This window comes from Schistocerca piceifrons, chromosome 6, assembly GCF_021461385.2.
Source record: "Schistocerca piceifrons isolate TAMUIC-IGC-003096 chromosome 6, iqSchPice1.1, whole genome shotgun sequence".
Taxonomy (NCBI): domain Eukaryota; kingdom Metazoa; phylum Arthropoda; class Insecta; order Orthoptera; family Acrididae; genus Schistocerca; species Schistocerca piceifrons.
In genome coordinates this window covers 122,739,713-123,003,731 of record NC_060143.1, presented here as the reverse complement: position 1 = coordinate 123,003,731, position 264,019 = coordinate 122,739,713, and the positions used below count along the sequence as shown (strand labels likewise).

General features: G+C 39.8%; 1 protein-coding gene across 3 annotated transcripts; it reads left to right on the top strand.

Annotated features, from left to right (window-relative positions):
• The first annotated feature begins 45,704 nt into the window (after positions 1 to 45,704).
• LOC124802713 (ATP-dependent DNA helicase DDM1-like) lies at positions 45,705 to 183,955 on the top strand. Of its 3 annotated transcripts, none has more exons than XM_047263678.1 (20): positions 45,705 to 45,965; positions 47,796 to 47,840; positions 50,887 to 50,931; positions 51,736 to 51,771; positions 58,996 to 59,037; positions 59,123 to 59,173; positions 78,778 to 78,863; positions 79,698 to 79,746; positions 80,776 to 80,862; positions 80,949 to 81,131; positions 82,053 to 82,270; positions 91,002 to 91,215; positions 120,376 to 120,531; positions 124,480 to 124,787; positions 138,985 to 139,216; positions 146,513 to 146,749; positions 160,197 to 160,356; positions 161,281 to 161,391; positions 178,316 to 178,398; positions 183,544 to 183,955. In XM_047263678.1, the coding sequence occupies exons 1-20, from the start codon at positions 45,954 to 45,956 to the stop codon at positions 183,568 to 183,570; spliced, it is 2,382 nt and encodes a 793-aa protein (XP_047119634.1). In that variant the 5' UTR covers positions 45,705 to 45,953; the 3' UTR covers positions 183,571 to 183,955. The 3 variants fall into 3 exon arrangements, with proteins under 3 accessions (XP_047119634.1, XP_047119632.1, XP_047119633.1); XM_047263676.1 differs by having other exon boundaries at positions 124,480 to 125,141; XM_047263677.1 differs by lacking the exon at positions 47,796 to 47,840 and having other exon boundaries at positions 124,480 to 125,141.
• The last annotated feature ends 80,064 nt before the right edge of the window (positions 183,956 to 264,019 follow it).

Below are 264,019 nucleotides of genomic sequence, written 5' to 3'. Positions count from 1 at the left end.
TTTGATTATCTCTTCCAATTCACTTTCTACACTTTTGTCAATGCCGAAATTCCTCATGTTATGGCAGTTCAAACCCATTCCTACGTCAATGTCATCCGGCCAGTTAACAATGTGTATAGGCTGGTATTGCCTATGCACACCGTCTCCTGCCTCGTCAAAACTAACTACTATTGTTTTATCTTGTGACGTACATGTCAAAGTTTTGCTTTCGCAATTAATCACTGCACGGTACTTTAATAGCCAATCTAACCCGATAATTACTTCCGTAGTCAAGTCTGGCACGACGACAAACTCTTGTTCAAATCTTGCCCCACATATCTCGAAGTGGACAAAAATCTGTTTTGTGACCGGTTTACTGGCCTTCCCAGTAGCACCGATAATTTTCACTCCTGTTACTGGCATAACTACGATGCCAGGTCTGTCTTTCAGTAACTCAAATATTTTCCCAGATACAGCACTCAATTCTGCACCGGTGTCAATCAACACGTTAAGTTGTAGGTCGTGCATATTAACAGACACTACTATCTGTCTACACTTGTCCTCGACGGTTTCTTTATTTTCCCACAGTAAATCCTCGTCTATATCCAGGTCATTCCAGAAAAAACCATCCGGCTTTGATCCTAAATCCGGTTTATCTGGCGGCTTTTTCAGCCTCTGCTCACATACAGTTTTAATTTCAACACGTCTGTCCTGAGGCTTAGTCTGTAGCTTCGCCTCCAATACCGAAACCTTTTCCTGTAACTCGTCAACTAGTGAGTGTTGCTTTGCTATCGATTCACTAATTGTCACCTTCGTTGATTCCTCTTTGGTCAGATCGATCTCATCTGCCAATCTACCTGGAGGAATGTGCCCAGTCGCATCTGAAATTACTTCCTCTGGATCTGCGCAACCCACACTGCTACCGTCTGACCGCATAACGTCAGCTCTAACCTCATACACACTGTAATCTATGTGGTTTTCTACCAATCGTGTCCGGCTATCACTAAAATTTTCGTAATCTTTCTCCTTAATACTCTCACAATGTTTAAACTGGATGTTCGCGTCGGATGGGTCGGCTACTTCTACCATTACAACTTTCGGTAAAGTCTGCCGGTTAGGGCCAGAACTTTCCGTTACTACTTCAACATTCAACTCCTGCGGGACGAAACACGACGAATCTTGCTCGTGCTGCCCATTAACATCAACTATTTCTGGTAAAGTCTGCCGGTTAGGGCCAGAACTTTCAATCACTTCACAAATACTATCTTCCTGTGGGACGAGACGCGGCAAATACTGCACGCGCTCCCCATAAACACTTCTCCCATTCAGACCCCTATAATCTCTTAGTTCGTCGTATAAGCGACCGAACTGCCTTAACCAGACCTCATCCCTCTCTGCATCCCCTCGCTCAATGACGGACGTTTTATCCGACATCTGATCTTCTCTAAACAATTGCGAATCATTCTTAAACTCAATCTCCAGTTCCGCTGTGGGTATTACAGCTGCCACTTTATAATCGATTTCCGGAACACTACTTAAATTGTTCTCACTGACAGTGAATGTATTTTCTACTGCCGTGTCTACAGCTGATCTACTACTTGTGGGTGCACTCCTTTCTCCTAACACTGGCACACTCTCCCGCCGTTGATTATTCCATACGGAATTTTCATAACGACGACACCTGGGTTTTCTCCTGTTATTGGGCCGCCAAAATTTCTCCACGCCCGGTCGGCCCCTCACCGGCGCGGCTAATGGTTTCCCTGTCTCGTCCCAGCAGATACGCTCCCCGGATACTGCTGAGGCGGCTGGTCACACCCTCTGGCGTTATTACTATTCTGTGAAGCCCGTATCACGTTAGTGTGATACTGGTTTCCGTCATTCCTGTTATTATTTGCATTGTACCGATTGTTATTACGGTCCGAACCATTTTTGTCATTGCTGCCATGGTTGCGGTATGCATTATTCCCATTGTTATCGTTGTTGTGGTTGCTGTGGTACCCGTTGTTGTTACCACGGCCTCTACCACTGTCGCGATTATTGCGCCAATTGTCCTCGTCCTCAACTCTTCCCAGGAAATCATTGATTGTCCTGTGATTGCTCCCTACGTAGCGTTTTGTATCATCTGGAAGCTTCTTGTAGAGTTCCCAGACTATTTCGGATTCCGAGCGGCGGTCACGCAAATATTCCAACTTGCGGATCCAGCCCTCACAAAACTCCTTCATTGAACCGCGCGAATTCGCATCGAAAGGCCTCGATACGACAAATTCGCGCCAGACACTTTGCTGTTTTTGCTCTGACCAGTATTCAGCCAGAAACAAATTTTTAAATTCGTCAAAAGTCAGGTTCGTAATGTTGAGGTTTAAGCCCCAACGCTTGGCATCACCAGCCAACACATCAATAATCGCATTAATTTTTCTCTCATCAGTCCATGATCTGGGTAAAACTCTTTCACAATTTTTAATGAAATCCGTCGGGTGTATACCGCCTTTTTTCAAGGGGTCGAACCGCTCCTCTTTCGTCAACAACTCCGAACTATGTGCACAGATTGGCACATAGCTCTGTTTTTCATCAAGTTTCCTTTCTAATTCCGACACCCTCGTAATCACTTGGCAAGTGGTTGTCGCAAGCGTTTCCACTTCCCTCTTTTTCTCTTCGCAGGTATTAGCCTGCTTCATCACTTTGGTATCTACTTCGGATACTAAAGCCTTTAAAGTTTCCACCTTCTTTTGATCCTCTTTTTTCACTAATTGAATTTGTTCCGTCACCTTATTCTCGATGATCGGAGCAACTGATTCTCCTACACTTTTCTCGATTCTGCCAATTTCGGAATAAAAACGAGTATTTATGCTCGCAATTTCCGCCTGAACGCCTATCATTTCCTGTTTAAGATTACCGATTTCGGTATTAATTACAACAATATCTTCTTTGATTTTATCAACTTTTGTGTTAACAACTCCAACATTGTTGTTAACAACGTTAATAGCTTTGTTCTGATTGTCTAGCATCCGTTCAAATTTTTCAGACTGAGCTTCTTGCTTGACCGATTGACTCTTGATTTCGTTAATCAAAACATTCAATAAATCAGTTAAATTCCCGGAAACTACCGGTTTTACTTCCGTAGCGGCTTCCTCTTTAATTGTCCCCCCGTATTCGTCATCAAGGGATTCGCATTTGATTTTCACTTCCGACTCCGAAACATTTTCTAAAGTGTGGAATTCCATTTCTGCTCTTTGTTGCGTTTCGGCGGTCGCATCTTTCATGCTAGCCGCCTGTCCCTGAACAATGGGTACCGCGGTGCGCGTTCCCCACTGTTCGACCGATTGTTCCTTATCCAAGCCTACCAAATTTTGGTAATTGTTGCCTTCACTCATTTTAATAATTTTCAATATAAATGCCAAATCTCAAATCTAATTAGGATTCCTCACACTAATATTCTCGCTGACGTATCGACCATTTCGTAACCAGTACTTTGTTACGAGATTTGTACAATGCAAAATTCGTGTCCAGAACAACCTCAAATTTGAAGATTGTCCTGTCACGAGGTCGCCACGTGTAACCTCCCCCCTCACTTATCGACCTTAATGAGAGTGAAAAATTAAACCGCGTGTACCTAATGGAAATTTTGGAAAAGCAATCGTCACCGAAGTTAATCTATCGGTAAAGAGGGAGGAAAGGGTTACATCTAAATGAAAGGAAAAATGCAAATGAAACTGGTGGAAATTAATTTTGAAAAGGGGTAAAGTTAATAAAGAAAGTAAATGTGCGGCCGTTACGTTAACAATTAACTAGCGGTAATTAGATATTTGAGATTTGGGAGAAATCACGGTCGCCAGTCCTAAGGACAATTACTATAGTAACTGAAAAAGAAAGGTTATTACACATATAATTAAGACTAGAAGCGTGGCAACTGAAGGTTGACACGTGTAGTGTGAAAACTGAAAGTTTGTCAGAAGTAATAAATTTCGCTACACTCTGACTTAATTTAGCAAAAGAATTAATAAAACCGGAAAATCGAAAGTTAACTTAGTGACTTAAGTTAATAGTGAGCTTTCTTTCTGAAGCACATCGAAATTCAGTAAAATACAGTTAGTCTTGGACTACCTCAACAATCGTTTCAAAAGCTACTTGAATCTACGCAATTTAGAAATAAGAGATTTAACTTTGATCTTGAATTAAATGATTCTGAACAATTAACAATAGTAAAATGTAGTACGTACCAAGCTGAGCTGCAGTCACAGGTAAGCTAAAATACGGTAACAAAGCTCGCACTCTTAATTCGTGCTTGTGTAATCTGAATATTGTAGCCAGCTCTGAGACTTTAACTGAACTTTGAAATTAAAGCAGTGAAATGGAATTATGCTGGCGTTTGAATTTCAACGACACTCGGGTTCATTTCGGAAAAGGAAGGGACCCTGCTTGGCAATGAAATTGGGACAATGAGCAACAAAGGTTCATGCTAAGTTGCTGTAATTTTGCGAGACAAATGGAACAATTTGAAAAGCTGAGGTCTGCCATACAGTTCTGAAACTTTACGTGCTTTTAGTCTTCCTTGTTGGTTGATTGAAGGTTTGAAGCCGTCGATCGAGGAGGTGGCGACAGTCACTCATTGTCGGCCGTCGCTGTTGCAGAAGCTGGATGTTGGCGCGCCTTCTTCTCGACACGGTCACCAGGCGAAACGGGCTCTTGATGTGCGCCAGCTAATGCTTCCCGTCCGCGACACCATGTCAGAAACTATCATCGCGAGTCGAGCGCAATTACATGCTGCCAAACCCCGAAATCGCGGCAACTCGCGGGAGCGTCACACAACACCTGCTCCACTCGCTACTCCCGCCAGACTCTCACTGTTCTGCCCGCGCTCCACGCGGCAGAGTTAACACTACCAAAGATCCTACACACTTTGATTCTTCACACGACCTATCGACGTAATCGTTCGATAGCAGTTTTCCCTAGGCAAGACCCAGCGTAAAAATACAAATAATATTTACGAAACAAACCAATTATACATCGACATGAGTGCATAAATATATATATATACAAACAGTAAAACAATTACAATATATAAAGAGACAGTAATGTCATATCTTGAGGTAACAAAACAAGGAAAAAAATAATAGTACAATAGATGGAAATAGGAGTATATGCATTTCCGGCGTTACAAGTTGACGCTAAATAACGATAAGTGTGAGGTGATTCACATGAGTTCCAAAAGAAATCCGTTGGAATTCGATTACTCGATAAATAGTACAATTCTCAAGGCTGTCAATTCAACTAAGTACCTGGGTGTAAAAATTACGAACAACTTCAGTTGGAAAGACCATATAGATAATATTGTGGGGAAGGCGAGCCAAAGCTTGCGTTTTATTGGCAGGACACTTAGAAGATGCAACAAGTCCACTAAAGAGACAGCTTACACTACACTCGTTCGTCCTCTGTTAGAATATTGCTGCGCGGTGTGGGATCCTTACCAGGTGGGATTGACGGAGGACATCGAAAGGGTGCAAAAAAGGGCAACTCGTTTTGTATTATCGCGTAATAGGGGAGAGAGTGTGGCAGATATGATACGCGAGTTGGGATGGAAGTCATTAAAGCAAAGACGTTTTTCGTTGCGGCGAGATCTATTTACGAAATTCCAGTCACCAACTTTGTCTTCCGAATGCGAAAATATTTTGTTGAGCCCAACCTACATAGGTAGGAATGATCATCAAAATAAAATAAGAGAAATCAGAGCTCGAACAGAAAGGTTTAGGTGTTCGTTTTTCCCGCGCGCTGTTCGGGAGTGGAATGGTAGGGAGCTGGTATGATTGTGGTTCGATGAACCCTCTGCCAAGCACTTAAATGTGAATTGCCGAGTAATCACGTAGATGTAGATGTAGATGTAGAATAAACCATTTCAGCTGCTGATGCTCCAGTGTGTGGTTGTGTTGAGGCCCGGTAAAACCACTGGCATCGCGATAGACCATCTGTTCTCTTGGCACACATGCGCTAATTTTAACGCCATATGTTAGTGCTCTACCATCCCGTTGCTTGTGGGACGGTAGCTGGTCATATGGTGGTATTGGAATCCACATAATTTGGAAAGTTCGAGCAACAGCGCCGATTGAAATTACCGCCCTTGTTTCGTAGCGACCTTAACTGATCAGCGAAAATGGGAAAGCGTCGCCTCCACTGTGGAGTGTATCTATTAATAGTTGTAAATATATATCAGTACCCCTCTGACTATAGGAATGGGCTCACAAGATCTGTGTGTATGTGGGAGATAATGGCATGTTGCTTCTGGAAAGTCTCCCACATGCTTTTGTATATGTCTGCCAACTTTGCACTCTTCACACATTACACATGTTCTTGACTACTGGTGACAGGATTTTTTTTAATGCTGGGCCACGCAAAATTCTCTGATGTTAGCTTAAATGTGGCTTCACACTGTGATGGATGAAGCTATGATTATTATGAAATACCGCTTTGTGTAGCATTTCAGGCATAAATGGTATGGACAAGATTCTACACACATCATATCAAATATGGTCTTTGGTACCTATTAACGGTATTGGTTTGTGCTAGAGGGCAGTTGAAGTCTGTGCCTTGCTTCATTGTAATCTGCAACCATATTTTCTGCTGCTCTTACGTGTCTTACGTCAGTCGTAAATGCGACCAGTGAACTTCAGTTGACTAAATTGTCAGGGAGAGCAACCCTCTTTGAATATCTTAAATGCTAATGTAATTGGTTGTGGCCTGTATAAATTACAAATGATCTGGCTTCCATATAAGGGCAGAAGTGTTCCACTTCTTCATATATGGGCAGGAGCTCTCGTTGTATGCATTCTAGTTGATTTGTGCCTCTGTCAGTTTGTAGGAGAAAAAATTTAAAAGTTTCCAACACTTCTCAATATATGGGTGGCGAGGTGTGCCAACAGCGTGCTATCATCTGCCACTCCTGCTAATGGCGCAATATGGACTGGGCGAGACAAGAGAACTGCATTTTGTAACCAGGCATTTATCTTTTCATCTTTTCAAAGGTGTGCTGCATCGCTGGCGTCCATCACAGGGAGCGTCAGCCCATGGTGTTGTTACCTGTTTGTGCCACTGTCTGCAATGCCTCTACCTCTACTGTTCCCGGCAGGTGTCGGCGATAGAAGTTAACGATTCACAGGAATCTTCTTAACTTCTGAAAATCCGATAGACGTGGGATGTTGTTAACGACCTCTGTCTTCACTCTTAGTGGGCAAATACCAATCACAGAAACTATATGACCAAGAAATGTGACTTGTTTTTGGTGCAGTATAAATTTTCTTTCATTTACTATCAAACCATATTTTCGTATCCTGTCAGACACTGCACTGAGGCGTTTTTCACATAATCTTGCTGTTTGAGAAAATGTCAAAAAATTGTCTAGATAGACGAAGAAGAAATTCAGTCCCAGTAGCAGTTCATCTACAAAACGCTGCCATGGCTGAGCTGCCTTTTCTAGACCAAATGGCATGCATAGATAGTCAAAACGACCAAACGGTATTGTCACTGCGGTCTTGGGGATGTCCTATTCTGCCACAGGAATCTGTTATAAGGTTTTTTTATAAAAAATTAAGCTAATAATTGTAACACTGACTATTAAATTCGTGAAATTCCTTAGATTAGAGACTTGAGAATAGTTGGGGATAGCATGTGCATTCGAAGTGTGGTGATCGTCACAGGGCCCTCATGTGTCATCTGTCCTCGTCAGTAGATGTAATGGTGATGCCCACAGGCTGTCAAATCTTCATATAGTACCCATCTTTAACATTGTCTCGAATTCTGAGTTTACCGCAGAAAAATAGTTGGGTGACAATCTCCGTGGCCATGGAGAGACTGGTTGGCAAGGCTTTTGTCCTAAAATGGTGCAATGTGGTATGCAGTACTTTGCGTTAGTGGCCGATTGCTTACTACCTGGTCTCTGGTATAACAAAATTACTGGGTGAGGTGATGGTATTAGCAGCGCCTTTGTCTATGTGTAATACCTGTGACCACCTCTGTGCCCATCTTGACCTGTGGCATACAGAGGTTTATTTCCAGTCTTTGGTGGTGAATGAAATCCACTCCCAATATTGGTCCAATAATGTATACTTCTACAATCCTCAATTTGAAATTTCGATTAAAAGTCTGGTGATCTGTTTCCTCACGTTCACCTTTTGTTATAATGGGTAAGTTCTTGGCTGCAGTAAGATTGAGAAGTTCGCCTACTGATGCAGTTTTCTTCTGTCTGTATGGCAACATACTTACATTTGAACCCAAGTCAATAATGTATCACCGGTTTACTTACCTGTCAACCATATACAAAAGGCTTCATAATATAAACAAACATGTTTGATTCGCTGTGTGCGTGGCTGTGATCGATTTGCCACTGATAACTGGGCCAGTTTCGAGCATCGTGTCTTGGTTAACTCTGGCTATGTCATCGACAGTACTTCCAGGACTAATGATAGCTTCTCCGTGCATGATTTGACTCTTTTGTGGAACAGTGCGGCCTGCTGCACTTACTGCAGGCTGCTGAGGCTGTTTGGGAATGTGCATGGAGACGTGCACCTTGTGGACTGACTGCCAGAACACCTGTGGTACCAGCACACCAGGCGATGTTGTTTCCATTGAGTCCAGTCAACGGAGACCAAAAAAAGTCGACTGAAGGAAAAAGCCGACCGGAGTGGCCGTGCGGTTCTAGGCGCTGCAGTCTGGAACCGAGCGACCGCTACAGTCGCAGGTTCGAATCCTGCCTCGGACATGGATGTGTGTGATGTCCTTAGGTTAGTTAGGTTTAATTAGTTCTAAGTTCTAGGCGGCTTATGACCTCAGAAGTTAAGTCGCATAGTGCTCAGAGCCATTTTTGAAGGAAAAATTGTACACTCGCAAATTTCTGCACAGTACTACGAGGAAGTATCTGAAAATGTTGTGTGGGGTGTGAGAGTTAGGATGGTACTGGGTTTAAAGATCACTTTTTTATGTTATACTCTACCAACTGAAAAACCACTGCTCCTAGCGATAATGTTTCCCAGTACAAAACTAATCTACATTAAATTTGCTACAAGAAAGTTAGTATTCGTTTTTTCTCTGGGATTAACAGCTTTCTCATTCAAGGGATGGAAACCCACAGATTATTAAAAATATTGTTCCAACGATAAAAAAATTATGTTTTTCTTTATAGTTATTATTCTTTACATTATATATATATAAATCTCTATATTAAGTTAAAAACAGTTATTAAATGTATGTACCACATCTAAATGCAGTAGAACCGTATTAAGGAATAAATCGTGTCCTGGAGGTTTAATGGGGTGGAAGGCGGATCTATCTGGGTTGGAAACATAAGGGAAGGTAGCGCGATGGACTGTGTTCATACACTTCCCTCCTTCATAGATCTGCAAACTGATGATCGAGCAGGCCATACCCCACTCTGTCTATCTCAATACGTCACAAGAAGCAACTACAGGATGCTTCGCAAGGTTTTACAGACCCTCTGCAGTGCGACATGCCCTGCGAATGTTTATTTTACTCAAAATGCGTTAACAACTATGTGGAATGCGGATATTACTTACTAATAACTATAATGCAGGAATGCATATCGACATAATATGCGTGAGCCTCTCCACACCGTTCTGCACTGCTAGAGAAATTGATTCTTGGTCATTCTTCCTGCAAAGGCAACTTCCCCTGCCATGAGCGATGCTCGCTTTTCAGTTGTACAGGCAGAGTACACGTGCCCAGCATCCCCTCTCCTGTTCTCTTATGTGAGTAGACAAAATAACTTCACTGTGATCCTATTTATATAGTGGAGTTATTTTCAGTTCATTATGTGAAGAAACTACAAAAAGGTGCTAATTGAAGGAGATGGGACCTGGATAAACTGACTAAACCAGAGGTTGTAGAGAGTTTCAGGGAGAGCATAAGGGAGCAATTGACAGGAATGGGGGAAAGAAATACAGTAGAAGAAGAATGGGTAGCTCTTAGGGATGAAGTAGTGAAGGCAGCAGACGATCAAGTAGGTAAAAAGACGAGAGGTAATAGAAATCCTTGGGCAAAAGAAGAAATATTGAATTTAATTGATGAAAGGAGAAAATATAAAAATGCAGTAAATGAAGCAGTCAAATAGGAATACAAACGTCTGAAACATGAGATCGGCAGGAAGTGCAAAATGGCTAAGCAGGGATGGCTAGAGGACAAATGTAAGGATGTAGAGGCTTATCTCACTAGGGGTAAGATAGATACAACCTACAGGAAAATTAGAGAGACCTTTGGAGAGAAGAGAACCACTTGTATGAATATCAAAAGCTCAGATGGAAACTCAGTTCTAAGCAAAGAAGGGAAGGCAGAAAGGTGGAAGGAGTGTATAGAGGGTTTATATAAGGGCGTTGTACTTGAGGACAATATTACGGAAATGGAAGAGGATGTAGATGAAGAGTTTGACAGAGCACTGAAAGACCTGAGTCGAAACAAGGCCCCGGGTGTAGACAACATTCCATTAGAACTACTGACAGCCTTGGGAGAGGCAGTCATGACAAAACTCTACCATCTGGTGAGCAAGATGTATGAGACAGACGAAATACCCTCAGACTTCAAGAAGAAAATAATAATTCCAATCTCAAAGAAAGTAGGTGTTGACAGATGTGGAAATTACCTAACTATCAGTTTAATAAGTCACAGATGCAAAATACTAACGCGAATTATTTACAGATGAATGGAAAAACTGGTAGAAGCGGATCTCGGGGAAGATCAGTTTGGATTCTGTAGAAATGTTGGAACACGTGAGGCAATACTAACCTTACGACTTCTCTTAGAAGAAAGATTAAGAAAAGGCAAACCTACGTTTCTAGCGTTTGTAGACTTAGAGAAAGCTTTTGACAATGTTGACTGGAATACTCTCTTTCAAATTCTGAAGGTGGCAGGGGTAAAATACAGGGAGCGAAAGGCTATTTACAACTTGTACAGAAACCAGATGGCAGTTATAAGAGTCGAGGGGCATGAAAGGGAAGCAGTGGTTGGGAAAGGAGTGAGACAGGGTTGTAGCCTCTCCCCGATGTTATTCAATCTGTATATTGAGCAAGCAGTAAAGGAAACAAAAAAAAATTCGGAGTAGGTATTAAAATTCATGGAGAAGAAAAAAAACTTTGAGGTTCGCCGATGACATTGTAATTCTGTCAGAGACAGCAAAGGACTTGGAAGAGCAGTTGAACGGAATGGACAGTGTCTTGAAAGGAGGATATAAGATGAACATCAACAAAAGCAAAACGAGGATAATGGAATGTACTCAAATTAAATCGGGTGATGCTGAGGGAAATAGATTAGGAAATGAGACACTTAAAGTAGTAAAGGAGTTTTGCTATTTGGGGAGCAAAATAACTGATGTTGGTCGAAGTAGAGAGGATATAAAATGTAAACTGGCAATGGCAAGGAAATCATTTCTGAAGAAGAAAAATTTGTTAACATCGAGTATAGATTTAAGTGTCAGGAAGTCGTTTCTGAAAGCATTTGTATGGAGTGTAGCCATGTATGGAAGTGAAACATGGACGATAAATAGTTTGGACTAGAAGAGAATAGAAACTTTCGAAATGTGGTGCTACAGAAGAATGCTGAAGATTAGATGGGTAGATCACATAACTAATGAGGAGGTATTAAATAGAATTGGGGAGAAGAGGAGTTTGTGGCACAACTTGACAAAAAGAAGGGACCGGTTGGTAGGACATTTTTTGAGGCATCAAGGGATCACAAATTTAGCATTGGAGGGTAGCGTGGAGGATAAAAATCGTAGAGGGAGACCAAGAGATGAATACACTAAGCAGATTCAGAAGGATGTAGGTTGCAGTAAGTACTGTGGAGATAAAGAAGCTTGCACAGGATAGAGTAGCATGGAGAGCTGCATCAAACCAGTCTCAGGACTGAAGACCACAACAACAACAATGTGAGTACTTATTTTCAGTTGTTTAGTGAGCTGTAACATAAGATACGTTCCTATTAGTTTAGTTTGTAAGTGTGACGTTGACAGCGGCCTATGTAAGTGCTGGTGGGTAAGAGATTGGACCGATAGATGTGCCGCTGTGTATCGTTGATAGCGTATTGCACTGCCATGACACTGCGTTGTCACTGGGTGGTGAATTAAATAATGACAAAAAGGTTACTTCAGTTGTCTCAGCATTAATTGTGTTACTAGTAGTTTACATAAATCTTTTCCATTCAAGAATTGCCGGTTCTTGTAGAATGGGTTGTACTGAGTGGAGCCACTAACGACACATTCACAGTCTGTCTTCCAAGCGAGGTGTGAACGTGTCTGATGGAAGGGGACTGATCACATTCAACTGTGGAACAGTAATCTGCCGTAATGCATTGTCTGATTTAATGGAAAAATCTGAATTTCGATAGACGTAGGTGACCTACATTTGCGGCAGAGTTATACAATTTAAGTCTCTGGGCCTCTTCAGATATTGGGAGACTTAGGCTGGGCTATGCATTTGATACCAATAGTGCTGTGAAAAGTAGTCTAGACAGCGGCAGTGGAGACAATGAAATCGACAAAGTTGAATACTTATTTGCAGCACGTTAGACTTGAAAAATTGTCTCCAGCGTGGCAGACAGTTGACAGCTCCAACAGTTGAGATTTTGTTACATAATAGATCACTTAACAAATGCAAATAAAAACTCACATAACAAATTTAAAACAATTCCGCAAAATGAACATGAGCACAGGTCAGTTATTCTGTCTATTTGTGTAAGAAAACTGGACAGAAAATGCTGTGGACATATAGTTTGCCTGTAAATTGAAAAACAGGCAGCACGCATGATGGAGGAAATTTCCTTTCCTGGAGGAACACTGCGACTGTTGCATAGAATGACTATGAATCAATTGTTCCTCTAGTAGTGTAGAACAAAGTGCAGAGATTTACGTAGAGTCTGTCAAAATGCATTACCTGAATTAGTGTTATTAGTAAGTAATATCTACAACCCAGGTAGTGTTAACACGTTTTGAACAAAATTAACACTCTCAGTACATGTCTGCACACAGCATGATAAGTGATTCATAAGTTGCGCTTTGGATGACCCATAAAACTTTTTGAAATATCCTGTAGTTGATTCTTGTGATCAATTTGGGTAGATAGAGTGTGGTATCAGCTACTCAACATTTAGTCTCCAGCTCTATAGAGGAGGGAAGTGTATGAACACAGTCCATCGATCCAGTGTGCTGCACACTTCTACCCCAGATAGCTCCTCACTCCACCCATTTACACCCCCGGTACACCATTTACTCCTTAATATGCCTCTGCTGCACTCTCATATGATACATACATTTAGTATTACTTTTAACCCACTTAATTTAAAGATAAAACAATAAAACTGGTTGAATATCAGCAATATTAAGAAAAGGACAGATTGTTACTCACTGTAAAGATGACCTGTTGAGTTTGCAGTCAGGCACAACTGAAAGAGCGTTTCACATTACAACATTCGACCAAAACCTTCTTCAGCAAAGAAAACATACAGCCATTCATGCAAGTAAGTATACAGCATGCACACATTACCACTAGCACCAGCAGCTCTGACCATAATGAGACTGTCATGTCAATAACAACTTTGAGTTTGGTGGGTTCAAATGGTTAAAATGGCTCTAAAAGCTACGGGACTTAATATCTGAGGTCATCAGTCCCCTTGACTTAGAACTACTTAAATCGAACTAACCTAAGGAGATCACACACATCCATGTCCGAGGCAGGATTCGAACCTGCGACCATAGCAACAGCGCGGTTCCAGACTGAAGCGCCTAGAACCGCTCGGCCACATCGACCGACTGAGTGTGGTAGGGAAGGGGAGAGATAGCAGGATGCCAGTGGGGGGAGAGGAGATTGCTGGCTGGCGGGGCATGCAGCTGGTGTTGGAGGGAGGAATACTGGTGTCCCAGGTTGTGAAGCAGCTGATGAAATCAATCATGTTATGTTCAGCTGCATGTGGTTTACTTTGCTCTTGGCCACAATTTGGTTGTGGCTGTTCATCCCAGTGAACAGCTGGTTGGTAGTCATACCAACATAAAAGGCTGTCCAATGGTTGCAGCAGAGCTGGTACACAACACGGCTGTTTTCACAGCTGCCCTGCCTTTGATAGGGTAAGATAATTCTGTAGTACAACTGGAACAGAAAGCGCTGAGTGGATGGATTGGGCAGAGATTGCACCAGAGTCTTACACACGGATATATTCCCTGTGGCAAGAGGTTGGGGTTGGGAGTGGCATAGGGATGGATTGGTATTTTGCAGTTGTTGGGTGGGCCACAAAACGCCATTTCAGATGGGGGCTTCAGAGCAAAAAATGGATAGAACCCATTTTGCAGGAAATTCAATGTAGTTTAGTTTTATACCAGGAAACATTTTCGATAGAAGTCGTGTTTTTCGAATTATTCGAGAAAAAGATAAAAAGTGACCTTCAAACCCACTCCCATGCCAATGCTCACACTAACTGGTCAGGATTTTTAGTATGTTGTTCATTACACTTCCTCCTAGCATTGTGAACAAATTTGCGACTACATAATATTTTCCACTAATTTTCCTTCGTCGACCAAACTATTTGTACCATTTGGCCATCTGCTTGATTATGCTGGTGGAATGAGTCACTGTCTGCTTTACTTTGCCTGGTTAGGGCTGCTTGTTTGCCCTCAGTGCCAATAATTGTTTCTGAAGTGTATCCATTTAACATTCTGGGCCCCAGAACTGTTCGTTAACGTTCGATTATCGCTCATGTAAAATGGACGTTGAGATCATGTTTCTAACATAACGTCCAAAACCATTGTGACTGCTCTGCTATCTAAACTGTTAACTGCTATAGGAAATTTTTTGTGATAGCTAGTAACGTAGTTTTGTGTGAAGGCATATCACAAAAGGACCACAGTTCATATCAAGACAGGACCTCAGTACAGAAGGTGAAGACAAACGCTTTGAAATGTCAGCTATTGAATTAACAGGGCTTGATATCACCAAGAAATTAATCATTTTATTTGTGTATAGATCTCCCAGTGGTAGTATGGACACTTTTTTCAATAAATTAAAAGAAGATCTAGATGAAGTCTCAAGTATGAAGGTCAACATAATTCTGTGTGAGGACATTAACATCAATACTAATATCATAAATGAATCCAGCAGTATCCGAATAAACACCCTTCAAAGTTTTGGCATGTCCTATTGGTCAATAGTGCAACAAGGGTTACTACAATGACTGTATCGGTAATTGACCATATGGCCACAAATATGGACAGGGAAAAATATGATGTAGCTGTAAAATCTCGGACTATCAGACCATCTCTGTCAAATAACAACAGTAAAATCAGGCATCGAATCATTCCCTAAACTACAATCATACAAACAACATCTATCAGAAATCAAAATAATAGAGTTTTCAAAGGAACTAGTAAAACAAAGCTGGGATGAAGTGTATAAGGAAACTAATGTGAATATGAAATTCTTTAAATTCTCCACATTATTTAAATTTAAATTGAACTTTGAAAAAGCATTTCCAAAAGTATGCATGTCAACGTCTCACAAAAACAGATGGATAACAGCAGGTATTAACAAGTCCTCCCAAACACTTAAATACCTCATTTCCATGAAAAAGATTCGCAGTGATCCAGAATTCTTAAATTTCTATGATAGATACAAAAAGATCTATAGGAAGGTGCTGATTGCTGCAAAAAAATCATTTAATGACAAAATAATATATAATGCAGAGAATAAAAGCATAGCAGTCTGTAATGTTATAAAAAAGGAAACAGGGAGAGGCAAAGAAACATGGAATAACATACTGCTAAGGGAGTGGGATAAGGCAATAAATGATCCACAACACTTAGCAGACAATGTAAATGAGCATCTGTCAAGTACTGCAGAGACGTTACAGCAAAAATACCCCAAAACAAATATTACACCTGTAAATAATGTTGCACTAAATACAGTGATGTTACTTCCAAAATCAGAGAATGAAGTAAATAAAACTGTTCAAAAACTAAAAAAGTAAAAAGTCAATAGGCTTAGATGAAGTACCAATGGGTGTACTGAGAAAATGCATAGAGATTATACAAGGCCCCTTAACAACTATAATAAAAGAATCCTTCACATCAGGGACATTTCCAGAGCAGTTAAAACAGGCAAGAGTTGTTTGTACCTTTGCTTAAGAAAGGTAATGCAAAAGACATAGAAAATTACTGGCCCATTTCCCTGCTCTCACCATTCTCAAAAATAATACAAGTAATTATGAAAGACAGATGAATGAATTACCTGAATAAATACAATATTTTATGTGAATCACAGTTTGGTTTCCAAATTAGTAAAAATATGGAGTCAGCCATAGTAGCATTCACAAAGGTTGTACTTGATACTCTTGACAAAGATGAGTGAGTCACAGGCATGTTTTTGAATCTTTCTAAGGCCTTTGATACAGCTGACCACAAGATTCTATTAAATAAATTGGAATCACTAGGAATAAGAGGGATAGCTAATGACTGGTTTCAATCATACCTAGCAGACAGGGTACAAAGAGTAGAGATAACACATACTTCAAATACATCCAAACATTTAGTAAAACACTTACCAGAACCAAAACACATCATTATAGGAGTTCCACAAGGTAGCATATTAGGACCAATAATATTCCTGATATACATCAATGACTTTCCCAGTAATGTTACTCATGGTGAAAAAATTTTTTTTCGCTGATGACAGCAAAATTATAATCACTGAGAAAACAAGAGAACTCCTTGCAGAGAAAGCAAATGAAGCTCTCAAGGAAGTATATGAGTGAAGAGACATTGAACATAAAGAAAACTAATGCCATGAACTTCAGTTTGAAGAGGGAAAATGAAAATATTAAATTAAATGTAGATGGCACCTCTATAGACTGTAACAAATGCAAAATTTCTATGAATGAATATTGATTCTCAGTTGGAGTAGTGTGAACACACAAAGGTACTTGCAAACATAATGTCATCAGCTTGTTATACCCTTAGAATCTTATCATCAGTGTGTAACATGCAGTGTCTTTTTTGGGAAACAAATGTGCGAAATATGAACACAATTTTCAAACTCCATAACAATCATAACCAAAAATGGTAGTCGAGCTCATTGTGAAGATCTGTTCAAAAAACTGGGGATTTTAACTGCTTCGTGTGAACACGTTTACCAGCCAGTAATACACATCAAAAATAACATTGGTAATTACTGCACGAACAGTTCTGTCCATGACCATGAAACAAGAGCTAGACTCAACTTACACTTGCCAAGAAAAAAATAAACATAAAACTCAAAACAGCATTTTCTACCAAGGAATAGAACTCTACAATAAATTACTAAAAGAGATTAAAGAAATTGCAAAAATACACTTATTTTAAAAGGCAGCTAAAATGTATCTATTACGCAATACATTTTATACATTGAAGGATTACTTAGATAAAACACAGAAGGAGTATGGTAAAAAAATGTTATACAAATAAATAACAATAATGTTTACAAAACATCCAACATTCCACACCTTCACACTATGTTTTTTCCCATCCTTTTTCCTTTTCTAGAAAAGTTTATCTCCAAGCTATGCACAGCGCAATACTAACACCTCTTCCTCTTTCTGAGCTCAACATCTCACTCATTATAGAGGGATCGTGACTCAGTTTTCCAGGATTGCAAATGGGAAGTTGCGGTACAGAAAATGTCTCAGAGATCACCAGTGTATGTGTGTGTGTGTGTGTGTGTGTGTGTGTGTGTGTGTGTGTGTGACTTCAAGATGGCCGCCAAGTAAGTGACGCCAGAAACCATTTCCAGAAAGTTAAGTGATTTAGACAGGAATATAATTTAGTTTAACGCCGACAACAAATTAAATACGTGCATTAGTGTATCGTTTAGTCTTGCCATTAAAGGTTGGACGTTTCTTTGCGTATTTTTTCAGAAAACACGAAAAGATCGTAACTTCGCGAAGTCGCGCTTAGGCTTAAATTTTGTAAACGTGTTTGTTTCTTGTTTCACGGTAATTTAACTAGTTTCTCGGTAACAAATAAGTAAACTACCGTAAATAGCGTATAACTTCATTGTTGTAATACAGATTTCAGAAAAACAGCTTAACTTTATATCAGAAACTTGCCTATATACATTTGTTTATAGGCCTAATTCTCGTAACGTTTTTGGAGAATCAAAGTTAAAGTAGCTCGTTCAATTATCCTTTTTTTTTCATTCCATCGAGTGAAATATATAATAAATAGCGTATACCTTCATTGTTTTAATACAGATCTCAGAGAAACAGCGGAATTTTAAATCAGAAACTTGCTTATATACATTTGTGAATAGGCTTAATTCCTGTAACGTCTTTTTTGATTTTCAATAATTTAATTGATTTATTCTAGCTAAAGTATTATTTTTGCCATGAGTGAGAAGTGCCTGACTCGCCGTAGAATTGTTAGTTCCGGGGTTTGGTGTGATGGATGTAGTAGTTTTTTTCACTGGGGGGACTGCAGTGGCGTGGATCAGGCTCATCAGTGGTTAGGTAGGATTTGCAGCAGAGATAGGAAGATAGTGGAACAGGAAGGGAAAATTGCTGCCCTTCAGGCTAAGCTAGATCAGGCTAGGGAAGATCTGGACAGGTTAAGGAGGGAGAAGGGCAAAGAGAGGTGGGAAGTGGCAACAGGTAGCAGAAGGAACAGGCCTAGAACTAAGTCTGACAGTTTTGTGGTGAATGTCAAAAATAAGTTTGACCTGTTGCCTCAAGCAGAGGTAGGTGTAGACAGGACACAACAAACTTTCAATAGGAAATTGAAAAAGAATGTAGGAAATCCATCGAAAAGGAAGAAAGTTTTGTTGTTAGGCAATTCTCATGCCAGAGGTGTAGGCCAACTTCTGCAGGAGGAATTAGGACCAGAATACCAGGTCACAAATTTTTTCAAACCAAGTGCTAGTCTGGATCAGGTGACAGAGGATTTAGGTTCACTCTGTAAAGGATTTACCAGGGAAGACACCGTGGTTATTGTGGGAGGCCCAGGGAACAGCATCGACAGAGATTCTGGGTACAGTATAGAGTGTGACCTGGTAAAGATTGCGTCGGCATCGAGACACACCAATGTTGAATTTGTATCTGTCCTGAGACGCCATGACCGGCCTCATTTGAACTCTTCTGTTGGGAGAGTTAATTTGGAGTTGGAACGGCTGCTTGGGTCGGGTGCGGGGGCTCATATTGGTGTGGTTCCTGTTGATTATCTCAGTAGGTGGGACTATACCAGGCACGGCCTACATCTCAACAGGAAAGGGAAGGGGAAACTGGCTGGGGTAATAGCAGGAAATTTAAGGGGGGGAGGCACTGCCATGAATGGTAAAATACCAGTGGTTACAGGTGTTGGAGCAGCACCTTTTTTAGGATAGGTAAGACAGAAAGATGTCAAGTTCTACGAGAGGTCAGGATTGAAACAAATCTTCAGTTTAGGAAAGAAATTAAACAGCACAATTCTAGCACATTTGATCACCAATCACAGCTATCAATTATAAGTTTTCACCAATCACCAGAAATTTTATCTCCACCAAGTTGTATCTCAGTTTTAGATAATTGCATTGATGAATTAAAGTCACCCAACCCAGTTGACATAATCTGCCTCTCTGAACACCATGTGACCACTGGTATAGAAACTAGGCCTAAGCACAATGAGAAACTCAGACAGGAGAGTACTGCAAATGTTACAATAAGGAAAGGTTCTCATAAAAGTATAATTAAAAATAATGTAAGTATATTTCATCAAAATATTGGGAGTTTAAAGAATAAAGTACATGAGCTTCTGGTTTGTTTAGAAGATTTAGAAGCTGAGAATGAAATAGATACACTATGCCTGTCTGAGCATCACATTGTTACTGATATGGATAAGGTAAATGTAAGTGGATATAAGCTCTCTGCACATGTAATGAGAGAAAATATGGAGAAAGGAGGAGTTGCCATATATGTCAAAAGTTATCATTGTGCAAAAAGTATAGAAACAAAAAAGTTTTGTGTAGAGAAACATATAGAAGCATGTGCCTGTGAGCTTAAATTAAATAAAGGAACATTTATAATTGTAACTGTATATAGGTCCCCATCAGGAAATTTTCATCTATTTCTGAAAAATTTGAACTCCTTGTTGTGCTATCTGTCAGACAGGGGGAAGCAAATTATTATTTGTGGGGACTTCAATGTAGATTCTCTGAAAGAGGGTAATAGGAAAAATGACCTTGAAGTATTACTCGGTTCTTTCAATTTGACACCCGATATTGATTTTCCTACTCGGGTGGTAAAGGATAGCAGCTCACTGATACATAACTTCTTTATAGACCAAGATAAGTTTAACCAGATAAATGCTCAGCCTGTTGAGAATGGCCTTTCTGATCATGGTGCACAGCTAGTTACAATATATGACATAGCTCCATTCAGCAATACTAAACAGTCCTCCAAAGTAGTACGTTCAGTCAACGATTTAACAATTGCAAATTTCAGGGAAAGCCTACAGCAGTTAGACTGGGATGAGGTGTACCGTGAACCTGATGCCAATTTAAAATATAATTTATTTCATGACATTTTTGTAAATGCATTTGAAAACTGCTTCCCCAAGAAAATAGTTAAATATACTCGTAAGAAACCTTGTAACAAACCATGGCTTACTAAGGGTATAAAAATATCTTGTAACCGGAAAACGGAAATGTATCTGACAGCAAGAAAGAGTAGTGACCCAGAAACTATCAAAAATTATAAAAACTACTGTGTTATATTAAGAAAAGTTATTAAAAAATCCAGGAGTATGTGTATCATGTCTGAAATCAGCAACTCTGATAATAAAATTAAAACAATTTGGAATATTATTAAAAGAGGAACAGGTCAACCAAGAGCAGAGGAAGACAGTATTACCATCAAATTGAATGAAAACTTTACGAACACAAAGTCAGAAGTTGAAAATATTTTTAATAATAATTTTCTAAATGTTGTGGATATAGTAGGATCCAGGTGTTCATTAGAAGATGCTAGGCTGTTAATGGAAGAGGCCATACCTATGCAATTTGATACAATTGAAATCTCACCCACTTCTCCCTCTGAAATTAGGAAAATAATAAACTTGCTTAAAAGCAAAAACTCACATGGAATTGATGGCATTTCCAGCAAAATACTTTAAGCTTATTCTCAACAGATAAGTAAGATTCTCAGCCACCTGTGTAATAGCTCTCTGGAACAGGGCATTTTCCCTGATAGACTGAAATATGCTATTGTTATACCTTTGCATAAAAAGGGGGATAGATCTGATGTCAACAATTACTGTCCAATCTCCCTTCTAACAGCTTTATCCAAAATTTTTGAGAAAGTAATGTATTCAAGAGTAACTTCACATATCTGTAAAAATGAAGTACTAACAAAATGTCAGTTTGGTTTCCAGAAAGGTTTTTCAACAGAAAATGCCATATATGCTTTCACCAGTCAAATTTTGAATGATCTGAATAACCGAACACCACCCATTGGGATTTTTTGTGATCTCTCAAAGGCTTTTGATTGTGTAAATCATGAAATTCTGCTAGACAAGCTCAAGTATTGTGGCATGAGTGGGACAGTGCACAAATGGTTTAATTCGTACCTAACTGGAAGAGTGCAGAAAGTTGAAATAAGTAGTTCTCGTAACATACAAACATCAGCACATTCCTCAAACTGGGGAACTATCAAGAATGGGGTTCCACAAGGGTCAGTCTTGGGTCCTTTGTTGTTCTTATTATATATTAATGACTTGCCATTCTATATTCATGAAGAGGCAACGTTAGTTCTCTTTGCTGATGATACAAGTATAGTAATCACACCTGACAAACAAGAATTAACTGATGAAATTGTCAATACTGTCTTTCAGAAAATTATCAAGTGGTTCCTTGTAAACGGACTCTCACTGAATTTTGATAAGACACAGTACATACAGTTCCGTACAGGGAATGGTATGACGCCATTAATAAATATAGACCTTAATCAGAAGCATATAGCTAAGGTAGAATATTCCAAATTTTTAGGTGTGTCCATTGATGAGAGATTAAATTGGAAGAAACACATTGATGATCTGCTGAAACGTTTGAGTTCAGCTACTTATGCAATAAGGGTCATTGCAAATTTTGGTGATAAACATCTTAGTAAATTAGCTTACTACGCCTATTTTCACTCATTGCTTTCATATGGCATCATATTTTGGGGGAATTCATCACTGAGGAATAAAGTATTTATTGCACAAAAGCGTGTAATCAGAATAAGAGCTGGAGTCCACCCAAGATCATCCTGCAGACATTTATTTAAGGATCGAGGGATATTCACAGTAGCTTCTCAGTATATATACTCTCTTATGAAATTTGTTATTAACATCCAAAGCCAATTCAAAAGTAATAGCAGTGTGCATAACTAAAATACTAGGAGAAAAGATGATCTTCACTATTCAAGATTAAATCTAACTTTGGCACAGAAAGGGGTGAATTATACTGGCACTAAAGTCTTTGGTCACTTACCAAATAGTATCAAAAGTCTGACAGATAAACAACAAGTATTTAAGAAGAAATTAAAAGAATTTCTGAATGACAACTCCTTCTACTCCATAGAGGAATTTTTAGAAATAAATTAAGAAAAAAAATAAAAATAAAAAATAAAGAAAAACAAAAAACACAAAAAATAAAGTTGTTATATTAACTTAAGTATGTTGTTAAATTAACCTAATTATGTCATGTATTAGAAAATTCGACTCATTCCACATCATTACAAAATATCGTATTCATGATCCATGGAACTAGTATTAGTCTAATCTAATCTAATCTGTGTAGTGAGTGAAATGTTATGAAACAATGTGTGTATAGTGTGTGCCGTTACTGATAGTGAGATATGAGTGAACAGTGAGGCATTACATTATTTAATAGTTATTTGTAAAAAAGTATAGTATATCAGGAGTAAATTTAATGACTGTCTCTAACTAAAAGTCTATAAATGTATGTGTATATGAATTCGCTTATTTTAAATTGGTCTAAACTTGTAAAATCTTTGACATGTCCTATATCCTTGTAAAAAGAGGTGTACAGATGAATAAAGCAACTGCTACTACTATTGATATTACTACTACTAACAGTAGAAAATCGATTCCTGTTTGTCCAGTAGGATTTTCGGAATTTGTATTTTCATTCACTTGTGGGAATATTGTGTGTTGCAGTTTGAGTTTGGAGGTCACTTTTTCAGACCTTCTTGCAGTCGTGAAAACTGTCTTTCCATTTGAATCCGACTGAAATCATGATGCAAAGCCTCTACTTTACTTTATATGATGACTGTCCTCCATTGTATTCCAGGAGTCATTAGTTTGCAGGATACTTCAATAATACAAGCAGTAATAGCTCAGTAATATGCACATAATCACATAAACTAATTGTGGTGTCACCGCCAGACACCACACTTGCTAGGTGGTAGCCTTTAAATCGGCCGCAGACCGTTAGTATACGTCGGACCCGCGTGTCGCCGCTATCAGTGATTGCAGACCGAGCGCCGCCACACGGCAGGTCTAATCTAGACTCCCTAGCATTCGCCCCAGTTGTACAGCCGACTTTGCTAGCGATGGTTCACCTTCTACATACGCTCTCATTTGCCGAGACGACAGTTTAGCATAGCCTTCAGCTACGTCTTTTGCTACGACCTAGCAAGGCGCCATATTCTTCAAAAATGAATTCTCAACAGACAATATTGTGAATCTTGTACCGTCAAGAGCGACGTTCATCATTAATGGATTGAAGTTAAGTATCAGACTAGCTACGTCCGCTTACTGAATTCTAATTCCTTGTCATGTTCCAGACCTCACGTCAGTAGTCCTTCCCTTCTCACGCCAGCCTGTGTGACCTAAAACGCGTGCATTTCGGCCTCCACTAGTAACACGGTGTTGGCTTTTCTGCCAACACAACACTAATTGTATTCAAACGATTACGATAATACATCTTTACAATGAAAAGTAAACATGAAACAGTAAAAAAATAGAACAAAGAGAAAACGTAACAACGAAAAGTTATGTTGGTAGACCAAAGAATTATATATACATTTTAATCACTATCCACAGACAATTCTTCTTGCAACACCATTGGGGGAGCTTAAGATTACTTTTCATAATGTAAGTAACTAGTATGAAGTTGTGGCTGATTCTCACTTTCAAAGAAAGAAAGCAGCAAATGTTTCAAAAATTGCAATGAATGTACCAGTTAAAGATATGAGCTGCTGCTTTAATTCATCTGCTAAAATGGCTCCTGCAGTTTAGGATCAAAATACTTTGAGAGCTTATATGTAGCCACTCTAATGGTACTGTGATAACATAGACATCTATGGTGCCTTTGATACTCCAGGATGCCAATTTCTGCCTGAACGAAACACCTATAGAAGCACTATGTAAAGATAATAACCAATAAATTCTTGAGAGGTCAATAGTTAGTGAATCCCATACACAAGTAACGGATCTTTGTTGTTGTACCCATGGTTGATTAATAAAACTGACATTACCTTTGATACTTCAGAAAGAGGAATGTTAAATAAAGATCTAAGCCTAATATTGAGCCACCATTTAACAAAAATATTACAAATGAAATTATTGCTCTCACTAAAACAACAATTGAATAATGAAATTGGTTATAAGTCGCAAAAATTAAAAAACTGAATTGAACAAGAGAAATGTAAATAATTATAAGGCTAAGCTGACCAATGAATTATCAGTTCCATAATTAAGAGGTTTAATGAAGAGAAAGTCACCGGCACTAGAGCAGATAAAGGGAATAGACTTGTGATATTGGAGGGAGAGTATTACACTTCAAAGATGTTAGGTTTTTTGCCAAAAACGACATCAATGAAATCTCAAAGTGCTTAACACCAGAATTGCTACCTCAACTAAAACATATTTGAAACATACAGATTTCTTGTTGATGGATGCCGAAAAAAGAAGACACCTTATTATGAACTCAAGTGTCCTAAATAAGATCACAGTTGAAGATACATAAGGATCACCATACAGTTCGTCCAATAGTGAACTCTAGAAACTGCCGAGCTTATAACGTGACTAGACTGCTCGACCTAATTCACAAAAAAATCTTATGTCTATGAGAACAAGTATTCTGTGTATGATAGTATGGTCTGATAGACGAAATTAGGGAGAAATCAGTCACTGATACTTTCTGTCTGGTTACACTGGCTGTTAAATAATCTGTACTCCAGTGTTCTGGTTAATGAAACGATACAGACTTCAGATGAAATTTCCTTAAATACAGTAAGATGTCAAGAGGAGAGACCATCAAATTCGTTGAACTTTTGCAGCTGATTACAAATTTTAACTATTTTCCTTTTTCATCGCACGTTTTATATTCAAGACAGTGGTTTAGCGTGGGATCCAGCATTTCAGTGGATATGGCTGGATATTTATCGATGCCCTGTAAGACAAAGTTTTAAGGTCTTATCAAGGCTTTAATAGTAAAACTGATTATTATAAACGTTTCGTTTGCGGTTCTGATGAAGATATTGATGAAATAGTAAAAAAGTTCAAAGATACCATGGCTAATAGGGTTTATTGTGGATTATGAAATTAACAGTAGTTTACAATTCCTCACTTTGAACATTAAAACCCACTGCAATTTCAAGCATTTAGCATGTACAGAATCCCACCAGAAGCTGATGATGTGATTCTTCATGATTCACTTCATCCACAGGCTTTTAACGAACCAGCAAAGAACAGTTAATATGCTACCAAGCAGGAAGGATAGAGAGACAGAACTAAATATCATTAAGAAGATAGTGGTCAGCAACAGCTAGAAAGCAGATATTAAAAATAAATTGTTGTGTGGAAGTAATAAGCAACAACAGAATAAATTTAACAGAGATAAAATAAAAATGGGCATGATGCCAAATTTTGGAATAGTCTTGCAAAAAGTCACAAACGTTGTTAAACTGTAGAGTATTAAAATAATGTTTAAGAACAAATAGAAGGATAAATAAGTTCGAAAAATCTGATGTTTATAAAAGTCAATGTGCATCCTGTGGCGTAAAATAAATCAGACAGAGAGAAAGGATATTTCGATAAAGCACAAAAAACATAAAGATGCATTGGGATTAAGTAATTACGAAAAATCGGCTATTATGAATCATACACACGAAACAGGCCATCTCGTTAAGGGAACAGAAGAAGATTTAGAAATCCTGTACATAGAAAAGAAAGGGATGAAAGTAGAAATTGCTATAAACATTGGATATCGCTATTCATGAAAATAATGATCACAGTATTCTAAATGCATAAGTGAAAGACAACGAAATGAGATTTTTTAGCAACTTTGTAGGATTATTTAGGCCAGATACATTTAGACATACAGTAGAACTATTGGTGTTGCTGCTTGCAGTGACAGCGTCTTTGTTCCACTGTTGTAATACTGAAAGGTCTCTGTTGGATTTCTTTCATGTTAATTTCTTAAATCTGTTGTCATTTACGGCATAAATTCCTCTTCTAAATTTACTGTGGTGTTTCTGACTATCTGGGAGGAGACTGAGCAGTGAAACGTGTTACTTTTACACATAAACAAGAACGATCAGTCACACTACTACACTTTAAAATATAGTTTATATGTAATTCATGTCACACAGTCTCATACGGAACCTACATCCGCTTTCTTTTATATACTGTATATGATAAGATACTGCCATCCCCCTTCCCTTCTGTGTGAGAGGATGAATGAGCAAATGTATTTCTAGTTGCATGCTTGAGGGTAGCAGACAAGCCTGTCTGCTAGAGAACAATAGGACCAACGTCGGAACAGGTAGCTACACTTTCTAAAAACAGAGAGGTTTCTATTCTTAGTATGGTCCTGTCCGTCCCTTGTCATGTTGGTATAGGAAGCGGCCTCTCTGGCCACTTCCGTTTGTATTTGTGAGCCACCCTCAGGAAGGGACCAGGGCAGTCTGTCCACGGCGAGCGTCTGAAGTGGTAAGATCTCCGGCTAAGCGCGTGTCTGCTGAGTCCATAGGACAATGGACATCTTAAGTTCAGCCTAACTGAAAATTTAATCACCTTCGTTTCAGGTTTAGCTCTAAAATATCTAATGTTATCTTAAATTGCAACACAGTGTAATTCGAGTGTGAAGCTCAGAATATATTCCGGTAGTTGCTTTGTCACTACTTTGTGAATAAAGTGGAACCACGTGTTGATCAGTAACTCTAACTAAGATCATCAATCTTAAATGCGAATGTGCGTGAGATTGTAACGTCTCGTCTCGACAATATTTTTCAATATAGCAACTTTTCTTTATGTTCAACCCACGTGGGGTGTACTTTATGAGACCAGTACCACGTGCTTATACAACTGTTTGAACCATCAGGTTAATAGTAAGACGATAGTAACCAGTTCGAGGTTTTTCTTTAGGAAATTGCGTTTCGATGTAATTTATTTTAATTATCAAAATTATTGTGGAGTTACAATCTTTGCGTAAACCAAGTTGACCACGTGAAGCATGTAGTGTAATCATCAAAGTAGCCCTCAGCTATTCTTTTCAGGAAGATTTCACAGAGAGTTAGTATGAATTTAGTATACCAGTGTGTGGTAATTACATGACGGACAGGATTGTGCTACGAACGTAACTTCTTTGGGTGAAAATTGAATCGGTTGGTAGTGGTTAATTTCCTCTTGCATATGTTTCAACGTTCTTCATGTGTTATTTTATGAATACAGTGTTGTATGCATTCTCCCAATCTTGGCTCCATATTTGATGTGTTCCGTAAGATTACAATCTCACATTTTCACAATCGTAAATAAGGCACCAGTTTAGTTATGAATCAAGTTTAATATGCTCAAATTTCAATGATCAATGTTAAAATAAGTTTCCAAATATAAACTGATTTATTTCTTTTTATTTAAATTCTCTTATATATATATATCACCGGTTATTGTATGACTATTAAAAGATTATAATTAATGTTAGTCTGGTTGGGAATTTGGTAAGCTAGACTGGATACCTGGTGAAACAGTTGCGCAGTAATGCAAGGTTAACTTCCCCAGACAGCTCACAGCTTTTAACCCGCTTTTATTGTCTATCTGCACCGCTTTCATAGCAAATTAAAGCAACAACGTTACAATACACCTTCATTATTCCACACTTCCTGTATCACTCATTTCAGATGTTTCACTACTTTTTGTCCATCTTCTGGGGTCACTTATTCAGTTACCTCCTTCAAAAGGCATTCCAATTAAACCAACGTATTTGTTTATGTCGTTTGATCTGAGCCAAAACAAGTTCTATTGCATCGAAATGGCAATGACAGAGGGGAATCTGAGCATTTTATGGCGGTATTTTTTGGCATTTCATCAAAAAGGTAAACTAGACACTTGCTAATTTTGCGACAAAAGTTATAATAATTCTGCCCTATTGAAGGTACTATCAAACCATATCTTGCATTTCTCTAGCCATCAAACAACGTATTTTTTACTCATTGCCTTTGTGGGCTCTTTATTGTGTGCTATTGAGTGATATAGAGCATTATCCAAAACAATTATAGAGTTTTTCTTTAAGTTTCGAAGCAGAGCACCTTCAAACCATTTCACTAAAGTACTGTTGTTCGACTCTATGTGGTAGTTGGAAGTCTTGTTTCAACTGAATAACAACAGACAATTAGGAATGAAACTGTCTGAATTTTTGGTGCACACTACAATTATTCTCCTTACTCTGCCAATCAGAAGTGCCATACTACCTTCGATAATATCATGTGTCAATGCTTTTTAAACTGTGTCCCACATTTTCCCATGTTTCACCACGCCAAACGACATCGCCAAAATTTATCCATAATAGTTTCCTAAGAAAGTGGCAGCATAGGACTGTAATATCTTGACTTTTGTTTAATAACTCGTAGCTTTTTCACTATGTGTAGCAAGGGCGTTTGAACTATATTACTATATAGCAGATATCATTAAAATCAGTCCTTACCTATTTCCTAAAAAGTATCAGTATCAGACTGTGATATCTTGACGTTCCATTAATAACTTGCGGCCAGAAATAGAGTTATAGCGAATCCTAATTTTTTCATAGCTTGTAGCAAGAACATTTCAACTGCACCATCCTAGAACACATCTGCTGTTACAATTGTAGCATCTACCTTTTTCAGTATCAGATACTCTTTCCTTGGATAATATGCATATATTTCAAGGTGAAACGCATTTTCCTGGAAAGGGCCTAGTTTTGTAACCTTCCTCTCAAGGAGCCTGTTCTTTCTGGGTGTAACTCGCCAAATTCGTCTTTTGCGAATTTCCCCTTGCACTTTTTTTATCATTCATCGTTCGCTGTTTTGTAGAGCAGCTTCAGTTGGCTCCACCAACTTATCCAAAGGAATGAGTCGTTCCTGCAGCTCTCGCTCTCAAAATATTCCCAACAAGAAAACACAAATTTACATTGCTGACTGTGTATAATCATGCTGCGTACAACGCTTTTAAATAATTTTCTAGGTTCTGCGGCCTCGGTCTGTCCTCCCTCTTTCGAATATTTTCACCATACGTCGTAAGGTGCATGAAGCTGGCAGTTAGCTGAATTTCTTATTGTAATGGCTCACTTAGGACTAGCTGGCACAATGCTATAGGCAGCACAGTGCAGCAGAACTGGCAACACAGTGGGACCCAACAGTGCCCCACTACCACTCATGTATTGGTGGTGGGAGCCATACAGCCCACTACCTGTCAAGTGACAGCTAGTTTAAATCAGCCAGTAGTCACCGCCTGGGCAGGCAGGCTGCGGCATCTAGGCAGGTGGTAAGGCGTAATGCTCCTCCAGCATGTTGCGGCAAATAGCCATGATTTCTATTTCTTTTATTTCGTTGTTTGAGAAAGTTATTTTTACAGCTTGTGTGGATTTGTGTTAGATACACTGAATTGTCAAAATTCTGTTATAATTCGTTTGCCATGAACCATCTGTTGATGTTTTAGAATAAGTGTGGCGGCAGCCGCCGGGTGGAGAGCGCGCCAGAAGCATCAGCACTTGTCTGATAAACAGCAAATTAATTTAGTCCTTGGGTTTTCGCGTACTTTTGCAAAGAAGTGAACTATACATGTATATTTTACTGTGTAGACTAGTGGTTAGAAAATTAATCACAGTTTTTGTTTTTGTCTAAGCTTTGTGAATATCGTTGTGTAGGACAGCTTCCCAATGTAAATTTTCCCGTCGCCAAAAACTTCGTCACACCAGATAGTTTTAATTTTGTGCTGGTAGACAGCACACAGTTAAGATCAGTGCATTATAATTTGTATATTTATCTCGTACAGTAACATTCTGGCAAACAGGAATCCTGTTAACAGATATCTGTAAATACATCAACTTATTTCTGTTTAATAGCTTGCAGTCACAGAGTACAGTGAGAAATCTGCACAGCAACTTTTAGTGTTATTTTTTTCTCCTTTGGTATATTTTGTATGCATTTCAAACTCATTAGCGCCATTTAAGACCTTATATCTACTTCAAACACAGTACAGTATGGATAGGGACTTTGCTTGTTGTGAACGGACACAAGGAGAGTTACCTTCTGTGCCTTTTGATATGCAACATCAAACTGGTCCGTCGTCACTCCAGAATGGGTGGCAGACAGTCGTGGGTCTGAGTGTCACTGGGCAGAAGCCAAAATAGGTAGCAGGCAGTGCGGTTGTCTCCCTATGTCTTAGCAACAGGTACGAGATGCTACCCAGTGTTGATGATAACTCCGAGCCAGCACAGAATGCCTCTCCTGTTGGGCCAGCGGTCGATTTTCCTGCCCAGTTCAGACAAGTACAGAAGGTGGATATGCTTGACATTCGGAACTCCAATGTTAGGTGGGTGATGGAGTTCCACAGGGAGATAGCAGGCCAGACAGGAAAGAATTCTAGTGTGCATTCGGTATGTTTGCCGGGATGTCTCATCCGTGATGTGGAGGAGGCCCTGCCGGCCGCTATCGGGGGCACAGGGTGCAACCGGCTGAATGTAGTGGCACATGTCGAAACGAATGACGCCTGCTGATTGGGTTCTGGGGCCTTCCTCGGCTCTTTTCGGCGGCTGTCTGATATGGTGAGCGCAACTAGCAAAAAATGGTTCAAATGGCTCTAAGCACTATGGGATTTAACATCTGAGGTCATCAGTCCCCTAGACTTAGAACTACTTAAACCTAACTAACCTAAGGACATCACACACATCCATGACCAAGGCAGGATTCGAACCTGCGACCGTAGCAGCAGCGCGGTTTCGGACTGAAGTGCCTAGAACCGCTCGGGCCAGGGCGGCCGGCGGCAACTAGCAATGCAAGTGGGGTGCAGCCTAAGCTGTCTATTTGTAGCATCATACCCAGGGTTGATTGCGGTGCTCTGGTTTGGAGCAGAGTGGAAGGTCTAAACCAGTGCCTCAGATGATTCTGCGATGGTATTGGATCGAATTTCTCGAGCTCCGCTATTGGGTGCAGAATTGTAGGGTTCCCCTTGATAGGTCGGTGTGCACTACGTGCAGGAAGCGGCTATTAGGGTAGCGGAGTACATGTGGCATGCACATGGGGCTTTTATAGGTTAGAGAACCCCTCCCTAGGGATCAAAGACGATTTGCCTGTTAAATAAGCCACAGTGGCCTCAGAGAATCTTCGTCCTCGTAGATCGGAGATAGAAAAGATTAATATGATTTTCGTGAACTGCAGGAGCATGCAAGGAAGGGTCCCAGAATTAGTATTCCTTACTGAAGGTTATAATGCACAGATAGTATTGGGAACAGAAAGCTGGTTGCAACGAGATATCAATAACAATGAAATCCTGAGTTCATATTGGAATGTTTATCGTAAGAATAGGTTAGTCGCCAATGGTGGCGGCGTATTTATTGCAATAAAAAATTCGATAAAATTTCGCGAGGTTATCACGGATTCCGAATGCGAATAAATCTGGATGAAATTGAGTATCAAAGAATAATCAGAAATCGTGATCTGATGCTTCTATAGTTCACCTGGGTCAAGCTCTGTAGTTGTAGAGTGCTTCAGATAGAACTTGCAGAATATCATTAGTAATTTTCCTGATCATGCCATTGTAATAGGTGGTGACTTCAACTTGCCAGGTATAGATTGGGAGTGTTGCCGGCCGCGGTGGCCATGCGGTTCTAGACGCTGTAGTCGGGAACCGCGCGACTGCTACGGTCGTAGGATCGAATCCTGCCTCGGGCATGGATGTGTGTGATGTCTTTAGGTTAGTTAGGTTTAAGTAGTTCTAAGTTCTAGGGGACTGATGACCTCAGATGTTAAGTCCCATAGTGCTCAGAGCCATTTGAACCATTTTGGGAGTGTTATGCCATCAAAACTGGTGCCAGTGCCACAGACAGGGATTCATGTGGCATTGTTCTGGATGTTTTGTCTGAAAATTACCTTGAGCAGGTAGTCAAAGAACAAACCCCTGAGGATAACGTCTTTGAATTCATGGCAATTAACAGACCTGAACTTAACAAATCAGTTAATGTAGGTTAATGAAGGTATCAATGACTATAAGGCTGTGAGAGCATGTATGATGACAGGATGCAAATTTCGGAATGTCTCACCAGTCAGCATCAAATATTCTGTGATGAGGACGAAGATGTGGAGAACAAATGGAAAAAATTCGAAGGCATCATTGAATATGCCCTAGACAAGTATGTTCTGAATAAGGTTTTAAGGGATGGAAAAGATCCACCATGGTTTAATATCTGTGTTAGAAAAGAGCTACTTAAACAAAGACCACTTCATCTCATATTCAAGAGACGTAAAAACCTAGCTGACAAACAAAGCTGAACGAAGCGAAAATGAGGGTAAGGAGAGCAATGAGAGAAGCATTCAATGATTTTGAAAGTAAGGCGTTGTCAACAGATCTGAGTAAAAACCGTAAGAGATTTTGGTCGTATGTAAATTCAGTAAGTAGGTCAAAATCATCTATTCATTCTCTCAGCGACCATACCGGCACCGAAACGGAAGATAACAGAGAGAAGGTCGAAACACTGAATTCGTTCTTCCGAAGTTGTTTCACTGTGAAAGATCGTAACACTGTCCCTCGTTTCAATCGTCGTGTGAACGTCGAAATGGCAGATATTGAAATAACCGACCGTGGAACTCAAAAGCAGCTATAATCGCATAGTAGTGGAAAGGTCTCAAGATCAGATGAGATACCTATAAGATTCTATAAACATTATGTATAAGAACTTGCTCCCCTTCTAGTAGTAATTGTTCGTAGGTCGCTTGAGCAACGAAAGGTACCTAAAACTGGAAAAAAACCGGAATGCCCGTTTTTAAGAAAGGCTGTAAGACAGATCCCCACAATTATAGACCTAAATTGTTGACGTCAATCTGCTGTAGAATTACGGAACACGATTTATGCTCAAAAATTATGACGTTTCTGGAAAATGAACATCTCTTCTACAAAAATCAACATAGTTTCCGCAAACAGAGATCATGCAACTCCGCTCGCTCTGTTCCTCCATGAGACCCACAGTGCAGTGGACAACAGCACTCAGATTGATGCCATGTTTCTTGATTTCAGTAAGACATTTGACACCATCCCGTATTATCATTTAATGAAAAAAATATGAGCTTAGGGAATATCGGAGCAGACTTGAGATTGGATTCAAGACTTTCTTGCAGATAGAACTCAACATGTCGCTCTTAACAGAACAAAATCAACAGATGTAAAGGTAATATCTGAAGTACAGCAGGGAAGTGTGATAGGACTATTGCTGTTTACAATATAAATAGATGATCTAGGAGAAAGTGTTGGCTCCTCTTTAAGGGTATTGGCAGATGATGCAGTTGTCTATACCAAAGTAGCAACGCCAGAAGATAGTAAGAATTTGCAGAACAACCTACAGAGAATTGATGAATGATGCAGACTCTGGAAGTTGACCATGAATGTATGTAAATGTAACATATTGCGCATACAAAGGAAAAGAAATCCACTACCGTAAAGCAACACTATTGATGAAAAACAGCTGGAGACAGCATCTGCCATAAAATATCTAGATGTAAATATCAAGAGCGACCTTATGTGGAATGATAATATAAAACAGATAGTGGGAAAAACAGACACCAGACTCAGTTTCATCGGAAGAATCTTAAGGAAATGTAACTCATCCTGCAAGAAGTGGCTTATAAGGCACTTGTTCACCCGATTCTTGAGTACTGTTCGTCTATCTGGTATCCCTATCAGGTAGGACTGATATAGGAGATAGAGAAGATCCAACGAAGAGTGGTGCTTTTCGTCACGGGATCGTTTAGCTGGCGAGAGAGCTTTACGGGGATGCTAAACAAACTCCACTGGCAGACGTTACAAGAGAGACGTAGTGCATCATGGAGAAAGTTGCAATTGAAATTTCGGGACAGCACTTTTCAGGACAATGTATTACTTTCCCCCACATACATCTCGCATATTGACCACGAGGATGAAATTCGAGAGATTAGAGCCAATACAGATGCTTCCTGACAATCATTCTTCCCACGCAGTGTTCGCGATTGGAACAGGGTTGGAGGGGTCAGATAGTGGTACCGAAAGTACCCTCCGCCACACACCATTAAGTGGCTTGCGGAGTATGCTGTAGATGTAGATGTAATTTAACCAAATCTCCACTCATGTTGCATAATACTACTATAGTTTCACCAGCAAAGGCAAAGTCACAACTGAGGTCATGTAAAAACATTCCACATCGCATTTCAAACAGCTGCATTCACAAAGGGTGTCAACGTCATGTCACTCCACGTCACGTCATGTCATGTCAAGTCAAATCATGTTGTCATATGGGTTTCTAGGAAAGATAGCTTGGACGGTGATGTAGTCTGCTAATATCAGACAGCTAATATCGAACGTTAACCTACTTTCACAGTGAGCGAGCATGTTGTACTAGTTTTTTTGTGCTTTTGTTTCTTCTTGAAATTAATTTTTTTACTGTGTTCCATTTCCTTTACAAATGACGACGTTAAAAGTCAACTTGGATATTTTTCCATTGAGTGTTCTTCTATATGCCGATTCATTCTAGGCCATGTTATATCATGTCAGTTTCAAGGTGTATTAACACTGAACATCAAGCCATGTTACGTCAATTTGCTTTAGTCCAGCATTGAATTGTGAAAGTGAGATTTTGAATTACCACCCATGATACAAAATGTCTGAGTATAGTATCGGAAATGATGAACTAACTGATGAAACATATTATTTTAAAGGCAAGAAAACATTTTATAAACTTTATAATTACACCCTGGATACAAAAAAAACACATTTACTAAAAAAACCACAGAAGTTACACAAAGCAAAGAATAAAGCATAAAGAATAATGGAGCAGCACATAAACACACACCTCAAGAGTGATTTTTTTCTTTTCTTTTAACACTTCCCCCAAAAGAAACAAAAATGAAATTATTGCTTTGTCTCTTGCATGCCAATTTCTGAACATAGAAAATTAAATCGAACTCATTCAAGGGGTTTCGTCAAAATATCTGCCAACTGGTTGTGTCCATCAATGTGTTCCAAGAAAATCTCACCATTCAGATATCTTTCACGAACATAGAAATGTCGGACCTCTACATGTTTAGAACGTCGATGATATTCTAGATTTTTTGCTAACTTCAATGCACTAGCATTGTCAATGTAAAGAACTGGAGGCTGCCCCAACATTTCCACTAATTACGACGTAACGAAACTAACTCTTTCGCTCCTTCACTAGCTGCAATTATTTCCGCCTCGGTTGTGGATGTGGCCACTACTTTCTGCAACTGACTTCTCCATGACACTACACCACCCGAGTACTTTGCAAGAATTCCAATTGTTGAGCGCCTTGCCCGGTTATCACCTGCGAAATCTGCATCAGCGTAAATCTTTAACTCTTCTTTTTTTATTATATATAATTCCAAAATTTAAGGTCCCTTTCAAATACCGGAAAATGCGCTTTACTCTATTCCAGTCTTCAGTGGTTGGTTTCTCCATAGCTCGAGCAGCTTTATTGACTGCAAAAGTGATGTCTGGACGAGTTACTGTTGAAAGGTTCATGAGACAACCAACTGCTTCATGGTAGGGTACAGATGACGAAACTTCTTCGTTTTTATCATTGTCCTCACGTTCAGTAGGAGTTGAGACCGTATTGCATTCTGCCATTCGAAATCTTAGCAGAATTTATTCTGTGTATTTGTCTTGACTTATCATTTTTGCCCCATCTTCATATTGCTTTATTTTTATGCCAAGAAAATTGTCAAGACTGCCAGTTCTTATTTCGAATTCAAATTGTAAAACATCCATAAAAACAGCAATGTCTTTCTTATTACTGCCGTCAATCAGGCCATCATCAACGTAGATTGCCACATAAAGGCTACTTCCATTTTGTCTACGATAAAATAGGCATTGATCTGCATCCCTGTTTAAAAAACCAGCTTTCTTCATGAACTCAACAAAACGTTTGTTCCAGCAACGTGGTGCTTGCTTCAACCCATAAAGAGTCTTTTTTAAGAAACACACTCGACCTGTACCATCTTGGAAACATTCTGGTTGTTCCATATATATTTCATCTTCAAGTATTCCATTCAAAAAAGCTGTCTTTACATCGAATTGTTCTAGCAGCATTTTCTTTGAAGCAGCTACAGCCAAAAGAGTTCGTATGGTGTCATAACGTGCCACGTGACTAAAGGCGTCGTCATAATCAATTCCTGCTTTCTGAATACAGCCTTTTGCAACCAATCTGGCTTTAAAGCGAGTACCTCCATTGACTGCGACCTATCGCTGTAGAACCCAGCGGTTTTGCAATACTTTGGCATTATATGGACGGTCAACCAGCACCCAGGTATTGTTGTTCTTTAGTTATTGAAGTTCTTCACTAATAGCTTGCATCCATTCTTCCTTCTCGTTTGGCTGCAATATTTCTGAAAAACAGTTTGGATCTTTGTATTCAAGTGCATCAACTTTTGTTGCCATACAAAATTCACCACTTTCCATCCAGGTTGGTTTTCTTCATTGTCTTTTGTTCTTCTGTTTCTCTTCATTAGAAGATTCAGCAGTTTCTGCTTTTAGAAATTCTGTTAATTCTTTATTTTCATCAGATGTACTCGACTCTTGACTTTCTCTAGAATCGAGAGTGCCAATTTTTTCCTGAGTTTGACTTCCTCCAGAAGGAGGTTTACATTGGTCATCTTCAGATGAATTCAGATCATTGAATTCTTCCTGAGGGACTTCAACATGATCATTATGTAAATCACAAACAATTTCAGGCTTAAATTTCACATCGTGACTCAACACAACTTTTCTTGTAGATGGATTCCAAACTCTAAACCCATCCTAGTCATTAACATATCCAACAAGTCGTCCAAAAACTGCCATATCATCAAACTTAGAACGGGATTGTTTGTTAATGTGAACATAGCAGCCTGTGCCAAAAATTCTGAGATGATCAAGTCGACCTTCTGGTCGATTAAACCATAGTTCATAAGGGGTTTTATTTTCAACTCAAGTTCTGCCCACAACCCTTTAGGTAATTTACTCGGATTTAGCATTGACCGGGTAGCTTCAACAATGGTCCTATTTTCCCGTTCAGCCACACCATTTTGTTCAGGCGTGTAAGGAGGAGGAATCAGAAGCTCTTTTCCCAAGTCTGCAAGCAGTTCACTGACATTCTTATTGTTAAATTCCTTGCCACCATCACATCTAAATTGTTTGACAACATGTCCATTAGTTCGTGCCTCATTTAAAAACTGCTTAAGCACAGTACACACTTCACTTTTGTGTCTTAAAAAGAAAATTCGACGAAATTTACTAAAATTGTCCTTGAAACATACATAATAATGCTTACCTCCAAAAGATTTCGTGCTCATTGGTCCATTGACATCCACGTGGATTAATTCACCAGTACTGGTAGAGCGTATTGTTCGTGTTTTGAATGGCAGCCTATGTATCTTTCCAACCGCACAGCCGTCACAAAGTTCACTCTTGGCATCTTCCACATTAATGTTCATTCCTTTTAAAATATTCTTCACTTGTTGTTTATTTTGATGACCAAACCTTTCATGGTACAACTGCAATGTTTTGGATGAAGTCATCAAGTTCATATGATTCATTTTTGCATTTCTAACAACACACATGTTCAACACATAAAGTCCATTTTTCACATAACCTGTCATAACAATATTTCCATTGACTTGTTTTCGAACACAGACATTATTATAACTAAAATTAGTACTGTAGCCTCTGCATGCAATGGCTCTAACAGAGAACAGATTAGCACTTGCGTCAGGGACGTACAAAACATTGTCCATTTTAGCATTGTACCATTTGTTGTTTCGTCGAATTTGGATGAAAACTGTTCCTTGACCGTACGCACACATTTTGACATCTTGTTTTCCCAATGAAATTACTTAAGGAGCATCAAATTCACTATACGAAACAAAATACTGTTCGTTTGGAGTGATTGATTTGTAGCGCCACTGTCGCAATACCATTTATTTGGGTCACTGTGATTATTGGTACACACACACATAGCGTATGAAGTAAATGAAGCGTGTTCACTTTTTCACTTCTTCTCTTTTCTTTTATTGCTGTCACAAGTGTTCTGTGGACACTCTGCGGCCCAGTGACCTAATTGTTTGCATATATTACACGGAAACTTCTGTTTTAATTGTGACTTTGTCATCTTTACTTGCCGATTACTTGTTTGCCGTTTTCTTGTTTCAGAAACGACGAAATCTGCACTTCCATTAATGTCTTGTTCACGTAGTTCAATAGTACAGAGTTTTTCAATTAATAAATTCAAGCTTTGCTTTTCTGTCGGTATCGTATCCCAGAGATCCTTAAAATTGTCGTAGTCTGTTCCCAGTGTAGACAAAATTCGACAATTTAAGATTCTTTCAGATAGAGTATTTTCTTCATGTTTTGCTAATTCAACGTTCAGGTCCACAAATAACTTTTGCAGTTTGGCCACATGTGCACTAATATCTTCTGTTTCATCACGTTTAATACGGAAAAATGTTTCAATCAACATATTCAAACGCTGAGTACTGCTACGTTCAAATCGGGCGCGTAATTTGTCCCAGATTTCTTTAGCATTCTTGCACGTTAAGACGAGTTCTGCAACAGCTTTACTTAGCGCACTTGCTGTAAGACTTGCAGCCTTTGCGTCGTCCTTGTGCCATTGCACATACGCTTCTTTTTGTGCATTTGTCGCATCTTGCGGTCACTATACACGTTCAAGCGTACCGTTCATAATATCTTCTAGTCCATATGAACGCAGCACCATAGAAATATGCCATTTCCATTTGGCCCAGTCCTCGGGTCCTTCAAGCTTATCAATGCTGACCTTATAATCGCCGCTAGCAATCATGTTTCTTTACAGACATAGGCCCATTTCAAATATTGTTTTAATTAAACTATGTAAGGAGAATCAAGGCAAAACTCCTTCAAATAAAGAAACAACAAATAAGAGGCGTCCTCACCAGAAGCAGAACATATGGCGAGGTTAATGAAGAGCCACTCACCATGCACCACCTAAATAGGGAAAGGGAGACAGCCGCAGGAAAGTGCATAAGTGAGCTGCAGGACAAGCAGGGGAAGACGCTCACGACGAAAACGGAATTAACAAAACACATCAAGGACTATTTCCGAGACACGTTCCATCGAGAAGCGACAGACGACGAGGCAGCTGCTGAAATTTTGCAGCAGAGGAGGAGTGTGCTGACAGACCCAGACAGGGCGTTGCTGACAGAAAATATCGACGAGAATGACGTCAAAGAAACGATGAAGACCAGCGCCAGAGGAAGAGCACCAGGCGCCGACAGCATCCCGCTCGAGTTCTACCTCGCATACTGGGACGTACTAGGATTGCAATTCACAGAGATGGTGAACAAGATACTCGTTAGGGCAGAAATTCCACCTGGGCTGACTGAAGGGTCCATAACCCTCATCCTTAAGAAGAGGGCTGCCCCCCGCATTGAAGAGTTTTGTCCGATTACGTTCCTCAACGCCGACCATAAAATAATAGCGAAATACATCACAAACAACCTGAAATCGGCAATGAGGGAAGTCATCAGTCCGTGGCAAACATGTGTGGTACCAGGGAAAAATATATTTGCCGCCACCTACAGGTAAATTATAGCACAGGCAGCCACCACCAGAAGCGCAGGTGCCATAATTTCAGTGGACTTCAACAAGGCCTTCGACAGGATCGATCACAATTACCTCGTAGAGACACTAAACAGACTCGGGTTTGCGCAAAAATTCATCACAATCATCCATAAGATACTAAGTACTGCGAGATCGACAGTGATAATCAATAGTTGGAAAACAAAACAGATAAAACTGGACAGATCCGTGAGGCAAGGCTGTCCATTGTCAATGGCTCTATTCGCTACAGCACTGGACCCGCTGCTCCAGAAACTCACAAATGACAACAGAGGATTCTCCGTAGGAGACAAAGCAATAGCATGTATAGCCTACGCTGACGACCTAGGCATCTTTATTGGAGATCAGGAAGATATTGGGAGAGTAGAAACCATCATGAACACATTCCAAAAAGCGTCAGGCGCCCAAACCAACCCCAGAAAAACAGTGCTACTGCCTATAGGTAATCTACGGCTCAAACCAGACAGGCAGTGGTACAGAATAGCAGAAACCCATGAAGTTCTTGGAATATTGATACAGTCTTGTCCACTTAGGGCGGCCACATACAACTGGAGAGATGTGCTACGCACCAAAAGAGGTCTCTTCAGACAGCACGCGAACTGGAAACTAACAATCCACCAGAAAATAGACCTGGTAAACACGACGGTCCTGTCGAAAGCATGGTACCTGCCGCAAATCTTAAGCATCCTGGCCGAAATTGCGCGAGCACTTACGAGCGTAGTGTACTACCTGTTGTGACATGGTTGTTCGAAGATTATGCTAGATGAGATGAGATACTGTGGACAGGAAGATGCGCAACCGAGTATGTGGAGACTATGTGTGCTGGATGAAGTGATCATTCCTGCAGTCAGCGCAAGAAAGGTAACTGTCATGTGTCATTCCATGGCTCTTGTAGTGGAATGTAAGAGAAGCATACCACTGAAGAATAACTTGGTCATCCCAGCCTCTGTCGTCTCGTTTAAGAACAGATTTGGTGAATTGTGGATAATTAACTGTCGCCGAGAACTGCAGATCCTTCCAACACACATGTGTGTAGCAAGCGCTGAGCTATTAATTGAAGAACAGCTGAGAGTCATAGAAACCTCCCATGCCGAGTCTGTGGGCGAAATTAGCGCTACCACTGCGAGACAAGATCTTTTAGCTCGACTATCAACAGATCTCACTAAGGAACAACAGAAGAAGCCACTTGCCACTCTTCAAGAGTTCTCTGAATGCTTCAGTCCACAGGTGAAGAGCAAATTACATAAATCGACGGTGAAGCACCGGATTAGCACTGGAGACCATCAACCAATAAGCCAGAGAGCATACCACGTGTCAGCAACGGAACGTCGAATAATTCGCGACGAGATAGAGAAAAGATGAAGAATGTCATCATTCAGCCTCCGCAGAGCCCATGTTCGTCACCAGTGGTTCTCGTCAGGAAGAAGGATGGTAGTTGACACTTTTGCGTTGATTACAGGAAGCTTAATAAGATAATTAAAAAGGACGTTTACCCTCTTCCACAAATTGACGATACACTAGATTGTCTGAAGGGGACTAAGTTTTTCTCAACCATGGACATGTACTCGGGATACTAGCAAATCGAAGTAGATGAGGATGATCGTGGGAAAACTGCATTCATCAGCCCTGAGGGCCTGCATGAGTTTAAGGTATGCCATTTGGTTTGTGTAATGCACCAGCCACTTTTGAACGGATGATGGTTAATCTTCTATGTCACCTGAAGTGAACGATGTGTCTTTGTTATTTAGATGACATTATAGCGTTCTCAGAGACATTTGATGAACATATAAAAAGACTGCAGGCCGTTCTTAAGTGTCTTCAACAAGGCGGACTGAAACTTAATCCAAGAAAGTGTCTCTTTGGAGCGAAAGAAATCAAAATACTTGGCCAGCTTGTGTCAAACGAAGGTGTGCGGCCAGACCCAGAAAAGGTGAGATCTATAACGGAATTTCTTATTCCTAAAAGTATCGGAGATGTGAGAAGCTTCCTCGGAGTATGTTCTTATTACTGTCGTTTTATGAAAGACTTTTGTATCAAAGCCAGGCCACTCCAAGAGTTGTTAAAAGCTGATGCTAAATTTATCTGGGTGGTGCCCAACAAGATTCTTTCGATGTGCTGCGAAAAACTCTGAGGACTGACCTTGTAGTTGGTCTCTACGATGAGAGAGCACCTACAGAATTACACACAGATGCCATTAAGCATGGGATCGGTGCTGTTCTGGTGCAAATTTCAGATGGAAAAGAGAAGGTTGTAGCCTTTGCTTCTAGGACACTTACAAAAGCCGAGAGAAACTACTCAACCACAGAAAGAGAGTGTCTTGCTGTGATCTGGGCCATGTGCAAATTTCGACAGTATCTCTATGGAAGGCCATTCACAGTTGTTACAGACCATCATTCACTTTGTTGGCTGCCAGATCATAAGGATCCAACAGAACGACTCGCCAGCTGAGCACTACATCGTCAAGAGTATGACATTACCATAGCGTACAACAGTGGAAGATAACACCAATATGCCATCTGTCCCTTTAGGAAACTTAGTGCAAGACCATCAAGACTTTGATGAAGATAGTGACTGTCTCGCTCCACTCCAGGATTTCTCTGCTGAACAGAAGAAGGATTTCAAGATATCTCAAATTACGCTTGCCCTAAATCAGTCAGAGGATGTGCAAGGACAATTTAAGGTAGTTAATGGATTACTTTGCAAGAAAAAGGTGGCTACCAGTGATTTCTAAACACATGCGCTTAGATGTTCAACAGAAATTCCATGACACACCTGAGGCCGGACATTTAGGATTTATGAAGACCTACGATGATATCCACAAGAGATTTTCCTGGTCAGGTTCATGTAGGAGCGTCCGTCACTATGTGTCGCACTGTAGAGAATGCCAGAGGAGAAAGGCAGTTCCTCAGATTCCACCTGGCCGACTCATACCAATTGCACCAGCCAAAATGCCTTTCCAGCGTGTTGGGATTGACCTTCTCGGACGATTTCCAACGTCTGCTAGTGGCAATAGATGGATTATTGTTTGCACTGATTATCTGACATCCTATGCCATTATAAAAGCCGTGAAAACAGCCGAAGCATCTGAGGTAGCCAAATTCATCGTGGAAGACATTGTATTAAAACATAGTGCCCCATGGTCGTTAATTACGGATCGAGGAAAGTTTTCAATCGAATCTTGTGACGCAGCTAAACCGTCGATGCAACATTACTCATCACATGACGACTGCCTACCATCTGCAAACTAACGGGCTTACTGAACGCCTTAATAAGACTTGGCCGACATGCTATCAGTGTTCGTCGATGTTGAGCAGAGCAACTGAGATGAGGTGCTACCTTTCGTGACATTTGCCTACAAACCGCCAAACAAGACACCACAGGATTTACGCCATTTTTCCTGGTGCATGGGCGTGAGGCGACTACGATGATGGACACTGTGTTTTTGTGTTACATCCTGATGATGTGGGCGACGACTGCATCGGCCAAGTGTTAACCATAGCTGAGGAAGCTCAGTTAGCCGGCCGCTGTGGCCGAGCGATTCTAGGCGCTTCAGTCCAGAACTGCGCTGCTGCTATGGTCGCAGGTTCGAATCCTGCCTTGGGCATGGATGTGTGTGATGTCCTTAGGTTAGTTAGGTTTAAGTAGTTCTAAGTCTAGGGAACTGATGACCTCACATGTTAAGTCCCTTAGTGCTTAGAGCCATTTGATTTGATTGGAGTTCGGCAGTTAGCTCGACTCCGCACGCTGCAGGCTCAAGAAAACGATCGTCGAAGGTATGACGCGAGCCACCACCCTGTTGTCTACCAGGCTGGTGGCCTCGTCTGGATCTTCACTCCTGTTTGGAAGGTTGGTCTCTCTGAGAAGCTCCTAAGGCGCTACTTTGGACCTTATAAGGTTGTAAGACAGTTGTCTGATGTTACTTATGAAGTTGAAGATTTCGACCCCGACGCAAAGCAACAAAAGATCAGAGATACGGTCCATGTCCTTCAAATGATGCCCTACAAGGCACCCAGGGTAAATTAGAAGCTCCAGCGACAGGCAACAAGCGGAAAGGTGACGAAGAGCGTAGCGACAAAAGAAGTTCTAAGAAGATCACCGCCAGAACAGGGCATCAGTCATTGGGAGTGGGAGTATGCAGGACCGATGACTCGTTCCTGAACTAGGACGACGTAACACCGAGACGCTGTTCGCTTAAGGAGGGAGCAATGTCGCAGAAGAAGCTGAGTAGCTTTGTGGTGTAGTGGTTATGATGTAAAATTGTTGCATGGAGGGTTGTGAATTCAAAACTCACTGGAACTGTACAATTTTAACTTCTATATTAGGTTTGAGTACATTCTAGAAGTATCCACAAATTTCAAGAATCACTGGAATTTTCTGTAGCTGCATATATACTGTATGTGTTCTGGCAGGAGGGAGTTCGCTCCGCGCTCTTGTATGTGCAAGTGCTGAATAAACTTTCGTTAAGTGAAGTTAGTGTTCGTCATTCATCTAATTACACCTTCTTCTATGTGACTGTATCGTTTGATGTGTTTGTAAGTGAATATTTTCCCTAACAACTTAATGTCGATGGTTGAAATACTCTTGCACATCTCCACATACTGCCATACGAAATTGATCAAGAACAAATATTATGAAGTTTGCTTAGGACATTAATAATCTTTTCATTGTTAGTTTCTCAATTCCGATACTACACATCTTGTTTTTGTATCATGGATGGCAACTCAAAACCTCGCTTTAACCGTTTAGCACTGGGCTAAACGAAATACTGTGATGTGATGGGCAGTCTGAATACACCCTGACGTGAGAGTGCCTTGAAGTGATGAGATGTGATGACCAGCATGAATTGGCTTTTGTAAACAAGGCCATATATATGTGAAAGCAAAAATTGGTTTATGTTTCACAGCAGAAAATGCTGACTCCTACATTGTGTATAAATAAGAACATATATTGATGTAGCGATTTTCACTAAATAACTGGTTGTTAAATGTAGAAATTAGCTCTTCTGAAGGAGAAATATGGTTGTTCATGATAGTTGTTTGCTGCATATAGAGAAAACATAATGTATAAGGTTAAGAGATTCTTTGTGTTCCAACATAAATATTGTATGATACTGTATTACCTAAACCAGACACTCATTTTACCTTGTTTTAGAAAGTTTGGAAAGTTTTTGAAACAAGGCTAAAAAAGTGTTTCGTTTAGATAATACTAAATACAGTGCAAGTAAGTGTCGAAGCTTTGTTTTTTTTTTTGTTACTTTCCGCAATTTGGCTAACAAAATTCATCTAGAATATGAGTTATGAAGTTTGGTTCGACGTTGTAAGTTCCTTAGTTTCGATACCATACCCCGATTTTTTTGTACCACGTACGTTATCCCTTAACCTCATGTTCAGCGTTCAGTAGTGGCCTAATTAACATGACGTCCACTGTGAATACATTTGAAGTCGACATGACATTAAATGACGATTGCTTGACGTCTAGCGTGAATCTGTTATCGCCGTACACGCTGATCTGGAAACTCAAGTTTCCACTCAAGACTGGTAGGCTGAGCCCAAATATTATATCATCTCTGAATGCTCACAGGGTCTTTGCCGATTTGGCGGTTAAATTTGCTCGCGACTCGCAAGGTGGTTGCGAGCAGCTCGGGAACTGTGACAGTTTCTGTGGATAGTGGGGGTAGTGTTGTTATGTGTGTTTTTTTCGTGAAAGACAGGACAAAATAGAACCCAGTACCTGACGTAATAAATGACTACTCTTACAGAACTAACTGTTGTGACGGATCCGACTTTGTGATAAGCCGTACTTGAATCACATGCCTTCCATTGTTCTTTGTTGTCAATAGGATATTCAGTTCACGATGCCCGTGAAGGTATTTTATCACCCTTGTTTGAGGAAGAAATTATGAGTTTTGTTTATATTTTGTATTATCGCTCCATGTGGAATATAGCTTAGTATTAAATTGTGCTGAGAAAGTGAATAGTTAATCAGTTTACACAATGTCAAGAGCCTTAATTCAGGTGTTAGTTTGTAGAGCGGCCGCTTTATGGCTGTCGCGAATTTTGTTCTGTATAGTATTTGTATGTATTCATCATTTTGTTGTGATTGTGTTCAGGTCGAAGACTACTTTGTTGTAGCCTTATCGAAATTGTAATTGTGTGCCTTGAATTGAAGTAAATAGATTAGTTCAGACAGTTCTGCATGCTGTGACTGCTAATATTAAGAAAATATATTTCGCAGGTTTAATTTATTTTTACTTCGAAGAGAGCGCTGACAATCATGAACAGCATTTTCAGGCATGAGACATTCCTCTTTGCACCTGCAAAGTCTGCTGTTTTCCGGTTTTCGAAAACTACCTGTACTGATACTGAGGAAGAGTTACATAGCTATGTAACTGCCTGTTTGGAACTCGTTTTCATTTATTAAATTTGGTTTTATCTGCTGTTGCTTCATATATCCTGTTGTCTTGTTGCCGAAACTTCATCCATAATTGAATTACTAAACGATGCGCTTTTTCCTTTGGCTCGCCCTGGACTTTAATTTAGTCCAAATGAAGTTAATTTTTCTGTCTTGGAAGGCCATGACTGTGTTCATGTGTAACACCACATCATAGAACCCGTTTTGGGGAAAGGCATTGCAGAATTTAAGGTAATGCAGGATTGTGTCTCATAGGTGAGGACGTACAGTGCTTGAAAATTTTGGATTACATTTCAGAGAAAACAATTTCATAAACAAACAAATTATCACCATCCATCTGTTATGTAAAGAAAGTCAGCTTAAGACAGGCTGTACATCTCTGTAAATAGTTCGGGGCATTCATTGAGCATTTGATGCCATTTCTGTGGGTAAATTTGTGTGTAAAAATCATTTTGGGAATGGGACAATGCAGCACTGTGTCTTGTTAGCAGTTTTTGCCACAAGAATGTAAAGCCCACATTGAGTATGGCAATGGAAGCTTGCTTTAAACATTTTGTTAACTTCTTGACATATTTACTGTTTTGATTATGAGCTTATTTCCCTTCAATTTGAGATCTTATTACTCTCTTGCGTGTTAGTTGTATTATACTGTTTAAGAAACTAGGCAGTGGCTCTACGGTAAGAGGTGGCTGACATTCAGAAAGTGCACATTTGATTCTGGTATTCTCCAGTTTGATTTCTGTGATTCAGCTCATATGAATGATATGGTGATTTCTGTACTGGAACCATAATTTGTTCTTTAGTGAGGAAAAGGCTTGTTCCGGTAAGAACTGTTCACCGAAGTGGTAAAATTGTGTACATTAATTAGCAGTGTAGACAACAGCATTCCCTATATAGTGCCGAGATGTAGGACCTCCTTTACTTAATTACATACAGATGAGGAAGCTAGTCATTAATGTTTCTCACCAAGCCTCTGTGGAAGGCTGTGTATTGTAATGCTCCATTTTGAAGGCATTGTTGGTAGCTCTTGTGGTGGACCCTCAGAATTGCTTTTCCGTTCATTTACGAACGGACAATACATGACAGTCACTGTTGTGGTAAGTGCTACTTAGAGCATTGTTAGGTTGACAATAGCCATAAACTGAACACCAGCAGTCCGTCCTTCTGATTTCAACCATTTCAGAACTAGAAAGTTCAACTTTGACTTTGTGGTAGTTAGATGTGGCTGATGGTTAATTTTATGGGAAATATTAATCAACACTATTTTTTTTTTTTTTTTAAACAGGTGAAGATGTTCCCATCTGTTGTCTGTGATGAAAAAGATAAATCTGTAAGTACTGTACTGGTCAATCTTTCTTTCATTACAAAGTTGTTAGACCCTTCGTGGTTTTTTCAGTTGTTGAACCTAGTGGAATTCCTACAACTCAATACTTTGTCTAATGGAGTACTCGAGAGAATGACAAACTGTGAGAAACTTATATCTGGGTGAAAATAAAGGGTTGAAAGAACAAATTGATAGACTAGTTTTCACAGAACACTTACCATAACACCAAACAATTGAGGAAGAACACACAGTGGTATGCTTGGGGGCCTCACTCAACCTGTTACAGAGGCTATACCGGCAGCCATTGAGAGAATAGGGTGCAACCAACTGCCCACATTTTACCAAATGATGCCTGCCACCTAAGCTGAGAGGTCATTCTTGGGTCATTCCAGCAACTGGCAGAGAAGGTTGAGAAGACCAGCCTCGTGCATGGAGTTTCAACGAAGCTCACAATTTGCATCACTGACTCCAGAACTGATTGTGGGCCTTTCGTTCTGAGTCAGATGGAAGGACTGAACTAGAGACTTCGAAACGTTTCTGTGACAAGCCAGGCTGTGACTTCCAGAGCTTGCACCATAGGGTTGAGAACTGTAGGGTCCCTCAAAATAGGTCAGGTGAGCACTAAACATCAGAGGTTGCTACTCAGATGGCTGACTGTTTGTGGGGTGCACACAAGGGTTTTTTTATATTAGATGATTCTCCATCCAATCCAGATAATGATAGCTGTAGGAAACACAGAAGTATCGGTGTAAGATCGAAAGAAATCGCTCTCACAGGTGAGAATATTAGAATCGTAATGGTAAACTGCTGAAACATGCACTACAAAGTGCCAGAGTTTGAAATGCTAATGAAAAGCAGTGAAGCTCACATAATACTAAGTACAGAAAGCTGTTTGAGACCTGAAATTGGTAGCAGTGTGATTATTGGGGAAATTTTAAGTGTGTATTGAAAGGGGAGGCAAAAATAGGAAATGGAGACGGTGCATTTGTTGCCAATAGACAAGAAACTGGGATCGACAGTGGTAGAAATTGAAGCTGCATGTGAGATTGTTTAGACAAGATTCAGTGTCAGGGGTGGGCATAAAATGATGAGTGGATCTCTCTGGCACCCAACACTCATCTCCTGATTTACCTGAAAACTTTAGAGAAAACCTCAGTTCACGCGTACATAAGTTCGCTAGCCATACTGTAATCATTTGAGACTTTAATCATCTGACTAATTCCGAAAATTACAGCTTTATTAGTGGTGGGCATGATAGGACACCCTGTGAAACATTACTAAATTCTTTCTCTGAAAACTACCTTGTACCCCCTCATGGTAGAAATATATTGGATCTAATAGTGAAGTTGCTAAATTTCAGGCAAAATCTTTTATTGACAGTAACTTCATATTAGCAGACCTATGTTTATGTGAACTTTTTTCTTTAGTTTTACTTGTAGAATAACATTAAAATATTTGCTTATCTTTGTGAATCACCCTGTATATTTTATCCCTTCTAACTTTACAACAGTATATGTCAGTCATTATTGTTAAAAGCTTTTTGTAAAGCTACAAATCCTTAAAGATATGTTTGGCTATGTTGAATCTCTTGTCTAAGATGAATCTTGGCAACAATATTGCCTGGCATGTTTGCACATTTCTTGGGAACTCTTAACTGATCTTCCCTGAAGTCTGGATCTGCCTGTCTTTCCATTCTTGTGTAAATAATTTTTGCCAATATTTTGCAATGATGATGTAAACCAATGGTTCTGTAATATTCATACTTGCAGTGCCTGCCTTCTGTGGAATTGAAAGCAGCATTGGGGCGTTTTGTATTGTGCTTCAAATACAATTACAGCCCACAGCGTTTACTACAAGTTGCAAAAGAATATAAGATAATAGTTCTTCTAACATAAACAGTTAACAAAGATATTTTATTATTGATATGTTAACAATAATGTTACTATTAATGACAGTGCAGAAATGAGTGAAATGCACATCTCCTTTATGGTTGTTCATCATAGTTCTCACAAAAGATAGAAGCCGCACACTAGAGGTAGCGCACAAGAATGATGAAAGGCAGAAGTTATTGCCACTGAGTTCCTTGACAGAAGTTGTTTTGCAGTTTCTTTCACAACACCAAACAGTATTTGTAGCCAGTCGTCATATCTTAAATGAGAAGATAATTGTTTTGGAAATACAGAAGCGTCCGATTCCACCCGTCTGCTTTGACCCATGACGTCACAAATATTTCGGAAACGACCATACACTATGACTCCAATATGGCGCCTATGATGTCATCAGGTAAACACGACCACAAACACGAAAATACATTGAAAAACCAACACACACACGTTCCACAAAAAATCTAAATAAACTAATGGGACAAGTGTGGGGGAAATTGGGGGTGTTTGGATGGGGACATAGTAAATATAAACAAATTTAGACACAAACTAAACCAAAAACATCACCTAACACACCACCGGAGAGCACCACCAATCACATCAAAACGACACCTACAAACACGCCACTCTCACAAACTAAATTCCGCGCCGTCGTGATGTCACACACCACAACAGCCTCGCGTCACGGGTCAAAGCCGACGGGTGGGATCGGGCGCTTCGGTTGACCCATTGTTTTTAATCATAAATATTTTGGTGCACATATGTGTGTGGACTTCGAACATACTGAGTTGCCAAAGTAAGAGATGCATTCTGTTTCAGAAAGAGATGTTAATATGGTGCAGATAGTCACTTTATATTATTAATGTACACACAACTACAACTTTGGCCGTGACATAGGCCAGGTTTTGAAGATGGTATGTAAACATCATTTTCTCAGCAAAGACTCCACAAGTTACCAGTTAATGTCGGGTTTTCATAGCTTGATGTGACCATCATATTTATGAGTTAGTGAAAAAATTAAGAATTGTTGAGTAATTTTTGTTTGAGGTTTTTCTCACCTCTTCTTCCCTTTCGTGCTTCTCCCCATATCCACACACATCTCTGCTTCAAAATAAATGACAATAGCACTGGACTACTGTTTATTTATTTTATTTATTTCTTTATTACAGGTTTCCGTAGAAGTTGAAAGTGTGCATTCAGAAGATTGGAGAGGGGTGAGTGGCTTTTTAGACCATTCTTTAGTGAATGGGCATTATCTTTCATTTATGAATACTTCAAAAACTGCTGTGAGGTTTTGTTTTGTTTTTGATTTTTTTGTTTTGGAATTCTGTAAGGCAGAATGTGATGCAGAAAGGTGTATTTGGAGTGGTAAGAGTTATTTACTGTATGAAAGATCTCTTTCAGTGCTGTACTAATGTTTTTCCTGAAAGTTGGTAAAGAAAGTGATGTTAACACAGGAAATAAGTTCGGTTATCACCATCTCAGTTTTGAGAAATAGAATGGAGTGTTGAATGAAAAGTGAAGGAAACAGAAGCAGAAATTTCTGAGAACTTTTGATTTGAGCTACAGCAATATTTAAAATTGTGACAGTGTTTTTGAAAAAAATATCAAATACTATGTAGATTCAAATTGATGTGTCCAGAGTTCGGAATGGAGTAATTTCATAGCTTTGTAGCTATTGAGGAAATGCATTTTGTCCAAATCAAATTCCTTATTGAAGATTTAGTGTCAGATAAGTGAGAGCAAAGTAACTCAGGATCGGAAAATTTCAACAAACCCAACATAATCAAATAGTGATACATATTATGTAATGAACTGATATTAGGCTGTTACAATTGTATGTTAAGTCTATAACACCTACTTTTTTGGGGAGGGGAGGGGTCAGTTCCATGACTTAAGTGAAGAGCATTTATGCTGCTTTAATCAGTTATACATTGGCACTGTGGCATATAATTCTCTGTGTCATTGTAGACTACATGTTAAAATGTATCAAAAATTATTTATTTCTTTTGTTTCAGGAAGAACTTTCTGAATGTTCAGGTACTTTGTCAGAGGTACGTATAGGATAGTACTACACTATCAAATACTCCATGGTTTCACTCTGTTTTCTGAAATGTGGTTTAAAGAATTTAACTGTACTTTTTACCAAACAAGTCTACTCTAAGTCACTTTTTGTAATTGAAAAGCTTGTCATTTGGTTATACAGTTTTTTATGCTATTAAGAACAACTACGCTGCTTCATAGTATGAGATACAAACAAAATTTAAGTTGCAATCATAAATAAGGATAAGAGAAAAGCAATGAAATTCAGGAAAGTAGGAACTTCGAAAAACAGAGACAAATTCATCCGTGGGGAATGAGAACTGGAAATAGTCAAAGCTTCAGATACCTAGAACTTACACTGCAGGTGGCTTACTATATACACTCCTGGAAATGGAAAAAAGAACACATTGACACCGGTGTGTCAGACCCACCATACTTGCTCCGGACACTGCGAGAGGGCTGTACAAGCAATGATCACACGCACGGCACAGCGGACACACCAGGAACCGCGGTGTTGGCCGTCGAATGGCGCTAGCTGCGCAGCATTTGTGCACCGCCGCCGTCAGTGTCAGCCAGTTTGCCGTGGCATACAGAGCTCCATCGCAGTCTTTAACACTGGTAGCATGCCGCGACAGCGTGGACGTGAACCGTATGTGCAGTTGACGGACTTTGAGCGAGGGCGTATAGTGGGCATGCGGGAGGCCGGGTGGACGTACCGCCGAATTGCTCAACACGTGGGGCATGAGGTCTCCACAGTACATCGATGTTGTCGCCAGTGGTCGGCGGAAGGTGCACGTGCCCGTCGACCTGGGACCGGACCGCAGCGACGCACGGATGCACGCCAAGACCGTAGGATCCTACGCAGTGCCGTAGGGGACCGCACCGCCACTTCCCAGCAAATTAGGGACACTGTTGCTCCTGGGGTATCGACGAGGACCATTCGCAACCGTCTCCATGAAGCTGGGCTACGGTCCCGCACGCCGTTAGGCCATCTTCCGCTCACGCCTCAACATCGTGCAGCCCGCCTCCAGTGGTGTCGCGACAGGCGTGAATGGAGGGACGAATGGAGACGTGTCGTCTTCAGCGATGAGAGTCGCTTCTGCCTTGGTGCCAATGATGGTCGTATGCGTGTTTGGCGCCGTGCAGGTGAGCGCCACAATCAGGACTGCATACCACCGAGGCACACAGGGCCAACACCCGGCATCATGGTGTGGGGAGCGATCTCCTACACTGGCCGTACACCACTGGTGATCGTCGAGGGGACACTGAGTAGTGCACGGTACATCCAAACCGTCATCGAACCCATCGTTCTACCATTCCTAGACCGGCAAGGGAACTTGCTGTTCCGACAGGACAATGCACGTCCGCATGTATCCCGTGCCACCCAACGTGCTCTAGAAGGTGTAAGTCAACTACCCTGGCCAGCAAGATCTCCGGATCTGTCCCCCATTGAGCATGTTTGGGACTGGATGAAGCGTCGTCTCACGCGGTCTGCACGTCCAGCACGAACGCTGGTCCAACTGAGGCGCCAGGTGGAAATGGCATGGCAAGCCGTTCCACAGGACTACATCCAGCATCTCTACGATCGTCTCCATGGGAGAATAGCAGCCTGCACTGCTGCGAAAGGTGGATATACACTGTACTAGTGCCGACATTGTGCATGCTCTGTTGCCTGTGTCTATGTGCCTGTGGTTCTGTCAGTGTGATCATGTGATGTATCTGACCCCAGGAATGTGTCAATAAAGTTTCCTCTTCCTGGGACAATGAATTCACGGTGTTCTTATTTCAATTTCCAGGAGTGTATTTTCCAACCATTTTGAAGACTGAGTAGTAACATAAAGGTTGCACTCATTGCCTCATATGGCACACTACTTACATGGAGACACTCACATACTCAAATCTTAAGCCACTAGAGAGAGTCAGCATATTTGAAAAGAATGCTTTGCTTCTCCAGATAGATGCAAAATGGAATAACTTGTGTATTGGCAGCTATTCATTACTAGATGGGCATTCTGTTAGTGAAAGGGTGAATGGCTTTTCAGACCATGGTGCACATATTTTAACATTAAAAGGCTTTTGTACTGAAACAGATGTCACATATAATTACAAACTATGTAGGAAAGTTAATCCAACAGCAATAGAGTTTTTTAAACCTTGCCAAGGAACAAGAGTGGCAGGATGTCTATAGTGCTAATAACATAGATGATAAATATAATGCTTTCCTTAACAAATTTCTCATACTCATAGAGAGTTGCTTCCCACCACAACATTCTAAATGGGGTACTAGCAGTAATAGGCAGCCCGGGTGGCTGGCTAGTGGGTAAAGATATCATGTAAAACAATTCGGGAATCATATCAGAATATTAGAAGTAGTCACACTCAAGCTACAGTAGCCCATTACAAAAAGTAGGAAGGCAAGGCATATGTGGTATGCAAATAGAATAGCTAATTCACAGGATAAAATTAAAAAACCATATGGTCAGTTATGAAGGAAGTGTCTGGTCAGCAGAACAACGTCAACGATATAAAGTCAGTTCGTAGTAAAAATATTTCTGTTACTGATAGATCGGATATATGTATAGTATTTAACAATCATTTTCTGAGCATTGCTGGTGAATTAAGTAAAAAATTAGTTTCTACAGGGAATCGTATAACTTTCTTAGCAAATGCCTTTCCAAGATTTATGTCTGAAATACTCCTCTGTGATACAGACAAGGGGGAGATTGAGTCAATAATTAAATCACTGTAGACTAAGGACTCTCATCGATATGATGGAGTGCCTAGCAGAATATTAAAAAGTATTGTGCTGCACATGTTAGCCGTGTATTTAGCCATATTTGTAATTTTTCCCATAGGAATGGTCAGTTTCCTGAATGATTAAAGTACTCAGTAGTAATGCCGCTATATAAAAAGGGAGAAAAGGATAATGTAGGAAATTTTAGACCTATTTTATGTCATCAGTGTTTGCTAAAGTTATTGAAAAGGCTGTGTATGTAAGGATAATTGATTATTTTATATTACACGAATTGCTATCAAATTGTACACTTCGGCCTTAGAAGTCGTTTAACAACTCAAAATGTTATGTTCTCTTTTCTCTGTGAGGTACTGGATGGTTAAACAAAATGTTTCGAATGCTAGGCATATTTTTTGATTTAACTAAGGCATTTGATTGTGTTGATCACAAAATATTGCTCCAGAAGTTGGACTACTACGGAATATGGCGAGTAGCTCACAATTCGTTCACCTCTTACTTTAGCAACAGATGCAAAAGGTCGTTATTCACGATGTTGAGAATGGTGGTAATGTGGGGTACAGTCAAGTGGGGGGGGGGGGGGGGACATCAGGGATCATAGTTGGGGCCACTCGTGTTCCTTATTTATATAAATGATATGCCCTCTAGTATTATGGGTATCTCTAAAATATTTCTGTTTGCTGATGACACTAGCTTGGGGTAAAGGATGTTGTGTGCAGCATCGGCCCGGTTTCAAATAGAGCAGTTCACGGCTTGTAGAAAATAAACTATCACTAAATTACAGTAAGACTCATTTTTACAGTTTCTAATGTACAACAAAACCTGACATTTTAATTTCACAGAGTGGGCATATGATTAATGAAACTGAACAGTTCAGATTTCTAGGTGTTCAGATGGATAGTCGTGGAAAGCTGACGTTCATAATCTTGTTCAAAGACTTAATGCTGCCATTTTTACTATTTGAATGGGATCTAAAGTGAGTGATCGTTTGACATGAAAATTTGTCTACTTTGCTTATTTTCGTTCGCTTATGTCGTATGGTATTATATTTTGGGGTAACTCTTCCCATTCTTGGCTCAGAAACAGGCAGTTTGGGCAATAAGTGGTGTAAGTTACGAACCTCTTGTCGACCCCTGTTCACGAGTCTTTTGACATTGGCTCCTCTATATATACTGCATTTGGATTGCACTTCCTTAACTTTTGTGCAGAAAGGTGTGCAGTATACTGCTGCATCCATTTTCAATAAGCTACCGTTCGAATTCAAAAATCTTAGCAATAATCCACACACTTTCAAATCGAAACTGAAGAGTTTCCTCATGGGTCACTCCTTCTATTCTGTTAAGGAGTTCTGGAAAAATTAAGCTGCCTCTTGTTGTATTATTGATTGCGTTTACTTAAACTTATGGATTGGCTTTTTTCGGGTCCATAAACATTTTGTTTTTGTTATTACTTTTATGTTGTAATTTCATGTACTGACAGGTTTCATGACCTTGGAGATTGGCTCCTCAGTTTGGTCCTACGGAACTTGACGTGTAAATAAATAAAATAAAGTGCTACTTTTCTGTTGAAGACCTGCTGATAGCTTGGCAGCAAAAGCAAGAGAGAGAGATCTTGGACTTCTTGGCACCCTACAGCAGCTTCCAGCCATGACACTTGTGCCCAAGGTTGGCAGCCCATTGTCTAAATCAGAGAATATACTAACCAAGGGATATCACAATCCCATCCGTAGTTGCCAGTGCACCCCACCATATGCTGAGGACCATGCAACACATATCACATCATTAAGTGCGACGAAAGAACTTCATCACTATTTAACTATGCAGATGGTGATGTAGTAGTTAAGTAATCAATATCTTGTACATATTGCATTTAATAAAATCAATCACATTCAGCATTATTACATTATATTGTACTTAATGAGGAAGGTCCATGTAGCACCACGTTTTCATGACTGCTTTTTTTATCAGACCACTATCACCCACCAAGCAAACAGTTTCTTATACCTCAAGTGAAAAGCTAAATTTGATGCTCTTTTTTTTTTTTTTTTTTTTTTTTTTTTTTTTTTTTTTTTTTTTTTTTTTTTTTTTTTTTTTTTTTTTAAAAAAAACTTCTGTATACTGAAACCCACACAGAGTCCTTAGAACATTTCTGGTGATTTTATAAACCCTTACTACCAATTTCTCAGTCACCTAAGATGATCTCCCACTTTGCTCATTATCACAGATTGCTAATTTATACCTGTTGATTCATGTGTTGCCATATCTTCTTCAATGTAAAAGAAAATTGACAGTTAATATTTGATGATTTGTGTCTTGAGGTTCATTAGCAACATTTCAAATGTCATGTTGTGGCCCCTTAGATGAACCGTCTGAGCAGATTACTTTCAAGATGACCTAACATGCATTGCCTCTTTTTTTTAGACAACTTAGTTTCTGAGAATAAGCTGAGTGATTTGTTTATTGTTTGGTATGTAGATGCTGTGTTGTATCACCAATGTGGGTAGGGAATGACCTGTTAGATTTTATCGGATAGTAAACTCTCCAGAGTTTGCTGTATCATGTTTAGCTATGTAGCTGTAAACGCTGTTCGCTAATGACTTGTTGAGATTTCTACATAATTCACTTCTTGCTCTCAAAACAAAGTAAGTGTGTAAAGCCAAACTGGGATTTTTAATGGATCCTATAAATAGACAAATTATTTAAATCTGTATATATAATGCTGTGAGGAAAGACTATCATAATTCATTGAGACAGTGCTTAGTTTGTGTTTTAACCTGACAAAATTTAGGAATATTCTGAGTTTGATAGATTTTCTGTAATACTATGTTCAGATTTTATTAGTCCTGCCTTTTGGACCTGCTGTTTAACTGGCATGTAACTGCGATAAAGTTGATGCTTTGAGTGGAATCTTGGAAAACACTTGATGGCTTAGTGGTTGAACTTCATTAACACAGATTTTTACAGTCTGTCCTGAATGTACTTACTTATTCTACTATCCTCACTTGTTTGTTCCACAAATTTTCTAATTTTGTTCTACTAATTTTCATCATACTGGGAATTTAAAGTCATTTGATGATTAATGTAGGTTACTTCTTACAAAGAAGAAAATGGCAACCAGCCACTGTTAACACTGCTATTTATTTAGGTAAATAGCACCGTTACCGGTTTCGAACTGGCAAGTTCATCATCAGACGGCTGTTCACATGATTTTCAAAATACACTTTACATTATCATCTGTTTTAGACAATATATCATTTCATGATGCTTCTTAGAAACACTATCATCATCATTAGTCAGTATACTCATTGTTGAGTGTTGTGGTCTAATTTCTTCCTCTACTGGAGATCTGCATCCACAGTGATCGTCAGCACTTCATAATATAATAATATGAAGAGGTAGGCTGGTGGTAACCTTTTTGGGGAAGAAAGTTATCTTATGCATTTTGTGAGCTACGTATATTTTTGCTGGGGCCTTTGTTTGAAAGTTGGAGGGAATGATCTTTTAGGTATGTGATAAAAAAAAAGTACCTAAGTTATTATTTGATTTTGTGTTTCTGGAATAAACAATCCAGACCATTAAGTTGTCCACTGATCTTTTTAAAAATAAATCCACCCATCAGACAACTTGAACTAAATAGGTTTCTATTTTTTGAAAATAAAGGTTGAAGACTAATTTTATTGTGTTAATCAGTATCAGTAGCTTCATTTAGAGATATTCAACTAACAAACTGAAGAAATTTAGAAAAGTTTCTATCGCTTTACAGGGAGCAATGTATCATGTTAAGTGTGTGCTATGGCAAGTAAATGAAGCCAAAACTCATGTGCTTTTGTTGTTAAATTTGTTATTGCCTTAGTCTTTGGATCTGGACTGCACTGTGACCATTTTCTTCTAATTATACTTGTGAGATTATTGTTAGTGGACAGGGACTGAATAATGAAGTATTTGTCTTCTTAACACGAAATAATTACCATGCAGAAGGCTAATTCAAGGTTTCAGAGGATGTGACTGATGGGTAAGTAACTTTTAGTGACAAGAGGGAAAAAAATTTCAAATGGTAAACAGAGAAGTAGCTTCAAAAGTCTCTAATAATTTACATCTAGTTTCTTTTTTTCCCTGGAGCACATAGTTCTTTTACCTGTTGTGGAAAAATATTTAGGACAAAAATATTGACAATTGTTGATGTATGAGTGCTATTAGATCAGTTTCCTATTCTTTGTATGTACAAGCATTACATATACATAAAACTGTGTGACTTTGATTTTATTTTCTTCTTTACATAAGAAAAGCAATGAAGTTAGTTTTATAGACTAATTTATGCAAAATTTCTGATTAGCTTATAATTTAAAAAATATGATGTTATCAGTTCTAATGATTGATCCAGTTAATTTGTATACTCACACCCAGTTGCCCCAGATGTTGGTGTAAGTTGGCTACTTTAATTTGGTTGCAAAATACTTCACTCCATAATCGCTTTGCTTTTCCAGGTTGACTCAGAGCAGGCAACCACAAGCTCTGGATTTTCAGAAGTAAGTGTGACGAGATGTGACAAACTTGAGAATACCTTTGCTATGTTTCTGGGAAAAAAAAGCTAATAATTAATTTTTCTTGCAGGATGGATCAGCAATCATGGCCCCAAGGCAGAATAGTGTAGCTGAAAGACTGGTATGTTTTGCTCTGTACATTTGCTACTCGGGGTCAGTAATAGTCTTCTGTTTATGCTTTCAATGCCAAGTGGTGTTCTTATTTCTTAGGTTTATTTGTTGTTGAAGTGAAACTTTGAATGAACAGATGGAATAAGTAAAGTATTACTTGAATTTCATCAGTTTCTACTTTAATTTTTTGAAAAACGTATTTAGCTATGCCTTCAGTTACAACAGTAATATCCTATGTAGTGGACCACAGTGGATTATTTAGCGCATATGTTGGATCGGCTACATCGGTGCATACATTGAGGTGACAAAAGTAATTGGATAACAATTACGCATGTACACAGATGTCGGTAGTATCTCGTACACAATGTATAGAAAGGCAGTACATTGCAAAGCTGTCATTTGTACTCGTGTGATTCAGTGAAGAGGTGAAAAACGTGGTTATGGCGACATGATGAAAATTAAGACTTTGAACATGGAATGCTAATTAGAGGTACCTTCCATTTCAGAAAGTGTTAGGGAATTAAATATTCTGAGATCTACAGTGTCATAAGTGTGCTGAGATAACCAAATTTCAGGCATTACTTCTCATCACAGGCAACTCAGTGGCTAGTGGCCTTCAATTAATGACAGAGTGCAGCGTCGTTTGCGTAGAGTTGTCAGTGCTAACAGACAAGAATACTCTGTGCAATAACTGCAGAAATCAGTGTGACATGTATAATGAACATATCCATTAGGTCAGTGTATCCAAATTTGGTGTTTACAGGATGTATATGCCCCAGGACAACTGGGAAAAACTGGAAAATTTTTTCATTCCCGAGAAAACCAGGAAAAACCGAGGAATTTTTTAGATTCCAGGCATTTTTCGTTGTTTTAGTTTCCAGATACATTTTTGCAATTTTGACTGGTGAGTACTCAAACAAAGAATTTCACTTTAACCTGCTACTGCAGGGTAACACTGCAGCAAAAGTTATTCCTGTATATAAAAAAGGGGATAAAGTCAGTGTAAACAACTACAGACCCATCACAATTTCCTCCTGCATCTCTAAAGTACTGGAAAAAGTTATGTATGACAAACTTATGAAATTTATAAATAAAAACAGCATCCTATGTAATGAACAACATGGATTCAGAAATAAGAGGTCAACGACAACAGTGCATCAATTCCATCCTAAACCTGATGGACAAAAAACAGGAAACAATAGGAGTATTTATTGACTTGTCAAAAGGTTTTGACGTGGGTGACCATAAAATTCTGCTATCAAAGCTTGAAAGGTACGGTTTTCGAGGTCTGCCCAACAAGTGGATCAGTTCCTTCCTGACTAATCGTAAGCAGGCAGTGTGCGTCAAGCACACAAATATTGAACTAAAAACTGTATCTAATCACTTGCTGTTGTGGTCTTCAGTCCTGAGACTGGTTTGATGCAGCTCTCCATGCTACTCTGTCCTGTGCAAGCCTCTTCATCTCCCAGTACCTACTGCAGCCTACATCCTTCTGAATATACTTAGTGTATTCATCTCCTGGTCTCCCTCTACGATTTTTACCCTCCACACTGCCCTCCAGTACTAAATTGGTGATCCCTTGATGCCGCAGAACATGTCATATCGACCGATCCCTTCTTCTAGTCAAGTTGTGCCACAAACTCCTCTTCTCCCCAATTCTATTCAATACCTCCTCATTAGTTATGTGATCTACCCACCTAATCTTCAGCATTCTTCTGTAGCACCCCATTTCAAAAGCTTCTATTCTCTTCTTGTCTAAACTATTTATCGTCCATGTTTCACTTCCATACATGGCTACACTCCATACAAATACTTTCAGAAACGACTTCCTGACACTTAAATCAATACTCGATGTTAACAAATTTCTCTTCTTCAGAAACGTGTTCCTTGCCATTGCCAGTCTACATTTTATATCCTCTCTACTTCGACCATCATCAGTTATTTTGCTCCCCAAATAGCAAAACTACTTTACTACTTTTAGGTCTCATGTCCTAATCTAATTCATGCAGCATCACCCGACTTAATTCGACTACATTCCATTATCCTCGTTTTGCTTTTGTTGATGTTCATCTTATACCCTCCTTTCAAGACACTATCCATTCCGTTCAACTGCTCTTCCAAGTCCTTTGCTGTCTCTGACAGAATTACAATGTCATCGGCAAACCTCATCATTTTTATTTCTTCTCCATGGATTTTAATACCTACTCCGAACTTTTCTTTTGTTTCGTTTACTGCTTGCTCAATATACAGATTGAATAGCATCGGGGAGAGGCTACAACCCTGTCTCAGTCCTTTCCCAACCACTGCTTCCCTTTCATGCCCCTCGACTCCTATAACTGCCATCTGGTTTCTGTACAAATTGTAAATAGCTTTTCGCTCCCAGTATTTTAACCCTGCCACCTTCAGAATTTCGAAGAGAGTATTCCAGTCAACATTGTCAAAAGCTTTCTCTAAGACTACAAATGCTAGAAACGTATGTTTGCCTTTCCTTAATCTTTCTTCTAAGATAAGTCGTAAGGTCAGTATTGCCTCACGTGTTCCAACATTTCAACGGAATCCAAACTGATCTTCCCCGAGGTCGGCTTCTACCAGTTTTTCCTTTTGCCTGTAAAGAATTCGTGTTAGTATTTTGCATCCGTGTCTTATTAAACTGATAGTTCGGTAATTTTCACATCTTTCAGCACCTGCTTTCTTTGGGATTGGAATTATTATATTCTTCTTGAAGTCCGAGGGTATTTCGCCTGTCTCATACATCTTGCTCACCAGATGGTAGAGTTTTGTCAGGACTGGCTCTCCCAAGGCCGTCAGTAGTTCCAATGGAATGTTGTCTACTCCTGGGGCCTTGTTTCGACTTAGGTCTTTCAGTGCTCTGTCAAACTCTTCATGTAGTATCATATCTCCCATTTCATCTTCATCGACATCCTCTTCCATTTCCATAATATTGTCTTCAAGTACATCGTCGTTGTATAGACCCTCTATATACTCCTTCCACCTTTCTGCTTTCCCTTCTTTGCTTGGAACTGGGTTTGCATCTGAGCTCTTGATGTTCATACAAGTGGTTTTCTTTTCTCCAAAGGTCTCTCTAATTTTCCTGTAGGCAGTATCTATCTTACCCCTAGTGAGATAAGCCTCTACATCCTTACATTTGTCCTCTAGCCGTCCCTGCTTAGCCATTTTGCACTTCCTGTCGATCTCATTTTTGAGACGTTTGTATTCCTTTTTGCCTGCTTCACTTGCTGCATTTTTGTATTTTCTCCTTTCATCAATTAAATTCAGTATCTCTTCTGTTATCCAAGGATTTATTCCAGCCCTTGTCTTTTTATCTATTTGATCATCTGCTTCCTTCACTATTTCATTCCTCAAAGCTACCTATTCTTCTTCTACTGTATTTCTTTCCCCCATTCCTGTCAATTGTTCCCTTATGCTCTCGCTGAAACTCTGTACAACCTCTGGTTCTTTCAGTTTATCCAGGTCCCATCTCCTTAAATTCCCACTTTTTTGCAGTTTCTTCAGTTTTAATCTACAGTTCACAACCAATAGATCGTGGTCAGAGTCCACATCTGCCCCTGGAAAAGTCTTACAATTTAAAACCTGTTTCCTAAATATCTGTCTTACCATTATATAATATCTATCTGAAACCTGTCAATATCTCCAGGCTTCTTCCATGTATACAACCTTCTTTCATGATTCTTGAACCAAGTGTTAGCTACGATTAAGTTATGCTCTGTGCAAAATTCTACCAGGCGGCTTCCTCTTTCATTTCTTAGCCCCAATACATATTCACCTACTACGTTTCCTTCTCTTCCTTTTCCTACTGTCGAATTCCAGTCACCCACGCCTCTTAAATTTTCATCTCCCTTCACTACCTGAATAATTTCTTTTATCTCATCGTACATTTCATCCACTTCATCATCTGCAGAGCTAGTTGGCATATAAACTTGTACTACTTTAGTAGGTGTGGGCTTCGTGTCACTTATCTGACTATAAACAAATTAAATGTGGTGTACCCTAAGGATCAGTAATGGGACCGCTTCTGTTTCTTATGTACATAAATGATGGAAGCTTAAATGTTGATGCACACAAATCAATCATATTTGCAGATGACACCACGATTCTACTAAAAGGAGACGACGATAAACAGTTACAGTAGACAGTAAACGCGGTCACGAAACAACTTAGCAGCTGGGTACAGAGTAATCATCTTGTGATAAACAGTAAGAAAACCATTGCTCTAAAATTCCACAATGTTCCTAACAAGGACATGTTTATCCCATAAGTCTCCATCAATGACGAACCAGTTGGTAACAATACTGAAACCAAGTTCTTAGGACTTTGGCTGCAGAGTAACGTCAGATGGAATAAGCATATTGCAATGCAGAACTGAGCAAAACATGTTGCCTTCTTTGTTCATTAAAATCATGCTGTGGTTAGAAAACAGTATTAAATGCATAACATGCATACTTTCATTCTTGTCTTAGATATGGGGTCACCTTCTAGGGAAACTCTAAATCAGGTAATAGCACTTTTAAACTACAAAAAAGAGCCATTAGAATCTTGTTTGGGTGCAAGCCTAGAGAGTCTTGTAAACTCCCTGTTTAAGAAATCTGGTATTCCTCCATTACCATGTGTATACATTATGGAAACCCTTTTGTTCTTTAAATTAAATGTAATAGGTAAGGACTGGAGACTGCAAAAAAACTGTGATATACATGATCACTTTACCAGACAAAACAGAAACTTACATATGACTCAAATCAGCACAGCACTGTGCCAAAAAGGTACATTTCACATGGGAGTTAAGCTTAATAACAAACTTACTGAAAACATAAAAGCTATCACTGAGGTCAATACATTTGGAAAATCTCTAAAGTCGTATTTACAGCATCACTGCTTTTACTCAATTGAAGAATATTTAAATTTATGAAATGTGTTATATAAATACTTACGTGTAAAGTGTATTATTGTAACCTTAAATATGTATGCCTTGAAATGACTTTCAGCCTGTATATTTATAACTTGACTTGTCCAATGTCTTATGCATAAGCTGCTATGTAGACAACAGGGCCAATAAAAAATACAATACAATACAATACAGCAATAAAACATAAACAAGGGAAAAAACACCAAAATAAAACACAAGTTGCAATGAAAATGCTCTATTTAAAACAACAAAACACAGTGATTATACAAGAGTCTGTCGACAGCAAAATGTGTTGAAGGTTTTAAGTCGAAGACTATGAAATAGTTAGTGACAGCCAATTGCCTTTGATGAGCTAGATATCACAACTGTCTATAGATTCGTTCAAGCAGTTCCCAGTGAGCTTATGTGCACGGGCAGAACTGAAGTTGCTTCTGAGCAGTGTCTTTCCCCGCTTCTGGTTACTTGGAGTGTGGCTGTCAGCTGTTTAAGCAACAGCATGAAGCAGCCAAAAGTTACCCAGAAACATTTTTTCTAGCATGCCCATGTAACCAGATTTGCGCATGTGCAGAACAGTTTGATTTGTAGTTGGGGGACGGGGATAGTCTTCACGTGACCTGCATTTACGTTTCATGATTTTGCTGTTTTCTCTTTGTTTACAGCTGTCACGTCAAATGAAATCAAAACGAGTTTTTGTGGGTGGGGGCTATCAAGTGAATTAAGACACATTCCCATAATTCTGAAAGAATGAAATGTGTTGTTAGTTTTAGTATTCTGATCTTATTTTACTTCCAATGTTATTGGTAATTGAGCATTAATCACCTTGCAGAACAATGAAGTTATTTTTGTCAGTTTCTAAAGAAATTTGGCTTTTGTTAATCTTTTCCATAAAGACAGTCAATTTATTTGAAATGAAGTACTTCATTCAACACTATTGGCTAGTTTCAACTGTTCACTGAATTTCAGTTGTATGTTTTGATCTTCAGGCACATGTGGCATTACGCGATAATAAAGAACCAAACATTAGATAATACAGTACTGTTACTCCAAGAAAATAGGCATCCTGAAAACCACACTGAAAAGCTTAATATCGGGTAGGGGACTACGTCATTGTGAATCTGGACATTCAAATGTGCAATTTGAACTGAATTGTGCATTTTAGTACAGTTTACGAAATTCTGATGCTCTTGGAGTATTCTCTTATGTCTTGTTTCTGTTTGGCATAATGTAAGATCTCTCAATGCTATATACATACGAACATATGTTCATGTTCAATTGGAGATGAATAAGCAGGCAAATTTGGTCAATAGGATTGAATAAAATGTTTTGTTTCAAATATATTGTCAGCTTTAGCAGAATGTTATGTATGTGCCTTCCTCGAAATGCAATGTTTTTCAATCATCGCAGTGAAATAATATAAGGTGGCACATGAAAAACCGATCCTGAGTAAAGACTGCTCACCAATTACGCATGATTTGTTGATTGCCAGGAGCAGATAGATAAACATGTACTAATTAGGCAGTGAAGAAATAACAAATAAGCTAAGGCAAACAACAACAACTACTTCGAAACAATAGATGACAATTGGTGGGCGAGAATGAGCAGTCTAGTACTCGGGGGCTGATTTTTCATGCGCCACCCTGTACCATTGAAATAATATTGTAGATGTTATCATATTCTCTTTACAAAATGGGACTCCAGCCACTCCATTATGGAGCCTGGTCTTCATTTGGTTGTAAGTCTGTCTGCCTTCCATAACAATGAACATGCTCTTTTACCTTGGATCAAAAAAAGATGGAAAATGGCCACTCGTGTGTGCTGTGCTGACTTTCTTTGGACGTGTAATAACAAAAAAAATATTGCCTGTTTACAACTATTTCTTCTGCTATTTATTGAAATAGTGAAGTAAACTGATATGCTGTTTTGTTACCTGAAAAGATGTATGTATTGCATACGACATAATTTTTATGTAATTTACGTAATTGTAAAATACACTTTAATTACCAGTCATGGATGCTGAATAGAATACGAAAAGAACCAGAAGTTCAGAGTTCAAAAAAGGTTTGAAACAGATCTAGAATGGGCATGCGCAGCGAACGAAATGAACAACAACTTGATACTGAACTAACTATGAGCAGTCTGCAGTGGAACTGTGACGAGTGGCCATGCGAAGAAGGACGAGTCCGGCCAAGCAAGACAGAGACAGGTGGGAATAAGACCGGCCGATGTGCCATTGCGGGAACGAGACTGACCATTTCCCGTTCCCAGGAACTATAAATAGAAAGCCGTAACTGGAGTGAACTATGAAACATCGTTCCTTAGAATTTGTTACTCGCTAGTTCCGTTCATCTTGGTGAACCGTTCCTTTGGACCCCTTAGTTTGCGAACGACCCATCTCTAGGCGTAATTGAGAGGTCAGGTCATGCACAAGATCCTGCATCACTTTTACAAGTATGGACGACTATAGAGCACCATGGCTCAGTATTTCAGAAGGGGGCTTCCAATGACTCTTTGAGTCTATGCCACATATATACTTGCTGCGCTATGCAAGGCAAAAGTTGGTCCGACACAATATTAGGGGGTATCGCATGACTTCTGTCACTTCAGTGATTTTTTTTCATGTATTCTTACATAAACATGAAAAAATTACTTTAATTTCATGTATTCTCTTCTTTTATAATGTCAGTCACAGCAGTTAGTCAAGAGAATAGATACTATTACTGCCTTGCTTTTTAGGGCCATAAATATAATAAACCTTTTCATAATGTTATCATCTTATTTGTTTTCATTAGCAGAGACTATTTGTTCCATATTGTGTAAATGTACTGTAGTATTCTCCAAAGGCACATGCCATCAACAATGTAAATGTATCTCAAAGAGAACCCCTCCCCCCCCCCCCCCCCTACCATCAAAATAGTTACTGTTCTGGCGTTGCTTGCTTGCAGGCTGCAACTTAACAAAAAAATGGTTCAAATGGCTCTGAGCACTATGGGACTTAACATCTGTGGTCATCAGTCCCCTAGAGCTTAGAGCTATTTAAAGCTAACTAACCTAAGGACATCACACACATCCATGCCCGAGGCAGGATTCGAACCTGCGACCATAGCGGTCACTCTGCTTGTGTAACATCACAAAAAATAATACGAAAATGCTGCACCTGACAACGAGAATAAATTCTTGAAACAAGTTTTGCTCAGCATGAAAAAAAAATTGTAACTGTCGTTGTGTTTAGACTGAAAACATTTGAGCAATGCAAAATGAATGACGATGATCCTCGATCTCTAGACCGCACAATCATGTAATCTATTAGGTTCCAGTGTTTTGATCTGGGGTGCCGCCATGTGGTTTTAAACTCATTTTTTTGTCGAAAGAGGGTGTTTATAATGATGAGCATTTAGTCAGAAGGATCCATTGGAGTTCCCATTGCTTATACCCTCCTTACCGATGATACCTTTCCATAGGGCATAGTCTCTGCCAACTCGTGCATTGAAGTCACCTAGTAGAATAATTTTATCTGATCGAGGTACATATGACAAGTGTCGGTCTAATCGGTTGTAGAGCTTTTCCTTTTTATCATCCTCTGAATCTAGGGTTGGTGCGTATGTACGAATTATAGTAGCTTTTTGGTTGTTCACAAATTTAAGACAGAGATTCGTAAGTCTTTCATTTATTCCCGAGGGTAGTTCGTCTAGATCATTGAGAAGTTGATTCCTTACAGCAAACCCTATCCCATGGATACGAGGCTCATTTTCATCTTTCTCTTTCCAGTGGAAAGTGTAGCCTCCACCTTGTTCTTTTAGTTGAGCCTCACTCGCAAGTCTTGTTTCACTGAGGGCAGCAATATCGATGATATATCTTTTTAGTTCACGTGCCACAGTAGCTATTCTTCATTGTGGTTGGTTGCTTTTGTCTGAGTTAGTGAGAATTTGAACAGTCCAGGCAGCAATATTTAAGTTTTGTTTCTTCTTTTTGTTTTGACTGCACATGGTGTACTCTCTGGATGCGGCCATCCAGTCAGGTAGTTGGTTGGTTTGGCTCACTATGTTTCGCACACTTTTTCCAGACCCCTTCCTATGCGGGGTGAGCAGACGAGATCCTGAATAGGCCTGCTTAGTCACAGGTGCAGCACACGAGTTACTCTACAGCCTCCTTGACTAAAACAGTGATCACACAACTGTTGCCTAGGTGCTGGTTTGTCACAAAGATCTTGCAGATTACACAGTCTATCACAACTTGTCAGTTGCTGCAGGCCTTCCTGCATGGGGCTTGATGGTATTGTCCTCAAAAAGACGCATGTGCCTTATACTTTTTTTAATGTTTAAATGTTTCTGCACAACTACAATCACCACACAGTCCCTGACAGCTTTGTAATCTTGGTCTGGTGGCATAGTGACTATGACAACTGGAGACACAAAAACTGTTGAGGTTTTTTGGTCCCCTGTGACAGATTGTGGTGGAAGGGAGGAGGGATGGGCTTCAAAAAGGAAGCAGTGGATACATTAAAAAGCAAATGATTTCTTACAAAACTAAATCAGATGCTACCAACAGAAATTGTGCAAAGTTCAGAAGATGCCACAAAGACATTGAACTGGCATTAGAAGTTGAGAGTAACAGTAACTCTGATGCCAGTGAAAGTTACACAAGAAAGCTCTACCAATCATACGTACTGTATTACATGAACGCTCCCCTCTTACCACACGCAAGACACATGTGGAAAATGCCACAGATCTACAGTTGTACAGTGCTAAGAAATAGTACAAAGCACATTCAATATATAATTTATGTACTGATTGTAGACAGACACTCTTGTCTCCTCATTTGATGTTGGGAACATGTTCTTTAATGTATTGTAGGCTTCTGTAGTCAACAGAACAGAGCTGTTTAACAATCCAATAATTAATTCTGTTTACAAATTGATGGCTTGCAAGTGAGATCCCCAGTATGAGGAACTGTAGCAAATATAGTTTGACATATTTAGAATTTGTAATATTTGACAAAATAGTGCCAACCATGTAAAACGTATAAACATATTATTCCATATTAGCTATATTGGTGACATCATTTGTGTGTGTGTGTGTGTGTGTGTGTGTGTGTGTGTGTGTGTGTGTTTTAAGTAATCAATCTTCTGACTGGTTTGATGTGGCCCTCGATGAATTTCCTTCCTGTACCAAGCTTTTCATCTCAGAGTAGCACTTGCAGCCTAAGTCCACAACTATTTGCCAGATGTATTCCAATCTTTGTCTTCCTCTACAGTTTTTACCTTCTACAGCTCCCTCTAGTACTGTGGAAGTTATTCCATGATGTCTTAATAGGTGTCCTACCACCCTGTCCCTACTTCCTGTCAGTGTTTACGTGCTGATTCTTCAGAGAACCTCCTCATTCCTTACCTTATCAGTCCACATAATTTTCAACATTCTTCTGTAGCACCACATCACAAATGCTTCAATTCTCTTCTTTTCTGGTTTTCCAACAGTTCATGTTTTACTAGCATACTATGCCATGCTACAAACCTACATTATCAGAATTTTCTTCCTGAAATTGATACCTATGTTTGATATTACTAGACTTCTCTTGGCCAAGAATCCTCATTTTGTCCATTGCTAGCCTGCTTTTGATGTCCATTTTGCTCTGACTGTCATGGCTTATTTTGCTGCCTAGGTAGCAGAATTCCTTAACTTCATCTGCTTTGTGATCATGACTCCTGATGTTAAGTTTCTTGCTGTTTTCATTTCTGCTACTTTCGTCTTTCTTCAGTTTACTCTCAATCCACATTCTGCACTCGTTAGACTGTTCATTCCATTCAGCAGATCATGCAGTTCTTCGTTACTTTCACTGAGGACAGCAAGGTCATCAGCGAATCTTATCATTGAGATCCTTTCACCTTGAACTCTAATTTCATTCTTCAAGCTTCCTTTTATTTCGGTGATTGCTTCTTTGATTTATAGATGGAACAGTAGGAGCAAAAGGTTAAATCCCTGTCTTACACCCTTTTTAATCCCAGCACTTCGTTCTTGATCTCCCACTGTTGTTGTTCCTTCTTGGTTCTTGTACATATTGCATATTACCCGTCTTTCCCTATAGCTTACCCATGTTTTTCTCAGAATTTCAAACATCTTTCACCATTTTACATTGTTGAACACTTTTTCCATGTTAATAAATCCTATGAACGTGTCTTGATTTTTCTTCAGTCTTGCTTCCATTATCAACCGCAATGTCAGAATTGCCTCTCTCGTGCCCATACCTTTACTAAATCCAAACTGATAGTCATCTAACACATCCTTAATTTTCTTTTCCATTCTTCTGTATATTATTCTTGTCATAACTGAGATGCATGAGTTGTTAAGCTGATTGTGTGATAATTCTCTCTCTTGTTGGCTGTTGCAGTCTTTGGAATTATGTGAATGCTGTTTTTCCTATATTTCGCCAGACTCGTACATTCTACACACCAATGTGAATAGTTGTTTTGTTGCCAATGCTCCCAATGATTTTAGAAATTGTGATGCAATATTATCTATCTCTTCTGGCATTTTTTCTGCATGCTGAATCAGTCCTTGGACACCCACTTCTGTTTCTTCAGTTTTCCTGCAACAAATTCACCTTAGTTTCCCTGCACATCCTGTTTACTTCATTCCTAAGTGGCTTGTATTTGTCTATTTCTGAATTACTCTGAACATTTTTGTACTGCCTCCTTTTGTCTTATCAGCTGAAGTATTTCTTCTGTTGCCTGTGGTTTCTTTACAATTACCTTCCTTGTACTTACATTTTTTTTCCAACATCTGTGATCACCCTTTTTAGAGATCTCCATTCTTCTTCAACTGAACTGCCTACCTAGCTATTCCTTATTGCACTATCTATAGCCTCAGAGAACTTCAAGCGTATCTCCTCATTCCTTAGTACTTCCATATCCCACTTCTTTGCACATTGATTTTTCCTGACTAGTTTCTTAAACTTCAGCCTACTCTTCATCACTACTGAATAGTAATCTTGAGTCTGTATCTGCTCCTAGGTACCCCTTACAATCCAGTATCTGATTTCGGAATCTTTGCCTGACCATGACCTAACTTAACTGAAATCTTCCCCTATCTCCCATCCTTTTCCGAGCATACCTCCTCCTCTTGTATTTCTTGGACAGAGTATTCACTATTACTGCCTGAAATTTATTGCAGAACTCAAGTAGTCTTTCTCCTCTCATTCTTAGTACCTAGCCCATATTGTTCTGTGACCCCTTCTTCTACTCCTCCTCCCACACCTGCATTCTAGTCCTCCATGACTTTTAGATTTTCATCTCTCTTTACATACTGAATTACTCATTCAGTATCCTATGTATGTCTCAATCTTTTCATCTTCAACTTGCGACATCCTCCTGTATACCTGAACTGTTGTCGGCGGTGTTGGTTTGCTGTCTATTCGGACATCAATCCTTCCACTGAAGTGTTCACAGTGACTCACTATCTGCGCATCCTTCCTATTCACAATGAATCCTGCGCCCGGTGTACCATTTTCTGCTGTTGTTGATATTGCCTGATACTCGTCTGACCAGAAGCCTTGTCTTCTTTCCATTTCACTTCACTGACACTCACTACGTCTAGATTGAGCCTTAGTATTTTTCTTTTCAGGTTTGCTAGCTTTCCTACCATGTTCAAACATCTGATATTCTGTGCCCCGACTTTTAGAATATTACTTTTTCATTAGTTATATAATCTTATTGTCATGGTCACCTCTCCATTGGCAGTCCCCTCCCAGAGATCTTGAATGGGGGACTAGTCCGGTATCTTTTGCCATTAGAGATATCATCATGACACTTCTTAAATTACGGGGTACATGTCCTGTGGATACACATGGTGTGCCCTTAATGCAGTGGTTTCCATTGCCTTTTGCATCATCATAGAACTAATCATTGCCGGTCCTGCCTTCAGGGGTAGTTTCCCATGCCTTGGGCAAGAGAGTGCCCTGAACTTTTGTCCGCCTCCACCCCGTTCGACAATGCCATTGGTAGAATCAGGGTGACTTCTTATGCCAGAAGTCTTCATCTGCCATTGCTGATAACTTTTATTCAAAATTTAAGCGGTTTGGGGTTAAATCCTCGGGACTGAGGACGTTTTGATTACTAATCAAAGACGTTACACCTAGACCACAGGTGCCTAAGAGATAAGCCAAATATCAGATTTGACCAGTTACATATAGGCATATGCAGTACATTAAAATATTAAAGTTACAACGGCAGAATGACATGGTAGGCAATCAGATTTCCGTGGCACTAACATGAAAACAGAATGTGCCAACGCACATTTGATATACAGTGGATCCGCCACCCCTAATTGTGTATAAAAATCAGGAACGTAAGGGCGCAATAGCACATTAATGTACGAAACTTGAGGAGAGAAACAACACATAGTGGAAGTGAAAGAAAAAGAAAACAAAAATGAAATAAAATTGCAAACAATCAGAAATACCACTTCAGAATATCATTTATTTTCAGAAGGCAAGGCACAGGAAAATAACTACCTAGAAGGTAATTTCGTTAAAAACTGGATCCCTGAAAGAAACGTCAAAAAAATATATACCAGACATTAGAAATTCACCAATTAAAGCAAACCTATTTTATCGAAGATGTTGTTGTTGTTGTGGTCTTCAGTCCTGAGACTGGTTTGATGCAGCTCTCCATGCTACTCTATCCTGTGCAAGCTTCTTCATCTCCCAGAACCTACTGCAACCTACATCCTTCTGAATCTGTTTAGTGTATTCACCTCTTGGTCTCCCTCTACGATTTTTACCCTCCACACTGCCCTCCAATACTAAATTGGTGATCCCTCGATACCTCAGAACATGTCCAACCAATCGATCCCTTCTTCTAGTCAAGTTGTGCCACAAACTTCTCTTCTCCCCAATCCTATTCAATACCTCCTCATTAGTTAAGTGATCTACCCATCTAATCTTCAGCATTCTTCTGTAGCACCACATTTCGAAAGCTACTATTCTCTTCTTGTCCAAACTATTTATCGTCCATGTTTCACTTCCATACATGGCTACGCTACATACAAATACTTTCAGAAACGACTTCCTGGCTCTTAAATCTAACCTCGATGTTAACAAATTTCTCTTCTTCAGAAACGCTTTCCTTGCCGTTGCCAGTCTAGATTTGATATCCTCTCTATTTCGACCATCATCAGTTATTTTGCTCCCCAAATAGCAAAACTCCTTTACTACTTTAAGTGTCTCATTTCCTAATCTAATTCATGCAGCATCACCCAACTTAATTCGACTACATTCCATTATCCTCGTTTTGCTTTTGTTGTTGATCATCCTATATCCTCCTTTCAAGACACAATCCATTCCATTCAACTGCTCTTCCAAGTCCTTTGCTGTCTCTGACAGAATTACAATGTCATCGGCGAACCTCAAAAGTTTTTATTTCTTCTCCATGGATTTTAATACCTACTCCAAATTTTTATTTTGTTTCCTTCACTGCTTGCTCAATATACAGATTGAACAACATCGGGGATAGGCTACAACCCTGTCTCACTCCCTTCCCAACCACTGCTTCCCTTTCATGCCCCTCAACTCTTATAACTGCCCTCTGGTTTCTGTACAAATTGTAAATAGCCTTTCGCTCCCAGTATTTTACCCCTGCCACCTTCAGAATTTGAAAGAGAGTATTCCAGTCAACATTGTCAAAAGCTTTCTCTAAGTCTACAAATGCTAGAAACGTAGGTTTGCCTTTCCTTAAATTTTCTTCTAAGATAAGTCGTAAGGTCAGTATTGCCTCACGTGTTCCAACATTTCAACGGAATCCAAACTGATCTTCCCCGAGGTCGGCTTCTACCAGTTTTTCCATTCGCCTGTAAAGAGTTCGCATTAGTATTTTGCATCCGTGTCTTATTAAACTGATAGTTCGGTAATTTTCACATCTTTCAGCACCTGCTTTCTTTGGGATTGGAATTATTATATTCTTCTTGAAGTCCGAGGGTATTTCGCCTGTCTCATACATCTTGCTCACCAGATGGTAGAGTTTTGGCAGGACTGGCTCGCCCAAGGCTGTCAGTAGTTCTAATGGAATGTTATCTACTCCCGGGGCCTTGTTTCGACTCAGGTCTTTCAATGCTCTGTCTAGCTCTTAACGCAGTATCGGATCTCCCATTTCATCTTCATCTACATCTTCTTCCATTTCCATAATATTGTCTTCAAGTACATCGCCATTGTATAGACCCTCTATATACTCCTTTCACCTTTCTGCTTTCCCTTCTTTGCATAGAACTGGGTTTCCTTCTGAGCTCTTGATATTCATACAAGTGGTTCTCTGTTCTCCAAAGGTCTCTCTAATTTTCCTGTAGGCAGTATCTATCTTACCCCTAGTGAGATAAGCCTCTACATCCTTACATTTGTCCTCTAGCCATCCCTGCTTAGCCATTTTGCACTTCCTGTCGATCTCATTTTTGAGATGTTTGTATTTCTTTTTGCCTGCTTCATTTACTGCATTTTTATATTTTTCCTTTCATCAATTAAATTCAATATTTCTTCTGTTACCCAAGGATTTCTACTAGCCCTCGTCTTTTTACCTACTAGATCCTCTTCTGCCTTCACTACTTCATCTCTCAAAGCTACCCATTCGTCTTCTATTGTATTTCTTTCCCCCATTCCTGTCAATTGTTCCCTTATGCTCTCGCTGAAACTCTGTACAACCTCTGGTTCTTTCAGTTTATCCAGGTCCCATCTCCTTAAATTCCCACCTTTTTGCAGTTTCTTCAGTTTTAATCTACAGTTCATAACCAATAGATTGTGGTCAGAGTCCACATCTGCCCCTGGAAAAGTCTTACAATTTAAAACCTTTTTCCTAAATCTCTGTCTTACCATTATATAAATCTATCTGAAACCTGTCAATATCTCCAGGCTTCTTCCATGTATACAACCTTCTTTTATGATTCTTGAACCAAGTGTTAGCTATGATTTAGATGTGCTCTGTGCAGAATATCAGGCGGCTTCCTCTTTCATGTCTTAGCCCTGATCCATATTCACCTACTACGTTTCCTTCTCTCCCTTCTCCTACTACCGAATTCCTGTCACCCATGACTATTAAATTTTCGTCTCCCTTCACTATCTGAATAATTTCTTTTATTTCATCATACATTTCTTCAATTTCTTCATCATCTGCAGAGCTAGTTGGCATATAAACTTGTACTACTGTAGTAGGTGTGGGCTTCGTGTCTATCTTGGCCACAATAATGCGTTCACTATGCTGTTTGTAGTAGCTTACCTGCACTCCTATTTTTCTATTCATTATTAAACCGACTCTTGCATTACCCCTATTTGACTTTGTATTAATAACCCTGTAGTCACCTGACCAAAAGTCTTGTTCCTCCTGCCACCAAACTGCACTAATTCCCACTATATCTAACTTTAACCCATCCATTTCCCTTTTTAAATTTTCTAACCTACCTGCCCGATCTGACATTCCACGCTCCGATCCGTAGAACGCGTTTTCTTTCTCCTGACGACGACGCCTTTCTGAGTAGTCCCCACCCGGAGATCCGAATGGGGGAATATTTTACCCAGGAGGACGCCATCATCACTTAACCATACAGTAAAGCTGCATGCCCTCAGGAAAAATTACGGCTGTAGTTTCCCCTTGCTTTCAGCCGTTCACAGTACCAGCACAGCAAGGCCGTTTTGGTTAGTGTTACAAGGCCAGACCAGTCGATGATCCAGACTCTTGCCCCTGCAACTACTGAAAAGGGAGCTTACGGCAGCCAGCAAAAAGAAGAAATTCGACAAAGACTTTCACTTCTTCAACTGTGAGGATAAAATCCTGCATATTCTTTATATTTACCGTATATCTCACAGTTTCTGTCACTATGAACACGTATATGTTTTCATTCATCAGTTCTTTGAACATCTCCTTCGGAGTCAAGGAAGAAAGTTGTTCCTTCAATTCCTCTCTCTTTCTGCTGATGTCATGATCACTCACTAGTTTGAGACAGCTTTGTATAAACTGGAGGTGTCTTTTTCCAATTGCTTTTCTCATCGGTAAGACGTCTCTCCTTCGATTTACTTCTGGAAACTTGGTATGTACTTGGCAGTGAAGTTTTACATACAGTTTCTTCGTTATTCTCTGATGCAACATAATGTAATTCAATAGCCCCTGGCACATCTGAGACTTCCACTGTTCCAGTATACATCGTCTGTACCTTTTTCTTTGTCGGTCATACAGTCTACTTTAGGACGACATACGGTGATATCAATATGGTCCTGGTCATCTGACACCGCATTATAGAATGCGTCACTGTTTATTATTTTTTCTATTTCTTCGTTAGTGAGGTATCTATCTCATCTGAATGCCATTATAATCTATACAAAATGAAATGAAATAAAATGTAATAAAATAAAGTGAAATGAAAGAATAACACATTAGCACAAACTACAGAAAAGGGAATGTGTGAATACGTCTGTCCATCTGGAACTGTATTATTTACTTATGGGTAACATATTCATAAATATACTTACGTAATACGCGGTAAATTTCAAAGTAACTTCATATCCTGTATATAAAAAAGAGGGGTCGTTACCTACCTTAGCAACAAAATCTGGTAAAATTACCACGTTCTGAAAAGAAAATACATCAGCAGCAGCAGAGTTTTGTTAACACCAAGTCCCAGTGTCCTATTTCGAGTACACCAAATTTTATAACAATGGAAAACAATGAATATAACTCCAATTGAACTAACAATGCAAGTAGTTTAAAAGACACGGCTATAAATACTCACAAAAAGATCTTTGCCACATATTTCAAATATTACGAAATTGTTGATAAAGTAAATACCTGTAGTAATGAAAAGTGTGCCTCAGTATTCAATAATCAATTAATGGTAGGATTTGTTGCTTTTAATTTCCTGTAAGCATACATTTGTTATAAAAAGCATCAACAAGTGATGTAGAACAGTAATAGTTGCAAATTAATAATTTATTGTGTATTTATAAATAAATATATGCTCTGTCCTCAAAATAGGACACTGGTACTTACTGGGTTAATATTGCCCCTGTTCGGAAATATCGTCCATCCGGGACTGATGCACAGAGCAGTCCGAGTTGTGGTGGAGAGGTGGGTCGTCTCCACGTGACCTGTGATTGCGTTCAGTGATTTTGTTGTTTCCTCTTCTTTTATTGCTCTCACGTTAAATGATAACAAAACGGGTTTTTGTGGCTGGGAGCTATCAAATGAATTAAAATACGTTCGCGTAATTGCGGCAGGCTAAAATATGTTAATAGTTTCAGATTTTATTTCCACCTTTCTGACAGTCAAACATTAATCGCCTTATAGAACAATGAAGTTATTTTTGCCAGTTTGCTAAAGAGATTTGGCTTTTATTAATCCTTTCTACCGAGGCAGTCAAATTATATGAAACTAATTGTTTAATTTCACTCTATTGGCCAGTTTAAACTGTTCACTGCATTCAAGTGCACGTATGGCATTATGCCATAATAAAGAACCAAACATGAGATAATGCAGTACTGGTACTCCAAGAAAATTTACATACGTATGTGCATTTTAAGCCGAATTATGTATTTTAGTATGGCTCATGATATTCCGACGTTCTTGAAATATCCTCTGGTGTCTTGTTTCTTTTATGACATAATGTAAGATCTTTTAATGTTTTACACGTACGAACATATGGGCTTCCTGCGTCATCGTAGCTGCGCAAGTGCGGTGACGCTTGTTATCTGGTGCTCTCTTGCAACTGCAGAAACGAACCTATTTCTAACAGGTCGCGGGAAAATGTTACGAATTGTGGTTTGAAAAACATTGCATTCAAAGCAGATTTCCTTTTACTTAAGATGAGCTACGTGTGAGAATGTACGATGAATTTCTTAAATCACAAAGCGTTTGACTCTCATTTAAAAATGAATTCTTTGAGGACGACCATTTAGAAGAATTTCGAGCCCAGATCAGACATTTACTGGCACATTTGTGTGCGCAAATAAGATCAACATTATATGTGCAAGCTTAGCTTCCCTTCCAACTTATTAATCTTCAAGACCAATATTACATGTGAGTGCTATGCATATTAATTTAAGCCATGAACTGTTCTTATTTGTGTATTCGTGCTACTTAAGAGTGATGTTGCTATTGGCTGACTACATCACGTGTCCTACGCTGTCATCAGTTGGCGAGATCACGTGAATGAGCTATGACTGGCTTACAAAAGTGCATCGCAATCTCAATTTCAATGTTTCGGAAAGTGACATGCATTGTTTGGTGGAATTTAAATTGATACCTTCGTAATACGAAAATATGCAGCGTACATGATGCTGCTCATCAAAGGTATTTCAAAACGTGTTTTCCCCCCTGAGTTTCGTTTTCTAAAGTGCCGGCAAATTCTACATCGCTATATAAAACCATAAACATTCAAAGGATTGATGAGTTTTACAGTGCCGAGGAAGAGTATACTGTCACTTAACAAGGAAAAAGTGTATTTTCACCCGGGAGAAAGTGTATTTTTAACCAGGAAATCTGGGGAATTTTTTTTTCCTTGTCCACATATACACCCTGAAGATGCTTGGGAGGACATCACAACAGTCTTCATAAAGTGAAACCTTGGCCTGTACTGTGAACTAACCTAATGTGATTGAATAGTCCATGAACTATTTAAAATGCCAGTAAAGATCCAGGCAGTAAACTTCAATTTTAATTCTTTATGTTGCAGAAGGAACAAGTAGCTAAACTGGATGAGCTTCTTGTTATTGTTGAGAAAGTATCTGCTGTTGTAAAAGCAATATTTGAAGCAAATGAGTAAGTAGAATTCATATTACAATAGATATTGTGTTTGTATAAACTAATTTAATTGGTAACATAAAATATGCGTGACACTGTAAATTTAAAAATAAATTATCCAAGTATTGACATTCTTAACTAGGCAGTGAATAAACTAAGTAAAATAGTTTTGTATACAAGAGCTTCCATTTTCTTAATGGACGGGTTTTGTACAAATATGGCCTTAAATAAATCTTGATGTCGTTCTGCTATTAGTATATCATTAGGACAGATTCTGATTCTTACTAGTCACCAATAGAACAACAATGTTGAGATCTGATGCCTAATCTTTCAAAAACAGTCAGTTTTAAGTCATTCATGATCTCATCAAAAATTTAATATCTTAATGTTCGTGAAGTATGTCAAATAAGTAAACCACAGTCTTTTTTTTTAAAAAAAAAAGAAAGAAAGATTGCATTCTTAGACTATTTTCCTTGTTTGTCGTGTACAATCAGTTATTATTACAGTATGTTTTTGTGAATATTTGTGTATTAGGTCCAGTCTACTTCTTCACTTGGGGGTTAGCAAATCACTTTTCATTTAAGAATAAGATAGATCAGAAGAAAAAAGACTGTGTACGCTAGAAACACAATATTTTGAGAGCTTGAACCTTAATCAGCGTCAATGTATCTAGGTCTGTATCTCTTGCATCAAATTTCAGTGAAAGCAAATATTTTACGATGATGAAATTAGTTTCCTGTATGTAGACTTCAATATTTTTTGCTGTATTGTCTGGCAGTCAATGCATTATTACCATTTTACAGAAAAAAATTACATCAGAGCTTTCTTATTTTATATTTTCATCTCTTGTAGGAAACAGAAAAAAGAGGGTGCCTTCCATGGCGTGGATGCTGTCTTACAGGTAAGGAGATATGATGGCAAATCCTGTTCTTTATTTTAGTGTTATCCATATTGTGAACCCGAGGTAGCACCACACTCCAGTCACTTGGCTGACCAACATACTTGCACATGGGAAGCGGTAGTCTAGGGCAGAAAGTTCTGGTCTTAATTTAAAACTGTCAGTGCGTGTCACTCTATATGGTGCTGTCACATTACCCCTTGTTCTTTAGAATCTCTCTTCCAGTGTCCCTGACTCAATCCATTTGTTCATTCACATCAACTAATTTCTAGCCCAGTGGCATGGGCAACTGTCCCCTCCCATTCCAAGGAATAAAACACAGGCACACAAAACAACACTGAAAGCCCAGCACAATGTATCTGTACACATATATGCGTGTGTGTGTGTGTGTGTGTGTGTGTGTGTGTGAGAGAGAGAGAGAGAGAGAGAGAGAGAGATTTATCTTTGCAACTTATGTACCCACAAGAGAAAATATCCAGATCACTCATACGTGATCAACAGTGGGGAAACAGCTATCGCTCTATGGATGTAGACTTCCCCAGTGTATAATACTACTGATGAAAAGCTCTCGGGGTTTTCAGTCGGATGGCCATGTTAACAGAATGTAATTTTTGCCAGGATACTTGCAGGGAAGATGCCGTGACACAATGCGCCATTCCCCTATATACTGTCATTTCACTTTCATGTCAGAGATCTGTGCAATTGTGGAAGAACCGCTGGCAGTGAGGGACAGTAAGCTGTGGTTGGCAAAGCCAACTATCCAGATGTGCTATTCCTCCTGCTGCTCACTGATTGTTACAAGTTTCTCATGTTATAACGAGTCCCTTTAGGTTTTAGTAAGTCTGATCTTTTCACCATGCTTCTGATATTGAGATGTGTTCTCTCCTGTGCCTTTCCTTGCACCAGCTCTGAAAATGTTCCTGTTACTTATGTAGCTAAGAGAAGACTGATAGATATTAGACAACAAATACAATTCTAGGTAATAAGTTTCATTGCTGTAATAGTGTGAAATATTGTTTTGTTTTGTTGTAGAGGCAGAATTCTGAGGCCTTAAAAAATGAGACACTGTTTATTGGAACATTAAGTCCCCATCAAATAGATGGTGTAAAATGGATGAAGGTAAGTGTCTGCGATTTATTACCAGTGTACATTTACTAAAAATTCAGTGTTGCCACTTACATGACTACTTACTTACTTTCTTCAAGGTGCTGGACGATCATGAGCTGAGTGGGATCTTGGCAGATGAGATGGGTATGGGTAAGACAGTGCAAGTGATTGCGTTTATCTGTCTTCTTTTAGAGCAGAATATCTCTGGACCATTTCTAATTGTGACACCACTCAGTGTTCTAAATAATTGGGAATCTGAATTCCAGAGGTTTGCTCCCAAGGTAAGTTCTTTCCAAATCTGAATTCCTGAGAACACTGAAGAAATGAATCACTTTCACATTTAGTTAATTTTATTTTTTCAGAACAGATGTTTATATCAACTTCATTTGTCTAAGTAACCAATATCTTTATAATTTAGTGGTATTAATAAGACTGTCTTAGAAAGAACTGGTGATGTGAAGAAGTTAACAATTCTTTCCATGTCTTGATTTGGAGAAACAACTGAAAAACCGTTCCTTGCACAAGTGATGGTTGTCGTACTTGTCACTGCAGTGACTTCAGCTCAGTAATAATTTGGTGAAGTTTGTTCGAAGCTTCTTTCATTATTTCCAGAGGTCTGTGGGCAATGAAGAAGTGGTTCAGTGCTAGAAGAGAAACTCTAGAAGCACATTCTGTTGGTGTGGATGTTGGTATCAGTAACAGGCTTTTCATGCTAGATTGAGCTTAACAGAAAGCCTTGAACAGTGTACATTATGCCAAAGAGGGAGTTGGGTTCTGCTTGCAGGCAATAACCAGCTGAACCTGCCATCACAGGGTTTCTTGACATAATGCCTTGTGTGGGTACTTCACTGTGAGAAATCTGTTAGCTCATCCCGTGGAAGTGTATCTGTCCTCTACAGGTCTGGTATATTCCTCCTCGATATCTTTCCAGTCAAATGCCGGGATGGTTCCTTTGATGAAAGGGCGCATCAGACTTCCTTCACTGAATCAACCAACCCAGTTGTGTATTTCAGTCATAGCCCATTTGTGATAGTAACAACTAAAAAATTGTTAGGGAAGACTTTGGTTCATTTCACCCTTTAGCAATCCACATTTAGGTATTCTGTGATTTGCCTGTATTGCTTAAGATCAGGTCTGTATCCATTCTGTATTGTAGATAAATTTCAGTGTTGGCTGGCTTTTTCATAATTTATAATTTACAGATACCTGTTGTGAAATTCGCTGGCTCTAAAGATCAACGCATGTCATTGTACCCCAAACTGAGACGGAAGACGACAGTTCTGACTACTGATATGACTCCAGTAGTTCTGACAAGTTATGATATAGCTTTGAGAGAGCAAATACTTGCAAAGTTCGACTGGAGGTTCATTATTGTTGATGAAGGTCATAGGTTGAAGAATGCGAAGTCCAAGCTTTACAAGTAAGTTTTCTAATTTGTTAAGTAAATTATAAATACTGGTGTGATGTGAGACAGTTTATTCTGAAAGAATTATTGTGTTAATATTGTGCTGCCAGGTATACAGCCGAGCTGTTGTTTCCATAATTTGATGAGTGACCCAGTATTTCACAGGTGCTAACTGTTATGCAATTAAATGTACTCACTGACTGGGCTCCTAATGGGCTATGCTCTATTGTTGATTCTGCATCACTATTTGTAGAAAAGTTCGATTCCTCGTGACTTCTACACTCTTTGATGATCTTTCATTTTTCAGGTCTCATGCTGATATTCCCGGAAGCACACTGGTCTCCTTGTATTTCATTTAATTTGAGGCACTGCTTGGCAACAACTGATTTAGTTGGTTATTTTAGTTGGGTGTGTTGGTGATGATATTTGTTTTTGCATCTATCTTCAACTGTTCTAATAGTCTGTCCCACACAAGTCATGGCACATTTGCATGGAATGTGATACAACCTTAACGAGAGTAAGTGGTTATAGTTGGGATGAGATGGTTGATGGATTCTGGGGAGAGATTCTGGGATAGGCGTAAGGATTTTAATAGGGATTGGAGGCTATGCTGGATGGCAGGGCTTGCAGGTGTGTGTCAGGCAGTGGATGCCTTCTTGTCAAGTAATCTCTGTGGCTTGTCACAACATTGTGGTGCCTTTTTCTACGGTGAGGCTGATTAAATAAAGGTCTGTTTTGAGGCTGTGGATGACAGTATTCCAGAGAAGGTACTTTGGAAGATGCCAAATTGAATGTGTATGTGCACTCTACAGTTCTAGAGGAGGATTCATCCAAAAGCTAATAAGATTCTCAGTGCCAATCAATGACTCGGTGCCTCAACTATTCAATATTTTGTTATTTTTATTCCTTAAATAATGTATGTCTAGCAGTTATATACATTTCCACAGGGTGTATACGACCCGGGAGATCCGGGAAAAACCCAAGAATTTTTTCATCTGGGAGAAAACCGTGGAAAAACCCGGGAGTTGTTTAAAATTCCAGGAAGTTTCATTGTTTAAGTTTTCTGTTAAATTTTTGTGATTTTGACTGGTAAGAACCAATACTCTAACAAAGGATATTACTGTATCCCGCTACTGCAGAATAATACTGCAGCAACAAAACATGGACGAGAGAGAAAAAAAAAAGGTAATAAAACTTAAGCTTCAAAGGTAATGTGCCATATACAACAACAAAACAGTGTTCATACAAGCGTCTGCCAACAGCAAAGTGTGTCAAAGGCTTTAGGAAGACTATGCAATGATTTGTAACAACAAATTGCCTCCGATGAGCGTGGCGTAACAACTGTTTCAATTAGATTCGTTTGAGCAGTTGCGGGCGGGCTCTTGCACGTGCGCAGCTGAGTCACATATGAGTAGTACTTTCTCCCGCTTCTGGTTACAGAAGTGTGGCTGGGCGCCAGTACTTAATATTGCCCCAGTTCGGAAATTAATAAATGTGGGGCTGATGCACAGAGCAGTCTGACTTGTGGTGGGGAAGTGGGTCGTCTCCACGTGACCTGTGTTTATGTTTAATGATTTTGTTGTTTTCTCTTCATTTATTGCTCTCACGTTAAATGATAACAAAACGGATTTTTGTGGCCAGGAGCTGTCAAATGAATTAAAATACATTCGCGTTATTACGGAAGGCTAAAGTATGTTATTAGTTTTTTATTTTATTTCCACCTTCCTGACAGTCAAACATTAATCGGCTTACAGAACAATGAAGTTATTTTTGCCGGTTTGCTAAAGAGATTTGGCTTTTATTAATCTTTTTTGTTGAGGCAGTCAATTTATTTGAAACTAGTTTCAACTGTTCACTGCATTTCAAGTGCACGTATGGCATTATGCCATAATAAAAAACCAAACATGAGATAATGCAGTACTGGTACTCCAAGAAAATTTACATACGAATGTGCATTTTAAGCCAAATTATGTGTTTTAGTATGGTTCACGAAATTCCAACGCTCTTGAAGTATCCTCTGGTGTCTTGTTTCTTTTATGACATAATGTAAGATCTTTTAATGTTTTACACGTACGAACATATGGGCTTCCTGCGTCATCGTAGCTGCGCAAGTGCGGTGACGCTTGTTATCTGGTGCTCTCTTGTAACTGCAGAAATGAACCTATTTCTAACAGGTCGCGGGAAAATATTACGAATGGTGGTTTGAAAAGCGTTACATTCAAAGCAGATTTCCTTTTACTTAAGATGAGCTATGTGCGAGAATGTACAACGAATTTCTTAAATCACAAAGCGTTTGACTCTCATTTAAAAATCAACTCTTTGAGGACGACCATTTAGAAGAATTTCGAGCCCAGAAGATCAGACATTTACGTCGTTATTAAAAATTTTACTGGCATATTTGTGTGATGTATTTTAAAGTGTAACAAGTGCAAAAAAGATCAACATTATATGTAGAAGCTTAGCTTCTATTCCAGCTTATTAATCTTAGAGACCAATATTATATGGGAGTGCTGAGTGTATTAATTTAAACCATGAACTTTTCTTATTTGTGTATTCATGCTACTTAAGAGTGATCTTGCTATTTGCTGACTACATCACGTGTCCTATGCCGTCATCAGCTGGCGAAATCACGTGACATTAGCTATGACGGGCTTACAAAAGCGCATCGCAATCTCGATTTCAATGCTTCGGAAAGTGACATGCAGTGTCTGGTGAATTCGAATTTATACCTTTGTAATACGAAAATATGCAGCGTACATGTTGCTGCACATCAAAGGTCTTTCAAAACGTGTTTCTCACCCCTGAGTTTCGTTTTCTGAAGTGCCGGGAAATTCCACTCCGGTATATAAAACCATAAACATTCAAAGGATTGATGAGTTTTACAGTGCCGAATAAGAGTATACTGTCACTTAAGAAGGAAAAAGTGTATCTTCACCCGGGAGCAAGTGTATTATGACCGGGAAATCTGGAAATTTTTTTTCCTTGGCCACGTATACACCCTGTTTCCAATATGTACACACTGGCAACAAGTTAAAATAGACTTTGGATGAAAGGTATACATACATACAGTGGTGATTTTACACAGTGTTGCTGTTATGCCTCTTTTATGAGTGAGGAAAATGTCAGCTAGGTGGGGAGTCACCTCGGGATATGGCACGATACTGCCTTATGCTGTAAAATTAGAGACAGCGTGCTGTGTGAATGGTCTCTGGGCTTAAGCTCTTGTATGGATGCGTAAGATGTAGTATATGTTACTTTGTGGCCTGATACCTCTCTACTTGTTTATCTGTAGAAACAGTGAAACCCGATATAACTTTGAATTGATAAAGGGGTAGAAAAGTTTTTGCAATACACGTACACAAGACCCAAAAGAAGTATTGTTAACACTCAAACTTGCCCTACTTTATACCTGTAATGTACCACATAGTGACATCCTGTAAATAGACATAAATGTTGCACATAAATAAACCCCTTGGATGAAAGAATAACCTTTATTTTGGAAGGCACATTTTGAAAACTGACTCTTTTTTTTTAGGTAAATGACAAAAATAAGTTTCTGTGCTCAACAGCATTATTAATAGTTGTCATATTAAAGGTCTAGCTAACAAACCACCTTCCTCAATGTGGACCACCACCTCACAGATGGCTACATCTGTACGTCTGTCTGTATCAGACCTACTAACCACCCGCAATATCTCCACTTTGACAGCTGCTCCCATTCCATACCGAGAAGTCCCTCCCATACAGCCTAGCCACCTACGGCCTTTAACATCTGTAGTGACAAGCAGTCCCTCTCGAAATATATCAAGGATCTCACTGAGGCCTTCACAGACAGTTAGTACACTCCCAACCCTATACAGAAACAAATCTTCCATGTATTATGTCTCCTGTCACCTGCCACCTCTCAAAGTCCCACTGTTTGGCCACAGAGGGGCATTCCCCTCATGACTCAGTACCACCCAGGATTGGAACAACTGAATCACATTGTCTGCTAGGGTTTCAACTATGTCTCATCATGCACTGTAATAATGAATGTCCTTCTCTTCCTTGCTTCTTCTTCTGAGAGAGTTCAGGAAGTTGGTTCTGTACAGCAATTTTTTTAAGGGAAAAAAAACTGTTACTTTGTGGCCTGATACCTCTCCACTGATACAACTCCTTCCCACCTTTCCAACGGTGGTATTCTGCCACCCACCAAATCTAAACAATATCCTACTCCATCTCTGCACAACACCTGCTCTCAAACACTGGACTCGCATTCGGGAGGACGACGGTTCAATCCCGCGTCCGGCCATCCTGATTTGGGTTTTCCGTGATTTCCCTAAATCACTCCAGGCAAATGCCGGGACGGTTCCTCTGAAAGGGCACGGCCGACTTCCTTCCCCATCCTTCCCTAATCCGATGAGACCGATGACCACGCTGTCTGGCCTCCTTCCCCAAACAAACAAACCAACCAACCAACCAACCTGCTCTCAACCCCTTGCGTCATGGCTCATATCCCTGTAGTAGACATAGATACAAGACCTGTCCCATACATCCTCATACCTAATGTAGTCTGATCACAAGAATCACCTATTCCATCAAAGGCAGGGCTGTCTGTGAAAGGAGGTGTGTGATCTACTAATTAAGCTGCCATCACTGTGCTGCATGCTATGTAGGCATGACAATCAACACACTGTCTGTTATATGAATGGCCGCTGTTAGACTGTCACCTAGAAACACCTGCACCACCCAGTTGCTGAGCATGTGCTGCCCGACTCAATGGTCTTAATTGTAGTGACTGCTCCACAGCCCATGCCATCTGGGGATCTTTCCCACCAATGCCAGCTTTTCTGAATTGCACAGGTGGGAACTCTCCATGCAATATGTCCTATATTTCTTTAACCATGTCATTGTCCTTTACCCTCCTATCCACTTCCCTGGTCCCACTCCAACCCTATACAGCCCTTTATTCCAACGACATCCACAGCCTTTTCTACTTACCTCCTTTCCCCTGCCCCCTCCCCACCACATCTCTGTATGCTTCCTCAAGCAGCACCTCCTCCCTCCCTGCCGCAACCTCCTTCTTGTTCCCATCACTCAGATTGCTTCTCCCATCATGTACAGTTGCTCGCAGTCTAACCTTGGCAGCGTGAGACAGTATCGTGTGTGTGCGCAGCATTTGAATCTAATTCAGAAGGCCTTTTGGCCGAAAGCTTACTTGAGTATTCTTTTTGTTGTGCCTGTTTGTGAGTCAACATCTCCATTGTGTGATGAGTAGCAATCTTATCATAATACAGGGTGCATATGACTTAGGCCAACCAGGAAGTCCGGGAACAACCCGGGAATTTTTCATAATTTTAGATTTTAGTTATGTTTTTGTAATTTTGACTGGTAAAAATTGATTCTCTAGCAAAGAATGTTACTGTATACTGCTACTGGAGAACAATACTGCAGCAATGAAATATAAATGAGAGAAAAAAATAAAACTTCAGTTGCAAAGGAAATGCGCAATTTACAACAAAACACCATGCACACACAAGCGTCTGCAAACAGCAAAAATATGTCAAATTGGGCGAAGACTATGTAATATTTCATAAACATAAACTGCGTTCTATGAGAGTGACGTCACAACTGTTTACATTAGGTCCATTTGAGCAGTTGCCAGCGGGCTCATGCACATGCGCAGTTGACTCGCATATGAGTAATGCAGTCTCCCACTTCTGGCTACTTGATGTGTGGCTGTTAGCTGTATCGGCAGTAGCAACAAGCAGCCAGATCCTAACGAGAAAAATTTTTCTCGCCCACCCTAGCTGCCAGATTCGCGCATGGGGAGAGTTGTCTGAGTTATAATGACCAGTGTTTGCGTTAAGTGATTTCACTGTTTCCTCTTCGTTTACAGCTCCCATGTCAAATGAAAACAAAACAGGTTTCTGTTTCCGGGAGCTATCAAGTGAATTAAAATAAATCCACATAATTAAGGAAGGCAAAAATATATTATTAGTTTCAGTTTTCTGATTTTATTTCCAAGTTCTTAGCAGTCAAGCATTAATTGCCTTGCAGAACAATGCTAAAGAAATTTGGCTTTATTATTCTTTTCCGCTGAGGCAATCAATTTATTTGAAACTTAAGTGGCCGGCTGGAGTGGCCGAGCGGTTCTAGGCACTACAGTCTGGAACTGCGCGAGCCCTATGGTCGCAGGTTCGAATCCTGCCTCGGGCATGGATGTGTGTGATGTCCTTAGGTTAGTTAGGTTTAAGTAGTTCTAAGTTCTGGGGGACTGATGACCACAGAAGTTAAGTCCCATAGTGCTCAGAGCCATTTGAACTATTTTGAAACCAAGTGTTTCATTCCACAGTATTGGCTAGTTCCAATTGTTCACTGAATTTCAAGTGCACATTTTCATCTTCTGCCATGTATGCCATTTCGCCATAATGAAGACCCAAACATTAGATAGTACAGTACAGGTACTCCAAAAAAATTTACATCCCAAAAACCACACTGTAAAGCTTAATATCAGGTGGGACCTACTTCATTGTGAAACTGGACAAACCAGTGTGCATTTCAAGCCGAATTATGCACTTTGGTATGGCTTACGAAAGTCCAATGCTCTTGGAGTATCCTCTGATGTCCTGTTTCTTTTATGGCATAATGTAAGATCTCTTAATGCTTTATACATATGAATGTGCAGGCTGCAGCTACGCACGCGCAATAATGCCTGTTTTCTGGTACTCTTTGGCAACTGCTAAATCGAACCTGTTCCTAACAGTCTCGGGATAGTATTGCGAATGGTGGATTTGAAAACCGTTATTTTCAAAGTAAATTTCCTTTTACACAAGATCAATTCTGTTACTTGTGAGAAAGTGGGATGAATTTGTTAAATCACAGGGCATTTGGCCTCGTTTAAAACTGAACACTGAGGACCAGCCACTTAGAAGAATTTTGAGCCCAGATTTTAAATTTACTGGCACATTTGTCTGATGTATCTTAAAGTATAACACACACAAGAAAGATTAGCTTCTCTTGTAGCTTTTTAATCTTAGAGGCCAATATTGTATGTGAAAGCTTAGCTTTTCTTGTAGCTACACTGTGTGTGTTAGCATGAACCATTAACTTTTCCTTATGGTGTGTTCGCATTACATAATAGTTATCTGGCTATTGGTTGACTACAACAGGTGTTCTATGCTCTGAATATCTGCTGTCTTCGGCTGGCGAGATAGGATTGGTTTACAAAAGGGCATCGCAATCTCGATTTCAACTCTGTGGAAACTAACGTGCTGTGTTTGGTGCAATTTGAATTTATACTTTTGTAATACAAAAATACGCAGCGTATATGTTGCTGCACATCAAAGATCTTTCAAAACTTCTCCTTTTTTCATCAAAGGTCTTTCCAAAAAATGGTGTCTTTATGTTAACATAAGAGAAAGAAAGGAATGGTTGACCACAAACAAGTCAGCAACTCCCCTCTGAGAGACCTGTGTGCACTCAAAGAAGATGACGATATGCATCTGGTGGAACAGCAACGGTTTGATTTACTACAAATTGCTTCTCTGAGGTGTAACAACTGAGATGTCTAGCACATAATCCCAAGAACAAAGACCCAGAAGACTGTGAAGTGATGCTACTCCATGAGATTGCCTGCCTGCATTCTGCTAGACTGACAAAAAACGCTATACAGGAATTGGCTTGAGAAAGTCATTATGCGCACACTTTATTCACCTGATCTTGTGCCCTCAGATTTTCACCTTTTCCATTATTCATTGAAGAATCTCTAAGGAACTTTCTTTCCGGATGAAAATGTGCTCTGAACATGGTTTGATGAGTTGTTCGCCTCAAAACCATGTGTCTTGTACAGTTGCGGAATCTAACAGTTACTCCAGTGTTGGCAGACTGTTGTAAATAATGAAGGAGAATATATTATTGATGCTTAATGTCTCTGTTATGTGGACAGAATTTAATAAGCTTCTGGAAAAACACTATGAACTTACACATCAACCTAATTACTCTCTGTTGTTAGGAGGAATTTATTGTGATACTGATTTGTTGTAAAATTATGGAATAATTTTTAAGCTCATGAACAATCTTTTTTTTTTTTTTTTCAACAGAGTTTGCTCCCCGTTAGGAATAGACAAAAGTTCTCAAACAGCAGTCATACAGACTTAAACTCACTTCAGTCTATCTCCACATCTAGTACACTGTAAATAGAATTACTGACTTCAGGAAGCTGTCAGTACATTTTCACTTCATCGGTTAGCAAACAAGAAAATTAGATGGCATATGTGGTTCTGTGAAAAGAGAATCCAATATATCATCTTCAAGAGAGAGGAAGCAGTGTCAGACATATTTATTAAAAAAATTGAGTTAAGATAATCACTATTAACAAAGTGTATAATGGAGCTAATTTTGTTACATTGAGGCTATTTTCTGACTGTTAAAATTTAAAAAAAGATAGCAGAACTGTTTGGAAACCCTAAATTTCTTCCGGATTATCAGTGCTCGGTGCAAGAATTGGTGAGAGATTTAAATAATGCTGTACTCTATATTGTAAGTCATTAGGAATCACGTTTCCTTATTAGATATGGATGTTTCAGTACTGTGAGGTTCATTGAGTAGTTATATTGTAATAAAATGTGACCTGCTCAGTCAACAATTGTTTGACCATTACAAGGTAATATTCCATTTTCAGAATGTTATCTAGAAGTGCTCTAGAAGCATTTGCACTTGTTTTTGTTTCCTAAAAATGTACAATTTATTATTTCTTGCATTTCAGCACCCTAAAATTCCACAGAAGCCGCAGTAGACTTTTATTGACTGGAACACCTTTACAGAATGATATTAATGAATTGTGGGCATTGCTAAGGTTTGTGTTGCCCAAAATATTTCCTGAAGAAAATCTACTTGAGGATTACCTCAAGCTTTCTGACTTTCAAGGAAATGCTGAGATGGAGGAGGATAAAAGATCTGTTATCAATAAAGTGCACCAGGTTAGTGTGTTTCATGGAGTTGAGTATTTCATTGTTGATATAGAAGCCTAATATTGCATTTGTCTTTTCCTTCAGTGTAATTGCAGTAGAATCTCGATTAACTGTCGCTTTTGGGACCAAAAGATGCTAAGGATGCTAAAAATATCGCTTAATCAAAGGTGAATGGAACAAGTCACTTATAGAGCTCAAAACAATGTAATAAATCAAAATTAACTGAAATCAGACAATGGAAAATCCAGGATGGAATGTAACAATATTATGAAAAGGAAAGTTGCCACTCACCATATAGCGGAGGTGGAGTCACAGATAGGCACAACAAAAAGCCTGTCACAAAGCCTTCATCAAAAATAGATGAGACACACACACACAAACACACACACACTGACTGACTGCAGTCTCAGGCAACTGTAGTGTGTGTGTGTGTGTTTGATGAAGACATTATTTGTGACAGTCTTTTTGTTGTGCCTATCTGTGACTCAGCATCTGCACCATATGGTGAATGGCAACTTTCCGTTTCATAATAAAATTAAGTAAAGGAATTAAATTTCTAATAAAGAGAAAAGAAAACAAAACCTTACAAATTGAAAAGCCACTTAGTGTAAAGTGTTTTTTTCAACCCTGAATTCGTGGCAGCATATGCCACTTATTTGCTAAGTATATTCATGATAGTTGTAACAGGTGGCTGTTGTTCCAGATACTGAGGGCAGTCTCTAATGCACCTTTGATGCAGATTGGGCTGATCTTTTCTTCTTCCTTTTCTTCATCGTCTGATTCCTCTTGCTCAACAATATATTGCTGCTGCAAAACAAGATTGATGTCCTGATCATCATAAAATTCTCCATTGTGACAGCAGCGATGTCACCTTCTGCTAGCCACTCCTCAACATCAGCAGGCTATATATCATTTTGAAGAGATTTTAAATCAGTGACTAAATCTGCAGTATATGGCTTGGGAGTGCTTACTCTTGATTTAGGTTAGGACACCTTCTTCCATGATTTTCATTGAGTGATTTTATTAAGTTCTGATAAATTTTCAGTTTCATAAACTTAAATAACACTCGGAAAATGTTAAAACTATTAGTTGATTTTATTATATTGAAGGAAGGAGAACCTGAAACAACTGAAGCAATAAAAAACGACAACAAGTGTGCTTTTAAATTGTTGAAATTACTTAACATAAATGGCAGACATAATCATTAAATTGCAGTCTCACCACCTCTCCTCAGTTCAATGGTATTACATTTAACATTAACAAAAATTAAGATAAACCCAACAAGCTTCTCAAAGCGATGGATCCAGGAGTTCTCCAAATGTACATGCTTTGGCGGTGGTGAAGTTGATGCATGAAGTTAATATAACTTTAATGTGCCTCAATGACGTCCCCCCCCCCCCCCCCCCCCCAATCCCTCCCTCCATCCCCCGGATACACAAATTGGTAACTGGAGTGGAATTTGATTACTGCTGGACAGCAAGTATTTCAGGCAGAGTAACTCAGCAACAGCTGTTGCCAGAGCTATACATTCTGCCTCTGTACAAGACAGAGAAACACTAGTATGTTTCTTCGTTGCCCAACACATTGTGTTTCCAAAAAATTGTAGGCCTAACAAATAATGTAAGATAGATCTTGTCTGCCATTTTGTTACAGTTTGCATCAGCATAGGCTGGAAGAACTTCATGATTTCCTTTTTTTTATGTAGTTTCATATTGATGTTTCCTTTGATATATCTCAAAACTCTTTTTCAAGCATCTTCTGATGGATTGTTTTGTTATCTGCTCAAGAATTTTTGACCACAGCGCAAAAATTTGCAGTTTGACTTCTATAGTTGTCTTTACTGAGTTAAATCTTGAATGTTGAATCGTTGTGGAAAATTCTTCAAATATGACGGTTGGTCAATACATTTCTCCTTTTTTCCTTGAAATCTCAATTACCAAGAATGATTGTGGTTCTCCCAATTCTTTTATTTTAAACATATATTTTAATGTAAATTTCACTCTATTTCCTCTGTATTATTTCCTGCTGTCAGAATGTCATCAACGTAGAGCGCTATGGAAATGACAAGTTCCTTTAAAATTGTATAGTAAAGACAGTTATCTGCTTCTGACTGAGTGAATCTTACAGAGATAAAAAAATGTGTGAATCGAATGATGCCATGCTACTGGTGCTTGCTTTAAGCCATATAAAGACCTCTGTAAACTGCAAACCAAACCAGTTATGTCTTTCAGTTCTTCAGAAAAAGCCACTCCTTCAGGAATAACCATGTACAATTCTTCCTTGAGCAATCAATGAAGAAAAGCTTCGGCAACATCAGATTGTTCCAGAACCGTTCCTTGTTGGAGTGTAACAACTATCATCATTCTAATAGTTGCGAACTGAGCCACTGGTGCATATGTTTCCTTGTAGTCAAACCCCTTTTTCTGTGAACATCCTTCAGCCACAAGCCCAGCCTTGTTGCTTATGATATTTACATCCTTGTCCATCAGTCTGAAACCCACTTACTGCTGATGGCCTTTGTTCTAGGGAGTAATTGAACAAAGATCCAAGTCTTGTTTTCCTTTGTAGGAGATCTTATCTTCACAAGTAGCAATTTCCTTGTAGCTTTTTGGTATGTCTTCGACAAATGATTCAGCATTCAGTGCAAGAACAGCATATTCAACTGGAGGGTTCCTCTTCCTGGTAGAATGTCTAACAGCTTCCTTTTTCAGTTTACTCTTCATCAGTGGTCAATTCCTGCACAGGTTCTCGAATCCAGTCCTCAATTGGTATGCTTTTGAGGTCAGATCTTCCTTCACGGGGAACAATGTTCCTTCCTGTGACTGTTTTTCCTGCTTCTGGACACCAAAGTCTTAGCCATTAGGACAGTAGCCAGTAAAGTAGCACTTCAAGGGCTTGTTGTCAAACTTCCCCTCTCTCAATTCCTATGGTACCAGGAGATAAGCAATACATCCAGATACCTTCAGGTTACTCAAGTCAGCTTTCTCGTTGTACCACAAAGCTGCAGGAACGTTTCCTTCCAAAGCCGCTGTAGGACTTGGAGGTATATGGCAGAGGTATATGGCAGTGCGAACAGCTGCTGACCAGAATGTCTTCTTTAATTCACATTGAAGTAAGAAACAGAGAGCTTTCTCACATTTTGCTGAGGAGCGTATCTGATTTTAAACTTAAACTCTTATTTCTTGTTCTCCAAAAAATTGCTTCAACTTGTTCAATATGCATTCATGACCACTGTCACAGCACAGTGTGCTGATCTTCAAGTTGAAATGATCTGTAGCCATGGCATGAAACATCTTCAGCTAGACTTAGATCCAAGTGACTACATACTGCCAAATGATTCCCATGATATCCCACACAGGTCACTGCAGATCAACTCAAGAGGTCTGACGACATGTTTCCTAGTCTGAGTGTATCACAGCTGTGATTGTTTTCCTTCGCAGGTTCTGAGCGTCATTCCGTGGGGATTGTTGAAGTGTCCTGTTCCATACCATCAAATTGTGACTGAAGGTTTTTAATGCTATCATAACTCAAATGCCCTATCTGCTTTGCCACAGTTCTGCATCACTTTCAGCTGAAGCAGCTGACAAAGCTTTAAACATTGCAAAAAATTTAAAAAACATATAGCTGAGATTCATTCATATTCACAATGGAAATTGTTTTTCCTTTTTAACTAAACATTGAGCTTTTCCGAATGTGATACTAAAACAATTCATTTCCAATTTTGTAACTGACATCAAATTATAATTAAGATCAGATGCAGATAAAATGACTTTAATTGTTATCTGAATTTCCTTTCCTTTTAGAACACTAGGACTTTAATTTCTCCTTTTACTATAGTGCCCAGAAAAATGCCTGATATAGCTAATTTAACTTAAATTCGTTGTTCCAGTTTTTTTTTTTTTTTAAAATTAGTGAAAGGTATCTTTCTGTTAATTAAGTGTTGCATTGCTCCAGAGTTCAAGAATCAGTTTATATTGTTCACTGATTGAGCTACACTTGATGTTGCAAAACAAAAACCATATTCCTCTTTGACATTAGCCATGATCACTGAGTTGCTGGCTCCGTGTCAGCAGTTAGTGCTTTTGTGACCAGGCTTTCCACAAGGATCACAAGTAAAGTTGAATGAGTTCCTCAAAGTACCTTGCTGATTTCTTGTTTTGCTGGCATCTGATAAATCTTTTTTTGATACCGTTGAGTCTGGAAAGCTGTAGAAGGTGCTGTTTAATAATTTTTGTTTTTCCCAATGACTCCCTTCCACCTAGACTCTTCATAATAGCCTATATTCCACGAAGCTCAGCATCAAGTATTTCATAGAGAACGTTTCAACTGCAAGTGACCACCACAATGTATTCTGCAGGCATCTTTAAAAGTAGATGGCACAGAATGTCAATTTTAACAGTAGCTCCAGTTGAATGTGAATCTCTAATCAATTTATCAAACTTTCAGAAAGTGATTGACTATTGTATTACTTGTTGCATTGAATTTCATAATTGAGTCCTTTCTCAGCAAAAGTTGACTAATAATACCTTCTCTCTCTAACGTATCGCACAGAACTGCACATAAATGAAAAGGGGGTTACTTTCACTGTCACATATTCCAAGTGACAGTCAGCAGTGCGTTCAATGAGACTTAAATTTGCGATATTGTTTAGACAGTTCTGCCTGTCATGTTTCCTTTGTGGCATGCTGCGTGTCTCCGTCTCTGTCCATAGATTACACCTTTGCGAAATGATTCACTGGCACAAATAGGAAGAGTTCCACTTCCTTGAAGAGTTTCCACCCTGAATTTCCAGTTGTTGAAATTTGTTCCATCGAATAAAGGAGTACAATGTTTTCCCTCTTCAGTTGCCATCTTGAAAAACTTGTAGGTGAGAGTCCACTCATGGCCAGGTATTTTATTACAAATTCAGTTTTAAAACAAACCTGGACCCATAACTTGATAAATTTTCAGTTTTTCACATTTACGTAACACTAACAAAATGTTAAACGGTTAGTTGATTTGATTAAATTGGAAAAAAAGAAACAACTGACTACTGAGCAACGAAAGAGGCAACAAGTGTGCTTTTAAATCTTAGAAATTATGTAACCTAAGTTGCAGATATAATCATTTAATTGCAGTCTCAACAACTTCTTTGCCAAACTTATAAGTTGTACATTTTATGTTGCTTCAAAAATATCACAACCGTCTTATGTTTTCTCTAACAAAGTAATGACTCACTACTTCTTGTAATGCCATTTTAACCGCTCAGTAGCATACTGGTCCATTTATGGGGTTTTTGTCACATGGAGGGGTGGCTTGGGGTATTGTTTACCAATAAACCTAAACAGGATGGTAGGTTTTTGGTGTTGAGTATTTTGTATAAAGCAAATATGAGGTTTGTGTCCTTGGCTGAGAGCCTCCCCTGGTTTTTGTCAAGATTATTGCGGGTATTGGGTCCATGAGGTACAGAAATACGCGAACTAAGAGTTGTTAACCATAACCGCTTTTTTTTCTATAAAGACATTTATAATAACGTGCTTGCTACACTGACCGGTGATAGCTGCGTCTGATGTCCTACCACAAAAAACAAAAAAAAGACAGATTTGTTGAGACTCCATTGCGAGCCGCAAAAGGCTAGTTCTGTGTCAAAACCACATGCATTGGAAACAGTTTTGCCTGTGCAGGTGGCCAGCGACGCAACATGACTACTGCGTGTGGGGAGCTGCTCTACGGCTGGTGTATACTGACACCGAAGTTTGTCCTCATTTCACGGTAACACCAGCTCGCACTCGTACCTGCACTTGATGGCTGCGTCCAAGCCTGTAACCCTGACACCGTACCCCCCAAAGAAGATGAGCTACCAAATGTGGCTCTACATGACCAGCTGGCCATCCATGACTTTAGATTTGCCAGCCCCGGTATCGGAAGACATAGCAATATTTATCTTGTTTTGCAGACACAGTAATTACTGGTACTGATGAGCGGTCTTAAAATCAATAAAAGTAAGAACAACACAATACTGACAATCAAGTGTGGGTGAACAGTACTTGTAGAGTCAAAAGACTTGGTAGCTATTTTGTGCTTGAATGAAGTTAACTCATTTTTAGTAGTCATTATATCTTCTAGGATATCCATAATTAAATCATTATCCATTGGGAAATTGGAGAGAGAATGGTTTGCATATGTTAATATGTATGATTTATTATAGTGAACTGGTAAAATTCTCATTAATGGGAGCTTTCCAGTTGCATGAAAAGTAGTTGGTAATACAGAAGGCATATCAAACAGATCACATTATAAATCACAGTGGGTGACATTTAAAATTAATCCACTACCGTTTAGTTTGAGTGTGAATGGTTGATCCGGTGTACCCGAAGTTTTACATATAAATTTGACATTGAGAGTGAATTGAAAGAATAAATTATACCTTCAGATCATCGTTTAAGAAATGGCTGTTACGGATGCATAAACTTCCTTGGGCAATCGTCTTGTGGAGGATTATTCATAAACAATTCTTTCTCACAGCTATACGTACTACTACCTAAAAATACTGCTGATTCTAAGCAAATTAACTTATGATTACATTTACATATATACATATCATGCTTATTTAGAGTTTAAAAAATACCTTAGGTCCTTACTGGTCAGTAAATAGTCCTTTAGCTGATACATGACATGAAGGCCTGCTTGTTGCAACATGATAGGGTAAGTACAAATTTTATACATTTCAAAATTATGCTTGGCTGTGGCATTGGATATAGACACAATAATCATTAATTCTTCCTCGGTCATTAAAGATTATGTTGTAGTTAACTTGTAGCAAGCATTTAAATTACAAGAATTAACAGGATAAATCACAATAGCTGTCTCGCCCAACTTACTTTCAATTAATGGTAGCATCTGTAAGAATTGTTCTGGATGCAATAGTACACTGCTTAAGCAATCATTTGAACGACTTTTTAGAGCTGTTCCTAAATCAAGAGCATCAATTCTAGCATTTGATAGACTGTCAGTAATTGTTAAAAGCAGAGTGTTTAAATCTAAGTTAGCACTCTCAGCATTCAATTCTTCAAAGAGCTTGTGGATGGTTGCGTTCATCTCGCCACGAATCATCTTGAAATGTGTAATAAATTGTTTTACAATTTGTTCGATAAAAACTATATTTTTAGTAATGGCTCTTTGCATATTCCTTAATACAATTATTTCATTAGACAATATAATAGAAGGAAACATTCCACGTGGGAAAAATTATATATAAAAACAAAGATGAGGTGACTTACCGAACGAAAGCGCTGGCAGGTCGATAGACACACAAACAAACACAAACATACACACAAAATTCAAGCTTTCGCAACAAACTGTTGCCACTTCCTTTCATCTTCCCCTCTCCTTCCCTCTTTCCTGATGAGGCAACAGTTTGTTGCGAAAGCTTGAATTTTGTGTGTATGTTTGTGTTTGTTTGTGTGTCTATCGACCTGCCAGCGCTTTCGTTCGGTAAGTCACCTCATCTTTGTTTTTATATATATTTCATTAGACAGGTTGATTGAATTTGTACTAGACTTGTTCAAGGGATAAAATTCCATCTGTAACATCTAATAGATCTCAACTTGTTAAAGTACCAAATACAGTACGAAGGACATTTCCTCCAGGCATGTTTGCACCCGATCGAGGTTTTGTGTGACAAAAGGTGCTAGTGTCTTGGGTAGCTGCCATTTCCTGCGGATTGGCTGAAATTTGTTTTTGTGGAAGTTATAACTTGTGTATAGAAATCTGTAGTTGTGTTTTAGATTTATTGAACTTTCTACTTTATACACTAATTTTGGTACTGATAGTGTCAAAACTGAATACACATGTGAAATTTCAGTTCAGTAGTATTTATTGCAGGAAAAAAAATTGAAAAAGAATTCTAGTATTGACAGACATAAGCAAACAAATAATCTTTCTGTTTAATTCCTTTCTACATCATATTTACAAACAAAATGCAAAATAGAAGTGAATTTTAGTGTTAGTGGTAGTACTTGAAGCGAGGAGAGGTACACAGCCCGACATTACATTCAGCGCACTCAAATAATGTATCCTTTCTTCCAGCCTTCCCTGTTAAAAAATTTTTCCTTTTCACTGCATACCACACACCTTCTTTGACCTTTCTTCTTCCTTTCTGAAATGGTGACACGATTAGGGAAGTGTTTTTCTGAGTGTCCAGCTACTTTTCCAGACCCTCAAGAAACGCTCTCTGCCTCCCCAACAGACAACATCAATCTTTTACATATTATCTCCAAGAACTTTTTGTTGTAGTTAATTTCTTCTTTGTTATAATGTTGTGCAGTATGCAGGAATTTGATACTGCCATTACAATACAGTAAAAAGCCAGCGTCCTCCACCATTTCACTGTTTTGTGTTCCAGAGCACCATAGACAGTCATTGATCAAATAGGTCCACCCCAGCTTTGTGTTGATTATAATCAACAGTTGCTGCAGGTTTCATTTTTTTCTATTGATTTTGTTGTTGTTGTTGTTGGTGGTGGTGGTGGTGGTGTGACACTCAGCATTGTTGCTGTGTGTTTTGTGCTGACCATCCAAACATCTCTCTTATCCTTCCAAAGCAAAGCAAGCATGTTCCCTTTGCAGCGGAAAACTTGTTCCCTTTTCTTAGCTTTGCCTCCTTTAGCGCTTTTGGCAGGCCTTTCCTGTTCTTCATTACTGTTCCACAAGACCAGTATTCTCTTTACGTAATTGTTCAGCTAACTGTACACTCTTGTAGAGATGGTTGACAAACACCTTGTATCCTTCACCCAGCAGCTTACCGGTCAAAACGCATCACAATAGTAGAATCACTGTTATCTTGTTCTTCACCTTTTCTGTGGTACACTTCAAAATTCCATATAAAACCAGTTCTGGATTCAGCAAAGTATACAACTTCATACCATACTTGTTTAGTTTATTGGCCATATAAACCTTGAAGCCTATACTTCCCCTGAAGGAACAAAGTCCTTCATAGGTGTTACAGCTTCTCTTGGATAGTAAATAATTTGAAATTTTTCCCTTGTTGAATTGAAGTGTAACTTCATAAAGGGCATCATATTCTTTTTCACCTTTCTTCTTTGCTTGTTTGTTGCCATTGAGGTGAAACATAGATAATATATGTATGAATCTGTTCCTTGACAAAATACGGGAGCAACAATTACTTACAGCTGACAACCGGATCAGTGCTGTGGCCTCTCATTTACTGTCATATGCAGCAAAATAGCAACAAATAGTGTCCTTTCTGCTGTCATCATAGTTTTTCATTGTTTGAACCTTGAACTAGGCAGGAGCTTATTGTCAGACCTTAGCTTTGCCTGTCTTTGTATTGCATAAAATTTCATGGCTGTTACTAGAGCACTTTCAAAGAAATAGGAGTACATCTAAAGGTTTGCTTGATTCATTCATCAAGTGCTCCATTGTGCTTCACTCCATGAGGACCTGGGTACACAGCTATGCCAGGAATTTCATCTGCATTGGTCCAGTCACTTTTACACCTCTTTCTACTCTGAGTAGTTGTAGATGTAGAAGATGAATCGTGCTCGGATTCATTTCATGGTATATCTGCAGGAGAATAAATCATAACGACAAAATCTGTGAAAATAATATGATAAGTGTATGCAGAAACTCGACTTCAAACAAATCTTGACTTACCACTATTTTTAGATAATATATAATGTGAATTGTCGTCAAATATTCCTTGTTGGTTGTCTGTAGACTCATTAAGGACTTCGTAAATCATTTGCTCCAAACGTTTCTCCTCTTTAAGGCATGTGTTGTACACACAATCAACACAACAGCACATAAAATGCACGAAATGGAAAGAACTCAGAAGTCAGTTAGAGCCTACGAAGCAAGCAACAATAACATAGGTTTCAGCAAGGAAAATTTTTTCCAATGAAGCTACTACTGCCATCTAGCAATCACAGCAGTGACTACAATGTATATAGACCACACAGACTTTGCGGGTGATATAAATATATGTTAGATACCACGGAAAATAACAGTGACTACAGCAACGTAATATTACGTCCGCCGCAGTTTCCCATTTCCTGCAAGTGCCGTAATATTAGTCAGCCACACGCTAGGTCATAAGAAACAGTTGATCTCTTTTCCATAATCAGCAAATTTAGACTGTACCTGCATTTTGACAGTATTCAGAGTGTTATACCAAGACGTTCCCATTTCCAAAACTGAATCATTATCTGTGACTGAACGAATCAAATCAATTTGCTTCTTAACAGAATTGAATTATTGTTGAATCTCACTCAAATTGTATTTAAGTACAGGCTTAACATTGTTTGTTGAAACTACCATGTCTGACCATGGTTCAAACGAAACACCTGTTTGTGGTACTACTACTATAGCATTAATGGAACACATTGTCATAATAAAAATTAGAATTACAATAAACACGGTTAACTAGAGTTAAACAATAAATATAATAAAATGCGTCTCTTGTGGTGACTTGTGGAATAAGATTTAGTTACACTTGTGCACTTCGTGTAATAGCTGCATTCTGTATTTGCACAACATATACATTTATGCACATGGTTGAGAAATAAACACACATTTTACACTCACTCACACTACATGCATCTGTGAAGACTGTAGGGGTGTCTGGGACTGCATCGCTCGGTGTAAGCTGATGCCTCGGCCTCGAAGTCTGGACTGCGATCTCGCACTGCTCGTGTCCTGAATTTAGGAACAGCTGGTCGGCCCCTCGGTTGGTCCTCATCGTCGCCTCATGATGCTACAGGAAGTTTGCCCAGAAATAGCTTTACATGAACAACAGTCGAAAGAAAAGGCAGTTGGAGCTTAAGAGTGACTGGCAACAACACCTCCAAGATTGGATATGGTCCTTCCCAGAACTACTTAAACTTTTTGACCTGACGCTTATTTAACACTGCATTGCTCAGGTAGACAAGATCTCCAACTCGATACTGTGGTGCAACTGCTTGGTGATTGAGTTGTTTTGCTTGCTGCAGAAAAGATAAATGATTCCACCGTTCCATTTCTTTCCGTGCCTCCTTTAGCTTGTGCGCTAACTCCAGCAGTTGATTGGGCAAAGTCCAAGGGTGGTGAATGCAGCCTTCTTCCATATACAGTTTCATATGGACTTAGGACAGTTGACACGCGCATTTTTGCATTGTAAGTGCTCACAGTGTACGGAAGACACACATCCCAAACGTCATGCTTGCTGCTTGCATCTTAAAGATTGTTCTGTGAACTCGCACAGTGCGTCCATTTCCTTAAGGGCGTATTGGAGTAGTTATTAGCTGTGTTATTTGCATTAGCTTACAAGTCTGTTTAAGCAATTCATTCATGAAATTTGATCTTTGGTCACTGATTATGCTTAATGGTGATCAAAACTTTAGAATCCACTCCTTCATAAAAACCTTAGCCACAGTCTCAGCATTCTGATCAAGTATTGGTATAGTGAGAAGATATCTGGAGAAATGATCTAACATGGTCAACATGTATTTATTCCCATCTTTAGCCTCAGGCGAAGGTCCAGTGACATCAAGTTCAACTCTTTTGAATGGTGCACTAGTCTCTGGCAGTTCTTGTAATGGTGCCATCTCTCTATCTCTCTCTCTCTCTCTCTCTCTCTCTCTCTCTCTCTCTCTCTCTCTCTCTCTCTCTCTCTATATCTATTCGTTTAGTCGGTTCCGACTCTTCGTGACCCCATGAACCAAATCACGCCACTTTTTCCTGTCTTGGACTCTCCCGTAGACCTTCCAGGTTGGAACACATTGCTTCTGTGATGCCATCGATCAATCTCATCCTCTGACGTCCTCTTCTTCTAGTTCCTTCAATCTTCCCCAGCATTAATGTTTTTACCAGCGAGGCATGCCTTTGCATTGTGTGTCCAAAGTAGGTCAGCTTTTGTTTTAACATTAGACCTCCCAGGGAGAAATCTGGTTTTATTTGCTCCAATATTGATCTGTTGGTTCTCTTTGCAGTCCATGGAACTCTAAGTTTCCTCCAACACCACAATTTGAAGGAGTCAATTCTTCGCCATTCAGCCTTTCTAATGGTCCAGGTCTCACATCCATAAATCACAACTGGAAAGACCATAGCCCTCACAATACGGATCTTTGTTGCTAGTGTTATATCTCTGGACCTTATAACCTTGTCAAGGTTTGACATCGCCTGTCTACCGAGCAACAGGCGTCTCCGGGTTTCGTGGCTGCAGTCGCCATCAGCAGATATCTGGGAACCAAGATAACTGAATGTGGTCACTACCTCCATGATTTCTCCTGCTATATCCCACAAATTGGTAGGTGTAGTTGCCATAATTTTCGTTTTCTTCACATTCAGCCTAAGACCAGCCGTTTCACTTTCGTCTTTCACCTTCAGCAAGAGTGTTCTCAATTCTTCTTCACTTTCTGCCAACAGGATCGTATCATCCACGTACCTGAGGTTGTTTACATTTATTCCAGCTATTTTAATTCCTGTTTCTCCTTCATCTAGCCTCGCATTCCTCATAACATGTTCTGCATACAGATTGAATAAGTACGGTGACAGTATGCTTCTGAATCTTTATCCATTTCGGTGTTCCATACATAGTTCTGACCGTGGCTTCTTGGTCAAGGTATAAACTCTGTATTAGATGAATGAGGTGATCTGGTACTCCCATGTTTTTCAGTACGTTCCATAATTTGTTGTGATCGACACAAAGGCTTTGGCGTAGTCAATAAACCAGAGGTCCACATCTCACTGGAATTCTCTTGCTTTTACCATAATCCACCGAATGTTAGCAATTTGATCTCTAGTTCCTCTTCCTTTCCTAAATCCAGCTTGTTCTTCTGGTAGCTCTCGATCTAGATATTGGCAAAGTCTATTTTGTAAGATTTTTAACATGGCTTTGCTAGCATGTGATATAAGTGCAATTGTTCGGTAATCTGAGCATTCTTTAGAACTTCTCTTCTTTGGAATGGGGATGAATACTGATCTTTTCCAATCTTTTGGCCACTGCTGCGTGATCCGTATTTAGTTTTGCCCAAATTATTACATTTGTTCTAGTAATCGTGTTCTGAAACAAACTCAGAAATGTCAGGTTTACGTCTCGGTCACCATTATAGTTCAGCTATCTTAATGTTTGTTGCCTTTTTACTGCAGTGTCCAGACAATAAAGAATCATGTCGTTCTGTCATGATTTGCTTTCTCTTGCTTCCCGGAACAATTAGTCAGTTTCCTTTGCTAGTGATCTTGTTCAGCAGTCCATCTAGTTCAACAAAACATTGGTCATTTTTCCATATTTTGCATTGTGGATCGTCCACTTGAGCTGCTTTAAACTAATCCTCTCGGCTTATTGTAACACAAACGTGCACCCTTCACCTCTTCGCATCAGCATTTACGTGTAATTTTCCAGGTCGATGAATAACTTTAAACTGAAACTCACTCAGTCTCAAAGCCCACCTTGTTAATCCGAAACTTGGGTCTTATTAAGCTCAATAGCCATTTAAGCGCTGCACTGTCTGTGAATTCTCTTCCTGTCAAAAACAATCTGTTATGTGTTATACCGAAAATCGAAGTCCGATGCTCCTTTTCTGTTGTAGTGTAATTACATTCTGCTTTGTTTAATTGTCCAGAAGCAGATGATATTGGATGTTCGTGGCCATCAATTTATTGAGACAAAATAGCACCAACAGCAAAGTTTGTAGCATCTGTTGAAAGAATGGGCTTGCTGAAACCTGGATAGGCTAACATTGGAGCTGTGGGTAGGGCAGTTTTAAGTTCGTAACGCCAATAGAAATTTGCTAATCCAAGAATGATTGTAATTCCTAGAAATTTTATTGTTCTGGAAAATTCCTGACAGTGTCAATTAATTTTGGATCAGGATGGTCACCTTCATTAGTCCATATCCGAGGTAGTTCACTTAATTTTCTGCAAAGTGACACAAATCTATTGACAAGAACAGATTTGCGCTTCTTATGCACTCGAAAACTGCTCGAAGTCTCTCAGTACGCTGCTTTGTGTTTTTGCTGAAAATTGTTACGCCATCGAGGTATACGAGGGCTTGTGGTGGTGTGAGCCCTCATAAAACGGAATCTATCAGGAGCTGATGATATCCACTTGTTAGATCACAAACCAAAAAAATTCGGCCTCTGCCAAAGTAATCCAGGGTTTCTACCAGCTTCGGTAAGGGTAAATTTCTGGTGTGGTTACTGCATTCGGAGCACAGTAATCCATGCAAACACGGAACTGTGATTCTCCAGAAACAGATTTCTTCTTAACACTGACAACCAGTGGACACCCTGGTGGATCTGCAGGACCTCTTGATTCTGTAATTCTGGCTTCCAGTTGACATCATCATCATTTAAGACTGATTATGCCTTTCAGCTTTCAGTCTGGAGCATAGTCCCCCTTATAAAATTCCTCCATGATCCCCTATTCAGTGCTAACATTGGTGCCTCTTCTGATGTTAAACCTATTACTTCAAAATCATTCTTAACCGAATCCAGGTACCTTCTCCTTGGTCTGCCCCGACTCCTCCTACCCTCTATTGCTGAACCCATGAGTCTCTTGGGTAACCTTGCTTCTCCCATGTGTGTAACATGACCCCACCATCTAAGCCTGTTCGCCCTGACTGCTACATCTATAGAGTTCATTCCCAGTTTTTCTTTGATTTCCTCATTGTGGACACCCTCCTGCCATTGTTCCCATCTACTAGTACCTGCAATCATCCTAGCTACTTTCATATCCATGACCTCAACCTTGTTGATAAGGTAACTTGTATCCACCCAGCTTTCGCTCCCATACAACAAAGTTGGTCGAAAGATTGAACGGTGCACAGATAACTTAGTCTTGGTACTGACTTCCTTCCTGCAGAAGAGAGTAGGTCGTAGCTGAGCGCTCACTGCATTAGTTTTGCAACACCTTGCTTCCAGTTCTTTCACTATGTTGCCATCCTGTGAGAATATGCATCCTAAGTACTTGAAACTGTCCACCTGTTCTAACTTTGTTCCTCCTATTTGGCACTCAATCCGTTTATATCTCTTTCCCACTGACATTACTTTTGTTTTGGAGAAGCTAATCTTAATACCATAGTCCTTACATTTCTGATCTAGCTCTGATATGTTACTTTGCAAACTTTCAATCGAATCTGCCATCACAACTAAGTCATCAGCGTATGCAAGATTGCTTATTTTGTGTTCACATATCTTAATCTCACCCAGCCAGTCTATTGTTTTCAACATATGATCCATATATAATATGAACAACAGTGGAGATAGGTTGCAGCCTTGTCTTACCCCTGACATTACTCTGAACCATGAACTCAATTTACCGTCAACTCTAACTGCTGCCTGACTATCTATGTAAAGACCTTTAATTGCTTGCAATAGTTTGCCTCCTATTCAATAATCTCGTAGAACAGACAATAACTTCCGCCTAGGAACCCGGTCATATGCCTTTTCTAGATCTATAAAGCATAGATACAATTCCCTGTTCCACTCGTAACACTTCTCCGTTATTTGCCGTAAGCTAAAGATCTGGTCCTGACAACCTCTAAGAGGCCTAAACCCACTCTGATTTTCATCCAATTTGTCCTCAACTAATACTTGCCCTTTCAACAATACCTGAGAAGATTTTACCCACAATGCTGATTAAAGAGATACCTCTGTACTTGTTACAATCTTTTCTGTTTCCGTGTTTAAAGATCAGTGTGATTACTGCTTTCGTCCAGTCTCATGGAACCTGTCCCGACTCCCACGCCATTTCAATTATCCTTTGTAGCCATTTAAGACATGACATTCCACTGTATTTGATGAGCTCCGACTTAATTTCATCCACCCCAGCCGCTTTATTGCACTGCAATCTATTGACCATTTTCTCCACTTCCTCAAATGTGATCCTATTTCCATCATCATTCCTATCCCATTGTACATCGAAATCTGAAACATTACTGAAACTTCGTGGCAGATTAAAACTGTGTGCCCAACCGAGACTCGAACTTGGGACCTTTGCCTTTCGCGGGCAAGTGCTCTACCATCTGAGCTACCGAAGCACAACTCACGCCCGGTCCTCACAGCTTTACTTCTGCCAGTATCTTGTCTCCTACCTTCCAAACTTTACAGAAGCTCTCCTGCGAAGTTTGGAAGGTAGGAGACGAGATACTGGCAGAAGTAAAGCTGTGAGGACCGGGCGTGAGTCGTGCTTCGGTAGCTCAGATGGTAGAGCACTTGCCCGTGAAAGGCAAAGGTCCCGAGTTCGAGTCTTGGTCAGGCATACAGTTTTAATCTGCCAGGAAGTTTCATATCAGCGCACACTCCGCTGCAGAGTGAAAATCTCGTTCTGTGAAACATTACTGATTGTATTTTCACCCATCAAAATATTCCCTCCATCTGCCCAAGGCATCAACAGGATTCACCAGCAGTTTTCCTGACTTGTCCAAAATTCTTGTCATTTCCTTCTTACCTCCCTTTCGAAGACTGCTAATTACGCTCCAGAATGGTTTTCCAGCAGCTTGACTCAGTCTCCAACCTGTTTCCAAAGTCTTCCCAAGATTTCTTCTTGGATGCTGCAGTTATTTGTCTGGCTTTGTTTCTTTCTTCAACATAACTTTCTCTGTCTACCTGAGTTCTAGTATGTAGCCATTTTTGATATGCCTTCTTTTTCCTTTTACAGGTTGCCTTGACTGTGTCATTCCACCAAGCTGTTCGCTTCATCCTACCTTTACACACTACTGTTCCAAGACATTCTTTAGCCACTTCTAGTACTGTGTCCTTGTACCTTGTCCATTCCTTTTCCAATGACTGTAATTGACTGCATTCAACTAACTGGTACCTTCCAGTTGTTCTTCAACTATTTCTTCTAACATCTCTCTTCGACTGAATGCTATTCTGTAAGGTCTCTGAGTGATTGGTACTGCATTTCCAGTATGTATATAATGCTGAACCAGGTGAATGACTGGTAAATTTGAATGCTCTCGGATATGATCTGCATACTTCAATAAAACAGGTGCTAAAATCTTCTGCTCTTCTACTGTCAAATTTTCTATCTTCTGCCAAATCTTGTTCTTTAGTTCATTATTAGTTTTGACTCCTGACTGCAAGTTTTTGATACCACTATAAAAATCTGTCTACATAACTGCAACATTTGCAACTTCATTTGGAAACAGTACATCACTTTTACTTAAGCTTCAGCAACTTTCGTTTCTTGTGGCAATACAACATCCTCATTGTTAATGGTTGTTATTGTTACTGGGACTCTAGCTGCATTCTTTCTCGCCAAGGTAGCTGCGCCAATGCTTTTGGCAACATAACGATGCATTTTGTCCAGTAACTCACATTTATCTGACAGCTCGGTCAATAACAGAGTCCCCTCTTTGCATCGGGGTGACTTCAACATGGATTGTGTTTCCTGCTCCCTGGGGAATTTGCTGTGGCTGATCAACCTGTACATTGGCTCAGTTGGTTGGAAATGATTCATCGGGTGGATTGATCGATCCCACGATGTCAGTGTTGCTACTCCTTCGAGTGTGATCTGAAGAATGATTTCATAGGTTGTAATTTCTATGACCTAGTCTGATCTTTCTATCTGCACAAATATCTCTGCCCCATTAGTGAACAAGAAATGAAACCCAAGAATACCGTCGTAACACGTTTCATTGTTTGTAACTACTTGCACTCTCGCTGTGTATTTTTCTTGGCCTAAACATAATTCTACGTCAGTTGCTCTGTAGTTATGTAACTTTCCGCTGTTTAACCTGCCCACCTTTAGCTGTGAAGGTCTTCACTTGTTACTTTTGACAGTGTAACACCACATTAATGTGGTCTGTGCTCCTGTGTCAATAAGCAGCTTGATCCGTCGTCCGCTACATACAGCACCTATCACAAAGTCATTGTCGATCTGATTTTTGGTGGAGCTAAGAGGAATCACTGTCCCGGCAGGGAGTGGGCGATGTGCTGGCACATATGTCCCCGTACTCTTTTAACGATCTGCCCAGTTGTCTGTTGCTCCTATTGCTCTTCCTTTTATTGTTATAATCTCTCGATATGTGGCCCTGCATCCCACAATTGTAGCTAATTTGTTTCTACTTACAGTCTTTACATTTATGCCCAGGCTTGTAACATCTGTAACATTCAGCATTGGTATTGAATACTCGACACTCTTCTTTTCATGTGTCATTCGGCCGTCTAATGCTTCCATGATGCCAACAGCTACTTCTATTGCATCCTAAAAGGTCTTATATCGCGGCAGTCTGACTGCTTTGCTTACTTCCTTGCCATACAACCTGTGGATGAACATATTTAAAACTCTCTGATCGACTTTGAGCAATTGAATCCGATTCTCATTCTTTTCTTCAACCAGCTCATATGTTTGAGCATTAATGTTTTGAATTCTATTGGCAAACTGCTCATTAGATTCGTCCCATTGCATTTGCGGACTATGGAGGTTGCGCTGTGTAGAATCTGATAGCATTTTTGCGTTTGAATCTCTGAACAACTGTCCCTTTGAATTTACTGTTATCTTTTGATTTTACGCAAGTCGGCTCCATGCTGATAAAATTTTGTGCAGCTCCCTGAATTCTTAATTGAGTAACTGCTAATTTATCTGAACCAGTCCACGAACCCAACAAGGCAGCTCCTTCGAGTTTACAAAAGAACACTTTTATATCCACCTCCATGAACTGTGGAGGAGGTGGAGAGGCTTGTGTGCCTCATTGTAACATCAACCAAAACAGCCTTGCTGTGTTGGTACTGCGAACGGCTGAAAGCAAGGGGAAACTGCAACTGTAATTTTTCCCAAGGGCATGCAGCTCTACTGTATGGTTAAACGATGATGGCATACTCTCGGGCAAAATATTCCACTGGTAAAATAGTCCCCCATTCGGATCTCCGGGTGGGGACTACTCAGCAGGACGTAATTGTCAGCAGAAACAAAACAGGTATTCTATGGATTGGAGTGTGGAATGCTCTATTAAGGACTCGGGTAGGTAAGTTGGAAAATTTAAAAAGGGAAATGGATAGGTTAGAGTTGGATATAGTGGGAATTAGTCAAGTTCGGTGGCAAGAGGAACAGGATTTCTGATCAGGTTAGTACAGGGTTATAAATGCAGAATCAAATGTGGGTAATGCAGGAGAAGGTTTAATAATGAACAAACACTTGGTTTAAGAATCATGAAAGAAGGTCGTATACATGGAAGAGACCTGGAGACAGTGGAAGGTTTCAGATAGATTATATAATGATAAGACAGAGATTTAGGAACCAGTTTTTAAATTGTATGACATTTCCAGCGGAAGATGTGAACTCTGACCGCAATTTATTGGTTATGAACTGTAAACTAAACCTGAAGAAACTGCACCGAGCGAGGTGGTGCAATGGTTAGCACACTGGACTCGCATTCGGGAGGACGACGGTTCAATCCTGTGTCTGGCCATCCTGATTTAGGTTTTCCGTGATTTCCCTAAATCCCTCACGGCAAATGCCGGGATGGTTCCTTTGAAAGGGCATGACCGACTTTCTTCCCCGTCTTTCCCTAATCCGATGAGACCGATGACCTCGCTGTCTGGTCTCCTCCCCCAAAATAACCCAAGAAACTGCAAAAAGATAGGAATTTAAGCCGATGGGAGTGGATAAACTGAAAGAACCAGAGGTTGTAGAGTGTGTAAGAGAGAACATTAGGGAACGATTGACAAGAACAGGGGTAAGAAATACAGTAGAAGAAGAATGGTTAGCTTTGAGAGATGAAATAGTGAAGCAGCAAAGGATCAAGTAGGTAACTAGACAAGGGCTAGTAGAAATCTATGGGTAACAGAAGAGATGTTGAATTTAATTGATGAAAGCAAAAAGGAATGCAAATGTCTGAAAAATGAGATTGACAGGAAGGGCAAAATTGCTATGCAGAGAGGGGTAGAGGACAAATGTAAGAATGTAGAAGCATGTTTCACCAGGGATAAGATAGGTACTGCCTACAGGAAAATTTAAGAGAACCACCTGTATGAGTATCAAAAGCTCAGACGGAAAACCAGTTGTAAGCAAAGAAGGGAAAGCAGAAAGGTGGAAGGAGTATATAGATGGTCTATACAAAGGTGATGTGCATGAGGGCAATATTATGGAAATGGAATAGGACATAGATGAAGGTGAAATGGGAGACTGCGTGAATGATTTGACAGAGCACTGAAAGACCTAAGTAGGAACCCCCCCTCCCCCAGGGAGCCCACAGTCCTTTTCGTGGGTATGTGTGTGGCACGCATGGGGCCCCGAGCTTTTGCAGTTTCCTTCCTTATTACAGACTGCATTACTGTCCCTGTTCCTCTCCTTCCCTGTCCTTGCTCCTTTCTCCCTGCCCCCCTCCCTTCCCTCTTGGTGGACTTCTCTATATCGATCCAGCTATCCTCCCGACTTTGTTTTTGGTATGTGCTAATGTTTAGTTTGCTGTTTCCATCTCCTTTTCGGCATTTTTGGTCCCCTTGGGGTTTGACCTCCATATCCAATGTTTTCCGTTCAGTGTGAGCCATTTGGGGATGAGCTCCCAACCTAGTTTCAATGGTGCAGGCTGTGCTCCTCCTCCCCTCCCTTTTCCCCGTTGCACCCTGGCCCCCTTCCTGCTACGTCACCAGCACGGTAGCCACTCCGTCACTTTGGGGCATCAGAACTCCTGACAATGGCTTCCGTGCCAGATGGCCCTTGCTGTGGCTGGGTGGCACCTGCAGGATGGGCCCCTGGTCAGAGTGGGTGGTACTAGGGCGGACACCTTGCACATGAAGCGACAAAAGCATCAACATCCTGGCAATTCTGTGGCCGTTTCTAAGTGATAGAAGACATGACACTCCTTCTTCTGATCCTTCGCTCTTCCCCTCCCTGGCCACCCCTGGAAAGAGGGTCAAGCTCGCCGCCTTGGGTTGAAACCTTTTCCTCAGCGCCTGGTTTGTACCAGGACAGATGGCAAAAGTTTTGCCACAGCCAAGCATTTGTTTTTTGTGGAGACGATTGAAGGTAAGTATGGCTAAGTGGAATCCTTCAGTAAAATGCGGTCCGGTTCTTTGCTCATAAAGACATCTTCTGTGGCCCAATCTGAAGCCCTGCGTGCTTGTCACCATCTCGGTGACATCCCAGTCTCTGTCGCACCCCACCCCAGGGCATCATTTTCCTCTGGGGTCTTCTTCTCCAAACTGCAAACTGTCAAGGAGCTTCGTGCAAACCTCGAGCAGCGAGGAGTTCCATTTATCCACCGTGTACAATGAGGCCCAAAAAACAGTCACACCAATACAGTCACCTTGATCCTGGCCTTGGAGGGGGATACCCTCACAGAGAAGGTCAGGGTGGTGATGTATAGTGTGATGTAAAACCGTGATGTAAAACCTTACATTCCACCACCGATGAGATGCTTTAAATGCTGACGGTTTGGACACATCTCCCCTCTGCACCCATGATCCCCTCTGTGGTGATTGTGGGCGCCCCCTCCATGAGGGTGTTGCTCCCCCTCCCCCACTGGACACTCCTTCTTTGGCAGCCGTTTGTGCTGGAGCTCCCTCCTGGGGCTCCTCTTCCTGGCATCCCCCTGAAAGGTGATCTGCAGCTCCACATCGGCTGTGCGATCCGCGGCCAGTGGGCGCCGATTGCCACGTGTAATTCCGTGCCCGACCTTGCTGCAGTCTGCCCTCCTCCTCTTTCACAAGAGCAGAAGCAGAAACACAAGATCAAGGGCAAGGTCCCTCCAGTACCCTCTGAGGTGCCGCCTTCCCCTCCTCCAGCCAATCAGGCGACTCGGTGGTGTGACCGGCTCCGCTCTGTTCGCTTCTCATTTGGACTTCAGTTTGAGAATCCTCCAGTGGAATTGTAATGGGTGTTTGCGTCACCTCCTGGAGTTGCAGCCCCTTCTTTCCTCCTACTCTGCTGCTTGCATTGCGCTCCAGGAGACCAATTTTGTTAATTCTTACTCACCCACCCTTCGTGGGTTTCACGGTTTCTGTCTGAACCGAACTGGCCCCATGTGGGCTTCTGGTGATCCATCTGGCCACACCAATCACTATCTGTAATCTCTACCTCCCGCCTACAGGCTGCCCACATCCCTTGCCCTAACCACCCTTCTTCAAGGACATTAATGCCCACAAGCCTCTCTGGGGTAGTCACACGACTAGTGCCCTGGGCAGGACTGTTGAAGATGTTCTGGCAGGGCTTTACCTCTGTCTACTAAACACCGGCGCTCCCACACACTTTAGTGTGGCACACGGCACTTTCTCTGCCATTGACCTCTCCATCTGCATTCCCCGCCTTCTTCCCTCCATTCAATGGGGTGTTCATGAATGACTTACGTGACAGCGATCATTACCAGATTGTTTTGACCTTCCTTCAGTGTATCTTGCTCCATCACCCTCCCAGGTGGGCCTTCTCTAAAGCTGATCGGGGTGCCTTCTCTGCTACCATCCCCCCCGAACTACACACGGCAACATTGAAGAGTATACAGACTTTGACTGCCGCCATTCTTTCCGCAGCTGTTTCAGCCATCTATTCTTCCTCAGGTTCCCCCCATCGGAAAATGGTTCCTTGATGGACTCCGGAAATTGCTGCGGCTATAAAAGACCACTGCCGTGCTCTTCAACACTTTCAGCAGCACCCTTCTACTGCTATCCTTCTGGTCTTTAAACGATTCCGTACCCGGACCCGTTACCTAATCTAATTTCAGAAGCAGATTTGCTGGGAACGATGTGTGGCTGCCATAGGACTGCACACCCTCTCTTCAGAAGTCTGGGCAAAACACAGGCGAATTCTTGGCCATCCTCCTCCTATCGGAATTGCAGGAATTTATGTGCGTGATGTTGTCCTTACCCATCCGGACTTTGTTGCAGAGCATTTCGCTCAACACTTTGCCCAAGCCTCTGCATCGACTGAGTACCCACCCACATTCCTCCTCCTGAAATAGCACTCGGTACGACTGGCGCTGTCTTTCATTTCTCACTGCTTGGAGCATTGTAATGTCCCATTTAGCGAGTGGGAATTCGCCAGCGCCCTCGCCCTTTGTCCCAACATGGCTCCTGGACCGGATCGGATACATAACCAAATGCTCCAACACTTATCGGTGGCTGGCCACCGTCGTATACTGTGGCCACCGTCGTATACTGACCCTTTACAACCGTCTGTGGAGTGAGGGGATATTTCCTACCCAGTGGCAGGAAAGCATTGTTACGCCGGTGTTGAAGTCTGGGAAGCCACCTCTTCAGTTGGATAGCGACTGTCCAATTAGCCTTACCAATACTCTCTGCAAGCTCCTTGAATGCCTGGTGAGTCAGCAGCTGTTTTGGAGCCTTGAATCCAGCGCCCTTTTGTCATTGACTCAAGGTAGTTTTCGCTGTGGCCGCTCTACGGTGGGTAACTTGGTCCACCTGGAGTCTGCTATCTGGCCGGCTTTTGCCCATCGGCAACGCCTCTTTGCAGTCTTCTTTGACCTGCACAAAGCACTGGTCCAGTCTCGTTTAGACTACAGGAGTTCTGTCTATGGTTCTGCGTCACCTTCGACATTGCAGATACTAAACCCCATTCACCATTGTGGGGTACTACTTGCGACTGGTGACATCTGGACTAGCCCCATGATTAGCCTTCTTGCAGAGGCAGGGATTCCACCGCTGCGAGTTATGCACCAACAAGAGCTGATATTTTACACACTCCGCATTCTCTGTATCCAAAAGCACCCTAATTATGGTCTCCTTTCTCCAGGCACGGAGATCAACCTCTTGCAATGGTGGTCACGATGTGCGCTTACCATGGCTGCCCGCATTCAGTCGCTCCTTACTGAGCTCCAGCACTTCCCTTTACCTCCTCTTTTCTCCACTCATGCACGTACCCCTCTGTGGTGCGTTCTCGGCCACAGCTCTGTCTTGATCTCTCCATCAGTTTAAAGAATTCTGTCCCTCCGGAGGCCCTTCACCACCAATTCTACTGTCTCCTCAGTTCATTCCATGGTTCATAAATGATTATACCTATGACTCCATGGTTGCTGGTCACACTGGTTATGCTTACACCTAAAGACACACGGAACTCCGTTCCTTGTCAGATGGCTGTAGTGCAGAATTGGTAGCCATCTTGCGCGTACTGGACCATGTCCTCTTCTGCTCAGGACTGTCCTTCACTATCTGTAGTGACTCCTTGAGCAGTTTGCAAACGATCGGCCAGTGTTTCCCTTGCCAACCGTTGGTCATAGCTATCAAGGACTCCCTTTCTCTCCTTGATCAACGTGGATGCTCAGTGGTTTTCATTTGGACCCCAGGCCATGTTGGGATCCCTGGCAATGAACTTGCTGATCAACTGGCTAAATTGGCTACTAACAGCCCATCTCTTGCTATTGGCATTCCGGAAATAGATCTTCGCTCTGTATTACGTCGTCAGGTTTTGGGACTTTGGAATGCAGAATGGCACACTCTTTCTTCGCCGAACAAGCTCAGGGCGATAAAGGATTCTACAGGTATGTGGCGGTCCTCCATATGGGCCTCTCGTAATGCCTCTGTCGTCCTTTGCCGGCTCCGCATCGGCCGTATGTGTCTGACTCATGGTTATCTCCTCCATTGTGAGGACCCCCTCTCTTTCATTGTGGATCAATGTTGACTGTGGTTCACCTCTTGCTGGACTGTCCCAACTTACTGCGATGGACTCTTAGCTTTCCTGACTCGCTACCACTGGCGTTAGCTTACAATGCCTCAGCGGCTGATCTCGTTTTACAGTTTTTTCATGTTTTTTTTTTTGGGGGGGGGGGATGTTATCACTTTATTTAAGGGTAGAACCTTCAACCTTATTGTTGGGTGGAGGGGATGGCAGGCCGTCTTGCTCCCCCTTTGCCCCAACTGGACTGGCTTTGACTAGGCTTGGTGGTTCAACCCCGCCCTCTGCCTTCCCACTCCTTTCCTTATGGGGTCTGTTTTATCTTGTCTACCTGTGCTTCTTCCATCACGCTCCTGTCATTCGTCGCTTTCTTTCCCTCCTCTCTTCTTCTGTCTTTTTCCTTCCTTCTCTGTCAATCGTTTGTAATTTTATGGCCATTCTAGTTCCCTCTTATAGTGTGAAGTTTTATCGGTTTTAGTTATTCCGAGGTCGGAGGGACTGATGACCGCGTAGTTTGGTCCCTTCTCCAATCCAACCAACCAATCTAAGTCGAAACAAGGCCTCAGGAGTAGACAACATTCCATTAGAACTACTGATAGCCTTGGGAGAGCCAGCCATCTCTTCCATCTGCTGAGGAAGATGTATGAGACAGGCGAAATACCCTCAGACTTCAAGAGTATGATAATTCCAGCCCCAAAGAAAGCAGGTGCTGACAAGTGTGAAAATTAACGAACTATTGGTTTAGTAAGTCACAGTTGAAAAATACTAACATGAATTCTTTACAGACAAATGGAAAAACTGGTAGAAGCTGACCTCAGAGATAAGTTTAGATTCCAAAGACATGTTGGAACATGCAAGGGAGTACTGATCGTACGACTTATCTTAGAAGAGAAGATAAGATAAGGAAAGGCAAATCTTTGTTTGTAGCATTTGTAGACTTAGAGAAAGCTTTCAACAATGTTGGCTGGAATACTCTCTCTAATTCTAAAGGTGGCAGGGGTAAAATACAGGGAGAAAAGGCTGTTTACATTTTTACAGAAACCAGGTATCAGTTATGAGTCAAGGGACATGAAAGGGAAGCAGTGGTTAAGGGTGTGAGACAGGGTCGTAGCCTATTTCCGTTGTCATTCAATCTGTATATTGAGCAAGCAGTAAAAGAAACAAAAGGAAAAATTTGGAGTCGGAATTAAAATCCATGCAGAAGAAATAAAAACTTTGAGGTTTGTTGCCGACATTGTAATTCTGTCAGAGCCAGCAAAGGATCTGGAAGAGCAGCTGAACGGAATGGACATTGTCTTGAAAGAAGGATATAAGATGAACATCAACAAAAGCAAAATGAGGATGATGGAATGTAGTCGAATTAAATCAGGTGATGCTGAGGGAATTAGATTAGGAATTGAGACACTTAAAGTAGTAAATGAGTTTTATTATTTGGGGAGCAAAATAACTGATGACTGACAAACAAAGTAGGGAGGATATAAAATGTAGATTGGCTATGGCAAAGAGTTTCTAAAGAAGAGAAATGTAACAGCGAGTATAGATTTAAATGTCAGGAAGTCTTTTCTGAAAATATTTGAATGGAGTGTAGCCATGTATGGAAGTGAAATATAGACGATAACTGTCTTAGACAAGAAGAGAATAGAAGCTTTTGAAATGTGGTGCTACAGAAGAATGCTGAAGATTAGATGGGTAGATCATGTAACTAATGAGGAGGTACTGAATGGAATTGGGGAGAAGAGGAATTTGCGGCACAACTTTACTAGAAGAAGGTATTGGAAGGTAGAACACATTCTGAGGCATCAAGGGATCACCAGTTTAGTATTTGAGGGGTGTGTGGAGGGTAAAAATCATAGAGGGAGACCAAGGAACTAATACACTAATCAGATTCAGAAGGATGTAGGTTGCATGGAGATAAAGAGGCCTGCACAGGATAGAGTAGCATGTAGAGCTCCATCAAACCAGTCTCTGGACTGAAGACCACAATAACAACAACAACAACAATAACAACAACTTTTACATCTTCCTCGGGTTTACCGCTAAACACTGGTTCTGATGGTAATAATGAGAAATTCTTTATAGGGCCAGCACTGCAAGAGTTATCATTTGACAAATCTGGGAAAGGCTGCACTCATTTCTGTGTGTTTTTAACCACAGAATCCCTTTACACAAATCATTTATAACGGTTTGGAGATTGGCCATGTCATTCATGTTAGATTCTACCATACTAATTTATGTTCGCCAGCAAAATCACTCTATTGCAGCAAAAATTTTACAAATCCGCCACTACCTTTCATATTGTAGTCAAATTTGGGTAGACTAACCTGAATTCCAGCAGTGGAGGATGCTGTGTTGTCGGTGACATCCACATTGCTGCTGCTGCTGCTGGTTCACCCTGGAGATATGCCAGGAACTCGGAAATTCTTGGAAGTTCAGACATTGCTGCACCTCCTCAGGACTGTAGGATTTCCACAATTAATCGCCGTGCAGGCACCACTTCTATAACGCTATTATGAGGTTTGTATCCTCGGCTGTGACCCACCCTTGGTTTTTGTCAGGATTATTGCGGTCATTGGGTCCATGAGGTACAGAAATACACGAACTGTGAGTTGTTAACCGTCAGCACTTTATTTCTATAAAGAGATTTATAATAACTATTTCTGACATCCTACCATGAAGAAAAACAGGCTTGCCGAGACTCCACTGTGAGCCGATAAAGACAAATTCCGTGTCAAAACCACGCGCATTGGAAACAGTTCTGTTCATGTAGGCCAGCACTTGGTGGCTGTATCCAAGCCTGTGACCATTACATTTGTAACAGCTGGAATAAATGCATTTAATTAAAAAAAAAAAAAACACTCGATGGTGGCAAGTTATGGTCATAACAGTTTTGCCTGTCTCGTCAGTGTTGTATAATTGATCAGCTACCAGTTTATTTTCAAAGATCATTTTTTCAAATTTTCAACAAACTCCCTATCTGCGTCATCTACAGGAAGTTTTTCACCTGAATTCGCAACCTTCCTAATGGCGTGACGATTTTTCCACTGGTGAAGCCAACCATCACTTGGAATTTGTATTCATTGTCTCCTGGTTTTTGATGCAACTGAAAAGCTTTTTCATTTATGATAGGTCCCAAAAGTGGGCTCATCTTAAATCTTTCCTGACAAAGCTAAGCCCACTCAGTGTCATCAAAGAGCTCACATTTTACTTTTTTCAATGTTTTTCTAGTTTTTAAAGCCTTTTCACCATCTGCGGATAGCAGAAAAACTTAAATATCTTTTTGGTTCTTTTTTCAGTCTTAAATGGTTGTCACTCCAACACTTGTTTCTGAGGCTAATTAAACACCTGTTTCTGAGGCTAATTTAGTAACTAACTCACTTTTGTCATGTCTTTGCAAAACACGTAGCTTATATTTAGTTGTGCGCACGACATATTTCCTTTTCTGATCCTAGCCATCTTTTAGTCAGAATCCCTTACACTTCCTCATCACAACTTAATGAACTGTATCAGGCTACACTGCAGCTTTAAAATTACAAGAAACATGCTAATAAATTTAAGTGCACTGATAAAACAACAACTTAGAGAGTACAGTAAAGTGAACAGTCCAGCAGTACGGTAGACTGTAAACGGAGCTTGCATAGGGAGTGTGACTCAGATGGTCACCTTTCGCGACGGGAGTAAGCTCGATCAATAACGCTGGCAGGCTGTTTGGCATGGAGTGCAATGGGTGTTGGTCTAATCGAAGTCAGATAATAAAGTTTGTACTTTATAGACCCACTACAGTATCTGAGTGCGTTACAGTGCCTTCTGGTGTGTCAGCCCCAGATTGAATGTGCATTGTAGATTAACTGCGGTGTCGAGAGTTCCGGCCAGCCTGGATGTGTTTTTCTGCCAGTTTTCCACATCCATCTAGGTAAATACAGAGCTGGTTCTCATGTTCTGCCTCAGATACACAATGTGCAAACATTTTGCAAAATGTTGTCTTATTTGAGTATGCACTTCTACCAGATGTAGACTGATGGGGTACATGGATTCCCGATTCTCCCTCCCAAGATGGGTAAGGGGGGGGGGGGGGGGCAGAGCGTGGGTTAACATTAAAATGTGTTTTGTAGTGGCAACCCCATCTTAATAATAACCTATGTACGAGTGTGGTTGGTCCTCCTCATAGTTTTAGAAGAGCCATACCAGTCCCGACCTGGCACTGAATGGATAAAGTACACCGGAAATGAAGGAAGGGATTTGTGATGTTGCTTCTCACTCCTTTTTTACATAATGATCTAGTGCAGTTAGTTTGTATTTTTGAATGTAATAAAGGCTGTTGTTAAATTGACCTTGCTTAAACTGAGTAGAAAGATGTGCTACCCGGATGAAGTTTTGTGGTAATGAGTTAATTAAATGTAGCAACCTAAATACAAAGATGTACTGGATAAGTGCAAGTCTGTTTTCATAACATAAGTGTTTTTCTTCCACATTTCTTTGTTAATACATATCCAGTGCCTTAAAAGATTTGCAGGGCAAATGTGTGGGATATTTTTGTCAGTTAATACTATTATGTTTTTTCCCCTAATTGGAGTGACATATTTCATGTGTAGTGTATGTAACAAGAATTGTGATTAATCCTTTTCAGTTACTGCTACCGTTTATATTACGAAGGGTCAAATCTGGAAACATGCTTGGTCTGCCACCAAAGAAGGAAATGGTGATATATGTGCCACTTACAAGAACCCAGTTAGACTTGTACCAGTCTACGTTAGATGGTTCCATCATCAAGAAATTTAATAAGGTATTTTTCTGTTAACCTCCAAGTACAGTGTTATCCCAGTACAGTTTTATACTTTTATTACTCTTTAGCATAAAGCCTTTGAAACTTTCAGGCCCAAGAAGATTGCACTTCATGAGACTATCACAAAAACAACAACAACAAAATAAAGAAAATACTGGGACAGTAAATAGCAGATCATAATCACTCATAAAATTAACTGAGAGAAATGAGCCTTGTGTGTGTGTGTGTGTGTGTGTGTGTGTGTGTGTGTGTGTGTGTTTTATGAATTATTAACATCAGTTTCTTCGTATTAAATCCATCATTCTCTGGAAAAAAAAAAAAAAAAACTGCAATTTGTCTGTCACACTTCACACTGTTATGGCAGATCATTCTGTTGTAATATTGCTAGTGTTGCACTACCAAATCTTGGTCTCCAGGAAGTAAAACCTGTTGAGCTCAGTTAGCAATAAACTGGCTGATGAACAGTGAAAGTGTTTTTATTCTAACCTGTTTTGTACATTGTTACTTTGAGCATGTCTATGAACATGGAATTAATCATTTTATTTGAAATGTTACCAGTAGATCAAAGAAGCATTACTGTCATATTGGCACCAGAATTTTACAGAGTTCATGTTCCGGTTACCAATTAACATAGGTCTTTAGGAGCCTCTTACAACATTTAATCAGGTAAAGAATAGCTGTATTTTGGTGTCAGAAGACTTAATTGTAATTAACATTAAACAACTGTTGGAAGTATATTGAGAGATCAGTATAAAAAATGATACAGGGAGTTAAGGTAAACATCATTTTGAAAACTAATGCAAACTGTCCTGGAAATTAAAATAGATGTGAAACAGCAATTTTCCTATGCACTGAAAAAGTCTGTGTTATTGTTAAGGCAGCAGGCTCTTATGCTGGGGAGGGTGCTTCAGATTCCTATCCAGTTCCCTAATTTAGCTTTTTCAGCATGAGATATTGAGACAGTTTCTAAACAAGACAAAGGCCAATTTTTTTTATTTTATTTTATTTTTCTCATCCCTGTAGAGCAGGGCACTGGTTCTCTCTCTCTCTCTCTCTCTCTCTCTCTCTCTCTTTTACACACACACACAAAGTCAAGGTGTCTTCACACTATAGACATTCCTTCATCCTGAATTTTTCTTGCTAGCAAGGTCATATCAGGCAGATTTTTACATTGTTGTAGGGGGACTGATTTTGTACAGGATGAAATGTGGAACCCTTCCATGTAGTTAGTGATATTTCTGTTTACAGTATTGTGAAATTGGATTCCTGGTGGCGATTGTGTTCTTAGTATTAAAAAAGGAGGGTATTGGTGGCTGGGTCCAGCTGTTCTCAAGCCTGAAGTTGTTGTTGTCTTTTTTTTTCCCAACTTACTCATCCAGTTATAGGGCGATGTGACAGTTTAACATTGGCTCCGAACTGCAGTGCATCTTGCCATTTTCCCCCTTGCCATATCAGTACCCGAGGTGAAAACAGTGATAAGTGCCACTCGCCCCCTGAACCACTGAGCGATTCTCAGTCATGTCCTTCCGTGGTTTGCAAACTTGGATGGAGAGATACATGTTGATGCACATGGTACTAGTTAAGTTAATAGTAGTGGGTTTAAAAGTTAATGGTGCCTCTCTTACACACATTGAGTTTTCATGTCCTTAAGCCATCTTCACCCGGACCGTGCATGGGGTAGTCTGTCCAAATGTGCAGAGCAATATCTAGCCTGTCAGATATTCTGAATGTGCATTTGAATGTAGACCAAGGAGATGGAAGAACGATGCACATGAGTACGTCATCTTCCTTCAGTACAGTTACGAGATGCCATATGCACTTTCAGTTGAAGCCCATATGCTTCTACCATTTCTAAGCACTAACAAAGTGAGGATCTGTTAAAAACCTGTTGTTAAGTGTTTGATTTGTTGTAATAAAATGAAAGGAAACATCATATTGATGGGTAAAGAATTTTTGTAACTTGCAAAATATAAAAGTATGCCATTTCAAGGCAACAGCACTTTGAAATTCCATCAGAAATGCACTGTTACAATTAAATGTCAGTTAATAACATATCTAGAAGTAATTTTTCCGGAGATATAAGGTGCATTCATGATTGGCGTATTATAATGAGTAGAGGTGCAGAATTGTAAGATAACAGGTAATGCATTGCTGGTTCATTGCGCAATGGACCCAAATATTTCTTTTCCTATTCCTCGCATTTTGTATTGGGGTCTGATACTTCCTTATTACTTTAATAGAACTATATTCTATAATATTTGATGTTATGTAAATATAAGTGCGGTCTTTCTGAGGAGTGAGTTTATTCGGTTGGCTTTATCTACCAGACAGCTTGCACTACTTTCAGTAAGATATTTTGCACTTCCTTGTTTCAGCGTTTGTTTTTCACTTGTAAAGATTCTGCTTTTAATGGAACGCTCACAAGCCAATGTCCTTATTGACTGGACATGATACTTTTGTTTTTGGCTTGTAATGTATTCATGGATATTGAATTTTTTGTTTTTGTATACTACAGACAGAACAACATGGCCAGCATATGGATAAAGGAGGAAATGTGTTTTTTAATAGAGCCAAAATAGCAATATAATGCCTGTCCATTTCGTAAACAGTGTGATGTGCGAGCCAGATACAGTAGGCAACTGCCACTGGAGAGAGCTGTGATCATGTATACCATGTGGAGGCATGCATACTGCATGCACAAGTCACTTCATTTCTGAGCGCTCAGCATCACTTTGAACTTGGCACACTCAACTTTGGCATTCAAAAGCATGGTTTGTGTTCAGACAACTCAATGCTGCACTATATTGTCTATACATGTTGAATAGTAACCTTTTTCTCTTACCACGCTTACACATCACAAAGTAGTTATGTAGATTGCTCACAACTTGATATTCGTGCAGGTATCAATGGAAAATGCAAAACTGTAAACTTTGGACATCTTCAGGAAAGAAAGATACACACCCAAGTGCACCTCAAACACACAAGTGTTATCTCCGGCTGCTCCCATCAGAATTCTGGCTTGCTTATGTGAATGTGTGTGTCTTTTGCTTTTTTTAAGGAAGTTTTCGCCTAAAGCTCAGTACATAACAATCTTTTCATTATGCCTGTTTGAAACTCAATGTGTCATATTTTTGGTAAGTAGCAGTCTTGTCTTTTTCATAATGTTGTTGATATTCCAACATTAACTTTCAGTTGCTCGATGTAAGCTTCAAATTGTGCTTCATCTTTTGTCACAGAAATCTGGTCATCATACTACACAATTCACAATTGCCATCATACCAAAGATTGTGACAAGTTTCTTACATATGTGTGAAGTTTGCGTATATGGCTAAGTTTCAATGAGAAATTAGGCAGATTTATAATTAATATCTTATCCAAGAGCTCCACTGTATTCAGTATACACGAAAATGAATACATCTAGTTGAAAAGTTCATTGAATTATTTGACAAGTGGTGGTGTCACTTAAATTAGGCCATAAAACACAAATGAATATGTAGCTTCTGGGAACAGACTTCAGTCATACTCTTTCTCTCTGCATTTCGTTTTGGGTGCTACACTTAAAACCAACTCTGGAACTCTCAATTTTTTGATAGACTGAAAAGGATTTGTGGATACAATGTGAAGAAAACATGTCAGTCATATTTGCTTTGCCTCCATTCTTACCTCTCTGTGGAGTTGGCATTCAGCTCTAAATTTGTTTAACCAGGAAGTGTCAATAGAGAAATAAAAACTACCTTTGAACCAAAGCATGTGTGTTGTCGAATCTTTCATTAGTTGGTGTATTCTTTGCTCACACTGACAGAACAATTACCCTATATGTGTGTTTAAGATCAACTGCAATAGTGCGATAAACATTTAACATAGTCTGCTGTACAGTGTATGCTGTCTTAGATGTAGCCCTGATTTTCTTTTCAAATACTTGTACATGTATTGCTCGATTTATTACAGAAAGAAGAGGAGGAAGAAGAAGATTTGTATGGCCCACGAAAGAAGCGGAGGTGCACATTGAACAAGCGTCCATTTTATGACTCAGATACTAGTAATTCAGATGATGATTCTGATCCAGGCATATCAGAGAAACCAAGAGTGCTTTCAAAAACTATGGAGGACAAGTTGATTAATGAGTGCCGTAATTCAACGTGTGAAGTGCTGCTGCATCGTGAGCTGCTCCGATATTCGGCATTAACAGAGGCCCAAAGCAAGAAACGTAAAGAAGACTATGAGGAGAACCCATATAAAGGCTATCCAGAACTGTGGTATGTCGACATAATCAGGAGGATGTCAGCCATCCCTCTTCCTGCTGATCAGTCCTTTGAAGACTTGCCTTTGGAGAATATATTTATGCGCGAACTCTTGTTTTACCGTTCTATTTTAGAATCCACAGACACACATGATAATCAAGCTGATGATAAATTCAGAGGTTATCCAGACAATGTTGTAAATAGTATATTATCACAAATGTCCCAGCATCCTGTACCTGAAGATCTCGTAGAGGAAGGTCTGACAGCATGTAGTGACAGCTGTGATGGATACGTAGTTTCAGTGAAACAGCCTCTGAATTCTGTTGCTGCTCCATTATGTAATGTTCCTACTAATGTAACTAAAATCAGGTATGTGGTGAGTGTGCGTGTGTGTAGGTACTTAGGTCACCTTTGCAGCACTCAGTAGTACAGTGAAATTGCCCTCAGTGCATGAGAGCATGTGTTGTTGAAATCAGAATAGTTGACAAATGTAGCAGCATAGCTTTTATGCACAATTTTACTTTATTTAGTAGTTGCTTGCAGAAAAAATGTGTGTAACTGAGAGTATAATTGAACGTAATAGTATTTTCTTCTGATTTTTGTGTAAAATTATGTATGTTGTGTGTGTTCAAATTATGGCAATTTAATGTGTGATATGCATAGATATTTAGTTTTTGAAAATGCATGTTATTAATTATCCACTGAATTATCTTTGCAACTAGAAACTGAAGGCAAGATTTTACAGTGGAATCTTTTAATGTACAATGCACAAAAATTTAAGAGTGAGATGCTCACACAAATTTCCTCTTAATACTTCTGAAGAAACAGTTATTCACACTGGGTGTTTTTATTTAGATTTCTAGCCATAACATTGACTGTTTTTGAAGCAGGTGGAGGGCAGGATTCAATCCCTTTCCCTAGTTGTACCCTCAGGTGCAGCTAACACCTAAAGTCAGGAACCAAAGTTAATAATCGCAGGGCATGAGCGTCTGCACTGATGGTGACCCAATCACATACTCGCCATGTTCTGCCATCTAGTGACAAAGTGCAACACTACTGTGTCAGCTAAGTTTAAGGATGTCTGTTAGGACACACTGTTAAGATACTTGTCAGGAAGTGGAAGAATTGAAAAATAAATTCAGAACTATAAACTGTCCTAATATAAGAACCCATGAACCATGGACCTTGACGTTGGTGGGGAGGCTTGCGTGCCTCAGCAAAACAGATAGCCTTACTGTAGGTGCAACCACAACAGAGGGGTATCTGTTGAGAGGCAAGACAAATGTGTGGTTCCTGAAGAGGGGCAGCAGTCTTTTCAGTAGTTGCAGGGGCAACAGTCTGGATGATTGACTGATCTGGCCTTGTAACACTAACAAAAACGGCGTTTCTGTGCTGGTACTGCGAACGGCTGAAAGCAAAGGGAAACTACAGCAGTAATTTTTCCCGAGGGCATGCAGCTTTACTGTATGGTTAAATGATGATGGTGTCCTCATGGGTAAAATATTCCGGAGGTAAAATAGTCCCCCATTCGGATCTCCGGACGGGGACTACTCAGGAGGACACCGTTATCAGGAGAAAGAAAACTGGCGTTCTACGGATCGGAGCGTGGAATGTCAGATCCCTTAATCGGGCAGGTAGCTTAGAAAATTTAAAAACTGAAAGTTAGATATAGTGGGAATTAGTGAAGTTCGGCGGCAGGAGGAACAAGACTTCTGGTCAGGTGAATACAGCGTTATAAATACAAAATCAAATAGGGGTAATGCAGGAGGCTATGTATGGAAGTGAACCGTGGTCGATAAATAGTTTGGACAAGAAGAGAATAGAAGCTTTCGAAATGTGGTGCTACAGAAGAATGCTGAAGATTAGATGGGTAGATCACATATCTATTGAGGAGGTATTGAATAGAATTAGGGAGAAGAGAAATTTGTGGCACACATTGGCTAGAAGAAAGGATTGATTGGTAGGACGTGTTCCGAGGCATCAAGGGATCACCAATTTAGTATTGGAGGGCAGCATGGAGGGTAAAAATCGTAAAGGGAGACCAAGAAATGAATACACTAAGCAGATTCAGAAGGATGTACGTTCCAGTAGGTACTGGGAGATGAAAAAGATTGCAAAGGATAGAGTAGCATGGAGCGCTGCATCAGACCAGTCTGTGGACTGAAGACCACAACAACAACAACAACAATATAAGAACTAAAAGTGTGAAGTGGTAATTGAAAATATTTAGAATGTTACCAAATGTTTATGTGCACACTGCTATTATCATTTATCAAGTCATTTAACAGGCAAAAGAAAATGCACATACAAATTTTAGGCTGTGGCTCAAACAACTGCTGGAAACTTGAGAGAAATGCCTCTAATGTAGGACTCTGTCTCAAAGATTACTTCAGTGTATACCGCACTGATAGTTCATTTTCAGTGATCATATATGTTTTAGCTGTAGCAAGGCTCTGTTGATGCTGTTACTGATAATTTCATTAATATTTTGCAGGTAGTTCCTGCAATAGAGCAGTGTAAATAAAACTCAGCATTCCTGTAGAAGCTGGCTGTATAAACTAACACCAGTGGGCTAGGTACCTGCACACAAACTACCAGCTTGAATGGTTGGCAAGGTTCCCTATATTCTTTCATGATAGTCTTAAAAAGTTGAGTCCACACCTTCCTCTTATTTTTTTTGTAGTTTGTGAGAAAAAGATTATTGTACAGCATTTGAATAAAGCTTGTCTTGTACTCAAATAGCGCCAGTGGTTTAACCCCTAACGTAAGTTGCAAGTTACCTCATTTTTCAAAATCCCGTGCATACTTGAATACTAGAAGGACAAACTTTAGTGAATGTTAAACCTGGCCAATATCCATTCCAGTGCTGATAGTTGTGTTCAGCCACTAGAGAACATAGTCCTGAACTTGTAGCCTGGGTGCCATGCACTTGTAGCCTGGGTGCCATGTTTTGGATTAGATGGTTGCCACTAAATGTATCCGTTATTGTGTGCAGCTCTCGATAGCTGACAACAAAACGCATGCTTTGAGCCTCTTATCTGTGTTGCTGGTTAGGCAGTACTTCCACAAATGGATGGCTATAATGATCCTGAGTTTGGTGTTGAACTTAGCGGCTCGGAAAATAAAAAAGAATGTGAGGTTACTTCATTGGAGACTGATGAAAGTGACAACAGTTCATCAAACAACTGTTTGATTAGTGCTCACCAATGGTGAGAGAGAAAAGCACCTACTGTACTCCAGCAAGCTCCTCCAAGAATTCCATTCACAGTAACCCTTGCAATTTGTCTAGTTAACAACTGTGTAGGTAACGCCGTGTGTTACATGGATCAGGTCTCACGATGACTCAATAATCCTTGTTATCACAGAAGCAAATAAGTATGCTAAAGTGCGTCATACTTCTTATTAGAAAGACTCTACCAGTGATGAAATGCAAATTTTTATAGCTGTTGTGCTTCATCACAATCTTTGATGCAGTACAACTGCACAGGTATTTCGACAGGTGATGAGGTGGTGTGTGTGTGTGTGTGTGTGTGTGTGTGTGTGTGTGTGTGTGTGTGTGTGTCCTCCCCACTTCCTTTTACCATCCACAGCCTAAGTAAAATTTGGCCAGTACACCTCGACAAAGAGGTCAAAAGTATGTGCCTGCCACATAGAGATATAATGATCTGAGGATTGACATTGTATGAAGGGAAACTTGGATGGATGGATACAGTGTTTGCCAGCACTAAGGGTAAGGTTTGGCATAAAGGTGTTAATATTATGCTAGTTCCAAAGTGGGTATGTGCAGTCTCATTACATACACGGGAAAAAGGAATCAAATTTGATAATATACCTAATGATATGCCACAGTCAACTCAGATTGCAATGACATTGATAAAACAACTTCTGAATAATGGTTATTGCCTTGCTGTCTACAACATCAGTAAGCTCTTTAATTCGATGACTTAATAATTGCTCAGAAAATTGAAATATATGGAACTGTTTGACTATCTAGAAGAGGCAAGCCTCGATCATTTCATCATAAAAAACTAAAGAAGGGAGGAATGGATGCTTTTCAGGTAGTGAAAAGTGGAAGGAGAAAATAAATGTTTGTTGTGATAACAATTTAAAATGCTGAAATTAAAGTTGTAAAAAAACAAGAGGTGAAGTGTTGAAGACAGTAACTGTTGAAGCATACAGTGACACAATGGATATAGTAGAAGGAGGTAGATCAGCACTCGGCTAAAACTCTGAGCCTTGCAGAAGAGGAAAAAAGCATTACAAGAAAATCTTTTTCCTCCTCATCAAACTTTCTTATGGAATGCATATGTCATGCTCAAAAAACAAGGGGGGTAAGAAAAATTCTCTGGAGATCTGTATTGCTATTATCAAGAACATTACCAAATGCCAACTAGAGGAGTTCCAACAACATTAAGAGTATGATAGATGGCTACTCACCATAAATACACCCTGTCGAGTTCCAGACAGGCACAACGAAAAGACTATTACACATGTAGCTATCGGCCAAAGCCTTTATCAGCAAAGAAAACTCACAAACTCACACATTCACACAGACAGGCACACTTAGTTGCCAGCACCAGTGGCTTTGACCGGAATGTGACTGTCGCGTGAATAGCAATCTGGAGTAGGATTTGGTCAATAGCTACGTGCGTAGCAGTCTCTTCATTGGCCCTGTCTGTGGCTCAACAGGTCATCTTTAAGGTGAGTAGAAATCTATCTTTTCCTAATATAGTTGTTACTCCATCACAGAGTTTCCATTCTTAGATAGAAGAGCTTGGTTCAGAATTAGTAGATAGTCTGCCTTCAAACACCAACCTAGAGTGACTGACTGGCCAACATAATTCTGCCCACTGCAAAGAAACATCTGACAACACTGTAACAATCCCCTGTTGCACTCTTGAAATCAGTGCAGCCATGTTTGTGATGCAGATGGGAAAAAGGAGACAAGAGAGTCAAGGTACTTTTGTGAAGACAGTGATATCACTCTGTGTAGTGTTCTCTGATTTAGTGCTTATAACGTAGCTACATTTAAAGGCATTGTGAAATTCGATTTCGTGTATACACAGAAATTAAAAAAAGACTTGGTTTCAGCATACTTTAGTCACAGTCCAGTTCACAAGTGTAATTGAGATTTGATTTATGGTGATCACCAAAAGTATATAGCTCATTTATATGTCCATTCATACATTAAAGGACACGTTTCAACAATAAAAAATACTATTTTTGAACATAATTTTTAAAAAATAAAAAAAAATGTAAAGTAATTAAAGAACTGATGCAAAGTTATTGCTGAAGCCAACAATGCCTTTCTGAAAAGCAAAGCACACACAGGCCAAATGCAAAAAGGAGAAATTTATAAAAACTAATGGTTTACGTTAATTTGCGGACCATTTTCTATTCTACATTTTTCGCTTACTAACCCTGCCGTCTGTGATATCACAACTGTGTCATCATGCTAATGGCACAGCTGTGAAATTTGCATCTTCATTGCTAGAAATATTTTTTTGTTTCTTCCAAATTTGTTGCAATATCTGAGATTACTGTGGGACCTGACAACACAGCTGTTTTTATCAGAATACATATTGTATTTCGATTCTATACTGACCTGAAAACTTTACAGTGTCATCTGACTCGCCCTCTTTTGTTCCCATCATACATCACAGTGAGCATTAACAACACTGTAACATGAAACATACAAGTATGCCAGTGGCTTCTGTTTAGACTTTTACTGTATCCTGCAGAAATGAATACTATTGTTGAGTATTTGCCCAATCTCAAAGTCGACTCAATTCAGTCTAAAAGTGGGTTCAGGCAAACTACAGTTTTAAACGAGGCAGATGTCCCTAAAGAGCCAAAGTACACGGTATGCATCCCCATGGTTGGCAACACGACATAATTTGCCATCCGCTTGCTATCCTCTCCCTGCACTCCTCTATTGTCAGCCAAGTTTGTATCACTGTACCCCTCCAACTCTTCCATAGTGCCGTGCTTGGGCAACTGTGGAACACAGACTGCAATATCTTCTATGATGAGAGTCATATGTAACAACAGCAAGTAATACATTAACAGAAGATTACAATCTTAATTCTGTCTGATTCTCGAACTTCCACTCATCCCATGATCTGATGTGTGTTGATACTATCATCACCATGACGGGTCTTGCTGCTGTTATCCTCATAAAAATTACACTCAGTTTAACATGAAGGATTTCATTTGTTAGACATTTCATTCTGGATTAATTTTCCATCTTGTTACATCTGAATGTCACCAACATATTCTAAAGCTGATTAAAAGCTGTTCACACAACCTAGCCCTGCCATTTTGAATTCTTCAAAATAAATGTGCATGTGACTTCAATATCCAAAGCTTCGGCTGTAAGTGAAAGACGACTCCTGTATACTATAGTAAACGATGTAAAAGCATCATCTTATAATCAGGTAAATATGTTACTTCGAGTTTCATTGTGGTACACTGTAATACTCAAGACGTATTTTTATACATGTGATAATGAAAGTTGCATCCTTCTTTAATAAACAGTGTTAGGGTTAAAGTTTATTTTGTCAGCATGACCTTGTCGTTCTCTGATCCCAAAAAAGATCACAAAGCAGAAGCATGCAGCAAATCACTTACTTACTGCAGGAGAGGTGTAAGAGGGATACGCTTAAAACTCCCTACTTGTGGAGATTCAGAATTTCCATTACACTGTCCAAAAGAAATCCAATTTTGGCGTGTGAGCGAATTGTGTGAATCTCTATAATGTGGGCAGTACGGCTAGATGTAGCATCAGTGCAAAGAAAAAAAAAGTAACCACCTCAGGCTTATCTGACTCCTCCTCAGAACTGCCGTGTCAGAACGGGTCAGAGACTGGTGAATTTGATAGTTGGTATACCCATTCCTGTAACAGAGAAATGATAAAATTTGTCATTGGTATATCCATCTCAGTACGTAGTATTCCCAACACATTAGTTGGTAATAAAACATACGGAACAACTGTTGTTGTTGTTGTTGTTGTTGTTGTTGTTGTTGCGGTCTTCAGTCCTGAGACTGGTTTGATGCAGCTCTCCATGCTACTCTATCCTGTGCAATCTTCTTCATCTCCCAGTACCTACTGCAACCTACATCCTTCTGAATCTGCTTAGTGTATTCATCTCGTGGTCTACCTCTACGATTTTTACCCTCCACACTGCCCTCCAATGCTAAATTTGTGATCCCTTGATGCCTCAGAATGTGTTCTACCTTCCAATACCTTCTTCTAGTAAAGTTGTGCCGCAAATTCCTCTTCTCCCCAATTCCATTCAGTACCTCCTCATTAGTTACATGATCTACCCATCTAATCTTCAGCATTCTTCTGTAGCACCACATTTCAAAAGCTTCTATTCTCTTCTTGTCTAAGACAGTTATCGTCTATATTTCACTTCCATACATGGCTACACTCCATACAAATACTTTCAGAAACGACTTCCTGACACTTAAATCTATACTCGATGTTAACAAATTTCTCTTCTTCAGAAACGCTTTCCTTGCCATTGCCAGTCTACATTTTATATCCTCTCTACTTCGACCATCATCAGTTATTTTACTCCCCAAATAGCAAAACTCCTTTACTACTTTAAGTGTCTCATTTCCTAATCTAATTCCCTCAGCATCACCCGATATAATTTGACTACATTCCATTATCCTCGTTTTGCTTTTGTTGATGTTCATCTTATATCCTTCTTTTAAGACACTGTCCATTCCGTTCAACTGCTCTTCCAAGTCCTTTGCTGTCTCTGACAGAATTACAATGTCATCGGCGAACCTCAAAGTTTTTACTTCTTCTCCATGAATTTTAATACCTACTCCGAATTTTTCTTTGGTTTCCTTTACTGCTTGTTCAACATACAGATTGAATAACATCGTGGAGAGGCTACAACCCTGTCTCACTCCCTTCCCAACCACTGCTTCCCTTTCATGCCCCTCGACTCTTATAACTGCCATCTGGTTTTTGTACAAATTGTAAATAGCCTTTCGCTCCCTGTATTTTACCCCTGCCACCTTCAGAATTTGAAAGAGAGTATTCCAGTCAACATTGTCAAAAGCTTTCTCTAAGTCTACAAATGCTAGAAACGTAGGTTTGCCTTTCCTTAATCTTTCTTCTAAGATAAGTCATAAGGTCAGTATTGCCTCACGTGTTCCAGTGTTTCTACGGAATCCAAACAGATCTTCCCCGAGGTTGGCTTCTACTAGTTTTTCCATTCATCTGTAAAGAATTCGTGTTAGTATTTTGCAGCTGTGACTTATTAAGCTGATAGTTCGGTAATTTTCACATCTGTCAACACCTGCTTTCTTTGGGACTGGAATTATTATATTCTTCTTGAAGTCTGAGGGTATTTCGCCTGTTTCATACATCTTGCTCACCAGATGGTAGAGTTTTGTCAGGACTGTCTCTCCCACGGCCGTCAGTAGTTCCAATGGAATATTGTCTACTCCGGGGGCCTTGTTTCGACTCAGGTCTTTCAGTGCTCTGTCAAACTCTTCACGCAGTATCGTATCTCCCATTTCATCTTCATCTACATCCTCTTCCATTTCCATAATATTGTCCTCAAGTACATCGCCCTTGTATAGACCCTCTATATACTCCTTCCACCTTTCTGCTTTCCCTTCTTTGCTTAGAACTGGGTTTCCATCTGAGCTCTTGATATTCGTACAAGTCGTTCTCTTATCTCCAAAGGTCTCTTTAATTTTCCTGTAGGCGGTATCTATCTTACCCCTAGTGAGATAGGCCTCTACATCCTTACATTTGTCCTCTACATCCTTACATTTGTCCTCTAGCCATCCCTGCTTAGCCATTTTGCACTTCCTGTCGATCTCATTTTTGAGACGTTTGTATTCCTTTTTGCCTGTTTCACTTACTGCGTTTTTATATTTTCTCCTTTCATCAATTAAATTCAATATTTCTTCTGTTACCCAAGGATTTCTACTAGCCCTCATCTTTTTACCTACTTGATCCTCTGCTGCCTTCACTACTTCAACCCTTAAAGCTACCCATTCTTCTTCTACTGTATTTATTTCCCCCATTCCTGTCAATTGCTCCCTTATGCTCTCCCTGAATCTCTGTACAACCTCTGGTTCTTTTAGTTTATCCAGGTCCCATCTCCTTAAATTTCCACCTTTTTGCAGTTTCTTCAGTTTTAATCTGCAGGTCATAACCAATAGATTGTGGTCAGAGTCCACATCTGCCCCTGGAAATATCTTACAATTTAAAACCTGGTTCCTAAATCTCTGTCTTACCATTGTATAATCTATCTGATACCTTTTAGTATCTCCAGGGTTCTTCCATGTATACAACCTTCTTTCATGATTCTTAAACCAAGTGTTAGTTATGATTATGTTGTGCTCTGTGCAAAATTCTACCAGGCGGCTTCCTCTTTCATTTCTGTCCCCCAATCCATATTCACCTACTATGTTTCCTTCTCTCCCTTTTCCTACACTCGAATTCCAGTCACCCATGACTATTAAATTTTCGTCTCCCTTCACAATCTGAATAATTTCTTTTATTTCATCATACATTTCTTCAATTTCTTCGTCATCTGCAGAGCTAGTTGGCATATAAACTTGAACTACTGTAGTAGGTGTGGGCTTCGTATCCATCTTGGCCACAATAATGCGTTCACTATGCTGTTTGTAGTAGCTTACCAGCATTCCTATTTTCCTATTCATTATTAAACCTACTCCTGCATTACCCCTATTTGATTTTGTGTTTATAACCCTGTAGTCACCTGACCAGAAGTCTTGTTCCTCCTGCCACCGAACTTCACTAATTCCCACTATATCTAACTTCAACCTATCCATTTCCCTTTTTAAATTTTCTAACCTACCTGCCCGATTAAGGGATCTGATATTTCACGCTCCGATCCGTAGAATGCCAGTTTTCTTTCTCCTGATAACGACATCCTCTTGAGTAGTCCCCGCCCGGAGATCCGAATGGGGGACTATTTTACCTCCGGAATATTTTACCCAAGAGGACGCCATCATCATGTAATCATACAGTAAAGCTGCATGCCCTCGCGAAAAATTACGGCTGTAGTTTCCCCTTGCTTTCAGCCGTTCGCAGTACCAGCACAGCAAGGCCGTTTTGGTTAATGTTACAAGGCCAGATCAGTCAATCATCTAGACTGTTGCCCCTGCAACTACTGAAAAGGCTGCTGCTCCTCTTCAGGAACCACATGTTTGTCTGGCCTCTCAACAGATACCCCTCCGTTGTGGTTGTACCTACGGTACGGCCATCTGTATCGCTGAGGCACGCAAGCCTCCCCACCAACGGCAAGGTCCATGGTTCATGGGGGCGGAACAACTGTAATGGCTTAAATCTCCAACGTTTGAGACTGTCGTGAAAGATAACATTGAAATTAAAACTGCAGAAGTATTCATTAAATAAAACACAAAGTATAACCTCATTGAAGCCGAAGGTCCTGCCCTACATCTGCTTAAGGAACAGCAAAAGTTAAAAACCAGAATTTGAATAGCAAAATACAAAGGTTGAATGAGGACGACATGTCATCTGAAGGTGCTGGCCAAAGTGACAGCAAGTTCAGCGAAGTCCGCAGGATGCCCCACTACTATGGGAACACTTGGTCCATCACTGCAGTGAGTAGGGGTGGTGGGTGTTTTCTGCAAAAGTAAAATGCGAGTGCTCTGGCCCCTTTTGACGTCAGTGTGGGTCCCCATTTTGACATCAGTGTTTGCTGTTAAAATATTGTGCATATCTACCATGGTGAGCCATTCATTCTCCCGAGAAGTTTTTTGCATTTAATCAGCTTGTTAGTAATCGGACAGCTTCTGTTATATACATACATCTTGTTTTATACATACCTTTTTTTTAGTACATTTGTGTCATTGAACAGATTTAAATGATTATGCCCCAATATCCTTGGTGTCAAACTGTTCTAAAATTGTGGAACTCATTAGTGATTGTGTATTATATTTTTTTAACAAAAATTGCATCTATTAGAATCAACATGAATTCCACAAAGAGCAGTCTTGTGAAACTCTAGACACTCTTCTTGTCCATGACATCAGTAATAATAATAATAATAATAGGTAATATTGGCCACATGAATGCTGTGTTAGTTGACTTTTCAAAAGGCTTCGGTGCAGTTCTGTGCTGTCATCTGTGATACAATTTTACGAACCAAGTTCAGCCTTGGACTCGGAACCTCTTAGCAGGTAGAATGAAATGTGTAGTCTTAATCGAGTGAAATCCTTGATGTAAAAATGATTTCAAGAGTGCAACAGGGGATTGTTACAGTGTTGTTACTGATTGCGATATACAGGGTGATTCAAAAAGAATACCACAACTTTAAAAATGTGTATTTAATGAAAGAAACATAATATAACCTTCTGTTATACATCATTACAAAGAGTATTTAAAAAGGTTTTTTTTTTTTTTTCACTCAAAAACAAGTTCAGAGATGTTCAATATGGCCCCCTCCAGACACTCGAGCAATATCAACCCGATACTCCAACTCGTTCCACGCTCTGTGTAGCATATCAGGCGTAACAGTTTGGATAGCTGCTGTTATTTCTCGTTTCAAATCATCAATGGTGGCTGGGAGAGGTGGCCGAAACACCATATCCTTAACATACCCCCATAAGAAAAAATCGCGGGGGGTAAGATCAGGGCTTCTTGGAGGCCAGTGATGAAGTGCTCTGTCACGGGCTGCCTGGCGGCCGATCCATCGCCTCGGGTAGTTGACGTTCAGGTTTCATAACTAACCTTTTTCGTAGGACTCTCCATACAGTTGATTGTGGAATTTGCCGCTCTCTGCTAGCTCTGCGAGTCGATTTTCCTGGGCTGCGAACAAATGCTTGCTGGATGCGTGCTACATTTTCATCACTCGTTCTCGGCCGTCCAGAACTTTTCCCTTTGCACAAACACCCATTCTCTGTAAACTGTTTATACCAACGTTTAATACACCACCTATCAGGAGGTTTAACACCATACTTCGTTCGAAATGCACGCTGAACAACTGTCGTCGATTCACTTCTGCCGTACTCAATAACACAAAAAGCTTTCTGTTGAGCGGTCGCCATCTTAGCATCAACTGACGCTGATGCCTAGTCAACAGCGCCTCAAGCGAATGAACAAATGTACAACTAAATGAAACTTTATAGCTCCCTTAATTCGCCGACAGATAGTGCTTAGCTCTGCCTTTTGTCGTTGCAGAGTTTTAAATTCCTAAAGTTGTGGTATTATTTTTGAATCACCCTGTATATAAATGAATTGCTGGATAACATGGGCAGCCAATGAAACGATTTACTCGTTATGCTCCAGTGTATAGAGAAGTTCCAGTGCGAGAAAATTATAGAGATATGCAGGAAGTCCTGTGGAGAATCAACACCATGGGCTGTGACGGACAGTTAACTCTCGACATACGGAAATTTAAGGTATTGATCATAAATACGTGGGAAGACAATATTGTTTGATTATGGTATTTGAGATCCATCACTAGAAACAGTAAAACCTGCTAAATATCTGAGTTACTGCCTGATACGCTAGACTGAGATTTGTTGGAAGAATCTTAAGGAAATGTAATGTGTTCATGAAGGAAGTATCTTGCAAACTTTCGTTCAAAAGGTTATTGAGAATTACTCGTCAGTATGTGAGCCTTGCCAGGTAGGACTAGCATGAAAAGTGGGAGAATGATGCATTTCATTAAGAGCTCATGTAGTATGCACAATAGGATAATTACACTGCACTGGCATATGTTACAAGAGAGGTGGTGTGCATCATATGGAGATTTTCTGTTAAATTTCTAGAAGTGTTACGTTCCAAAAAGAGTCAATGTCCTGACACACATCTCGTGTGAAATGACCAAACTGGTAAAATCAGATTTGGACTCATACCAGGGGTTACTTACAGTTGTTCTTCGCTGACGATTGAAGCTAGAAATGGGGAAAAAGTTAGCAGTACTTGAAGTAGCCCTCACTGCACACATGTTGAAAGGTGGTTTGTGAAGTATACACACAGATGCAGTAATTATAAACTGCTTGGAAAATGTTTTTCACGGCCATAATGACTTGCATTGTTTAGTTGTCTATCAAATCACTGTGTAATGTGGAACGGAGGTAAAAGTAAGCCTGAATTGTCGTAGTCAGTACAGTTTGGTGGAGCATACTGTGTCTCCATACGTGAACAAGGTGATGTGGCTTGTATAAGGTTTGCATCCCAAGCTTAGGCCTTGCACACATCATCACTTTACACCAAAAGGGGTCATTTATCATGGAAGCTGCCAGGCCTGCAATCTAAAACACAATCAGATGACCACTACCTACAAATTATGTCTTGTAGGTAGTCTGAACAGAGTGCAATAGAACTGGGTACTGCATACATGGAAGCAACTTGGAAGGCTGTGTTGACTCATAGTATGCAGTTCTCTCTCTCTCTCTCTCTCTCTCTCTCTCTCTCTCTCTCCGCATATCAACTTGGCTTCTTTAAGTTTCCACTACAGATGGCAGCAAAAGCCCACCACCACCACATGGTGTCTGAATAAGGCAGGCAAGAAAACATCTAGAATTGAGCTAGGGCCAGTGGTGCCTGGTTATCTTCATTGGCAAGTGCAAAATTTGTCGGATGATCACTGTAGAAAAATATGGAGTGTCCAGGTTCCAGTGCATGTGTCAGGCCTGCAGTACTTCAGGTTCAGTGCAGAGGGAGTCAGTCGTATTGTGGTCCAGCACCGAGTACAGATGTTAGTGTGCCCATCACTATTGAGAGTAAGGTAAAAACCTGGCTTTCACATTTGATTTGAATGTGCCAGAAAATTAAATGTAGAAGCAAATTACCTGCTGAATCAAAAAGTAAGTCACAGAGGAATGTAACATTAAAGATCAGGGATTTTACACCATTCCATTGTGGTTTTCTCCCTATAGTATGATCATGAGTCACATTGATGTTTTCTGTGTTCTTTACTGTAGACAATTATTGTAGTTTTTATTTTCTGTGTCAATGACATTGCATCAATATGAATGCTTTGGAGAAGAATGTTTTAACTATTGTAGTAGGGAGTGTCTTGGAGCAACCGTAATAGTGTGTTCCACATCAAATGGACCTTAGTATAGTCTCTCTTTTCTAGATCAGTCATTTTTTGATGCCATATGTTGTGGTTGTTGCATGCTGATGTTATAATCTAAACAGTTTACTACTTTTCTGAATTTGAGGTGCTTTTTTCAGTTCAGATAGTGAGGGCAATTCCCGAACTTTGGCTGAAAGCTACGGGTACACAGTAGAACTGACACCTCTCAACATGGGGATGCAATTACGCAAGATATCCAATCATCCCTACCTTGTTAGGATGCCAGTTTCCAATGGCTGCATGGTTGTCACTGATGATTTGGTAACCAGCTCTGGAAAATTTATGGTGCTAAAGGCATTACTCCCTCGCTTCAAGCAAGGAGGACACAAGGTCAGAAACTAAATAAAAACCTGTTCTTATAGGTGGTCTGGATTTTTATTGTTTCGTTTTGTTCTGCAATTTTCATGGTAAAAAATGAAAAGGTCCATCCTAAAATTGTCACCTGAATCCACTCCCTCCATCCGCTAACACTATTTTGCATTCCCACCTTTTACATGTCCCCTAAATGCCAGAAACCCAAATCCACTGGTGTCCCTCCTGGTCACCCCACCGTGGCTGGTTACAATGCTTCCCCAGAAAAATCCTCTACCTTTATAGACTGCCGACTCAGACTAATTGCCTGCAGTCTTCCTTTTAACATCCAAGACCCTCCACCAGCTCTTCATGTTTACTCTCCCATTATTACTGGATTTCGTAACTGTCCCTATGCATTCTGCCTAATAGGACACAAACATCCATCATGCCCGTGGCTTTTGTGCGTTCTCCAGGTACAAAACCCAACAACTTCTTCCTAATCCTCTGGCCAACGACATCTTCTCCTTTGCATGTAAAGTTAGTTCTTTGCTGGCTAAAGTTACTGAAAAATCTGTAGATCTGTTATGATTACCCAAATTTCATTGTCCTATGTCAACCTGTTTATGGGCTATCCAGAGGAATCCTTTGTATCAATTTGTCACCTAAACCCCCTTTTCCTGAGAGCTGCATCTCCCTCCATCGTTCGTGCTTTCCATTATATCCTCACCCTTCCTTACTTCATACATCTAATCACCTACTGTGTTTGTGTGAGTGGTTACCTTTCCTCATCTTAATTTATTATATCAGTCCCAGAATTTCCATTATTTTAAAATTGAAGATTGTTTAGTTTTAATAGCAGTGGAGCTTTAGTAACAACTGTAATTTTCAGATTGTCTTATTTTTAATTGTTCACACGTTCCTTTTGGCTATGCCTTTGCAACTTGCTCTTCATCTCCTTCAGTTCTTGGAAAGATATCTTTCATACTCTTGTGAACATAACCCTCATATCTTCTCTACCTGATTTTCTTTTTATCTATAATTCACTACCTTCCTTAAGTTTGTGATATTTCTCACATATTAGTATTAGTTTCTACTTTCCTTCCTCCTGATTGAGGTGCCAGAGTGGATAAGACACTGGACACACATTTAAGACAATAGAGGCTCAAATACCCATTTTAAATTTTAGGTTCTCTGTGGTTTCTCCGATTTCAATATGGTGAATATTTACTTGAATGATTCCTTTCAGAAATACATGACCAGTTTCCTTCGCCAACTATTAGAAATAAAAATTATGTTTTGTCTCTAATGGCCTCATCATTGGCTGGACTTCTTACATTTTCTCCGTCAGTTTTTCTGTGTTAATGATTTCGCCACTTATCCTGATATCGTTTTCTGTTGTAGTCTACAAGGCTGTTTTTGTACTGGATTTCATATAACACTATTTTCCCCACAGAGAGATCATCCATCTAGTGTGTTAATGGTATACTCAGTGTTCCAAAGGCTTGTGATAAAAAAGCCCATTAGATGTATTAGCAGCCATAAAGAAACAGCAAATAAAATATTACAAGTGAACGTCAAAAAATAGAAACTGTGTTCAGGAGAGTTCTAGGATGCCAGGGTTATTAAGCGTGGCTGTGGTGATAAAGCAACATATGCAACCAAGAAGAGACCAGTTGGTGAACAGAAATAGGAGAGAAGTATATATTTGCCAAAACGATCTATCGTAGTAGATTAAACGCTAAATTTTGTTTTGTTATAAGCGATCCTTTGCTACAATCCAGATGTTATAATTCAGCAAAACCATCTTTTTTATAGTGGGTTATTAAAAATATTGTTCCAACAGTACAAAGTTAATATTTATTTTTAAATAAAGTGGTTAAAAACAAATATTAACTGTGTGTGCCACATCTAAGTGCCATAGAGCCATGTTAAGGGGTAAATTGTGTTCAGGGGGGGTGTAACAGGGAGGAGGGGGAACATGTGGGGCAGAAGTGTGAGGGAAGATAGGTCGCCGGATCGTTCCTGTGCAGTCCATTCCCTCAAAAGCCAAGCAGGCGTTGCCCACTCTGTCTGCTCCATTACATCACAAGAAAAAACTACAGGGTGTTTCAGAAAATTATACGGGCTTTCCACAGTGCACCTCATGACTCACTTGGGATGCAGTATGCAGATGTGCCCAGGGATTGTTTACTGTGCACAAAAAGCCTTAACAGATTCATTTGTTAGATATTTCTTAACAGTACATGGAATGCACATATGAGTTACTAATAACACTAACACTGGTAATGCATATATACAGAATCAACTAATCACTCTGCACACTACTCTACACTGCTGGAGCAGAAATTGATTCGTAGGCATTCTGTGCGGCAGCTGTAGTATTCTTCCAGAAAATGCAAATTCCAATACTGTGAGTGCTGCTCCACCTTTTTTATGTGAGTGGACAAAATAACTTCACTGAGCTCCTGTTTATATAGTGGAGTTATTTTCAGTTCATTAAGTGAGTATTTATTTGCAGTTATTAAGAGAGCTAGTATATAAAAAACTCAACACCTGTAGCTACTGACTGTCTACCACACCGAAAGCCTTTTCAAGTGTAACATGCTGTCAATGTGTGTTAGACAATGTTGAATTCACTGTCTCCGCAATTACTGTGTGGGATACTTTTCTCAGCATGAGGGGTATCAAATCCATCACCCCAGCCTCGGCCTTTTTAAAATCTGAGGTGGCCCGGAGGCTTAAATTGTCTCCCCCTTCAACGAGAGTAGATCATCTAGGAATTCTAGAACTTTAGGTGTTTTAGCATAATTTGAGCACGGCTTTACAGCAGATTACTGTTATTGACTGAACATGATCAGTTCCATTCCATCAGACAATGGAAACTCCAGTTTGGAATATCAACAATATAAGGAAGATAGATCACTACTTACTGTAAAGAAGACATGTTAAGTTGGAGACGAACAATGAAAAGGCACTTTACACATTGGCTTGCGGTCACAGCTTTTGTCAGTAAAGGGGGATGTACATACATTCATTGACACAAACGAGCATACCTCATGTGCACATGATCGACGTCCCCTGCAACTTGGAGTGGAATAAAAGTGTCATGTAGAATGGAGGAGCAGTCTGTAGGGGGGGGTGGGGGGTGGGAGGGGGGGAAGGGGAAGGGATAGCAGGGTATGATTGGGGGAGAGAGGAGTGCTGTTTGGCAGAGTGTACAGAGACTAGACTGCCAACAGGGCAGTGACGAAAAGCTTGAAAGGAGAGAAGCAAAAAAAAGGGGGAAAGATGGGCAGGTGGGTTGGCAGAGGGCAGAAGATGAGGTGATAAGACAGGGGGGATGGAGAATGTGGGTTCAGTTGGTTACTGTAGGTTGTGGCTGGGATAATTTTGGGAGCAAAGAATGTGTTGTAAAAGTAACTCCAATCTTAACAGTTCAGAAAAGCTGATGTGGGAGGGGAAGATCCAGGTGGCTCGGGTAGTGAAGCCCAGTCCCTCATTCTGTTTCTTAAATTCTACCTAACCATGGAATGAGCCCCTACAGCAGAACCCTTTCTCTTGATCCCATCCCTCCTTTCACAGTGACATTTGTGTTCTGCCAGTCCCTGGCCCTCAAAGGCCTGGTGCTGCAAAAACATATCTCCATGGCACAGGCATCCCAGAACCGCCTCTGCTCCCTCTGCAAGATACCAGTACTGTGCAATCCCTACTACATACATCACATCCTCTGAAACTAAATCACTTGTTCTCCAGCATTTGGAGGAGCATTCTGGACACAACCTCTGTAAGTAATCCAACCTGCTGACATCCTACTGCCACCTTGGGGCACCACTATCATACCCACAGTGTTCCTCCTCGTCAACCCCTCATAGCACCCAAACCCTGCCTAGCTGACCTTCTGAACTTGCCACATTACACCAAAACTCCATACAAACACTCCACCAAATTGAGAGCCAAAACATTCCCATAAAACTGTTGATAAATCCTCAGCTCCACAGAAGTTTCCATCCTATCCAAAGGCCTCACCTTTAGTCCTGCATCCACATTTAACCATGATGGACCTGTCAAAGACCTAGTGTCCTCCTGATCCTTGCAGTGGAAACACTTCCTTCCATTTCATACTACCATCCAACAGTGATCCTCCTGTCTCTTCCCCTCCCACCTAAACACCTGCTGATCACCTTCCAGAAATTTCTTATTTCCAACTTAGCCTCACCATCCTTCCACAGGTCCCTTTCTCAGAACATCAGCCTTTCAGCAGAAGAAAAAATAGCCCCCATCCACAACCTCAAAACATATCCTCACCTAATAATCATCCTACCTTCAGACTAAGGATGCACCACTGTTGTTATGACTTGCAGTGATTACTTGGCGGAGGGCCTCTGTTAATGACCTGACTGTTGCCATAGTGATCCCATCCCAGAAGTCCAAAATAACCTCCAATCCCTGCTTAAAGCCTTAGGCCCTTGCCAGAACCTCTCTTCTGAATCCATTTTCCTCCTCATCCATATGATGCCCCACACACCAACCTTCTGCATGCTCCCAAAAATCCACAAACCCAGCAATCCTGGACAAACCATTGTAGCTGGTTATTGTGCCCCCACTGAAAGAATTTCAGCCCTCATTGACCAGCAACTCCAACCAAATGTCTGTAATTAGCCTCCGACATCAAAAATACCGACCATTTCCTTCAATGACTCTCTACCACCCTCACCCCTTTCTGGATCCCTACTCATCACTGTTGAAAACCACCTTCGTATACACCGACATACCTCATACCCATGGTCTTACTGCTATTGAACACTACCTTTCCCAAAGTCCTTCAGACTGCAAACCCACTATCTCATTCCTCATACACCTTATTAACTTTATCCTAACCTGCAACTACTTCTCCTTTGAAGGAATGTTACACAAATGAACTGTGGCACAGCCATGGGCACCTTCCTATACCAGCCTCTTTTTGAGGCATCTAGAGGAGACCTTCGTAGCCTCCCAAAATGTCAAGTCCCTTGTCTGGTTCAGGTTCATTGATATTATCTTCATGATGTGAACTCAGGCCCAAGACGCTGTCTTCATTCCTTCACAACCTCAACACCTCTCCCATCTGCTTCACATGGTCCTACTCAACCTAGCGTCCCACCTTCCTAGATGTCGAGCACCTTCTCTCTAATGGCTCTATCCACACCTCTGCCCGCACTAAACCCACCAACCAGCACCAGTACCTGAATTTCAACATCTGTCATCCCTTTCATGCGAAAAAATCCCTGCCACACAGCCGGGCCTGGGACAGCGTATCTGCAGTGACAAAAACTCTCTTGCCCAGCATGCTGAGGGCCTCACCAAGGCCTTAATAAAGAGGCACTATCTCCAGACAGATCTCCTGTGTCATTTTCTGTCACACCCCCAACCCTCAGACCAGCTACAAAGGAGAGGCCCCCTTCATCACCCAGTAGCACCCTGGACTGGAACAACTGAAATACATCCTTCGCCAGGGCTTTGTGTACCTATCATCATACCCTGCAGTGAGGGATATTGTACTCCAGATACTCCCCACCCCTTCTGAAGTGGTATCCCATCACACACCCCACCTCCACAACATCCCTATGCCACTCCCAGTCTCAACCCCTCGTCACAGGGGTCATATCCCTGTGGCCGATCCAGGTACAAGTCCTGTTCAATCCACCCAGCACTTCCTGTTCTTCTCCTTTCACAGGCTATCATGACTCATCAGGGGCCAGGCCATCTGTGAAAGGAGCCATGTTATACACAAGTTCTGCAGTGACCATTGCACTGCCTTTTATATTGGTATGGCTACCAACCACCTGTTCACCAGGATGAATGTCCACTGCCAAACTGTGGCCAAGAGCAAAGTAGACCACCGTGTGAAACAAAATGCAGCTGGAAAAAAGATATTTAATTTCAATGGCTGCTTTACTACCGGAGTAATGTGGATCTTAACCGCTACCTTCAGCTTTTCTGAACTGCACAACTGTGAGTTATCCTTAAAACACGTTCTCCGCTCCCAAAATTATCCCAGCCTCAGCCTACAGTAACCTACTGTCCACACACCCTCCACCCAGCAGTTTTAATCCCTGCACACTTCACCAGACAGTGCTTTCCTCTCCCCCACCCGTATCCCGCTCACCCCCAACCCCACCCCCTCTCTCCATATTGCTGTTTCCGTTGTATGTGAAGGTTGCAGTCCGGTCCTAGCTGCTGGTGGTGGCGGTCATGTATGCATGAGGTGTGCTTGCTTGCATGTATGTATGAACGTACGTGTGTGTGTGTGTGTGTGTGTGTGTGTGTGTGTGTGGGCGGGCGCGCGCGCGCGCACATGACATGTGAAAATGATTCAATTCAGAAATATCTTCAGAGTATTTAGAACAGAAACCATAAATGAAGTAACTTTACAGGTACAGTTAGCAAAATTTCAATCCACCTATTTAGCCTTGAAAGTGGAAATTTCTCAAAATCTGTAACCATCGGTGCTAACCAAGCTCCGGTACTAATGTAAATGGGCAATAAGAAACATACTTATCATTTTGGCTCTGTACTGTCGCAGTTTCTTAGCATTTTTAATAGTTTAGTAAAACTGAAAAACCATGATCGGTGAGTTACCCTTCTTCTCTCCTATTAGCATGACATGACATATGAATGTGCGCATCTCCCATCTATGTTATCTTGCAGATCAGATCTGTGCTGCTGCCCCCCCCCCCCCCCCTTTCATACACATACACATTGTGACAAACAAATGACAGGATATAATTGTCAGCATTGAAGAATGGTGAAGCTGCGACTACTGAGAAGGGTTGCATGAACTAGTGGAAATGCATAACATTTTGGTGGTTCACAATAGCACAATCTTGTGCACAAAATTCGTAGCATTGGCTGTTGTCTTATTTTATGTATAAAATGTTATTTTATTTTTACTTATGTTTCAAAGTTTAGTATCCACTCTACTGTTTCCGTAATAGTTATGTCCAGAGGAAGATACGCCTACAGCTGAAAGGGCGCAATCATCAGCATAGTTATTACCAAGTAAATACAAGGGCTGGCAGAGATAATTCTAAAGGAAAATATGCTTTCCTGCAAATTTATCCTCCTCCTTTTTCATATCTTGGCCTGGACTATTTCAAAGGAATAGCTAATAAAATTAGGGTAATATTTTCAATTTCTTCTTTTTTTGTTCTTCCTTTTGACTGCCATCCACTAGTGTGATGCTGCCATCTGTTCTCTATTTTCACCTTATTTATTAATAATCATTTTTATCAAAATGATAGTTGTTACTGAGTACTATACAGCTTGATTGCAGACGAGTATGCTTATTTTCAGGTCCTGATATTTTCAACTTTCAAAAAAGTATTGGATCTTCTGGAAGTACTACTTGAATCCCTGGGTTACAGCTACTGTCGCCTCGACGGAGCGTCTAGTCTTGATGAACGAACTGAAAATGTTAATGAATTTTGCAACCAGGAAAATATATTTGCATTTTTGATCTCGACAAGAGCAGGAGGATTGGGATTAAATCTTGTTGCTGCAGATACGGTCATCATATTTGACAGTGACTGGGTGTGTATTGTTTTCCTTTTGATTTATGATTACCATTTGTGAAATTTAACAAAAAAAGTTAAATAAAAGGTGATTATGCATTACACTTGTTAAAAATATAATATTAAAGCCTTGGGTAATTGGTAATTCTGAGGGAATGTCTACTCCAGACACCTTTTACCATTTAAAGGTTAGTGCTCTGTCAAATTTTTCTTTCATTTCCGTATATATCCCATCTCATTTTCATCTGCTTCCTCTTCTCTTTCTATCGTACTGCCTTCAAATTTGATTCCCTCTTATAAATCCTCTGCATATTCCTTCCACTTTTCGGCCTTCCCTTCTTAGCTTTAGAACAGACTTTCCATCTGTGCTCCCATCTGTCGCACACGTCTCTCTTTTCTTCAATGTTTTCTTAAATCTTCCTTTGGCAACATCCGTACTTCTATAGTCGTGTGTTTCTACAATCTTGCATTTCTTCTTTAGCCATTCTCACTTTCCCATTTTGCATTGTATTTTGATTTCATTTCTTAGACATCCATATTGCATTATGCCGGTTACATTTGCTGCATTTTTGTTTATTCTGTTTTCAGCAATTAAAGTCAGTATTTAGTGTGTTGCCCAATAATTTCTGGTGGGCCTTGGCTTTTTGCCTGTCTGATTGGACTGGTGACCAAGCAGTTTGGTCCCTTCTCCCCTCCCACCCCCCCCCCCCTCCCACCCCCTTAAATCAACCAACCTGTTTGATCCTCTCTTGGCTTCACTACTCAATTTCTCAAATCTACCCATTTACCTTCCATTGTATTCTTTTACCATCATGCAGTCAATCATTTGCAATGCTTCGTTCAGAGAAAATTTGAGTCTTGTAACAAACAAATACCCCTCTCATACGGTTATAGCTGGTGGGGACTTCAACCTTCCCTCGATATGTTGGCAAAAATACTTGTTCAAACCGGTGGTAGGCAGAAAACATCTTCCGAGATTGTCCTAAATGCTTTCTCCGAAAATTATTTCGAGCAGTTAGTCCACGAACCCACGCGAATTGTAAATGGTTGCGAAAACACACTTGACCTCTTAGCCACAAACAATCCATAGCTGATAGAGAGCATCATGACTGATACAGGGATTAGTGATCACAAGGTCGTTGTAGCTAGGCTCAATACCGTTTCTTCCAAATCCACCAGAAACAAACGCAAAATAATTTTATTTAAAAAAGTTGATAAAGTGTCACTAGAAGCCTTACCGTCTAGTAAGGTCATCCGAAGACCAGTATCAGTTGCAAAGCGATTTAGAAAAGATTGCTGTATGGTGTGGCAGGTGGCAGTTGATGCTAAATAACAAAACGTGTGAGGTGATCCACATGAGTTCCAAAAGAAATCCGTTGGAATTCGATTACGCGATAAACCGTACAGTACAATTCTCAAGGCTGTCAATCCAACGAAGTACCTTGGTGTTAAAATTACGAACAACTTCAGTTGGAAAGACCACATAGATAATATTGTGGGGAAGGCGAGCCAAAGGTTGCGTTTCATTGGCAGGACACTTAGAAGATGCAACAGGTCTACTAAAGAGACAGCTTACACTGTTAGAATATTGCTGCACGGTGTGGGATCCTTACCAGGTAGGATTGACGGAGGACATCGAAAGGGTGCAAAAAAGGGCAGCTCGTTTTGTATTATCGCGTAATAGGGGAGAGAGTGTGGCAGATATGATACGCGAGTTGGGATGGAAGTCATTAAAGCAAAGACGTTTTTCGTCGCGGCGAGATCTTTTTACGAAATTTCTGTCACCAACTTTCTCTTCCAAATGCGAAAATATTTTGTTGAGCCCAACCTACATAGGTAGGAATGATCATCAAAATAAAATAAGAGAAATCAGAGCTCGAAAAGAAAAGATTAGGTGTTCGTTTTTCCCGCGCGCTGTTCGGGAGTGGAATGGTAGAGAGATAGTATGATTGTGGTTCGATGAACCCTCTGCCAAGCACTTAAATGTGAATTGCAGAGTAATCATGTAGATGTAGATGAAAGTCTTGATAGTGTTTGCTTCTTTAAATTTTAGCCAGGTCCCAGCTCCTTAATTTCCCATTTCTTCCATTTTAATCAGCAGTTGATAACCAATAAATAGGGAAAGGAAAATTTCACGAAAATGATAAGACGAAAAGTAACAAAAAATTAGCGGTTTCAAGGGCAGTTTACTAACAATTGTAGCTGATAGTTACAGAATGTTAAAACTGCATTTTGACTCCTAATATCCTCAAGGTTGAGTTTTGTGTATGATCTTAAAATAACAGTTCATTTCCTGTGTAACAAACTTTGATTTGATGATGTAATTAGCACAGAAATTAGCAAACAAGCGCCACTGATTTTGGCAAAAAATCACCACAGAGTTTGGCAGAGAAGCAATACCAAGTTTGGCAGAGAAACAACGCGGAATTCAGCAAACAAACAACACCGAGTTTGGTCATGAAATAAAACAGTTTTTTTCTGTCCCTACCAATAAATTATGGTGGGAGTCCGTATCTGCCCTTGTAAATGTTTTGCAGTTTAAAATCTTATTGCGAAATCTGTCTTGAAAAATGAACATCTTGTACAACAAAAAAATTTTAAGACCTGAAGGCGACAGCAAAGTCGATTGAAACTGGTTTTCGTAAATAAAGAAATAATTTATGCAATCTTGTCTGTTGATTGGTTTTTTACAAACTGACAATGAGCTTTGCGCATGGCATATTAAACTGGATATTGTTGTGTTGCTGACTCAGATGTTAGTTGGCAGTTTTAGAACCTCTGAACACTTTTAAAATTATATCCCCATAATGTGAGCTAGTGTGATGTGCAGCATTTGATCATGGGTGAAATTGGCTGAGAGTGAGTGCAATTTTATCTCAGAACGGTTTTTATCCCTTTTCTCTGTTTTAACCACATTCCAGGGTGTCTACGACCCGGGAGATCCGGGAAAACCCCGGGAATTTTTTCATCCGGGAGAAAACCGGGAAAAACCCGGGAATTTTTTAGAATTGCGGGAATTTTTCATTGTTCTAGTTTTCAGTTAAATTTTTGTAATTTGTCTGGTAAGAACCAATACTCTAACAAAGAATATTACTGTTTCTCGCTACTCCAGAATAATATTGCAGCAATAAAAAACAAACATGAGAAAAAAAACGAAAATAAAACTTAATTTGCAAAGGAAATGCACCGTATACAACAACAAAACACAGTGCTCATACAAGCGTCTGCCAACAGCAAAATGTGTGAAAGGCCTTAGGAAGACGGTGCAGTGTTTCATAACAACAAATTGCCTCCAACGAGCGTGACGTCACAGTTGTTTACATTAGAATCGTTTGAGTGGCAACGAGCGAGCTTATGCGCATGCGCTTATCAGTAACTTCTCCTGCTTCTGGCTACAGATGTGTGGCAGTTAGCTGTATAAGCAATAGCAGCAAGCAGCCAGATGCTATCCGGAAGAATTTCACTGGTGCGACAAAGCAGCCAGATTCACGAATGCGCAACAGGCCCGGAACTAGGGGGCCGGGGCATCTGCGCCGGGCGCGGGAAGGGAGTGGGGGGATGGTGCCAAATTTGTATTATTGAGAAAAAAGACATTGTTTCACAAAGTGCGTAGCATCCAGTGCACTTGGCCTATCGATTACTCATATGCTTTTGAAGGCATCCCTAATGGTTTTTGAACAAATTCTAAGTTGATTTCTGAAAGAATCGTTAAGTTGATTTTTGAATGGGTGCATAGTGTATGTGATGTTTCTGCCAGGGTAATCCCCGTCGCATCTAGAAATAAACAGTCCTGCAGACAAAAGGGGACGGGACTATACGAGCTGAGCAATATAAAGCCAAACGGGTGAATGCCATTCACTGTGTGTGTGGCTGACTTGATTTGCAGGTGATCAGCGTTGTTATAACTACTAGCGAATTCCATAGATTCGGACTACCGGAGTAGAAATAAACAACTAACAGGAATAACAGGCAACAAAGATTGCGTATTGTCTCCTCCATGTATCCAAGAAAATGAAATTTTGACAGAAAATTTTTAGCCAGACCGCTACACTACTAAGGGTCAGTTATACAGTCCCTGGCTAGCAGCTGCTAAAGTTCTATTGTAGGAGTAGTGCGGAAAACGCGTAATAACGCCTAATCGGAGAACAAATGCGGGATAACTAAACCGGTGATTGTGGCAGGGTTAGTGAAATTAACCAGAGAATCTACTTCTCGATCTCATGCTTCAGAAGCTAGACTGTATTTATGAAATGTGAAAATATTTCCTAGCATAAAACTTTTTGCTTGTAGTAGGCCTAATAGGCATGTGATATTGGTACTTCGTGAATTATATTCCGCCGTGTTATAAAAATGAACATTTGTGCCAAAACAGTGTCATTTATATGGCGTGTGTAACAATTGCTGCAATATTAGGCAGGCCTATTTCATTTCTTCTAGGAGTGACAAAATACACGTAATCAGATCGAGAAACCACACCAGTCTTGGGTAATATTAGTATAACAGCTTTTCTAGTATTAGACAATGACATTTTGTTTTTCATGTAGCTAAACTTTGACGAACTTTGTTGAGGTAATAGATTCTTTCCCGGAAAGGAAAGTACGCCATATAAAGCTGTGGCAAGATTACAGAGAAGAAAAAAGCTAGGACCTAAGGATTGAAGAAATGTGTACTGTTTTGCTTGTCTCTTGTCTTTACTCGTTTTATGTGTCCTATATTTAATTTTATGCCACACAAAACACCAAGTTATTAGCTAATACACAGTAAAGACTGCAAATTTCCTGAAGAGCTCTTGTTCTGCTGGTTATAAATAATCCCCTCCAGTATTAACTGCGAGAATTTTTTAAAGAGGAGCAGAATGTCAAACCAGCCGACTGGGAGCAGGAGAGGCACCACAGGACATTTTAATTTCCACTGGTGTGAATATAGTTTGATGGCACCCATTACAAAATATTACATGTTTGAATTCCACAGAGCAAAATACAGAGACGTGCGATGGAAGAATGCTGTGTGAAGAGGCGTGGCACTGCACTTTGGCACACTTAAGACCAAATAACATGTCTTACATTCCCTCGAACATATATGTTTTATGTATCTGTTTCTTCAGAAAGATGTGTGCTAGAAAATGAAGATATTTTTGAAAAGTCGATTTCGTAAATTATTGGCACCTTACCTCAAACGCTTGAGGGAGGGGTAGCGCCACTATCTAATATTGGCCCGGTTCGGAAACATCGTAGATCCGGACCTGATGCACAGAGCATCTGAGTTGTAATGGGGAGGTGGTAGTCTCTACGTGACCCGTGTTTACGATAAGTGGTTTTGCTGTTTCCTCTTTGTTTATTGCTCTCACGTCAAATGAAAACAAAACGGATTTTTGTGGCAGGGGGCTATCAAGTGAATTAAAATACATTCACATAATTACGGAAGCCTCAAATATGTAATTAGTTTCAGATTTTATTTTGTTTCCACCTTTCTGACAGTCAAGCGTTAATCGCCTTGCAGAACAATGAAGTTATTTTTGTCGGTTTGTTAAGGAAATTTGACTTTTATTAATCTTTTCTGCTGAGGCAGTCAATTTATTTTAAACGAAGTGTTTAATTCCACACTATTGGCTAGTTTCAACTGTTGGCTGCATTTCAAGTTCACATTTTCATCTTCCAGCACGTATGGCATTATACCTTAATAAAGAACCAAACATGAGATAATACAGTACTGGTACTCCAAGAAAATTTACATCTGAATCTGGACATACGAATGTGCACTTTAAGCCGAATGATGCATTTTAGTATAGTTCACAAAATTCCTATGCTCTTGGAGTATCCTCTTTAAGTCTTGTTTCTTTTATGACATAATGTAAGATCTTTTAATGTTTCCTGCGTCATCGTAGCTGCTCAAGTGTGGCGCTTTCCGCAACTGCTGAAACAAATCTATTTCTAACAGGTGTGGGGAAATATTCCGAATGGTTGTTTGGAAAGCGTTACTTTCAAAGTAAATTTCGTTTTATGCAAGATGAACTCTGTGCGCGAATGTCCGATGAATTTCTTAAATCAGAGCGTTTGACCCTCATTCAAAAATCAAATCTTTGAGGACGACCATTTAGAATACGTTCAAGCCCAGAAGATCAGACATTTATGTCGTCGTTAAAAATTTTACTGGCACATTTGTGTGATGTATCTTAAAGTGGAACATGCGCAAAAAAGATCAACATTATGTGTGAAAGCATAGCTTCTCTTGCAGCTCATTAATCTTGGAGACCAATATTATACGTAAAAGCTTTTCTTTTCTTGTAGCAACATTATGTATATTAATTTAAACCATTACCTTTCCGTATTTGTGTGTTCGCACTACTTAACAGTGATGTTGCTATTGGCTGACTACATCACGTGTCCTATGCTCTGAATATCCGCTGTCATCGGCTGGCAAGATCACGTGACATGAGCTACGTCTGGCGTCCAAAACCGCATCGCAATCTCGATCTCAGTCCTTCGGAAAGTCACATGCGGTATTTGGTGGAGTTCGAATTTATACTTTCGTAATACGAAATATGCAATGTACATGTTGTTGCACATCAGACATCTTTCCAAAACCTGTTTTTTTCTCCTGAGTTTCGTTTTCTAAAGTGCCAGGAAATTATACACCAGTGTATAAAATCCCAACCATTGAAAGGATTGGTAAGCTGTACAGTTTTGAGGAAAAGTATACTGTTACTTAACACAGAAAACGGGTATTTTCATCCGGGAGAAAGTGTATTTTTAACCGGGAAATCCAGGAAAAATCCGGGAATTTTTTCTCCTCGACCATGTATACATCCTGCATTCATTTCAACTAACTTTGTAAGGGCGCTGATAAAGTTGTCACATGGGTGACACACACACACACACACACACACACACACACACACACACACACACACACAAGTTAATAGTATTGCTTTACTGATGTTAACTAGCGAAAGAACTGGCTCCAAGGTTGACATCCAGTGAGCCACACAGATTTATACATTAACTCCACCCATTGTCTGACACTTTTTAAAGAAAAATGTATGTCGGATTCCACCACATCTCTGTCAGCAATGCGTCAAAATCAAATTTACAATGGAGATAAAAAAGAATGGGGTATTTGCTGGTCCTCAATGTGGAAGTTTACTGAAAGCCTGATGGTAAACTTGGCCACAGAATATACAGGAAATTCACCAGCATGGACTGGTACTTACATGCCTCCTCCCACCATCACCCTATGCAGGAGAAATCCTCCCTGCACACTTTAACCAAGAGGTCCCCCAAGATCAGCAGTGAACAATATGTGAAACTGGAACGACAAAACTTTGGGTCCATCTGTGGTGCCAGTGCTTATGAGATGAAGATGATAAATAAAACTAGGGTAACAAAGGCTGAAGGCAATAGGGAAGAGCAGAAGGAAACCAAAACACCGTTACATTGTGGAAAAAATTGTCTGACGAGCAGATATCAAGCCAATTTTCTGAAGCAGCAACAAAATAAAACGTGTTCTTGGATCAACAAAAGACGCAGTTGACATGCTACGTATTACTGGAGCTTATGAAATCGACTGCAAATGTGGACTAGTGCATTTAGGTGAATCAGGGCGACCGATTAGTACACAGATATCTGAATGTGAAAGATATATCCGTCCAAGAAAACACACCAAGTTGGCAGTGGCAGAACACCAGGATCAGTAAGGCAAACAGCAATCACTCAGAGAAGTTTGCATACTGGCAAATCAGCCACTTATCTAGAGGAGGAAGATTAGAGAGGCAACAGGAATAGCCCAAGTGATGCGCCAATGTGAATAGAGAAGATAGTTACAGGCTTGCAGTGTCCTGGCTGCCAGCAGTAACAGCACTATGGAATATCGTGTCTCGCCAAGTCACACGCACAGGGGAGGCCACAGTGGCCTTAAGTACACAGGACATAGGCATCTATCAGATGGCATTAGGCAGAAAGCAAACAGCACTATGCCACGTATGCCGGCAATTTCTCATTTGCCTATTTCCGCCAGTGGCAAAAAATAAAGCCGATATCAATGAATGCCCCCCCCCCCCCCCCAATCCCCCGGCTCCTCTCCTCATCCGCAATACCTATCAGGTTAAGATAATTGCATGTTCCACAAGTTTTTCCTTGTTCAGCAGTCAGTAGAAATGCCCGGAGGAAAGCCATTTGCAGCAGAGGCTGAAATTTCAGAGAATTATACATATAAACAATGTAATCACATATTCTGAAGAATTTCTCTGAAAGTTAGCTATTTTTACTCTCAAAAGTTACATAAAATTTCCTGACGATTGGTTTTTGGAAAATGTCTTTGTTGACTCGTAGGTTGGTGTGTGATTTTTATGATCTGCAAAGGGCACACACATATGAGTGGGAGTGGGTCCTACTTGCATGATGAGCACTGAAGTGACAGGTGGCACCTTCTGAGACTGGGGATACCTACTTTAAGGCACAGGCCATTGTGTGCAGCAGCAATTATCTTAAAGCTTCCTAATTGTTAATGCATATCACTACGCCACAACAAATTCCCCTAATGCCTCTCAATCTAGCCCATATATGGTTTTAATTTCACACATTATGAAGCAGCATGTAGATGCCTTAAAATTGGAAATAAGTAAGACTTGAATTCCATTATTGCTACTCCATCTATGAAGCTTGATGTAATGTTATCTGCTTGGTGACCTAAGAGTTTCCTCTATGATTCCAAGTGTTATGCTGTGTTATTTATAGCTATTTCAACAACCATGAGATAAAGCAAAACTGTGTCGAGAAACAAATGAACAGCTTCTTAAAATTTCAGTATAGTGGTTTGCAGTTGATGTGTGGCTACAGACAAAAAAAAAAAAATGGCTCTGAGCACTATGGGACTTAACATCTGTGGTCATCAGTCCCCTAGAACTTAGAACTACTTAAACCTACCTAACCTAAGGACATCACACACATCCATGCCCGAGGCAGGATTCGAACCTGCGACCGCAGCAGTCGCGCGGTTCCGGACTGAGCGCCTAGAACCGCCAGACCACCACGGCCGGTGCTACAGACAAGTTTTGATGCTTTGATAATTTTATATAAACAGAAGAATCCATTGAAAGTTCGTCAGAAATGAGATTCATTGTGATAGGTTCCACTCTAATATATAATGGAGTAGGTCTTGCAGTGTCATTTTGTTTTAATGTTGGGCTTCCGTAATGAGCTGTACTCGTCTGTGCTACTATTGTAGGATTGTGTGTCCTTTAATTTTCCAAAAGAAAATCATTCCCTCCGTGTAATATGTTTTCACAAACCAGAGTAAAAGGTAAAAGGCCATTCAGTAATGAATCAATGGGCTGGTATAGAAATAACATTTCAAAATTATTTGTTTACATTTGATGCAAATAAAGAGTAACATATGTGATGCATGAAGAGAAATTTTGATATGAATTAATGCTGGATGATATGCTGTACACCCAAAGTCCCTACATTAGGACAGGAAATTTGTTTTTGCCGTAGCTGAAAGAGCCACCCAGGTTTTCAGTTGAAGTGATATGGGGTAACCATTAGAATGCTTGGATGGGTATTTCAAACCTGCTGCTTGCAAATCGAACTCAGTACATTAATCAAGTTAAAGAGGTCTTCTGTGTGACCTGACACCTGCCATCACTCCATATCTCCTACCCTCACTTTCTCCTTTACTTTATCATCAGTCTATATTACCTGGCAGTAGACAGTCTACTCCACTAGTGGTTGTCGCATTACATTGTTTGGTTCATCTTTTCATCAGCAAAACGTTTTTATAAATTTTACATTGGGTCTTCCTTAAACTACTTGCCTCCATTTGTTATAATGGACAATCAGAAAATCTGGTCGAAGACCATACAGGCCAGAAGTGGTGTGCCAGTCAGGCAGAATGGCTGTGGCCATTGAGGCAATCTTCACACTGATGCATCAGGTTGAACATACCCGTTTGGTAAAGCACCGTATCCTGCTGCATAAAGAAGAGCATAGTTGCCTGCTGCACATCCTCACCTGATAGGAATGTCAACCCTTCAAAGCCTTTTTTAAGGAATTGGAAGCGTAATAATAGCAGGGAGAGATCAGGACTGTAGGGTGGGGGTGCTCAAGTGTCTCCTACTTGATTTGGTGTAACTTCTGCTAATTCCCCAGATCAATTGGCATCTGTGTACTGGTGTTTGTCCTTTGGGAGCCAAGAAAAGAATAACACCACATTGGTCCTGTTGGATGCGTTTGGTAATAACATCGCCATAGTTGAAGTTTTTGCATTTACCACACATGCATCGGAAAGCCACAAATGCCACAGTAATCCTACTAACATATCAGTGCTTATATACTCACATTGGAGGCCCACCGAGTTAATATGTGCTTTTTGATCAGCCCCTATGGACCAAAAGTCCTAAAATTTTAAAGCAAATGTAAGAACTCGTTAAGTAGTAAAGACATTTAACCACATAAACAACAAGGCAGAAAACTTCGCTAGCTATAAGATGAACCTTTTTTCAGGTTGTGTGTGTGTGCGTGCGTGCGCGCACACAACACACAAAACAGGAGCATGTGGAGATTGAAAAAGGATTAGTCTGAAAATCAGTGAAGTTAAATGCTTTATTTACATGTCTGTTGATGTCTTGCTGCTTCTATCATTTGATGAATTTTACCTTGATGCTATAAATTTTTGTACATCTCCCGAGGACACACTATTACCGTAATAACAGTCTTGCAGTCTCGTACAGTTTCCAATAGCTACACAACCTGGCATCCTTATAGTTGTTACTGTAAGGCCAGTTGAAGCTAGTGTTTTGCCATTGTTTTATACTGTTCTGTAACACAAGTGACATTGTGGGTTCTAAAGTTCCTAGTTCTAAAGTTCTTGTGAGTCCTAAAGTTCCATGTTTTAAGCAAGTGTGCCAGTTACAGTTAGTTTGATCAACATCAGGTTGACGTATGTACAGTGGTTCGTGTTTCATGTACCTCTGTTTACCAGAACTTTGTACCATATTGGAAAAATTTGCAGTAAAACAACAAATTAATGAACCGACTTTAAATGAATATTTCCATTGGTCACAGTGAAACTCCCATTAGAACAATGTTATTCCAGTCCACTTTTAAGTGATAAACATGAAACATTCTGCAAATTAAAATCCAATTTCTACACAATTCCTAATGTGTCCAAGAGAACTTATAATTAAATTTTCCGCAAGAGTTTCAAAGTTCTTTCAGTTTCACACAGGTCATAGTTTGTGCCGTGTGATACAGTAAACACTAACTGTTCTAATCAAATGACATGTACCTAGATCACAGTCAGTAACTTGACATCCTTTGTAGTGAAACCAGCAAGTGTGTTGAATAACTCTGAAATCAATTTTTACCTGATGTCACAGTCAGTTCACGAAGGGTGAAAAGTGCGGTAGTTTTTTTTAATAATTGTTTGTTTATTGAAGGGTGGAAGTTATCAATTTTACTTTTGTCAGTTTATGGTCCCTGAACATAGAAAACTTACAGTGCAGCAGAAGATGATGGTCTTCCATAATATTAATGACACTCTTAACATAAAACATTCAGACATTGTGAAGATTTATGATTTAGTGTCGTCTACATGTGCAGCATACTCAAATTTAAGAAAGCATTCTTAAATACTGAGGCTAATAATTCCTTTGGATCCAAAAGGAAGAATATTTGTAAGCCTACAATTGATTATGTGAAAAATACTCTTTTGAAGTTGTTTCAAAGAATTAGAAGTGGCAAAATTTCAATAAATGGAAAGAGGCTGTAAGAAAAGGTTCTTGAAATCAACATTGAAGACCTGAAAAATTCAGTGCATCAAATAGCTGTTTGGATAATTTTAAAAAACATCACACTCTATTCTTTCAAAGTGGAAGTGGAAAAGGTAAGGCTGTGGTCATAAAAATGCAAACCCATTGGAAGAACATTAGATTGTCACAATTGATACAGAGTTATGAGCCCAGAGGCACTTTCAGTGCTGATGAAACTGGCAACTTGTATGCTTTACTTCCTGCAAAGTGAGTAAAATGCCACAGATGTAATTACAAGTAAAGAAATGGCACTATTGTGTGCAAGTAGGGAAGGAAATGAAAACATTGCCCCCACCAAGAAGAAGAATGGAGTAGGATCCATTATAGTTCCGAAAATGTGACATTCTAGCACTGTTTTTGGTTGTGATGATGATTTCCTGACTTGCACAGCCAAGATTGATGCAAGTGAAATGTGTGATATGCTTTGATGATAAAGATGAAAAGGTCAGAAATTTCTTTGCTCTTTTAACACAGATGAATCTGTTCTAACTTGTATCAAACAACTGCTGGAAGGACAAAACAAACGAGTCTCAATTTTAAAAAAAAGAATAAATAGAGGATGGATTCTGTGAAAAGTGAAATAATTCCAGGGTTGTGTCTTTTTAATTTGTACCACAGGATATGGCAATTTCATAATTAATAGTGCTCATACCACCTAAAGATACTTGAATTATGATTTTAGGTTACTCCTTCCACATACTTTGGCAAAACCCCTTTTAAGGAAATAATGTTTAAGTCCCTAGAGATTCATTAAGAAGGGATTTTACTGTGCATCTTCCGTTCCTTATGTATGGTAGTTGAATAAAATGGTAATAGAAGTTCTGAATAGTGTACATAAGAGCACTCTCATCAGTAAACTACAATGGCTTTTAAATTTCTGAGGAATTACTGTGCTAAATCGTGTAACTAATTAAAATGTTAAAAAGGGACTGTGAAAAAGCTGTGGATCAGAGAAGAAAATTTTGCAATGTTAGTTTTACAATTTGTTAGAACATAATTTGTGATAAAAGGTAGTTTTTGTTTGTTACTGACAAGAAAGGCACACATTGCGTTTGTCTCTTTTCTGCTGCACCCAATTTTCTGTTTTAGAGGTGGCTCTAAACAGTGGGTGCTCTTTAATATTTCTTTTTTTATTATTGACTCTTCAGCAAATGTGTATTATATTTTTAACCTCCTTCCTTTTACTGTTCTGAATCTGCCGACTTAAAGACATTCTTTGCACTGTAAATGTCTTTATCAGGCAGGCAGAGATCGAAGACAGGGTGAGGCTTTCCTTGCCACTGGATGATCCCTGGGAGACTCCTCATCTGGTCTGACAGAGATTCCAGTACAACCCATACAGTTCTCCATAAATTCTTTCTCAGCTCTGGCATCAGCGTTGCCTTCAGTGGTTGTCTTACCACTCCTACGTATTTTCATCATCAGCATATGTAATCTGGGGATGTCAAGAATTCCGGATGAATTACCCCTAGATCGAGAAACTGGTGACCTTGCTGTTTAGTACCTTAAACCCCAATCAACCAAATTAGAGGAAGGCATGCTTGTTAGCTTTCATTGCTGCCATTTCATTGACTTCACATGTCACAAAATTGGAGGCAGAGCAATTTTAGAATGTCACGCGTTTTGTTAACATGTTGCTTTTTTTTTTTTTTTTTTGCAGAATCCACAGGCAGACCTTCAGGCCCAGGATAGGTGCCACAGGATTGGGCAGAAAAAACCAGTTAATGTTTACCGTCTTGTAACCAAAGGTACTATAGATGAAGTAATAATGAAGACAGCTGTGGCCAAGAGGAAACTTGAGAAAGTAGTTATCCTGGAAGGTGTGTACTATAATTAGTGGTGAACGTATATTGAAGCTGGTCTATGTAGTGAACTGTAATGTTCTTATAATAATTTCCAAACTACACATTATTAAACCTACTAGTCGCATACTCCAGGAAAATATTTGGTGTGTTGGCTGATGGGGGTAGCAGAACCAACAAAAGTCCCAAGATAGTGTAAGACTTTGGAATGATATTCCCTTGTTTTGGGTCTGTAACAACTTTAGTCCAGTGCAAAATATAGTGTACACTAACATTGTTGTCGACAATTTGTGTTGTTTTTGTTGTAGTAAGTTTTACTTTATGTGGCATTAACTTCTTGTGTTACGTGTCCATTCTGTGCAAAAGCTGAAAATGTGCTAAAATCAGTGTTGGCTGCTAACAGACTCCAGCTAAAATCACAGGAAGAGAATGCTGTCAGTGCAGGTAAAGTACCTTGTGATTTTTTTATTGATTCATCTAAGCCCCATCAGTCAGTGTGCCAAATGTCTTAAAGGAGTGCACGTATAATGGTATCTGTGCAGAGTTTTTAAATAGATTTTTTATTGTAATCATACTATTTTGTTTTTTTCCTCTTTTTTTCAAAGCACATACTATTTATATTCACATAGTTAACTTGAAGTAGTGACACAGAATACACTTTCAATACTGTGCATGTTTGTTACAGACACCAGCAGTTTGACTCTACCCACTTCACATTATTCAATATTCTTGCAAATTGCTTAATCTGAATTTTGTAACAGTATTTACATGCATGCATGTTAGGTTTATCCATATTCTTCATAACTGGAGTTTAGTGGAGTTTTTCTTAATACATCCATGAGAATGCTGTCCACCAATTGACTTTCGTTTACGATGCTGACATTAGTATTACACAAAAATTATATAGCTGTAATACAAACTTCTGATTTAATTCTTCTTCAGGCAAATTCAACTTAACTGCAGATGGTGCAAATACAGAGCTCGATAGAGATAAATTGCGACATCTCCTGCAAGAGTCATTGGCGCATTGTGTAATAGATTCAGGAGACAGTGGTAAGAACTCCAAATTATATTCACTTTTAGAAATTTTCAGATCGAAGAAGCTGCTTATTATTATAAAGGAGACAAAGCTGTGTTTGACTTGAAGGTTGGCTTTAACATTGTTGTGCTTTATGAGTTGTGATTCTGTTGTAGGTTGTTTTCCTATGTCTTCTGCTGAACTTTGAACTGACATACCCAGCCAGTTCTAGGCAACCCATATTTTAATATTGACTCAAAAACAGAATGCAGCTTGGTGTTTCCCACATTGACAGATCATTACAAGAGGTGAAAAAAGTGACAAGTGACAGGGAAAAAATGCCAGTGAATGGCTGAAGATTGAACCCCTGGGTTTGTGGACTTATTGCCAGACACTCACTGGGTCACACCTTATAGGCTGAAAGTTGTGGTGTTTGTTAAAACCTCTCATATTCTATACATACCATAAAATAGTCTCCTGCTGTGGGGGTTTCTTCCCCATATATTAAGGCTAATCTCAGGAACTAATGTAGGGATTTTGATATGACTTTTAATAATAGATAGACTGATCCAAGTAGAAGATTTGTGATATATAATTTATTACCGTTACACCACACAAATTGTCTGATACATAGTTCTCGAGACTCGTTAGTGTGACACAAAGCATTCTGCCTCATTTGAACATTCTGTCTGATCTTACACGATTTTGTCATTTTTTCTCCATGGAGCCTCTATCTTCAGTCCACTTTGTCCTTGGTTTCTTTGGGACTTCTTTCTGATCTAACATTCCACTAGTACATCTCGTCTCTATATATGTCTTTGACTTCAGTTTCTGTTGAATCTATTTGTGCTTATTTAGGTCCAGTTTGACTTTGGTACGGTATTGTTGATCAGACCTCTTGTATGTATGTCAGAATTCTATTGGTGAGTGTTATTGGTGGTAGCCTGCTGATGTGCCTGTAAACTTTTAACATTCTTTTTCTGATGTCTGTTGCTGGGTTTCTTTTTCTGATGTCTGTTGCTGGGTTTAACATCTTCTCTGTGGTTTTCATAGTGTCTCTTCTGTCAGCTTTTGGCTGAGAATTTTCCTCCTGATTTTGCATTCTTCCTTCAGTATGCTTTCCCTGTCACTTTTCATGGAGTACTAGTGTCTCACTTGCATACGGTATTTCAGGTTTGGTTACTATGTTGTGGTGTCTGATCTTCGTTTGAATGAGCGTGTAGTAATTATTATATATGACTTGTGCTGTGCCAGAAGCTTTTAATTTTTTTGTAGTTGAGTCTTCTGTGAGATATTTTCTCCTCCTGTAAGTTCGAGGATTACATCCAGATATTTAAGATGTGTTTATCTTGCTGTATTTTGTGTCAAAGCCTGTTTAATTTTGAGCAGAATAATTTAGACTTATGGAAAGAGATTGCAGGCCAACTTTTTCTGCACATTTTTCATTTTAATACGGCTGAAAACTGTCAGAACTAAACTTCAAAGTCATTAAGGTAACCCAACACACACACACACACACACACACACACACACACACACACACAGATTTTATATATATATATATATATATATATATATATATATATATATATATATATATATATATATATAATGGAAGGAAACATTCCACGTGGGAAAAATCATATATAAAAACAAAGATGAGGTGACTTACCGAACAAAAACGCTGGCAGGTCGATAGACACACAACCTGTCCTTTTTTCCCCCTAAGGTAAGTCTTTCCGCTCCCGGGATTGGAATGACTCCTTACCCTCTCCTTTAAAACCCACTTCCTTTCGTCTTCCCCTCTCCTTCCCTCTTTCCTGATGAGGCAACAATTTGTTGCGAAAGCTTGAATTTTGTGTGTATGTTTGTGTTTGTTTGTGTGTCTATCGACCTGCCAGCGTTTTTGTTCGGTAAGTCACCTCATCTTTGTTTTTATATATATATATATATATATATATATATATATATATATATATATAATGGAAGGAAACATTCCACGTGGGAAAAATTATATATAAAAACAAAGATGAGGTGACTTACCGAACAAAAGCGCTGGCAGGTCGATAGACACACAAACAAACACAAACACACACACAAAATTCAAGCTTTCGCAACAAACTGTTGCCTCATCAGGAAAGAGGGAAGGAGAGGGGAAGACGAAAGGAAGTGGGTTTTAAGGGAGAGGGTAAGGAGTCATTCCAATCCCGGGAGCGGAAAGACTTACCTTAGGGGGAAAAAAGGACAGGTATACACTCACACACACACACATATCCATCCACACATACAGACACAAGCAGACATATGTCTGCTTGTGTCTGTATGTGTGGATGGATATGTGTGTGTGTGCGAGTGTATACCTGTCCTTTTTTCCCCCTAAGGTAAGTCTTTCCGCTCCCGGGATTGGAATGACTCCTTACCCTCTCCCTTAAAACCCACTTCCTTTCGTCTTCCCCTCTCCTTCCCTCTTTCCTGATGAGGCAACAGTTTGTTGCGAAAGCTTGAATTTTGTGTGTGTGTTTGTGTTTGTTTGTGTGTCTATCGACCTGCCAGCGCTTTTGTTCGGTAAGTCACCTCATCTTTGTTTTTTTTTTATATATATATATATATATATATTATCTGCTCTCATAGACCAAAACCTTCAGCCTATTATCTGCAACCCACCCTCTTGTTTAAAAGATATCAATTATTTCCTTCACTGACTCTCCACAGGTCCTGTTTCTGTACCACATGGTGTCCTGCTTGTCACTATTGATGCCACCTTCCTTCACACTAACATCCCTAATGTCCACGGTCTTGCTGCTACCGAACACTAGCTTTCTCAATGCTTGACGGATTCCAAACCTGCAACCTCCTTCCTGGTCACCATGACAAATGACATCCTCATCTACAATTATGTCTCCTTTGAAGACATCACCTACAAACAAGTCTGGGGTACAGCCATGGCAGAGTGTATACGCCCCAGGAAACCTGGGAAAAAACCAGAAATTTTATACAGGAGAAAATGGAGAAAAATCTGGGAAATTTTTCATTGAAAAATCTGGGAATTTTTCATTGTTTTAGTTTTCAGTTAAATTTTTGTAATTTTTACTGGTAAAAACTAATGCTCGAACAAAGACTATTGTTGTATCCCACTACTGCAGAATAATACTTCAGCAATAAAACATGAATGAGAAGAAAAGAAACAAAATGAAACTTTAGTTGCAAAAAAAGAAATGCGCCATTTACAACAACAAAACACCGTGCACACACTATTCCAACAGCAAAATGTGTCAAAGGCTTTAGGACAAAGACTGTGCAATACTTTGTAACACCAAACTGCTTCCGATGAGCATGATGTAACAACTGTTGACATTAGGTTCGTTTGAGCAGTTGCCAGTGGGCTCATATGCATGCGCAGTTCAGTTGCGTATGAGCAGTAACTTCTCCCACTTATGGCTACTTGAAGCCAGATACTAACCGGAAAATTTTTCTGGTGCGCCCAAGCTGCCAGATACGTGCAGAGCAGTCTGACCTGTAGTGAATGGGGAGGGTTAGTCTTCATGTGACCTACATTTACATTTAGTGATTTTGCTGTTTCCTCTTCATTTACAGCTCCCTCATCAAATGAAAACAAAACGGATTTCTGTGACCAGGAGCTATCCAGAGAATTAAAATACCTCACGTAATTACGTTATTACTTTCAGTTTTCTGATTTGTATTTTACTTCGACATTTTTGGCAGTCACGCATTAATCGCCTTACAGAACAATGAAGTTATTTTTGTCTGTTTGCTAAAGAAATTTGGCTTTTATTAATATTTTCGACTGAGGCAGTCAATCTATTTGAAACGAAGGGTTTCATTCCACAGCATAGGTTAGCTCCAACTGTTCACTGAATTTCTAGTGCACATTTTCATCTTCTGGCATGTATGACATTATGCCATTATAAAGTACCAAACGTGAGATAGTACAGTACTTGTACTCCAGGAAAATGTACATCCTGAAAACCTTCATGTCTAGTTGAGGCCTACTTCATCGGGACATATGAATGTGCACTTCAAGCTGAATTATGCCTTTTAGTATGCTTTACGAGATTCCAGTGCTCTTGAAGTATTCTCTGACATCCTGTTTCTGTTATGACATAGTGTAAGATCTCTTCATGTTTTAGGTGAGCTTCCTATGCCATCGTAGCTGTGCATGTGCAGTAACGCCTGGTTTTTATGAATTGTGTTACATGTGCGATGAATTTCTTAAATCACAGAGCATTTGACTCTCGTTTAAAACTTAACACTTGGAGGACCAGCCATTTAGCTGAAATTTCGAGCCCAGAAGACCACACATGTCATTATTTTAAATTTTACTGCCATATCTGTATGATATACGAGGGTTGAATGAAAAGTAATGCCTCCACCTTCGTTAATTGGGTTTGATTGGGAATATTTTAATAAATCAAATGCTGAAATAATCCTTAGAAAGGTGATCTTTAATTACCAATATTCACTTTTCCACATAATCACCAGCAAATTGGATACAGTTTTGCCAACGATGAACAAGTTTTCTGAAGCCGTAAGGGAAGAAGTCGACACACTGTTTCCGCAACCACAGTTCTCTCAATATCTTCATTAGAAGCATAATGATGTCGCTGCAGATCATCTTTCATTATCAGGAACGGATGGAAGTCAGACAATGCTAAATCTGGACTGTATGGAGGATGCCGTACGTTGGTGAGATTCAGTCTCTGAAGTTCTGCTGTGGTGGCATGTGAAGTGTGTAGTTTGGCATTGTCTTGCTGCAGGAAATCATTTCCCTTTTCCTTTCAGGCCCTTGTTAGCCGTCGTTTCAGATTTCACAGTGTTGTGATGTAACACTCTGAATTTGTTGTTGTTCCACGATCAAGGAAATAAACATGGATAACACCATCTGCAGCCCAAAATACTGTAGCCATGATTTTTTGCAGCCGAGGGCTTTGTGTCGATATTCCATAGACTGACACATTTTGTCTCCGGAACATAATGGTGTACCTACATTTCATCTCCTGTCGCAATTGATTGGAGAAAAGCGTCACATTCATTCTCGTAATGCGGGACGAGGTTCTGGCAAATTTAAAGTCTGTGCGCTTTCATTTCAGGAGTCTGCATCCAGGATACCCATTGTGCACAGATCTTCTGATAGTCACGCAAAGCAATAATGTGACTCACATGTTCTTGTGAAATGCAGATTGAGCTTCCAATTTCTCTCTGAGTTTATACGAGGATCGTCCTAAATCAATCTGTCAACATCTTGCTTGTGAAATTCAGTGGTTGCTGTCACTGGATGTCTAACTCTTTGTTTGTCACGCAGGTCAGATGTTCCCGCCCCAATATCTTTAAACTTACTCACCCAAAGATGCACAGTACTCACGTCAACACAATCACCATAAACTGCTCTCATTCTCTGATTAATATTCTGTGGGGTAACACATTCTGCTGTCAAGAATTTAATGACTGCACATTGCTTAAATCACATTGACCTACAGTCTGCGCAGGGTTGCATACTTTACACTGTAACAAAACAACCGTTCAGTGTTGAAGCTTCCCGCCTACTGGAACTGTAGAGAAGAGGCTACGGAACAAGCCAGTACCTTCCGCATACCGATGCTCCAAACTGTTGAAGAGATACAAAGGTGGAGGCATTACTTTTCAGTCAACCCTCTTATCTTAAAATGCAACACACACATTTTACATGTGAAAACTTAGCTTCTCTTGTATCTTACTAATCTTAGAGATCAATATTATACGTGAAAGCTTAGCTTTTCCTGTAGCTACACTATATATATTAATTTAAACCATCAAACAATGGAAAATCCAGGATGGAATGTACAAGAGAAGGAAAGTTGCTACTCACCATATAACGGAGATGCTGAGTCGCGATAGGCACAAAAAAAGATTCACACACTCATAACTTTCGGCCATTAAGGCCCTTGTCAGCAGTAGACACACTCACGCGCACACACACTCGCGCAAACTCAACTTGCACACACGTCTGCAGTCTCAGAGAGTTGGAACTACACTGCAAGCAGCAGCACAAGTGCATGATGGGAGTGGTGACTGGGTGGGGGTAAGGAGGGGGCTGGAGTGGGGAGGGATGGTATGGTGGGAGTGGCAAACAGTGAAGTGTTGCAGTTTAGACGGAGGGCAGGAGAGAAGGGGGGAGGGGGTAAGTAGCGGAAAGGAGAGAAATAAAAATAAATTAAAATACTGGGTGTGGTGGTGAAATGACGGCTGTGTAGGGCTGGAATGGGAACAGGGAGGGAGCTGGATGGGAGAGGACAGTGGCTAACAAAATTTGAGACCAGGAGGGTTACGGGAATGTAGGATGTATTGCAGGGAAAGTTCTCACCAGTGCAATTCAGAAAAGCTAGTGTTGGTGGGAAGGATCCATATGGCACAGGCTGTGAAGCAGTCATTGAGATGAGGGGTATCATGTTTGGCAGCATGTTCAGCAACAGGGTGGTCCAGTTGTTTTTTGGCCACAGTTTGTCAGTGGCCACTCATGCAGACAGACAGCTTGTTGGTTGCCATGCCTACATAGAATGCAGCACAGTGGTTGCAGCTTAGCTTGTAAATCACATGACTGGTTTCACAGGTAGCCCTGCCTTTGATGGGATGGTGATGTTAGTGACCGGACTGGAGTAGGTGGTGGTAGGAGGATGTATGGGACAGGTCTTGCATCTAGGTCTATTACAGGGGTATGAGCCGTGAGGTAATGGATTGGGAGCAGGGGTTGTGTAAGGATGGACGAGTATATTGTGTAGGTTCGGTGGACGGCGGAATACCACGGTAGGTAGGGTGGGAAGAATAGTGGGTAGGACATTTCTCATTTCAGGGCACAACGAGAGGTAATTGAACCCTCGCGGAGAATGTAATTCAGTTGCTCCAGTCCTGGATGGTACTGAGTTACGAGGGGAATGCTGCTCTGTGGCCGGACTGTGGGACTTCGGGAGGTGGTGGAAGACTGGAAAGATAAGGCACGGGAGATTTATTTTTGTACAAGGATGGGAGGATAATTACGGTCAGTGAAGGCTTCAGCAAGACCCTCAGTGTATTTAGAGGAGGACTGCTCACCACTGCAGATGCGACGACCACGGGTGGCTAGGCTGTACAGAAGGGATGTCTTGGTATGGAATGGGTGACAGCTGTTGAAGTGGAGGTATTGCTGGTGGTTAGTAGGTTTGATATGGACAGAGATGCTGATGTAGCCATCTCTGAGGTGGAGGCCAACATCTAGGAAGGCGGCTTGTTGGGTTGAGTAGGACCAGGTGAAGCAAATGGGAGAGAAGTTGTTGAGGTTCTGGAGGAATGTGGATAAGGTGTCCTCACCTTCAATCCAGATAGCAAAGATGTCATCAATGAGTCTGAACCAGGTAAGGGGTTTAGGATTTGGGTTTTTAGGAAGGATTCCTCTAGATGGCCCATGAATAGGTTAGCATAGGATGGTGCCATGCGGGTGCCCATAGCCATACCGCGGATTTGTTTGTAGGTAATGCCTTCAAAGGAGAAGTAACTGTGGGTGAGGATATAGTTGGTCATGGAGACTAGGAAGGAGGTTGTTGGTTTGGAATCCATAGGGCATCTGGAAAGGTAGTGTTCGATAGCAGTAAGGCAATGGGCATTAGGAATGTTAGTGTAGAGGGAGGTGGCATCAATAGTGACGAGCAGGGCACCGTGTGGTAAAGGGAAAGGAACTGTGGAGAGTCGGTTGAGGAAATGGTTGGTATCTTTTATATAGGAGGATAGATTCCGGGTAATAGGTTGAAGGTGTTAGTCTATGATAGCAGAGATTCTCTCAGTGGGGGCACCGTATCCACAATGGGGTGTCCTGGGTGGTTGGGTTTATGGACTTTAGGAAGCATGTAGAAGGTGGGAGTGCGGGAAGTGGTAGGGGTAAGTAGAAAGATTGACTCTGGGGGAGAGTTTCTGGGATGGGCCTAAGGATTTGAGTGGTGACTGGAGATCCTGCTGGATTGCTGGAATGGGATCACTGTGGCATGATTTGTAGGTGGAAGTATCTGACAGCTGACAGAGTCCTTCTGCCACATAATCCTTGCAGTTCAAAACAACGGTGGTGGAGCCTTTGTCTGCAGGTATTATTGTAAGATCGGGATCAGTTTTTAGATGGTGGACTGCGGTTCTTTCTGCGGTTGTAAGGGTAGTATGCATGTTGAGGGATTTGTAGAGTGATGGTGAGGCAAGGTTCGAGGATAAGAAATTCTGGATAGTTAATAGGGGGTGGTTTGGAGGCAGTGGGGGTGGATCACGGTAGGATGGAGGAGTGAACTGAGTTAGGCAAGGTTCAATATTGGTCTTTGGTTGAGTCTGATTGGTCGGGTTGGTGGCGAAAAAGTGTTTCCACTGTAGAGACCGGGAGAAGGAGAGAAGGGCTTTAACTAGTCCTGCATGGTTGAATTTGGGAGTGGGCCAAAAGGTGAGGCCTTTGGAAAGGACTGATATTTCTGTGGGGTTAAGGCTTCTGGAGGAAAGGTCCATGACTGTGTTGCAGGTCTGATTAGGTTTTGGGTTCTGTGTGGTTGTGGGAGGGAGTTTTGGAGGGTGGGGTAAGTGTAGTAGGTCTGCGAAACAGGGTGTGTCAGCTATGAGGGGGCATGGGGGAGATTCTGGAGGTTGTTGTAGAAGTGATGGACAATGGTACTCCGAGGCAGGAGTAGGAACTGAGCAGGATGGAGAGCTTTTTGAGGTGGCGTTGTGCATGTTGCTCAAGTTCCTGCAGGGCAAGAGTTTCAATGTGTGTTATGGATTCCTGGAATTTGGGATTCTGGGATTCAGTCTTTTAATTTCTTTTTATTTCTCTCCTTTCTGCTACCTACCCCCTCCCCCTCTGCACCTTCTCTCCTGCCCTCCGTCTAGACTGCAACACTTCACTGTCCTCGCCCCAACCTCCTCCTTACCCCCATCCAGCCGCCACTCCCATGATGCACTGGTGCTGCTGCTCGTCATTTAAACCATCAGCTTTTTCTATTTTTGTGTTTGAACTTCTTTACTGTGACGTTGCTGTTGGCTGACTACATATTGTGTCCTGTGCTGTGAATACCTGCTGTCATTGGCTGGCGAGATCACGTGACATGAGCTATGATTGGCTTACGAAAGGGCATCGCAATCTTGAGTTCAGTGCTTCGGAAACTGACATGCTATGTTTGGTGGTTGTGGTGGAATTTGGATTTATACTTCCATAATACCAAAATCCCCCCCCCATGAACCATGGACCTTGCCGTTGGTGGGGAGGCTTGCGTGCCTCAGCGATACAGATAGCCGTACCGTAGGTGCAACCACAACAGAGGGGTATCTGTTGAGAGGCCAGACAAACGTGTGGTTCCTGAAGAGGGGCAGCAGCCTTTTCAGTAGTTGCAAGGGCAACAGTCTGGATGATTGACTGATCTGGTCGTGTAACAATAACCAAAACGGCCTTGCTGTGCTGGTACTGCGAACGGCTGAAAGCAAGGGGAAACTACAGCCGTAATTTTTCGCGAGGGCATGCAGCTTTACTGTATGATTACATGATGATGGCGTCCTCTTGGGTAAAATATTCCGGAGGTAAAATAGTCCCCCATACGGATCTCCGGGCGGGGACTACTCAAGAGGATGTCGTTATCAGGAGAAAGAAAACTGGCATTCTACGGATCGGAGCGTGAAATATCAGATCCCTTAATCGGGCAGGTAGGTTAGAAAATTTAAAAAGGGAAATGGATAGGTTGAAGTTAGATATAGTGGGAATTAGTGAAGTTCGGTGGCAGGAGGAACAAGACTTCTGGTCAGGTGACTACAGGGTTATAAACACAAAATCAAATAGGGGTAATGCAGGAGTAGGTTTAATAATGAATAGGAAAATAGGAATGCGGGTAAGCTACTACAAACAGCATAGTGAACGCATTATTGTGGCCAAGATGGATACGAAGCCCACACCTACTACAGTAGTTCAAGTTTATATGCCAACTAGCTCTGCAGATGACGAAGAAATTGAAGAAATGTATGATGAAATAAAAGAAATTATTCAGATTGTGAAGGGAGACGAAAATTTAATAGTCATGGGTGACTGGAATTCGAGTGTAGGAAAAGGGAGAGAAGGAAACATAGTAGGTGAATATGGATTGGGGGACAGAAATGAAAGAGGAAGCCGCCTGGTAGAATTTTGCACAGAGCACAACATAATCATAACTAACACTTGGTTTAAGAATCATGAAAGAAGGTTGTATACATGGAAGAACCCTGGAGATACTAAAAGGTATCAGATAGATTATACAATGGTAAGACAGAGATTTAGGAACCAGGTTTTAAATTGTAAGATATTTCCAGGGGCAGATGTGGACTCTGACCACAATCTATTGGTTATGACCTGCAGATTAAAACTGAAGAAACTGCAAAAAGGTGGAAATTTAAGGAGATGGGACCTGGATAAACTAAAAGAACCAGAGGTTGTACAGAGATTCAGGGAGAGCATAAGGGAGCAATTGACAGGAATGGGGGAAATAAATACAGTAGAAGAAGAATGGGTAGCTTTAAGGGATGAAGTAGTGAAGGCAGCAGAGGATCAAGTAGGTAAAAAGATGAGGGCTAGTAGAAATCCTTGGGTAACAGAAGAAATATTGAATTTAATTGATGAAAGGAGAAAATATAAAAACGCAGTAAGTGAAACAGGCAAAAAGGAATACAAACGTCTCAAAAATGAGATCGACAGGAAGTGCAAAATGGCTAAGCAGGGATGGCTAGAGGACAAATGTAAGGATGTAGAGGCCTATCTCACTAGGGGTAAGATAGATACCGCCTACAGGAAAATTAAAGAGACCTTTGGAGATAAGAGAACGACTTGTACGAATATCAAGAGCTCAGATGGAAACCCAGTTCTAAGCAAAGAAGGGAAAGCAGAAAGGTGGAAGGAGTATATAGAGGGTCTATACAAGGGCGATGTACTTGAGGACAATATTATGGAAATGGAAGAGGATGTAGATGAAGATGAAATGGGAGATACGATACTGCGTGAAGAGTTTGACAGAGCACTGAAAGACCTGAGTCGAAACAAGGCCCCCGGAGTAGACAATATTCCATTGGAACTACTGACGGCCGTGGGAGAGACAGTCCTGACAAAACTCTACCATCTGGTGAGCAAGATGTATGAAACAGGCGAAATACCCTCAGACTTCAAGAAGAATATAATAATTCCAGTCCCAAAGAAAGCAGGTGTTGACAGATGTGAAAATTACCGAACTATCAGCTTAATAAGTCACAGCTGCAAAATACTAACACGAATTCTTTACAGATGAATGGAAAAACTAGTAGAAGCCAACCTCGGGGAAGATCTGTTTGGATTCCGTAGAAACACTGGAACACGTGAGGCAATACTGACCTTATGACTTATCTTAGAAGAAAGATTAAGGAAAGGCAAACCTACGTTTCTAGCATTTGTAGACTTAGAGAAAGCTTTTGACAATGTTGACTGGAATACTCTCTTTCAAATTCTAAAGGTGGCAGGGGTAAAATACAGGGAGCGAAAGGCTATTTACAATTTGTACAGAAACCAGATGGCAGTTATAAGAGTCGAGGGACATGAAAGGGAAGCAGTGGTTGGGAAGGGAGTAAGACAGGGTTGTAGCCTGTCCCCGATGTTCAATCTGTATATTGAGCAAGCAGTAAAGGAAACAAAAGAAAAATTCGGAGTAGGTATTAAAATTCATGGAGAAGAAATAAAAACTTTGAGGTTCGCCGATGACATTGTAATTCTGTCAGAGACAGCAAAGGACTTGGAAGAGCAGTTGAATGGAATGGACAGTGTCTTGAAAGGAGGATATAAGATGAACATCAACAAAAGCAAAACAAGGATAATGGAATGTAGTCAAATTATATCGGGTGATGCTGAGGGAATTAGATTAGGAAATGAGGCACTTAAAGTAGTAAAGGAGTTTTGCTATTTGGGGAGCAAAATAACTGATGATGGTAGAAGTAGAGAGGATATAAAATGTAGGCTGGCAATGGCAAGGAAAGCGTTTCTGAAGAAGAGAAATTTGTTAACATCCAGTATTGATTTTAAGTGTCAGGAAGTCATTTCTGAAAGTATTCGTATGGAGTGTAGCCATGTATGGAAGTGAAACATGGACGATAAATAGTTTGGACAAAAGAGAATAGAAGCTTTCGAAATGTGGTGCTACAGAAGAATGCTGAAGATTAGATGGGTAGATCACATAACTAATGAGGAAGTATTGAATAGGATTGGGGAGAAGAGAAGTTTGTGGCACAACTTGACCAGAAGAAGGGATCGGTTGGTAGGACATGTTCTGAGGCATCAAGGGATCACCAATTTAGTATTGGAGGGCAGCGTGGAGGGTAAAAATCGTAGGGGGAGACCAAGAGATGAATACACTAAGCAGATTCAGAAGGATGTAGGTTGCAGTAGGTACTGGGAGATGAAAAAGCTTGCACAGGATAGAGTAGCATGGAGAGCTGCATCAAACCAGTCTCAGGACTGAAGACCACAACAACAACAACAATACCAAAATGTACAGTGTGAATGTTGCTGCACATCAAAGAGATTTCCAAATTTATTTATTTATTTTTTGTGTAAAGTGCTGGGAAATTTTACGCCAGTGTGTAAAACATTAGCCATTCAAAGGACTGATAAGTTTTATAGTTCTGTGGAAAAGTATACTGTCACTTAAGAGGGAAAGAGTGTATTTTAACCTGAGAATAAATGTGTTTTTTAACTGGGAAATCCGAGAATTTTTTTTTCCTTGTCCATGTGTACACCCTGCAACGGGCACCGGCATGTCACCATCCCGTGCCAACCTATTAATGGGCAGTCTAGAGGAATCATTTCTAATCACCCAGAATCCCAAACCCTCATCTGGTTCAGATTCATTCATGAAATCTTCATGATCTGAACTGAATGTGAGGACACCCTATCCGTATTGCACCAGAACCTCAACACCTTCTCCCCCATTTGCTTTAACTGTTCCTCCTCAACCCAACAAGCTACCATTCTCAGAGTTGGCCTCCACCTTAATCATGGCTACTTGATTACCTCAATCCATATCAAACCTGCCAACCACCAGCAATACTATCACTTTGATAGCTGCCACCCATGGCCATCGCATCTGTTGTGATGAGCAGTGCCTCTCAAAATATACCAAGGGTGTCACTGAGGCCCTCACAGACTGTACTTACCCTCCCAACCTTGTACAGCAACAGATCTTGAGTCCCTTATCTCTTCAGTTACACCCCACTCCCAAAGTCCCATCATCTCGCCACAGAGGAACATTCCCCCCGTGGCTCACTACCACCCAGGAGTGGAGCAACTGAATCATATTCTGTGCCAGGGTTTCGACTATGTCTTGTTGTGCCCTGAAATGAGGAACATACTATCCACTATTCTTACCATCCCTCCTACAGTGATTTTCTGCCGCCTATTGAACCTACACAGTATGCTTGTCGATCCCTACTCAAATATCCTCGTCGATCCCTACTCAACTTCTGGCCTAACCCGTAGCGTCACGATTCATATCCCTGTAATAGACCTAGATGCAGGGCCTGTCCCATACATTCTCCCACCACTACCGACTCCAGTCTGGTCACAAGTATCACCAATCCCACCAGAGGCAGGATTACCTGTGAACAGGTAATGTGATCTACAAGTTAAGCTGCAGCCACTGTGTGCTACATTCTACATGGTAGTGACAACCAACTAACTGTTTCTCCATATGAATGGTCACTGACAAACTGTGACCAAGGAACAATTGCACCATCCAGTTGCTGAGCATGCTGCCCAATGGAATGTTCTTAATTTTAATGACTGCTTCACAACCTTTCCCATCTTGATCCATCCTACCAACACCAGCTTTCCTGAATTGCTTCGGTGGGAACTCTCTTTGCAGTATATCCTATGTTCCTGTAACCCTTCTGGCCTCAGCCTTTGTTAGTCATTATCCTTCACCCTCCTATCGTATTCCCCATTCTCACACTGGCACTACACTGCTCTCTATTCCACCAACGCACCCACAGTCATTTTACTTGTCTCCTTTTCCGCTTCCCCCACACCTTCTAAACTCCCGACTGCACCCAGCTGCCCTATCCTTTTTCCACCTCATCTCTTTGTGCTCCCACAAACAGCACTTTACTGTCCCCAATCCATACCCTGCTATTCTTTTATAATACTGTCATTATTCCAACCTGGATTTTTCATTGCTAGAGAATGGACTGCTTCTCAGTCAATTTTGAAGCATTCATAACACTTGCACTATAAGACATTTCTTCTCAGAAATACAGGGCTATTACAAATGATTGAAGCGATTTCATAAATTCACTGTAGCTCCATTCATTGACATATGGTCACGACACACTACAGATACGTAGAAAAACTCATAAAGTTTTGTTCAGCTGAAGCCGCACTTTAGGTTTCTGCCCCCAGAGCGCTCGAGAGCGCAGTGAGACAAAATGGCGACAGGAGCCGAGAAAGCGTATGTCGTGCTTGAAATGCACTCACATCAGTCAGTCATAACAGTGCAATGACACTTCAGGACGAAGTTCAACAAAGATCCACCAACTGCTAACTCCATTCGGCGATGGTATGCGCAGTTTAAAGCTTCTGGATGCCTCTGTAAGGGGAAATCAACGGGTCGGCCTGCAGTGAGCGAAGAAACGGTTGAACGCGTGCGGGTAAGTTTCACGCATAGCCCGCGGAAGTCGACGAATAAAGCAAGCAGGGAGCTAAACATACCACAGCCGACGGTTTGGAAAATCTTACGGAAAAGGCTAAAGCAGAAGCCTTACCATTTACAATTGCTACAAGCCCTGACACCCGATGACAAAGTCAAACACTTCGAATTTTCGGCGCGGTTGCAACAGCTCACGGAAGAGGGTGCGTTCAGTGCGAAACTTGTTTTCAGTGATGAAGCAACATTTTTTCTTAATGGTGAAGTGAACAGACACAATGTGCAAATCTGGGCGGTAGAGAATCCTCATGCATTCATGCAGCAAATTCGCAATTCACCAAAAGTTAACGTGTTTTGTGTAATCTCACGGTTTAAAGTTTACGGCCCCTTTTTCTTCTGCTGGAAAATTGGCTCTTGCCACAACTGGAGACCGACAGCGCCGACTTCATCTTTCAACAGGATGGTGCTCCACCGCGCTTCCATCATGATGTTCGGCATTTCTTAAACAGGAGATTGGAAAACCGATGGATCGGTCGTGGTGGAGATCATGATCAGCAGTTCATGTCATGGCCTCCACGCTCTCCCGATTTAACCCCATGCGATTTCTTTCTGTGGGGTTATGGGAAAGATTCAGTGTTTAAACCTTCTCTACCAAGAAACGTGCCAGAACTGCTAGCTCGCATCAACGATGCTTTCGAACTCATTGATGGGGACATGCTGCGCCGAGTGTGGGAGGAACTTGATTATCGGCTTGATGTCTGCCGAATCACTAAAGGGGCACATATCGAACATTTGTGAATGCCTAAAAAAACTTTTTGAGTTTTTGTATGTGTGTGCAAAGCATTGTGAAAATATCTCAAATATTAAAGTTATTGTAGAGCTGTGAAATCGCTTCAATAATTTGTAATAACCCTGTACAGTTTCCTAATCACAACTTGCTTGAGCCACTGGAAATGTTTTGATTTTATCACTATTTAATCATAAGCATTCATACATTTTTAGAAGGAATTGTGTATTATACTGAGTTTATAAAAAAGAATGACCTGATTTTAGAGTGTAATGATTACAGAACATGCAGAGCAGGAAATGTGTATTGATTGAATCAACAGGAGACATTTCATGTACTACCATTTACCAAAAGTGAATCAGTGGCTAGTCTGGTGTGAGTTTAGTCAGTGTTTTGTGATTGATCATCTTTGCCAAAAAACATGCATCATTGCTATCTTCAGTTTGAAAAGAGAGGATATTTATGCAAAGGTAAAGAGTCCAGGTCGGACCTACACTTCTGATAAAATGGTGGAAAGAATTCAGTAATGTTTGTGCGGAATCCTCAAAACTCTACTAGGCACACAAATATTCCTCATATGACTAATGAGTGCTAGACCGATGTTTGATCTATAAACTACACAGATTACAATTCGTGCAAGCTCTTTGGGTTGTTGTTAAAAAGGAACATGTTGTCTTCAGCTGTACTCTGCCGAAGATGAGAGATTTTTGTCATGGTTAGTTTTCAGCACTAGAGCTACATTTCACTTTAGCAATAAAGTGAATGGACAGAATATGCGCGTATGGGGACTTCAAAACCTTCTTGCAGTTGTTAAGCATGAGACAGGATCACATTAAGTAAAACTTTTTTCATGTCATTTCTGGCCAAAAAGCTTATGGTGACTTCTTGCTTGAGGAAAAAACAGGGACTGGAATGAGCTATCTTTGAATGTTGGAGCCCTGTCACCTGTCTTTTCCCACACCCATGAGGACTTCAGTGACTTCAGATTAAAAAAGATAGGAGCTCTGTTACACTGTCACAATATTCCTCAATGACATGTCGCCTCAAGACTTGTATTGTATGTGTGGCATCCAGATACACTGACCTACATTCTTCACCTTCCAAAATCTTTCAATATGAACCCATGCAATTGTATCTGGTGGAGATATGTGAAGGAAAGTATTTTCATCCTTCCTTTATCTTGTAACATAGATGAGCAGAAAACAGAATAAGAGCTGCTGCAACTTCTGTTGGCATAGATAGTTAAGAGTTTGTGACAAATTTACCTATTGTCTAGGTGTTGTCCATGACTATTGTTGCACACACAGGACGTTTGTAATATTGTAACTAAAAGTTGAAAATTTTTTGAGTATTTTGCATTTTGTCTGTTTTCTAATACATTTTTAAAAATAAATGTGTTTAAAACAGGATATTGTTTTTGATACACCCTGTATTATTCTTAAAATTTTGATGTATTATTGAATTGTTTGAAACATTACATGTATCTTACTTTTATGATTCCAGTATTAAAACCACATCAAATTGAAAGACTTCTGAAGAGGAGAAAATTTCCTGTGGATGATGATGAAGACAGTTCTTCATCTGAGGTAACTTACATTTCTTATTCATTCAATAACTGTGTTGGAGAGAAAGTACCATAAAATGGGTCAAGCAAGTAACTTATTATGGGAGAAAAAAAATTAGGGGTGATGGGGGAGTAATAGTCTACTTGTATGATCTTCTGTATTTTCTAATTGGAATTCTAATCTTAAATAATTTGAAAACAATGCTCAGGTTTACTTCACGATGTGGGGTAGGGGGGACTAGCTGTAACTTATAACACTCAAACCATTTTATCACTGTTAAGGTAAAATGGATCAGCATAATGGTTTTTAAAAATATGAAATCGCCATTATGTTTCAAAACTGGATGTAATCAGCAAAATTTATACGTGATAACTAAAAAAACACTGAATTACATAAAAACCTTCCAATTATTGTATTGGAAATCTATTTTATACATTCTTATCATTGTTAATGTAATGGAAAACAAAACGTGTTAGTACAGTCAAAACATAATGCAAAGAAAATTGCATTTAATAACTTATACTGATTAATAGAAATTGATGGAACACTGAACTGCAAAGGAAAATAACTTGTAATCATAATATGCTATTCCACACTCCCAGTATCTACACCAGAAACTTTATATTATTCTTTTCTAATACCTCTTGCTAAAAATTTGTATTTTGTCATATTAATGGTGGCAAGCATATGCAAAACAGAAGATTTCTGATGTAATAATTGTAAGTATATTTTTGTAATTCAGTATTTTTATTTTATTTTATTTATTTTTTTTTCTATTTATACATTTTTTAACATCTGACACATCAGGAAATACAAAGTAATCTCACTTTTTACTCTACCTTTTCCTGAGAAACTTTACTGATTTCTTCTTCTTTCTTCCCACAAAGAAGTAATCCATTTCATTTGTACCAAAGGCAAATGATCAGCTACACTGCAGTGCATTTCAGCTTCAAACTTGGTTTCACCTTCACCTTTCTCAGCAGTTTCATTCTCAACATCTGGTTTATTAACAAGTTCTTCTTCCTCTTCTCATAAATCTTCTATGTTTCTTGCTCTGACACGTTTTTGAGGTTGAATATTCATTCTTTTTCTTGTTCTGCTGGTGCTTTGTGATGTTGGGGTGGCAGTTTCATATGCCCTAATTTCTTTCGGCGGTCTGTAGCTGAACATGCTCACAGCTGCTAAGTTTCTTCTGCACAAGTTAAATTTATTCCTAGAAGCTACTGAAGAACTTCCATTGCGTCAGTAGGAGCAAAATTGGATTTAACCTTAAGTGGTCAAAAGTCTTAGACACTCTTGGAATTGCTTTTGTAGAGGACCTTAATTCCTTGCTTTTCAGTCATTTAAAATTAGCCTCCACACTCTTTTCAACGGCCTGAAATGGGCAACATCAGGGACTGACACAAATGTTTTAAGTTTTGAGGAAATAGAATGAAGCATATGTCGTACTTCATACACTCCTAATTGACATTTAAAGTAATATGATTTGACAGATTGTCCCCAACATCAATTTTAAACTGTCCGATGTCTAGAAGCAAGGGATAATGATCATAGAAAACCAGTCATGAAATAAGTGATGCATTAAACCATCCAAGGGAAATATGTGTCCATCAGCTGCTCCTGCCACCATTACACTTGAGCTGGCTTTGCTGGAGTTGGTTATTTATTCTGGATGTTTCGTGTAGCACCTTACAACAACCTTGAGAGAACTGGTGTCATCTGTGGAGTTGGTCATGTCATAATTGGTGTGTGACAACTGAAAATCCCATCAAGTCGTATTTGGAGATTGTCTTAGAGAATGATAGTTTTTTGTTACACGGATGGTCTTGACCTCTGTATTTTCTATACATTTCACTGCAAATTCAAGATGGTGTTCCATAAGAGTGAAACCATTTCAAACCCAGTCTCTCACCTTCTAATTGCTAATTGGTCTTAAGTGGGAATCTCCAGTTTGCACGTAGGAAGAATGCTTTAACAAGGCTGTTTTCCTCAGTGTGGCTAAGTGCAGGTTCATCACCCTCGCAGGCCATCTGCAAACACCAGTAAAAGGCATAGCATAAAATTTAAATACCTTACGTATTGTGAACTGATTTCATTCCACTTTCTTCAGAACCTCAAGAAGATATTTTCCATTATTGTCTCATTTACCCTCCACTCCTAACTTTTTATCGAATTTCTGTGTCATGGTCCACTTCATCTATCACTTTACAATAAAAAGTAAACCACGGCTTAAAAAGTACAAAACCAAAATTTACTAATTTCGCTTATGTAAGAGTAAAATAAATATGTTTTAAATTCATAACACGGTTTCTTCTGTTCCTGCTGTAGCTTTGTTTCTTCAATGCTTTGTTTTCAATTTATGTAGAATTAGGGAAAAGGTGTATTTATAAAACTCCTCTGTATAAAATGTTACTTATGCTTTCTTCAAAACAAATATCACTAAAATGACTGTGTTGCTGGGTTTATCTTATTGAAATGACAGGAAAATAATTTTCTTCTTGTATATGATCCTTGTAGCATTGATTTGCCTAAGCTGTACACTTACAGTTCTCTTTTCTCCATTTTTATGCTACTGTTCTGATTTAGTGCAGGAAGTAAAAAAAATGTAATGTAACTTACTGAAGAGTCCTATTCTTCAGCTCTAATTTTTAAAAAAATCTTGCCTGTTCAGTTGTTTACTGTCGTGGATTTTCTTCACACACGAATTTAGGATGAATACAAATGTATATTTGTCCCATACTTCCTTATAAGTTTTTGCAGAAACAATGAAATATGAACATTTCTTGCTGCAAATCTTTTTAAGTTCCTCAAAATATTTATCTTTATTATGTGTACGCGTGATGTATTTGAACTAATTCAGTAAATATTTTTTCTGTCCTAATGTTGGTACCTCTAAAACACCATTTTCGAAAAATGCAGCAGCTTTTTCGGGTAATGAAGGTCAAAATGTTCAAAAAATTTGTGAAATCTTATGGGACTTAACTGCTAAGGTCATAAGTCCCTAAGCTTACACACTACTTAACCTAAATTATCCTAAGGACAAACACACACACCCATGCCTGAGGGAGGACTCGAACCTCCGCCAGGACCAGCCACACAGTCCATGACTGCAGCGCCTTAGACCACTCGGCTAATGCCGCGCAGCTAATGGAGGTCACTGTCTATTAATTTTTGGTTGGATGTAAGGGAGCAGAGGGACATTGATAGGTGATAAATCAGGTGAATGTGGACAATGGGACATTAATCCAATGTTTTTCTCTGTCAAATTATCAATTGTTTATGTGACAGCTGATGTGGTGGTGATGATTCCTTGTGACTCAGCAATCTGGTGCATATATTTCTATTGAATACCACTTTAGTGTCTTGGCATGACCGTAATATATTCCTGTAATTTTATCGGGAAAACGGATTCACAGTTTCATGTTCCTACAAATTCTCACATTGTTGAGATATGAAGGCTAGGTTAAATGCAGGCTGAAAATTCTGTAGTCCAAACAGGTTTTGATTCTCCAACTTTTCAGTTTTGAGCATGTGGCCACCTAGCCTGGCACTGTCATGATGAACAATACGGCGTTCAGTCAGTTTTCCTTATTCCATCAATGACTGCTGACAAAACAGATTGTTGTGTACTACTCAGTATTAACCGTTGCTTGACCCTCTGATGCAAAAGCTGTGGTCATGACAAGTCCAGGGTAACTGAAGAAATAAAAGTATCATTTTCTTGATAAGAGTTTCACAAATGGTGCTCCTCTGGGTGTTCGGAAATGAATTGAAACCAACAGTAAATTGCTACTTAGATCACAGCTCATACAAATGTATCCAAGTTTCATTTTCTGTTACAATATTGTATATAATTTTTGCATTTGTTTGGTCAAATATTTTGAGCCTTCATCACAACAGTTGGCAAAAGCCTGCTTGTGATCTGTGGTCGAATTGTAATGAATCTGTCAAGAAGAATCCGTTTTAGGAGTTAAACGTTCACAAAAAATCAAATTAAGTGCAGTTTTTGATGTGCCTAAGGACTCATTTATCTCATATATCAATCCTCTTCAATCATGTTGTGCATAGCATTGATATTTTTTTGAACAAAACTGATTTTTTGTTGACCTCAGCAAAATTTGCTGTGGACGAAAACACACTTGTGATGAAATTCTGCAAACCAATTTTGTACCATCTTTTCTGAAGTTGATAAATTGTGAGAAGCTTAACTAATCAGTTCAAGACATTATTGCTGAATTAGGAATTTGTGAAAACTGTATAAAATCATCCAACGAAAGCTTCTACGGGAAATTTCCATTTTTTCACAGCACTGCTTCTTTAAATGCTCTCTCTAAACAAACCATTTAGTCAGTTATTGATCTGGCTTTGTTTTAACAATATCGGGTGGCAAATGTTAAAAATATAGTAATGTCACATCTCTGTAACTTCATCTAGAGGTCATTTTATAAAACTTGAAATGTGACCATCATACAAGATGAGGATATGTTAGCTCTGATACCTGATGGTACAAAAATTGCCAAATTTACTCAACCACAGTTAAGACTTGATGGAAAATCATGGTCCTTTTTGTCAATTATGTCAACAGAAGGCTTTTGTATTGATATTTTCATGTCCAGTAAATAACACAGCTGCTATCACATGTATTTTGCCACAAACAGTTAAAAGGGATTCACAACTGTGAATTACAGATTGCTAAACATATAATTTGATGACTCCAGTGGTAAAGATTTTTCTCATCTTTTGATAGATCCTAAAATTGGAGATAGTTTGTACTTACAAAGAAACTCTCATATTACAACGAGCGAGGTGGCACAGTGGTTAGCACATTGGACTCGCATTCGGGAGCAAGACGGTTCAATCCCACATCCAGCCATCCTAATTTAGGTTTTCTTTGATTTTCCTAAATCGCTTCAGGCAGATGCCGGGATGGTTCCTTTGAAAGGGCATGGCTGACTTCATTCCCCATCCTACCCGAATCCGATGAGAACGATGACCTCGCTGTTTGGTCTCCTCCCCCAAATCAACCCAACTCTCTCATATTACCTCCCCCTCCCACAACATGCACAGACCACCGAAAAAATACAACTAAAAGTAGATTTATAACAAATCTGACTTCAGAATATGAAATATTGCTAATGCATGAAATGTTACTTTATATCTCGACAGGTTGAAGATCTGACAGAACTTGCATGAACTATATGTGACCGATCACCTGGTGTGGTGGTCAGTGGTTGACATCATGATGTTCCATAGACTTTCAAACGGAGTGATGTTAAAGGATGTGTGCACATTTCAATGTGTGAAAGTTTACTATAGCCATTGTGAGAAGTGAGAGATTTTTAATAGAATATCGCTATTTTTGACAAAAAGATTTAGGTATTGTGAATTGGAATTCTTGCCATTGGCTGGTGAAACTTTTATCGCAGAGTGAATTCGATAATACTATTAGAACCTGTGACTGGCACACATCACATATCACACCTAGCCTCAAAGATTGCTCAAGTTGTCATTTACCATTTGTAAAAATTATATGTAATATATTTTAAAAAGAATCTCATGTTCTACAGTATTTTATAATAAAAAGAATAAATATACCTTTATTGTTACTCCCTTTATTAAAATATAAATACGTTTTTATTTTGTGTGATAAGTTGTCTCTTAAATCCTTTAGATTTGAAACATTCCATTAATATGCCTTCCCATTGTAATATTTGGTACTTTGCCATTAGAAAATTATGCTGCACTGAATAGAGGAAGGAGATCTCTGTATTGAAATCCAATCGTCTGGTTTACAATCATGTACTTTATACTGAAGGGGAGAAAGTAGTCTGCTTGTGAACCAATTGGGTATTGTTTCACATCTAACAGTAACATCTTTCCTGTAGTTTTTAGTAGGATTTTAGAAGCCTGTGACAAGAGTGACTTGTCTTTCATAGTTACTCTTCCATAATACCTGCTGTCAACCATATATTCACAACTGTAATAACTCAAGGAAAATATGAATCTACCTGTGAAATTGCTCTAATACATCGGCAATTGTGGAAACTTCCTTGCTCCAAATTTGATGATTCTGTTTCATGAGACATCTGGTAATTTAATATACCATTTGTTTCATGTACAATGGCAAACTGACTGCTTCGTCCCAGGAGGATAGATTGTCAAGTGATCTTAACAAGAAGTGATGTGACTCTATTGCCGTGTCCTGTGTGTGCAGCACAATCGCACTTTACGTATTATCAGTGACATGCTTGTGCGGACATCCCAGCAACTACGAGATACTTATAATCTGATTTTTAGGAAAACTATTCAGTGAAAAGAATTAATTTTCACGTCTTACAGTTTGATATTGTTGGTGATGGATGACTGAATTTCTTTTCTTTACTCAAGAATTTTGTAAAGATAGAAACACACTGTGTTGGCTTTGCGTATGGTTCATTTTAGGTCATACGTTGCTGTGAAGGAAAAATAGCTAACACGTCGAAACAGTATTTAAAGCTGAGATCTGAGTGATGTCTTTCACTGTTCAGAGGTATTGGTTTTGCACTGTGTGCCCAGCATTCTGTCTGTCTGAATTCGAATCTACCTGTTGTTTTTCATAAAAAATTAAAGCTGCTGAAACAAGGTTCTTCGCAAATGATTGGATGTAAACAATTGTGTATTTTACTGCACGATTAATACTCGAAACTTTATGTATTGAGATATGAAAAACTATAGCCTTTTGATGGAATAATGTACTTCTTTCAACAGAATTTAATACTTCATAAAAATAACACTGTGGCATTGCACACATTAATATTTATGGTATTCTATGTGGTCTTTAATGGAAACCTGTTTGTTAAGTTATAAAATGTAATTGCTAAGTAACTACATTTTAATTGTATCAGTTTCCATTGGACATTTTGTTTATTTACGACCTTTTGAGTGCTTTATAGCTACATTTGATGATATCAGCTTGCTTGCCAACTAGTATGTCCAGTGATGCTATTGAAATGGCCTTTATACGGCTGCGTCTGTTACTCTGCTTCAGTTTATTTTTCTCCATAATGCCAAGAACTAGGTATAATTGTCTTGTCACCATCTTCATGATTTCTTTCTCTGTACAATCACAAGACTATGCCATTTTCTCAGCCAAAAACAAAGATGAAAATAGCAACACAAATAAGATCATAACAGGAAATACACACAAAGGTCAAACACTGGAAATCTACTGAGCACTGTGGATGGACATGTTACTATCTAGTGGTTAAGTGCCTCACACATTAACGCATCTGGAGCACAGAGGGACCTGAGTGGCAGCCCACCTTAACACATTGGGAGCTGAAAGGCATTGGCAAGTGGCTGTGCATATGTGTCTATAGAACATGACCGAAGGAACAATAGTATTCATAAACACATCCAGATTTCTGGAAGACAGTAGCAATAGAGTGCATTAATATGTCTAGAGCAGTCAAGGGTTTAATGATATATAGGAAGAGACATCACCATAATTAGTTCAACAACCTAACTGAGAGAAACACACATACGATGTAAACATTTTCCTGACAATCAAAATGAGTATTTTGATGTGACACGCACAATGCAAGGCAGCACAGAAATAAAACAAAAATCTACTAGTTGTGGCAGAATGTTTTGATACAAGGTTTGAAGGCCTTTACCAAATGTCATTAGTGAGGTTCTGTTGTTCAGAGTTTGTAGTCCAAATCTTCAGGTAATGTACCGAGTAGAAACTATGCATTACGTAAACAATAATGTTAGATATTCATTACTTCTGTATGTCCACATTAACACGAGAACAACAGGAATTATTTTGCAATTAAAACTGATAGTACTTGAATGCCCATAGTGTCAGAGCATACCTTCTTTCTTATTTTTGTGGAGTATTGGCTGAAAGAAAAAAAAAAAAAAACATTCATACTGAATTTGTAGTTTTCCCTTGTAAGTCGTATCTGTGATCGGATTCATTCATTGTATAAAAATACAGCAAAGCAAAATTGTGTTTTCTTATAATCTTTAAGAGCCGATTGCAAACAATGCATTACTTAGAGATTACTTTCATGTTTTCCCACACACAAGTTTCTTCCAGGTGTCCCATATGTCAGTTATCTTGTTCTTTCATTTTGACACTGTGAACAATTTAAGAGTAAAGGAGACCACTCAACAAATAGCAGAAGCATTGAGTTGTCGGCAGGTGCACATACGTGGGGATACATCAGTAAACGTGAATTATTTTTTTTGAAAAGCCATATGTTTTCAAATGGCTTACAAAACAACTTTGTCCTCTTCAAAATACTCTCCATTACAACAAATACATTTGTCCTGCTGGTGCTTCCACTGTGCGAAACATTTTTTGCTTGACTTCTTTAGTGTTGTCAACTTGGTGTCCTTTTATACCCACTTTCATGCGTGGTATCAAGAAGAAGTCACACGGAGACAGGTCAGGCAAGTAAGTGTGAGGCAGTGGAACCATGCCATTCTGTCTTTAACAGGGATGTGTGTAGGTGTGTTTTCACGTGGAAGAACCAGTCTCCTGTCTGCCACATATCCGGTCTCCAAGATAACTGACTAATCTCCTGCAAGTTGATCAACGATCTATCAAGGGTCTGTGAGCCCAAGCTCTCGAATTTTTTCAATATTTTCGTCGATTTGGACAGCTGATAGATGTTGAGAACGAGGTTTTTCATCAATTGACATGTCGCCATTTTTAAATTCAGCAAACCACTTGTACACTTGAGTTTTTAAAACAGTTTCGGCAGCATTTTTACTGAGAAGAAAACAGCTGAAAATTGTCCACTTAAACTTGCTGTCATAAAAAATGTAACAAGAACAACACAGCGATAGCAAAAATAATCACTGTGGGTGAACAGAACAAGCCAGGTAGACGGCTCTGGCGTTGTACACACCTAGCGGCAAAAATGCGTACTACACAAGCTCTGACCATGGCAGTGTTATTCCACAGTTTTTTAAATACCCTCCCGTAGAAGAGAAGCTATCTTTCGACATAAATACTTTCTTGAGCCAGAGTACAAATGCACACACAACTGCCCTTACATCAGGGGTTCTTTTTCTGACCTACCCTCTCCCCTCTCCTGTTTCTTTTTCCTTCCTCAGCACTTCGCACACTTGACATGAAGAAGGGCTTATGATACGTGATGACTTCTAATTGTTGCAATCATCAATTACAATAATAACAATGTGTGTTCTTTGAGCGCATCAGGTTTAATTCTTTTTAAATTATCACACTTTTTTATTATTCCAAAGTGGAGAAAGTTAACAGTCACAGCTAGTTCATAAATAACCACAGCTCCGTGAGGAGTTATTGGAACTGAGCGAGTATGTGTACTTCTCTATACACTTTTTTACAAATTAATTTGTTAGTTAAAGTTAAATTGTTTCCTTGTATTTTGTTTTTAATTCATAAGGGGTGTTTTAATACGTGAAAGATCACAAGGTACAAATGATGATAGAACAACAGTCAACATTTAAATGCCAATTTAAAAACTGTTATACCCAAACTGATCATCAAAAGGAAATAAACAAGAGTAAAAATTCACACAGCTCAAAATTCATGAACTTTTTGTCATTTGCACATTTAGTGTGATGTGTGTGCTTAAATTTCTGAAGAACACACTCAGTCTTGGCTGGTTCTTCTAAAAGGCTACTCACAGATCCCCTTCCAGCTGCAGTAAAGACTGATGTTTCCTCTTGATTAATGGCACTGCCAAAACAGTTGACACTCACAAGTAAGTTGATGTGAAGGATAACAACACATTCACTATGTTTCTTGCTGAATTGGAAAATTCATGCAGTCTGCACACAAAAAGTTTCTAGTGTTTTTGATTTAAACCCTTTTCGAAGTGTTCTATCACTGGAGAGTTTATTAGCTTCTGCTGTTGACGAGTGGTCTATTATGGTATTATCGAACAGAATGTGAATCCAGTCATACTCGGACAAAAGTTCTGGGAATATATCCTTGAATTGTTGACTAAAGTATTAGAGTTTTTTTTTTTCCTCTGGAAATCATTCAGACAAGAAAGCACCTTGCAGCTACCCTTCTATATCTGGGTTTACCATAGCCCAAGTTTACTAAAAAAGGCAAGTACTTTCTTGCTTAGGAAGATAATATTACTATTATTTAAGGTCATTCAGTTCCTCAGAAACAACGGCCAAATAGTCAATATTGGAAGCCATTTTTCATCCAGAAACGGACCTGTGACTGCAGGACTGCTGTTCAACATGTAAAGACAGAAGTTCATCCTTCAGGTCTACAATGCAACATAGAACTGTACCATGACACAACCAACACACCTCAGTGTGCAGTAGGAGCGAATCAGGAGTAGAACCAATCTCCTCGCAAAGACTGTAAAATATCCTACTGTTTAAAGCTCTTGCACAAAATTTACAACAGTGACTACACTGTTCAGCTCTTTATAGACTTCCAGTTGTACTACTTTAGAAGCCAGTGCCTCCATGTGTACCATGCAATGCATGAATTTTACGGGAGAAGAAATAGCACATATTCTTGGCTTGAAACCCTTCTTAGTTCCAGTAAATGTAGACACAACCTCGGTACAGGCACCAGCACAACTCGTCGCTTTACAAAATTGGTAGTCCTTGATGCATTTCATCTTCATAACAATAGCATTTAAAAAAGCTGTCAAAGATTTCCCATATCACTGCTGTCAGTAAGTTACAGGGTGAGTTTTGTACGATCATGAAGATGCTGTAGCAGTTGAGTTTTTGAGTCAGTGGCTGTTGCATTAATACAACGAGCCATGGTATCATCTGAGAGTGGTATCAATTTCAGACTCTCACTAAACCTTTCTCCGCACATGATTTAGCAGATTTTGATGGTTGGGGGAAGAATTAATTTCGTACCAATAATATGTGGTGGTCTGGATTTTGTTAAGTAGGATACCTCTAGGAATGTTCTTAGGAACTCGAACCTGTTTTTTTGAGGAATCTGATATTTCCTTTTAGTTGTTGATCATGATGCTTAGAAAATTTGATAGGTTTACTTACACGGTCCGAATATTTTATCTGCAGGTGTGTGTTTAGTTATATGACTTTGTTCGCTGAAATCTCCAAATGAACACATTGAGATGGTTCTTCATTATTCAAACAAATGCTGGCAAAGGCTAATGTCAGATAAACAACTTGATATTTACACGCTTTGATTTTGTGTTTAGAACTGATGCTGCTGATAGAAATAGAGGAAGATGTGAAATAAGAATGTACTTTGATTTAATTTCAATCTTTTTCCTTATTAGAACTGCATACTTTCGAAGGAGAGGATCTCTCGTTAATACGCAATGGGAATTATGCCAGTTTTAATCACTTTACCTCAAATCTGGTTAATTACTTCCACTGAAAAGGCACTATAATTAAGCTCCTAGCTGACTCCGGAAGTCTGGTTGAAATAGAGTGGACTGTCAAATTGGCAGTGATTAACTATATATTTTTGCAGTCAGTGTTGCAAGAAAGTTTCAGTCACATTGTCAAGCAGCTAATTGTCATCAGTGGTTATTAAATATTTGGTAAGTAGGTACCCCTGTGAGTGATTGGTGGCAGGGGCTGTGCGATGAAACATTACTTGCGACTTTTCTCGGCATTCCTTCTGACAGGTTCTACTGTTCAGCTCTTGTGAAGTAAAACAGCAAATTAGTGATGGAGAGCTTCTTCACGTGTTTTGTGGAAATGAGAATCTGATGTTAGCAATATTTCTTTATTAGCAGCCTTTATGTTACAGGTCAATCCATACCAAGTGGTCTAAGAAAAAATAATTGAGTGCTTGACCATCTCAGAAAAATTTTATATTTGCTGGATGAAAATAATGTTTCAAAAAAATTTATTGTTTATTATTTTGAAATGGCGACCATATTTGTTCCAGGCCGCATGCGTTTTTTCATATTTGCAAGCATCTACATTTTTTACAATTATTCAGTAGTGGATTGTCCTAAGCCTTTCAGATAAAATGCATTTAGTTCAACACACTCTGGGCTACAAATTAACATCATTATCACTTAGCTGAATGTATTCTTTAATATATTTTTAATAGTTCAAAGTTATCAGCCACAAATTAAAAAACCTCAATTTTTGAACAGTAGTTTTCCAAAGAAAGATTAATTTCTCAGCTTTAATATTTTTTCTGCTATTACACTGTATAGTATAGTTACTTTTTATAGAGTATCAATGGTCAGCAGCTTACACTTAAAAAAAAATACACTATTTTAGAAAATGGGTTTTTTTTCTAATTTTTCCATTTTGTGGCCTGCAATACCTTTGTTGGGGGCCAGATAAAAATGTGAAAGTTTCACAGTTAATAGACCTTTATGATACCAAACTTCAGTATAAATTTCAACTTTGAGATTCAATTGGAAGTTATGGAAAAAAATTACAAACACAAGTCAAAAATACATTTTTTAACATCTGCAATATCTAGGCTTATGGAAAATATAAAATAAATATATATATAATTTAATCGTGTCTATGATTACTTACTTTTTTTATTGAAAATAAGCCTACCAATTACATTATATTCTTCTCTAGTTATTTGTTTTTAGTACTTTGCTCATTGAACATTTGAGAAATTTGTTCACTCAGTTTGAGTGTTAGATTATAAGTTCACCGAGTCACAGTTGTTAATTCCATGAGAGACAGCTTCCTTAGTACATTTTTAAGTGACGTCGAAACTTGATCCTTATCAATTTTTTAAAAAGATGCCCTTGGTCGTGGAGGGTGATAAAATACATGTACATCTTGGTTGTGGCAGCCAATATTATCAACTTCGCCAATCCACCACTGTTCATCGTAAACACAAGCCACTATGTCTTTATTTTGAAGAACCAGTTGTACAAGCTTTCCACACTGATGAAGTTCACTATCAGTCGAAGTTGATGTGATCTTACACTTCAGTAAGTTGTGTGAATGGGGTACAAAACAATGAATAGATTTGAGTGCCTTTAATCTTCTGACAAGTGTTGTACCTTTCCTTCAAGACACTGTCATAGACTTCTTGTATTTCCTCACATTGTACAAAAACATATATAATTCGTTTGATATGGTTTTTACAGAATTCAAATATTTCTTGAGGTGTTATGATTGTCATTGGTCCATTGCAGACTTGCTTTTGTGACAGCTTGCTTTGTTGTACCCCCGACACCATCACAAGCATTCTTCCCATGGCATGAAGCAGTGCCATTCTACATCAAACCCAAAATCCTTTTTATGAAAGGAGATGTTAGTAAATTCTTTTTTTGTTTTTATATTAACCCATTAGTGCCCAAATTAATTTTTTCATGATTTTTTTTTTAAAAATTACATTATTATGTCTGCAAAAGGCATAAATTAGACAATAGAGTTGTTTCGACGAAAGTCATTACCACCATTAGCGAGATATTTGATGTTGCCATATGTCAACGCTAGGCGCTTTCACTACCTAAATTTATATGGATTACAACTTCAACTAAAATAAATAGGTCATTGAAATTTCTTATTACATATATAAGTTTTGTGCAAATTTATTATTCAGTCTTCATCATACAATTGATACTTTATAACACAATACAATAAATAATCAAAAATCAAATCTTGAACCCAGCGTTATTTTACATGAAATGGAATAAAACAGTCAATACACAATCCCACATTACACTTTGAACACATTATTCTCACAATAGATTTACAGTCCTTGTGTGCACACCTTTTCTTCTTCTCTCCTTCTGTGTGCTGGACGAGGTGGTCAGTCTTATCAAACCTAATTGAATCTGATATGCGGCTGTCGGAACATGCCCTTGAAGCAGATGGTCTCCCAGCTCCTTTTGGTAAAGCTTGGTGTCTTTGCAAGTACACTGTTGCTACTTCTCCCTTGAAACCAAGTTGAGAAATAGTTTGGTTTCTTACCTCAGATACAGATGGCTCTGGTATATTTGGACGTCGTGTAGATGTTTCAGGTACAATTGGATCTTGTGCAGTACGCATTGATGGTGCCAGCGGATTACAGTGCTCATAATCAACACTGATCCTTTCGTTATTTAGCATCCTTATTTCAGCATCAGCTCGTAGTTGATGAGAGATCAGGTTGTTTAATAATCTGTAAAAATAGGAAATGAAATAGCAAATCATAATAAAGCCGGTATCAGTACACAAACAATTACAAACCAATGATAGGCATACTTACCCGCCAACACGTTCATTTCCCAAATCTTCATCTGTGTCTACATTCGGATCTGGGGGCTCAACAAACACAACACCTTCAATATTGTCGTGGTAAAGAATCTCCAGCGCCTCAGCAAGCGAGAAACCTCTTCTAAAACAAAAAAGAGAAAATTCGTCCTTTTACCGAGTACAAGCGCCTAGCGTTGCCATATGGCAACACCGACGTTCAAACAGCCTAAATGAACGTAATTTAATTCACAGCAAGCAGTAACCTCCAAAGAATATATATTTGAGTATTTAAAGCACAACCATACTAAAAAATCAAATTATATATCGTAAGTTAATGTGTAAAACATATGTACTCGAACTTACACTCCATTTTTCTTCGTCATTCAGCAAACGACGACTTCCAGCACTGCTTACGCCTCAGAATGTAAATGTATTGTTAAAACTGTTGCATTGTACTGATCTTTACAGTCTTGCGGAACGGAATCCAGTGCTGCCAACACTCTCGCTTCGTTGATGTCGTGGAATCAACAATTTAAAAAAAGTGTTACAAACGTTGCCATATGGCAACGCACGGCACTAATGAGTTTACTTGCTGTCCCATCCGAAAAGTAAATCAGTTGTTTTATGGGAGCGTGCTGCTGATTAATGTAGTTCGTTAATTTTAATTGAAAAATGTGCACTGCTCTAGTGTTGTGTTCAAGGTGGTCACTTATGACACAAAAGCTGTGGCTCATTAATTTATCACCATCTTTATAATAGAATACAAATAGATGAACTGTCGCCTGTTTGTTTACCCAGTGGTGCCCTTTTACTTCATCTTGAACAACAAAAGAATAGTTTTTCGAAAAGTCTGTAAGAACTAAGCATTTATCAGCTGCCAAGGTTTGCTTTTTGTCTTTCAAAAATTAGCTTTGAGCTTTTGCAATAAAGTGATGCATTTTCAGATTTTCAATGTTAGCCAGCAACACTTCAAAAAACTCTTCTTGTCATTTTATGACTCTCACCATTTCAGTTCTGTCTTGTGTCACCCATTGTTCGTATTTTATATTGTCGCATCAAATCGTCTTCTTCGGATTCTTCGAACATTTCAAGTGAGGCTTGTTTGGCTGGACAATCTTCACATTTTCCCTTGATCATACAACTGTAACTGTCAATAATGCGTACTATAGCTTCCAAAAGGTCTTTTCAGTCAGCTCTAAGATTGGCGCCATCCATCATCAACTTTATGTTCTGATGATACAAACACAAACATTATGGGTGCCAGATGCCCCTGTAACAATACATCATCTTGGTCTCAACTCGCAAAACTTTCATCTTCCAATTTTAATGTCAGGATTTTCTTTTTTAAATTCAGGGAATAGTTTGTGGCGGTTAATGACTGCAAGAGTCTACCGCCTCATCTTTGAGAACGAACTTCTTTGAAAACTGTTGATCGCAGTGTGCTCCGAACTCTGTATTCGAGGGGATGTGTTGTACTGACATGATCAATATAAAGTTAATTCATTATAAACGAGTGAATACTTAATGTTGGGTTCGATATTACCGTACGTAACATCTCGATCCCCACACTGGTGACCCCAACGCTCACGAACGCCGCTTACGACGCCAGAAATGTATACTGGAACATCGCCATGGACAAACAATGCAGCAACCCTTTGTCGGATTTCTACGTCCATCGACTTCGCATCGCGCCCCATCTGAATGCAGTGTACAGGAAGTGTAATTAGTGTGTAAATTCCCCACTCTTGTGTGAATTGTGCTTTTTCGTAACTTTCGTCACCTTCTCACACATCGACAATGCGACCGAGGCGCACACGTCGTCCGTCGAAACCCACTCAACGCGTCGGTTATTTCACTTCCGGACAGTGCATTGCTCCTTCGCCTATTAATTTGGACTATTTTGACTTCCTTTTGTGTAATGAATTAACTTTGTGCAGTGCTTCGATACCGGACAATCACGCCAAACAATGGACTGCAACCAACGGGGACTATGTTGCAAAGCCCAGTTCACACGCATTCCGAACTACGGCTAAATTGCATGCCTGGTCGAATTGTCAGGAACAATTTGATTAAGGACATCCTACCGATCAACGACAATGCACCAATTACACCGACGACAATGCCAGCTGTTTCTCAGTGAAACACTGGACGTGCCACGCCTCCCTCTACGCAGCACCCGAGCCGCACCGACTCTGCCCGACCGCTACCGACAGCGACGTCACGGCCGCCGCCTGCTGGCTCACTGACCTCGACCCAGTCAAAACAAACAGCTGCGCCACTTGCGATCCCGCCACGGCTACCGCACCCGCATCTTGTCAACAACTCGCAGACACTATGCACGAGGCCGTTCACTACTCGATCGCGCCCGCAACTTGTCCACCCACCCTAGAAGACGATTTCAGCCGTATCAATGCTCCATACAGCAGTGAACGTGTTCTCACTCCGCCGCCACCGAGTACTGGGTTTCACATTCGCGATCGCACACACGATCTCTTCTACTCGAACTGTTACGTCAATACTGTGCCACCGACTTTGTCTTGTACACCAGGTTACCCTTTGATAGAAACAGATTCTGGTTTAGACCCCATCTTACTCAGTGATACACAGCAGACTGCTTCACTACATACATACATTTTCGCCAGAACAACTGCAGCAGCTACGTGAGCAAATTGCTACATACAACTTGTTGGTACAAGATCAGTTACACATGCTGCAGCCGACACCGACCGAGCACGACATGCAACGAGATGCTCCTGTCATTGTTCCACCTCCGACTGATGACGATTCTTTGCCGTTACTACCAGCTACAACTAATACCCTGACAATCGCACTACATGGATCTATGTCCCAGATGTCACAACTGTCATCATCATGCCGCCTCAAGTGGAAATTCTACGTTACTGATGTGATACAAGCAACTTATTTACGCCGCAGCCACCTTTCCTCGGTAGTTCCAGACACTTCGTTTCTGTACCACGGCATAACCAGCCGCATTCCAGTGCCGCTTGCTTTGCTGCCCTGTTCACTAACTCCGCAATGTACGACCAACACATCTGCCGTTTCTGTTTCGACGAGTGAGCACCTTTCCGCTCCGACACACGACCGTGCAGCAGTTTCGCGCGAGTAGCATGCAGCCTTACGACTCGACCGCAGCGCCAACAGCGACAGCACACCCGCAGCTCCAGTTCCATCGAACTGTGTCGCCTCTCCGCCATGGACCAGTAGTTCATCTGCCGATTCGACTTCTTCACGTTCACATAACATCTCACCGCCTCCTGCTCCAACCATGGCCTCCAACTTTTGATCACGGCTGTTTCACACATCAAAACACCAACACTGTCAACTCCGCTCGGAACATCCTGCCATCTACCGCTGTAACATACTGACCGCCCACGGGCTCTGAGGTGACGCTTCCATCTACACTGAAGTCATCCGCCACCAAGGTCAGTCATGCGCAGCTTGCTGTTTTCGTCCCTGCTGCGACATCAAGCACCTCTATAACTCTGTCATTACCGCGAATGTTGCTCATCTGGTATCTCTTACGCAACCTGTTAAGCCACAGCATGCTTGCTCCTTTATGTCATACGGATGGCTCTCGCCGGCAAATACTTTGACAATACATCGCATCGCATCTTCGACGCACTCCGCACCTTTGATCGGATCAAAACGCCGCTGCGCCGCACAGCCTCGGCACCACGATGTTCTCCCCACCGACACGCTGCCTCCTTCTGCTTCCACCGTGCCATCAGCAGCATGGCACGGTCAACCTGTGGATGCCTTCCGCGCCTCCTTCCCTCCGCTGGTCGTGCCTACCAAGACATCGAGAAACGGTCCGATCGCACCTCGCACTAGCGCCTGCCACTACACGATCGGTCATGCGCACTTGCACCACCAACCAGCCGGGTGCACACACGCCTCTCATCATCCTTACCATGCTCCGCACTACCGGCGGGGGCTCTGTGGCGGTTATCAACTGCAAGAGTCGACTGCCTCATCTTTGAGATCGAACTTCTTTGAAAACTGTTGATCGCAGTGTGTTCTGAACTCTGTATTCGAGCGGATGTGTTTGTACCGACATGATCAAAATAAAGTTAATTCATTATAAAGGAGTGAATACTTAATGTTGGGTTCGATATTACCATACGTAACATCTCGATCCCCACAAGTTCATTTAAATTACACAATATTATTCTTTTTTGTCTTTGAATCTTAGAACCATTTTCTTTCACAGAAAAACAGTCTTTTTTGCCAGACATCAAACATCTGTTATTGTCATCGTCATAATACTTAATAAATTTATTGATAGTGCTTTCATGTACCAAATTAGATGCAGTTTTCTTTTGTAATGCTGGTAAAATTCCCTGTTCTTTTACTAATTGCCTTGTTAACTTAACAAGACGTTCTGACACATTAAATTCATCACTAACTTTTGCTCGACTCCAAAAATTCGGCAGTAAACTGATAATCTAAATTTTATCTTCTTTGTTTGAAGTACTGCATTTCATTTTTAGTTTTTCTATCAAATCACCATATTTTGTTGATGAAGTTTTAGAACTTCCATCTGTTTTAGTACAAATTGTGTTTTGAAATGAAACTTCCAAATCCTTTTTGACTGTAGCTGCCACTTTCTCAATTTTTGTATTCAAGGCACTTGGTCTTTTATCTTGACTTAGTTTTCTAATTTTACTAGCAGGTGATATATCCACGACTTCACAAGCTGTATCTACTTTTTTAATGGTTGCTGATAAGTCACAAAACTCTGTATCTGAGGTTTCACTATCCTTTTTCTTGTGAATTACAAATATCTTAGACTAACATCTTGGGCACAATGATTTTCCCGGTATGAAATTGATAAAAGGGCTTTTATTTTTAGAATAATGATCAAGTGTTATTTCTCGACCTTTGTTATAGGTTTCTTATGTATCTCAAAAGGATCCATGCAAGACTGACCAAAAAGGTGAGGAAATTTTTTTAAAGTATTTCATTTCATGGTACTTGCATGTTGATTTGACCTCTGGGCCGACTCGTAAGTAAAACAACACTTTTTCTTCTTCACTGCAATCTTCGGTTAAAGTAATGTCTTTAGGATACACTTCATACACACTTTTATGACATACTTCATTAATAATAACACCAACAGAACACTGAGACACCATTTTTCAACCGCACACTTCAAGAACTTCTGGCTAAATGAGTGTGAGTAGACAATTTTTGGTGTAAGGGGGAAGACAACAATCAGACTTGTATAAGCCTGCAGATGCAATTGTTATCCTGCTGAAACAATTACCACAGCACTGTTTCAACAAATAATCATTAGCTAGTGTTACATTATGCAATTGGTGTACTTCATTTGATTAGCCTACCAGGTATTGGAAATGTTAAAAAACGTATTTTTGACTCGTGTTTGTAATCTTTTTTCCATACCTTCCAATTGAATCTCAAAGCTGCAATTTATACTGAAGTTTGATATCATAAAAGTGTATTAAAACTTTGCCGTCCGCATGTCTCATACAAATTTATTCGCTTGGCGCCAGCAGCGCTAGTTCGGATTACTTGGCTTGTCGCGTGGCACTTGTCACCTTCCCGTTGATGACAAGCTTCAAACACATTGACTTTTGTGCGCTTTAATTTTCCTGAAATCCTCTGTTTTGCCATATCATTCCACAGACTCGAATTTTCTTTTCAAGTAACTTTTCTGCAGGTCCTACACTGTTATAATAATCATCCATGCAGAGGTGATGCCACTTTCCATCACAAGGTGTCAATAGTTCCGTCACTGTTTTTGCTGAAGGCTGGCCAGTGCCAGAATATATCTTGAATGAGGAAATGTATCCCGTTCTTGAATCACACAGTATCTGAATGAGTATCCCATATTTCGTAATTTTCGACGGATTGTAAACTTTAAAATTTAACTTTCCATGCCACGGTATCATTCCTTCAATTTGAGACGTTTTGTCTTAGATTAAACGTTTCTTTAAACTTTTTGGAAAAAATAATCAATTACAAATTGCACTTTGACAAGTCGGTCGGCATTATCTGGTTTATTGTTGCTGTCGGAAAAATGATAATATTTGTCTGAAAAGCCCAAACCATTTTCTAAGTTTGGGTTCCGTAACGTTGACAAATTTGGCATTTTTTTTATCCAGTTCCTTCGATTGCAATTTTGACTGTAGTTCTTGTCGGTTTTGTTGCTAATATATTCAATTAGATCGTTTCCAGTATATAATTCTACGATATCCTCTACACACTGTGTATCTTTGGGAAATATGTTTGGACGCAGGGATCCTTCAAATTTATTATTGGTCCTCAGTAAATCAAAGTCTGACCACTGTTCACTGTCTGATTCAGCCGAATCAGTTGGCAACCGTAGCGTTTGCTGAATTCTTCTTGGTCGTATTTCACTATCTTCCTACAATTCTGCTTCACTTTTGATATCCAATGTCTTCTTCCCCAATCGGCCAAGTCATCCGGTACGTCAGACAAGATGTCCGCCCATTCATCGTAAATAATCCTATTGCCTCTTTCGTCTGCCGTGATGAACGGGCTCAAGTACTTATAAAAACAAGATACCAACAGAATGCAAAAGATATTAAAGTGCTGTCGCCAGCCACTGAGCGATACTATGCGGACGGCACCACTGTGGTGTCACCGGCTGTTGACCGCTGTTTCGCGCACAACACCACTGTGGTGTCACCGACGGCATAGTGTCAACTGTGAAATTTTAAGATTTTTATCTGGTCCCCCAACAAAGATATTGCAGGCCACAAACTGGAAAGATTACAAAAAAATCCATTTTTTAAAATAGTGTATTTTTTTAATTGTAAGCTGCTCACCATTGATAATCTATAAAAAGTAACTATACTATACAGTGTAATGGCAGAAAAAATTATTAAAGCTGGGAAATTAATCTTTCTTTGGAAAACTGCTGTTCAAAAATTGAGTTTTTTAATTTGTGGCTGGTAATTTTGAACTATTAAAAATATATTAAAGAATACATTCAGCTAAGTAATAATGATGTTAATTTGTAGCCCAGAGTGTGTTGAACTAAATGCACTTTATCTGAAAGTCTTAGGACAATCCACTATTGAATAATTGTAAAAAATGTAGATGCTTGCAAATACACTTAATATTAGTGTCGGACCAAACATATGTAATTAAGTTAAAATTTCGTTAAATTTACATTTTACCCCAAATCACTAGTTTTTCCCAACTTTGCAATACATTATCCAAGCATGGTAAAATAAAAAGTTTTTGATTTATTAGTAAATCTCTTATTTTTTTAATACAATGTAGACAAGGAAAGAAATCTGTTGAACTATAATTTACATCTACTTTTTATCTATGACAGTCAACTAGTGTTCTCAAGACCTTTTTTTATTACTAACAGGTTGATAGCTAAATGCTTGTTCTGTAATGTGTTTTATAATTTTTATTATATTTGGTAGTTCCGGCCAGTGTGGTCGAGCGGTTCTAGGCGCTGCAGTCTGGAACCGCGCGACCGCTATGGTCGCAGGTTCGAATCCTGCCTCAGGCATGTATGTGTGTGATGTCCTTAGGTTAGTTAGGTTTAAGTAGCTCTAAGTTCTAGTGGACTGATGACCTCAGATGATAAGTCCGATAGTGCTTAGAGCCATTTGAACCATTTTTTATATTTGGTAGTCTCCTATAACAATATTCTTTCCTTAATTCAGCAGCAAGACATTAATTGAATCATGGAAATCTCAAATTTGACACTTTTGTTCTACGAGTATCAAATTAACGATTTGGTGATATCTTCAAGGCGAAGAAAATTGAATTAACATACAAAACAAAATTATTATCAAAAAATCTAAAAAATAACAATTATTTATAGACGGAAATAACATCAGAAATACTTTAAATGTTAGCTAATTTAGCAGTTCTAGTAATCATAATTAAAAATTATTATATTTTAAGCTAAGAAAAGAAGTTTTTCCACTAGGTGGAGCAGAAAGATACTTCAAGACTGCCTTTCTTAGAGTGGGATATGGGCTAGAATTTCAGTATGAGCATATATCAGTGTTGCGTTGTAACAGTGGCTCCAAAAGATAACACTGGATGGTCTTTGACTGCATCTGATCAGAGATGTGGTAGTGTGACTCCCATAGACTTTCTTCTTCCTGCTTAACACTGACTGCAAACGGGCTGTGTTCTGCAGAAGTTTTAGGGAATTGCCTCTGTCTAGCAGTACACTATTGTCATGCCCCTTCAAGAATCCAATTATTTTGGGTAGTGCAATGTCCGCTTTGTCGGAAGTAAGATATTTAGAATTAAAAAGCCAAAAAGAGGCATATTACTGTTAATAACATAATTGGGTCGAGCAATGTTGCAGTAATCAGTGAAGGATGTCCTAAAAAACATAAGAGAATTTCTTATTAAAGTTTCATGCAGTGCATTTCCCACATTTGCAACTGTCTCATCTTCATTTTTGCATTGAATTTACAGAAATACATGCTTTGCTGAGAGATAAGTCCAATGTGGCTTTGTAGGAACATTTCAGAACTTCTCTGAGATGTTTTACAACATTCCACTCAGAACCAGAAAGTATGGTAATTCCACCACTTTCAACACTATACAAGTTTACTGCCCTTTTGTGTTCCAGAATTCTTCCCAACATCAAGTATAGGCTGTTCCAGCTCACATTCGGCATCGTGTATCAAAGTATTTTTTATCACTTCACACTGATTCTGACAGTCTGTTAGTTTTCTGGAAGCTTGTTCACTGCGGTGGAAGTTGCCAGTGGTTTTCCTGCACTTTTTTTATTATGGCTTTGATTTGCTCATTTGAGAACAGGGGATGTTTTATCACCAATTGGAGTGTATGTTACGCACATATTATAGACTAATATTGCTCACGCATTGCGCAAACCATATTTGGTGCACTGTGACGTAATATCAGAAAAATCTTGCTGCTTACGCTCCCATTATTAGCCATCTCTGTTAACTTTTATTCAATACATTGGCTAATATGATCTCGATCTGACACAGTTCCACCCAGTATAACTTCAAACATTGGTGCTCAATGATGAAATATCCTGTAAAGCTGAGGAGTGAGATTGTTTCGATTGCATTGGTCCATATGTCAGTGGTGGCACTTAACCACTCGCATTTCACAATCAGATTTTTTTTATTTTGGCTTTCACTTTGTCATAGGTCTGCAGCATCAAAATTGTTCTAAAGAATCTTTCAGATTTGAGCTGATATTTGTGAGCAGCCTGTGGATCAGTAAAACTGAGCCATTGGAACGCATCAACATCTGCCGAAGAATACGGCAGCATATCAACAATTATTAAATTCATAATAGCTTTGTCTGTTCTTTTCTTAATTTCATGGTTGTCTGGCTGGTGTGCAGATTTGGTGGCAAGCTCAGAATGGTTGACTGAATTAGATTGGGTGTTTCTTCCTTTTCCGTACTGGCACTCAAGAAGACTACGTAATCCACTTGCTTTGATTTGGTTTCATTTTTCAAATCGTCCAATTCTGACTGACAGTTTAAAACTTATTTGTATTCTGAGTCATGAAATTTTGATATATTTTGCTTCAATCCATGCAATGTTTGTCTTTTGGGGTCATGGCTGCTCAACAGAAGTGTTTTGTTGTCAACTGTGCAAATAGCTTTAGATAAATTGGTAGTACTTTTATTAAACTTACTTCTAAATTGGATTCTTTTCTCTTTGTTGTGCAATTTTATGCCTAAAAAAATTAAAGTAAGCTAGAGAGTAGTAAAGTGGACTGGATATAATTACTGCAAAAAATTACACATCATATTAAAAAGATGTTACAGTCCTTCATATCTTCTTGTAGGGAGATACCCTTTAGCTGCATTACAAACCTGCCGAGTAGATACTACGAAATACTGTAGCCTGGCCATGACTAATGGCATATCACACCACAGCATAAAGTAAACAGAAAGGAATAATTTGTATGTTTCCATAACGAGCCTTTACAGTTCCATTCTTGGGAGTGCTAGCTTCATACAGCCAGCGCCACTTCAGTTTTTGCAATCGACAAATGGACAAATCACCTGACATATTTCTTGTTTGTCATGCCTAATTAATAATGCATATTAGTTACAATCAGTAAATCAACTTCAATCAGCGTTGCAGAAAGTAGTTCGAAAACTGATGTCACAATTTCGGCTAACAGTGTGGTTCTTGTCGTGTAAATTTAGGCAAACTGAACTAGAAGAGCTGTGTACCACATTATCAGTGCTTTCTAAATCGATATTGGTTATTAAAAAAAAGCCCCTCGCTTTCAAAGAAACTCATTAATAAAACCTTTCAACATAATAGTATGATAACCCATTCCATTAAATACAGTATTGAGTATGTTAAATTGTTATTAACTCAGTATAAGAATATTACCATCAGATACAATTACATTGTATTGTGATTAACAACAAAATACCCACTTTTTATGCACAAGGAAAGAGTCTGAGCGGTGCCACGCCAGCTGAGGTCAAGCGCTGAATCCATTCCGAAAATGATCTGACTTCATCCATGAGTTCACACAAGCTGGTTTTAACCAAGCTAAAGATGTGGCTGATTTCTGGCCGAAACAAATATTTTTAGCCGAAACTAAAACTGAAATTTCAGGTGCTCCTTACTTACTATGAAAGCCAGTGTGCCCCCCTTTGAGAATGGCTGGCCTACATGGTGCTGGGTGGATGCATAATGCAGGACTGGTGCGGCAGGTGTTGTCGAATGGGGTAGGTAGAGGGAGAGAAGAGCAGGAGGCAAGAAGAGGGGTTGGAGGGAGTAGTTGCATCATGGAGGGAGGCAGCAATTGCTGGATAGGTATGTGGGACGGAGGGGTGGCAGGTGGACGGGATAGTGTGGGTGCTGGAACTGGGGGGTGCAGTACATGATGAAGGTGATGTGGAGAAGTGAACTGGGATTCTGCAGGGCACAAGAAGGGGAAATTGTTGGGTGGAGGGTGTGGGAACAATGAGTTGATGGAGATTGAGCCCAGGAGGGTTACGGGAGCAAAGGATGTATTGTAAGGATAGCTCCCATCTGTGTAATTCAGAAAAGCTGATGGTAGGTGGAAGGATCCAGATGGCCAGAGCTATGAAGCGGCCATTGAAATCAAGCATTTTGTGTCCCACTGCATGGTTAACTTTGTTCTTGGCTACAGTTCTATGGTGGTTGGTTGTTACATCAATTTAAAAGCTCTGCAGTGATTTTTGCAGTCGGTATATGACTTGGTTCAAATGGCTCTGAGCACTATGGGACTTAACAGCTGCTTTTACAGATAGCCCTTGTGTGATAAGGTAGGACAAGCCTTTGAGTGGAGTAGAGAAGGAAGTGCTGGGTGAGTGCACTGGGCAGATCTTGCACCTGGGTCTCCCACAAGGCAGTTATCCTCATGGCAGGGATTGAGAATGGCAAAGGGATAACTAGAATATTGTGTAGGTTGGGTGGGCAACAGAATACCACTTTAGGAGTAGTGGGAAACCTCTTGGGTAGGACACCCTTCATTTGTAGACATGATGATAGATAATCAAAGCCCAGGCGAAGGATATGGTTCAATTGTTCCAGTCCAGGGTTGTATTGGGTGACAAGGACGGCACTCTTTTCTAGCTGATTCATCCAGACATTCTGCTGTAGTTGTGTTATCTTGGCAGAGTTCAAAGGAAAAGGGGGTGACTTCTGGACCAAAAATGAAGTCTAGTCACCACCCTCCCCACAGTAAGGGAAACCATTGGGCAGGAAGGCCAGTCCTAAAAAGAATGATGTCAAAACCTCTAACCATAGTGCTTCAGTAACATCTGATGGGAAGACTGTCCAATGGATGTAGTGGTATGTTTGGATGATCTACCAGAACCTTCTACCCCTACCAGCACCTTCTACCCCTCTTTCCAACATTCTGAACTACCCTCCTAGGGTACAGCACTTGGTGATGAATTTAAACATTTGTAGGACACATGTAGAGGAATTAAAACTGCTGGTACAAGAAAAGCCTGTGTGCACTGCATTCAGAAGATGCACTTCAAGGTCACTGATAGCCCTCTGTTGCTAGGATTTAACCTTCAGAGGAAGGATGACATAATTGCTGACCAAGTGAAGGGTGGTGTAACTGTGTTCATCAACAAAACAGACCACTACTTGTCCGTCACTGCAGTAGCAGTGCCATCTTGCCTTACATTATGCTTTCTGTACATCCTACCACAGGAACCCCTTGATGGTACAGCAGTTCATGATTTCATGTGAGAACTCCTCCATCCATTTCTGTTGCTTAGTGACATCAATGCACACCATGTCCTCTGGGGCTCTTCTACTGTCTGTCACAGAGGTTGGGTAGTTGAGGGGCTGTAGTATCGGAGGATATCTGTGTACTTAATACTGGGGAAATGACATTCTTCTGCATAGCTACTGGCTCATTCTCTGATACAGCTTCCTCTGTGGCCTCCTGCCCTCACAGATACCATTACAAGCGCAGTGGCCAATAATTTGCTTTCAAGTGACCACTTTCCCATCTGGCTTCACCTACCTGTAACAACAGTGCCTGCACAGAGACTACATATGTGAGAAACGCATGATGTACAGCTGCCTGGCTGTATTCCAACACTGTGGCAGCACCCAGGAGTGGATGGACAACATCATGAGTGGATGTACCATGCTGCTGACTCCTTCATTCCTAGATCTTGTAGCCAACCTAGAAGGAAGAAGAATGTTGTTAAGCAATTAGGGACAGGCATGTTGTGTTATGTCTGTTTAGGAACAGACCAAGTGGAGACAATCTCGCAGCCTTTTGGCAAGTGAGGGCTAAAGCTAGATGAATCATCAAGTAGTCAAAACGGAGTGTGAGGAGAGAATTTTTAACAACCAGTAACTTTTTCACACCAGCATCGAAGGTATGGGAGTCACTTCGAAAGATATCAGAGAATAAAGTTTCAGGTCCAGTGTCTGCCATATTAAACAATGGTGTCCTCTAAACAGCACCTGAGGAAATCATGCATACAGTGGTGAAATGCTTTTGTATTTTGATCTCCACCTAATCTTCTATAAAGTATGGGCTGAGGGCTATCATCCTAAACTGCAGCGGGAGGCGATTCTGATACCACTTCTCAAACCACGTACAGACAAATTATCTCCAGGTAAACTGGGTACATAAATAATAAAGGGTGGAGCCCCTCCACGCCCACATTGATGTGGTGACCATCTGAAGAGATCTACTGTCACCTAGATATTTGTTAATTAATAATTGAGGACTTCACAAGAAATGAAGAAATGAAAATTGCACTACAGACTTGAGATTGAACTTCTTAAATAGAAAAACACACAAGCAATTTAAGGAATATACTTTTAGGGAAATATAGGAAAAGCCAAATACATAACTTGTCGCTCTGGAGGTATGTAACAGTCTGTAGCCAGCACCTGATTTAAGAATCATATATTGTCGGACATTACCAAGGAAAAAAATCAGTTGGAAGGACACAGTTACAATGAAGTGTGTTTCTACAGAGGAATATCTTACAGTTACTCTCAGATTTTTGGCTACAATTCACCCCCTCAAAGATTTAAAATCTGCCACAGGAGCTTCTACATTGTCACTGTCTAACATACTCCTCGAGACATGCAAGGCAGTCTATGATGCACTATGACCAGAAGTCATGAAGGTAGGTATTAGTTATTGTATTAATATTTTTTATTTAAGAAATTGCTCGGAAGAAAATACACAGGTATCTGCATAATTTTTTTTTTTTTTTTTTTTTATTTTTTTTTATTTTTTTTTTGCACTGTCACTGCTTAAAAATGAGAAAAAAGACTTTCCACTATTACTTTACTATTCTGTGGTCATATAATTATAAAATCGGTCATAAAATGTGTTAAGAGAAGTAATGCCTTGATCTGGAATTTGTGTGTGAAACCTTGCAGATGTAGAAGGAGACGAAGCATGGGGTAGTATTGGTATCAACCTGACCTTATACACTTTATTGCCATACAAATCAGTCTTGTAGACATAGTTTGCAGCAAATCTTGGCAGCTTTTGATCAACAGTAAATAAAAGCATGTCAAAGTACCATGAAGTTGTTACCTAAATGTAATGGAGAGACCATCCACTATGCTTTACTGTCTCAAACTACTTCTGCTCCTTTCTAAATGAGCCCCACATTTATTTATTTTTTTCTAGTAAAGCCACTATTCAATTTGAGGAAAACTGGTTTGCAAAACGCACCAACTTCTCAAAAGCTTCAGCCTCTTGTTTGTATAATGTTTGCATGTTATTGAAAAGGGTGTTTATGTAAGAAAAATTGATCATTGTGTTTCACATAATTTGCTGTCAAATGTACAGTTAGGCTTTTAGAAGTGGTTTAACAACTTAAAATGCTATACACTCTTTTCTCTGTGAGGTACTGAATGGATTAAACAAAATGTTTCGAATATTATGCAGCTATTTTAATTTAACTAAGGCAGATGATAGCATTGATCACAAAAAACTGCTCCAGGAGGTGAACCATTGTGGAATATGGCGAGCAGCTCACAATTGATTTGCATCTTACTTTAAGAACAGACAGCAAAAGGTCATTCTCCACAGTACTACAAATGGCTGTGATGGTGGGTCTGAGTGGGATGTGGTTAAATTGAGAGTGCCCCAGGGATCAGTGCTAGGGCCACTCCTGTTCCTTATTTACGAGGGCTGTTTTTTAAGTGAGGGCCGTTCGCGCATATAGTCCCGTAGTTCGCGCGGACGTCGCAACAAGCCACCAAGCGACTAGCCGGCATCCTTCCCGTTCACACTGATGTAAGTTGCAGCTCTGTAGCTGACGTGTACGCACCACTGTGCTACTTTATAATGTTCACGATTATTGAATCGCCCGCCGCGTGTGAGATACGGTCAGTGATACGTTTTTTGACCGCGAAAAGCCTATCAGCTGCAGAAATTCATCGTCAGTTAACAGAAGTTTATGGCTGAGTGAAGGTAAAGTGCGTCAATGGGTTAGAGAGTTTAAAAATGGCCGTCAAAACGTCCATGACGAAGAACGCTCAGGCCAGCCCTCTGTGATCACTGATGATTTGGTGGCTGCAGTCGAAACAAAGATTCGTGAGGACAGAAGATTCACAATGTCCACTCTTTCTTTGGAATTTCCACAAGTTTCAAGATCGGTTTTGTACAAAATTGTGTCTGAAAACCTAAACTTTAAGAAACTATGTTCTCGGTGGGCACCCAGACTCCTCACAGAGGACCACAAAGGGAAGAGATTTGCCACTTCATTGGACTTTTTGATTCGTTACGAGAAAGAAGGGGATGACATGTTGAGTCAAATTGTCACTGGACATGAAACATGGGTACCCCATATCACTCCCGAAAGCAAGCAACAATCGATGGAATGGCGACACACAACCTCACCCGTCAAGGTCAAAGCCAAACAGGTGCGGTCAAAGCGCAAGATTATGGCAACTGTGTTCTGGGACCGGCGCGGTGTTTTGCTAGTGGACTTTATGCCACGAGGAACGACAATCAACTCAGATGCCTACTGTGCAACTCTAAAGAAGCTCCGCAGAGCAAATCAAAACAAAAGGCGCGGCATGCTGACAAAAGGAGTTTTGCTCCTGCACGATAATGCTAGGCCTCACACCTCTCAAAAGACTCGGGATTTGATTGATTCTTCTGGCTGGGAAGTTTCGGACCATGCACCATACAGCCCCGACCTTGCTCCTAGCGATTTTCACCTTTTCCAGTACCTGAAACACCATCTTGGCGGGCAGCGCTTCAATGACGACGATGAAGTGAAAGCGGCCGTGAACTCTTGGTTGTCGGAGCAGGCGGCCGAATTCTTTGAAGAGGGAATTAAAAACTTAGTTGTACGGTATGACAAGTGCTTAAATAAACAAGGCAACTATGTAGAAAAATAAGTAAAACTGTGTAGAATCAGAAAATAAAAGTTTTTTTACAAAAGTATTTGTGTCTTTTTTTAAAAATAAAAACGGCCCTTACTTAAAAAACAACCCTCGTATATAAATGATATGCCTTATAGTATTTCAAGTGATTCTGAAGTATTTCTGTTCGCTCATGACACTAGCTTGGTAGTAAAGGATGTTGTGTGCAACTCTGGCACTTTTAAATAGTGCAGATCAAGATATGAGTTCGGGCTTGTAGAAAATAAACTAACGCCAAATCATAGTAAGACTCTGGTCTTGCAGTTTCTAACACACAATACAGCACAACCTGATGTTCCAATTACACAGAATGGCCAATTGATTACTGAGAGTGAACAGTTCACATTTCTATGGGTTCAGATAGATAGTAAACTGTCATGGAAAGCCCAGGTTCAGGATTTTGTCCAAAGATATAATGCTGCTATATTTTCTATTAGAACAGTATCTGAAGTAAGTGATAGTTCGACATGAAAGGTAGTCTACTTTGCTTATTTTCAGTCGCTTGTAATGTACGGTATTGTTTTTTGGGGTAACATTTCTTATTCTCAAAGCGTGTTTTTGGCTCAGAAATGGCTGGTTCAGACAAGTTGTGCAAGTTCTTGAAAGTCTTATCAACCTCTGTTCATCAGTCTGCTCCTGACACTGACTTCTCAATATATGTATTCTTTAACGTCGTTTCTTGTTAAGAATATCAGCTTATTTCCAAGAATTAGCAACTTTCAATCAGTTAATTCTAGGCAGAAATCCAATCTGCATTTGGATCACACCTACTTGACTCTTGTGCAAAAAGGCATGCAGTATTCTGCTGCATTCATTTTTGGTAAGCTACCACATGAATTCAAAATCTTAGCAGTAATCCACTGCTTTCAAATCTAAACTGAAGAGTTTTCTCATGGGTCACTCCTTCCGTTCAGTGTAGGAGTTCTTTGAAAAATTAAGCTACTACCTGTGTTATATTGTTGATTGCATTTAAATAAACGTGTAGCTTGTCATCTTTTTATGATTCATAAATATTTTATTGTATCTACAATTATTGTTCTGTTGTAATTTCTTGTGCTGACATGTTCAATTAGCGTGGATATTTGCTCCTCAATTTGGTCCTACAGAAACGGATGTGTAAAATAAAATAAAATATTTTATTTTCCACAAGCAGTGTTGCTCTTTGTACATCTTTAGAAATGTTGTAAAAAAGTCCTTGATCTAGCAATGGGAAACCACCTTGATTGTGTTGCATACTGTAGGTTACTGAGAGAGAGTACATAACATTCCCATGGCATATACACTACCGTTTTTGGAAATTGCAACACCCAGAGAGAAATGCATGAATTCAATTAATTTAATACCACAGGTTAGGTACATGACAAGTAACAAACGATTACCTTTTTAAATCTGTACATGTCCTTTGAGCCCTACTATTTAGTATGTCGTGTGGCTACCATGCACTGTAATTAGAGCTACTACACCTGTCACATTGAATCAATAAGGTTCTGAATATGTTCCTGAGAGAGTTCCCTCCATGTGGTTTGTATCCCAGCCCACAGATCCGTGACACCAGTTACTGGAGGACCATGACACACCAGGTGCCAACCAACCATATTCCAGACATGTTCGATGGGCGACATGTCTGGCGAACGTGCAGATCAGGGAAGCAATGGTACCCGTTGCTCTTCAAAGAAGGCCTGTACATTCCTCGCAATATGTGGCCAGGTATTGTCCTGTTGAAATGTGGCCTGTGGACATGCCTAAAGTAGGGGAGTACCTCAGGCTCCACAACCTCCATTAGGTACCGGTTGCTGTTCAAAGCTCCCGCAATACGTACGAGGCGAGATCGGTTGTTGTAACCAATGATGCCCCAAACCATCACCCCTGATGTTTGTCCACTACGCCATTCCACAATGCTCCCCTCCAGGTTGCAATCACCACAGTACCACTGGAGACGGATGCGGCCATCACTGTCACACAAGTTGAAACGGACTCGTCTGAAAAGATTACATGTTGCCACTCAGCTCTCCAGTGATGGTGTTCACATGCCCATTGCAGTTGGTGGAGCTTGTGGTTTCTGGACAATGGAAGCCGACATAATGACATGTGTGCAACCAGTCCAACCTGCAGCAGACCGCAATGAACCGTCAATGCAGACAAGTTCACACTTGTTGCAGTGCTCCAGCAACAATCCAACACTGTGGATGACGCTGTACGGTCCCTGATGGCCGTGCGGACAAGGTGATGGTCATCGGTCCTGTTCCGTGGTCCAGTTCCCACTTGTCGCTGCGTATCGCCTTCCTCTATCCACTGCTTCCACACACGCATCACTGTTGTAGCAGCACACCCTGTGTGAGCCGAATTGTCACGGTATTACAACCCCATTTCCGGGAACTGATCATTCTGCCCTGTTCGAACTCGCTCACCTGCCGATATGGCTCCCTTTCATGTCAACAAGGCATACCGGCTCTCACTGTATTGTTTCCACATTGTGTGACAGCTCTGCACAGACTGCACTATGCGCAACACTGACCCTGTCAGACCGAAACGAGAGGGCTCTGCTCAGCCTACGTGTACCCCATCTCGCTGCAAAACGTATCACGTATTGCTTGCACACTCGTCGCCACTTCCACCAAGTGTGGCGCTATTCGGGTAATTCCTTCTCAGTTTTGCACTTTTCGCAAATGGCAGTGTAGTAGGTAACTGACAGCAGAATGCGCGAGGGAGTGTACAACAGCAAGCAGGACAATGGCACGCACCAGGCGCGTACAGTGCGGGGAGCTTTGAATGAGGTTTCACCTGCAGCATGCTATGCAAACCATTTTGACCATAGGGATGTGTCCTGGCGGCAAGCATTTTGGGAGGCGTGTGTGCACCACAACCAGTTAGTATTTCTCGAGCGAGTGGGAAGCCATCTCCCTTGAAGAAATTATCACAGTGGTACAGGGGCAGAAATCTGGCGGTCTAGTCATTCTCAATTTAAAAATAGGTCGACCGGAAGGAAGATATGATGTGTAATAGCAATGAAGCCTAATACTGATGTTAAGTAAACATTTTTATCATGTCATTCCATTCTGACAAAGGTGGTACACAAACATGCCTTCCACATTTCTTAGCACTAGTGATTCACTATTACTTCATCTCCTGAGACACTATCTTTTACAGTTTACATGATGTTTCCAATCATATTGTAATCTGGGTCACTATTTTCATAATACTCTCTAATGATGTGTAAGAGACATGCTGTTTTGATAATAAGACACACCTGTTGTACATTTGCCTCTTAAGGTTTTCCTAATATGTGCCACTTTGCACATGAAATTCCAAATCCACATTCAATGCACTTTTGAGCATGATAAAGAAATACCTTTGTTTATCATTCAGAGTTCTTACCGGTAACGGACGCATTAAATTTGCCTTCAGTGGGTATGCCTGCTATAAAAACACATGGTAAAAGACTTTTGGTTTGAGGCATTATTTCTAGTGGTGGTGTATCGAGATTTCCACTTCCCATTACCTTATGTAGAACTTACTGATGGAAAGTTCCTGCATCACTTTGCTTCCCACTTGCACCGATTTCTATCGCTATAAATTTTCCCTGTTCTCAGCGGCAATAGCTTGTAAAACTCAGACAAATAATCTGCTTATCGTGACTGGCCTGGATAAATGAGTTCACAGTGTTTACTTTCAAGTGCCCCAGTGCAGTGGCGAAACCACCATAGTCTGTAATAATCATATGCAATTTTCTTCATTTGTTCTGTGTGCTAGTCCTATAGTAAGATATCCGTAACCAGAAAAAACGTCACAAAATATATTTTTGTTTGTTTTTATTTTTTCTTTTCTTTCAGAGGAGTTACTGAAAAGATGATGGAAGCATCTGAAAGATCGCTACAAAAATGGACTAATGAAACAAACAATCTGTGGGTCTGGGTCAATAGCCGGTTCAACCGGCACATCGCCATGACAGTGCTTTCCATTAATGTTGCTCCTGAAGGATGAACTGATACTAGCCAAGACAACACGCAATTTAAATTCAGAAATAGATACACAGAAAGTTCCTGCTCAGACTTCACAGTAACATCTGAACATGAAGAGGATGATGGTCTGTCTCAACCCACGAAAAGAAAGTGAAATGCTAATGCTTTGCAAGAAGGCATGCTGGCATTGGAAAACGGAAACATTTGATGATGGAAAAAAGATCAGGGGCAAATGGAGCGAATTAGAAATTAAAACAAGATGAATATTAAATGTTTCTCATGACTATATTGCCTACTATGAAGAAGTTGTTCTCTGGCAATATAGTTGAATGGAAATTGGTGTACATTACTCTCAAGCGTCTATCGATCTTTTTCTAAATGTAATCAACTATAGACACACACATTCTCGTGTATTAGTTGAAAGGTGGCTACACTGAGTCACAGTGCCAGAGATTGCGCCAAAGAGTATTATTCCGCCGCCTCCACTGGAGCAGTAGTTGTTGAGAGAATGTCGAGGGCAGTTGTAGTTCAGAGGTTGCCATGGGAAGTGCTTGTTGAGAGGATGTCGAGAGCAGTATTAGTTGAGAGCATGTCTTGTGCAGTTATTGTTCTGTTTGGCGAGAGAGTAGATGCTGTTCGGTTGGTGTAATGTATAGATGGAAGATGTTGCAATGATCACAGTGTATTTTTCGTCAATATATATGGAGGTAAGAAAATTTTTTTTATTTCAAATTTCCTAAATAACAATGCCTCTTGGTCACAGGTTCAGTCAACAAAGCATCTGGCTCGTGTTCATGTATTAGACTTGTAATTCTGGTTTCTAGGTGCAATTATAGTATTTCTGTTTTTTTTTAATTACTTCATTGTAAATGGTGTTTAAAATTTCTTGTCGTGTTGAGGAAGAACCGTGCCAGATACGTGTACGTTGAATCACACTTCCACACACAGAACAGTTACACTTGTGCTTTGTTGTTTTGTAGCTTTTATAGTTGCTGGGGACTTAATTAATCAATTGTGGTAACAGAAATTTCCTTTCATTCTTTATTGTTATTTTATGCAGTCAGATTGCGTACTAATACTACTCAGGGCCAACCGGTTATGAGACTTCGTAACCGGACTCACAGCTACTAAAATTATTGCATTTTCATCATTTTTATAACTAAGCCCCCATGCACGTGGCGACTGCTGCTTCGGATCGTCCCTTGGAATTCTTTTGATAGTAAAAATAGCAGACAGTAGCATTGTTGTAGTAATTTGTAGTTTAGTAATTGTAGTCTATATTGCATGTGTAGATTTGGTAATTGAACATTTGTAGTTGTCTTGTCATTCTTCTAATGGTATTTTTGCAGAATTTAATTTTTGATGTCTCGTTTACGGGTTTGGCAATTTTGTGCAATTATGAAGATTTCAATTGTTCGTTAATCGTGTTTGTCGGGAAGCATTTCGTGTGAATGGTATTGTTGGTGATAAAGTGTTATATTGTGTGTAATTTTCGTATAGTGACGAGTTTTGTATGTTTTGTAAATGATTACGCGATCGATGAAAAAAGCAAAAATGATGGATAGTTAAAATGACGAAATTGTTAACATGGCGAACTCGCCAACTCAGGAGAACAGTAAGATGAATAATGAAGTAGAAAACAATTTAATAAGCCAGGAAAATAGTCCGGAACCAGTTCAAAATTTTTCACAATCAAAAAATTTTCAGAATACGAGATTAACGACAGAAGATTCTGAAACAGTATCGAACACAGATAGCTTTACAGCTATGATGAAGGAAGTTAGTTTTACAGGAAATGTTAGGGGCGAAAAGAATTTTGAACCAGTTAATATGGAGCAGTTGATGGGTGCTATATTAAATTTGGGATCACAGATGGGAACAATCGAAACACGGTTAGACTCACTGGGATCACAGTTAGGATCTGAATTAAAAACAGTGGCAACACGGTTAGAAACTGATATGGGAATAATGGAAACACGGTTAGACTCACTGGGATCACAGTGAGGATCTGAATTAAAAACAGTGGCAACATGATTAGAAACTGATATGGGAACAATGGAAAGACGGTTAGACTCACGAATAGGGACATGTTTTAAAAACATGAAAGATGGATTAAAGAAAGAAAGTAGAGAAGAAGTACAACCGATTTTGAATGCTCTCAATAAGGAAGAAACATTTGAAAGAATCGAGGAATCCGTACCAAATGACAGAATAAATAACCTAACACAACAGTATGAACAGTTAACTACTAAATGTGTCAATACTGAAACCCAAGTCGTGGCACTTACGGAAGATGTAAATAAACAGAAAGAACAAATAGGTGACTTATCGGAAAGAGTTGAGGAGATTTCAGATAAATTGACAAATCTTAGTTTAAATGGGGACAGAGATTCAGATGATACAGCTCCATTGCCATTTGCAGAAACAGAAGAGTAGCAGAATATAAATAAACATGTTGAAAATCAGGGAAAATTTAATGAACATGTTAACAGGGAATTTGAGGCATTACGAAAGCAAGTTAAACAAATTGAAAGCGAAATCGTAGAAAAAGACAGTAGAAGAAATTTGGAATCACACATAGCAGCGGGTTTTGAAGAAAATAATTTATTTCATTTACGAGATGCAACAAGAGAGCGCCAGACACGCGAACTTGACAGTAATCGACATTCGGACTGGGACAGACGCGTAAGGTCTTTGTCGCCATGAGGCGAAAACTTTGACTATAAATACTTTTTAACTGTTCGGAAATTTAAGATCTTCTGCAATTCTAATAATGACATACATCCATGTTCATGGTTAGATCAATTTATGTACGCACTTCCACCAAATTGGTCACTAAGTCACAAACTGGAATTTATGTGTGGCTATTTAAGTCCTCAGGGGATTCACTACACTAAGTGAATATGTGCCGTAGCATGCACAGGGCCCCGAGCTGTAGTGGTGCTATTTCCCTTTTAGTTTTCTCCACTGCTGCCTACTCTTTTACTATTCTTTGTATCTATCAAAACAACTCTTCAACTATCAATCTATCTAGAAAAGGAGTCAGTAAAGAATGACCGGATATGACTATTTTACCCAAAAGTGATTTCGGAAATTACCGTTTGGACTTACTGTATCTTCAGCAACATTCATTCGTAATTTAAACGAAATTTTACTTGTTTATCTTCGTGACAATATTGCTTCATATGTTGACGATTTTCTTATTGCTAAACGTTCTTGGAGTGAGCATAACAAAATTTTGGATTCATTATTACGTATTTTTACAAGAGTTGGCATTACAGTGAACTTGGAAAAATCTGAATTTGGTCGTTCTCAGGTGAAATTTCTTGATCATAATATTTCTACAGAAGGTATTCACCCTGATCCAGAGAAACTAGACGCTATTCGTAATTATGCTGTTCCTACTACAAAACGTGATGTTCGTAGTTTCCTTGGTGTCTGTAATTTTCTTAGACGCTTTGTTAGATTGGACGATTTGGCCACACCTCGTTTATGTGAACTATCTGGAAAGAATTCTAATTGGTGTTGGGATGAGGAAGCTCAATCGGAATTTGAACAACTTCGTGATGCTTTAGTTGCTGCTCCACTTCTTTCGCATCCGGATTTATCTAAAGATTTTTGTTTGGCGACGGACTCATCATACATAGGCCTACGTGCACACTTATTTCAAGAAGTAGAAGAAAACGGCGTTGTAGTACAGAAAACTATTGCATGTGGAAGCCGTGTTCTCTCTAAATCAGAAAAGAATTATTCGATTACGGAACTTGAAGCTTTGGCTGTTGTATGGGCTTTCACAAAATTTCGCATCTTTTTGTATGGCAGACATACTAAGGTTTACACCGATCATCAAGCTCTGGAATTTCTTATGTCAACAAAAATTAACACATGGAAGATTGTCTCGATGGGCGCTGTATCTACAGGAATTTGATTTTAGTATTGTTTACATCCAGGGTTCTTCAAATATTATTGCTTTATCACATGCACCTATGGGTTTAAAACAAAGTGCTGAGGAGGACTAGAAAGAAAACCATTATTGTTTGATGTACATTCAAGGTGTTGCGTTTGAAAATTTTATTTCGTCTTCGCTCCAGGACATCGCTAAAGAGCAAAACAAGGATCCAATCTGGAAGGACATTAAGGAGAAGTGGAGGAGAAAGGAAAGCATAGTGATTAGACAGTACTATTTACTTCGCAATGATATTCTTTTTAAAAGAAAATCGGTTGACAACTGTTTGGTCAGTTTGCATTCCTGATGAGTGGGTTAATAAATTGATTTGGTATACACATTTCAGTTATGCACACTTTGGTCCCAGAAAATGCTTTCATAAATTACGAGAAAATTGCTACTTCAGTAATATGGGAAAAACGTATTCGATATGCTCTTGCCAAAAGCAAATTATGTCAAAAGGCTAAGCTGCCAACTATTGCTCACATAGCACCGTTGTTTCCTATCATTCCAGCGAAATTAAAGGAGATGGCTGCAGTCGAGTTGTTCGGTCCAGTGGTTCGTTCTACTAATGGTTTTACGTACATTTTGGTAGCAGTGGAATTGACATCAAAATATGTGTGTTTTACACCTTTACGTAAAGCAACAGCTCGTTCAGTATCTAATGCTTTCATCAAACATTTTCTTAAAGAAGTGGGTCATGTTGATAAAGTTATATCAGATAATGGATCACAGTTTCGCTCTAAAATTTGGCTTCGTACTCTACGGCGTCGTAAGATTAAACCAATTTTCATTTCATTTTTTCACCCTCAATCTAACGCTTCAGAGAGATGGATGAAGGAAATCAATAAACTGTGTCGTCTTTATTGTCATCAGAATCACAGAACGTGGGATCAGTATCTTCAAATTTCCAAAACATTTTGAATGAACTCCCTAATGATTCAACTTCTTTACCGCCTATATTGATATTAAAAAATAAAGCACCGACAAATGGCATTTCTGAAATAGTTCCTCTTCCGCCTACACGGAAACTGCGGCATTCTGAAGTTGTCAACCTGGCTCTACAAAATATTGCATCTGCGGCTGCTAGAAGAGAGAAATCGGCTAAACGTCCTGGTCGTTTAAAAAACCTTGTCAGTTGGTCAAAAGGTGTTAATTAAGTCTCATCGTTTGTCTTACAAAGGAAAAGGCTTGTGTCGCAAATTTTTTCTGCTTTATAACGATCCATGTAGAGTTCGCAAAATTATCCATGATAACACTGTCGAAGTAGAAATTCTTAAATCACGGCGCTTTAAGGGAATACATCATATATCGAACGTTAAAATTTTTGTGGAATGACATACTTTTGAGAAACTAACAGTTACGTGTAAACACGCAGAGAATATAAGGATACTGCGCCGTGTTCTGGCGGCGGCACATACTCAAAGCAACAGTCAAGTCTGCGCGCCGCACAAGGCAGTCGTTGACCGCAAACAATTACTTCTTACGTCACGCGTACCTACAGCTGATTGTACGCTCAGTGCGAATGCACTGACAGCCATAAACAAATACACAGTGTAATTTCTCTGTTTAAATTCAGTATAAAGCTATAGTGACTTGGTAAATTATGTTATTAACGTTCAGTTTTTTTTCAGGATACAATTGTATAAAATATTTAAGAACTTCAGCTAAATTCTTTGTGTGTCCAATGTTAAGAGGACTTGCTATCGAGAAAATTTCAGGAAGAATGTAATTTCGAAGAAGAAAGTAATTAACTAAAAAGGTAACTATTAATTGAGTTTATTTTTCAGGTAACATATTTCTACTTAGGTATGTACTTTATACGTAATTTGCTGCTCGCGATTACGTGATTTATACTTTGTGTTAACTAATTTTGACAGTGATTGATTAATGAACAGGGTTGTTACTTATGTATATTATGCATCGCTTGGCTGCTCTGCTTTTTCACTGATGTCATATTTTTTTCATTATGTGCCTGCTGTGCTTATTTATTTAAATTATAATTGTCACCTGATTAGTTATGCTGATATGGTTATGTATGTAAGTTATACTTTGTGATTCATCTGCTTGCGCCTTCATGTTTACTTATTAAGATTATATGTGAACATTTATTTGCTTATGCTGATATGATGCTAATGACCTGTTTATTATGTAAGATATAAACTTGCTGCTTTGCGTATGGATTGCATATTTCCACATTTTTGTTTTGTTGTCATAACTACTCTTTAATTTGGTATATAGAAATGCTGATATAGTGTGTACGAACATGGAGTTTAGGTCACACTATGGTATTAATTATAGATTGTTCGCTTGGCAGAGCCTCATTGTAGGGATTGTACTACATCCACTTGTTGACATTCTCTTCTGTACTGGTACATTTACTCGCTATTGCATGTTTTGCTTACACTCAGTGCTTTATATTTTAAGATAAGAAAATGAACTGCTATAATTCTACGAACAACATTGGTACGAGATACTTCATTGAAGTCACATGAGCTGGAGGTTTTATGGAAGCTGTATAAATTTATGTTAATAGAAAGGATGCTAACGACTTGAAATACCAACACTAGGTTTAGACCATTGACAGTAATTACACTGCATTCTTCGTGAGCAATTGAAATAGTAAGTAACACTTGACACAAGAAATACTCCACATGTTTGCTTCTGTTTTGCCATGATTCTTGAAGTGGTGTACACACTGTGAAATATTACGATCATTCACACTCCGTACTCGTACTTACTTACCGAAAGTTATTCAAACTAAAGGCTGTTAGAGGTCATGTATATATTTCTTTTATTTAATGATGGACAAGGTAACCAAAATGTATTTTATAATTCATAATGAGTAGAAGATTAGGGTCAGGTGGATTACACAGAGGTTGTGTGTGGACATTGTGTCTTCGGATTGTATGGGATGATGAACTGAAGTTGGCACTAGGATTTTATCTGTACTTGTTCGAGGAGACTGACTAGAGGAAAGAGTTGTTATGGAAGTGAAATGATATTGGTGATAAGGTTTATATGTAACGACGTATTGAAGAGGTATTATTAAGGTACTGAGATTATGTGAAGTTGATGATTATTGGAGTTTTGGTGGACAAGTAGCTAACACATTTAACAACTTTTTCACAGGTGCTGCTGAAAATATGTTACAATCAAACTTTAAGAGCATCCAGGTAAATGAATATAAAATAAGTACATGTAGAGGATCAATGTACATCAGTTCTGTTTCACAAGATGAAGTAGCTAAAGCAATAAAAGGACTAAAAAATTCCAAATCGGCAGGTATTGATGGTATACCTGCAACAATGTTAAAGAAGAGCGCATCAAACCTAATTGAAGTACTCACACATTTATGCGACTGCTCACTTCAGGCAGGCACTTTCCCTGATGTGTTAAAAACATCAAAAGTTATTCCTGTATATAAAAAAGGGGATAAAGACAATGTAAATAACTACAGACCCATCACAATTTCCTCCTGCATCTCTAAAGTACTGGAAAAAGTTATGTATGAGAAACTTATGAAATTTATAAATAAAAACAGCATCCTATGTAATGAACAACATGGATTCAGAAATAAGAGGTCAACGACAACTGCTGTCTATGAGTGCATCAATTCCATCCTAAACCTGATGGACAAAAAACAGGAAACAATAGGAGTCTTTATTGACTTGTCAAAAGCTTTTGACATGGTGGACCATAAAATTCTGCTATCAAAGCTAGAAAGATATGGTATTCGAGGTCTGTCCAACAAGTGGATCAGTTCCTTCCTGACAAATCGTATGCAGGCAGTGTGCGTCAAGCACACAAATATTGAAATAAAAACTGTATCTAATCACTTATCTGACTATAAACAAATAAAATGTGGTGTACCCCAAGGATCCGTATTGGGACCCCTTCTGTTTCTTCTGTACATAAATGATCTAAGCTTAAATATTGATGCACACAAATCAACCATATTTGCAGATGACACCACGATTCTACTAAAAGGAGACGACGATGAACAGTTACAGCAGACAGTAAACACGGTCACGAAACAACTTAGCAGCTGGGCACAGAGTAATCAGCTTGTAATAAACAGTAAGAAAACCGTTGCTCTAAAATTCCACAATGTTCCTAACAAGGACATGTTTATCCCATCAGTCTCTATCAATGACGAACCAGTTGGTAACAATACTGAAACCAAATTCTTAGGACTTTGGCTGCAGAGTAACATCAGATGGAATAAGCATATTGAATGTCTCAATGCAGAACTGAGCAAAACATGTTATCTTCTTTGTTCATTAAAATCATGCTGTAGTGAGAAAACAGTATTGAATGCATATCATGCGTACTTTCATTCTCGTCTTAGATATGGGGTCACCTTTTGGGGAAACTCTAAAATAGCTAATAGCACTTTTAAACTACAAAAAAGGGCCATTAGAATCTTGTTTGGGTGCAAGCCTAGAGACTCTTGTAAATCCCTGTTTAAGAAATCTGGTATTCCCCCATTATCGTGTGTATACATTATGGAAACCCTTTTGTTCTTTAAATTAAATGTAATAGGCAAGGACCAGAGGCTACAAAAAAACTGTGATATACATGAGCACTTTACCAGACAAAACAGGAACTTACATATGACTCAAATCAGCACAGCACTGTGCCAAAAAGGTACTTTTCACATGGGAGTTAAGCTTAATAACAAACTTCCTGAAAACATAAAAGCTATCACTGAGGTCAATACATTTGGAAAATCTCTAAAGTCATATTTACAGCATCACTGCTTTTATTCCGTTGAAGAATATTTAAATTTATGAAATGTGTTATATAAATACTTGTGTGTAAAGTGTATTATTGTAAGCTTAAATATGTATGCCTTGAAATGACTTTCAGCCTGTATATTTATAACTTGACTTGTCCAATGTCTTATGCATAAGCTGCTATGTAGACAACAGGACCAATAAAATACAATCTACAACAAAGAGGTAAGGTAAATGATATTGATGATAAGGTTTATATGTATCGATGTAAGAGGTATTAGGGAAGTATTAAGATTATGTGATGCTGATAATTATTGGAGTTTTGGTGGATAAGAGGTAAAGTAAGTGAGGAGCATATTTTTTTATTGGTTTATATGGAACAAGGAGGATAAAGATGGCAGACTAGAACACTCAAGTGGAAGGAAGATTGTCTACACACACGCACTTTGTTAAATCAATAAGCAGTATATACTTTGTTTTGGAGAGAGGAAGTATTTGCATATCTTGGCACACTGACAGTTGTTCAGCAACTGTATATTTTGATTTGGCTTGGCAAACATTGGTCTTGACATGATGACTATGATGTTGACTAACTATTATTGACTGTTGTACACTGTTGCCAATACTACTTGATACACATGTTGAACATCAAATTTTGACAGAATTGCATTAACACAGTTAACACTACTCAATTACACAGTAGTACTTAAATGTGGATGAAAGATGAGTGAGTGTGTTTTGTGTGTTTTCCTTTCCTAATCCCAAATAATTGGTACCAACCTATCTCCTAAATATTATTTTACTTGTTTGTTATGGCTTGCACTGACACCCATAAATGTTATAGGGTTACTGATATTTGTGTATTTGTAATAGTTAATATGACAATTATCTGATATCAATTGTGTGTTAATTATAATTTTTATGTTTAGTGTAAGAGCATTGATAATAATTTTGTAAAAGCAATTGTGTGTGCATTCAAACTGTTTTTTGCACTTACACGCATTAACATTGGTGGGTGCCATTTGGAAATGTTTAATTTCTGCTAATGAACTCTGATGAACTGTTTAATTATTGATAGTGAATATTATGGACTGTTACCTGCACTTGTTCAACATTGATGGGTGCCACTTGGAAATGTTTAATTTCTGCTGATGAACTCTGATGAACTGTCTAATTGGTGATAGTGAATATTATGGACTGTTACCTGCACCTGCTTGCCATTGTTGGGTGCCACTGATGGAACTGCTTCTACTGAAATGATGTCACTTATTGCTGTCTGCACCTGTTCAACATTGCTGGGTGCAACTGTTGGAACTGCTTCTACTGAAATGATGTCACTTATTGGTGTCTGCACCTGCTCAACATATCTGGGTGCCACTGATGGAACTGCTTCTACTGAAGTGATGTCACTTGTTGCTGTCTGCACCTCCTCAACATTGCTGGGTGCCACTGTTGGAACTGCTTCTGCTGAAATGATGTTACTTGTTGCTGTCTGCACCTGTTCAACATTGCTGGGTGCCACTGTTGGAACTGCTTCTACTGAAATGGTGTCACTTGTTGGTGTCTGCACCTGCTCAACATTGCTGGGTGCCACTGTTGTAACTGCTTCTACTGAAATGATATCACTTGTTGGTGTCTGCATCTGTTCAACATTACTGGGTGCCACTGATGGAACTGCTTCTACTGAGATGATGTCACTTGTTGGTGTCTGCACCTGCTCGCCATTGCTAGGTGCCACTGTTGGAGCTGTTTAAATACTACTGATGAATTGTTATGAGACTGCTATTTGCACCTGTTGACCATTGCTGGCTGCTACTGTTGGAACTGTTAACTACTCTGAGGAGTGCTACTTGTTTATTGAACTATTGAAAAGATTTTGTGTGAATATTTGCATTAGCTGATTTTTTGTGTATTTACTGTTTATAAAATGTTATGAGACTCTTACCTGCACCGATTCGTTATTGTTGGTGCCACTGATTGAATAATACTTGTGTAAACTATTATGTAAAATCACATGTATGCAAGCATTTGTATTCCTCACTGTATTTTATACATTAGTTTATTGAAGGGTCAGTGCAAAGCCAAAATTTATTTAGTTATGTGATATTTACTTATTAATATCATCTTTTATTTTTATCTGTATTTTTTTAACGAATTTGGTGGGATTTTCACCACCAATACTGGCAAAAATACCATCAAATTCTAGCCCGTGGAGGAGGGGCATATGAAGGGTGGCTACACTGAGTCATAGCGCCAGAGATTGCGCCAAAGAGTATTATTCCGCCGCCTCCACTGGCGCAGTAGTTGTTGAGAGAATGTCGAGGGCAGTTGTAGTTCAGAGGTTGCCGTGGGAATTGCTTGTTGAGAGGATGTCGAGAGCAGTACTAGTTGAGAGCATGTCTTGTGCAGTTATTGTTCTGTTTGGTGAGAGAGTAGATGCTGTTCGGTTGGTGTAATGTATAGATGGAAGACGTTGCAATGATCACAGTGTATTTTTCGTCAATATATATGGAGGTAACAAAATGTTTTTATTTCAAATTTCCTAAATAACAATGCCTCTTGGTCACAGGTTCAGTCAACAAAGCATCTGGCTCGTGTTCATGTATTAGACTTATAATTCTGGTTTCTATGTGCAATTATAATATTTCTGTTTTTTTTAATGACTTCATTGTAAATGGTGTTTAAAATTTCTTGTCGTATTGAGGAAGAACCGTGCCAGATACGTGTACGTTGAATCACACTTCCACACACAGAACAGTTACACTTGTTCTTTGTTGTTTTGTAGCTTTTATATTTGCTGGGGACTTAATTAATCAATTGTGTTAACGGAAATTTCCTTTCATTCTTTATTGTTATTTTATGCAGTCAGATTGCTTACTAATACTACTCAGGGCCAACCGGTTACGAGACTTCGTAACCGGACTCACAGCTACTAAAATTATTGCATTTTCATCATTTTTATAATTAAGCCCCCAAGCATAGTCCAGGCAGTTTAGGTAAAATCGGGGAAAAATTTATTAAGTTTTGAAACTTTGGGAAAACACTCTTAGGGGATAAAGAACTGTTGTTGTTGTTGTGGTCTTCAGTCCTGAGACTGGTTTGATGCAGCTCTCCATGCTACTCTATCCTGTGCAAGCTTTTTCATCTCCCAGTACCTACTGCAACCTACATCCTTCTGAATCTGCTTAGTGTATTCATCTCTTGGTCTCCCTCTACGATTTTTACCCTCCACGCTGCCCTCCAATACTAAATTGGTGATCCCTTGATGCCTCAGAACATGTCCTACCAACCGATCCCTTCTTCTGGTCAAGTTGTGCCACAAACTTCTCTTCTCCCCAATCCTATTCAATACTTCCTCATTAGTTATGTGATCTACCCATCTAATCTTCAGCATTCTTCTGTAGCACCACATTTCGAAAGCTTCTATTCTCTTCTTTTCCAAACTATTTATCGTCCATGTTTCACTTCCATACATGGCTACACTCCATACAAATACTTTCAGAAATGACTTCCTGACACTTAAATCTATACTGGATGTTAACAAATTTCTCTTCTTCAGAAACGCTTTCCTTGCCATTGCCAGCCTACATTTTATATCCTCTCTACTTCGACCATCATCAGTTATTTTGCTCCCCAAATAGCAAAACTCCTTTACTACTTTAAGTGCCTCATTTCCTAATCTAATCTAATTCCCTATAAAACAGAAAAGTTCTCTCCCCTATCGAGGGGAGCTTCCCCCTCCCCCACCCCTTAATGTAATTTTAATTTCCTTTTTCCAGACTTTACGAAAACTGGTTCATTTAAAAAAGTTATTTATATGATAGAAAATATTGGTGGTGAAATTCTACTCAGAAAAGGTCAAATGCATGTTTAATCAAGGTAATTACTTTATGAGTGCCAAAATTTGTAGGTAAAAAAAGTGAAATGTGTTTCTAAACAGACTTTTATTTATATGGAACAATTTTGCTTTATAGTCTTTTACTTCAGATTTATGCAACTTAAATTATTGGAATGAAAATCATTTTTCATGAAAATTAAGAATTACTATAAAACTAATCAACAATTACTTTTGTTGTAGTATACACAAATCAAAAAAAGTTTTGTGTCACCTCGGTTCCGAGAGTTCCAGAACCTGTACAGAAAATTGGAATAGAGATCAACATAAACATCATTTCTGCCCTTTTTATTGCTCTTGAAAACCACACATTGCTTGTTGTATCATATTACAGCGAGAGGTGGTGGTCCTGATTACTGTACACACCTGTACCTCTAATACCCAATAGTACTTCCTCTTGCATTGATGCAGCCTGTATTCGTCGTAGCATACTATCCACAAGTTCATCAAGGCACTGTTGGTTCAGATTGTCCCACTCCTCAACAGCGATTCGCCGTAGATCCCTCAGAGTGGTTGGTGGGTCACGTCATCCATAAACAGCCCTTTTCAATCAATCCCAGGCGTGTTCAATAGGGTTCCTGTCTGGAAAACATGGTGGCCACTCTAGTCGAGCAATGTCGTTATCCTGAAAGAAGCCATTCACAAGATGTGCATGATGGGGGTGCGAATTGTCGTCCGTGAAGACAAATGCCTCGCCAATATGCTGCTGATATGGTTGCACTATTGGTTGGAGGAGGCATTCACATATTGTACAGCCATTACTGCACCTTCCATGACCACCAGCTTCTATGTTGGTCCCACATAATGCCACCCCAAAACAGCAGGGAACTTTCACCTTGCTGCACTCGCTGGACAGTGTGTCTAAGGCATTCAGCCTGACTGGCTTGCCTCCAAACACATCTCTGAGGATTGTCTTGTTGAAGGCATATGCGACACTCATTGATGAAGAGAACGTGATGCCAATCCTGAGCAGTCCAGTCAGCATGTTGTTGGGGACCATCTGTATAGCACTGCACGGTGTTGTGGTTGCAAAGATGGACCTCGCCATGGACGTTGGGAGTGAAGTTGCACATCATGCAGTCTGTATCGCACAGTTTGAGCCGTAATACGACATCCTGTGGCTGCAGGAAAAGCATTATTCAAGATGGTGGCGTTGCTGTCAGGGTTCCTCCGAGCCATAATCCGTAGGTAGTGGTCATCCACAGCAATAGTAGCCCTTGGCAGCCTAAGCGAGGCATGTCAGTTCCTGTTTCTCTGTATCTCCTCCATGTTTGAACAACATCCTTTTGGTTCACTCCGAGATGCCTGGACATTCACTTGTTGAGAGCCCTTCCTGGCACAAAGTAACAATGCAGACGCAATCGAACCGCAGTATTGACCATCTAGGCATGATTGAACTACAGACAACACAAGCCGTGTACCTTCTTCCTGGTGGAATAACTGGAAGTGATCAGCTGTCAGCCCCCTTCCATCTAATAGGCGCTGCTCATGCATTGTTGTTTACATCTTTGGGCAGGTTTAGTGACATCTCTGAACAGTCAAAGGGACTGTGTCTGTGGTACAATATCCACAGTTCTGGAAACTGAGGTGATGGAAAACTTTTTTTGATGTGTGTATTTACAATCATGGGGACAGCATGTAGACAATGAAGATACTACAATATCTATCAAACAAAAAAATTCTTGTAAATATCTTCTTTTATATAAAACCATCATCCAAATATTCTGTCAAATGACTGTAAGGGAAATTAGTGCAGCTTTGCTCATGACAGTTTTTGCACATTGTTGTGCAGTGTAGGTCAGCTTTCACACATCCGCAGTTTCTTCTGCAGCTGCATGAAATCAGTAGCAGTATTTACTTTGGAGCAGGTGGTCATTTCATGTGAATCGAGGAGATTCCCTCCAGCCCCAGTTTCTGGGATCCAAGTTGTTCCCCAGCCATAGCTGGAACTGTAGGTAAACTCAGTAAGAGTGGAGGCGTCCTGCATCAGTAGTGGGCGGAAAGTGAGAGAGTATGACAATTGTTTGCCTGACCCACAAGTACATTAAAACATTGAATGGCATTTAAGTTATCATCAGGACTCTACCGTCTTTGTGGAGAGAGAGGGAGAGAGAGTATAAATTCTGCTCCTGCTTTACCAGTGGTATCAGGAGAGGAAGCAGAATCGTTGAATATCTGTGGAATATTATGAAGATGAGGAGACCGGTAGAATAGTAGGAAAGCTTCTAGCTTTCCTTTCCCAGACAAAGGTGAAGTGCTGTCGCAACCACTTACTGCATGAAGAAACAATATTGAATTCTTGCGTTCATGAACGAGTGAGAAGTTATGTATACTTTTAGAACTGTTAACACCTTGTTCTGATGCTACCTTTATCTTCCTTCATCAGAATTATGTCTGTGACATCTGGAGCAAGAACGATAAGTAGCACAATAAGATCTACATCTTGACCCACAATAATCACTTACTGGTAAAATTTTGAGGCATTTATTGCTTTTACAACAACTTCAGCATCTGCATCGTCATCCGCAATCCTGGTTTCAATACTAAAACTGCCTAGTTTTTGCACAAGCAGTGTAGTAAACATTTCCTTAATGCTGAGGTTACTAAGAAAGGCAGACTGTACTTCAATGCATAACGTCTCGTCATTAAAGAAATTTTCTCGTGAAGTCCGCTTCATCGTTCGCCTTTGGTGTTCAATATTTTTTATGTTCAGAGAGCTTTCTGAATATCCGTCAAATACAACAAAAACATCATCTTTATAATGTCTCTGAATATAGGCTATTAAGATTTTATAAATGTCTCCAAAAGTTCCATCCTTGGGCCACATGACATTGTGTATTACGAAATCCTCGATCTATAACAATGAACTTTGATTCATTATTGTCAGTATTCCTTTCAGGTACTTGATTGAAAAGATTGTACAGCGACGACTTTTTTGTTTTCCTCATCAATTCACTACTATCAAACAGACATTGATACACTCAATAATTCGTACCTGAAGCAATCCATTAAATCATCAGGTGAATGAAACGTGCACAGTATTCTCTGAAATAATTGAGTTGTATCTACTTCAGTTATATTTTTTCAAGCTTAATAGTTGACATGCACATTGTCGTAACCACGCTGGATCGCTTAAGCTTCAGAGAACCAAATTTTGGCAAGACAGTAACTATTGTTCGAAGAGATTCTTCACCAACAGACACAGCTTTGTAGCAGTTTACTTCCTGAGAAGCTACTAATCCAGATCTGAATAAATACAATTGATCCTTATAAGTAAATGGAATGTGTTGCTGCAGCCATAGCTGAAATCTTCTGCTAATTTTCTTGTCAATTTGTATCCTTTCACTTCTCAGTTTAACATGTTGGTCATTCGAAATTGCAGAACTGTTCCATAGTTCCACGTATGCGATGGGCCATTGGTATACCACAAATCCGTCGGTTCAACACGCTATCGGTGAAACCTCTGCCGTGTCAAACACCTCCAACACTCTTCAGATTCTTCATAACCGTTTGATCTATCGTCACGTCAGTCCACACTCCACACCAATACTTATCAGAGCGTCGAATAATGAAGAAGCTGTCCTTGGTGAATTTATCGAACTCCGCGGGTTTCATGGTTTCTTTCATTTTTTCTATGTCCTGGAGGTACAAATGACACGCCTTAGAATAAGGAAAGTGTCCAGTTGCATGGAATATTGGGAACATAGCTCTCACACTTTCTATATGGAACTCCCAATTCCCCATACGCTCTACCTGGATGATATGAAATGCCAAGATGACAAGCTGAATGTATTGTATACATAACTGGGATGTTTTCCCTCTTTGCTTAACATCATCCATTGTGTTGACAAATTTATTTTTCAGCTTTTCAATCACTTGATCTTATTCCAAATCGCTGAAAGATGCACCGTTTCCACTCATTTCAGAAATACAGTCTTTAATATATTGCTTCTCCTCCTCCATGACTCCCATTTCCTTCGGTATTATGATGCAAAGAGCACACGTGACTGCAGAGTGAGCTTAATTGCCTTCGTATATGCAAGACCAGAAAGTATATGAGGAATGGAAGCTGCAGCATATACAGTCTCCAAAAGCTGAGAGAGTCCACTGTCTCTCATTAAGATTCCTATTGCTCCTAGAAAAGACGTTATCAAGTGAAAGCCTCCTAATAGAATAACTACATTAGTGAATAGCTCATTCCCTCCATTAGCCTCCACAGCAACTATATCTTTAACTTTTATGTAGAGTGGTTGATCAAACGTCACGATACATGTTTGCTGTGTGGTCTTCTTACGCTCAGTGATAGCGTAAGTTAAAGCAGTTTAAAAAGTGCTGTGGACGGGTTGTTAATGAATGGAAGCACTGATACATTTGATTGCATATAAGGTTCTTCAATTGTGATTTTCTCCATAAAACTTTGCCATGCAGGAACAGAAAGCTGTAAAAACTTTCCCATCATCCATGTAAAATCGTGATTGGTAGGCAGTGTTGCTTTAGTGAATGATTGTTCTGAGTAGACATTTTGCAGAACGATTTCTTCAATCCCATCTCTATTCTGCCTTCGGAATGTTAGCAGACTTGTTTTTTGGTCATTTGCTGTTTCAGTAGAGCTCGGTATGGCAGAGAGTTTCGTTACTTTCTGATGTTGTATCGCTTTCCCTGGAGTCACACATCTGCATGTACCTTTGCCTGTCATTGTTGCAATATTGAAATCAGCGTTATCGAAAAGGAACTGTGAGAACGAATCATTTGAAATATTTGGTTTCCAGACTGAATGGCATAAGCCTCAAATAAAGCCACAATGCTATATGAAGAGCAGAAACCCATATGCGAGACAATTTCAACAATGTTTTTGATCCCACTTTACGAAATAAGTACACTGCAAGAGCAAGTTTCAGTGGGGAGATAAATGAACGAGGCTTCGTAGCTGACATAATCGCATAGGATACTGATGAACATTTTTTTAAAGGGGACTGTTCCCTGCCTTTCTTTTTTTGACGAAACCAAACCCTTCACAAATTCGTGTAAAGAGTCAGGAACCATAACTTCAGCATTCTCTGTCAAGTTATTGATACCTGGATAATCGGCAGTACTGTAAGGAGACATTCTTATATCTTCACAGATGATAGCTGCTGCTTCTACTATTCTCTTTCTCTTCTCATCTTTTTCATTAACAGCTCGTTCATTGTACCAGTGATTGAAAAGTTTGTGGCCCCTGCCACGAAAACATACATCTAGGGGATTTTTTGGTATTGTGGCAAACGAGACCCCATCACCAAAGAGTTCAATCCGTTTATTTTTCAGAGTTTCTATAGTCATTGGCTCTCCTTCTGGGAGACATTCATTAACTTTCTGAAGTGAAAATTGACATTCCTCTGAACACTCTATAAATTTGCATAATCCTTAACCAAACTTGATATCTTTCTGAGCAGAGGAGGGGTTCGACACTAATTTAACATAGCAGTCTTCATGACAGTAGGCTTCTGTAGCCACTAAAGACAAAACACTGTTGATGCGTTCGGCAATCTTTCTACCAAATTCGTCAGTGTGTTTCTCTGATTTCTCAAGCAGCGTATGTTTCACAGTTAAAGAGTGAACTTCAAACACTCCACGGCATTTGTGGAGTGGTTTTCTTTGTTTTGCCTCTATGTCACACAATTTAAAAGGAAGAGGATCTCAATCTTTTATCATCTGCTTGTCCAACATTCTGAGTAATTAGTTTTCTTATATTACACTCGTTAAGATATTCATGTTGACATACCTTATGCACTTCAATCAGTCCAGTGTTCTGTAGAAGGGTATGGGCCCCATCCTTCCATTCCGTGCTGATGCGTATCAGAGTTTCCAAGCCCTTTGTCACTACTGATGTCTCTCCTTCCAAAAAAGATTTCCCACAAACAAAACAGGTAATAGGGTTCAGCATTATTGTTTTCTCAGTCCAGGCAAAAGAAGCGAGACTAAGAAGAAGCACTAGATAACACCACAAACTGATAATACTGTCACAAAAACAGAACTCTCTGGCACTACTTTGACAGTTGACAAGATTAACTCAACTGAGTTGGACACTGGGTGGGAACAAACGGCAGTGACAATAGTGATACGGGAACGCTGAGTAAATGAGGAGGGTAACTTGACATTTTTATTGTTGACACGTACTCCTGATTTCAACAATACTGGTCGCAAACGAAATATCATCAAGTAAAATAATCAGGCTAAGAAATACTTCGATACACTTAATTACGCTTTTCATTTCAAACTTTGCTAAGCAAGAAAAACTGCAAACTATTACGTTAACAGAATTCTATTCCAATTCTTATACCTCAAATAGGAACCATTTGTGCTAATGAAAAGATGCACAAGATCTTTTTCATGTACAATTTTGCGAGGAATATCCTTCCTAATAAGAGCTCTGTTCGAAAAATAAGCCTATTTGCGTATAAATTTAAAATATACAAATTGACTGTTGGAGGGGTGAAAGAGGGACGCGTCCCCCCTACAAAGGGGGACTTTTCTGTTTCTTGTTACTATACCCCATATGAGTATTTTCCCGTAGCTTCAAAATTTTATAAATTTTTCCCACATTTGCTGATTTTCTTACTAATGTGGCTAGGGTATTCAGGGAATTTATCAGTTTCTGATCATAAACTCTCAAACAATGTATTAAACTCTCCTAACTATTCAGTGTTATTGAAAATGTAAAATCTGAAAGAGGTGCAGAAATGGGATCAGACCATTATCTTGTGCTGGCAACTATTCGTGAAATGATGAATACAAAAAGGCAGAGAGGCAGACACAGATCTACTGAAAGAAGACTATGTTGCGGACAGAAATGCAACACAAATTCGATGCAAGTATACTGCCCTCGAAGAAGAGGGAGATGATGTAGACAGGCTATGGTCCAAGCTCTAGATCGAAGTCAGACACACAGCAGATGAAGTGCTGAAACCATTGGAGAGAGGAAGGAGGATGATTTGACGATATGTGTAGACATGCAGTCAACAAGAGAAAAGAGGCTAAAATGTTACAGCTGGCAAACAAACAAGATGAAAGATTAAGACTGGGATACATGGAGACAGCCAGAGAAACAAGAAAAGTCCTCTGAAGAGAAAAGCAAGAGTATATAGACAGTGAGATAACACTGACAGAAAAGGGTCAAATACTAGGCGATAAAAGTGACCATTATAGGAAATTCAGATTCATCAAGAAAGGACATAACGTGAGTATTGACTGAGGAGAGGCCAAGCGAGGCAGTTGGGAACAAATGAAACAAACACTGCGAAGGAATGGAAAAACTGTTTCGAAATTCTCCTGAACGGGCCGAAAGCACCAACAGCATTGCCACAGCAGCATCAGAAGATGAATTCCATGGAGAAGATAGAGTAACAATACCAACAGCAAATAATGAACTGCCAAGCCTGGAAGATCGACGCCATAAAAATACTGAAGAGAGGAATGGCATCAAGAATAGATGGAATACCTACAGAGATGGTGACAGACGTAAGAGATATGCTACAAGAGAGAGTACTATACCATCTAATCAGTTCAATTTAGAGGAAAGAAAGGATTCCAGAAGAATGGAATCAGTCTATCATCTGGTCAGTTCTAAAGAAAAGAAACCCAAGGAGCTGCAGTGGCTATAGAAGAATTACCTTATTATGCACAACTTTTAAGATCCTGAGCATATTGTTGATACAGTACTTGAGTTCCAACAAACAAGGATTAGAAACGAAAAATCAACTTTAGACCAACTACATATAAAAAGACAAATGCTATCAAACAGCTGGAAATTTCACAGAGATGTTAACTGCCTTTTTGTGGACTTCCAAAAAGCATATGATGATGCGAACAGGCAAACAATGTGGTAAGAATTGGAAAGCACGCAGGTTACAAGAAAACTAATAAAAATAACACAAGCATGTATACAAGCGACAACAAGCATGGTGAAAGTGAATAGAAAGATGTCAGAGAAATTCAGGGTGAAGACTGGAATGCAACAGGAAGACTGGCTCTCCCACCCAAAAGTTTAATCTGGTTCTGGAAAAATCACTGTAAAATGTAACAAGCCTGGAGACAGAAATACAGCTAGGTAGAAGAATCAACACTCTGTCTTATGCAATGATGTAGTTTTAATAGCACAGAATGAGCAAGATCTGGTTCTGATGGCAAGAATGTTAATTGAGGAAACAATGAGAGCAGACCTGAAGATGAATATGGATAAGACCGAGTACCTTGTTGAGAGCCAAGAGAATGATCTTTAAAAGGATAAAAGACGTCAGATCTTGGGCTGTTACTCAGTGAAAGGAATGAGATGGACTAGGAAAAAATGGCAAGAATCCAGACGGAAAACAGGTCAAGGTTTGCACTTGGAGCGGCAATGAGGCCAGATCACCAGGCAACTGTTGGAAGAAGACATCACAGGCAACAGACCGAGGGGAAGACCATGGCTGAGATATATTGATGGGATCAGAAAAGAAATAAGTAAGACTGGACTAGTTGGAGAAGACCACATGGACTGAGGAAGATGGAAGAGGCCGACGGTGGTTTGTGTGGCCAATCTAGTAGGTAAGTAAACAATTCTCTCTGTTTCACTAGAATATTTGGACCTTTATTTCCACTGAATAAATCGACTTTCAGAAGTGTGTCAAACTGATTATCAATGCGTCTGACTCCATTGTTTATCTGACCTCTGCAGGAAGGGCGCTGCTGAACAAAGATGGCTCGCATTATGACATCATCCAGCTTTCTGCCCTCTCACCACACCGCCACGCTAGCGGGCAGGTACATGGCGCATCTGAGCGGTGGTTTAACTGCTCGCCAATTTAATGACAGTGTGTTCACATGGACATCCTTGCTCATGGACCTACGTGGTTTGTCCCAAATCGCAATGTTAGGAGTTTACATATCAGAGCCCTAATATCTTCCATCAGCTGCACGGTTGGGATTTCGTGGGACTCTCCCTATCTTGCTGCTTTCCTTTCTTACTGAACGATATTTCTGGTACTGAACTGGTGCTACATACTCCGACCCATTCTCTCAACGGAATGGTGTTCCTCAAGTAACGTTGAGAGCACTAGTTTTTTTTATTATTGCGATCAATAATATCAGTTCCATAATCAGGAGGCCAGTAAAATATTCATCATTTGTGCATGACTTCGCGGTATTCTCCTCATCTCACGAATATTACATGTCAACTACAGCTGATTCGGCTGATACAACTGATTTTAAATTCTCTACAAAAAAAACTGTGTGTATTTTAATCATTTGCATCAATCATTTACTTACCAAGAACTCTTACTGAGGTGAACTATATTGGATTTTAAGATCTCAATGTTATTCTTTGCCTCGTCTTTGATCAGATGTTAACATGGCTGTCACTTTAAAATGTCTTAGTGTTAAGGACTGGGGAGCAGATTCGTCCAGTTTTCACACATTCTGCAGAACCTTTGTCCATACGTCACTTGATATGACTACATAGTGTATGGCTCAGCTAGACATTATTTAAAAATAATTGGATGCTGGTCACCATGCATGCATTAAACTGACTACAGGAGCCTACCAAAGGAATCCCATTCGTAGAGGCTGATGAGCTGCCTCTTACAGTCTGGTGAGAGCTTCTCATGGTACGACATGTATACAAAAAGAGGTCCATCTTTGAACATCCTGTTGTTGGTACTGGGACTGAACAATCATGCAATGAAGATTAACCAGTCACTATGCAACTAAGCCTTTTTCTGTCCATGTGAAGAGGCGGGCTATCTCGAAAAATTTGGTGTAGCAGGCACGTCAGTTCTTAAGTAGAGGATGGAGAAGAAATCCACCCTGGGTGACTAACGGGACCACTCTTGGAATTGAGGAGGCACAAGGCCACCATTCTGCCTATGGTTTCAAAAAGGATTTCTAACGACTTTTTATCAGAGAATTTCGAGCACATGATTGTTTTTAGCGATGGTTCAAAGCAAGGGGTCAATGTTGGGTAGCGTGTTATGTTCCCAGATTTTATCATTACAATCCACCTACTCAGCTACTTCTTTGTGTACTTATGAAGAGCTCTGTGCTATTAAGTAGGCACATGAGACTTCTTGGTGAAGTTCCTTGTCTGCATGGGCTCTCTCAGTGTTTTGCAAGCTATTCAGCAAATGTTTCCAGTAAATAGGGTAGTTCAGATTGTCCAGGACACTATACCACTAATGCATAGACGGACGAAAGAGATAGCCTTCTGCTGGATCCCTGGTTTAATGAGAATCGAGGGATATGAGTAAATGGGCAGAATAGCGAAAGCAGTCTGTCAGGAAAATACCACAGTCCAACTTAAATTTCTCATACAGGCTGTCATGTTGTGGAACACAAAGATAATGTTTGCAGTTTGAGAAAGGCATTGGCTGAAAGTTACCAACAACATGCTGCATTCAGTCAAGCCAACTATTTGTCCATAGTGAACTTCCTTTTGAACCCTCCGAAGGGATGAAGTGGTTCTCACTCCCAATGACTAATGTGTATCTCTAACAGCATGACAGCACACTGGAAAGCAGTATTTGCAATGTCATACTCATGGTATGTCACAATTCGACATCCTATGTTTTGTAAGGTGATAGGAGGAAAGCCTAGGGTATACCTGAGACCACCCTCAATTTTAGACAGTGACGAAACAACAGCAAGAAAATTGTTAATATTTTGTGTGGTGTCAAGACTTCTGTGCAAATTAGCTCGACAGAGTGGCTGACTTCTTCTTCTAATATTTCGGCTGAATATCGTCCAGACATCTCCAGAGTGATCCGAGGTGACCAATGCTCCAGCACTTGCTGCGGATACACAAACACAGTGGTTCAGTCCTTGGGTGTAAAAGAACGGAGCAAGTGCTGGAATGTTAGTCACCCCAGCTCACTCTGAAGATGGCTGGATGGTATTCAGCCAAAATATTAGAAGAAGAACCTGAATTTATGCGGCTGCACGTCCAAAATTTTATGGTTAGTGCCATGCAGGGTAGCAGTGTGGTCTAGGGCGCACAGTTCACTCCCATAGAACCTTACCACAAATGTTCAAAATTTATAGTTAGAAGTTATTTGTGTTTCACTGTATATGATCCATTGATCGTGACCGGGCCAAATATCTCACAAAATAAGCGTCAAACGAAAAAACTACAAAAGACGAAACTTGTCTAGCTTGAAGGGGGAAACCAGATGGCGCTATGGTTAGCCCACTAGATGGCGCTACCAGGGGTTCATGTGTGGTGTAGACTGTCATCTAGGGGCTTAGTAGAACCCTTTTTCTTTGATGCTACTGTCACTGGCGAAGTGTACCTGGAAATGTTACGCACATCAATTTTGCCAGGTATATGTACGCTTTATGCAGCTGATGAAGAAGTCTTCTACCAACGGGACAGGGCACCACGGCACTACAACCTAGCCATACGAGCTTTCCTGGACGACAATTTTCCAGGACACTGGATTAGACAAAGAGGGCCCATTGGGTTCCCTCCACTGTTGCCTGATTTACGATGTATGGACTTTTACTTTTGGGGAACTGTGAAAGCTGACGCCTATCAATGTAACACACGCATGCTGGAGGAACTTTGCCAGGAGATTACAAGGACATGTGCAGCAATCTCCACTGTAACACTGACTGAGGTAGTTGCGGCGACCGCTCGTCGTTCTCAATGTGTATAGCCGCCAATGGTGAACATTTTGAACATTTAAAGTAACCATACGCTAAACTGCAGGTTGTACAACATGTGTGATCAATTATTAAAAGCAAAATAATCACATAGGTAATACATTTCACTCCTTAAGGTATGTATAAATTTTTCTGGCTGACTTTGTATGCATAGTATGAATCTAATGCTGCTATCCCACTGAATGCACGATGAGACCTAAATCTATGCAATGAATCTATTACTGGTTCTCTACTGCCAACATCACATCATTTTTAAGTGCTGTAGAGAAAATACGATCCAGCTATTCATTAGAAAATACAAGGCATTATATGGGAGAAGCAGTACCTACTGAAATTAGGTAAATAATAAATTCACTCAAAAGCAAAAGCTCACTTGGAATTGATGGCATTTCCAACAGAGTACTAAAAGCTTATTCCCAAGAAATAAGTAGGATTCTCAGCCACATATGTAGTAGCTCACTGATACAGGGCATTTTTCGATATAGACCGGAATACGGTATTGTTAAACCATTGCATAAAAAACGGGATAGATCTGATGCTAAAAATTACCACCCAATCTCACTTCTGTCGACTTTATCCAAAATTCTTGAAAAAGTAGTGTATTCAGGAGTAGCATCACGTATATGTAGCTGGCTGGAGTGGCCGAGCGGTTCTAGGTGCTACAGCCTGGAGCCATGCGACCGCTACGTTCGCAGGCTCGAATCCTGCCTCGGGTATGGATGTGTGTGATGTCCTTAGGTTAGTTAGGTTTAAGGAGTTCTAAGTTCTAGGGGACTGATGACTCAGCAGTTAAGTCCCATAGTGCTCAGAGCCATTTGAACCATTTTGAACATATTTGTAAAAATGAAGTACTAACAATATGTCAGTTTGGTTTCCAGAAAGGCGTTTCAACAGAAAATGCTATGTATGCTTTCACTGATCAAATATTAAATGCACTGAAGAACTGAACATCACCCATTGGGATATTTTGATTGTGAGAATCATGAAATTCTTCTAGATAAGAATAAAGTATTGTGGGATGAATGAAACAATGCACAAATGGTTTAATTCATACTTAACTGGAAGAATGCAGAAAGTTGAAATTAACAGTACAGAAAGTCTGCAAAAACCAACAGAGTCCTCTAACTGGGGAGGTATCAAGCATGGTGTTCCACAGGGTTCAGTCTTGGGTCCCTTATTGTTCTTAATATATATCAACGATTTGCCACTCTATATTCATGAAGATGCAAAGCTAATTCTTTTTTCTGATGATACAAAGCTAGTTCTTTTTTCTGATAATACAAGTATAGTAATCACACCCAAGAAGCAAGAATCAGCTGAGGAAATTGCAAATAATGTCTTGCATAAAATTATTAAGTGGTTCTGTGCAATTGGACTCTATAACACCATTGATATATATAGACTATGAACAGAAGTCTGTTGCTAAGGCGAATACTCAAAATTTCTGGGTGTGTGCATTAATGAGGAATTGAATTGGAAGAAACACATCAATGATCTGCTGAAGCGGCTAGGTTCAGCTACTTATGCTATTAGGGTTATTGCAAAGTTTGGTGATAAACATATCAGTAAATTAGCCTATTATGACTATTTTCATTCACTGCTTTCATATGGCATCATATTTTGGGGAAATTCGTCATTAAGAGAGAAATTATTCATTGCACAAAAGCATGTAATCAGAATAATAGCTGGAGCCCACCCATGATCACCTTGCAGACATTTATATTCACATTATCTTCGCAATACATATAATCACTTATGAAATTTGTCATTAATAACCCATCCCAATTCAAAAATAACAGCGAAATGCATAGCTACAACACTAGAAGAACGGATGATATTCACTATTCTCGATTAAATCTCACTTTGGCATAGAAAGGGGTGAATTATGCTGCCACTTTATCTTTGGTCATTTGCCAAATAGTATTATAAGTCCGACAGATAGCCAACCAACATTTAAAAGCAAATTAAAAGAATTTCTGAATGACAACTCTTTCTACTCAGTAGATAAATCCTTAGTATGAAGTAGTAGCTGTAAAAAAAATAATTATTTTGTGTAAAGAAAACTTATGTTAAAGTGACATGTTCCACATCATTATGAAATGTTGTAGTCATGATTTATAGAACAAGGATTAATGTATGTACATATGTATCTGTTGTTATGACTAATGGAGAAATCATCCGCTATTCTTAGCAAGTCATTGATGGTCGTTTCACAGTCCTTTCTATTGCAGGAACAGTCAAATATTTTAGGCGTTCATTGGACATTGAATTCCTTAAATAACATTTTACGCATCGCATACACGAATATGTTCTTTTACATGTTACAGAGTAGACTGGTATGGTCATTACCATTTGTCTTAATTTGTACAAATCATGTACCCCAAGTTTATACTATTCTAACGATTTGAGAATGCAAGTAAATTGTCATTTTTCACTCTGGTTTAATGTTCATGTCTTATTTTTTAGTATATTACTTTCACCTCCAGAAATTCAGTATTGCATGAATAATTTTTTCCAGCAGCAGAAACATTTATGTATCCATAAAATTTTACTTTTTGCGTTTGGACAAGTATACCTTAATTATTCAAGACTTTGAAGTAGCACATCTTTCTAATTCACTGCCTATAATATGAGAAACTTTATCAAATACTAAAGATCTGCAATCAGTTGGTTACGCAGGTTCCAGGCTATCCTTATTTGGCAAATCACAAACATATACCCCAAGATATTTGGTCAACTTTCGATTTCTACCAAGAGAAGAGGAATCTGTTTGAATATCATCACGTATTATTGTTACTATATTTACAATTTGTTTACATACATAAGTGAAATCTGAGTCAAATCAACACTTCTGGTTGAAACGATCCCTTGTAGCTTCTATTAAGTTGATAACAATAAGAATATCATAATCTTTGCTCTGAAGGAAATGAGATTGCTACTTGTACTTCTCTAGAAAATTTATTAACAGGTTTAAATGAAAAATAAAACAAAAGTTTAACTTTGTACTAAATTCTAAAGCTTCTGCTGCTGAATATTCTGCCTAAATTTTTAGACAGCTTCAATTGTCTTCTTCAAAGCCAAACGAGAAGCATACTGACAGGATAGTCTAGTGTCACTTAACTTTTTTAATTCCAATTCTGCAATCTTAATTTTTATCTATCAATAAACATTTGATGCACTGGTGACCTACTGATATAAACACATACCCTGCAGCTTCATCAAAAAATCTATAGCTGACTTAATGCCTCTACATGTAACTACTATGATGAGGTTTAACTTATAGTTCATACAGTGTGTGTAGATGGCTTGTGGGACTTCCCTGCCTAAAAGAGCTCGAATAACTGCACAAGAACCGCTTATAACTACAGCTCCATCATACGTTTGTGCAACACAGTAATTTAAAGTAACTTCACAGTTTGCTAGTTTTTTTGTTAATGCAGACTAACAAGAAGCAGCATACAAATCTTTTGCTCATTCAAAGCCTAGAAATCTTTCATATATGTTACTCTGTAAATAGTACCGAATGAAAATAGATAATTGCTTAGTTTTGGAACAATCTTATGACTCATTAACCATTAGAATAAAATAATGCAATTATTTCACTTCATCTGCAATATGATCTAGCACAGTATTGCTCATGGTAGTAAAAATTTCATTTTGTACATAATTATATATATATTTTAATATTTTAGGGTCAAGTTTTTTTCTTACACTTGTAACTGGTTTTCCTATAAAATCCATTACCTTTAAAAACTTCCCTTATTTGCATTATTTTTCAATTCATTATTACTTCTTTGAGCTGTACCTTAAATGTCTGTGTACCAAAGTCACTGGCTATCATTTCTATGTACCCTGTGTTTCCCTAAACTTCTAGATCGTATATTTCATTTAACAGTGCAGTGACCGTTGCATTCCTTCCTTCCTTACTTCTTTAAATTTTTGAAATACTCGGAAGCAGCTACAAAGTTTTTGTGTGTGAAGCAGTACTCGTGTTGCTTAAAGCTGGAGTTGGATTCTGTTGGTCTTTTCAATTATTGAAATTCTTACTTAGAAAACTAGCAATCCGCTTTTAGTGCCTGGAGATTGAGGATGGAAAAATCGGTAGACAAAAGAAAATGCAATATCGTTTATGATACCATATTCCAGTTATGCTTGAGTTTTGTAACAACCTATCTGGAAATTTCTTTTTCTGTCTCCAAACATGCAAAGAGGAAAATGCCTTAACAGAAGTTGTTTTGGTTCATCAGTAGTTTTCGTAGATGTATCACAAAGTGAAGTGGACAGATTAGTGCTCTAAATGTTTTAATTCTTCTTCTAATTGCATTTCATCTTCATCAAAAACCATTTTTCTTGCTTCACTTTCTGGATAGTGAAACCTATCCTGTGCAGTTACAGACCGAGAAAGTGATATGTCCTCATAAAATATTGTTCCCAACTGAAGAAATCTAATATGCTAGGCCATTTTGCTGTGTTACTACATTCACTTTTAGTAACACATAGACCTACAATTTACCTCAAAATATAATGAAAACCATCATGATACGAAGTATGCTTTTATTGTTTACTACAAACTATGACAAACAGTCACGAAACTCCCACAGTTTCTTTGAAATCGCTACTGCAGCGCTGCCAAGCGTATGTATAAACACGCTGCAAAACGATTGTGTGGGTTACGAAGTGTAGAAACATGTTAAAAAAGGCGAATGACGTCGTATTTCGTAGTTAACTGTTCCGTTATACACTTTAGCATCAATAAAAATATCTCCTATATAGTAAAAAGGTGCCTGTACGCCGGAAATGCATATCCCCCTATTTCCATCTATAGTACTATAAATTTTTTTCCTTATTTTGTTACTTGAAGATATAACATTTCTGTGTCTTTGTATATTGTAATTGTTTTACTATTTGTATATATATGCATTTATGTCGACGTATAATTGGTTTGTTTTGTAAATACTATTTGTACTTTTACACTGGGTCTTGCCTAGGGAAAACTATGCTATCGAACGAATACATCGATAGGTCGTGTGGAGAACCAAAGTGTTTACGCTCTTTGAGAGTGTTAATTGCAACGAGTTAAAATTTTAACTCGTTGGTTAACTCTGTCGCGTGGAGTAGTGCGGTTGAGCAGGTGTGTTGCTGACGCTCCCGCGAGTTGCCTCGCTTTTGGGATTTGGCAGCATGTAATTGCGCTCGAATTGCTATGATAGTTTCTGACACGGTGTCGCGGACGGGAAGCATTAGCTGGCGCACATCAAGAACCCGTTTCGCCTGGTGATCGTGTCGAGAAGGAGGCGCGCCAACATCCAGCTTCTGCAACAGCGACGGCCGGCTATGAGTGACTGTCGCCACCTCCTCGATCGACGGCTTCAAACCTTCAATCAACCAACAAGGAAGACTCGAAGCACATAAAGTTTTAGAACTGTATGGCAGACCTCAGCTTTTAAAATCGTTGCATCACAAAATTACAGCAACTTAGCATGAACCTTTGTTGCTGATTGTCACAATTGCATTACCAAGCAGGGTCCCTGCCTTTTCCGAAATGAACCCGAGTGTCGTTGAAATTCAGACGCCAGCATTAAAGTAATATCATTCCATTTCACTGCTTTAATTTCAAAGTTCAGTTAAGGTATTCATAGCTGGCTACAATATTTAGATTACACAAGCACAAATTAAGAGTGCGAGTTTTGTTAGCATATTTTAGCTTACCTGTGACTGCAGCTCAGCTTGGTACGTACTAAATTTTACTATTGTTAATTGTTCAGAATCATTTAATTCAAGTTCAAAGTTAAATCTCTTATTTCTAAATTGCGTAGATTCAAGTAGCCTTTGAAATGATCATTGCGGTAGCCCAAGACTAACCGTATTTTACTGAATTTCAATGTGTTTCAGAAACAAAGCGCGCTATTAATTTCAGTCACTAAATTAACTTTCAACCTTCAGTTGCCACGCTTCTAGTGCTAATTATATGTGTAATAACATTTCTTTTTCAGTTACTATAGTAATTGTCCATAGGACTGGCGACCGTAATTTCCCACAAATCTCAAATATCTATTTACCGCTAGTTAATTGTTAACATAACGACCGCACATTTACTTTCTTTATTAATTTTACCCCTTTTCAAAATTAATTTCCACCAGTTTCATTTGCATTTTTCCTTTCATTTAGATGTAACCCTTTCCTCCCTCTTTACCGACAGATTAACTTCTGTGACGATTGTTTTTCCCAAATTTCCATTAGGTACACGCAGTTTAATATTTCACTGTCATTAAGGTCGGTAAGTGAGGAGGGGATTACATGCCTACCAAGTCTAATGTATTAAAATGAGTATGAAATCCGCAAAGAAACTTATGAAACGATGTGCAATCAGGCAAAGCATTAGAATTCAGAAAGTACATGCCAAACACTCGGATACATTTGTAATCAATTCCTTTTGAACTTCAACATATCAGATCACAATTCATTTCCCATCTTAAACGATTTTCGGTGGTACAATTACGATTTTACTACTGTGAATTGTATATATTACATTTCTCTGAGATTTCATTAACAGGAGTCAGGATATTACTTTTAATTAAATTTTCCTTTTCACATTAGAAATGTCATTGCCACGTTTAGTGACTGTGAAATAGGGAAGTAATAGCAAATTCTCTGTTTATGTCATTCAATTTTTCTATTACATGCCTGTTGCCTGGAACACATGTATCACTTCATCTTTCAAATTTTTAACAGCTGAACTAATGTAAGCGCTCCAAATGGCTGGCATGTAGTAACTTGACACAAAACGTAGGAGTTTTTCATCCTACAGTATTTCGCGTCTGTTTGACATAGACTGTGTGTTTACCATTAATGCAAACCATATAACCCACACGTAAACACAAATCAGACATTGGATTAGAACTTTTGTTCGATAGATCGATCTACTAGTTCATCTGTTGTACAACATGTACAGATCAATGGATAGGCTGACGTTAACTTAATCACGAAATGCATTTCGAATATATTTGTTTTATATTACGGTTTTAATATGGAACAATAAAAAATGTTTAACAAATTAAAAGAATGATTTTGCCTTATTCCTAAACATGGCTTAAGGCCTTTCATTATCGAACAGTATTACTGCCAGTTGTTATATATAGCACTAGAACAAGTACCACAGCAAAATCGTATACACCCACTGCCAACCTCCATCTAATAAACATCAGTTGTTATTGTTACTCCCACATTTTACTTAAATTCATTCCCAGTTTTCAATCACAGCACCATTCTTGAACCTATTAGTATTTATGTGGTTTTCTCCACACATCTCAATCCTCTATTTTAATACAAAATAATACAAACATTCAGATGCCATATCCAGATCCAGTCTTGCTTTCCTTTTAGTTATTAATAACTTACATTGGTTTATCGTCAGATATGAAGCCAGCTTATTGTCTTGTTGACCCTGTCTATGTGTGACCTTCTACGTCACAAAAAACTTCTCAATTTTGTGTTCGAACATTGCTTATCCCATGTCACGCACTACTTTATGACTGTTATTACATGTTATTACATTTTCTGGGATTTTTACTTGTTTTCCACCTTTTGTGCTTGTTAAATCTCCTCCATGTCGTCAGACGATCTAAAAATTGCTAGAAATGCATTCTCAGACATTGAACCAACTAATACATGCTGCAGTTGTGCTGAAACATGTGACACAGGACCCCTTCACACTAGGCTACCGATAAACCCTTCGCTGCAGCTCACCGAGCCTACACATAGCGCTGCACAGCTTGGTGATACTAGAACTACAGTGTCTCCTTTGTCGTTGCACTGTTTCACTTTGATCTGGAATTCCTGTCATTCTGCTGTGTTGTGGTTCTGTTTTAGAGTCTGATGAGCAGGATGCCTCTCTCTTACTTCCCTAAATGAATAAGAAAATAAAAAAGAGGTAACTTAAGAGTAAATCATGGGTGCCACCATTTCTCAAAGGAAGATAAGTTTACCCAAGTGTTTGGCGGCTCAAATGGTAAACATATGCATGTCATCAAGCAAGCTGACTGTGGGTGGCTTTATTATAACAACAAAAACTTCTTCACCATATTGTTGGTGGCTATGTGTGCTTATATTCAGTGACGTTGGAGCATGTAGATCCACAGGATACAGGGTGTGATTACAGCACATAACTATATGGTCCTCAAGCACTGTAGAACAATATTTATTACAGCATACATCCATAAGCATGCGAACACAGTTGAGTCACATGTCATTCTCAAACTGCCATCTGGTACACACCTGTAAAGTGGTAAGTTCCATATTTAGCTTCTTCTGTGTTTTCTAGTTAGTATCTTTCCCAAATTTCGTGCATATTTTTTCTCTATATAAGAGATTTAATCTCATGTTCCTGTATCACCATGAAAATTACCTCATACATGGTCATCATGAATGTTGACGCATACATATATAGTGCTGCCGAAATGCACTTGGAGCACTATGAGCGCGAAGGAGTGGCTTTCTTACGCCATACCGTAACATTGGATGAGACATGGGCCACATCGTAAGACCCAAAACTAAAACTCCAGTCCAACGAATGGCATCATTATGGGTCGCCGCGAAAGTCGAAAGTGTGTCAGAGCCCCAGTATGGTGAAAGTTACGGTGATTCTCATGCACGACTGTGATGGTATTATCTAACGCATTACATTCCTCCACAGCATACCGTCAATGCACAGTATTACAGTTCGTTTTCGGAGCATCACCTGCTACCAGCTTTGCAAAGGAAGCAGGTGACACTTTCTGCACAACCCAGCCATCATTTTGCATGACAATGTGCGGGCGCGTACAGCACAAGCTGTGGCTGCTCTGTTCGATCGGTGGGACTGGGAAGTACTGTATCATCCATCATACTACCCGGACTTAAGTCCTTGCGACTTGATTTGATTCCGAAGATGAAGAAACCACTTTGTGCCATTCGCTTCAGAACTGTTCCAGAGATTCGACAGGCAGAAAACCGCTGCATTCGCACCATCAACAGAACAGGCCCTGCTAAAGGTATACTACGCCTTTCACTACTTTGAAGGACAGTAACAGGTGTAAAAGAATCATAAAAGAAGGTTATATACATGGAAGAATCCCGGAGATACTAAAAGGTATCAGATAGATTATATAATGGTAAGACAGAGATTTAGGAAACAGTAAATGAAGCAGCAAAAAGGAATACAAACGTCTCAAATATGAGATCGACAGGAAGTGCAAAATGGCTAAGCAGGGATGGCTGGAGGACAAATGTAAGGATGTAGAGGCTTATATCACTAGGAGGAAGATAGATACTGCCTACAGGAAAATTAGAGACCTTTGGAGAAAAGAGAACCACTTGTATGAATATCAAGAGCTCAGATGGAAACCCAATTCTAACCAAAGAAGGGAAAGCAGAAAGGTGGAAGGAGTGTACTTGAGAACAATGTTATGGAAATGGAAGAGAATGTAGATGAAGATGAAATGGGAGATATGATACTGCGTGAAGAGTTTGACAGAGCACTGAAAGACCTAAGTCGAAACAAGGCCCCGGGAGTAGACAACATTCCATTAGAACTACTGATAGCCTTGGGAAAGCCAGTCCTGACAAAACTCTACCATCTGGTGAGAAAGATGTATGAGACAGGCGAAATACCCTCAGACTTCAAGAAGAATATAATAATTCCAATCCCAAAGAAAGCAGGTGTTGACAGATGTGAAAATTACCGAACTATCAGTTTAATAAGTCACAGCTGCAAAATACTAACATGAATTCTTTACAGACGAAAGGAAAAATTGGTAGAAGCCGACCTCGGGGAAGATCAGTTTGGATTCCATAGAAATGATGGAACACGTGAGGCAATACTGACCCTACGACTTATCTTAGAAGAAAGATTAAGGAAAGGTAAACCTACGTTTTGTGGGGCGGTGGGTGGAAAATTAATGTTGTTTATATAAATATTGTTTGTAGAATGTAGAAACACTGCATTTCCCGGCTGATGCACCATATGTGGGGTGGCAGGTGGAATAAATATGTTGTTGTATAAATGTTTGTAGAATGTAGAAACATTTCCCGGCCGATGCACCATATGTGGGGCGGCGGGTAGGGAAAATATGTTGTTGTTATATAAATATTTGTAGAATGTAGAAACACTTCCCGGCCGATTAACCATATGTGCGGCGGCGGGTGAAATTATTGTTCTTAAAAATGTTCCTATTATTTTTGCTGTTGTTTGCCGTTCTCAACACTGGCTCTCTAACTACAATATTGGCTACCAGAAAGTGATTAGCAAAACGTGAAGCCTGTAATTAGAATTCCTAGTGCCCACTTTATCTGAGAATACACTTATAGTTACAGCTTATAGCTCTGAGGAATTAGGAGATTGTCCGGGATTTATAATCAAAAACGATTTTCTAAAATAGTTGAGTATATTCTGAAAGTCACAGATGAAAAACAAAAGAATCCACACAACCTAACTAACAGAGCAGTTCAGAGTCTAATGCGCTGCTGCAACTATAAATGTCCAAATTAAATGTTTAAATGAATGCTCGCCATAATTTGATGATAATGTTTCATCAAACGCCACACTAAATAATGGTAGAATGTCTGTCCCGCGACGGCACGTGAAAATACGACATACGCAAACTGAAGCTAGATAATTAAAATCATCCCAGAATTAACACTTCACTTGAAAATGATTTCATGGTTACGCGTATCTCGAGTAACTTAATACGGCATCCGAGGCTGTTTGTAGCAATGATACCGACGCGACGCGACTCCTGACACATATGGCGTGCTATTCAGCGTCTGGAGAGAACTGGGGCCTTGCTTCCTCGCGCAGCGTTCTTATATATAAAGCCGCGGTGCGGACGGCTAAGGGAACGCCTGATCAAATCGGCTCTCCCGACTAGCCGCTGGGCTAGTAATGCACCACTTTAAGTTACCGAATAAATCATGGCTTCTTTTGTTGATGGCTGATGAAGCTCTCAATTTAAATGTGCATTCAGCACACAGGTAAGTAATCTTAATAAAATTTTGGTGTGGCTAAGTTAAATATTTTGGGCGAGAGAATTAATTTAATTACACTGCACGCAGTAGACGAGCTCTGAACTGGCCCTTTGGAGATACGCTATCGCTATAGTTTTATAGGTATTCAAATGAAACTTCTCACATCCTTATGGTGATAGCGGATCTCCATTCTACTTAAATATAAACATCCTAGCCTTATTTATTAGCCTACTTAATCTATCTTGCTTCCTTAAGTTTTGAGACGAAAACCAGAAAATCATGAATTTCCACTAAAATCTTAATTTGTGAGATCCAGAAGACTGTTTTTATTAAATAATTATGAAAAATGAATCTAATTATAAATTTTTAACTCTCTAGCTCTTTTCTGTTGCGCCAATGATTTTTACAGAAAAACGTCCAAATTTCGAAAATGGCTAAAGTTATCGAACTGATATTCAACACACATTAATTTAGTATTACTCCTGACATGCTAGAAATGTTTTAGGTTATTTGCTGGATTTTTAATATATTGCGCAACATTTATGACGTCAGAGCTAGTTACAGCGGACTGGCTGGCAGACACTGGAAAGACTGATGTGAATTTACTACAGCGCGAGTAGGCTGCTTCCCTACAGTTTCTTGCATTAGTAGACTTAGAGAAAGCTTTTGACAATGTTAACTGGAATACTGTCTTTCAAATTCTAAAGGTGGCAAGGGTAAAATACAGGGAGCGAAAGGCTATTTACAATTTGTACAGAAACCAGATGGCAGTTATAAGAGTCGAGGGACATGAAAGGGAAGCAGTGGTTGGGAAGGGAGTGAGACAGGGTTGTAGCCTCTCCCCAATGTTATTCAATCTGTATATTGAGCAAGCAGTAAAGGAAACAAAATAAAAATTCGGAGAAGGTATTAAAATCCATGGAGAAGAAATAAAAACTTTGAGGTTCGCAGATGTCATTGTAATTCTGTCACAGACAGCAAAGGACTTGGAAGAGCAGTTGAACGGAATGGACAGTGTCTTGAAAGGAGGATATAAGATGAACATCAACAAAAGCAAAACGAGGATAATGGAATGTAGTCGAATTAAGTCGGGCGATGCTGAGGGAATTAGATTAGGGAATGAGACACTTAAAGTAGTAAAGGAGTTTTGCTATTTGGGGAGCAAAATAACTGATGATGGTCGAAATAGAGAGGATATAACATGTAGACTGGCAATGGCAAGGAAAGCGTTTCTGAAGAAGAGAAATTTGTTAACATCGAGTATAGATTTAAGTGTCAGGAAGTCGTTTCTGAAAGTATTTGTATGGAGTGTAGTCATGTATGGAAGTGAAACCTGGACGATAAATAGTTTGGACAGGAAGAGAATAGAAGCTTTCGAAATGTGGTGCTACATAAGAATGCTGAAGATTAGATGGGTATATCACATAACTAATGAGGAGGTATTGAATAGAATTGGGGAGAAGAGGAGTTTGTGGCATAACTTGACAGGAAGGAGGGACCGGTTGGTAGGACATGTTCTGAGTCATCAGGGGATCACAAATTTAGCATTGGAGGGCAGCGAGGAGGGTAAAAATCGTAGAGGGAGACCAAGAGATGAATACACTAAGAAGATTCAGAAGGATGTAGGTTGCAGTAGGTACTGGGAGATGAAGACACTTGCACAGGATAGAGTAGCATGGAGAGCTGCATCAAACCAGTCTCAGGACTGAAGACCCCAACAACAACAACAGGTGAAAATATGTAACTCTTTTGTATCGGTTGTGAATAAATAGTTGCACTATTTAAGTTCCAACCCTCATATGTGACAAAATAGAGAAAATTAGGGACATAATCTGCTGGAGACACATGCTTTTTGTGATCATCTCAGAGAAATAGAAGGAAACAGGCTGACCAAGAAGAACTTCTGTTTTTGATTCAAATCCCAGAAACACACTGCTCTGGTAGAAAAATACCAAAGAAGCCCTCCAGTCCCTACAAATCGAACCGAAAGACAGTTGTTACAAGTATCTTTTTCGCAAGAAGATAATGATGAAAGGAATATAATGAAATTAGCAGCCAAAAACAACATCCTTGGTTGGAGCAGTGTAAGCAAGCCCACTCGCAAAGAATGAAGGAAATCTGGGTTTCAAAGAAAGCATAGTTCACTACCAAATGTAACAAGAGTTAATGTGGTCCTAGATCGCCATAGAGAAATAAAGGTCTATCATTTCCCATAACACTGAAACAATGTTTCTTCATTTTTCTTTGCGTTTTCTTTTGTTCTTGTGTGCAAAATATTAGTCTCAAAGCTCTGCAATGTATAATACTAACACCTTATCCTTTTTCCGAGCTCGTTACCTTACTCATTACAGAGGGATGCTGATGCAGTTTTTCACGCTAGCAACAGAGGAGCTGTGGTACATAAAATAGACGACAAACATTATCACTATTGTCCTGATGTCAGGTGATAGAGCATGTAGTGTCACATCATCAAATAATGTGTGTGTGTATACAAAGTGTAATGTGTGCAATGAGAGGTAGTGATAAATTAATGAACAGTGTATCACCAGCCTTTTACGTTGTTAAATAACTACTTAACAGATTACAACAGGCGTTCATAAAGTTTGGTACAGTCATCTCTAATTTTTTTTTATTCTTTGTGGGAGGAGAATGAAATTTTTTGTGAACTTACTTGGAACATTTAGCTATAAGTTGGTATACAAAAGTATTTCTTTTCTTAACAGATGAGCCATAATGGACCTTGAAGAGGATGTCAGGTTACGACAACGCTCGGTGATGGAGTTCCTCTTCAAGTCCAGCGATGACTCTACCACATCAGTTCAAAGGAAGTTGCTGCTTGTTTATGGGGAGGACACAGTGGATCGCAGCAGTATCCAGCGGTAGTTGCAGAGTTTTAAAGAAGGTGATTTCTCTCTACTGGAAATCCACAATGTGGTAGACCATCGACAGCAGTGAGTGATGTGAATAAGTAGACTATTGATCAAATCATCCAAAATGACAGATGTGTGATGACATGACAGTTTGCTGAAATGGCTCATTTGTCATTGCGTAGTGTGGTATCATTGGTACAGTCAATCAGGTACGTTGGGTGCCTAGATTATTGACAAGAGAAATGAAAACGATGAGGAAGAATGTGTGCGAGGGTCTCATGAAGACCTTTGCTGAAAACTGGAAACAATGTTTTGACAGGGTCATTACCCAGGATGAAACATGGTTGTTTTTGTACAAGCCTTAGGGCAGAATCCAATTCATGGAGTGGTGTCATCTGGGTTCCCCTCGAAAGAAGAAACCAAGACTATCACGAACAGCAGGCTGAAAGGTGATCGCCTCCTTCTTCTGGGATCAGTGTGGTGCCATTTTCATTGGCTTTTTGGAACCTGGCTCCACAATTAACTGGGAACGTCATTGGATAAGCTGCGACGTGCCATCACGACCCACAGACCACAGCTTCAGTGTCAGCTCATCAGACCACACCATGACAATGCCAAACGCCACACAGCCCTTATGACACAGGAGAAAATCAGGAAAATGGGTTGGAAAATTGTTCCTCATGCTCCCTACAGTCCGGACTTGGCTCCATCTGATATTTACCTCTTTAGTCGTCTGAAGGCCCACCTATGCAGCAAAACATTTGATAGTGAGAAAGACCTTATTTCCTGTATCAAGTGATGGTGCAAAAGTCAATCCCCAGAATTTTACCGAAGTGCATTTACATCATGGAAAGAACGTTGGGCCAGATGTGTCATAGCCAATGGAGGCTACACTGAGTAGGCTCAGTGTATAGCTAAATGTTCCAAGTATGTTCACAAAAAATTTCATTCTCCTCCTGCAAAAAATAATAAAATTAGAGACGACTGTGCAAAACTTTTTGACCGCCCTTTGTAATATAGTACAGTAGGGATAAACAGAATGTGGTAGCGCTGTTTTAAACGAGGTTTTCTATTCTGAGGAGTGGAGGATCCAAACTTCATCTGGCCATCCTGATTGGTGTTTTCTGTGGTTTCCCTAAGTTACTTAATGCAAACGCTGGGTTGGCTCCTACAACAAGGCCATGGGCTACTATCTATCCCATCCTTGTCAGACTAGACTTGTAATTACGTCAATGCCTGTATATATTATAATGAGCCTAGTGTTTTTAAATACTTCCGAACCTAGGGTGGAAAGTATGAGTGGGTGACTGACAAATTTTTACTACTGTTATTAATTTTAAATCTATAGAATAGTCATCCACACAATCAGCTCATTTTTTTTATAATTTCATTATTTCAAGTAATGAGATGATGGGGAAAATTGAATTAAAGAAAAATAAAGTAAGTTTAAACTTTGATATTTATTTTAAAATTCATCAATGTTCTATAAAAAGTATAGCACATGCTAAGCCTGCCTCAAAGCTAGTGCCTTGTTTACTGTTGTGAATTAATTAAGAAAAGTGTTACTCAGAGGGGGTTCAATTAGCACAAAACATGATTTTCAAAGAATAGTAAACAAAGAATAGGAAACACGATGGGATACTGCATTAAAACAAGCACACAAAGATAGTTCAAGGGTACACAAAAAAAAAAAAATCTGAACCATCACCAATCCATTCTACACTCCTGGAAATCGAAAAAAGAACACATTGACACCGGTGTGTCAGACCCACCATACTTGCTCCGGACACTGCGAGAGGGCTGTACAAGCAATGATCACACGCACGGCACAGCGGACACACCAGGAACCGCGGTGTTGGCCGTCGAATGGCGCTAGCTGCGCAGCATTTGTGCACCGCCGCCGTCAGTGTCAGCCAGTTTGCCGTGGCATACGGAGCTCCATCGCAGTCTTTAATACTGGTAGCATGCCGCGACAGCGTGGACGTGAACCGTATGTGCAGTTGACGGACTTTGAGCGAGGGCGTATAGTGGGCATGCGGGAGGCCGGGTGGACGTACCGCCGAATTGCTCAACACGTGGGGCGTGAGGTCTCCACAGTACATCGATGTTGTCGCCAGTGGTCGGCGGAAGGTGCACGTGCCCGTCGACCTGGGATCGGACCACAGCGACGCACGGATGCACGCCAAGACCGTAGGATCCTACGCAGTGCCGTAGGGGACCGCACCGCCACTTTCCAGCAAATTAGGGACACTGTTGCTCCTGGGGTATCGGCGAGCACCATTCGCAACCATCTCCATGAAGCTGGGCTACGGTCCCGCACACCGTTAGGCCGTCTTCCGCTCACGCCCCAACATCGTGCAGCCTGCCTCCAGTGGTGTCGCGACAGGCGTGAATGGAGGGACGAATGGAGACGTGTCGTCTTCAGCGATGAGAGTCGCTTCTGCCTTGGTGCCAATGATGGTCGTATGCGTGTTTGGCGCCGTGCAGGTGAGCGCCACAATCAGGACTGCATACGACCGAGGCACACAGGGCCAACACCCGGCATCATGGTGTGGGGAGCGATCTCCTACACTGGCCGTACACCACTGGTGATCGTCGAGGGGACACTGAATGGTGCACGGTACATCCAAACCGTCATCGAACCCATCGTTCTACCATTCCTAGACCGGCAAGGGAACTTGCTGTTCCAACAGGACAATGCACGTCCGCATGTATCCCGTGCTACCCAACGTGCTCTAGAAGGTGTAAGTCAACTACCCTGGCCAGCAAGATCTCCGGATCTGTCCCCCATTGAGCATGTTTGGGACTGGATGAAGCGTCGTCTCACGCGGTCTGCACGTCCAGCACGAACGCTGGTCCAACTGAGGCGCCAGGTGGAAATGGCATGGCAAGCTGTTCCACAGGACTACATCCAGCATCTCTACGATCGTCTCCATGGGAGAATAGCAGCCTGCATTGCTGCGAAAGGTGGATATACACTGTACTAGTGCCGACATTGTGCATGCTCTGTTGCCTGTGTCTATGTGCCTGTGGTTCTGTCAGTGTGATCATGTGATGTATCTGACCCCAGGAATGTGTCAATAAAGTTTCCCCTTCCTGGTACAATGAATTCACGGTGTTCTTATTTCAATTTCCAGGAGTGTATTTAAGCAAAGAAATTCTGCTCCTGGCGTAGTCGTGTTCCCATTGGATAACCCCAGAATGGTATTGGGAGTTTAGACAAAGATCACGTGTTTTGTTGTATCCACAATATTACCAAAATGCTCTACAAAAATCTTTCTAGAAATTGTGAAACAGGAAAACTGTTTGCGATATCGATTAATTAAGTCTGAATACACGAAATATTATGCAAAAGAGTAGCTGAGGGCTAGTTGTTACTACAGCACATGTTCCATGTGCACAAGTACATTTACAGAAAATGTGTAATTCCACAAAGATTTTAATGACGAAATCAAATCCAAACACATTAGTTACAAAAGAAACTTCCGAACTGCGTTAATAATGGCGTAGTATTGACCTGATGGCTCAAACAATTTTATGAGCATGTATTGCTGCTACTACAAAGCACACACCAAGTGGGTTGAACACAAAGAGAAATTATTAATTTCAAGAATTTCAACGAGAGAAAACACTTATACACGCATTCACAGTAAAGAGCGATGATTTTAATCAGAATTACACCTCATGAAAACGTGCTTTCACTTTCCTTTTTTTGGATTGGAATCAAAGCAACTACCGCAATACACTCTGAAACCAACATTGAAATCGCACTGCATCCCGATTTAAAATAATATATAAAACTTTTTCGATGTAGATCTGTAAAAAAGTAATTAATACTTCAGTTAGGCTGAAAACGTAAGAATTTCATTGTCCTTTGGACTCACCAAACACACACTTACTCGGAGATGTTACCCTTTTAGGAACTGCCCACAGGCTGACTAGTGTGGGCCCCATCTGAGTGTGTCCCACAGATACAATAGGAAGTGACCTGAGAGGTAGCTTCCTTTACCAACCTGACATGCGACAAACAGAACCACACCAAGGAGAAGCCGACCGGGGTGGCAGAGCGGTTCTAGGTGCTACAGTCTGGAACCGTGAGACCACTATGGTGGCAGGTTCGAATCCTGCCTCAGGCATGGATTTGTGTGTTGTCCTTAGGTTAGTTAGGTGTAAGTAGTTCTAAGTTCTAGGGGACTGATGACCTAAGAAGTTAAGTCCCATAGTGCTCAGAGCCATTTGAACCAACACCAAGGAGACAATCTTCTTTGCCTTAGAAATCGTATCTACCTACTCAGCTGTTGGTCCTACTGTTCTCCGGCAGACAGAACTCTGCTACCACCGAGCATGCAACTACAAATACTCTCACTCATTCATCCTTTCACACCAGAAGGGAAGGAGATGACAATATCTTAAGACATTGTATACACTACATAAAGGAGGCAGATGCGGGTTTCGTAGGAAACTGTATGATAAGAATTACATATAAAAATGTGTTTGAAAATGTTGTATGACAAGTTGTTCGTGTTTGTATGTCAATATAACATATTCCACTACTCAGTTTCCTACCAGATAAACTTAGAAATACCACAGTAAATTTAAAAGTGCAAAAGTATGACGTAAACAACAATGAATCAAGGAAAATAGCATGAAAGGAATCTAACAGAGACCTTTCAATATGATTTATGTTACTTTGTTGTTGTTAGCTGTAATATCGTGGAATGTAGACATCCTTGTGAAATATATCCATGGATGAATGGAACTATTAATACTACTACTACTAGTACTTCTTCTACACCATAAGTTCGCGCCATTTGATAGTGGTATTGAATTGGCTACACCTGAATAATTCCGGTTTGTACATGCAATTATGAGATGATGCTGTTGCAAATAGTTTTCATCTGTAATGTAAAGAGTATCTGCTAACTCAATTTTCATTCTTTCTCTACCAACCAATGTAACAATATGTGTGACATCAGCTCCTTTAATGGGTAAATTTTCGTCATTTGCCTATACCATTTGTGAAGTTAACACCAGTCTACATGAATTCTTTGCACATGGAAGCTTAGACAGTGGTGATACACTAGGTTCATTACACTAGTCATTGCTTATTGCTTTATCTGATATGGGTTTTGTGAATCACATTTTATAATTTCCCAGTGGGTTGCTGCATTCCTTGGTAATGATGTGATAATTTATTTTGTAATATGACCACACATTTTATAATTGCAGCACCTCAGTCCCTTGGAAAAATAGTGAGCAGAGATTGTGTTCACTTTAATATTCGCTTGATGAGCTGTGAGCTATTGTTAGAATGACAGTGCTTTATGTACTTTGTTTCCTGCAACAATTTCGTCTGCAGCTGTTACTACATTACATTTCACTAAACCCATATCATTAGTGTGTATGCATCAGGTTGTCCTACCAATAGGGTACATCCTATCCATTCTTCTTTCATTTCAAAGTTTAGAGTGTTTAACTAATTAAGTATGTCAATTATTTTGGATGCATATTCTTCTACTGATTTGCAGTTCTCCAACACACACGTCTATCTCATTCACTATATTACCAGAGATGCATTCTGTAATTTTCATATTGTAGAAATATTTTCATATGAGACTGCCACAGACTGCAGTTGTCCTTTCTTCTATAAGCTGTGACGTTCCTAGCTTTATCGCAAATTGTATTTTCGGTGAGACAAACAATTGCGTTTTCCCTTGTGTCAGAACACTTTGTTCAATAATGCTCACCTCATTCCTTACCTCAGTGCATCAACTGACAACGAACAGCCCAGTTTTGAGAGTAGCATGCTGTATGTCATAGGGTTGAGTTGCACACCATCACACTAAGCCCTACATTTGAACTCACTGAAATAAATTGGTTTTGCAGTCGAAAATTTTCTTAGATTAATAAGTTTTGCAAATTAAAAATAAATGAGAATAAATAATTTATAAATAAATAGAATAAATTATAAATCCTTTAGGATAAATAATAGCGGGATACATCAATGGTTTGAATTTTAAAGAATTTATGATTTATTCATCGAGCAAATGATAAAATGCAATGGTGGCCCTACAAAAAGTATGCAAATAAGCCATAAATAAATAACAATAGCAGAGTATGTACAGTTAAGTTTACATAAATGAAATACAAGTGTAGAATATTCCCTCAATTAAACTAATCATCTCAAATACTCAAAACGCCACACATAGTCAGAGTTCAGTTATATGTTAAATGCCTCTAAAATACTGCAAAAATTTGTACAGTCTATCAGGCTAATCTGCTGTAATTCTCAAAAACAGCAGAGATAATTCTAAGTCCATTTCTGCACATTGTGAGATCTAGCAAAAGTTAGAGTTCCGACTGCCTGCCAGATTGTAAGTTTATCTCACTAGTGAATTTTACTAAGTTTCCTTTAAAATTAAAGTATTGTGTGGCCCCTTGCCCCCAATTTCTGTTTTTATCCTATTAAATCTATCTGAAAAGCCCTTCACAAACAAGTTACCTTTGTGATAGCTTGGAACAGAATGACCAAGACCAGCCCTCAGCATCCCCTTTTTTATGCCTTTCCTAATCCCACCAAAATACATGTAATGAACAAGTTAGACTACCATTCAAAATATATACACTAGACTCTCGGCAATCTGGTCATTCCTGGCATATATGGGTGCCGGATTAGTGGAAGTGCCAGGTTATTCAGTGTCTGAAATTTATTTTATTCACTTATTTTTTTAAATTTATTTTGAAAACATAGGGGATATAGTGTACTGTACTTTATTAATCGAAGGATACAATTTTAAAACATAGAGGATCTACTTTATTAAATCTAAAAATACATTAATTTTCAAAGAAAAGTTAGTCCTTGCATGTACAATATACTGTACGTAACTATACAGTAGTATCACTCACTATGAAACATGTCTATAATTTTTAACTGTCACAATCATGATATGTGATGGTGTTATGCTTTATCATGCAACTACTTTACAAGCATTACATTGGTACTGCATGTATCTGGTTGTTGCATAATGTACTTCAGGAAGACCTTGGCAGCATCAGCACTAGCAATGTGAGAAATCTTCATGCTCTCTCCTCCTATGTCTTCTCCTTCATCACTTTCATCTTTACTTTCTTGCAAGCTTCTGATTATTACATCTGTTAAAGTTTGGTCCATATCACAGTTTTCCTGATTCAGCTACTTAGTAACATCTTCATCATCAATTTCTTCTCCTCCTGGAAGGTTGTGGAATATGTCAGTGTACAAAGTAATTGTAAATTCCAGATTGACTGGCTCATCGCTGTCACTCACTACTGGATCCAACTCGGCATCAGTGGATAGCCACAATTTTCTCCAGCTCCTCATTATGGTAGCGCTCTCCACTTTATTCCATGATTCTGCTGCTTGGAAAACAACAGCACGTATATTAATTGCTTTACATGCCTTCAGCATAGTCTCGATAGAGTCGTTTTCACTTTCGTTCAGCTAGAAGACGAGAAGTGAATGTCGATAATGGCGTTTAATTGATTCCAAAATTCCATGGGCTGAATTAGGGCTGTGACGTCGGGTGGGAGAAAGAGTGCTTGTACACCATTGGACTTTAGAGAAACATCTGAAGGATGACTGGGAGTATTGTCAGTTATAAGGATAGCTTTCAGTGGAAGCTTTTTCTTCTTTAGCTCTTTTCTCACTGCTGGTACAAACGTTTCATCGAACCACCAAGAGAATATTTGTCTTTCCATCCACACTTTTTTCAGAGTGCAATACTGCACTGGTAGGGTCTTTATGTCAGTGTGTTGAAGAAAACGTGGATGTTGGGATTTTCCAGTCACCATAAGCAGTAGTTTACGACTCCCATTTGCATTACAACACGCCATTAATGTTATATGCTATATCTGTTGCTGCTAACCACGATGTTCCTTCTCGTTGTTGGCAGCTAATGTTTTTGATGGAAGCATCTTGCAAAAGAGTCCTGTTTCATCAGCATTATACAAGGTATCAGCAGTTAAATCTCCTTTCTCTATTATCTTCTGTATCTTGATTGCAAACTCATCAGCATCCTTATCATTAGCTGAGCAACTTTCCCCAGTGACTGTCAGATGCCGAATGCCATGTCGATTTTTCCAGTTTGATAGCCAACCTTCATTCGCTGCAAACAAGTTACTTCTGCCAAGTTATTTGTTAAATGCATTTGATTTTTCCTTTATAATAGGGCCACTCAATGGAATTCTTTTACTATGTTGTTGTATGAACCATCCATAAACAGCTACATCCAGTTCTTAATTCTCACTCTTTCGCCTAACCTTCCGTTTTCCCAAATCACTTTCCATTTGTGTTGAGTACTGTCGAAGAACATAATCTTTCTTTTTGATATCATAAATAGTTGCTCGTCCAACATTGAACTCAGCAGCAATGGCTTTCTGTGAAGAACCTCGATTTAACTTATCTCAAATTTCGAGTTTCTGCTTGAGGTCTAGAGTAACATGTTTCCTTTTAGAAGACATGATTCCTAACTGTAAAGAAAGCTACAATTTCAAATACAATGTATAAAGCATTGTTTAACTAACCAAGGTCCGGGCAATCACAGAGGGTGGGCTTATTGGTAGTTGGGAGCTCCAATGTTAGGCGCGTAATGGGGCCCCTTAGGGATATGGCGGCTAAGGAGGGGAAGATATCCAGTGTGCACTCCGTGTGCATTCTGGGTGGAGTCATTCCTGATGTGGAAAGGGTCCTTCTGGATGCCATGAAGAGCACAGGGTGCAGCCAGCTGCAGGTGGTGGCACATGTCGGCACTGATGACGTGTGTCACTTTGGATCTGAGGAAATTCTCTCTGGATTCCAGTGGCTATCTGATTTGGTGAAGGCTGCCGGTCTTGCTTACGAGATGAAGGCAGAGCTCACCATCTGCGGCATCGTTGACAGAACTGACTGTGGACCTTTGGCGCAGAGCCGAGTGGAGGGTCTGAATCAGAGGCTCAGACGGTTTTGCGACCGTGTTGGCTGCAGATTCCTTGACTTGTGCCATAAGGTGGTGGGGTTTTGGGTTCCGCTGAATAGGTCAGGAGTTCACTACACTCAGGTGGCGGCTACACGGATAGCGGAGGCTGTGTGGCGTGGACTGGGCGGTTTTTTAGGTTAGAAGGCCTTGGGAAAGTACGGGGTGGGCTGCAATCTCAATGGGTGCATGGAAAGTACGGGATGTGCTTGGATCAAGGAACAGTCAGTATTGTAGTTGTAAACTGTTGTAGTTGTGCTGGGAAAGTCCCTGAGCTTCAAGCGCTAATAGAAAGCACACAAGCTGAAATTGTTATAGGTATAGAAAGCTGGCTAAAGCCTGAAATAAGTTCTGCAGAAATTTTTACGAAGTCTCATATGGTGTTCAGGAAAGATAGATTAGGCAGAATTGGTGGTGGAGTGTTTGTGTCTGCCAGTAGTGGTTTATCTTGTAGTGAAGTCGAAGTAGATACTCTGTGCGAATTGGTATGGGTGGAGGTTATACTTAACAGCCGAACTAAGTTAATAATTGGCTCCTTCTACAGACCCCCAGACTCCGATGATATAGTTGCTGAACAGTTCAGAGAAAATTTGAGTCTCGTAACAAATAAATACCCCACTCATACGGTTATAGTTGGTGGGGACTTCAACCTTCCCTCGATATGCTGGCAAAAATACTTGTTCAAAACCGGTGGTAGGCAGAAAACATCTTCCGAGATTGTTCTAAATGCTTTCTCCGAAAATTATTTCGAGCAGTTAGTCCACGAACCCAAGCGAATTGTAAATGGTTGCGAAAACACACTTGACCTCTTAGCCACAAACAATCCAGAGCTAATAGAGAGCATCATGACTGATACAGGGATTAGTGATCACACGGTCGTTGTAGCTAGGCTCAATACCGTTTCTTCCAAATCCACCAGAAACAAACACAAAATAATTTTATTTAAAAAAGCGGATAAAGTGTCACTAGAAGCCTTCCTAAGAGACAATCTCCATTCCTTCGCAGCTGACTATGGAAATGTCGACGAGATGTGGCTCAAATTCAAAGATATAGTAGTAACAGCAAATGAGAGATTCATACCTCATAAATTGGTAAGAGAGGGAACTGATCCCCCATGGTACACAAAACAGGTCCGAACGCTGTTTCAGAGGCAACGGAAAAAGCATGTGAAGTTCAGGAGAACACGAAATCCCGAAGATTGGCTAAAATTTACAGACGCGCGAAATTTGGCACGGAATTCAATGCGAGATGCCTTTAATAGGTTCCACATCGAATCATTGTCTCGAAATTTGGAAGAAAATCCGAAGAAATTCTGGTCGTATGTAAAGTACACAAGCGGCAAGACGCAGTCAATACCTTCGCTGCGCAGTGCCGATGGTACTGTTACAGACGACTGTGCCGCTAAAGCGGAGTTATTGAACACAGTTTTCCGAAATTCCTTCACAAGGGAAGACGAATGGAATATTCCAGAATTTGAAACACGAACAGCTGCTAGCATGAGTTTCTTAGAAGTAGATACCTTAGGGGTTGCGAAGCAACTCAAATCGCTTGATATGGGCAAGTCTTCAGGTCCAGATTGTATACCGATTAGGTTCCTTTCAGATTACGCTGATACAATAGCTCCCTACTAAGCAATCATATACAACCGCTCGCTCACCAATAGATCTGTACCTACAGATTGGAAAATTGCGCAGGTCGCACCAGTGTTTAAGAAGGACAGTAGGAGTAAACCATCGAACTACAGACCTATACCATTGACGTCGGTTTGCAGTAGTGTTTTGGAGCATATACTGTATTCAAACATTATGAATCACCTCGAAAGGAACGATCTATTGATACGTAATCAGCATGGTTTCAAAAAACATGGATCTTGTGCAACGCAGCTAGCTCTTTTTTCGCACGAAGTAATGGCCACTATCGACAGGGGATCTCAAGTTGATTCTGTATTTCTAGATTTCTGGAAAGCTTTTGACACCGTTCCTCACAAGCGACTTTTAATCAAGCTGCGGGCCTATGGGGTATCGCCTCAGTTGTGCAACTGGATTCGTGATTTCCTGTCACGAAGGTCGCAGTTCGTAGTAATAGACGGCAAATCGTCGAGTAAAACTGAAGTGATATCAGGTGTTCCCCAGGGAAGCGTCCTGGGACCTCTGCTGTTCCTGATCTATATAAATGACCTGGGTGACAATCTGAGCAGTTCTCTTAGGTTGTTCGCAGATGATGCTGTAATTTACTGTCTAGTAAGGTCATCCGAAGACCAGTATGAGTTGCAAAGCGATTTAGAAAAGATTGCTATATGGTGTGGCAGGTGGCAGTTGACGCTAAATAACGAAAGGTGTGAGGTGATCCACATGACTTCCAAAAGAAATCCGTTGGAATTCGATTACTCGATAAATAGTACAATTCTCAAGGCTGTCAATCCAACGAAATACCTGGGTGTTAAAATTACGAACAACTTCAGTTGGAAAGACCACATAGATAATATTGTGGGGAAGGCGAGTCAAAGGTTGCGTTTCATTGGCAGGACACTTAGAAGATTCAACAAGTCCACTAAAGAGACAGCTTACACTACACTTGTTCGTCCTCTGTTAGAATATTGCTGTGCGGTGTGGGATCCTTACCAGGTGGGATTGACGGAGGACATCGAAAGTGTGCAAGAAAAGGCAGCTCGTTTTGTATTATCACGTAATAGGGGAGAGGAGGAGGAGGAGGAGATTAGTGTTTAACGTCCCATCGACAACGAGGTCATTAGAGACGGAGCGCAAGCTTGGGTGAGGGAAGGATGGGGAAGGAAATCAGCCGTGCCCTTTCAAAGGAACCATCCTGGCATTTGCCTGAAGCGATTTAGGGAAATCACGGAAAACCTAAATCAGAATGGCCGGAGACGGGATTGAACCGTCGTCCTCCCGAATGCGAGTCCAGTGTGCTAGTGTGGAAGATATGATACGTGAGTTGGGATGGAAGTCATTAAAGCAAAGACGTTCGGGAGTGGAATAGTAGAGAGATAGTATGATTGTGGTTCGATGAACCCTCTGCCAAGCACTTAAATGTCAATTGCAGAGTAATCATGTAGATGTAGATATAGATGTAGACCATTGTTGTGCACGATAATTCATTGAGCACGTGTTTTTGGGTGTGCGCCGGATTACTGGGAGGCTGGACTACTGAAGGCCGGATTAGTGAGAGTCTAGTGTGCAATTTACAGGTAATATTTGTATGCTGAAAGAGCTCCTCTCTCCACTAGTCCTTTCCAGTCTACAAGTGATAGTTTTGTCACAAATAATTTTAAAATAAACAATGTTCAAACATGCTTACCATTTACAGGAATGAAAATCTCGCAGATAAACAATCAACAATAAATATAGCCGGAAATACAGAAGCGTCCGATCTTACCCGTCGGCTTTGACCCATGACGTCACAAATGTAGCGGAAACGACTATAAACGACAATTCCAATATGGCGGATATAAAAACATCGCATACGTATTATCCAATATGGCGGATATAAAAACATCGCATACGTATTATAAACACTGAAATACACAAGTTTTACAAAAAGGCTAATGACTCTAACGGGACAAGCGTGGGAAATTGGGGGTTTTTGGGTGGGGACAAACTAAATATACACAAATGTAGCCACCGACCGCCATACAAAACCACGCAAAACAACGAAATAAATCAACATCACAAAACTGACCAAATACCAAAAAACACATTCCTATCCAGAATCGGACACTTCCCTTGACCTATGTAGCTCAACAGAACCTACCGATCACATCCTCCAATATAAAAAAAAAACGAACACTTCCCTTACACCTACATACATCTACAACAGCTCCAATCACATAAATTACGATCAAACACTTTCGTTGACCTATATAGCTCAACAGAACCTACCGATCACATCCCCCAACACCAACCTAAAAAACCAACACTTCCCTTACACCTACATACATCTACAACAGCTCCCAATCACATAAATTACGATCGAACAAAGATAATAATAAACAAGTGGTACTCGAGGCAAGGCAGGGGGGGGGGCTGCGCCCCCCCCCGACCCCCCCCCCCGCCAAAAAAAACCTCCCAACCTAACCTCGTATTCAGGGCTACGCTACAGATCAATGTGTAGGTCCCTAACGTCACGGGTCAAAGCCGACGCGTGAGATCGGATGTTTCTGTTGACACAAAACACACATCAAAAACAAAAAAAAACGGAACTTACCTCAAAAAAGTTCCAGCCCCACAAACTAGATTGGCCACCACAGTCACACACAAATGCACCCTAACTAACCACTTTCGGCCTATACATTTTACCCACAGCCCTTAAAAAAAACCCGAAAAATGCAATAGGCCTCTGGGACACTCTTCCGCCAACAGTACTCATCTAAATGAGACTGAAGGTTGGAAGAGCGCCTCTTCCCCCTCCCAAGAACTGACTTAACCGCCCCCCACATCCCCTCAATTGTGTTAGTGCAAGCCCCAGTATTATAATTCTTAAATTCTAGACTG

What these genes read in the sequence shown, in the direction of transcription:
- LOC124802713 (XM_047263676.1), top strand. An exon ending in GAAAGTAGTTATCCTGGAAG is followed by an intron (nt 160,357 to 161,280) that starts GTGTGTACTATA and finishes ATTCTTCTTCAG; the next exon opens with GCAAATTCAACTTAACTGCA. An exon ending in AAGACAGTTCTTCATCTGAG is followed by an intron (nt 178,399 to 183,543) that starts GTAACTTACATT and finishes ATATCTCGACAG; the next exon opens with GTTGAAGATCTGACAGAACT.